This window comes from Ammospiza nelsoni, unplaced genomic scaffold (genome assembly GCF_027579445.1).
Source record: "Ammospiza nelsoni isolate bAmmNel1 unplaced genomic scaffold, bAmmNel1.pri scaffold_40, whole genome shotgun sequence".
Classification (NCBI taxonomy): Eukaryota; Metazoa; Chordata; class Aves; order Passeriformes; family Passerellidae; genus Ammospiza; species Ammospiza nelsoni.
In genome coordinates, this window is record NW_026683188.1 from 613,000 (window position 1) to 889,804 (window position 276,805).

Sequence of the window (276,805 nt, forward strand, 5' to 3'; positions counted from 1 at the left end):
AACAGTAACCCTAGGAAGGTAAATCAGCCGGGTATTAGGGTTCTTCCTAAGGGAAAAGCCGTGAAAGCAGCCATGTTGTGGCACTTCTGCACTCCCTTTGGGATGCCTTTGGCAGATGAAGTAAGCCTGGAACTCAGGGCTTCCTGGTTAAAGAAATCCAAGCCCTAGGCTGAAGCCTAACCCTAACCCTAGGCAGATAAATCAGCCTAGGTATAGGGATGGTGCCAAGGAAAAAGCTGTGAAAGCTGCCATGTTGTTGCACTTTTGTACTCCCCTTGGGATGCCTTGAACAGCTGCAGTGTGCCTGGAGCCCAGGGCTTCCTTGTTTCAAAAATCCTAGCCCTAGGCCTAAGCCTAACAGTAACCCTGGGAAGGGAAATCAGCCTGGTGTTAGGCTTCTTGCCAAGGAAAAAGCCGTGAAAGCAGCCATGTTGTGGCACTTTTGCACTCCCTTTTGGATGCCTTTCACAGCTCCAGTGTGCCTGGAACTCAGGGCTTCCTGATTTTAAAAATCCTAGCCCTAGGCCGAACCCCAACACTAAGACGAGAAAGGCAAATCAGCCAGGAATTAGGCATGTCCCCAAGGAAAAAGCTGTGGAGGCAGGCATGTTGTGGTACTTTTGCGCTCTTCTTGGCTAGTCCTTCGCAGCTGCTGTGTTCTTGGAACTCAGGGCTTTCTGGTTAATAGAGCCCTTACCCTAGGCGTAACTCAAACCTTAACCCTAGGAAGGAAAATCAGCCTATGGTTCGGGATGGTCTCATGGAAATATCAGTGGTGGCAGCCAAGTTGCGTCACTTTTGCGCTCCCCTTGGGATGCCTTTCGCAGCTGCAGTGTGCCTGGAGCCCAGGGCTTCCTGGTTTTAAAAGTCCTAGGCCTAAGCCTAACAGTAAGCCTAGGAAGGTAAATCAGCCCGGTATTTGGGTTCTTCCTAAGGGAAAAGCCGTGAAAGCAGCCATGTTGTGGCACTTCTGCACTCCCTTTGGGATGCCTTTGGCAGATGAAGTAAGCCTGGAACTCAGGGCTTCCTGGTTAAAGAAATCCAAGCCCTAGGCTGAACCCTAACCCTAACCCTAGGCAGATAAATCAGCCTAGGTATAGGGATGGTGCCAAGGAAAAAGCTGTGAAAGCTGCCATGTTGTTGCACTTTTGTACTCCCCTTGGGATGCCTTGAACAGCTGCAGTGTGCCTGGAGCTAAGGGCTTCCTAGTTTTAAAAATCCTAGCCCTAGGCCTAAGCCTAACAGTAACCCTGGGAAGGTAAATCAGCCTGGTGTTAGGCTTCTTGCCAAGGAAAAAGCCGTGAAAGCAGCCATGTTGTGGCACTTTTGCACTCCCTTTTGGATGCCTTTCACAGCTCCAGTGTGCCTGGAACTCAGGGCTTCCTGATTTTAAAAATCCTAGCCCTAGGCCGAACCCCAACCCTAAGACGAGAAAGGCAAATCAGCCAGGAATTAGGCATGTCCCCAAGGAAAAAGCTGTGGAGGCAGGCATGTTGTGGTACTTTTGCGCTCTTCTTGGCTAGTCCTTCGCAGCTGCTGTGTTCTTGGAACTCAGGGCTTTCTGGTTAATAGAGCCCTTACCCTAGGCGTAACTCAAACCTTAAGCCTAGGAAGGAAAATCAGCCTATGGTTCGGGATGGTCTCATGGAAATATCAGTGGTGGCAGCCAAGTTGCGTCACTTTTGCGCTCCCCTTGGGATGCCTTTCGCAGCTGCAGTGTGCCTGGAGCCCAGGGCTTCCTGGTTTTAAAAGTCCTAGGCCTAAGCCTAACAGTAACCCTAGGAAGGTAAATCAGCCGGGTATTAGGGTTCTTCCTAAGGGAAAAGCCGTGAAAGCAGCCATGTTGTGGCACTTCTGCACTCCCTTTGGGATGCCTTTGGCAGATGAAGTAAGCCTGGAACTCAGGGCTTCCTGGTTAAAGAAATCCAAGCCCTAGGCTGAAGCCTAACCCTAACCCTAGGCAGATAAATCAGCCTAGGTATAGGGATGGTGCCAAGGAAAAAGCTGTGAAAGCTGCCATGTTGTTGCACTTTTGTACTCCCCTTGGGATGCCTTGAACAGCTGCAGTGTGCCTGGAGCTAAGGGCTTCCTAGTTTTAAAAATCCTAGCCCTAGGCCTAAGCCTAACAGTAACCCTGGGAAGGTAAATCAGCCTGGTGTTAGGCGTCTTGCCAAGGAAAAAGCCGTGAAAGCAGCCATGTTGTGGCACTTTTGCACTCCCTTTTGGATGCCTTTCACAGCTCCAGTGTGCCTGGAACTCAGGGCTTCCTGATTTTAAAAATCCTAGCCCTAGGCCGAACCCCAACACTAAGACGAGAAAGGCAAATCAGCCAGGAATTAGGCATGTCCCCAAGGAAAAAGCTGTGGAGGCAGGCATGTTGTGCTACTTTTGCGCTCTTCTTGGCTAGTCCTTCGCAGCTGCTGTGTTCTTGGAACTCAGGGCTTTCTGGTTAATAGAACCCTTACCCTAGGCGTAACTCAAACCTTAACCCTAGGAAGGAAAATCAACCTATGGTTCGGGATGGTCTCATGGAAATATCAGTGGTGGCAGCCAAGTTGCGTCACTTTTGCGCTCCCCTTGGGATGCCTTTCGCAGCTGCAGTGTGCCTGGAGCCCAGGGCTTCCTGGTTTTAAAAGTCCTAGGCCTAAGCCTAACAGTAACCCTAGGAAGGTAAATCAGCCGGGTATTAGGGTTCTTCCTAAGGGAAAAGCCGTGAAAGCAGCCATGTTGTGGCACTTCTGCACTCCCTTTGGGATGCCTTTGGCAGATGAAGTAAGCCTGGAACTCAGGGCTTCCTGGTTAAAGAAATCCAAGCCCTAGGCTGAAGCCTAACCCTAACCCTAGGCAGATAAATCAGCCTAGGTATAGGGATGGTGCCAAGGAAAAAGCTGTGAAAGCTGCCATGTTGTTGCACTTTTGTACTCCCCTTGGGATGCCTTGAACAGCTGCAGTGTGCCTGGAGCTAAGGGCTTCCTAGTTTTAAAAATTCTAGCCCTAGGCCTAAGCCTAACAGTAACCCTGGGAAGGCAAATCAGCGTGGTGTTAGGCTTCTTGCCAAGGAAAAAGCCGTTAAAGCAGCCATGTTGTGGCACTTTTGCACTCCCTTTTGGATGCCTTTCACAGCTGCAGTGTGCCTGGAACTCAGGGCTTCCTGATTTTAAAAATCCTAGCCCTAGGCCGAACCCCAACCCTAAGACGAGAAAGGCAAATCAGCCAGGAATTAGGCATGTCCCCAAGGAAAAAGCTGTGGAGGCAGGCATGTTGTGCTACTTTTGCACTCTTCTTGGCTAGTCCTTCGCAGCTGCTGTGTTCTTGGAACTCAGGGCTTTCTGGTTAATAGAGCCCTTACCCTAGGCGTAACTCAAACCTTAACCCTAGGAAGGAAAATCAGCCTATGGTTCGGGATGGTCTCATGGAAATATCAGTGGTGGCAGCCAAGTTGCGTCACTTTTGCGCTCCCCTTGGGATGCCTTTCGCAGCTGCAGTGTGCCTGGAGCCCAGGGCTTCCTGGTTTTAAAAGTCCTAGGCCTAAGCCTAACAGTAAGCCTAGGAAGGTAAATCAGCCGGGTATTAGGGTTCTTCCTAAGGGAAAAGCCGTGAAAGCAGCCATGTTGTGGCACTTCTGCACTCCCTTTGGGATGCCTTTGGCAGATGAAGTAAGCCTGGAACTCAGGGCTTCCTGGTTAAAGAAATCCAAGCCCTAGGCTGAACCCTAACCCTAACCCTAGGCAGATAAATCAGCCTAGGTATAGGGATGGTGCCAAGGAAAAAGCTGTGAAAGCTGCCATGTTGTTGCACTTTTGTACTCCCCTTGGGATGCCTTGAACAGCTGCAGTGTGCCTGGAGCTAAGGGCTTCCTAGTTTTAAAAATCCTAGCCCTAGGCCTAAGCCTAACAGTAACCCTGGGAAGGTAAATCAGCCTGGTGTTAGGCGTCTTGCCAAGGAAAAAGCCGTGAAAGCAGCCATGTTGTGGCACTTTTGCACTCCCTTTTGGATGCCTTTCACAGCTCCAGTGTGCCTGGAACTCAGGGCTTCCTGATTTTAAAAATCCTAGCCCTAGGCCGAACCCCAACACTAAGACGAGAAAGGCAAATCAGCCAGGAATTAGGCATGTCCCCAAGGAAAAGCTGTGGAGGCAGGCATGTTGTGCTACTTTTGCGCTCTTCTTGGCTAGTCCTTCGCAGCTGCTGTGTTCTTGGAACTCAGGGCTTTCTGGTTAATAGAACCCTTACCCTAGGCGTAACTCAAACCTTAACCCTAGGAAGGAAAATCAACCTATGGTTCGGGATGGTCTCATGGAAATATCAGTGGTGGCAGCCAAGTTGCGTCACTTTTGCGCTCCCCTTGGGATGCCTTTCGCAGCTGCAGTGTGCCTGGAGCCCAGGGCTTCCTGGTTTTAAAAGTCCTAGGCCTAAGCCTAACAGTAACCCTAGGAAGGTAAATCAGCCGGGTATTAGGGTTCTTCCTAAGGGAAAAGCCGTGAAAGCAGCCATGTTGTGGCACTTCTGCACTCCCTTTGGGATGCCTTTGGCAGATGAAGTAAGCCTGGAACTCAGGGCTTCCTGGTTAAAGAAATCCAAGCCCTAGGCTGAACCCTAACCCTAACCCCAGGCAGATAAATCAGCCTAGGTATAGGGATGGTGCCAAGGAAAAAGCTGTGAAAGCTGCCATGTTGTTGCACTTTTGTACTCCCCTTGGGATGCCTTGAACAGCTGCAGTGTGCCTGGAGCCCAGGGCTTCCTTGTTTCAAAAATCCTAGCCCTAGGCCTAAGCCTAACAGTAACCCTGGGAAGGTAAATCAGCCTGGTGTTAGGCTTCTTGCCAAGGAAAAAGCCGTGAAAGCAGCCATGTTGTGGCACTTTTGCACTCCCTTTTGGATGCCTTTCACAGCTCCAGTGTGCCTGGAACTCAGGGCTTCCTGATTTTAAAAATCCTAGCCCTAGGCCGAACCCCAACACTAAGACGAGAAAGGCAAATCAGCCAGGAATTAGGCATGTCCACAAGGAAAAAGCTGTGGAGGCAGGCATGTTGTGCTACTTTTGCGCTCTTCTTGGCTAGTCCTTCGCAGCTGCTGTGTTCTTGGAACTCAGGGCTTTCTGGTTAATAGAACCCTTACCCTAGGCGTAACTCAAACCTTAACCCTAGGAAGGAAAATCAGCCTATGGTTCGGGATGGTCTCATGGAAATATCAGTGGTGGCAGCCAAGTTGCGTCACTTTTGCGCTCCCCTTGGGATGCCTTTCGCAGCTGCAGTGTGCCTGGAGCCCAGGGCTTCCTGGTTTTAAAAGTCCTAGGCCTAAGCCTAACAGTAACCCTAGGAAGGTAAATCAGCCGGGTATTAGGGTTCTTCCTAAGGGAAAAGCCGTGAAAGCAGCCATGTTGTGGCACTTCTGCACTCCCTTTGGGATGCCTTTGGCAGATGAAGTAAGCCTGGAACTCCGGGCTTCCTGGTTAAAGAAATCCAAGCCCTAGGCTGAACCCTAACCCTAACCCTAGGCAGATAAATCAGCCTAGGTATAGGGATGGTGCCAAGGAAAAAGCTGTGAAAGCTGCCATGTTGTTGCACTTTTGTACTCCCCTTGGGATGCCTTGAACAGCTGCAGTGTGCCTGGAGCCCAGGGCTTCCTTGTTTCAAAAATCCTAGCCCTAGGCCTAAGCCTAACAGTAACCCTGGGAAGGGAAATCAGCCTGGTGTTAGGCTTCTTGCCAAGGAAAAAGCCGTGAAAGCAGCCATGTTGTGGCACTTTTGCACTCCCTTTTGGATGCCTTTCACAGCTCCAGTGTGCCTGGAACTCAGGGCTTCCTGATTTTAAAAATCCTAGCCCTAGGCCGAACCCAACCCTAAGACGAGAAAGGCAAATCAGCCAGGAATTAGGCATGTCCCCAAGGAAAAAGCTGTGGAGGCAGGCATGTTGTGGTACTTTTGCGCTCTTCTTGGCTAGTCCTTCGCAGCTGCTGTGTTCTTGGAACTCAGGGCTTTCTGGTTAATAGAGCCCTTACCCTAGGCGTAACTCAAACCTTAACCCTAGGAAGGAAAATCAGCCTATGGTTCGGGATGGTCTCATGGAAATATCAGTGGTGGCAGCCAAGTTGCGTCACTTTTGCGCTCCCCTTGGGATGCCTTTCGCAGCTGCAGTGTGCCTGGAGCCCAGGGCTTCCTGGTTTTAAAAGTCCTAGGCCTAAGCCTAACAGTAACCCTAGGAAGGTAAATCAGCCCGGTATTTGGGTTCTTCCTAAGGGAAAAGCCGTGAAAGCAGCCATGTTGTGGCACTTCTGCACTCCCTTTGGGATGCCTTTGGCAGATGAAGTAAGCCTGGAACTCAGGGCTTCCTGGTTAAAGAAATCCAAGCCCTAGGCTGAAGCCTAACCCTAACCCTAGGCAGATAAATCAGCCTAGGTATAGGGATGGTGCCAAGGAAAAAGCTGTGAAAGCTGCCATGTTGTTGCACTTTTGTACTCCCCTTGGGATGCCTTGAACAGCTGCAGTGTGCCTGGAGCTAAGGGCTTCCTAGTTTTAAAAATCCTAGCCCTAGGCCTAAGCCTAACAGTAACCCTGGGAAGGTAAATCAGCCTGGTGTTAGGCTTCTTGCCAAGGAAAAAGCCGTGAAAGCAGCCATGTTGTGGCACTTTTGCACTCCCTTTTGGATGCCTTTCACAGCTCCAGTGTGCCTGGAACTCAGGGCTTCCTGATTTTAAAAATCCTAGCCCTAGGCCGAACCCCAACCCTAAGACGAGAAAGGCAAATCAGCCAGGAATTAGGCATGTCCCCAAGGAAAAAGCTGTGGAGGCAGGCATGCTGTGCTACTTTTGCGCTCTTCTTGGCTAGTCCTTCGCAGCTGCTGTGTTCTTGGAACTCAGGGCTTTCTGGTTAATAGAGCCCTTACCCTAGGCGTAACTCAAACCTTAAGCCTAGGAAGGAAAATCAGCCTATGGTTCGGGATGGTCTCATGGAAATATCAGTGGTGGCAGCCAAGTTGCGTCACTTTTGCGCTCCCCTTGGGATGCCTTTCGCAGCTGCAGTGTGCCTGGAGCCCAGGGCTTCCTGGTTTTAAAAGTCCTAGGCCTAAGCCTAACAGTAACCCTAGGAAGGTAAATCAGCCGGGTATTAGGGTTCTTCCTAAGGGAAAAGCCGTGAAAGCAGCCATGTTGTGGCACTTCTGCACTCCCTTTGGGATGCCTTTGGCAGATGAAGTAAGCCTGGAACTCAGGGCTTCCTGGTTAAAGAAATCCAAGCCCTAGGCTGAACCCTAACCCTAACCCTAGGCAGATAAATCAGCCTAGGTATAGGGATGGTGCCAAGGAAAAAGCTGTGAAAGCTGCCATGTTGTTGCACTTTTGTACTCCCCTTGGGATACCTTGAACAGCTGCAGTGTGCCTGGAGCTAAGGGCTTCCTAGTTTTAAAAATCCTAGCCCTAGGCCTAAGCCTAACAGTAACCCTGGGAAGGTAAATCAGCCTGGTGTTAGGCGTCTTGCCAAGGAAAAAGCCGTGAAAGCAGCCATGTTGTGGCACTTTTGCACTCCCTTTTGGATGCCTTTCACAGCTCCAGTGTGCCTGGAACTCAGGGCTTCCTGATTTTAAAAATCCTAGCCCTAGGCCGAACCCCAACACTAAGACGAGAAAGGCAAATCAGCCAGGAATTAGGCATGTCCCCAAGGAAAAGCTGTGGAGGCAGGCATGTTGTGCTACTTTTGCGCTCTTCTTGGCTAGTCCTTCGCAGCTGCTGTGTTCTTGGAACTCAGGGCTTTCTGGTTAATAGAACCCTTACCCTAGGCGTAACTCAAACCTTAACCCTAGGAAGGAAAATCAACCTATGGTTCGGGATGGTCTCATGGAAATATCAGTGGTGGCAGCCAAGTTGCGTCACTTTTGCGCTCCCCTTGGGATGCCTTTCGCAGCTGCAGTGTGCCTGGAGCCCAGGGCTTCCTGGTTTTAAAAGTCCTAGGCCTAAGCCTAACAGTAACCCTAGGAAGGTAAATCAGCCGGGTATTAGGGTTCTTCCTAAGGGAAAAGCCGTGAAAGCAGCCATGTTGTGGCACTTCTGCACTCCCTTTGGGATGCCTTTGGCAGATGAAGTAAGCCTGGAACTCAGGGCTTCCTGCTTAAAGAAATCCAAGCCCTAGGCTGAACCCTAACCCTAACCCCAGGCAGATAAATCAGCCTAGGTATAGGGATGGTGCCAAGGAAAAAGCTGTGAAAGCTGCCATGTTGTTGCACTTTTGTACTCCCCTTGGGATGCCTTGAACAGCTGCAGTGTGCCTGGAGCTAAGGGCTTCCTAGTTTTAAAAATCCTAGCCCTAGGCCTAAGCCTAACAGTAACCCTGGGAAGGTAAATCAGCCTGGTGTTAGGCTTCTTGCCAAGGAAAAAGCCGTGAAAGCAGCCATGTTGTGGCACTTTTGCACTCCCTTTTGGATGCCTTTCACAGCTCCAGTGTGCCTGGAACTCAGGGCTTCCTGATTTTAAAAATCCTAGCCCTAGGCCGAACCCCAACCCTAAGACGAGAAAGGCAAATCAGCCAGGAATTAGGCATGTCCCCAAGGAAAAAGCTGTGGAGGCAGGCATGCTGTGCTACTTTTGCGCTCTTCTTGGCTAGTCCTTCGCAGCTGCTGTGTTCTTGGAACTCAGGGCTTTCTGGTTAATAGAGCCCTTACCCTAGGCGTAACTCAAACCTTAAGCCTAGGAAGGAAAATCAGCCTATGGTTCGGGATGGTCTCATGGAAATATCAGTGGTGGCAGCCAAGTTGCGTCACTTTTGCGCTCCCCTTGGGATGCCTTTCGCAGCTGCAGTGTGCCTGGAGCCCAGGGCTTCCTGGTTTTAAAAGTCCTAGGCCTAAGCCTAACAGTAACCCTAGGAAGGTAAATCAGCCGGGTATTAGGGTTCTTCCTAAGGGAAAAGCCGTGAAAGCAGCCATGTTGTGGCACTTCTGCACTCCCTTTGGGATGCCTTTGGCAGATGAAGTAAGCCTGGAACTCAGGGCTTCCTGGTTAAAGAAATCCAAGCCCTAGGCTGAACCCTAACCCTAACCCTAGGCAGATAAATCAGCCTAGGTATAGGGATGGTGCCAAGGAAAAAGCTGTGAAAGCTGCCATGTTGTTGCACTTTTGTACTCCCCTTGGGATGCCTTGAACAGCTGCAGTGTGCCTGGAGCTAAGGGCTTCCTAGTTTTAAAAATCCTAGCCCTAGGCCTAAGCCTAACAGTAACCCTGGGAAGGTAAATCAGCCTGGTGTTAGGCGTCTTGCCAAGGAAAAAGCCGTGAAAGCAGCCATGTTGTGGCACTTTTGCACTCCCTTTTGGATGCCTTTCACAGCTCCAGTGTGCCTGGAACTCAGGGCTTCCTGATTTTAAAAATCCTAGCCCTAGGCCGAACCCCAACACTAAGACGAGAAAGGCAAATCAGCCAGGAATTAGGCATGTCCCCAAGGAAAAGCTGTGGAGGCAGGCATGTTGTGCTACTTTTGCGCTCTTCTTGGCTAGTCCTTCGCAGCTGCTGTGTTCTTGGAACTCAGGGCTTTCTGGTTAATAGAACCCTTACCCTAGGCGTAACTCAAACCTTAACCCTAGGAAGGAAAATCAACCTATGGTTCGGGATGGTCTCATGGAAATATCAGTGGTGGCAGCCAAGTTGCGTCACTTTTGCGCTCCCCTTGGGATGCCTTTCGCAGCTGCAGTGTGCCTGGAGCCCAGGGCTTCCTGGTTTTAAAAGTCCTAGGCCTAAGCCTAACAGTAACCCTAGGAAGGTAAATCAGCCGGGTATTAGGGTTCTTCCTAAGGGAAAAGCCGTGAAAGCAGCCATGTTGTGGCACTTCTGCACTCCCTTTGGGATGCCTTTGGCAGATGAAGTAAGCCTGGAACTCAGGGCTTCCTGGTTAAAGAAATCCAAGCCCTAGGCTGAACCCTAACCCTAACCCCAGGCAGATAAATCAGCCTAGGTATAGGGATGGTGCCAAGGAAAAAGCTGTGAAAGCTGCCATGTTGTTGCACTTTTGTACTCCCCTTGGGATGCCTTGAACAGCTGCAGTGTGCCTGGAGCCCAGGGCTTCCTTGTTTCAAAAATCCTAGCCCTAGGCCTAAGCCTAACAGTAACCCTGGGAAGGTAAATCAGCCTGGTGTTAGGCTTCTTGCCAAGGAAAAAGCCGTGAAAGCAGCCATGTTGTGGCACTTTTGCACTCCCTTTTGGATGCCTTTCACAGCTCCAGTGTGCCTGGAACTCAGGGCTTCCTGATTTTAAAAATCCTAGCCCTAGGCCGAACCCCAACACTAAGACGAGAAAGGCAAATCAGCCAGGAATTAGGCATGTCCACAAGGAAAAAGCTGTGGAGGCAGGCATGTTGTGCTACTTTTGCGCTCTTCTTGGCTAGTCCTTCGCAGCTGCTGTGTTCTTGGAACTCAGGGCATTCTGGTTAATAGAACCCTTACCCTAGGCGTAACTCAAACCTTAACCCTAGGAAGGAAAATCAGCCTATGGTTCGGGATGGTCTCATGGAAATATCAGTGGTGGCAGCCAAGTTGCGTCACTTTTGCGCTCCCCTTGGGATGCCTTTCGCAGCTGCAGTGTGCCTGGAGCCCAGGGCTTCCTGGTTTTAAAAGTCCTAGGCCTAAGCCTAACAGTAACCCTAGGAAGGTAAATCAGCCGGGTATTAGGGTTCTTCCTAAGGGAAAAGCCGTGAAAGCAGCCATGTTGTGGCACTTCTGCACTCCCTTTGGGATGCCTTTGGCAGATGAAGTAAGCCTGGAACTCAGGGCTTCCTGGTTAAAGAAATCCAAGCCCTAGGCTGAACCCTAACCCTAACCCTAGGCAGATAAATCAGCCTAGGTATAGGGATGGTGCCAAGGAAAAAGCTGTGAAAGCTGCCATGTTGTTGCACTTTTGTACTCCCCTTGGGATGCCTTGAACAGCTGCAGTGTGCCTGGAGCTAAGGGCTTCCTAGTTTCAAAAATCCTAGCCCTAGGCCTAAGCCTAACAGTAACCCTGGGAAGGGAAATCAGCCTGGTGTTAGGCTTCTTGCCAAGGAAAAAGCCGTGAAAGCAGCCATGTTGTGGCACTTTTGCACTCCCTTTTGGATGCCTTTCACAGCTCCAGTGTGCCTGGAACTCAGGGCTTCCTGATTTTAAAAATCCTAGCCCTAGGCCGAACCCCAACCCTAAGACGAGAAAGGCAAATCAGCCAGGAATTAGGCATGTCCCCAAGGAAAAAGCTGTGGAGGCAGGCATGTTGTGGTACTTTTGCGCTCTTCTTGGCTAGTCCTTCGCAGCTGCTGTGTTCTTGGAACTCAGGGCTTTCTGGTTAATAGAGCCCTTACCCTAGGCGTAACTCAAACCTTAACCCTAGGAAGGAAAATCAGCCTATGGTTCGGGATGGTCTCATGGAAATATCAGTGGTGGCAGCCAAGTTGCGTCACTTTTGCGCTCCCCTTGGGATGCCTTTCGCAGCTGCAGTGTGCCTGGAGCCCAGGGCTTCCTGGTTTTAAAAGTCCTAGGCCTAAGCCTAACAGTAACCCTAGGAAGGTAAATCAGCCGGGTATTAGGGTTCTTCCTAAGGGAAAAGCCGTGAAAGCAGCCATGTTGTGGCACTTCTGCACTCCCTTTGGGATGCCTTTGGCAGATGAAGTAAGCCTGGAACTCAGGGCTTCCTGGTTAAAGAAATCCAAGCCCTAGGCTGAACCCTAACCCTAACCCTAGGCAGATAAATCAGCCTAGGTATAGGGGTGGTGCCAAGGAAAAAGCTGTGAAAGCTGCCATGTTGTTGCACTTTTGTACTCCCCTTGGGATGCCTTGAACAGCTGCAGTGTGCCTGGAGCCCAGGGCTTCCTTGTTTCAAAAATCCTAGCCCTAGGCCTAAGCCTAACAGTAACCCTGGGAAGGGAAATCAGCCTGGTGTTAGGCTTCTTGCCAAGGAAAAAGCCGTGAAAGCAGCCATGTTGTGGCACTTTTGCACTCCCTTTTGGATGCCTTTCACAGCTCCAGTGTGCCTGGAACTCAGGGCTTCCTGATTTTAAAAATCCTAGCCCTAGGCCGAACCCCAACACTAAGACGAGAAAGGCAAATCAGCCAGGAATTAGGCATGTCCCCAAGGAAAAAGCTGTGGAGGCAGGCATGTTGTGCTACTTTTGCGCTCTTCTTGGCTAGTCCTTCGCAGCTGCTGTGTTCTTGGAACTCAGGGCTTTCTGGTTAATAGAGCCCTTACCCTAGGCGTAACTCAAACCTTAACCCTAGGAAGGAAAATCAGCCTATGGTTCGGGATGGTCTCATGGAAATATCAGTGGTGGCAGCCAAGTTGCGTCACTTTTGCGCTCCCCTTGGGATGCCTTTCGCAGCTGCAGTGTGCCTGGAGCCCAGGGCTTCCTGGTTTTAAAAGTCCTAGGCCTAAGCCTAACAGTAACCCTAGGAAGGTAAATCAGCCGGGTATTAGGGTTCTTCCTAAGGGAAAAGCCGTGAAAGCAGCCATGTTGTGGCACTTCTGCACTCCCTTTGGGATGCCTTTGGCAGATGAAGTAAGCCTGGAACTCAGGGCTTCCTGGTTAAAGAAATCCAAGCCCTAGGCTGAACCCTAACCCTAACCCTAGGCAGATAAATCAGCCTAGGTATAGGGATGGTGCCAAGGAAAAAGCTGTGAAAGCTGCCATGTTGTTGCACTTTTGTACTCCCCTTGGGATGCCTTGAACAGCTGCAGTGTGCCTGGAGCTAAGGGCTTCCTAGTTTTAAAAATCCTAGCCCTAGGCCTAAGCCTAACAGTAACCCTGGGAAGGTAAATCAGCCTGGTGTTAGGCGTCTTGCCAAGGAAAAAGCCGTGAAAGCAGCCATGTTGTGGCACTTTTGCACTCCCTTTTGGATGCCTTTCACAGCTCCAGTGTGCCTGGAACTCAGGGCTTCCTGATTTTAAAAATCCTAGCCCTAGGCCGAACCCCAACACTAAGACGAGAAAGGCAAATCAGCCAGGAATTAGGCATGTCCCCAAGGAAAAGCTGTGGAGGCAGGCATGTTGTGCTACTTTTGCGCTCTTCTTGGCTAGTCCTTCGCAGCTGCTGTGTTCTTGGAACTCAGGGCTTTCTGGTTAATAGAACCCTTACCCTAGGCGTAACTCAAACCTTAACCCTAGGAAGGAAAATCAACCTATGGTTCGGGATGGTCTCATGGAAATATCAGTGGTGGCAGCCAAGTTGCGTCACTTTTGCGCTCCCCTTGGGATGCCTTTCGCAGCTGCAGTGTGCCTGGAGCCCAGGGCTTCCTGGTTTTAAAAGTCCTAGGCCTAAGCCTAACAGTAACCCTAGGAAGGTAAATCAGCCGGGTATTAGGGTTCTTCCTAAGGGAAAAGCCGTGAAAGCAGCCATGTTGTGGCACTTCTGCACTCCCTTTGGGATGCCTTTGGCAGATGAAGTAAGCCTGGAACTCAGGGCTTCCTGGTTAAAGAAATCCAAGCCCTAGGCTGAACCCTAACCCTAACCCTAGGCAGATAAATCAGCCTAGGTATAGGGATGGTGCCAAGGAAAAAGCTGTGAAAGCTGCCATGTTGTTGCACTTTTGTACTCCCCTTGGGATGCCTTGAACAGCTGCAGTGTGCCTGGAGCCCAGGGCTTCCTTGTTTCAAAAATCCTAGCCCTAGGCCTAAGCCTAACAGTAACCCTGGGAAGGTAAATCAGCCTGGTGTTAGGCTTCTTGCCAAGGAAAAAGCCGTGAAAGCAGCCATGTTGTGGCACTTTTGCACTCCCTTTTGGATGCCTTTCACAGCTCCAGTGTGCCTGGAACTCAGGGCTTCCTGATTTTAAAAATCCTAGCCCTAGGCCGAACCCCAACACTAAGACGAGAAAGGCAAATCAGCCAGGAATTAGGCATGTCCACAAGGAAAAAGCTGTGGAGGCAGGCATGTTGTGCTACTTTTGCGCTCTTCTTGGCTAGTCCTTCGCAGCTGCTGTGTTCTTGGAACTCAGGGCTTTCTGGTTAATAGAACCCTTACCCTAGGCGTAACTCAAACCTTAACCCTAGGAAGGAAAATCAGCCTATGGTTCGGGATGGTCTCATGGAAATATCAGTGGTGGCAGCCAAGTTGCGTCACTTTTGCGCTCCCCTTGGGATGCCTTTCGCAGCTGCAGTGTGCCTGGAGCCCAGGGCTTCCTGGTTTTAAAAGTCCTAGGCCTAAGCCTAACAGTAACCCTAGGAAGGTAAATCAGCCGGGTATTAGGGTTCTTCCTAAGGGAAAAGCCGTGAAAGCAGCCATGTTGTGGCACTTCTGCACTCCCTTTGGGATGCCTTTGGCAGATGAAGTAAGCCTGGAACTCAGGGCTTCCTGGTTAAAGAAATCCAAGCCCTAGGCTGAACCCTAACCCTAACCCTAGGCAGATAAATCAGCCTAGGTATAGGGATGGTGCCAAGGAAAAAGCTGTGAAAGCTGCCATGTTGTTGCACTTTTGTACTCCCCTTGGGATGCCTTGAACAGCTGCAGTGTGCCTGGAGCCCAGGGCTTCCTTGTTTCAAAAATCCTAGCCCTAGGCCTAAGCCTAACAGTAACCCTGGGAAGGGAAATCAGCCTGGTGTTAGGCTTCTTGCCAAGGAAAAAGCCGTGAAAGCAGCCATGTTGTGGCACTTTTGCACTCCCTTTTGGATGCCTTTCACAGCTCCAGTGTGCCTGGAACTCAGGGCTTCCTGATTTTAAAAATCCTAGCCCTAGGCCGAACCCCAACACTAAGACGAGAAAGGCAAATCAGCCAGGAATTAGGCATGTCCCCAAGGAAAAGCTGTGGAGGCAGGCATGTTGTGCTACTTTTGCGCTCTTCTTGGCTAGTCCTTCGCAGCTGCTGTGTTCTTGGAACTCAGGGCTTTCTGGTTAATAGAACCCTTACCCTAGGCGTAACTCAAACCTTAACCCTAGGAAGGAAAATCAACCTATGGTTCGGGATGGTCTCATGGAAATATCAGTGGTGGCAGCCAAGTTGCATCACTTTTGCGCTCCCCTTGGGATGCCTTTCGCAGCTGCAGTGTGCCTGGAGCCCAGGGCTTCCTGGTTTTAAAAGTCCTAGGCCTAAGCCTAACAGTAACCCTAGGAAGGTAAATCAGCCGGGTATTAGGGTTCTTCCTAAGGGAAAAGCCGTGAAAGCAGCCATGTTGTGGCACTTCTGCACTCCCTTTGGGATGCCTTTGGCAGATGAAGTAAGCCTGGAACTCAGGGCTTCCTGGTTAAAGAAATCCAAGCCCTAGGCTGAACCCTAACCCTAACCCCAGGCAGATAAATCAGCCTAGGTATAGGGATGGTGCCAAGGAAAAAGCTGTGAAAGCTGCCATGTTGTTGCACTTTTGTACTCCCCTTGGGATGCCTTGAACAGCTGCAGTGTGCCTGGAGCCCAGGGCTTCCTTGTTTCAAAAATCCTAGCCCTAGGCCTAAGCCTAACAGTAACCCTGGGAAGGTAAATCAGCCTGGTGTTAGGCTTCTTGCCAAGGAAAAAGCCGTGAAAGCAGCCATGTTGTGGCACTTTTGCACTCCCTTTTGGATGCCTTTCACAGCTCCAGTGTGCCTGGAACTCAGGGCTTCCTGATTTTAAAAATCCTAGCCCTAGGCCGAACCCCAACACTAAGACGAGAAAGGCAAATCAGCCAGGAATTAGGCATGTCCACAAGGAAAAAGCTGTGGAGGCAGGCATGTTGTGGTACTTTTGCGCTCTTCTTGGCTAGTCCTTCGCAGCTGCTGTGTTCTTGGAACTCAGGGCTTTCTGGTTAATAGAACCCTTACCCTAGGCGTAACTCAAACCTTAACCCTAGGAAGGAAAATCAGCCTATGGTTCGGGATGGTCTCATGGAAATATCAGTGGTGGCAGCCAAGTTGCGTCACTTTTGCGCTCCCCTTGGGATGCCTTTCGCAGCTGCAGTGTGCCTGGAGCCCAGGGCTTCCTGGTTTTAAAAGTCCTAGGCCTAAGCCTAACAGTAACCCTAGGAAGGTAAATCAGCCCGGTATTTGGGTTCTTCCTAAGGGAAAAGCCGTGAAAGCAGCCATGTTGTGGCACTTCTGCACTCCCTTTGGGATGCCTTTGGCAGATGAAGTAAGCCTGGAACTCAGGGCTTCCTGGTTAAAGAAATCCAAGCCCTAGGCTGAACCCTAACCCTAACCCTAGGCAGATAAATCAGCCTAGGTATAGGGATGGTGCCAAGGAAAAAGCTGTGAAAGCTGCCATGTTGTTGCACTTTTGTACTCCCCTTGGGATGCCTTGAACAGCTGCAGTGTGCCTGGAGCCCAGGGCTTCCTTGTTTCAAAAATCCTAGCCCTAGGCCTAAGCCTAACAGTAACCCTGGGAAGGGAAATCAGCCTGGTGTTAGGCTTCTTGCCAAGGAAAAAGCCGTGAAAGCAGCCATGTTGTGGCACTTTTGCACTCCCTTTTGGATGCCTTTCACAGCTCCAGTGTGCCTGGAACTCAGGGCTTCCTGATTTTAAAAATCCTAGCCCTAGGCCGAACCCAACCCTAAGACGAGAAAGGCAAATCAGCCAGGAATTAGGCATGTCCCCAAGGAAAAAGCTGTGGAGGCAGGCATGTTGTGGTACTTTTGCGCTCTTCTTGGCTAGTCCTTCGCAGCTGCTGTGTTCTTGGAACTCAGGGCTTTCTGGTTAATAGAGCCCTTACCCTAGGCGTAACTCAAACCTTAAGCCTAGGAAGGAAAATCAGCCTATGGTTCGGGATGGTCTCATGGAAATATCAGTGGTGGCAGCCAAGTTGCGTCACTTTTGCGCTCCCCTTGGGATGCCTTTCGCAGCTGCAGTGTGCCTGGAGCCCAGGGCTTCCTGGTTTTAAAAGTCCTAGGCCTAAGCCTAACAGTAACCCTAGGAAGGTAAATCAGCCCGGTATTTGGGTTCTTCCTAAGGGAAAAGCCGTGAAAGCAGCCATGTTGTGGCACTTCTGCACTCCCTTTGGGATGCCTTTGGCAGATGAAGTAAGCCTGGAACTCAGGGCTTCCTGGTTAAAGAAATCCAAGCCCTAGGCTGAAGCCTAACCCTAACCCTAGGCAGATAAATCAGCCTAGGTATAGGGATGGTGCCAAGGAAAAAGCTGTGAAAGCTGCCATGTTGTTGCACTTTTGTACTCCCCTTGGGATGCCTTGAACAGCTGCAGTGTGCCTGGAGCTAAGGGCTTCCTAGTTTTAAAAATCCTAGCCCTAGGCCTAAGCCTAACAGTAACCCTGGGAAGGTAAATCAGCCTGGTGTTAGGCTTCTTGCCAAGGAAAAAGCCGTGAAAGCAGCCATGTTGTGGCACTTTTGCACTCCCTTTTGGATGCCTTTCACAGCTCCAGTGTGCCTGGAACTCAGGGCTTCCTGATTTTAAAAATCCTAGCCCTAGGCCGAACCCCAACCCTAAGACGAGAAAGGCAAATCAGCCAGGAATTAGGCATGTCCCCAAGGAAAAAGCTGTGGAGGCAGGCATGCTGTGCTACTTTTGCGCTCTTCTTGGCTAGTCCTTCGCAGCTGCTGTGTTCTTGGAACTCAGGGCTTTCTGGTTAATAGAGCCCTTACCCTAGGCGTAACTCAAACCTTAAGCCTAGGAAGGAAAATCAGCCTATGGTTCGGGATGGTCTCATGGAAATATCAGTGGTGGCAGCCAAGTTGCGTCACTTTTGCGCTCCCCTTGGGATGCCTTTCGCAGCTGCAGTGTGCCTGGAGCCCAGGGCTTCCTGGTTTTAAAAGTCCTAGGCCTAAGCCTAACAGTAACCCTAGGAAGGTAAATCAGCCGGGTATTAGGGTTCTTCCTAAGGGAAAAGCCGTGAAAGCAGCCATGTTGTGGCACTTCTGCACTCCCTTTGGGATGCCTTTGGCAGATGAAGTAAGCCTGGAACTCAGGGCTTCCTGGTTAAAGAAATCCAAGCCCTAGGCTGAACCCTAACCCTAACCCTAGGCAGATAAATCAGCCTAGGTATAGGGATGGTGCCAAGGAAAAAGCTGTGAAAGCTGCCATGTTGTTGCACTTTTGTACTCCCCTTGGGATACCTTGAACAGCTGCAGTGTGCCTGGAGCTAAGGGCTTCCTAGTTTTAAAAATCCTAGCCCTAGGCCTAAGCCTAACAGTAACCCTGGGAAGGTAAATCAGCCTGGTGTTAGGCGTCTTGCCAAGGAAAAAGCCGTGAAAGCAGCCATGTTGTGGCACTTTTGCACTCCCTTTTGGATGCCTTTCACAGCTCCAGTGTGCCTGGAACTCAGGGCTTCCTGATTTTAAAAATCCTAGCCCTAGGCCGAACCCCAACACTAAGACGAGAAAGGCAAATCAGCCAGGAATTAGGCATGTCCCCAAGGAAAAGCTGTGGAGGCAGGCATGTTGTGCTACTTTTGCGCTCTTCTTGGCTAGTCCTTCGCAGCTGCTGTGTTCTTGGAACTCAGGGCTTTCTGGTTAATAGAACCCTTACCCTAGGCGTAACTCAAACCTTAACCCTAGGAAGGAAAATCAACCTATGGTTCGGGATGGTCTCATGGAAATATCAGTGGTGGCAGCCAAGTTGCGTCACTTTTGCGCTCCCCTTGGGATGCCTTTCGCAGCTGCAGTGTGCCTGGAGCCCAGGGCTTCCTGGTTTTAAAAGTCCTAGGCCTAAGCCTAACAGTAACCCTAGGAAGGTAAATCAGCCGGGTATTAGGGTTCTTCCTAAGGGAAAAGCCGTGAAAGCAGCCATGTTGTGGCACTTCTGCACTCCCTTTGGGATGCCTTTGGCAGATGAAGTAAGCCTGGAACTCAGGGCTTCCTGGTTAAAGAAATCCAAGCCCTAGGCTGAACCCTAACCCTAACCCCAGGCAGATAAATCAGCCTAGGTATAGGGATGGTGCCAAGGAAAAAGCTGTGAAAGCTGCCATGTTGTTGCACTTTTGTACTCCCCTTGGGATGCCTTGAACAGCTGCAGTGTGCCTGGAGCCCAGGGCTTCCTTGTTTCAAAAATCCTAGCCCTAGGCCTAAGCCTAACAGTAACCCTGGGAAGGTAAATCAGCCTGGTGTTAGGCTTCTTGCCAAGGAAAAAGCCGTGAAAGCAGCCATGTTGTGGCACTTTTGCACTCCCTTTTGGATGCCTTTCACAGCTCCAGTGTGCCTGGAACTCAGGGCTTCCTGATTTTAAAAATCCTAGCCCTAGGCCGAACCCCAACACTAAGACGAGAAAGGCAAATCAGCCAGGAATTAGGCATGTCCACAAGGAAAAAGCTGTGGAGGCAGGCATGTTGTGGTACTTTTGCGCTCTTCTTGGCTAGTCCTTCGCAGCTGCTGTGTTCTTGTAACTCAGGGCATTATGGTTAATAGAACCCTTACCCTAGGCGTAACTCAAACCTTAACCCTAGGAAGGAAAATCAGCCTATGGTTCGGGATGGTCTCATGGAAATATCAGTGGTGGCAGCCAAGTTGCGTCACTTTTGCGCTCCCCTTGGGATGCCTTTCGCAGCTGCAGTGTGCCTGGAGCCCAGGGCTTCCTGGTTTTAAAAGTCCTAGGCCTAAGCCTAACAGTAACCCTAGGAAGGTAAATCAGCCGGGTATTAGGGTTCTTCCTAAGGGAAAAGCCGTGAAAGCAGCCATGTTGTGGCACTTCTGCACTCCCTTTGGGATGCCTTTGGCAGATGAAGTAAGCCTGGAACTCAGGGCTTCCTGCTTAAAGAAATCCAAGCCCTAGGCTGAACCCTAACCCTAACCCTAGGCAGATAAATCAGCCTAGGTATAGGGATGGTGCCAAGGAAAAAGCTGTGAAAGCTGCCATGTTGTTGCACTTTTGTACTCCCCTTGGGATGCCTTGAACAGCTGCAGTGTGCCTGGAGCTAAGGGCTTCCTAGTTTCAAAAATCCTAGCCCTAGGCCTAAGCCTAACAGTAACCCTGGGAAGGCAAATCAGCCTGGTGTTAGGCTTCTTGCCAAGGAAAAAGCCGTGAAAGCAGCCATGTTGTGGCACTTTTGCACTCCCTTTTGGATGCCTTTCACAGCTCCAGTGTGCCTGGAACTCAGGGCTTCCTGATTTTAAAAATCCTAGCCCTAGGCCGAACCCCAACCCTAAGACGAGAAAGGCAAATCAGCCAGGAATTAGGCATGTCCCCAAGGAAAAAGCTGTGGAGGCAGGCATGTTGTGGTACTTTTGCGCTCTTCTTGGCTAGTCCTTCGCAGCTGCTGTGTTCTTGGAACTCAGGGCTTTCTGGTTAATAGAGCCCTTACCCTAGGCGTAACTCAAACCTTAACCCTAGGAAGGAAAATCAGCCTATGGTTCGGGATGGTCTCATGGAAATATCAGTGGTGGCAGCCAAGTTGCGTCACTTTTGCGCTCCCCTTGGGATGCCTTTCGCAGCTGCAGTGTGCCTGGAGCCCAGGGCTTCCTGGTTTTAAAAGTCCTAGGCCTAAGCCTAACAGTAACCCTAGGAAGGTAAATCAGCCGGGTATTAGGGTTCTTCCTAAGGGAAAAGCCGTGAAAGCAGCCATGTTGTGGCACTTCTGCACTCCCTTTGGGATGCCTTTGGCAGATGAAGTAAGCCTGGAACTCAGGGCTTCCTGCTTAAAGAAATCCAAGCCCTAGGCTGAACCCTAACCCTAACCCTAGGCAGATAAATCAGCCTAGGTATAGGGGTGGTGCCAAGGAAAAAGCTGTGAAAGCTGCCATGTTGTTGCACTTTTGTACTCCCCTTGGGATGCCTTGAACAGCTGCAGTGTGCCTGGAGCCCAGGGCTTCCTTGTTTCAAAAATCCTAGCCCTAGGCCTAAGCCTAACAGTAACCCTGGGAAGGGAAATCAGCCTGGTGTTAGGCTTCTTGCCAAGGAAAAAGCCGTGAAAGCAGCCATGTTGTGGCACTTTTGCACTCCCTTTTGGATGCCTTTCACAGCTCCAGTGTGCCTGGAACTCAGGGCTTCCTGATTTTAAAAATCCTAGCCCTAGGCCGAACCCCAACCCTAAGACGAGAAAGGCAAATCAGCCAGGAATTAGGCATGTCCCCAAGGAAAAAGCTGTGGAGGCAGGCATGTTGTGCTACTTTTGCGCTCTTCTTGGCTAGTCCTTCGCAGCTGCTGTGTTCTTGGAACTCAGGGCTTTCTGGTTAATAGAGCCCTTACCCTAGGCGTAACTCAAACCTTAACCCTAGGAAGGAAAATCAGCCTATGGTTCGGGATGGTCTCATGGAAATATCAGTGGTGGCAGCCAAGTTGCGTCACTTTTGCGCTCCCCTTGGGATGCCTTTCGCAGCTGCAGTGTGCCTGGAGCCCAGGGCTTCCTGGTTTTAAAAGTCCTAGGCCTAAGCCTAACAGTAACCCTAGGAAGGTAAATCAGCCGGGTATTAGGGTTCTTCCTAAGGGAAAAGCCGTGAAAGCAGCCATGTTGTGGCACTTCTGCACTCCCTTTGGGATGCCTTTGGCAGATGAAGTAAGCCTGGAACTCAGGGCTTCCTGGTTAAAGAAATCCAAGCCCTAGGCTGAACCCTAACCCTAACCCTAGGCAGATAAATCAGCCTAGGTATAGGGATGGTGCCAAGGAAAAAGCTGTGAAAGCTGCCATGTTGTTGCACTTTTGTACTCCCCTTGGGATGCCTTGAACAGCTGCAGTGTGCCTGGAGCTAAGGGCTTCCTAGTTTTAAAAATCCTAGCCCTAGGCCTAAGCCTAACAGTAACCCTGGGAAGGTAAATCAGCCTGGTGTTAGGCTTCTTGCCAAGGAAAAAGCCGTGAAAGCAGCCATGTTGTGGCACTTTTGCACTCCCTTTTGGATGCCTTTCACAGCTGCAGTGTGCCTGGAACTCAGGGCTTCCTGATTTTAAAAATCCTAGCCCTAGGCCGAACCCCAACCCTAAGACGAGAAAGGCAAATCAGCCAGGAATTAGGCATGTCCCCAAGGAAAAAGCTGTGGAGGCAGGCATGTTGTGCTACTTTTGCGCTCTTCTTGGCTAGTCCTTCGCAGCTGCTGTGTTCTTGGAACTCAGGGCTTTCTGGTTAATAGAGCCCTTACCCTAGGCGTAACTCAAACCTTAACCCTAGGAAGGAAAATCAACCTATGGTTCGGGATGGTCTCATGGAAATATCAGTGGTGGCAGCCAAGTTGCGTCACTTTTGCGCTCCCCTTGGGATGCCTTTCGCAGCTGCAGTGTGCCTGGAGCCCAGGGCTTCCTGGTTTTAAAAGTCCTAGGCCTAAGCCTAACAGTAACCCTAGGAAGGTAAATCAGCCGGGTATTAGGGTTCTTCCTAAGGGAAAAGCCGTGAAAGCAGCCATGTTGTGGCACTTCTGCACTCCCTTTGGGATGCCTTTGGCAGATGAAGTAAGCCTGGAACTCAGGGCTTCCTGGTTAAAGAAATCCAAGCCCTAGGCTGAACCCTAACCCTAACCCTAGGCAGATAAATCAGCCTAGGTATAGGGATGGTGCCAAGGAAAAAGCTGTGAAAGCTGCCATGTTGTTGCACTTTTGTACTCCCCTTGGGATGCCTTGAACAGCTGCAGTGTGCCTGGAGCTAAGGGCTTCCTAGTTTTAAAAATCCTAGCCCTAGGCCTAAGCCTAACAGTAACCCTGGGAAGGTAAATCAGCCTGGTGTTAGGCGTCTTGCCAAGGAAAAAGCCGTGAAAGCAGCCATGTTGTGGCACTTTTGCACTCCCTTTTGGATGCCTTTCACAGCTCCAGTGTGCCTGGAACTCAGGGCTTCCTGATTTTAAAAATCCTAGCCCTAGGCCGAACCCCAACACTAAGACGAGAAAGGCAAATCAGCCAGGAATTAGGCATGTCCCCAAGGAAAAGCTGTGGAGGCAGGCATGTTGTGCTACTTTTGCGCTCTTCTTGGCTAGTCCTTCGCAGCTGCTGTGTTCTTGGAACTCAGGGCTTTCTGGTTAATAGAGCCCTTACCCTAGGCGTAACTCAAACCTTAACCCTAGGAAGGAAAATCAGCCTATGGTTCGGGATGGTCTCATGGAAATATCAGTGGTGGCAGCCAAGTTGCGTCACTTTTGCGCTCCCCTTGGGATGCCTTTCGCAGCTGCAGTGTGCCTGGAGCCCAGGGCTTCCTGGTTTTAAAAGTCCTAGGCCTAAGCCTAACAGTAACCCTAGGAAGGTAAATCAGCCGGGTATTAGGGTTCTTCCTAAGGGAAAAGCCGTGAAAGCAGCCATGTTGTGGCACTTCTGCACTCCCTTTGGGATGCCTTTGGCAGATGAAGTAAGCCTGGAACTCAGGGCTTCCTGGTTAAAGAAATCCAAGCCCTAGGCTGAACCCTAACCCTAACCCTAGGCAGATAAATCAGCCTAGGTATAGGGATGGTGCCAAGGAAAAAGCTGTGAAAGCTGCCATGTTGTTGCACTTTTGTACTCCCCTTGGGATGCCTTGAACAGCTGCAGTGTGCCTGGAGCCCAGGGCTTCCTTGTTTCAAAAATCCTAGCCCTAGGCCTAAGCCTAACAGTAACCCTGGGAAGGGAAATCAGCCTGGTGTTAGGCTTCTTGCCAAGGAAAAAGCCGTGAAAGCAGCCATGTTGTGGCACTTTTGCACTCCCTTTTGGATGCCTTTCACAGCTCCAGTGTGCCTGGAACTCAGGGCTTCCTGATTTTAAAAATCCTAGCCCTAGGCCGAACCCCAACCCTAAGACGAGAAAGGCAAATCAGCCAGGAATTAGGCATGTCCCCAAGGAAAAAGCTGTGGAGGCAGGCATGTTGTGGTACTTTTGCGCTCTTCTTGGCTAGTCCTTCGCAGCTGCTGTGTTCTTGGAACTCAGGGCTTTCTGGTTAATAGAGCCCTTACCCTAGGCGTAACTCAAACCTTAACCCTAGGAAGGAAAATCAGCCTATGGTTCGGGATGGTCTCATGGAAATATCAGTGGTGGCAGCCAAGTTGCGTCACTTTTGCGCTCCCCTTGGGATGCCTTTCGCAGCTGCAGTGTGCCTGGAGCCCAGGGCTTCCTGGTTTTAAAAGTCCTAGGCCTAAGCCTAACAGTAACCCTAGGAAGGTAAATCAGCCGGGTATTAGGGTTCTTCCTAAGGGAAAAGCCGTGAAAGCAGCCATGTTGTGGCACTTCTGCACTCCCTTTGGGATGCCTTTGGCAGATGAAGTAAGCCTGGAACTCAGGGCTTCCTGGTTAAAGAAATCCAAGCCCTAGGCTGAACCCTAACCCTAACCCTAGGCAGATAAATCAGCCTAGGTATAGGGATGGTGCCAAGGAAAAAGCTGTGAAAGCTGCCATGTTGTTGCACTTTTGTACTCCCCTTGGGATGCCTTGAACAGCTGCAGTGTGCCTGGAGCCCAGGGCTTCCTAGTTTTAAAAATCCTAGCCCTAGGCCTAAGCCTAACAGTAACCCTGGGAAGGTAAATCAGCCTGGTGTTAGGCTTCTTGCCAAGGAAAAAGCCGTGAAAGCAGCCATGTTGTGGCACTTTTGCACTCCCTTTTGGATGCCTTTCACAGCTCCAGTGTGCCTGGAACTCAGGGCTTCCTGATTTTAAAAATCCTAGCCCTAGGCCGAACCCCAACCCTAAGACGAGAAAGGCAAATCAGCCAGGAATTAGGCATGTCCCCAAGGAAAAAGCTGTGGAGGCAGGCATGTTGTGGTACTTTTGCGCTCTTCTTGGCTAGTCCTTCGCAGCTGCTGTGTTCTTGGAACTCAGGGCTTTCTGGTTAATAGAACCCTTACCCTAGGCGTAACTCAAACCTTAAGCCTAGGAAGGAAAATCAGCCTATGGTTCGGGATGCTCTCATGGAAATATCAGTGGTGGCAGCCAAGTTGCGTCACTTTTGCGCTCCCCTTGGGATGCCTTTCGCAGCTGCAGTGTGCCTGGAGCCCAGGGCTTCCTGGTTTTAAAAGTCCTAGGCCTAAGCCTAACAGTAACCCTAGGAAGGTAAATCAGCCCGGTATTTGGGTTCTTCCTAAGGGAAAAGCCGTGAAAGCAGCCATGTTGTGGCACTTCTGCACTCCCTTTGGGATGCCTTTGGCAGATGAAGTAAGCCTGGAACTCAGGGCTTCCTGGTTAAAGAAATCCAAGCCCTAGGCTGAACCCTAACCCTAACCCTAGGCAGATAAATCAGCCTAGGTATAGGGATGGTGCCAAGGAAAAAGCTGTGAAAGCTGCCATGTTGTTGCACTTTTGTACTCCCCTTGGGATGCCTTGAACAGCTGCAGTGTGCCTGGAGCTAAGGGCTTCCTAGTTTTAAAAATCCTAGCCCTAGACCTAAGCCTAACAGTAACCCTGGGAAGGTAAATCAGCCTGGTGTTAGGCTTCTTGCCAAGGAAAAAGCCGTGAAAGCAGCCATGTTGTGGCACTTTTGCACTCCCTTTTGGATGCCTTTCACAGCTGCAGTGTGCCTGGAACTCAGGGCTTCCTGATTTTAAAAATCCTAGCCCTAGGCCGAACCCCAACCCTAAGACGAGAAAGGCAAATCAGCCAGGAATTAGGCATGTCCCCAAGGAAAAAGCTGTGGAGGCAGGCATGTTGTGGTACTTTTGCGCTCTTCTTGGGTAGTCCTTCGCAGCTGCTGTGTTCTTGGAACTCAGGGCTTTCTGGTTAATAGAGCCCTTATCCTAGGCGTAACTCAAACCTTAACCCTAGGAAGGAAAATCAGCCTATGGTTCGGGATGGTCTCATGGAAATATCAGTGGTGGCAGCCAAGTTGCGTCACTTTTGCGCTCCCCTTGGGATGCCTTTCGCAGCTGCAGTGTGCCTGGAGCCCAGGGCTTCCTGGTTTTAAAAGTCCTAGGCCTAAGCCTAACAGTAACCCTAGGAAGGTAAATCAGCCGGGTATTAGGGTTCTTCCTAAGGGAAAAGCCGTGAAAGCAGCCATGTTGTGGCACTTCTGCACTCCCTTTGGGATGCCTTTGGCAGATGAAGTAAGCCTGGAACTCAGGGCTTCCTGGTTAAAGAAATCCAAGCCCTAGGCTGAAGCCTAACCCTAACCCTAGGCAGATAAATCAGCCTAGGTATAGGGATGGTGCCAAGGAAAAAGCTGAGAAAGCTGCCATGTTGTTGCACTTTTGTACTCCCCTTGGGATGCCTTGAACAGCTGCAGTGTGCCTGGAGCTAAGGGCTTCCTAGTTTTAAAAATCCTAGCCCTAGGCCTAAGCCTAACAGTAACCCTGGGAAGGTAAATCAGCCTGGTGTTAGGCTTCTTGCCAAGGAAAAAGCCGTGAAAGCAGCCATGTTGTGGCACTTTTGCACTCCCTTTTGGATGCCTTTCACAGCTCCAGTGTGCCTGGAACTCAGGGCTTCCTGATTTTAAAAATCCTAGCCCTAGGCCGAACCCCAACACTAAGACGAGAAAGGCAAATCAGCCAGGAATTAGGCATGTCCCCAAGGAAAAAGCTGTGGAGGCAGGCATGTTGTGGTACTTTTGCGCTCTTCTTGGCTAGTCCTTCGCAGCTGCTGTGTTCTTGGAACTCAGGGCTTTCTGGTAAATAGAGCCCTTACCCTAGGCGTAACTCAAACCTTAACCCTAGGAAGGAAAATCAGCCTATGGTTCGGGATGGTCTCATGGAAATATCAGTGGTGGCAGCCAAGTTGCGTCACTTTTGCGCTCCCCTTGGGATGCCTTTCGCAGCTGCAGTGTGCCTGGAGCCCAGGGCTTCCTGGTTTTAAAAGTCCTAGGCCTAAGCCTAACAGTAACCCTAGGAAGGTATATCAGCTGGGTATTAGGGTTCTTCCTAAGGGAAAAGCCGTGAAAGCAGCCATGTTGTGGCACTTCTGCACTCCCTTTGGGATGCCTTTGGCAGATGAAGTAAGCCTGGAACTCAGGGCTTCCTGGTTAAAGAAATCCAAGCCCTAGGCTGAACCCTAACCCTAACCCTAGGCAGATAAATCAGCCTAGGTATAGGGATGGTGCCAAGGAAAAAGCTGTGAAAGCTGCCATGTTGTTGCACTTTTGTACTCCCCTTGGGATGCCTTGAACAGCTGCAGTGTGCCTGGAGCCCAGGGCTTCCTTGTTTCAAAAATCCTAGCCCTAGGCCTAAGCCTAACAGTAACCCTGGGAAGGGAAATCAGCCTGGTGTTAGGCTTCTTGCCAAGGAAAAAGCCGTGAAAGCAGCCATGTTGTGGCACTTTTGCACTCCCTTTTGGATGCCTTTCACAGCTCCAGTGTGCCTGGAACTCAGGGCTTCCTGATTTTAAAAATCCTAGCCCTAGGCCGAACCCCAACCCTAAGACGAAAAAGGCAAATCAGCCAGGAATTAGGCATGTCCCCAAGGAAAAAGCTGTGGAGGCAGGCATGTTGTGCTACTTTTGCGCTCTTCTTGGCTAGTCCTTCGCAGCTGCTGTGTTCTTGGAACTCAGGGCTTTCTGGTTAATAGAGCCCTTACCCTAGGCGTAACTCAAACCTTAACCCTAGGAAGGAAAATCAACCTATGGTTCGGGATGGTCTCATGGAAATATCAGTGGTGGCAGCCAAGTTGCGTCACTTTTGCGCTCCCCTTGGGATGCCTTTCGCAGCTGTAGTGTGCCTGGAGCCCAGGGCTTCCTGGTTTTAAAAGTCCTAGGCCTAAGCCTAACAGTAACCCTAGGAAGGTAAATCAGCCGGGTATTAGGGTTCTTCCTAAGGGAAAAGCCGTGAAAGCAGCCATGTTGTGGCACTTCTGCACTCCCTTTGGGATGCCTTTGGCAGATGAAGTAAGCCTGGAACTCAGGGCTTCCTGGTTAAAGAAATCCAAGCCCTAGGCTGAACCCTAACCCTAACCCTAGGCAGATAAATCAGCCTAGGTATAGGGATGGTGCCAAGGAAAAAGCTGTGAAAGCTGCCATGTTGTTGCACTTTTGTACTCCCCTTGGGATGCCTTGAACAGCTGCAGTGTGCCTGGAGCTAAGGGCTTCCTAGTTTTAAAAATCCTAGCCCTAGGCCTAAGCCTAACAGTAACCCTGGGAAGGTAAATCAGCCTGGTGTTAGGCTTCTTGCCAAGGAAAAAGCCGTGAAAGCAGCCATGTTGTGGCACTTTTGCACTCCCTTTTGGATGCCTTTCACAGCTGCAGTGTGCCTGGAACTCAGGGCTTCCTGATTTTAAAAATCCTAGCCCTAGGCCGAACCCCAACCCTAAGACGAGAAAGGCAAATCAGCCAGGAATTAGGCATGTCCCCAAGGAAAAAGCTGTGGAGGCAGGCATGTTGTGGTACTTTTGCGCTCTTCTTGGGTAGTCCTTCGCAGCTGCTGTGTTCTTGGAACTCAGGGCTTTCTGGTTAATAGAGCCCTTATCCTAGGCGTAACTCAAACCTTAACCCTAGGAAGGAAAATCAGCCTATGTTTCGGGATGGTCTCATGGAAATATCAGTGGTGGCAGCCAAGTTGCGTCACTTTTGCGCTCCCCTTGGGATGCCTTTCGCAGCTGCAGTGTGCCTGGAGCCCAGGGCTTCCTGGTTTTAAAAGTCCTAGGCCTAAGCCTAACAGTAACCCTAGGAAGGTAAATCAGCCGGGTATTAGGGTTCTTCCTAAGGGAAAAGCCGTGAAAGCAGCCATGTTGTGGCACTTCTGCACTCCCTTTGGGATGCCTTTGGCAGATGAAGTAAGCCTGGAACTCAGGGCTTCCTGGTTAAAGAAATCCAAGCCCTAGGCTGAACCCTAACCCTAACCCTAGGCAGATAAATCAGCCTAGGTATAGGGATGGTGCCAAGGAAAAAGCTGAGAAAGCTGCCATGTTGTTGCACTTTTGTACTCCCCTTGGGATGCCTTGAACAGCTGCAGTGTGCCTGGAGCTAAGGGCTTCCTAGTTTTAAAAATCCTAGCCCTAGGCCTAAGCCTAACAGTAACCCTGGGAAGGTAAATCAGCCTGGTGTTAGGCTTCTTGCCAAGGAAAAAGCCGTGAAAGCAGCCATGTTGTGGCACTTTTGCACTCCCTTTTGGATGCCTTTCACAGCTCCAGTGTGCCTGGAACTCAGGGCTTCCTGATTTTAAAAATCCTAGCCCTAGGCCGAACCCCAACACTAAGACGAGAAAGGCAAATCAGCCAGGAATTAGGCATGTCCCCAAGGAAAAAGCTGTGGAGGCAGGCATGTTGTGGTACTTTTGCGCTCTTCTTGGCTAGTCCTTCGCAGCTGCTGTGTTCTTGGAACTCAGGGCTTTCTGGTAAATAGAGCCCTTACCCTAGGCGTAACTCAAACCTTAACCCTAGGAAGGAAAATCAGCCTATGGTTCGGGATGGTCTCATGGAAATATCAGTGGTGGCAGCCAAGTTGCGTCACTTTTGCGCTCCCCTTGGGATGCCTTTCGCAACTGCAGTGTGCCTGGAGCCCAGGGCTTCCTGGTTTTAAAAGTCCTAGGCCTAAGCCTAACAGTAACCCTAGGAAGGTATATCAGCTGGTTATTAGGGTTCTTCCTAAGGGAAAAGCCGTGAAAGCAGCCATGTTGTGGCACTTCTGCACTCCCTTTGGGATGCCTTTGGCAGATGAAGTAAGCCTGGAACTCAGGGCTTCCTGGTTAAAGAAATCCAAGCCCTAGGCTGAACCCTAACCCTAACCCTAGGCAGATAAATCAGCCTAGGTATAGGGATGGTGCCAAGGAAAAAGCTGTGAAAGCTGCCATGTTGTTGCACTTTTGTACTCCCCTTGGGATGCCTTGAACAGCTGCAGTGTGCCTGGAGCCCAGGGCTTCCTTGTTTCAAAAATCCTAGCCCTAGGCCTAAGCCTAACAGTAACCCTGGGAAGGGAAATCAGCCTGGTGTTAGGCTTCTTGCCAAGGAAAAAGCCGTGAAAGCAGCCATGTTGTGGCACTTTTGCACTCCCTTTTGGATGCCTTTCACAGCTCCAGTGTGCCTGGAACTCAGGGCTTCCTGATTTTAAAAATCCTAGCCCTAGGCCGAACCCCAACCCTAAGACGAGAAAGGCAAATCAGCCAGGAATTAGGCATGTCCCCAAGGAAAAAGCTGTGGAGGCAGGCATGTTGTGCTACTTTTGCGCTCTTCTTGGCTAGTCCTTCGCAGCTGCTGTGTTCTTGGAACTCAGGGCTTTCTGGTTAATAGAGCCCTTACCCTAGGCGTAACTCAAACCTTAACCCTAGGAAGGAAAATCAACCTATGGTTCGGGATGGTCTCATGGAAATATCAGTGGTGGCAGCCAAGTTGCGTCACTTTTGCGCTCCCCTTGGGATGCCTTTCGCAGCTGTAGTGTGCCTGGAGCCCAGGGCTTCCTGGTTTTAAAAGTCCTAGGCCTAAGCGTAACAGTAACCCTAGGAAGGTAAATCAGCCGGGTATTAGGGTTCTTCCTAAGGGAAAAGCCGTGAAAGCAGCCATGTTGTGGCACTTCTGCACTCCCTTTGGGATGCCTTTGGCAGATGAAGTAAGCCTGGAACTCAGGGCTTCCTGGTTAAAGAAATCCAAGCCCTAGGCTGAACCCTAACCCTAACCCTAGGCAGATAAATCAGCCTAGGTATAGGGATGGTGCCAAGGAAAAAGCTGTGAAAGCTGCCATGTTGTTGCACTTTTGTACTCCCCTTGGGATGCCTTGAACAGCTGCAGTGTGCCTGGAGCCCAGGGCTTCCTTGTTTCAAAAATCCTAGCCCTAGGCCTAAGCCTAACAGTAACCCTGGGAAGGGAAATCAGCCTGGTGTTAGGCTTCTTGCCAAGGAAAAAGCCGTGAAAGCAGCCATGTTGTGGCACTTTTGCACTCCCTTTTGGATGCCTTTCACAGCTCCAGTGTGCCTGGAACTCAGGGCTTCCTGATTTTAAAAATCCTAGCCCTAGGCCGAACCCCAACCCTAAGACGAAAAAGGCAAATCAGCCAGGAATTAGGCATGTCCCCAAGGAAAAAGCTGTGGAGGCAGGCATGTTGTGCTACTTTTGCGCTCTTCTTGGCTAGTCCTTCGCAGCTGCTGTGTTCTTGGAACTCAGGGCTTTCTGGTTAATAGAGCCCTTACCCTAGGCGTAACTCAAACCTTAACCCTAGGAAGGAAAATCAACCTATGGTTCGGGATGGTCTCATGGAAATATCAGTGGTGGCAGCCAAGTTGCGTCACTTTTGCGCTCCCCTTGGGATGCCTTTCGCAGCTGTAGTGTGCCTGGAGCCCAGGGCTTCCTGGTTTTAAAAGTCCTAGGCCTAAGCCTAACAGTAACCCTAGGAAGGTAAATCAGCCGGGTATTAGGGTTCTTCCTAAGGGAAAAGCCGTGAAAGCAGCCATGTTGTGGCACTTCTGCACTCCCTTTGGGATGCCTTTGGCAGATGAAGTAAGCCTGGAACTCAGGGCTTCCTGGTTAAAGAAATCCAAGCCCTAGGCTGAACCCTAACCCTAACCCTAGGCAGATAAATCAGCCTAGGTATAGGGATGGTGCCAAGGAAAAAGCTGTGAAAGCTGCCATGTTGTTGCACTTTTGTACTCCCCTTGGGATGCCTTGAACAGCTGCAGTGTGCCTGGAGCTAAGGGCTTCCTAGTTTTAAAAATCCTAGCCCTAGGCCTAAGCCTAACAGTAACCCTGGGAAGGTAAATCAGCCTGGTGTTAGGCTTCTTGCCAAGGAAAAAGCCGTGAAAGCAGCCATGTTGTGGCACTTTTGCACTCCCTTTTGGATGCCTTTCACAGCTCCAGTGTGCCTGGAACTCAGGGCTTCCTGATTTTAAAAATCCTAGCCCTAGGCCGAACCCCAACCCTAAGACGAGAAAGGCAAATCAGCCAGGAATTAGGCATGTCCCCAAGGAAAAAGCTGTGGAGGCAGGCATGTTGTGGTACTTTTGCGCTCTTCTTGGCTAGTCCTTCGCAGCTGCTGTGTTCTTGGAACTCAGGGCTTTCTGGTTAATAGAGCCCTTACCCTAGGCGTAACTCAAACCTTAACCCTAGGAAGGAAAATCAGCCTATGGTTCGGGATGGTCTCATGGAAATATCAGTGGTGGCAGCCAAGTTGCGTCACTTTTGCGCTCCCCTTGGGATGCCTTTCGCAGCTGCAGTGTGCCTGGAGCCCAGGGCTTCCTGGTTTTAAAAGTCCTAGGCCTAAGCCTAACAGTAACCCTAGGAAGGTAAATCAGCCGGGTATTAGGGTTCTTCCTAAGGGAAAAGCCGTGAAAGCAGCCATGTTGTGGCACTTCTGCACTCCCTTTGGGATGCCTTTGGCAGATGAAGTAAGCCTGGAACTCAGGGCTTCCTGGTTAAAGAAATCCAAGCCCTAGGCTGAACCCTAACCCTAACCCTAGGCAGATAAATCAGCCTAGGTATAGGGATGGTGCCAAGGAAAAAGCTGAGAAAGCTGCCATGTTGTTGCACTTTTGTACTCCCCTTGGGATGCCTTGAACAGCTGCAGTGTGCCTGGAGCTAAGGGCTTCCTAGTTTTAAAAATCCTAGCCCTAGGCCTAAGCCTAACAGTAACCCTGGGAAGGTAAATCAGCCTGGTGTTAGGCTTCTTGCCAAGGAAAAAGCCGTGAAAGCAGCCATGTTGTGGCACTTTTGCACTCCCTTTTGGATGCCTTTCACAGCTCCAGTGTGCCTGGAACTCAGGGCTTCCTGATTTTAAAAATCCTAGCCCTAGGCCGAACCCCAACACTAAGACGAGAAAGGCAAATCAGCCAGGAATTAGGCATGTCCCCAAGGAAAAAGCTGTGGAGGCAGGCATGTTGTGGTACTTTTGCGCTCTTCTTGGCTAGTCCTTCGCAGCTGCTGTGTTCTTGGAACTCAGGGCTTTCTGGTAAATAGAGCCCTTACCCTAGGCGTAACTCAAACCTTAACCCTAGGAAGGAAAATCAGCCTATGGTTCGGGATGGTCTCATGGAAATATCAGTGGTGGCAGCCAAGTTGCGTCACTTTTGCGCTCCCCTTGGGATGCCTTTCGCAGCTGCAGTGTGCCTGGAGCCCAGGGCTTCCTGGTTTTAAAAGTCCTAGGCCTAAGCCTAACAGTAACCCTAGGAAGGTATATCAGCTGGTTATTAGGGTTCTTCCTAAGGGAAAAGCCGTGAAAGCAGCCATGTTGTGGCACTTCTGCACTCCCTTTGGGATGCCTTTGGCAGATGAAGTAAGCCTGGAACTCAGGGCTTCCTGGTTAAAGAAATCCAAGCCCTAGGCTGAACCCTAACCCTAACCCTAGGCAGATAAATCAGCCTAGGTATAGGGATGGTGCCAAGGAAAAAGCTGTGAAAGCTGCCATGTTGTTGCACTTTTGTACTCCCCTTGGGATGCCTTGAACAGCTGCAGTGTGCCTGGAGCCCAGGGCTTCCTTGTTTCAAAAATCCTAGCCCTAGGCCTAAGCCTAACAGTAACCCTGGGAAGGGAAATCAGCCTGGTGTTAGGCTTCTTGCCAAGGAAAAAGCCGTGAAAGCAGCCATGTTGTGGCACTTTTGCACTCCCTTTTGGATGCCTTTCACAGCTCCAGTGTGCCTGGAACTCAGGGCTTCCTGATTTTAAAAATCCTAGCCCTAGGCCGAACCCCAACCCTAAGACGAGAAAGGCAAATCAGCCAGGAATTAGGCATGTCCCCAAGGAAAAAGCTGTGGAGGCAGGCATGTTGTGCTACTTTTGCGCTCTTCTTGGCTAGTCCTTCGCAGCTGCTGTGTTCTTGGAACTCAGGGCTTTCTGGTTAATAGAGCCCTTACCCTAGGCGTAACTCAAACCTTAACCCTAGGAAGGAAAATCAGCCTATGGTTCGGGATGGTCTCATGGAAATATCAGTGGTGGCAGCCAAGTTGCGTCACTTTTGCGCTCCCCTTGGGATGCCTTTCGCAGCTGCAGTGTGCCTGGAGCCCAGGGCTTCCTGGTTTTAAAAGTCCTAGGCCTAAGCCTAACAGTAACCCTAGGAAGGTATATCAGCTGGTTATTAGGGTTCTTCCTAAGGGAAAAGCCGTGAAAGCAGCCATGTTGTGGCACTTCTGCACTCCCTTTGGGATGCCTTTGGCAGATGAAGTAAGCCTGGAACTCAGGGCTTCCTGGTTAAAGAAATCCAAGCCCTAGGCTGAACCCTAACCCTAACCCTAGGCAGATAAATCAGCCTAGGTATAGGGATGGTGCCAAGGAAAAAGCTGTGAAAGCTGCCATGTTGTTGCACTTTTGTACTCCCCTTGGGATGCCTTGAACAGCTGCAGTGTGCCTGGAGCCCAGGGCTTCCTTGTTTCAAAAATCCTAGCCCTAGGCCTAAGCCTAACAGTAACCCTGGGAAGGGAAATCAGCCTGGTGTTAGGCTTCTTGCCAAGGAAAAAGCCGTGAAAGCAGCCATGTTGTGGCACTTTTGCACTCCCTTTTGGATGCCTTTCACAGCTCCAGTGTGCCTGGAACTCAGGGCTTCCTGATTTTAAAAATCCTAGCCCTAGGCCGAACCCCAACCCTAAGACGAGAAAGGCAAATCAGCCAGGAATTAGGCATGTCCCCAAGGAAAAAGCTGTGGAGGCAGGCATGTTGTGCTACTTTTGCGCTCTTCTTGGCTAGTCCTTCGCAGCTGCTGTGTTCTTGGAACTCAGGGCTTTCTGGTTAATAGAGCCCTTACCCTAGGCGTAACTCAAACCTTAACCCTAGGAAGGAAAATCAACCTATGGTTCGGGATGGTCTCATGGAAATATCAGTGGTGGCAGCCAAGTTGCGTCACTTTTGCGCTCCCCTTGGGATGCCTTTCGCAGCTGCAGTGTGCCTGGAGCCCAGGGCTTCCTGGTTTTAAAAGTCCTAGGCCTAAGCGTAACAGTAACCCTAGGAAGGTAAATCAGCCGGGTATTAGGGTTCTTCCTAAGGGAAAAGCCGTGAAAGCAGCCATGTTGTGGCACTTCTGCACTCCCTTTGGGATGCCTTTGGCAGATGAAGTAAGCCTGGAACTCAGGGCTTCCTGGTTAAAGAAATCCAAGCCCTAGGCTGAACCCTAACCCTAACCCTAGGCAGATAAATCAGCCTAGGTATAGGGATGGTGCCAAGGAAAAAGCTGTGAAAGCTGCCATATTGTTGCACTTTTGTACTCCCCTTGGGATGCCTTGAACAGCTGCAGTGTGCCTGGAGCTAAGGGCTTCCTAGTTTTAAAAATCCTAGCCCTAGGCCTAAGCCTAACAGTAACCCTGGGAAGGTAAATCAGCCTGGTGTTAGGCTTCTTGCCAAGGAAAAAGCCGTGAAAGCAGCCATGTTGTGGCACTTTTGCACTCCCTTTTGGATGCCTTTCACAGCTCCAGTGTGCCTGGAACTCAGGGCTTCCTGATTTTAAAAATCCTAGCCCTAGGCCGAACCCCAGCCCTAAGACGAGAAAGGCAAATCAGCCAGGAATTAGGCATGTCCCCAAGGAAAAAGCTGTGGAGGCAGGCATGTTGTGCTACTTTTGCGCTCTTCTTGGCTAGTCCTTCGCAGCTGCTGTGTTCTTGGAACTCAGGGCTTTCTGGTTAATAGAGCCCTTACCCTAGGCGTAACTCAAACCTTAACCCTAGGAAGGAAAATCAGCCTATGGTTCGGGATGGTCTCATGGAAATATCAGTGGTGGCAGCCAAGTTGCGTCACTTTTGCGCTCCCCTTGGGATGCCTTTCGCAGCTGCAGTGTGCCTGGAGCCCAGGGTTTCCTGGTTTTAAAAGTCCTAGGCCTAAGCCTAACAGTAAGCCTAGGAAGGTAAATCAGCCGGGTATTAGGGTTCTTCCTAAGGGAAAAGCCGTGAAAGCAGCCATGTTGTGGCACTTCTGCACTCCCTTTGGGATGCCTTTGGCAGATGAAGTAAGCCTGGAACTCAGGGCTTCCTGGTTAAAGAAATCCAAGCCCTAGGCTGAAGCCTAACCCTAACCCTAGGCAGATAAATCAGCCTAGGTATAGGGATGGTGCCAAGGAAAAAGCTGTGAAAGCTGCCATGTTGTTGCACTTTTGTACTCCCCTTGGGATGCCTTGAACAGCTGCAGTGTGCCTGGAGCCCAGGGCTTCCTAGTTTTAAAAATCCTAGCCCTAGGCCTAAGCCTAACAGTAACCCTGGGAAGGTAAATCAGCCTGGTGTTAGGCTTCTTGCCAAGGAAAAAGCCGTGAAAGCAGCCATGTTGTGGCACTTTTGCACTCCCTTTTGGATGCCTTTCACAGCTCCAGTGTGCCTGGAACTCAGGGCTTCCTGATTTTAAAAATCCTAGCCCTAGGCCGAACCCCAACCCTAAGACGAGAAAGGCAAATCAGCCAGGAATTAGGCATGTCCCCAAGGAAAAAGCTGTGGAGGCAGGCATGTTGTGGTACTTTTGCGCTCTTCTTGGCTAGTCCTTCGCAGCTGCTGTGTTCTTGGAACTCAGGGCTTTCTGGTAAATAGAGCCCTTACCCTAGGCGTAACTCAAACCTTAACCCTAGGAAGGAAAATCAGCCTATGGTTCGGGATGGTCTCATGGAAATATCAGTGGTGGCAGCCAAGTTGCGTCACTTTTGCGCTCCCCTTGGGATGCCTTTCGCAGCTGCAGTGTGCCTGGAGCCCAGGGCTTCCTGGTTTTAAAAGTCCTAGGCCTAAGCCTAACAGTAACCCTAGGAAGGTATATCAGCTGGGTATTAGGGTTCTTCCTAAGGGAAAAGCCGTGAAAGCAGCCATGTTGTGGCACTTCTGCACTCCCTTTGGGATGCCTTTGGCAGATGAAGTAAGCCTGGAACTCAGGGCTTCCTGGTTAAAGAAATCCAAGCCCTAGGCTGAACCCTAACCCTAACCCTAGGCAGATAAATCAGCCTAGGTATAGGGATGGTGCCAAGGAAAAAGCTGTGAAAGCTGCCATGTTGTTGCACTTTTGTACTCCCCTTGGGATGCCTTGAACAGCTGCAGTGTGCCTGGAGCCCAGGGCTTCCTTGTTTCAAAAATCCTAGCCCTAGGCCTAAGCCTAACAGTAACCCTGGGAAGGGAAATCAGCCTGGTGTTAGGCTTCTTGCCAAGGAAAAAGCCGTGAAAGCAGCCATGTTGTGGCACTTTTGCACTCCCTTTTGGATGCCTTTCACAGCTCCAGTGTGCCTGGAACTCAGGGCTTCCTGATTTTAAAAATCCTAGCCCTAGGCCGAACCCCAACCCTAAGACGAGAAAGGCAAATCAGCCAGGAATTAGGCATGTCCCCAAGGAAAAAGCTGTGGAGGCAGGCATGTTGTGCTACTTTTGCGCTCTTCTTGGCTAGTCCTTCGCAGCTGCTGTGTTCTTGGAACTCAGGGCTTTCTGGTTAATAGAGCCCTTACCCTAGGCGTAACTCAAACCTTAACCCTAGGAAGGAAAATCAACCTATGGTTCGGGATGGTCTCATGGAAATATCAGTGGTGGCAGCCAAGTTGCGTCACTTTTGCGCTCCCCTTGGGATGCCTTTCGCAGCTGTAGTGTGCCTGGAGCCCAGGGCTTCCTGGTTTTAAAAGTCCTAGGCCTAAGCCTAACAGTAACCCTAGGAAGGTAAATCAGCCCGGTATTTGGGTTCTTCCTAAGGGAAAAGCCGTGAAAGCAGCCATGTTGTGGCACTTCTGCACTCCCTTTGGGATGCCTTTGGCAGATGAAGTAAGCCTGGAACTCAGGGCTTCCTGGTTAAAGAAATCCAAGCCCTAGGCTGAACCCTAACCCTAACCCTAGGCAGATAAATCAGCCTAGGTATAGGGATGGTGCCAAGGAAAAAGCTGTGAAAGCTGCCATGTTGTTGCACTTTTGTACTCCCCTTGGGATGCCTTGAACAGCTGCAGTGTGCCTGGAGCTAAGGGCTTCCTAGTTTTAAAAATCCTAGCCCTAGGCCTAAGCCTAACAGTAACCCTGGGAAGGTAAATCAGCCTGGTGTTAGGCTTCTTGCCAAGGAAAAAGCCGTGAAAGCAGCCATGTTGTGGCACTTTTGCACTCCCTTTTGGATGCCTTTCACAGCTGCAGTGTGCCTGGAACTCAGGGCTTCCTGATTTTAAAAATCCTAGCCCTAGGCCGAACCCCAACCCTAAGACGAGAAAGGCAAATCAGCCAGGAATTAGGCATGTCCCCAAGGAAAAAGCTGTGGAGGCAGGCATGTTGTGGTACTTTTGCGCTCTTCTTGGCTAGTCCTTCGCAGCTGCTGTGTTCTTGGAACTCAGGGCTTTCTGGTTAATAGAGCCCTTACCCTAGGCGTAACTCAAACCTTAACCCTAGGAAGGAAAATCAGCCTATGGTTCGGGATGGTCTCATGGAAATATCAGTGGTGGCAGCCAAGTTGCGTCACTTTTGCGCTCCCCTTGGGATGCCTTTCGCAGCTGCAGTGTGCCTGGAGCCCAGGGCTTCCTGGTTTTAAAAGTCCTAGGCCTAAGCCTAACAGTAACCCTAGGAAGGTAAATCAGCCGGGTATTAGGGTTCTTCCTAAGGGAAAAGCCGTGAAAGCAGCCATGTTGTGGCACTTCTGCACTCCCTTTGGGATGCCTTTGGCAGATGAAGTAAGCCTGGAACTCCGGGCTTCCTGGTTAAAGAAATCCAAGCCCTAGGCTGAACCCTAACCCTAACCCTAGGCAGATAAATCAGCCTAGGTATAGGGATGGTGCCAAGGAAAAAGCTGAGAAAGCTGCCATGTTGTTGCACTTTTGTACTCCCCTTGGGATGCCTTGAACAGCTGCAGTGTGCCTGGAGCTAAGGGCTTCCTAGTTTTAAAAATCCTAGCCCTAGGCCTAAGCCTAACAGTAACCCTGGGAAGGTAAATCAGCCTGGTGTTAGGCTTCTTGCCAAGGAAAAAGCCGTGAAAGCAGCCATGTTGTGGCACTTTTGCACTCCCTTTTGGATGCCTTTCACAGCTCCAGTGTGCCTGGAACTCAGGGCTTCCTGATTTTAAAAATCCTAGCCCTAGGCCGAACCCCAACACTAAGACGAGAAAGGCAAATCAGCCAGGAATTAGGCATGTCCCCAAGGAAAAAGCTGTGGAGGCAGGCATGTTGTGGTACTTTTGCGCTCTTCTTGGCTAGTCCTTCGCAGCTGCTGTGTTCTTGGAACTCAGGGCTTTCTGGTAAATAGAGCCCTTACCCTAGGCGTAACTCAAACCTTAACCCTAGGAAGGAAAATCAGCCTATGGTTCGGGATGGTCTCATGGAAATATCAGTGGTGGCAGCCAAGTTGCGTCACTTTTGCGCTCCCCTTGGGATGCCTTTCGCAGCTGCAGTGTGCCTGGAGCCCAGGGCTTCCTGGTTTTAAAAGTCCTAGGCCTAAGCCTAACAGTAACCCTAGGAAGGTATATCAGCTGGGTATTAGGGTTCTTCCTAAGGGAAAAGCCGTGAAAGCAGCCATGTTGTGGCACTTCTGCACTCCCTTTGGGATGCCTTTGGCAGATGAAGTAAGCCTGGAACTCAGGGCTTCCTGGTTAAAGAAATCCAAGCCCTAGGCTGAACCCTAACCCTAACCCTAACCCTAGGCAGATAAATCAGCCTAGGTATAGGGATGGTGCCAAGGAAAAAGCTGTGAAAGCTGCCATGTTGTTGCACTTTTGTACTCCCCTTGGGATGCCTTGAACAGCTGCAGTGTGCCTGGAGCCCAGGGCTTCCTTGTTTCAAAAATCCTAGCCCTAGGCCTAAGCCTAACAGTAACCCTGGGAAGGTAAATCAGCCTGGTGTTAGGCTTCTTGCCAAGGAAAAAGCCGTGAAAGCAGCCATGTTGTGGCACTTTTGCACTCCCTTTTGGATGCCTTTCACAGCTCCAGTGTGCCTGGAACTCAGGGCTTCCTGATTTTAAAAATCCTAGCCCTAGGCCGAACCCCAACCCTAAGACGAGAAAGGCAAATCAGCCAGGAATTAGGCATGTCCCCAAGGAAAAAGCTGTGGAGGCAGGCATGTTGTGGTACTTTTGCGCTCTTCTTGGCTAGTCCTTCGCAGCTGCTGTGTTCTTGGAACTCAGGGCTTTCTGGTTAATAGAGCCCTTACCCTAGGCGTAACTCAAACCTTAACCCTAGGAAGGAAAATCAACCTATGGTTCGGGATGGTCTCATGGAAATATCAGTGGTGGCAGCCAAGTTGCGTCACTTTTGCGCTCCCCTTGGGATGCCTTTCGCAGCTGTAGTGTGCCTGGAGCCCAGGGCTTCCTGGTTTTAAAAGTCCTAGGCCTAAGCCTAACAGTAACCCTAGGAAGGTATATCAGCCGGGTATTAGGGTTCTTCCTAAGGGAAAAGCCGTGAAAGCAGCCATGTTGTGGCACTTCTGCACTCCCTTTGGGATGCCTTTGGCAGATGAAGTAAGCCTGGAACTCAGGGCTTCCTGGTTAAAGAAATCCAAGCCCTAGGCTGAACCCTAACCCTAACCCTAGGCAGATAAATCAGCCTAGGTATAGGGATGGTGCCAAGGAAAAAGCTGTGAAAGCTGCCATGTTGTTGCACTTTTGTACTCCCCTTGGGATGCCTTGAACAGCTGCAGTGTGCCTGGAGCCCAGGGCTTCCTTGTTTCAAAAATCCTAGCCCTAGGCCTAAGCCTAACAGTAACCCTGGGAAGGGAAATCAGCCTGGTGTTAGGCTTCTTGCCAAGGAAAAAGCCGTGAAAGCAGCCATGTTGTGGCACTTTTGCACTCCCTTTTGGATGCCTTTCACAGCTCCAGTGTGCCTGGAACTCAGGGCTTCCTGATTTTAAAAATCCTAGCCCTAGGCCGAACCCCAACCCTAAGACGAGAAAGGCAAATCAGCCAGGAATTAGGCATGTCCCCAAGGAAAAAGCTGTGGAGGCAGGCATGTTGTGCTACTTTTGCGCTCTTCTTGGCTAGTCCTTCGCAGCTGCTGTGTTCTTGGAACTCAGGGCTTTCTGGTTAATAGAGCCCTTACCCTAGGCGTAACTCAAACCTTAACCCTAGGAAGGAAAATCAACCTATGGTTCGGGATGGTCTCATGGAAATATCAGTGGTGGCAGCCAAGTTGCGTCACTTTTGCGCTCCCCTTGGGATGCCTTTCGCAGCTGTAGTGTGCCTGGAGCCCAGGGCTTCCTGGTTTTAAAAGTCCTAGGCCTAAGCCTAACAGTAACCCTAGGAAGGTAAATCAGCCGGGTATTAGGGTTCTTCCTAAGGGAAAAGCCGTGAAAGCAGCCATGTTGTGGCACTTCTGCACTCCCTTTGGGATGCCTTTGGCAGATGAAGTAAGCCTGGAACTCAGGGCTTCCTGGTTAAAGAAATCCAAGCCCTAGGCTGAACCCTAACCCTAACCCTAGGCAGATAAATCAGCCTAGGTATAGGGATGGTGCCAAGGAAAAAGCTGTGAAAGCTGCCATGTTGTTGCACTTTTGTACTCCCCTTGGGATGCCTTGAACAGCTGCAGTGTGCCTGGAGCTAAGGGCTTCCTAGTTTTAAAAATCCTAGCCCTAGGCCTAAGCCTAACAGTAACCCTGGGAAGGTAAATCAGCCTGGTGTTAGGCTTCTTGCCAAGGAAAAAGCCGTGAAAGCAGCCATGTTGTGGCACTTTTGCACTCCCTTTTGGATGCCTTTCACAGCTGCAGTGTGCCTGGAACTCAGGGCTTCCTGATTTTAAAAATCCTAGCCCTAGGCCGAACCCCAACCCTAAGACGAGAAAGGCAAATCAGCCAGGAATTAGGCATGTCCCCAAGGAAAAAGCTGTGGAGGCAGGCATGTTGTGCTACTTTTGCGCTCTTCTTGGCTAGTCCTTCGCAGCTGCTGTGTTCTTGGAACTCAGGGCTTTCTGGTTAATAGAGCCCTTACCCTAGGCGTAACTCAAACCTTAACCCTAGGAAGGAAAATCAGCCTATGGTTCGGGATGGTCTCATGGAAATATCAGTGGTGGCAGCCAAGTTGCGTCACTTTTGCGCTCCCCTTGGGATGCCTTTCGCAGCTGTAGTGTGCCTGGAGCCCAGGGCTTCCTGGTTTTAAAAGTCCTAGGCCTAAGCCTAACAGTAACCCTAGGAAGGTAAATCAGCCGGGTATTAGGGTTCTTCCTAAGGGAAAAGCCGTGAAAGCAGCCATGTTGTGGCACTTCTGCACTCCCTTTGGGATGCCTTTGGCAGATGAAGTAAGCCTGGAACTCAGGGCTTCCTGGTTAAAGAAATCCAAGCCCTAGGCTGAACCCTAACCCTAACCCTAGGCAGATAAATCAGCCTAGGTATAGGGATGGTGCCAAGGAAAAAGCTGTGAAAGCTGCCATGTTGTTGCACTTTTGTACTCCCCTTGGGATGCCTTGAACAGCTGCAGTGTGCCTGGAGCTAAGGGCTTCCTAGTTTTAAAAATCCTAGCCCTAGGCCTAAGCCTAACAGTAACCCTGGGAAGGTAAATCAGCCTGGTGTTAGGCTTCTTGCCAAGGAAAAAGCCGTGAAAGCAGCCATGTTGTGGCACTTTTGCACTCCGTTTTGGATGCCTTTCACAGCTGCAGTGTGCCTGGAACTCAGGGCTTCCTGATTTTAAAAATCCTAGCCCTAGGCCGAACCCCAACCCTAAGACGAGAAAGGCAAATCAGCCAGGAATTAGGCATGTCCCCAAGGAAAAAGCTGTGGAGGCAGGCATGTTGTGCTACTTTTGCGCTCTTCTTGGCTAGTCCTTCGCAGCTGCTGTGTTCTTGGAACTCAGGGCTTTCTGGTTAATAGAGCCCTTACCCTAGGCGTAACTCAAACCTTAACCCTAGGAAGGAAAATCAGCCTATGGTTCGGGATGGTCTCATGGAAATATCAGTGGTGGCAGCCAAGTTGCGTCACTTTTGCGCTCCCCTTGGGATGCCTTTCGCAGCTGCAGTGTGCCTGGAGCCCAGGGCTTCCTGGTTTTAAAAGTCCTAGGCCTAAGCCTAACAGTAACCCTAGGAAGGTAAATCAGCCGGGTATTAGGGTTCTTCCTAAGGGAAAAGCCGTGAAAGCAGCCATGTTGTGGCACTTCTGCACTCCCTTTGGGATGCCTTTGGCAGATGAAGTAAGCCTGGAACTCAGGGCTTCCTGGTTAAAGAAATCCAAGCCCTAGGCTGAAGCCTAACCCTAACCCTAGGCAGATAAATCAGCCTAGGTATAGGGATGGTGCCAAGGAAAAAGCTGAGAAAGCTGCCATGTTGTTGCACTTTTGTACTCCCCTTGGGATGCCTTGAACAGCTGCAGTGTGCCTGGAGCTAAGGGCTTCCTAGTTTTAAAAATCCTAGCCCTAGGCCTAAGCCTAACAGTAACCCTGGGAAGGTAAATCAGCCTGGTGTTAGGCTTCTTGCCAAGGAAAAAGCCGTGAAAGCAGCCATGTTGTGGCACTTTTGCACTCCCTTTTGGATGCCTTTCACAGCTCCAGTGTGCCTGGAACTCAGGGCTTCCTGATTTTAAAAATCCTAGCCCTAGGCCGAACCCCAACACTAAGACGAGAAAGGCAAATCAGCCAGGAATTAGGCATGTCCCCAAGGAAAAAGCTGTGGAGGCAGGCATGTTGTGGTACTTTTGCGCTCTTCTTGGCTAGTCCTTCGCAGCTGCTGTGTTCTTGGAACTCAGGGCTTTCTGGTAAATAGAGCCCTTACCCTAGGCGTAACTCAAACCTTAAGCCTAGGAAGGAAAATCAGCCTATGGTTCGGGATGGTCTCATGGAAATATCAGTGGTGGCAGCGAAGTTGCGTCACTTTTGCGCTCCCCTTGGGATGCCTTTCGCAGCTGCAGTGTGCCTGGAGCCCAGGGCTTCCTGGTTTTAAAAGTCCTAGGCCTAAGCCTAACAGTAACCCTAGGAAGGTATATCAGCTGGGTATTAGGGTTCTTCCTAAGGGAAAAGCCGTGAAAGCAGCCATGTTGTGGCACTTCTGCACTCCCTTTGGGATGCCTTTGGCAGATGAAGTAAGCCTGGAACTCAGGGCTTCCTGGTTAAAGAAATCCAAGCCCTAGGCTGAACCCTAACCCTAACCCTAGGCAGATAAATCAGCCTAGGTATAGGGATGGTGCCAAGGAAAAAGCTGTGAAAGCTGCCATGTTGTTGCACTTTTGTACTCCCCTTGGGATGCCTTGAACAGCTGCAGTGTGCCTGGAGCCCAGGGCTTCCTTGTTTCAAAAATCCTAGCCCTAGGCCTAAGCCTAACAGTAACCCTGGGAAGGTAAATCAGCCTGGTGTTAGGCTTCTTGCCAAGGAAAAAGCCGTGAAAGCAGCCATGTTGTGGCACTTTTGCACTCCCTTTTGGATGCCTTTCACAGCTCCAGTGTGCCTGGAACTCAGGGCTTCCTGATTTTAAAAATCCTAGCCCTAGGCCGAACCCCAACCCTAAGACGAGAAAGGCAAATCAGCCAGGAATTAGGCATGTCCCCAAGGAAAAAGCTGTGGAGGCAGGCATGTTGTGCTACTTTTGCGCTCTTCTTGGCTAGTCCTTCGCAGCTGCTGTGTTCTTGGAACTCAGGGCTTTCTGGTAAATAGAGCCCTTACCCTAGGCGTAACTCAAACCTTAACCCTAGGAAGGAAAATCAGCCTATGGTTCGGGATGGTCTCATGGAAATATCAGTGGTGGCAGCCAAGTTGCGTCACTTTTGCGCTCCCCTTGGGATGCCTTTCGCAGCTGCAGTGTGCCTGGAGCCCAGGGCTTCCTGGTTTTAAAAGTCCTAGGCCTAAGCCTAACAGTAACCCTAGGAAGGTATATCAGCCGGGTATTAGGGTTCTTCCTAAGGGAAAAGCCGTGAAAGCAGCCATGTTGTGGCACTTCTGCACTCCCTTTGGGATGCCTTTGGCAGATGAAGTAAGCCTGGAACTCAGGGCTTCCTGGTTAAAGAAATCCAAGCCCTAGGCTGAACCCTAACCCTAACCCTAGGCAGATAAATCAGCCTAGGTATAGGGATGGTGCCAAGGAAAAAGCTGTGAAAGCTGCCATGTTGTTGCACTTTTGTACTCCCCTTGGGATGCCTTGAACAGCTGCAGTGTGCCTGGAGCTAAGGGCTTCCTAGTTTTAAAAATCCTAGCCCTAGGCCTAAGCCTAACAGTAACCCTGGGAAGGTAAATCAGCCTGGTGTTAGGCTTCTTGCCAAGGAAAAAGCCGTGAAAGCAGCCATGTTGTGGCACTTTTGCACTCCCTTTTGGATGCCTTTCACAGCTCCAGTGTGCCTGGAACTCAGGGCTTCCTGATTTTAAAAATCCTAGCCCTAGGCCGAACCCCAACACTAAGACGAGAAAGGCAAATCAGCCAGGAATTAGGCATGTCCCCAAGGAAAAAGCTGTGGAGGCAGGCATGTTGTGGTACTTTTGCGCTCTTCTTGGCTAGTCCTTCGCAGCTGCTGTGTTCTTGGAACTCAGGGCTTTCTGGTAAATAGAGCCCTTACCCTAGGCGTAACTCAAACCTTAACCCTAGGAAGGAAAATCAGCCTATGGTTCGGGATGGTCTCATGGAAATATCAGTGGTGGCAGCCAAGTTGCGTCACTTTTGCGCTCCCCTTGGGATGCCTTTCGCAGCTGCAGTGTGCCTGGAGCCCAGGGCTTCCTGGTTTTAAAAGTCCTAGGCCTAAGCCTAACAGTAACCCTAGGAAGGTATATCAGCTGGGTATTAGGGTTCTTCCTAAGGGAAAAGCCGTGAAAGCAGCCATGTTGTGGCACTTCTGCACTCCCTTTGGGATGCCTTTGGCAGATGAAGTAAGCCTGGAACTCAGGGCTTCCTGGTTAAAGAAATCCAAGCCCTAGGCTGAACCCTAACCCTAACCCTAACCCTAGGCAGATAAATCAGCCTAGGTATAGGGATGGTGCCAAGGAAAAAGCTGTGAAAGCTGCCATGTTGTTGCACTTTTGTACTCCCCTTGGGATGCCTTGAACAGCTGCAGTGTGCCTGGAGCCCAGGGCTTCCTTGTTTCAAAAATCCTAGCCCTAGGCCTAAGCCTAACAGTAACCCTGGGAAGGTAAATCAGCCTGGTGTTAGGCTTCTTGCCAAGGAAAAAGCCGTGAAAGCAGCCATGTTGTGGCACTTTTGCACTCCCTTTTGGATGCCTTTCACAGCTCCAGTGTGCCTGGAACTCAGGGCTTCCTGATTTTAAAAATCCTAGCCCTAGGCCGAACCCCAACCCTAAGACGAGAAAGGCAAATCAGCCAGGAATTAGGCATGTCCCCAAGGAAAAAGCTGTGGAGGCAGGCATGTTGTGGTACTTTTGCGCTCTTCTTGGCTAGTCCTTCGCAGCTGCTGTGTTCTTGGAACTCAGGGCTTTCTGGTTAATAGAGCCCTTACCCTAGGCGTAACTCAAACCTTAACCCTAGGAAGGAAAATCAACCTATGGTTCGGGATGGTCTCATGGAAATATCAGTGGTGGCAGCCAAGTTGCGTCACTTTTGCGCTCCCCTTGGGATGCCTTTCGCAGCTGTAGTGTGCCTGGAGCCCAGGGCTTCCTGGTTTTAAAAGTCCTAGGCCTAAGCCTAACAGTAACCCTAGGAAGGTATATCAGCCGGGTATTAGGGTTCTTCCTAAGGGAAAAGCCGTGAAAGCAGCCATGTTGTGGCACTTCTGCACTCCCTTTGGGATGCCTTTGGCAGATGAAGTAAGCCTGGAACTCAGGGCTTCCTGGTTAAAGAAATCCAAGCCCTAGGCTGAACCCTAACCCTAACCCTAGGCAGATAAATCAGCCTAGGTATAGGGATGGTGCCAAGGAAAAAGCTGTGAAAGCTGCCATGTTGTTGCACTTTTGTACTCCCCTTGGGATGCCTTGAACAGCTGCAGTGTGCCTGGAGCCCAGGGCTTCCTTGTTTCAAAAATCCTAGCCCTAGGCCTAAGCCTAACAGTAACCCTGGGAAGGGAAATCAGCCTGGTGTTAGGCTTCTTGCCAAGGAAAAAGCCGTGAAAGCAGCCATGTTGTGGCACTTTTGCACTCCCTTTTGGATGCCTTTCACAGCTCCAGTGTGCCTGGAACTCAGGGCTTCCTGATTTTAAAAATCCTAGCCCTAGGCCGAACCCCAACCCTAAGACGAGAAAGGCAAATCAGCCAGGAATTAGGCATGTCCCCAAGGAAAAAGCTGTGGAGGCAGGCATGTTGTGCTACTTTTGCGCTCTTCTTGGCTAGTCCTTCGCAGCTGCTGTGTTCTTGGAACTCAGGGCTTTCTGGTTAATAGAGCCCTTACCCTAGGCGTAACTCAAACCTTAACCCTAGGAAGGAAAATCAACCTATGGTTCGGGATGGTCTCATGGAAATATCAGTGGTGGCAGCCAAGTTGCGTCACTTTTGCGCTCCCCTTGGGATGCCTTTCGCAGCTGTAGTGTGCCTGGAGCCCAGGGCTTCCTGGTTTTAAAAGTCCTAGGCCTAAGCCTAACAGTAACCCTAGGAAGGTAAATCAGCCGGGTATTAGGGTTCTTCCTAAGGGAAAAGCCGTGAAAGCAGCCATGTTGTGGCACTTCTGCACTCCCTTTGGGATGCCTTTGGCAGATGAAGTAAGCCTGGAACTCAGGGCTTCCTGGTTAAAGAAATCCAAGCCCTAGGCTGAACCCTAACCCTAACCCTAGGCAGATAAATCAGCCTAGGTATAGGGATGGTGCCAAGGAAAAAGCTGTGAAAGCTGCCATGTTGTTGCACTTTTGTACTCCCCTTGGGATGCCTTGAACAGCTGCAGTGTGCCTGGAGCTAAGGGCTTCCTAGTTTTAAAAATCCTAGCCCTAGGCCTAAGCCTAACAGTAACCCTGGGAAGGTAAATCAGCCTGGTGTTAGGCTTCTTGCCAAGGAAAAAGCCGTGAAAGCAGCCATGTTGTGGCACTTTTGCACTCCGTTTTGGATGCCTTTCACAGCTGCAGTGTGCCTGGAACTCAGGGCTTCCTGATTTTAAAAATCCTAGCCCTAGGCCGAACCCCAACCCTAAGACGAGAAAGGCAAATCAGCCAGGAATTAGGCATGTCCCCAAGGAAAAAGCTGTGGAGGCAGGCATGTTGTGGTACTTTTGCGCTCTTCTTGGCTAGTCCTTCGCAGCTGCTGTGTTCTTGGAACTCAGGGCTTTCTGGTTAATAGAGCCCTTACCCTAGGCGTAACTCAAACCTTAACCCTAGGAAGGAAAATCAGCCTATGGTTCGGGATGGTCTCATGGAAATATCAGTGGTGGCAGCCAAGTTGCGTCACTTTTGCGCTCCCCTTGGGATGCCTTTCGCAGCTGTAGTGTGCCTGGAGCCCAGGGCTTCCTGGTTTTAAAAGTCCTAGGCCTAAGCCTAACAGTAACCCTAGGAAGGTAAATCAGCCGGGTATTAGGGTTCTTCCTAAGGGAAAAGCCGTGAAAGCAGCCATGTTGTGGCACTTCTGCACTCCCTTTGGGATGCCTTTGGCAGATGAAGTAAGCCTGGAACTCAGGGCTTCCTGGTTAAAGAAATCCAAGCCCTAGGCTGAACCCTAACCCTAACCCTAGGCAGATAAATCAGCCTAGGTATAGGGATGGTGCCAAGGAAAAAGCTGTGAAAGCTGCCATGTTGTTGCACTTTTGTACTCCCCTTGGGATGCCTTGAACAGCTGCAGTGTGCCTGGAGCTAAGGGCTTCCTAGTTTTAAAAATCCTAGCCCTAGGCCTAAGCCTAACAGTAACCCTGGGAAGGTAAATCAGCCTGGTGTTAGGCTTCTTGCCAAGGAAAAAGCCGTGAAAGCAGCCATGTTGTGGCACTTTTGCACTCCGTTTTGGATGCCTTTCACAGCTGCAGTGTGCCTGGAACTCAGGGCTTCCTGATTTTAAAAATCCTAGCCCTAGGCCGAACCCCAACCCTAAGACGAGAAAGGCAAATCAGCCAGGAATTAGGCATGTCCCCAAGGAAAAAGCTGTGGAGGCAGGCATGTTGTGCTACTTTTGCGCTCTTCTTGGCTAGTCCTTCGCAGCTGCTGTGTTCTTGGAACTCAGGGCTTTCTGGTTAATAGAGCCCTTACCCTAGGCGTAACTCAAACCTTAACCCTAGGAAGGAAAATCAGCCTATGGTTCGGGATGGTCTCATGGAAATATCAGTGGTGGCAGCCAAGTTGCGTCACTTTTGCGCTCCCCTTGGGATGCCTTTCGCAGCTGCAGTGTGCCTGGAGCCCAGGGCTTCCTGGTTTTAAAAGTCCTAGGCCTAAGCCTAACAGTAACCCTAGGAAGGTAAATCAGCCGGGTATTAGGGTTCTTCCTAAGGGAAAAGCCGTGAAAGCAGCCATGTTGTGGCACTTCTGCACTCCCTTTGGGATGCCTTTGGCAGATGAAGTAAGCCTGGAACTCAGGGCTTCCTGGTTAAAGAAATCCAAGCCCTAGGCTGAAGCCTAACCCTAACCCTAGGCAGATAAATCAGCCTAGGTATAGGGATGGTGCCAAGGAAAAAGCTGAGAAAGCTGCCATGTTGTTGCACTTTTGTACTCCCCTTGGGATGCCTTGAACAGCTGCAGTGTGCCTGGAGCTAAGGGCTTCCTAGTTTTAAAAATCCTAGCCCTAGGCCTAAGCCTAACAGTAACCCTGGGAAGGTAAATCAGCCTGGTGTTAGGCTTCTTGCCAAGGAAAAAGCCGTGAAAGCAGCCATGTTGTGGCACTTTTGCACTCCCTTTTGGATGCCTTTCACAGCTCCAGTGTGCCTGGAACTCAGGGCTTCCTGATTTTAAAAATCCTAGCCCTAGGCCGAACCCCAACACTAAGACGAGAAAGGCAAATCAGCCAGGAATTAGGCATGTCCCCAAGGAAAAAGCTGTGGAGGCAGGCATGTTGTGGTACTTTTGCGCTCTTCTTGGCTAGTCCTTCGCAGCTGCTGTGTTCTTGGAACTCAGGGCTTTCTGGTAAATAGAGCCCTTACCCTAGGCGTAACTCAAACCTTAAGCCTAGGAAGGAAAATCAGCCTATGGTTCGGGATGGTCTCATGGAAATATCAGTGGTGGCAGCGAAGTTGCGTCACTTTTGCGCTCCCCTTGGGATGCCTTTCGCAGCTGCAGTGTGCCTGGAGCCCAGGGCTTCCTGGTTTTAAAAGTCCTAGGCCTAAGCCTAACAGTAACCCTAGGAAGGTATATCAGCTGGGTATTAGGGTTCTTCCTAAGGGAAAAGCCGTGAAAGCAGCCATGTTGTGGCACTTCTGCACTCCCTTTGGGATGCCTTTGGCAGATGAAGTAAGCCTGGAACTCAGGGCTTCCTGGTTAAAGAAATCCAAGCCCTAGGCTGAACCCTAACCCTAACCCTAGGCAGATAAATCAGCCTAGGTATAGGGATGGTGCCAAGGAAAAAGCTGTGAAAGCTGCCATGTTGTTGCACTTTTGTACTCCCCTTGGGATGCCTTGAACAGCTGCAGTGTGCCTGGAGCCCAGGGCTTCCTTGTTTCAAAAATCCTAGCCCTAGGCCTAAGCCTAACAGTAACCCTGGGAAGGTAAATCAGCCTGGTGTTAGGCTTCTTGCCAAGGAAAAAGCCGTGAAAGCAGCCATGTTGTGGCACTTTTGCACTCCCTTTTGGATGCCTTTCACAGCTCCAGTGTGCCTGGAACTCAGGGCTTCCTGATTTTAAAAATCCTAGCCCTAGGCCGAACCCCAACCCTAAGACGAGAAAGGCAAATCAGCCAGGAATTAGGCATGTCCCCAAGGAAAAAGCTGTGGAGGCAGGCATGTTGTGCTACTTTTGCGCTCTTCTTGGCTAGTCCTTCGCAGCTGCTGTGTTCTTGGAACTCAGGGCTTTCTGGTAAATAGAGCCCTTACCCTAGGCGTAACTCAAACCTTAACCCTAGGAAGGAAAATCAGCCTATGGTTCGGGATGGTCTCATGGAAATATCAGTGGTGGCAGCCAAGTTGCGTCACTTTTGCGCTCCCCTTGGGATGCCTTTCGCAGCTGCAGTGTGCCTGGAGCCCAGGGCTTCCTGGTTTTAAAAGTCCTAGGCCTAAGCCTAACAGTAACCCTAGGAAGGTATATCAGCCGGGTATTAGGGTTCTTCCTAAGGGAAAAGCCGTGAAAGCAGCCATGTTGTGGCACTTCTGCACTCCCTTTGGGATGCCTTTGGCAGATGAAGTAAGCCTGGAACTCAGGGCTTCCTGGTTAAAGAAATCCAAGCCCTAGGCTGAACCCTAACCCTAACCCTAGGCAGATAAATCAGCCTAGGTATAGGGATGGTGCCAAGGAAAAAGCTGTGAAAGCTGCCATGTTGTTGCACTTTTGTACTCCCCTTGGGATGCCTTGAACAGCTGCAGTGTGCCTGGAGCTAAGGGCTTCCTAGTTTTAAAAATCCTAGCCCTAGGCCTAAGCCTAACAGTAACCCTGGGAAGGTAAATCAGCCTGGTGTTAGGCTTCTTGCCAAGGAAAAAGCCGTGAAAGCAGCCATGTTGTGGCACTTTTGCACTCCCTTTTGGATGCCTTTCACAGCTGCAGTGTGCCTGGAACTCAGGGCTTCCTGATTTTAAAAATCCTAGCCCTAGGCCGAACCCCAACCCTAAGACGAGAAAGGCAAATCAGCCAGGAATTAGGCATGTCCCCAAGGAAAAAGCTGTGGAGGCAGGCATGTTGTGCTACTTTTGCGCTCTTCTTGGCTAGTCCTTCGCAGCTGCTGTGTTCTTGGAACTCAGGGCTTTCTGGTTAATAGAGCCCTTACCCTAGGCGTAACTCAAACCTTAACCCTAGGAAGGAAAATCAGCCTATGGTTCGGGATGGTCTCATGGAAATATCAGTGGTGGCAGCCAAGTTGCGTCACTTTTGCGCTCCCCTTGGGATGCCTTTCGCAGCTGTAGTGTGCCTGGAGCCCAGGGCTTCCTGGTTTTAAAAGTCCTAGGCCTAAGCCTAACAGTAACCCTAGGAAGGTAAATCAGCCGGGTATTAGGGTTCTTCCTAAGGGAAAAGCCGTGAAAGCAGCCATGTTGTGGCACTTCTGCACTCCCTTTGGGATGCCTTTGGCAGATGAAGTAAGCCTGGAACTCAGGGCTTCCTGGTTAAAGAAATCCAAGCCCTAGGCTGAACCCTAACCCTAACCCTAGGCAGATAAATCAGCCTAGGTATAGGGATGGTGCCAAGGAAAAAGCTGTGAAAGCTGCCATATTGTTGCACTTTTGTACTCCCCTTGGGATGCCTTGAACAGCTGCAGTGTGCCTGGAGCTAAGGGCTTCCTAGTTTTAAAAATCCTAGCCCTAGGCCTAAGCCTAACAGTAACCCTGGGAAGGTAAATCAGCCTGGTGTTAGGCTTCTTGCCAAGGAAAAAGCCGTGAAAGCAGCCATGTTGTGGCACTTTTGCACTCCCTTTTGGATGCCTTTCACAGCTCCAGTGTGCCTGGAACTCAGGGCTTCCTGATTTTAAAAATCCTAGCCCTAGGCCGAACCCCAACCCTAAGACGAGAAAGGCAAATCAGCCAGGAATTAGGCATGTCCCCAAGGAAAAAGCTGTGGAGGCAGGCATGTTGTGGTACTTTTGCGCTCTTCTTGGCTAGTCCTTCGCAGCTGCTGTGTTCTTGGAACTCAGGGCTTTCTGGTTAATAGAGCCCTTACCCTAGGTGTAACTCAAACCTTAACCCTAGGAAGGAAAATCAGTCTATGGTTCGGGATGGTCTCATGGAAATATCAGTGGTGGCAGCCAAGTTGCGTCACTTTTGCGCTCCCCTTGGGATGCCTTTCGCAGCATCAGTGTGCCTGGAGCCCAGGGCTTCCTGGTTTTAAAAGTCCTAGGCCTAAGCCTAACAGTAACCCTAGGAAGGTAAATCAGCCGGGTATTAGGGTTCTTCCTAAGGGAAAAGCCGTGAAAGCAGCCATGTTGTGGCACTTCTGCACTCCCTTTGGGATGCCTTTGGCAGATGAAGTAAGCCTGGAACTCAGGGCTTCCTGGTTAAAGAAATCCAAGCCCTAGGCTGAAGCCTAACCCTAACCCTAGGCAGATAAATCAGCCTAGGTATAGGGATGGTGCCAAGGAAAAAGCTGTGAAAGCTGCCATGTTGTTGCACTTTTGTACTCCCCTTGGGATGCCTTGAACAGCTGCAGTGTGCCTGGAGCCCAGGGCTTCCTTGTTTCAAAAATCCTAGCCCTAGGCCTAAGCCTAACAGTAACCCTGGGAAGGGAAATCAGCCTGGTGTTAGGCTTCTTGCCAAGGAAAAAGCCGTGAAAGCAGCCATGTTGTGGCACTTTTGCACTCCCTTTTGGATGCCTTTCACAGCTCCAGTGTGCCTGGAACTCAGGGCTTCCTGATTTTAAAAATCCTAGCCCTAGGCCGAACCCCAACCCTAAGACGAGAAAGGCAAATCAGCCAGGAATTAGGCATGTCCCCAAGGAAAAAGCTGTGGAGGCAGGCATGTTGTGGTACTTTTGCGCTCTTCTTGGGTAGTCCTTCGCAGCTGCTGTGTTCTTGGAACTCAGGGCTTTCTGGTTAATAGACCCTTACCCTAGGCGTAACTCAAACCTTAACCCTAGGAAGGAAAATCAGCCTATGGTTCGGGATGGTCTCATGGAAATATCAGTGGTGGCAGCCAAGTTGCGTCACTTTTGCGCTCCCCTAGGGATGCCTTTCGCAGCTGCAGTGTGCCTGGAGCCCAGGGCTTCCTGGTTTTAAAAGTCCTAGGCCTAAGCCTAACAGTAACCCTAGGAAGGTAAATCAGCCGGGTATTAGGGTTCTTCCTAAGGGAAAAGCCGTGAAAGCAGCCATGTTGTGGCACTTCTGCACTCCCTTTGGGATGCCTTTGGCAGATGAAGTAAGCCTGGAACTCAGGGCTTCCTGGTTAAAGAAATCCAAGCCCTAGGCTGAACCCTAACCCTAACCCTAGGCAGATAAATCAGCCTAGGTATAGGGATGGTGCCAAGGAAAAAGCTGTGAAAGCTGCCATGTTGTTGCACTTTTGTACTCCCCTTGGGATGCCTTGAACAGCTGCAGTGTGCCTGGAGCCCAGGGCTTCCTTGTTTCAAAAATCCTAGCCCTAGGCCTAAGCCTAACAGTAACCCTGGGAAGGTAAATCAGCCTGGTGTTAGGCTTCTTGCCAAGGAAAAAGCCGTGAAAGCAGCCATGTTGTGGCACTTTTGCACTCCCTTTTGGATGCCTTTCACAGCTCCAGTGTGCCTGGAACTCAGGGCTTCCTGATTTTAAAAATCCTAGCCCTAGGCCGAACCCCAACCCTAAGACGAGAAAGGCAAATCAGCCAGGAATTAGGCATGTCCCCAAGGAAAAAGCTGTGGAGGCAGGCATGTTGTGGTACTTTTGCGCTCTTCTTGGCTAGTCCTTCGCAGCTGCTGTGTTCTTGGAACTCAGGGCTTTCTGGTAAATAGAGCCCTTACCCTAGGCGTAACTCAAACCTTAACCCTAGGAAGGAAAATCAGCCTATGGTTCGGGATGGTCTCATGGAAATATCAGTGGTGGCAGCCAAGTTGCGTCACTTTTGCGCTCCCCTTGGGATGCCTTTCGCAGCTGCAGTGTGCCTGGAGCCCAGGGCTTCCTGGTTTTAAAAGTCCTAGGCCTAAGCCTAACAGTAAGCCTAGGAAGGTAAATCAGCCGGGTATTAGGGTTCTTCCTAAGGGAAAAGCCGTGAAAGCAGCCATGTTGTGGCACTTCTGCACTCCCTTTGGGATGCCTTTGGCAGATGAAGTAAGCCTGGAACTCAGGGCTTCCTGGTTAAAGAAATCCAAGCCCTAGGCTGAACCCTAACCCTAACCCTAGGCAGATAAATCAGCCTAGGTATAGGGATGGTGCCAAGGAAAAAGCTGTGAAAGCTGCCATGTTGTTGCACTTTTGTACTCCCCTTGGGATGCCTTGAACAGCTGCAGTGTGCCTGGAGCTAAGGGCTTCCTAGTTTTAAAAATCCTAGCCCTAGGCCTAAGCCTAACAGTAACCCTGGGAAGGTAAATCAGCCTGGTGTTAGGCTTCTTGCCAAGGAAAAAGCCGTGAAAGCAGCCATGTTGTGGCACTTTTGCACTCCCTTTTGGATGCCTTTCAGAGCTGCAGTGTGCCTGGAACTCAGGGCTTCCTGATTTTAAAAATCCTAGCCCTAGGCCGAACCCCAACCCTAAGACGAGAAAGGCAAATCAGCCAGGAATTAGGCATGTCCCCAAGGAAAAAGCTGTGGAGGCAGGCATGTTGTGGTACTTTTGCACTCTTCTTGGCTAGTCCTTCGCAGCTGCTGTGTTCTTGGAACTCAGGGCTTTCTGGTAAATAGAGCCCTTACCCTAGGCGTAACTCAAACCTTAAGCCTAGGAAGGAAAATCAGCCTATGGTTTGGGATGGTCTCATGGAAATATCAGTGGTGGCAGCCAAGTTGCGTCACTTTTGCGCTCCCCTTGGGATGCCTTTCGCAGCTGCAGTGTGCCTGGAGCCCAGGGCTTCCTGGTTTTAAAAGTCCTAGGCCTAAGCCTAACAGTAACCCTAGGAAGGTAAATCAGCCGGGTATTAGGGTTCTTCCTAAGGGAAAAGCCGTGAAAGCAGCCATGTTGTGGCACTTCTGCACTCCCTTTGGGATGCCTTTGGCAGATGAAGTAAGCCTGGAACTCAGGGCTTCCTGCTTAAAGAAATCCAAGCCCTAGGCTGAACCCTAACCCTAACCCTAGGCAGATAAATCAGCCTAGGTATAGGGATGGTGCCAAGGAAAAAGCTGTGAAAGCTGCCATGTTGTTGCACTTTTGTACTCCCCTTGGGATGCCTTGAACAGCTGCAGTGTGCCTGGAGCTAAGGGCTTCCTAGTTTTAAAAATCCTAGCCCTAGGCCTAAGCCTAACAGTAACCCTGGGAAGGTAAATCAGCCTGGTGTTAGGCTTCTTGCCAAGGAAAAAGCTGTGAAAGCAGCCATGTTGTGGCACTTCTGCACTCCCTTTGGGATGCCTTTGGCAGATGAAGTAAGCCTGGAACTCAGGGCTTCCTGGTTAAAGAAATCCAAGCCCTAGGCTGAACCCTAACCCTAACCCTAGGCAGATAAATCAGCCTAGGTATAGGGATGGTGCCAAGGAAAAAGCTGTGAAAGCTGCCATGTTGTTGCACTTTTGTACTCCCCTTGGGATGCCTTGAACAGCTGCAGTGTGCCTGGAGCTAAGGGCTTCCTAGTTTTAAAAATCCTAGCCCTAGGCCTAAGCCTAACAGTAACCCTGGGAAGGCAAATCAGCCTGGTGTTAGGCTTCTTGCCAAGGAAAAAGCCGTGAAAGCAGCCATGTTGTGGCACTTTTGCACTCCCTTTTGGATGCCTTTCACAGCTCCAGTGTGCCTGGAACTCAGGGCTTCCTGATTTTAAAAATCCTAGCCCTAGGCCGAACCCCAACACTAAGACGAGAAAGGCAAATCAGCCAGGAATTAGGCATGTCCACAAGGAAAAAGCTGTGGAGGCAGGCATGTTGTGCTACTTTTGCGCTCTTCTTGGCTAGTCCTTCGCAGCTGCTGTGTTCTTGGAACTCAGGGCTTTCTGGTTAATAGACCCTTACCCTAGGCGTAACTCAAACCTTAACCCTAGGAAGGAAAATCAACCTATGGTTCGGGATGGTCTCATGGAAATATCAGTGGTGGCAGCCAAGTTGCGTCACTTTTGCGGTCCCCTTGGGATGCCTTTCGCAGCTGCAGTGTGCCTGGAGCCCAGGGCTTCCTGGTTTTAAAAGTCCTAGGCCTAAGCCTAACAGTAACCCTAGGAAGGTAAATCAGCCGGGTATTAGGGTTCTTCCTAAGGGAAAAGCCGTGAAAGCAGCCATGTTGTGGCACTTCTGCACTCCCTTTGGGATGCCTTTGGCAGATGAAGTAAGCCTGGAACTCAGGGCTTCCTGGTTAAAGAAATCCAAGCCCTAGGCTGAACCCTAACCCTAACCCTAGGCAGATAAATCAGCCTAGGTATAGGGATGGTGCCAAGGAAAAAGCTGTGAAAGCTGCCATGTTGTTGCACTTTTGTACTCCCCTTGGGATGCCTTGAACAGCTGCAGTGTGCCTGGAGCTAAGGGCTTCCTAGTTTTAAAAATCCTAGCCCTAGGCCTAAGCCTAACAGTAACCCTGGGAAGGTAAATCAGCCTGGTGTTAGGCTTCTTGCCAAGGAAAAAGCCGTGAAAGCAGCCATGTTGTGGCACTTTTGCACTCCCTTTTGGATGCCTTTCACAGCTCCAGTGTGCCTGGAACTCAGGGCTTCCTGATTTTAAAAATCCTAGCCCTAGGCCGAACCCCAACCCTAAGACGAGAAAGGCAAATCAGCCAGGAATTAGGCATGTCCCCAAGGAAAAAGCTGTGGAGGCAGGCATGTTGTGGTACTTTTGCGCTCTTCTTGGGTAGTCCTTCGCAGCTGCTGTGTTCTTGGAACTCAGGGCTTTCTGGTAAATAGAGCCCTTACCCTAGGCGTAACTCAAACCTTAAGCCTAGGAAGGAAAATCAGCCTATGGTTCGGGATGGTCTCATGGAAATATCAGTGGTGGCAGCCAAGTTGCGTCACTTTTGCGCTCCCCTTGGGATGCCTTTCGCAGCTGCAGTGTGCCTGGAGCCCAGGGCTTCCTGGTTTTAAAAGTCCTAGGCCTAAGCCTAACAGTAAGCCTAGGAAGGTAAATCAGCCGGGTATTAGGGTTCTTCCTAAGGGAAAAGCCGTGAAAGCAGCCATGTTGTGGCACTTCTGCACTCCCTTTGGGATGCCTTTGGCAGATGAAGTAAGCCTGGAACTCAGGGCTTCCTGGTTAAAGAAATCCAAGCCCTAGGCTGAAGCCTAACCCTAACCCTAGGCAGATAAATCAGCCTAGGTATAGGGATGGTGCCAAGGAAAAAGCTGTGAAAGCTGCCATGTTGTTGCACTTTTGTACTCCCCTTGGGATGCCTTGAACAGCTGCAGTGTGCCTGGAGCTAAGGGCTTCCTAGTTTTAAAAATCCTAGCCCTAGGCCTAAGCCTAACAGTAACCCTGGGAAGGTAAATCAGCCTGGTGTTAGGCTTCTTGCCAAGGAAAAAGCTGTGAAAGCAGCCATGTTGTGGCACTTCTGCACTCCCTTTGGGATGCCTTTGGCAGATGAAGTAAGCCTGGAACTCAGGGCTTCCTGGTTAAAGAAATCCAAGCCCTAGGCTGAACCCTAACCCTAACCCTAGGCAGATAAATCAGCCTAGGTATAGGGATGGTGCCAAGGAAAAAGCTGTGAAAGCTGCCATGTTGTTGCACTTTTGTACTCCCCTTGGGATGCCTTGAACAGCTGCAGTGTGCCTGGAGCTAAGGGCTTCCTAGTTTTAAAAATCCTAGCCCTAGGCCTAAGCCTAACAGTAACCCTGGGAAGGCAAATCAGCCTGGTGTTAGGCTTCTTGCCAAGGAAAAAGCCGTGAAAGCAGCCATGTTGTGGCACTTTTGCACTCCCTTTTGGATGCCTTTCACAGCTCCAGTGTGCCTGGAACTCAGGGCTTCCTGATTTTAAAAATCCTAGCCCTAGGCCGAACCCCAACACTAAGACGAGAAAGGCAAATCAGCCAGGAATTAGGCATGTCCCCAAGGAAAAAGCTGTGGAGGCAGGCATGTTGTGCTACTTTTGCGCTCTTCTTGGCTAGTCCTTCGCAGCTGCTGTGTTCTTGGAACTCAGGGCTTTCTGGTTAATAGAGCCCTTACCCTAGGCGTAACTCAAACCTTAACCCTAGGAAGGAAAATCAGCCTATGATTCGGGATGGTCTCATGGAAATATCAGTGGTGGCAGCCAAGTTGCGTCACTTTTGCGCTCCCCTAGGGATGCCTTTCGCAGCTGCAGTGTGCCTGGAGCCCAGGGCTTCCTGGTTTTAAAAGTCCTAGGCCTAAGCCTAACAGTAACCCTAGGAAGGTAAATCAGCCGGGTATTAGGGTTCTTCCTAAGGGAAAAGCCGTGAAAGCAGCCATGTTGTGGCACTTCTGCACTCCCTTTGGGATGCCTTTGGCAGATGAAGTAAGCCTGGAACTCAGGGCTTCCTGCTTAAAGAAATCCAAGCCCTAGGCTGAACCCTAACCCTAACCCTAGGCAGATAAATCAGCCTAGGTATAGGGATGGTGCCAAGGAAAAAGCTGTGAAAGCTGCCATGTTGTTGCACTTTTGTACTCCCCTTGGGATGCCTTGAACAGCTGCAGTGTGCCTGGAGCTAAGGGCTTCCTAGTTTTAAAAATCCTAGCCCTAGGCCTAAGCCTAACAGTAACCCTGGGAAGGTAAATCAGCCTGGTGTTAGGCTTCTTGCCAAGGAAAAAGCCGTGAAAGCAGCCATGTTGTGGCACTTTTGCACTCCCTTTTGGATGCCTTTCACAGCTCCAGTGTGCCTGGAACTCAGGGCTTCCTGATTTTAAAAATCCTAGCCCTAGGCCGAACTCCAACGCTAAGACGAGAAAGGCAAATCAGCAAAGGAATTAGGCATGTCCCCAAGGAAAAAGCTGTGGAGGCAGGCATGTTGTGCTACTTTTGCGCTCTTCTTGGGTAGTCCTTCGCAGCTGCTGTGTTCTTGGAACTCAGGGCTTTCTGGCTAATAGACCCTTACCCTAGGCGTAACTCAAACCTTAACCCTAGGAAGGAAAATCAACCTATGGTTCGGGATGGTCTCATGGAAATATCAGTGGTGGCAGCCAAGTTGCATCACTTTTGCGCTCCCCTTGGGATGCCTTTCGCAGCTGCAGTGTGCCTGGAGCCCAGGGCTTCCTGGTTTTAAAAGTCCTAGGCCTAAGCCTAACAGTAACCCTAGGAAGGTAAATCAGCCGGGTATTAGGGTTCTTCCTAAGGGAAAAGCCGTGAAAGCAGCCATGTTGTGGCACTTCTGCACTCCCTTTGGGATGCCTTTGGCAGATGAAGTAAGCCTGGAACTCAGGGCTTCCTGGTTAAAGAAATCCAAGCCCTAGGCTGAACCCTAACCCTAACCCTAGGCAGATAAATCAGCCTAGGTATAGGGATGGTGCCAAGGAAAAAGCTGTGAAAGCTGCCATGTTGTTGCACTTTTGTAGTCCCCTTGGGATGCCTTGAACAGCTGCAGTGTGCCTGGAGCTAAGGGCTTCCTAGTTTTAAAAATCATAGCCCTAGGCCTAAGCCTAACAGTAACCCTGGGAAGGTAAATCAGCCTGGTGTTAGGCTTCTTGCCAAGGAAAAAGCCGTGAAAGCAGCCATGTTGTGGCACTTTTGCACTCCCTTTTGGATGCCTTTCACAGCTCCAGTGTGCCTGGAACTCAGGGCTTCCTGATTTTAAAAATCCTAGCCCTAGGCCGAACCCCAACACTAAGACGAGAAAGGCAAATCAGCCAGGAATTAGGCATGTCCCCAAGGAAAAAGCTGTGGAGGCAGGCATGTTGTGGTACTTTTGCGCTCTTCTTGGCTAGTCCTTCGCAGCTGCTGTGTTCTTGGAACTCAGGGCTTTCTGGTTAATAGAGCCCTTACCCTAGGCGTAACTCAAACCTTAACCCTAGGAAGGAAAATCAGCCTATGGTTTGGGATGGTCTCATGGAAATATCAGTGGTGGCAGCCAAGTTGCGTCACTTTTGCGCTCCCCTAGGGATGCCTTTCGCAGCTGCAGTGTGCCTGGAGCCCAGGGCTTCCTGGTTTTAAAAGTCCTAGGCCTAAGCCTAACAGTAACCCTAGGAAGGTAAATCAGCCGGGTATTAGGGTTCTTCCTAAGGGAAAAGCCGTGAAAGCAGCCATGTTGTGGCACTTCTGCACTCCCTTTGGGATGCCTTTGGCAGATGAAGTAAGCCTGGAACTCAGGGCTTCCTGGTTAAAGAAATCCAAGCCCTAGGCTGAAGCCTAACCCTAACCCTAGGCAGATAAATCAGCCTAGGTATAGGGATGGTGCCAAGGAAAAAGCTGTGAAAGCTGCCATGTTGTTGCACTTTTGTACTCCCCTTGGGATGCCTTGAACAGCTGCAGTGTGCCTGGAGCCCAGGGCTTCCTTGTTTCAAAAATCCTAGCCCTAGGCCTAAGCCTAACAGTAACCCTGGGAAGGTAAATCAGCCTGGTGTTAGGCTTCTTGCCAAGGAAAAAGCCGTGAAAGCAGCCATGTTGTGGCACTTTTGCACTCCCTTTTGGATGCCTTTCACAGCTCCAGTGTGCCTGGAACTCAGGGCTTCCTGATTTTAAAAATCCTAGCCCTAGGCCGAACCCCAACCCTAAGACGAGAAAGGCAAATCAGCCAGGAATTAGGCATGTCCCCAAGGAAAAAGCTGTGGAGGCAGGCATGTTGTGGTACTTTTGCGCTCTTCTTGGCTAGTCCTTCGCAGCTGCTGTGTTCTTGGAACTCAGGGCTTTCTGGTTAATAGAACCCTTACCCTAGGCGTAACTCAAACCTTAACCCTAGGAAGGAAAATCAGCCTATGGTTCGGGATGGTCTCATGGAAATATCAGTGGTGGCAGACAAGTTGCGTCACTTTTGCGCTCCCCTTGGGATGCCTTTCGCAGCTGCAGTGTGCCTGGAGCCCAGGGCTTCCTGGTTTTAAAAGTCCTAGGCCTAAGCCTCACAGTAACCCTAGGAAGGTAAATCAGCCGGGTATTAGGGTTCTTCCTAAGGGAAAAGCCGTGAAAGCAGCCATGTTGTGGCACTTCTGCACTCCCTTTGGGATGCCTTTGGCAGATGAAGTAAGCCTGGAACTCAGGGCTTCCTGGTTAAAGAAATCCAAGCCCTAGTCTGAAGCCTAACCCTAACCCTAGGCAGATAAATCAGCCTAGGTATAGGGATGGTGCCAAGGAAAAAGCTGTGAAAGCTGCCATGTTGTTGCACTTTTGTACTCCCCTTGGGATGCCTTGAACAGCTGCAGTGTGCCTGGAGCCCAGGGCTTCCTAGTTTTAAAAATCCTAGCCCTAGGCCTAAGCCTAACAGTAACCCTGGGAAGGTAAATCAGCCTGGTGTTAGGCTTCTTGCCAAGGAAAAAGCCGTGAAAGCAGCCATGTTGTGGCACTTTTGCACTCCCTTTTGGATGCCTTTCACAGCTCCAGTGTGCCTGGAACTCAGGGCTTCCTGATTTTAAAAATCCTAGCCCTAGGCCGAACCCCAACCCTAAGACGAGAAAGGCAAATCAGCCAGGAATTAGGCATGTCCCCAAGGAAAAAGCTGTGGAGGCAGGCATGTTGTGGTACTTTTGCGCTCTTCTTGGGTAGTCCTTCGCAGCTGCTGTGTTCTTGGAACTCAGGGCTTTCTGGTAAATAGAGCCCTTACCCTAGGCGTAACTCAAACCTTAACCCTAGGAAGGAAAATCAACCTATGGTTCGGGATGGTCTCATGGAAATATCAGTGGTGGCAGCCAAGTTGCGTCACTTTTGCGCTCCCCTTGGGATGCCTTTCGCAGCTGCAGTGTGCCTGGAGCCCAGGGCTTCCTGGTTTTAAAAGTCCTAGGCCTAAGCCTAACAGTAACCCTAGGAAGGTAAATCAGCCGGGTATTAGGGTTCTTCCTAAGGGAAAAGCCGTGAAAGCAGCCATGTTGTGGCACTTCTGCACTCCCTTTGGGATGCCTTTGGCAGATGAAGTAAGCCTGGAACTCAGGGCTTCCTGGTTAAAGAAATCCAAGCCCTAGGCTGAACCCTAACCCTAACCCTAGGCAGATAAATCAGCCTAGGTATAGGGATGGTGCCAAGGAAAAAGCTGTGAAAGCTGCCATGTTGTTGCACTTTTGTACTCCCCTTGGGATGCCTTGAACAGCTGCAGTGTGCCTGGAGCTAAGGGCTTCCTAGTTTTAAAAATCCTAGCCCTAGGCCTAAGCCTAACAGTAACCCTGGGAAGGTAAATCAGCCTGGTGTTAGGCTTCTTGCCAAGGAAAAAGCCGTGAAAGCAGCCATGTTGTGGCACTTTTGCACTCCCTTTTGGATGCCTTTCACAGCTCCAGTGTGCCTGGAACTCAGGGCTTCCTGATTTTAAAAATCCTAGCCCTAGGCCGAACCCCAACCCTAAGACGAGAAAGGCAAATCAGCCAGGAATTAGGCATGTCCCCAAGGAAAAAGCTGTGGAGGCAGGCATGTTGTGGTACTTTTGCGCTCTTCTTGGCTAGTCCTTCGCAGCTGCTGTGTTCTTGGAACTCAGGGCTTTCTGGTTAATAGAGCCCTTACCCTAGGCGTAACTCAAACCTTAACCCTAGGAAGGAAAATCAGCCTATGGTTCGGGATGGTCTCATGGAAATATCAGTGGTGGCAGCCAAGTTGCGTCACTTTTGCGCTCCCCGTGGGATGCCTTTCGCAGCTGCAGTGTGCCTGGAGCCCAGGGCTTCCTGGTTTTAAAAGTCCTAGGCCTAAGCCTAACAGTAACCCTAGGAAGGTAAATCAGCCGGGTATTAGGGTTCTTCCTAAGGGAAAAGCCGTGAAAGCAGCCATGTTGTGGCACTTCTGCACTCCCTTTGGGATGCCTTTGGCAGATGAAGTAAGCCTGGAACTCAGGGCTTCCTGGTTAAAGAAATCCAAGCCCTAGGCTGAACCCTAACCCTAACCCTAGGCAGATAAATCAGCCTAGGTATAGGGATGGTGCCAAGGAAAAAGCTGTGAAAGCTGCCATGTTGTTGCACTTTTGTACTCCCCTTGGGATGCCTTGAACAGCTGCAGTGTGCCTGGAGCTAAGGGCTTCCTAGTTTTAAAAATCCTAGCCCTAGGCCTAAGCCTAACAGTAACCCTGGGAAGGTAAATCAGCCTGGTGTTAGGCTTCTTGCCAAGGAAAAAGCCGTGAAAGCAGCCATGTTGTGGCACTTTTGCACTCCCTTTTGGATGCCTTTCACAGCTCCAGTGTGCCTGGAACTCAGGGCTTCCTGATTTTAAAAATCCTAGCCCTAGGCCGAACTCCAACCCTAAGACGAGAAAGGCAAATCAGCAAAGGAATTAGGCATGTCCCCAAGGAAAAAGCTGTGGAGGCAGGCATGTTGTGCTACTTTTGCGCTCTTCTTGGGTAGTCCTTCGCAGCTGCTGTGTTCTTGGAACTCAGGGCTTTCTGGCTAATAGACCCTTACCCTAGGCGTAACTCAAACCTTAACCCTAGGAAGGAAAATCAACCTATGGTTCGGGATGGTCTCATGGAAATATCAGTGGTGGCAGCCAAGTTGCATCACTTTTGCGCTCCCCTTGGGATGCCTTTCGCAGCTGCAGTGTGCCTGGAGCCCAGGGCTTCCTGGTTTTAAAAGTCCTAGGCCTAAGCCTAACAGTAACCCTAGGAAGGTAAATCAGCCGGGTATTAGGGTTCTTCCTAAGGGAAAAGCCGTGAAAGCAGCCATGTTGTGGCACTTCTGCACTCCCTTTGGGATGCCTTTGGCAGATGAAGTAAGCCTGGAACTCAGGGCTTCCTGGTTAAAGAAATCCAAGCCCTAGGCTGAACCCTAACCCTAACCCTAGGCAGATAAATCAGCCTAGGTATAGGGATGGTGCCAAGGAAAAAGCTGTGAAAGCTGCCATGTTGTTGCACTTTTGTACTCCCCTTGGGATGCCTTGAACAGCTGCAGTGTGCCTGGAGCTAAGGGCTTCCTAGTTTTAAAAATCCTAGCCCTAGGCCTAAGCCTAACAGTAACCCTGGGAAGGTAAATCAGCCTGGTGTTAGGCTTCTTGCCAAGGAAAAAGCCATGAAAGCAGCCATGTTGTGGCACTTTTGCACTCCCTTTTGGATGCCTTTCACAGCTCCAGTGTGCCTGGAACTCAGGGCTTCCTGATTTTAAAAATCCTAGCCCTAGGCCGAACCCCAACACTAAGACGAGAAAGGCAAATCAGCCAGGAATTAGGCATGTCCCCAAGGAAAAAGCTGTGGAGGCAGGCATGTTGTGGTACTTTTGCGCTCTTCTTGGCTAGTCCTTCGCAGCTGCTGTGTTCTTGGAACTCAGGGCTTTCTGGTTAATAGAGCCCTTACCCTAGGCGTAACTCAAACCTTAACCCTAGGAAGGAAAATCAGCCTATGGTTTGGGATGGTCTCATGGAAATATCAGTGGTGGCAGCCAAGTTGCGTCACTTTTGCGCTCCCCTAGGGATGCCTTTCGCAGCTGCAGTGTGCCTGGAGCCCAGGGCTTCCTGGTTTTAAAAGTCCTAGGCCTAAGCCTAACAGTAACCCTAGGAAGGTAAATCAGCCGGGTATTAGGGTTCTTCCTAAGGGAAAAGCCGTGAAAGCAGCCATGTTGTGGCACTTCTGCACTCCCTTTGGGATGCCTTTGGCAGATGAAGTAAGCCTGGAACTCAGGGCTTCCTGGTTAAAGAAATCCAAGCCCTAGGCTGAACCCTAACCCTAACCCTAGGCAGATAAATCAGCCTAGGTATAGGGATGGTGCCAAGGAAAAAGCTGTGAAAGCTGCCATGTTGTTGCACTTTTGTACTCCCCTTGGGATGCCTTGAACAGCTGCAGTGTGCCTGGAGCCCAGGGCTTCCTTGTTTCAAAAATCCTAGCCCTAGGCCTAAGCCTAACAGTAACCCTGGGAAGGTAAATCAGCCTGGTGTTAGGCTTCTTGCCAAGGAAAAAGCCGTGAAAGCAGCCATGTTGTGGCACTTTTGCACTCCCTTTTGGATGCCTTTCACAGCTCCAGTGTGCCTGGAACTCAGGGCTTCCTGATTTTAAAAATCCTAGCCCTAGGCCGAACCCCAACCCTAAGACGAGAAAGGCAAATCAGCCAGGAATTAGGCATGTCCCCAAGGAAAAAGCTGTGGAGGCAGGCATGTTGTGCTACTTTTGCGCTCTTCTTGGCTAGTCCTTCGCAGCTGCTGTGTTCTTGGAACTCAGGGCTTTCTGGTTAATAGACCCTTACCCTAGGCGTAACTCAAACCTTAACCCTAGGAAGGAAAATCAACCTATGGTTCGGGATGGTCTCATGGAAATATCAGTGGTGGCAGCCAAGTTGCGTCACTTTTGCGCCCCCCTTGGGATGCCTTTCGCAGCTGCAGTGTGCCTGGAGCCCAGGGCTTCCTGGTTTTAAAAGTCCTAGGCCTAAGCCTAACAGTAACCCTAGGAAGGTAAATCAGCCGGGTATTAGGGTTCTTCCTAAGGGAAAAGCCGTGAAAGCAGCCATGTTGTGGCACTTCTGCACTCCCTTTGGGATGCCTTTGGCAGATGAAGTAAGCCTGGAACTCAGGGCTTCCTGCTTAAAGAAATCCAAGCCCTAGGCTGAACCCTAACCCTAACCCTAGGCAGATAAATCAGCCTAGGTATAGGGATGGTGCCAAGGAAAAAGCTGTGAAAGCTGCCATGTTGTTGCACTTTTGTACTCCCCTTGGGATGCCTTGAACAGCTGCAGTGTGCCTGGAGCTAAGGGCTTCCTAGTTTTAAAAATCCTAGCCCTAGGCCTAAGCCTAACAGTAACCCTGGGAAGGGAAATCAGCCTGGTGTTAGGCTTCTTGCCAAGGAAAAAGCCGTGAAAGCAGCCATGTTGTGGCACTTTTGCACTCCCTTTTGGATGCCTTTCACAGCTGCAGTGTGCCTGGAACTCAGGGCTTCCTGATTTTAAAAATCCTAGCCCTAGGCCGAACCCCAACCCTAAGACGAGAAAGGCAAATCAGCAAAGGAATTAGGCATGTCCCCAAGGAAAAAGCTGTGGAGGCAGGCATGTTGTGGTACTTTTGCGCTCTTCTTGGCTAGTCCTTCGCAGCTGCTGTGTTCTTGGAACTCAGGGCTTTCTGGTTAATAGAGCCCTTACCCTAGGCGTAACTCAAACCTTAACCCTAGGAAGGAAAATCAGCCTATGGTTCGGGATGGTCTCATGGAAATATCAGTGGTGGCAGACAAGTTGCGTCACTTTTGCGCTCCCCTTGGGATGCCTTTCGCAGCTGCAGTGTGCCTGGAGCCCAGGGCTTCCTGGTTTTAAAAGTCCTAGGCCTAAGCCTAACAGTAACCCTAGGAAGGTAAATCAGCCGGGTATTAGGGTTCTTCCTAAGGGAAAAGCCGTGAAAGCAGCCATGTTGTGGCACTTCTGCACTCCCTTTGGGATGCCTTTGGCAGATGAAGTAAGCCTGGAACTCAGGGCTTCCTGGTTAAAGAAATCCAAGCCCTAGGCTGAAGCCTAACCCTAACCCTAGGCAGATAAATCAGCCTAGGTATAGGGATGGTGCCAAGGAAAAAGCTGTGAAAGCTGCCATGTTGTTGCACTTTTGTACTCCCCTTGGGATGCCTTGAACAGCTGCAGTGTGCCTGGAGCTAAGGGCTTCCTAGTTTTAAAAATCCTAGCCCTAGGCCTAAGCCTAACAGTAACCCTGGGAAGGTAAATCAGCCTGGTGTTAGGCTTCTTGCCAAGGAAAAAGCCGTGAAAGCAGCCATGTTGTGGCACTTTTCACTCCCTTTTGGATGCCTTTCAGAGCTCCAGTGTGCCTGGAACTCAGGGCTTCCTGATTTTAAAAATCCTAGCCCTAGGCCGAACCCCAACCCTAAGACGAGAAAGGCAAATCAGCCAGGAATTAGGCATGTCCCCAAGGAAAAAGCTGTGGAGGCAGGCATGTTGTGGTACTTTTGCGCTCTTCTTGGCTAGTCCTTCGCAGCTGCTGTGTTCTTGGAACTCAGGGCTTTCTGGTTAATAGAGCCCTTACCCTAGGCGTAACTCAAACCTTAAGCCTAGGAAGGAAAATCAGCCTATGGTTCGGGATGGTCTCATGGAAATATCAGTGGTGGCAGCCAAGTTGCGTCACTTTTGCGCTCCCCGTGGGATGCCTTTCGCAGCTGCAGTGTGCCTGGAGCCCAGGGCTTCCTGGTTTTAAAAGTCCTAGGCCTAAGCCTAACAGTAACCCTAGGAAGGTAAATCAGCCGGGTATTAGGGTTCTTCCTAAGGGAAAAGCCGTGAAAGCAGCCATGTTGTGGCACTTCTGCACTCCCTTTGGGATGCCTTTGGCAGATGAAGTAAGCCTGGAACTCAGGGCTTCCTGGTTAAAGAAATCCAAGCCCTAGGCTGAACCCTAACCCTAACCCTAGGCAGATAAATCAGCCTAGGTATAGGGATGGTGCCAAGGAAAAAGCTGTGAAAGCTGCCATGTTGTTGCACTTTTGTACTCCCCTTGGGATGCCTTGAACAGCTGCAGTGTGCCTGGAGCTAAGGGCTTCCTAGTTTTAAAAATCCTAGCCCTAGGCCTAAGCCTAACAGTAACCCTGGGAAGGTAAATCAGCCTGGTGTTAGGCTTCTTGCCAAGGAAAAAGCCGTGAAAGCAGCCATGTTGTGGCACTTTTGCACTCCCTTTTGGATGCCTTTCACAGCTCCAGTGTGCCTGGAACTCAGGGCTTCCTGATTTTAAAAATCCTAGCCCTAGGCCGAACTCCAACCCTAAGACGAGAAAGGCAAATCAGCAAAGGAATTAGGCATGTCCCCAAGGAAAAAGCTGTGGAGGCAGGCATGTTGTGCTACTTTTGCGCTCTTCTTGGGTAGTCCTTCGCAGCTGCTGTGTTCTTGGAACTCAGGGCTTTCTGGCTAATAGACCCTTACCCTAGGCGTAACTCAAACCTTAACCCTAGGAAGGAAAATCAACCTATGGTTCGGGATGGTCTCATGGAAATATCAGTGGTGGCAGCCAAGTTGCATCACTTTTGCGCTCCCCTTGGGATGCCTTTCGCAGCTGCAGTGTGCCTGGAGCCCAGGGCTTCCTGGTTTTAAAAGTCCTAGGCCTAAGCCTAACAGTAACCCTAGGAAGGTAAATCAGCCGGGTATTAGGGTTCTTCCTAAGGGAAAAGCCGTGAAAGCAGCCATGTTGTGGCACTTCTGCACTCCCTTTGGGATGCCTTTGGCAGATGAAGTAAGCCTGGAACTCAGGGCTTCCTGGTTAAAGAAATCCAAGCCCTAGGCTGAACCCTAACCCTAACCCTAGGCAGATAAATCAGCCTAGGTATAGGGATGGTGCCAAGGAAAAAGCTGTGAAAGCTGCCATGTTGTTGCACTTTTGTACTCCCCTTGGGATGCCTTGAACAGCTGCAGTGTGCCTGGAGCTAAGGGCTTCCTAGTTTTAAAAATCCTAGCCCTAGGCCTAAGCCTAACAGTAACCCTGGGAAGGTAAATCAGCCTGGTGTTAGGCTTCTTGCCAAGGAAAAAGCCGTGAAAGCAGCCATGTTGTGGCACTTTTGCACTCCCTTTTGGATGCCTTTCACAGCTCCAGTGTGCCTGGAACTCAGGGCTTCCTGATTTTAAAAATCCTAGCCCTAGGCCGAACCCCAACACTAAGACGAGAAAGGCAAATCAGCCAGGAATTAGGCATGTCCCCAAGGAAAAAGCTGTGGAGGCAGGCATGTTGTGGTACTTTTGCGCTCTTCTTGGCTAGTCCTTCGCAGCTGCTGTGTTCTTGGAACTCAAGGCTTTCTGGTTAATAGAGCCCTTACCCTAGGCGTAACTCAAACCTTAACCCTAGGAAGGAAAATCAGCCTATGGTTTGGGATGGTCTCATGGAAATATCAGTGGTGGCAGCCAAGTTGCGTCACTTTTGCGCTCCCCTAGGGATGCCTTTCGCAGCTGCAGTGTGCCTGGAGCCCAGGGCTTCCTGGTTTTAAAAGTCCTAGGCCTAAGCCTAACAGTAACCCTAGGAAGGTAAATCAGCCGGGTATTAGGGTTCTTCCTAAGGGAAAAGCCGTGAAAGCAGCCATGTTGTGGCACTTCTGCACTCCCTTTGGGATGCCTTTGGCAGATGAAGTAAGCCTGGAACTCAGGGCTTCCTGGTTAAAGAAATCCAAGCCCTAGGCTGAAGCCTAACCCTAACCCTAGGCAGATAAATCAGCCTAGGTATAGGGATGGTGCCAAGGAAAAAGCTGTGAAAGCTGCCATGTTGTTGCACTTTTGTACTCCCCTTGGGATGCCTTGAACAGCTGCAGTGTGCCTGGAGCTAAGGGCTTCCTAGTTTTAAAAATCCTAGCCCTAGGCCTAAGCCTAACAGTAACCCTGGGAAGGTAAATCAGCCTGGTGTTAGGCTTCTTGCCAAGGAAAAAGCCGTGAAAGCAGCCATGTTGTGGCACTTTTCACTCCCTTTTGGATGCCTTTCAGAGCTCCAGTGTGCCTGGAACTCAGGGCTTCCTGATTTTAAAAATCCTAGCCCTAGGCCGAACCCCAACCCTAAGACGAGAAAGGCAAATCAGCCAGGAATTAGGCATGTCCCCAAGGAAAAAGCTGTGGAGGCAGGCATGTTGTGGTACTTTTGCGCTCTTCTTGGCTAGTCCTTCGCAGCTGCTGTGTTCTTGGAACTCAGGGCTTTCTGGTTAATAGAGCCCTTACCCTAGGCGTAACTCAAACCTTAACCCTAGGAAGGAAAATCAGCCTATGGTTCGGGATGGTCTCATGGAAATATCAGTGGTGGCAGCCAAGTTGCGTCACTTTTGCGCTCCCCGTGGGATGCCTTTCGCAGCTGCAGTGTGCCTGGAGCCCAGGGCTTCCTGGTTTTAAAAGTCCTAGGCCTAAGCCTAACAGTAACCCTAGGAAGGTAAATCAGCCGGGTATTAGGGTTCTTCCTAAGGGAAAAGCCGTGAAAGCAGCCATGTTGTGGCACTTCTGCACTCCCTTTGGGATGCCTTTGGCAGATGAAGTAAGCCTGGAACTCAGGGCTTCCTGGTTAAAGAAATCCAAGCCCTAGGCTGAACCCTAACCCTAACCCTAGGCAGATAAATCAGCCTAGGTATAGGGATGGTGCCAAGGAAAAAGCTGTGAAAGCTGCCATGTTGTTGCACTTTTGTACTCCCCTTGGGATGCCTTGAACAGCTGCAGTGTGCCTGGAGCTAAGGGCTTCCTAGTTTTAAAAATCCTAGCCCTAGGCCTAAGCCTAACAGTAACCCTGGGAAGGTAAATCAGCCTGGTGTTAGGCTTCTTGCCAAGGAAAAAGCCGTGAAAGCAGCCATGTTGTGGCACTTTTGCACTCCCTTTTGGATGCCTTTCACAGCTCCAGTGTGCCTGGAACTCAGGGCTTCCTGATTTTAAAAATCCTAGCCCTAGGCCGAACTCCAACCCTAAGACGAGAAAGGCAAATCAGCAAAGGAATTAGGCATGTCCCCAAGGAAAAAGCTGTGGAGGCAGGCATGTTGTGCTACTTTTGCGCTCTTCTTGGGTAGTCCTTCGCAGCTGCTGTGTTCTTGGAACTCAGGGCTTTCTGGCTAATAGACCCTTACCCTAGGCGTAACTCAAACCTTAACCCTAGGAAGGAAAATCAACCTATGGTTCGGGATGGTCTCATGGAAATATCAGTGGTGGCAGCCAAGTTGCATCACTTTTGCGCTCCCCTTGGGATGCCTTTCGCAGCTGCAGTGTGCCTGGAGCCCAGGGCTTCCTGGTTTTAAAAGTCCTAGGCCTAAGCCTAACAGTAACCCTAGGAAGGTAAATCAGCCGGGTATTAGGGTTCTTCCTAAGGGAAAAGCCGTGAAAGCAGCCATGTTGTGGCACTTCTGCACTCCCTTTGGGATGCCTTTGGCAGATGAAGTAAGCCTGGAACTCAGGGCTTCCTGGTTAAAGAAATCCAAGCCCTAGGCTGAACCCTAACCCTAACCCTAGGCAGATAAATCAGCCTAGGTATAGGGATGGTGCCAAGGAAAAAGCTGTGAAAGCTGCCATGTTGTTGCACTTTTGTACTCCCCTTGGGATGCCTTGAACAGCTGCAGTGTGCCTGGAGCTAAGGGCTTCCTAGTTTTAAAAATCCTAGCCCTAGGCCTAAGCCTAACAGTAACCCTGGGAAGGTAAATCAGCCTGGTGTTAGGCTTCTTGCCAAGGAAAAAGCCGTGAAAGCAGCCATGTTGTGGCACTTTTGCACTCCCTTTTGGATGCCTTTCACAGCTCCAGTGTGCCTGGAACTCAGGGCTTCCTGATTTTAAAAATCCTAGCCCTAGGCCGAACCCCAACACTAAGACGAGAAAGGCAAATCAGCCAGGAATTAGGCATGTCCCCAAGGAAAAAGCTGTGGAGGCAGGCATGTTGTGGTACTTTTGCGCTCTTCTTGGCTAGTCCTTCGCAGCTGCTGTGTTCTTGGAACTCAGGGCTTTCTGGTTAATAGAGCCCTTACCCTAGGCGTAACTCAAACCTTAACCCTAGGAAGGAAAATCAGCCTATGGTTTGGGATGGTCTCATGGAAATATCAGTGGTGGCAGCCAAGTTGCGTCACTTTTGCGCTCCCCTAGGGATGCCTTTCGCAGCTGCAGTGTGCCTGGAGCCCAGGGCTTCCTGGTTTTAAAAGTCCTAGGCCTAAGCCTAACAGTAACCCTAGGAAGGTAAATCAGCCGGGTATTAGGGTTCTTCCTAAGGGAAAAGCCGTGAAAGCAGCCATGTTGTGGCACTTCTGCACTCCCTTTGGGATGCCTTTGGCAGATGAAGTAAGCCTGGAACTCAGGGCTTCCTGGTTAAAGAAATCCAAGCCCTAGGCTGAACCCTAACCCTAACCCTAGGCAGATAAATCAGCCTAGGTATAGGGATGGTGCCAAGGAAAAAGCTGTGAAAGCTGCCATGTTGTTGCACTTTTGTACTCCCCTTGGGATGCCTTGAACAGCTGCAGTGTGCCTGGAGCCCAGGGCTTCCTTGTTTCAAAAATCCTAGCCCTAGGCCTAAGCCTAACAGTAACCCTGGGAAGGTAAATCAGCCTGGTGTTAGGCTTCTTGCCAAGGAAAAAGCCGTGAAAGCAGCCATGTTGTGGCACTTTTGCACTCCCTTTTGGATGCCTTTCACAGCTCCAGTGTGCCTGGAACTCAGGGCTTCCTGATTTTAAAAATCCTAGCCCTAGGCCGAACCCCAACCCTAAGACGAGAAAGGCAAATCAGCCAGGAATTAGGCATGTCCCCAAGGAAAAAGCTGTGGAGGCAGGCATGTTGTGCTACTTTTGCGCTCTTCTTGGCTAGTCCTTCGCAGCTGCTGTGTTCTTGGAACTCAGGGCTTTCTGGTTAATAGACCCTTACCCTAGGCGTAACTCAAACCTTAACCCTAGGAAGGAAAATCAACCTATGGTTCGGGATGGTCTCATGGAAATATCAGTGGTGGCAGCCAAGTTGCGTCACTTTTGCGCCCCCCTTGGGATGCCTTTCGCAGCTGCAGTGTGCCTGGAGCCCAGGGCTTCCTGGTTTTAAAAGTCCTAGGCCTAAGCCTAACAGTAACCCTAGGAAGGTAAATCAGCCGGGTATTAGGGTTCTTCCTAAGGGAAAAGCCGTGAAAGCAGCCATGTTGTGGCACTTCTGCACTCCCTTTGGGATGCCTTTGGCAGATGAAGTAAGCCTGGAACTCAGGGCTTCCTGGTTAAAGAAATCCAAGCCCTAGGCTGAACCCTAACCCTAACCCTAGGCAGATAAATCAGCCTAGGTATAGGGATGGTGCCAAGGAAAAAGCTGTGAAAGCTGCCATGTTGTTGCACTTTTGTACTCCCCTTGGGATGCCTTGAACAGCTGCAGTGTGCCTGGAGCTAAGGGCTTCCTAGTTTTAAAAATCCTAGCCCTAGGCCTAAGCCTAACAGTAACCCTGGGAAGGGAAATCAGCCTGGTGTTAGGCTTCTTGCCAAGGAAAAAGCCGTGAAAGCAGCCATGTTGTGGCACTTTTGCACTCCCTTTTGGATGCCTTTCACAGCTGCAGTGTGCCTGGAACTCAGGGCTTCCTGATTTTAAAAATCCTAGCCCTAGGCCGAACCCCAACCCTAAGACGAGAAAGGCAAATCAGCAAAGGAATTAGGCATGTCCCCAAGGAAAAAGCTGTGGAGGCAGGCATGTTGTGGTACTTTTGCGCTCTTCTTGGCTAGTCCTTCGCAGCTGCTGTGTTCTTGGAACTCAGGGCTTTCTGGTTAATAGAGCCCTTACCCTAGGCGTAACTCAAACCTTAACCCTAGGAAGGAAAATCAGCCTATGGTTCGGGATGGTCTCATGGAAATATCAGTGGTGGCAGACAAGTTGCGTCACTTTTGCGCTCCCCTTGGGATGCCTTTCGCAGCTGCAGTGTGCCTGGAGCCCAGGGCTTCCTGGTTTTAAAAGTCCTAGGCCTAAGCCTAACAGTAACCCTAGGAAGGTAAATCAGCCGGGTATTAGGGTTCTTCCTAAGGGAAAAGCCGTGAAAGCAGCCATGTTGTGGCACTTCTGCACTCCCTTTGGGATGCCTTTGGCAGATGAAGTAAGCCTGGAACTCAGGGCTTCCTGGTTAAAGAAATCCAAGCCCTAGGCTGAAGCCTAACCCTAACCCTAGGCAGATAAATCAGCCTAGGTATAGGGATGGTGCCAAGGAAAAAGCTGTGAAAGCTGCCATGTTGTTGCACTTTTGTACTCCCCTTGGGATGCCTTGAACAGCTGCAGTGTGCCTGGAGCTAAGGGCTTCCTAGTTTTAAAAATCCTAGCCCTAGGCCTAAGCCTAACAGTAACCCTGGGAAGGTAAATCAGCCTGGTGTTAGGCTTCTTGCCAAGGAAAAAGCCGTGAAAGCAGCCATGTTGTGGCACTTTTCACTCCCTTTTGGATGCCTTTCAGAGCTCCAGTGTGCCTGGAACTCAGGGCTTCCTGATTTTAAAAATCCTAGCCCTAGGCCGAACCCCAACCCTAAGACGAGAAAGGCAAATCAGCCAGGAATTAGGCATGTCCCCAAGGAAAAAGCTGTGGAGGCAGGCATGTTGTGGTACTTTTGCGCTCTTCTTGGCTAGTCCTTCGCAGCTGCTGTGTTCTTGGAACTCAGGGCTTTCTGGTTAATAGAGCCCTTACCCTAGGCGTAACTCAAACCTTAACCTTAGGAAGGAAAATTTCTCAAATGCCATGACAGCAGCCCTCAGTTCAACCAATTGAGCTGACCCAGTCTCATGGCCTTCCAGAACCTGCCACTCAGATCCATCCCTCCAGGTAACAATGGCCTTTCCTGTTCTCCCTGAACCGTCAGTGAAGACGGTGGGTCCTTGCACGGGTTCCTGACTGTTCTTGGGCCGCAAAGAAATTTGTGTAGATTTCGCCATATGCAACAGCCTATGGCTGGGCAGATGATAAGTGATCTGCCCTGAAAAATTTTCCAGAGCACTCTGCAGAGACACACTGTTTGCAAAGCTCCAGTCAAAATCCTCCCGTTGCACCGGGAGTATGATCTTTGCAGGATCTGCACCCATCAATTGCAAACACCGTTGTCGGCATTTGATTATCAAGCGAGCAATCAGCTCAAGCAATGTAGTTGCCGTCTTCTGCGGCTGATGGGGCAGGAAAACCCATTCCAGAACGTGCAAGGAATCAGACCATTTGTCACTCCATTGGCCAATGATACCTGTGGGATGCGAATCTGGAGTGGTAATGAACACAGTGACATCAACGGAGGGATCAATGCGATAAACCTGACAAGCCGAAACAGCTTGCTGAACCACCTCCAACGCCTTACGCGCCTCAGGGGTCAGTGTGCGAGGCGACTTCAGATCAGAGTCTCCTTTCAACAAATCATACAGAGGAGACAGCTGTGCGTTGGTTAATCCCAAATAAGGACGTAACCAAGTGATGACACCTATCAATTTCTGAGCATCATTCAGTGTCTTCACAGAATGCACAAATTGCACCTCCTGGTGACAGATTGTCCGTTCCAAAATTTTGACCCCCAAGTACTTCCAGGGTGGTTTTTGTTGAACCTTTTCTGGAGCCACCTGCAGTCCATGATCATGCAAAGCATCGAGCAACCGAGGCTGAATCCTCAGCAGCTCATCCTGGGTGGACGCGGCCACCAAAATGTCGTCCATATAATGATACAGACGCGCATCAGGAAACTGCTTGCGAACTCCAGACAAGGCACGGGCCACATACCACTGGCATATGGCAGGAGAATTGCGCATGCCCTGAGGCAATGTCCTCCATTGATATCTCTGTGCGGGCTCAGCCTCGTTAATCGCTGGCACCGAGAAAGCAAACTTCGGTCTGTCATCGGGATGCAAAGGAATCGTAAAGAAACAATCCTTCAGATCCACAATGAGGACCGGCCAGCCTGTGGGAAGCATGGTAGGCGATGGCATGCCCGCCTGCAATGGTCCCGTGCTTTCCATCACGGCATTGACCTTCCGGAGGTCTTGCAACAACCTCCATTTCCCAGATTTCTTCTTGATACAGAAGACAGGAGTGTTCCAAGGACTGTTAGAAGGCTCCAGATGGCCCTGGTCCAACTGCTCCTGCACCAAATTCCGAAGGGCGACTAATTTATCATCAGGGAGGGACCACTGCTTCTCCCAAATGGGTTTGTCCACCAGCCACCGTATAGGAGGCGTAGGACACTCTGCGCCCTTCACTGCAGTGGCCCCCATTAAAAATCCGTCCCGATACGCACCCCCCAGGCAGACAGAACATCCCTTCCCCAAAGGTTGGCAGGAGTAGAAGTAACATGAGGCCTAACCCAGGCCATCTGTCCCTCCGGGTTGGTGACCAGCACGGGCTGCTGGGCCACATAGCATTGTGCCGTCCCTCCCAGGCCCGCGACAGATGTCCCCACCGGATCCAGGGGCCACTCCGAGGGCCAGGCAGCAAGGGAGAGAACAGTGATGTCAGCACCGCTGTCGAGAAGCCCGCAGAGGTGGATTTCCGACGGTGTCGCACCAGGAACAGACAGGGTACACAGCATCTCGGGACGGTCCTTGGTCAGGACAGCAGTCCAGTGAACCTGAGGCGGCCCAGTGGATCCAAAGCCACCAGCTCCACGTGACCGGTCAGCTGTCCTGCAAACAGAAGACTTAAAAGGCACAAGTTGAGCAAGCCGTGTCCCTTTTGGGATTGTGACAGGGGGAGTAAGTGTGGAAACCATGGCACAAATCTGCCCTGTAAAATCTGCATCAATGAGCCCCAGGTGCACAATGATGCCCTGAAGGGTGGCACTAGACCTCCCCATAAGGAGAGCACTCATGCCCCCACCCAAGGGACCAAAGGCATCCAGGGGAACCTTGCGTATCTCAGACGAATCTAAGACAACTGTTGCTGCGGTGCAGATGTCCACGCCTGCTGATCCGCGGGTGCTGGCTGCAAGCCGGCAAAGGAGACCTCCATCGGCACCTGGGTCTGGAGGGAAGCTTGTGTCTGAGCGCGCCCCTCCTGCTGCGCGCTCCGCCTCACGTTTCCCGAACCTGGCAACGCCTGGCCATTAGCATGAACAGTTGCCTTACAAATGTTAGCCATGTGATTCGGCCTACCACACCGACCGCACAAGAACATGGGGAATTTGACCTTCTGATCCTTCTTCCCCCGCTTCCTGCTAGTCTGTGCATTCGCCTGCTGCGTCCGCCCGCCCTGCGGTGCTGCCCAGACGGGCTGCACAGCGGCAGCCACAGCGGCCAACTTCCGACGTGAGGGAATGACGTTCGCACAGGCTTCTGCCATCTCCCAGATACTAGGATCACCAGGCATAGCCGCTATAATCTTATTACAAGCGTCATTACAATTGCACTTGACAAGGTTTGCAATTGTAACGTCCCTCGCCACAGGATCAGGCACCTGCCTCTCCACAGATGCAATCAACCTCGCCGCAAATACCATAAAAGGCTCATCATCCCCCTGGACAACAGTTGAGAACGGCTGCTTCGGAGCAGCCATTTCCAGGGTCTGCACAATCGCTCCCATGCCCAGAGTGTTGCATTGCTGAAGCACAAGGGGATCATATCCAACCGGCCCCTGAACATTCTCATAACGCCCTGTCCCCAACAGCATATCCACAGCAACTGCACGCCTGGGGTCCTCCGGCGCCAGCGCAGCATTCCGCCTCACTGCTTGGGCTGCCAGACGAGCCCACTTGGTCTCAAAACACCAAATTGCACAGGGTCAAAAAGAGAATGTGCCACACAACGGACATCGTGAGGTGTCAGCACATCCTGATCAAGCCTCCGAAGAATGTGCATAACCTCAGCAGACCCCAAACCATGCTGAGCAACCGCTTCACGGAGTTCCTTCTCCAGCTTATACACAAGGGGTTCATAAGTGTTATGAGTGACGCCCCTGAGCACAGGGAAAGCCTGGGGACCCCCTGGCAAAGCCACCGCACCTGCCTCGCCCCGATCCTTGGGCCCCCCAGAGACAGGAGGGATTGATTGACTGGGAGCCGGGGCAACACCACTCATCCCTGCGCCCCCTGCAGCACCGGCAGAGCCAAAGGAATCCACCCCCCGACCCTGCAGATGCCGTGAGGAGAGATGTTCATTCATCTCGTCAGTCTTGGTTTTTGCCTCTGGCCAAAAACGTTCAGGGTGCCTCGGACGCACAGTCACCTGGCACGCAGGAAGCGTCCAAAGACCTGACGAGAAAGGGCCATGGCCCCGGGCACCCGCCGGCCTCCCGCCGGTCGCGTCAGCAGTTGCACTAAAGGTAAACACCCCAGTCCCCTGCTGCGCTGCAGCTCCGGCAGGGGCCGCCTCGGCAGCCGCAGCTGCCGGCACGGCCCGCACCTCTGGCACAGTGCCAGACACAGCCGGCGCGGGGCCCCCATCCCCCGCTACGGGGGCGGGGTGGAATGCCGAGGGAGGCGCGGCCCGCAGAGCCGCGTCACTGCGGGGCGGCACAAGGGAGCCGGGAAGGCCCCCTATGAGAGCCCGCCCCAATCTGCAAGATCCCGTAGCGGGCACGGCCCCCACCGAACGGAGAGGGACGGGCTGCCCGCCCACCGGAGCGGGGCCGGGCGGAGCACCGACCGACACCCCGCCCCCGGCTGCCTTCACCAGCTGCGCAGACACAGAGGCGGGCAACGCCCCGCCCCCGGCTGCCTTCACCGGCTGCGCAGACCCAGAGGCGGGCAACGTCCCGCCCCCGACTGCCTGCACCGACTGCGCAGACTCGGAGGAGGGCAAAATCGCTCCCCCCGCTGAGGAACCCGATTCAGAGGTGGGAGAACCCACCCCCCCCCTCGCTCAGGGGGAACGTGGTGGACACACCGCAATTCGGACAACAGGTAGTCACCGCAGCAGCCTCAAATCGGGGCGGAGGCTGACCCTTAAAGGCCGGGAAGGCACACAGAGAGGGCAACCCGTCCCCCGCCCCGCCACCCGCATAGGACGAGGCGGGGCGAGGACGGCCCGCCGAATCCAGAGAGCCCCCCGGACTCGGGACCAGCTGGCTGTGAGCCCAATCCACCCCAGGCGGATAATGGCCACTCCCCAGCACACCGTCATGAGGCGGGGAGGGAGGGTCCACATCACACAGGAGGTCAATCTCCACATCTGAAATAGAAGGGCTTCCCTCGGAGCTCTGAGGGGTACAAGAACCGGACCCCCGCCAAAGCTCCTCACAGTGCCTCCACTGCAGCAGCAGCGGTCCCACATCTACAGTGCAATCATCAAAGAGGGCCTCCATAAGGTGGTCCCCCAAGCGAGACCACTCCCGCCTATCGAACGCCTTCGGAATGTCCGAAAAAAAACCTCGCTCTCGGGCCCACAGAATCAATCTCTCCAAACCATCCCAGGAAACAGAGACCTGTTTCCACTCCAGAACCACCCTCCAGAGATCCAAAATGAGGGAATCGTCCCGGAAAGCCACAGAGGTTTCCATTGCCCAAGAACAGCAGGCAAAGCACCAAAAGGAGGAGGGGAAAACCTCACCGCAATCCGCTGTCCGTGTTTCAGCCTAGGCTGCAATACACTTCGGCGGTCACCAGATGTCGCTGACGGACACAAAAGAACACAAGCACACCACCTCTCTCAAGGTGAAGGAAAAAAGGGAAGTTTTATTCTCTGACTCCAATATTTATAGTTTTACAAAAGTGACAGTGGATTGGAAGGTGACAGTAACACCTCTGCAATGACACAGGTCAAACCAACAGTCCATCAAGTCTCTCCTCCTCCATAAAGGAATGAAAAACAATGACTTATTTACAGAAAGTGTGTGAGAAAATTCACTACAAGAATGTCAACATCAGAAGGCTTAGAAAATCTCAAAAAACCAGGGCGACACTTTTGCGCTCCCTTTTGGATGCCTTTCACAGCTCCAGTGTGCCTGGAACTCAGGGCTTCCTGATTTTAAAAATCCTAGCCCTAGGCCGAACCCCAACCCTAAGACGAGAAAGGCAAATCAGCCAGGAATTAGGCATGTCCCCAAGGAAAAAGCTGTGGAGGCAGGCATGTTGTGGTACTTTTGTGCTCTTCTTGGCTAGTCCTTCGCAGCTGCTGTGTTCTTGGAACTCAGGGCTTTCTGGTTAATAGAGCCCTTACCCTAGGCGTAACTCAAACCTTAACCCTAGGAAGGAAAATCAGCCTATGGTTCGGGATGGTCTCATGGAAATATCAGTGGTGGCAGCCAAGTTGCGTCACTTTTGCGCTCCCCTTGGGATGCCTTTCGCAGCTGCAGTGTGCCTGGAGCCCAGGGCTTCCTGGTTTTAAAAGTCCTAGGCCTAAGCCTAACAGTAACCCTAGGAAGGTAAATCAGCCGGGTATTAGGGTTCTTCCTAAGGGAAAAGCCGTGAAAGCAGCCATGTTGTGGCACTTCTGCACTCCCTTTGGGATGCCTTTGGCAGACGAAGTAAGCCTGGAACTCAGGGCTTCCTGCTTAAAGAAATCCAAGCCCTAGGCTGAACCCTAACCCTAACCCTAGGCAGATAAATCAGCCTAGGTATAGGGATGGTGCCAAGGAAAAAGCTGTGAAAGCTGCCATGTTGTTGCACTTTTGTACTCCCCTTGGGATGCCTTGAACAGCTGCAGTGTGCCTGGAGCTAAGGGCTTCCTAGTTTTAAAAATCCTAGCCCTAGGCCTAAGCCTAACAGTAACCCTGGGAAGGTAAATCAGCCTGGTGTTAGGCTTCTTGCCAAGGAAAAAGCCGTGAAAACAGCCATGTTGTGGCACTTTTGCACTCCCTTTTGGATGCCTTTCACAGCTCCAGTGTGCCTGGAACTCAGGGCTTCCTGATTTTAAAAATCCTAGCCCTAGGCCGAACCCCAACCCTAAGACGAGAAAGGCAAATCAGCCAGGAATTAGGCATGTCCCCAAGGAAAAAGCTGTGGAGGCAGGCATGTTGTGGTACTTTTGCGCTCTTCTTGGGTAGTCCTTCGCAGCTGCTGTGTTCTTGGAACTCAGGGCTTTCTGGTTAATAGAACCCTTACCCTAGGCGTAACTCAAACCTTAAGCCTAGGAAGGAAAATCAGCCTATGGTTCGAGATGGTCTCATGGAAATATCAGTGGTGGCAGCCAAGTTGCGTCACTTTTGCGCTCCCCTTGGGATGCCTTTCGCAGCTGCAGTGTGCCTGGAGCCCAGGGCTTCCTGGTTTTAAAAGTCCTAGGCCTAAGCCTAACAGTAACCCTAGGAAGGTAAATCAGCCGGGTATTAGGGTTCTTCCTAAGGGAAAAGCCGTGAAAGCAGCCATGTTGTGGCACTTCTGCACTCCCTTTGGGATGCCTTTGGCAGATGAAGTAAGCCTGGAACTCAGGGCTTCCTGGTTAAAGAAATCCAAGCCCTAGGCTGAACCCTAACCCTAACCCTAGGCAGATAAATCAGCCTAGGTATAGGGATGGTGCCAAGGAAAAAGCTGTGAAAGCTGCCATGTTGTTGCACTTTTGTACTCCCCTTGGGATGCCTTGAACAGCTGCAGTGTGCCTGGAGCTAAGGGCTTCCTAGTTTTAAAAATCCTAGCCCTAGGCCTAAGCCTAACAGTAACCTTGGGAAGGTAAATCAGCCTGGTGTTAGGCTTCTTGCCAAGGAAAAAGCCGTGAAAGCAGCCATGTTGTGGCACTTTTGCACTCCCTTTTGGATGCCTTTCACAGCTCCAGTGTGCCTGGAACTCAGGGCTTCCTGATTTTAAAAATCCTAGCCCTAGGCTGAACCCCAACACTAAGACGAGAAAGGCAAATCAGCCAGGAATTAGGCATGTCCCCAAGGAAAAAGCTGTGGAGGCAGGCATGTTGTGCTACTTTTGCGCTCTTCTTGGGTAGTCCTTCGCAGCTGCTGTGTTCTTGGAACTCAGGGCTTTCTGGTTAATAGGACCCTTACCCTAGGCGTAACTCAAACCTTAAGCCTAGGAAGGAAAATCAGCCTATGGTTCGGGATGGTCTCATGGAAATATCAATGGTGGCAGCCAAGTTGCGTCACTTTTGCGCTCCCCTTGGGATGCCTTTCGCAGCTGCAGTGTGCCTGGAGCCCAGGGCTTCCTGGTTTTAAAAGTCCTAGGCCTAAGCCTAACAGTAACCCTAGGAAGGTAAATCAGCCGGGTATTAGGGTTCTTCCTAAGGGAAAAGCCGTGAAAGCAGCCATGTTGTGGCACTTCTGCACTCCCTTTGGGATGCCTTTGGCAGATGAAGTAAGCCTGGAACTCAGGGCTTCCTGGTTCAAGAAATCCAAGCCCTAGGCTGAACCCTAACCCTAACCCTAGGCAGATAAATCAGCCTAGGTATAGGGATGGTGCCAAGGAAAAAGCTGTGAAAGCTGCCATGTTGTTGCACTTTTGTACTCCCCTTGGGATGCCTTGAACAGCTGCAGTGTGCCTGGAGCTAAGGGCTTCCTAGTTTTAAAAATCCTAGCCCTAGGCCTAAGCCTAACAGTAACCCTGGGAAGGTAAATCAGCCTGGTGTTAGGCTTCTTGCCAAGGAAAAAGCCGTGAAAGCAGCCATGTTGTGGCACTTTTGCACTCCCTTTTGGATGCCTTTCACAGCTCCAGTGTGCCTGGAACTCAGGGCTTCCTGATTTTAAAAATCTTAGCCCTAGGCCGAACCCCAACACTAAGACGAGAAAGGCAAATCAGCCAGGAATTAGGCATGTCCCCAAGGAAAAAGCTGTGGAGGCAGGCATGTTGTGGTACTTTTGCGCTCTTCTTGGCTAGTCCTTCGCAGCTGCTGTGTTCTTGGAACTCAGGGCTTTCTGGTTAATAGACCCTTACCCTAGGCGTAACTCAAACCTTAAGCCTAGGAAGGAAAATCAGCCTATGGTTCGGGATGCTCTCATGGAAATATCAATGGTGGCAGCCAAGTTGCGTCACTTTTGCGCTCCCCTTGGGATGCCTTTCGCAGCTGCAGTGTGCCTGGAGCCCAGGGCTTCCTGGTTTTAAAAGTCCTAGGCCTAAGCCTAACAGTAACCCTAGGAAGGTAAATCAGCCGGGTATTAGGGTTCTTCCTAAGGGAAAAGCCATGAAAGCAGCCATGTTGTGGCACTTCTGCACTCCCTTTGGGATGCCTTTGGCAGATGAAGTAAGCCTGGAACTCAGGGCTTCCTGGTTAAAGAAATCCAAGCCCTAGGCTGAAGCCTAACCCTAACCCTAGGCAGATAAATCAGCCTAGGTATAGGGATGGTGCCAAGGAAAAAGCTGTGAAAGCTGCCATGTTGTTGCACTTTTGTACTCCCCTTGGGATGCCTTGAACAGCTGCAGTGTGCCTGGAGCTAAGGGCTTCCTAGTTTTAAAAATCCTAGCCCTAGGCCTAAGCCTAACAGTAACCCTGGGAAGGGAAATCAGCCTGGTGTTAGGCTTCTTGCCAAGGAAAAAGCCGTGAAAGCAGCCATGTTGTGGCACTTTTGCACTCCCTTTTGGATGCCTTTCACAGCTCCAGTGTGCCTGGAACTCAGGGCTTCCTGATTTTAAAAATCCTAGCCCTAGGCCGAACCCCAACCCTAAGACGAGAAAGGCAAATCAGCCAGGAATTAGGCATGTCCCCAAGGAAAAAGCTGTGGAGGCAGGCATGTTGTGCTACTTTTGCGCTCTTCTTGGCTAGTCCTTCGCAGCTGCTGTGTTCTTGGAACTCAGGGCTTTCTGGTTAATAGAGCCCTTACCCTAGGCGTAACTCAAACCTTAACCCTAGGAAGGAAAATCAGCCTATGGTTCGGGATGGTCTCATGGAAATATCAATGGTGGCAGCCAAGTTGCGTCACTTTTGCGCTCCCCTTGGGATGCCTTTCGCAGCTGCAGTGTGCCTGGAGCCCAGGGCTTCCTGGTTTTAAAAGTCCTAGGCCTAAGCCTAACAGTAACCCTAGGAAGGTAAATCAGCCGGGTATTAGGGTTCTTCCTAAGGGAAAAGCCGTGAAAGCAGCCATGTTGTGGCACTTCTGCACTCCCTTTGGGATGCCTTTGGCAGATGAATTAAGCCTGGAACTCAGGGCTTCCTGGTTAAAGAAATCCAAGCCCTAGGCTGAACCCTAACCCTAACCCTAGGCAGATAAATCAGCCTAGGTATAGGGATGGTGCCAAGGAAAAAGCTGTGAAAGCTGCCATGTTGTTGCACTTTTGTACTCCCCTTGGGATGCCTTGAACAGCTGCAGTGTGCCTGGAGCCCAGGGCTTCCTAGTTTTAAAAATCCTAGCCCTAGGCCTAAGCCTAACAGTAACCCTGGGAAGGTAAATCAGCCTGGTGTTAGGCTTCTTGCCAAGTAAAAAGCCGTGAAAGCAGCCATGTTGTGGCACTTTTGCACTCCCTTTTGGATGCCTTTCACAGCTCCAGTGTGCCTGGAACTCAGGGCTTCCTGATTTTAAAAATCCTAGCCCTAGGCCGAACCCCAACCCTAAGACGAGAAAGGCAAATCAGCCAGGAATTAGGCATGTCCACAAGGAAAAAGCTGTGGAGGCAGGCATGTTGTGCTACTTTTGCGCTCTTCTTGGCTAGTCCTTCGCAGCTGCTGTGTTCTTGGAACTCAGGGCTTTCTGGTTAATAGAGCCCTTACCCTAGGCGTAACTCAAACCTTAAGCCTAGGAAGGAAAATCAACCTATGTTTCGGGATGGTCTCATGGAAATATCAGTGGTGGCAGCCAAGTTGCGTCACTTTTGCGCTCCCCTTGGGATGCCTTTCGCAGCTGCAGTGTGCCTGGAGCCCAGGGCTTCCTGGTTTTAAAAGTCCTAGGCCTAAGCCTAACAGTAACCCTAGGAAGGTAAATCAGCCGGGTATTAGGGTTCTTCCTAAGGGAAAAGCCGTGAAAGCAGCCATGTTGTGGCACTTCTGCACTCCCTTTGGGATGCCTTTGGCAGATGAATTAAGACTGGAACTCAGGGCTTCCTGGTTAAAAAAATCCAAGCCCTAGGCTGAACCCTAACCCTAACCCTAGGCAGATAAATCAGCCTAGGTATAGGGATGGTGCCAAGGAAAAAGCTGTGAAAGCTGCCATGTTGTTGCACTTTTGTACTCCCCTTGGGATGCCTTGAACAGCTGCAGTTTGCCTGGAGCCCAGGGCTTCCTAGTTTTAAAAATCCTAGCCCTAGGCCTAAGCCTAACAGTAACCCTGGGAAGGTAAATCAGCCTGGTGTTAGGCTTCTTGCCAAGGAAAAAGCCGTGAAAGCAGCCATGTTGTGGCACTTTTGCACTCCCTTTTGGATGCCTTTCACAGCTCCAGTGTGCCTGGAACTCAGGGCTTCCTGATTTTAAAAATCCTAGCCCTAGGCCGAACCCCAACCCTAAGACGAGAAAGGCAAATCAGCCAGGAATTAGGCATGTCCCCAAGGAAAAAGCTGTGGAGGCAGGCATGTTGTGGTACTTTTGCGCTCTTCTTGGCTAGTCCTTCGCAGCTGCTGTGTTCTTGGAACTCATGGCTTTCTGGTTAATAGAACCCTTACCCTAGGCGTAACTCAAACCTTAAGCCTAGGCAGGAAAATCAGCCTATGATTCGGGATGGTCTCATGGAAATATCAGTGGTGGCAGCCAAGTTGGGTCACTTTTGCGCTCCCCTTGGGATGCCTTTCGCAGCTGCAGTGTGCCTGGAGCCCAGGGCTTCCTGGTTTTAAAAGTCCTAGGCCTAAGCCTAACAGTAACCCTAGGAAGGTAAATCAGCCGGGTATTAGGGTTCTTCCTAAGGGAAAAGCCGTGAAAGCAGCCATGTTGTGGCACTTCTGCACTCCCTTTGGGATGCCTTTGGCAGATGAAGTAAGCCTGGAACTCAGGGCTTCCTGGTTAAAGAAATCCAAGCCCTAGGCTGAACCCTAACCCTAACCCTAGGCAGATAAATCAGCCTAGGTATAGGGATGGTGCCAAGGAAAAAGCTGTGAAAGCTGCCATGTTGTTGCACTTTTGTACTCCCCTTGGGATGCCTTGAACAGCTGCAGTGTGCCTGGAGCTAAGGGCTTCCTAGTTTTAAAAATCCTAGCCCTAGGCCTAAGCCTAACAGTAACCCTGGGAAGGGAAATCAGCCTGGTGTTAGGCTTCTTGCCAAGGAAAAAGCCGTGAAAGCAGCCATGTTGTGGCACTTTTGCACTCCCTTTTGGATGCCTTTCACAGCTCCAGTGTGCCTGGAACTCAGGGCTTCCTGATTTTAAAAATCCTAGCCCTAGGCCGAACCCCAACCCTAAGACGAGAAAGGCAAATCAGCCAGGAATTAGGCATGTCCCCAAGGAAAAAGCTGTGGAGGCAGGCATGTTGTGGTACTTTTGCGCTCTTCTTGGCTAGTCCTTCGCAGCTGCTGTGTTCTTGGAACTCAGGGCTTTCTGGTTAATAGAGCCCTTACCCTAGGCGTAACTCAAACCTTAACCCTAGGAAGGAAAATCAGCCTATGGTTCGGGATGGTCTCATGGAAATATCAATGGTGGCAGCCAAGTTGCGTCACTTTTGCGCTCCCCTTGGGATGCCTTTCGCAGCTGCAGTGTGCCTGGAGCCCAGGGCTTCCTGGTTTTAAAAGTCCTAGGCCTAAGCCTAACAGTAACCCTAGGAAGGTAAATCAGCCGGGTATTAGGGTTCTTCCTAAGGGAAAAGCCGTGAAAGCAGCCATGTTGTGGCACTTCTGCACTCCCTTTGGGATGCCTTTGGCAGATGAAGTAAGCCTGGAACTCAGGGCTTCCTGGTTAAAGAAATCCAAGCCCTAGGCTGAACCCTAACCCTAACCCTAGGCAGATAAATCAGCCTAGGTATAGGGATGGTGCCAAGGAAAAAGCTGTGAAAGCTGCCATGTTGTTGCACTTTTGTACTCCCCTTGGGATGCCTTGAACAGCTGCAGTGTGCCTGGAGCCCAGGGCTTCCTTGTTTCAAAAATCCTAGCCCTAGGCCTAAGCCTAACAGTAACCCTGGGAAGGTAAATCAGCCTGGTGTTAGGCTTCTTGCCAAGGAAAAAGCCGTGAAAGCAGCCATGTTGTGGCACTTTTGCACTCCCTTTTGGATGCCTTTCACAGCTCCAGTGTGCCTGGAACTCAGGGCTTCCTGATTTTAAAAATCCTAGCCCTAGGCCGAACCCCAACCCTAAGACGAGAAAGGCAAATCAGCCAGGAATTAGGCATGTCCCCAAGGAAAAAGCTGTGGAGGCAGGCATGTTGTGGTACTTTTGCGCTCTTCTTGGGTAGTCCTTCGCAGCTGCTGTGTTCTTGGAACTCAGGGCTTTCTGGGTAATAGAACCCTTACCCTAGGCGTAACTCAAACCTTAAGCCTAGGAAGGAAAATCAGCCTATGGTTCGGGATGGTCTCATGGAAATATCAGTGGTGGCAGCCAAGTTGCGTCACTTTTGCGCTCCCCTTGGGATGCCTTTCGCAGCTGCAGTGTGCCTGGAGCCCAGGGCTTCCTGGTTTTAAAAGTCCTAGGCCTAAGCCTAACAGTAACCCTAGGAAGGTAAATCAGCCGGGTATTAGGGTTCTTCCTAAGGGAAAAGCCGTGAAAGCAGCCATGTTGTGGCACTTCTGCACTCCCTTTGGGATGCCTTTGGCAGATGAAGTAAGCCTGGAACTCAGGGCTTCCTGGTTAAAGAAATCCAAGCCCTAGGCTGAACCCTAACCCTAACCCTAGGCAGATAAATCAGCCTAGGTATAGGGATGGTGCCAAGGAAAAAGCTGTGAAAGCTGCCATGTTGTTGCACTTTTGTACTCCCCTTGGGATGCCTTGAACAGCTGCAGTGTGCCTGGAGCCCAGGGCTTCCTTGTTTCAAAAATCCTAGCCCTAGGCCTAAGCCTAACAGTAACCCTGGGAAGGTAAATCAGCCTGGTGTTAGGCTTCTTGCCAAGGAAAAAGCCGTGAAAGCAGCCATGTTGTGGCACTTTTGCACTCCCTTTTGGATGCCTTTCACAGCTCCAGTGTGCCTGGAACTCAGGGCTTCCTGATTTTAAAAATCCTAGCCCTAGGCCGAACCCCAACCCTAAGACGAGAAAGGCAAATCAGCCAGGAATTAGGCATGTCCCCAAGGAAAAAGCTGTGGAGGCAGGCATGTTGTGGTACTTTTGCGCTCTTCTTGGGTAGTCCTTCGCAGCTGCTGTGTTCTTGGAACTCAGGGCTTTCTGGGTAATAGAACCCTTACCCTAGGCGTAACTCAAACCTTAAGCCTAGGAAGGAAAATCAGCCTATGGTTCGGGATGGTCTCATGGAAATATCAGTGGTGGCAGCCAAGTTGCGTCACTTTTGCGCTCCCCTTGGGATGCCTTTCGCAGCTGCAGTGTGCCTGGAGCCCAGGGCTTCCTGGTTTTAAAAGTCCTAGGCCTAAGCCTAACAGTAACCCTAGGAAGGTAAATCAGCCGGGTATTAGGGTTCTTCCTAAGGGAAAAGCCGTGAAAGCAGCCATGTTGTGGCACTTCTGCACTCCCTTTGGGATGCCTTTGGCAGATGAAGTAAGCCTGGAACTCAGGGCTTCCTGGTTAAAGAAATCCAAGCCCTAGGCTGAACCCTAACCCTAACCCTAGGCAGATAAATCAGCCTAGGTATAGGGATGGTGCCAAGGAAAAAGCTGTGAAAGCTGCCATGTTGTTGCACTTTTGTACTCCCCTTGGGATGCCTTGAACAGCTGCAGTGTGCCTGGAGCTAAGGGCTTCCTAGTTTTAAAAATCCTAGCCCTAGGCCTAAGCCTAACAGTAACCCTGGGAAGGTAAATCAGCCTGGTGTTAGGCTTCTTGCCAAGGAAAAAGCCGTGAAAGCAGCCATGTTGTGGCACTTTTGCACTCCCTTTTGGATGCCTTTCACAGCTCCAGTGTGCCTGGAACTCAGGGCTTCCTGATTTTAAAAATCCTAGCCCTAGGCCGAACCCCAACCCTAAGACGAGAAAGGCAAATCAGCCAGGAATTAGGCATGTCCCCAAGGAAAAAGCTGTGGAGGCAGGCATGTTGTGCTACTTTTGCGCTCTTCTTGGCTAGTCCTTCGCAGCTGCTGTGTTCTTGGAACTCAGGGCTTTCTGTTTAATAGACCCTTACCCTAGGCGTAACTCAAACCTTAACCCTAGGAAGGAAAATCAGCCTATGGTTCGGGATGGTCTCATGGAAATATCAGTGGTGGCAGCCAAGTTGCGTCACTTTTGCGCTCCCCTTGGGATGCCTTTCGCAGCTGCAGTGTGCCTGGAGCCCAGGGCTTCCTGGTTTTAAAAGTCCTAGGCCTAAGCCTAACAGTAACCCAGGGAAGGTAAATCAGCCGGGTATTAGGGTTCTTCCTAAGGGAAAAGCCGTGAAAGCAGCCATGTTGTGGCACTTCTGCACTCCCTTTGGGATGCCTTTGGCAGATGAAGTAAGCCTGGAACTCAGGGCTTCCTGGTTAAAGAAATCCAAGCCCTAGGCTGAACCCTAAACCTAACCCTAGGCAGATAAATCAGCCTAGGTATAGGGATGGTGCCAAGGAAAAAGCTGTGAAAGCTGCCATGTTGTTGCACTTTTGTACTCCCCTTGGGATGCCTTGAACAGCTGCAGTGTGCCTGGAGCTAAGGGCTTCCTAGTTTTAAAAATCCTAGCCCTAGGCCTAAGCCTAACAGTAACCCTGGGAAGGTAAATCAGCCTGGTGTTAGGCTTCTTGCCAAGGAAAAAGCCGTGAAAGCAGCCATGTTGTGGCACTTTTGCACTCCCTTTTGGATGCCTTTCACAGCTCCAGTGTGCCTGGAACTCAGGGCTTCCTGATTTTAAAAATCCTAGCCCTAGGCCGAACCCCAACACTAAGACGAGAAAGGCAAATCAGCCAGGAATTAGGCATGTCCCCAAGGAAAAAGCTGTGGAGGCAGGCATGTTGTGGTACTTTTGCGCTCTTCTTGGGTAGTCCTTCGCAGCTGCTGTGTTCTTGGAACTCAGGGCTTTCTGGTTAATAGACCCTTACCCTAGGCGTAACTCAAACCTTAAGCCTAGGAAGGAAAATCAGCCTATGGTTCGGGATGGTCTCATGGAAATATCAGTGGTGGCAGCCAAGTTGCGTCACTTTTGCGCTCCCCTTGGGATGCCTTTCGCAGCTGCAGTGTGCCTGGAGCCCAGGGCTTCCTGGTTTTAAAAGTCCTAGGCCTAAGCCTAACAGTAACCCTAGGAAGGTAAATCAGCCGGGTATTAGGGTTCTTCCTAAGGGAAAAGCCGTGAAAGCAGCCATGTTGTGGCACTTCTGCACTCCCTTTGGGATGCCTTTGGCAGATGAAGTAAGCCTGGAACTCAGGGCTTCCTGGTTAAAGAAATCCAAGCCCTAGGCTGAACCCTAACCCTAACCCTAGGCAGATAAATCAGCCTAGGTATAGGGATGGTGCCAAGGAAAAAGCTGTGAAAGCTGCCATGTTGTTGCACTTTTGTACTCCCCTTGGGATGCCTTGAACAGCTGCAGTGTGCCTGGAGCTAAGGGCTTCCTAGTTTCAAAAATCCTAGCCCTAGGCCTAAGCCTAACAGTAACCCTGGGAAGGTAAATCAGCCTGGTGTTAGGCTTCTTGCCAAGGAAAAAGCCGTGAAAGCAGCCATGTTGTGGCACTTTTGCACTCCCTTTTGGATGCCTTTCACAGCTCCAGTGTGCCTGGAACTCAGGGCTTCCTGATTTTAAAAATCCTAGCCCTAGGCCGAACCCCAACCCTAAGACGAGAAAGGCAAATCAGCCAGGAATTAGGCATGTCCCCAAGGAAAAAGCTGTGGAGGCAGGCATGTTGTGGTACTTTTGCGCTCTTCTTGGCTAGTCCTTCGCAGCTGCTGTGTTCTTGGAACTCAGGGCTTTCTGGTTAATAGAACCCTTACCCTAGGCGTAACTCAAACCTTAACCCTAGGAAGGAAAATCAGCCTATGGTTCGGGACGGTCTCATGGAAATATCAGTGGTGGCAGCCAAGTTGCGTCACTTTTGCGCTCCCCTTGGGATGCCTTTCGCAGCTGCAGTGTGCCTGGAGCCCAGGGCTTCCTGGTTTTAAAAGTCCTAGGCCTAAGCCTAACAGTAACCCTAGGAAGGTAAATCAGCCGGGTATTAGGGTTCTTCCTAAGGGAAAAGCCGTGAAAGCAGCCATGTTGTGGCACTTCTGCACTCCCTTTGGGATGCCTTTGGCAGATGAAGTAAGCCTGGAACTCAGGGCTTCCTGGTTCAAGAAATCCAAGCCCTAGGCTGAACCCTAACCCTAACCCTAGGCAGATAAATCAGCCTAGGTATAGGGATGGTGCCAAGGAAAAAGCTGTGAAAGCTGCCATGTTGTTGCACTTTTGTACTCCCCTTGGGATGCCTTGAACAGCTGCAGTGTGCCTGGAGCTAAGGGCTTCCTAGTTTCAAAAATCCTAGCCCTAGGCCTAAGCCTAACAGTAACCCTGGGAAGGTAAATCAGCCTGGTGTTAGGCTTCTTGCCAAGGAAAAAGCCGTGAAAGCAGCCATGTTGTGGCACTTTTGCACTCCCTTTTGGACGCCTTTCACAGCTCCAGTGTGCCTGGAACTCAGGGCTTCCTGATTTTAAAAATCCTAGCCCTAGGCCGAACCCCAACCCTAAGACGAGAAAGGCAAATCAGCCAGGAATTAGGCATGTCCCCAAGGAAAAAGCTGTGGAGGCAGGCATGTTGTGGTACTTTTGCGCTCTTCTTGGGTAGTCCTTCGCAGCTGCTGTGTTCTTGGAACTCAGGGCTTTCTGGTTAATAGACCCTTACCCTAGGCGTAACTCAAACCTTAACCCTAGGAAGGAAAATCAGCCTATGGTTCGGGATGGTCTCATGGAAATATCAGTGGTGGCAGCCAAGTTGCGTCACTTTTGCGCTCCCCTTGGGATGCCTTTCGCAGCTGCAGTGTGCCTGGAGCCCAGGGCTTCCTGGTTTTAAAAGTCCTAGGCCTAAGCCTAACAGTAACCCTAGGAAGGTAAATCAGCCGGGTATTAGGGTTCTTCCTAAGGGAAAAGCCGTGAAAGCAGCCATGTTGTGGCACTTCTGCACTCCCTTTGGGATGCCTTTGGCAGATGAAGTAAGCCTGGAACTCAGGGCTTCCTGGTTAAAGAAATCCAAGCCCTAGGCTGAACCCTAACCCTAACCCTAGGCAGATAAATCAGCCTAGGTATAGGGATGGTGCCAAGGAAAAAGCTGTGAAAGCTGCCATGTTGTTGCACTTTTGTACTCCCCTTGGGATGCCTTGAACAGCTGCAGTGTGCCTGGAGCTAAGGGCTTCCTAGTTTCAAAAATCCTAGCCCTAGGCCTAAGCCTAACAGTAACCCTGGGAAGGTAAATCAGCCTGGTGTTAGGCTTCTTGCCAAGGAAAAAGCCGTGAAAGCAGCCATGTTGTGGCACTTTTGCACTCCCTTTTGGATGCCTTTCACAGCTCCAGTGTGCCTGGAACTCAGGGCTTCCTGATTTTAAAAATCCTAGCCCTAGGCCGAACCCCAACCCTAAGACGAGAAAGGCAAATCAGCCAGGAATTAGGCATGTCCCCAAGGAAAAAGCTGTGGAGGCAGGCATGTTGTGCTATTTTTGCGCTCTTCTTGGCTAGTCCTTCGCAGCTGCTGTGTTCTTGGAACTCAGGGCTTTCTGGTTAATAGACCCTTACCCTAGGCGTAACTCAAACCTTAACCCTAGGAAGGAAAATCAGCCTATGGTTCGGGATGGTGTCATGGAAATATCAGTGGTGGCAGCCAAGTTGCGTCACTTTTGCGCTCCCCTTGGGATGCCTTTCGCAGCTGCAGTGTGCCTGGAGCCCAGGGCTTCCTGGTTTTAAAAGTCCTAGGCCTAAGCCTAACAGTAACCCTAGGAAGGTAAATCAGCCGGGTATTAGGGTTCTTCCTAAGGGAAAAGCCGTGAAAGCAGCCATGTTGTGGCACTTCTGCACTCCCTTTGGGATGCCTTTGGCAGATGAAGTAAGCCTGGAACTCAGGGCTTCCTGGTTAAAGAAATCCAAGCCCTAGGCTGAAGCCTAACCCTAACCCTAGGCAGATAAATCAGCCTAGGTATAGGGATGGTGCCAAGGAAAAAGCTGTGAAAGCTGCCATGTTGTTGCACTTTTGTACTCCCCTTGGGATGCCTTGAACAGCTGCAGTGTGCCTGGAGCTAAGGGCTTCCTAGTTTCAAAAATCCTAGCCCTAGGCCTAAGCCTAACAGTAACCCTGGGAAGGTAAATCAGCCTGGTGTTAGGCTTCTTGCCAAGAAAAAGCCGTGAAAGCAGCCATGTTGTGGCACTTTTGCACTCCCTTTTGGATGCCTTTCACAGCTCCAGTGTGCCTGGAACTCAGGGCTTCCTGATTTTAAAAATCCTAGCCCTAGGCCGAACCCCAACCCTAAGACGAGAAAGGCAAATCAGCCAGGAATTAGGCATGTCCCCAAGGAAAAAGCTGTGGAGGCAGGCATGTTGTGGTACTTTTGCGCTCTTCTTGGCTAGTCCTTCGCAGCTGCTGTGTTCTTGGAACTCAGGGCTTTCTGGTTAATAGAGCCCTTACCCTAGGCGTAACTCAAACCTTAACCCTAGGAAGGAAAATCAGCCTATGGTTCGGGACGGTCTCATGGAAATATCAGTGGTGGCAGCCAAGTTGCATCACTTTTGCGCTCCCCTTGGGATGCCTTTCGCAGCTGCAGTGTGCCTGGAGCCCAGGGCTTCCTGGTTTTAAAAGTCCTAGGCCTAAGCCTAACAGTAACCCTAGGAAGGTAAATCAGCCGGGTAGTAGGGTTCTTCCTAAGGGAAAAGCCGTGAAAGCAGCCATGTTGTGGCACTTCTGCACTCCCTTTGGGATGCCTTTGGCAGATGAATTAAGCCTGGAACTCAGGGCTTCCTGGTTAAAAAAATCCAAGCCCTAGGCTGAACCCTAACCCTAACCCTAGGCAGATAAATCAGCCTAGGTATAGGGATGGTGCCAAGGAAAAAGCTGTGAAAGCTGCCATGTTGTTGCACTTTTGTACTCCCCTTGGGATGCCTTGAACAGCTGCAGTTTCCCTGGAGCCCAGGGCTTCCTAGTTTCAAAAATCCTAGCCCTAGGCCTAAGCCTAACAGTAACCCTGGGAAGGTAAATCAGCCTGGTGTTAGGCTTCTTGCCAAGGAAAAAGCCGTGAAAGCAGCCATGTTGTGGCACTTTTGCACTCCCTTTTGGATGCCTTTCACAGCTCCAGTGTGCCTGGAACTCAGGGCTTCCTGATTTTAAAAATCCTAGCCCTAGGCCGAACCCCAACCCTAAGACGAGAAAGGCAAATCAGCCAGGAATTAGGCATGTCCCCAAGGAAAAAGCTGTGGAGGCAGGCATGTTGTGGTACTTTTGCGCTCTTCTTGGCTAGTCCTTCGCAGCTGCTGTGTTCTTGGAACTCAGGGCTTTCTGGTTAATAGAAGCCTTACCCTAGGCGTAACTCAAACCTTAAGCCTAGGAAGGAAAATCAGCCTATGGTTCGGGATGGTCTCATGGAAATATCAGTGGTGGCAGCCAAGTTGCGTCACTTTTGCGCTCCCCTTGGGATGCCTTTCGCAGCTGCAGTGTGCCTGGAGCCCAGGGCTTCCTGGTTTTAAAAGTCCTAGGCCTAAGCCTAACAGTAACCCTAGGAAGGTAAATCAGCCGGGTATTAGGGTTCTTCCTAAGGGAAAAGCCGTGAAAGCAGCCATGTTGTGGCACTTCTGCACTCCCTTTGGGATGCCTTTGGCAGATGAAGTAAGCCTGGAACTCAGGGCTTCCTGGTTAAAGAAATCCAAGCCCTAGGCTGAAGCCTAACCCTAACCCTAGGCAGATAAATCAGCCTAGGTATAGGGATGGTGCCAAGGAAAAAGCTGTGAAAGCTGCCATGTTGTTGCACTTTTGTACTCCCCTTGGGATGCCTTGAACAGCTGCAGTGTGCCTGGAGCCCAGGGCTTCCTAGTTTTAAAAATCCTAGCCCTAGGCCTAAGCCTAACAGTAACCCTGGGAAGGTAAATCAGCCTGGTGTTAGGCTTCTTGCCAAGGAAAAAGCCGTGAAAGCAGCCATGTTGTGGCACTTTTGCACTCCCTTTTGGATGCCTTTCACAGCTCCAGTGTGCCTGGAACTCAGGGCTTCCTGATTTTAAAAATCCTAGCCCTAGGCCGAAACCCAACCCTAACACGAGAAAGGCAAATCAGCCAGGAATTAGGCATGTCCCCAAGGAAAAAGCTGTGGAGGCAGGCATGTTGTGGTACTTTTGCGCTCTTCTTGGCTAGTCCTTCGCAGCTGCTGTGTTCTTGGAACTCAGGGCTTTCTGGTTAATAGAGCCCTTACCCTAGGCGTAACTCAAACCTTAACCCTAGGAAGGAAAATCAACCTATGGTTCGGGACGGTCTCATGGAAATATCAGTGGTGGCAGCCAAGTTGCATCACTTTTGCGCTCCCCTTGGGATGCCTTTCGCAGCTGCAGTGTGCCTGGAGCCCAGGGCTTCCTGGTTTTAAAAGTCCTAGGCCTAAGCCTAACAGTAACCCTAGGAAGGTAAATCAGCCGGGTATTAGGGTTCTTCCTAAGGGAAAAGCCGTGAAAGCAGCCATGTTGTGGCACTTCTGCACTCCCTTTGGGATGCCTTTGGCAGATGAAGTAAGCCTGGAACTCAGGGCTTCCTGGTTAAAGAAATCCAAGCCCTAGGCTGAACCCTAACCCTAACCCTAGGCAGATAAATCAGCCTAGGTATCGGGATGGTGCCAAGGAAAAAGCTGTGAAAGCTGCCATGTTGTTGCACTTTTGTACTCCCCTTGGGATGCCTTGAACAGCTGCAGTGTGCCTGGAGCTAAGGGCTTCCTAGTTTTAAAAAATCTTAGTCCTTAGCCTACGCCTAACAGTAACCCTGGGAAGGTAAATCAGCCTGGTGTTAGGCTTCTTGCCAAGGAAAAAGCCGTGAAAGCAGCCATGTTGTGGCACTTTTGCACTCCCTTTTGGATGCCTTTCACAGCTCCAGTGTGCCTGGAACTCAGGGCTTCCTGATTTTAAAAATCCTAGCCCTAGGCCGAACCCCAACCCTAAGACGAGAAAGGCAAATCAGCCAGGAATTAGGCATGTCCCCAAGGAAAAAGCTGTGGAGGCAGGCATGTTGTGGTACTTTTGCGCTCTTCTTGGGTAGTCCTTCGCAGCTGCTGTGTTCTTGGAACTCAGGGCTTTCTGGTTAATAGACCCTTACCCTAGGCGTAACTCAAACCTTAAGCCTAGGAAGGAAAATCAGCCTATGGTTCGGGATGCTCTCATGGAAATATCAATGGTGGCAGCCAAGTTGCGTCACTTTTGCGCTCCCCTTGGGATGCCTTTCGCAGCTGCAGTGTGCCTGGAGCCCAGGGCTTCCTGGTTTTAAAAGTCCTAGGCCTAAGCCTAACAGTAACCCTAGGAAGGTAAATCAGCCGGGTATTAGGGTTCTTCCTAAGGGAAAAGCCATGAAAGCAGCCATGTTGTGGCACTTCTGCACTCCCTTTGGGATGCCTTTGGCAGATGAAGTAAGCCTGGAACTCAGGGCTTCCTGGTTAAAGAAATCCAAGCCCTAGGCTGAAGCCTAACCCTAACCCTAGGCAGATAAATCAGCCTAGGTATAGGGATGGTGCCAAGGAAAAAGCTGTGAAAGCTGCCATGTTGTTGCACTTTTGTACTCCCCTTGGGATGCCTTGAACAGCTGCAGTGTGCCTGGAGCTAAGGGCTTCCTAGTTTTAAAAATCCTAGCCCTAGGCCTAAGCCTAACAGTAACCCTGGGAAGGGAAATCAGCCTGGTGTTAGGCTTCTTGCCAAGGAAAAAGCCGTGAAAGCAGCCATGTTGTGGCACTTTTGCACTCCCTTTTGGATGCCTTTCACAGCTCCAGTGTGCCTGGAACTCAGGGCTTCCTGATTTTAAAAATCCTAGCCCTAGGCCGAACCCCAACCCTAAGACGAGAAAGGCAAATCAGCCAGGAATTAGGCATGTCCCCAAGGAAAAAGCTGTGGAGGCAGGCATGTTGTGCTACTTTTGCGCTCTTCTTGGCTAGTCCTTCGCAGCTGCTGTGTTCTTGGAACTCAGGGCTTTCTGGTTAATAGAGCCCTTACCCTAGGCGTAACTCAAACCTTAACCCTAGGAAGGAAAATCAGCCTATGGTTCGGGATGGTCTCATGGAAATATCAATGGTGGCAGCCAAGTTGCGTCACTTTTGCGCTCCCCTTGGGATGCCTTTCGCAGCTGCAGTGTGCCTGGAGCCCAGGGCTTCCTGGTTTTAAAAGTCCTAGGCCTAAGCCTAACAGTAACCCTAGGAAGGTAAATCAGCCGGGTATTAGGGTTCTTCCTAAGGGAAAAGCCGTGAAAGCAGCCATGTTGTGGCACTTCTGCACTCCCTTTGGGATGCCTTTGGCAGATGAATTAAGCCTGGAACTCAGGGCTTCCTGGTTAAAGAAATCCAAGCCCTAGGCTGAACCCTAACCCTAACCCTAGGCAGATAAATCAGCCTAGGTATAGGGATGGTGCCAAGGAAAAAGCTGTGAAAGCTGCCATGTTGTTGCACTTTTGTACTCCCCTTGGGATGCCTTGAACAGCTGCAGTGTGCCTGGAGCCCAGGGCTTCCTAGTTTTAAAAATCCTAGCCCTAGGCCTAAGCCTAACAGTAACCCTGGGAAGGTAAATCAGCCTGGTGTTAGGCTTCTTGCCAAGGAAAAAGCCGTGAAAGCAGCCATGTTGTGGCACTTTTGCACTCCCTTTTGGATGCCTTTCACAGCTCCAGTGTGCCTGGAACTCAGGGCTTCCTGATTTTAAAAATCCTAGCCCTAGGCCGAACCCCAACCCTAAGACGAGAAAGGCAAATCAGCCAGGAATTAGGCATGTCCCCAAGGAAAAAGCTGTGGAGGCAGGCATGTTGTGCTACTTTTGCGCTCTTCTTGGCTAGTCCTTCGCAGCTGCTGTGTTCTTGGAACTCAGGGCTTTCTGGTTAATAGAGCCCTTACCCTAGGCGTAACTCAAACCTTAAGCCTAGGAAGGAAAATCAACCTATGTTTCGGGATGGTCTCATGGAAATATCAGTGGTGGCAGCCAAGTTGCGTCACTTTTGCGCTCCCCTTGGGATGCCTTTCGCAGCTGCAGTGTGCCTGGAGCCCAGGGCTTCCTGGTTTTAAAAGTCCTAGGCCTAAGCCTAACAGTAACCCTAGGAAGGTAAATCAGCCGGGTATTAGGGTTCTTCCTAAGGGAAAAGCCGTGAAAGCAGCCATGTTGTGGCACTTCTGCACTCCCTTTGGGATGCCTTTGGCAGATGAATTAAGACTGGAACTCAGGGCTTCCTGGTTAAAAAAATCCAAGCCCTAGGCTGAACCCTAACCCTAACCCTAGGCAGATAAATCAGCCTAGGTATAGGGATGGTGCCAAGGAAAAAGCTGTGAAAGCTGCCATGTTGTTGCACTTTTGTACTCCCCTTGGGATGCCTTGAACAGCTGCAGTTTGCCTGGAGCCCAGGGCTTCCTAGTTTTAAAAATCCTAGCCCTAGGCCTAAGCCTAACAGTAACCCTGGGAAGGTAAATCAGCCTGGTGTTAGGCTTCTTGCCAAGGAAAAAGCCGTGAAAGCAGCCATGTTGTGGCACTTTTGCACTCCCTTTTGGATGCCTTTCACAGCTCCAGTGTGCCTGGAACTCAGGGCTTCCTGATTTTAAAAATCCTAGCCCTAGGCCGAACCCCAACCCTAAGACGAGAAAGGCAAATCAGCCAGGAATTAGGCATGTCCCCAAGGAAAAAGCTGTGGAGGCAGGCATGTTGTGGTACTTTTGCGCTCTTCTTGGCTAGTCCTTCGCAGCTGCTGTGTTCTTGGAACTCATGGCTTTCTGGTTAATAGAACCCTTACCCTAGGCGTAACTCAAACCTTAAGCCTAGGCAGGAAAATCAGCCTATGATTCGGGATGGTCTCATGGAAATATCAGTGGTGGCAGCCAAGTTGGGTCACTTTTGCGCCCCCTTTGGGATGCCTTTCGCAGCTGCAGTGTGCCTGGAGCCCAGGGCTTCCTGGTTTTAAAAGTCCTAGGCCTAAGCCTAACAGTAACCCTAGGAAGGTAAATCAGCCGGGTATTAGGGTTCTTCCTAAGGGAAAAGCCGTGAAAGCAGCCATGTTGTGGCACTTCTGCACTCCCTTTGGGATGCCTTTGGCAGATGAAGTAAGCCTGGAACTCAGGGCTTCCTGGTTAAAGAAATCCAAGCCCTAGGCTGAACCCTAACCCTAACCCTAGGCAGATAAATCAGCCTAGGTATAGGGATGGTGCCAAGGAAAAAGCTGTGAAAGCTGCCATGTTGTTGCACTTTTGTACTCCCCTTGGGATGCCTTGAACAGCTGCAGTGTGCCTGGAGCTAAGGGCTTCCTAGTTTTAAAAATCCTAGCCCTAGGCCTAAGCCTAACAGTAACCCTGGGAAGGCAAATCAGCCTGGTGTTAGGCTTCTTGCCAAGGAAAAAGCCGTGAAAGCAGCCATGTTGTGGCACTTTTGCACTCCCTTTTGGATGCCTTTCACAGCTCCAGTGTGCCTGGAACTCAGGGCTTCCTGATTTTAAAAATCCTAGCCCTAGGCCGAACCCCAACCCTAAGACGAGAAAGGCAAATCAGCCAGGAATTAGGCATGTCCCCAAGGAAAAAGCTGTGGAGGCAGGCATGTTGTGGTACTTTTGCGCTCTTCTTGGCTAGTCCTTCGCAGCTGCTGTGTTCTTGGAACTCAGGGCTTTCTGGTTAATAGAGCCCTTACCCTAGGCGTAACTCAAACCTTAACCCTAGGAAGGAAAATCAGCCTATGGTTCGGGATGGTCTCATGGAAATATCAATGGTGGCAGCCAAGTTGCGTCACTTTTGCGCTCCCCTTGGGATGCCTTTCGCAGCTGCAGTGTGCCTGGAGCCCAGGGCTTCCTGGTTTTAAAAGTCCTAGGCCTAAGCCTAACAGTAACCCTAGGAAGGTAAATCAGCCGGGTATTAGGGTTCTTCCTAAGGGAAAAGCCGTGAAAGCAGCCATGTTGTGGCACTTCTGCACTCCCTTTGGGATGCCTTTGGCAGATGAAGTAAGCCTGGAACTCAGGGCTTCCTGGTTAAAGAAATCCAAGCCCTAGGCTGAACCCTAACCCTAACCCTAGGCAGATAAATCAGCCTAGGTATAGGGATGGTGCCAAGGAAAAAGCTGTGAAAGCTGCCATGTTGTTGCACTTTTGTACTCCCCTTGGGATGCCTTGAACAGCTGCAGTGTGCCTGGAGCCCAGGGCTTCCTTGTTTCAAAAATCCTAGCCCTAGGCCTAAGCCTAACAGTAACCCTGGGAAGGTAAATCAGCCTGGTGTTAGGCTTCTTGCCAAGGAAAAAGCCGTGAAAGCAGCCATGTTGTGGCACTTTTGCACTCCCTTTTGGATGCCTTTCACAGCTGCAGTGTGCCTGGAACTCAGGGCTTCCTGATTTTAAAAATCCTAGCCCTAGGCCGAACCCCAACCCTAAGACGAGAAAGGCAAATCAGCCAGGAATTAGGCATGTCCCCAAGGAAAAAGCTGTGGAGGCAGGCATGTTGTGGTACTTTTGCGCTCTTCTTGGGTAGTCCTTCGCAGCTGCTGTGTTCTTGGAACTCAGGGCTTTCTGGGTAATAGAACCCTTACCCTAGGCGTAACTCAAACCTTAAGCCTAGGAAGGAAAATCAGCCTATGGTTCGGGATGGTCTCATGGAAATATCAGTGGTGGCAGCCAAGTTGCGTCACTTTTGCGCTCCCCTTGGGATGCCTTTCGCAGCTGCAGTGTGCCTGGAGCCCAGGGCTTCCTGGTTTTAAAAGTCCTAGGCCTAAGCCTAACAGTAACCCTAGGAAGGTAAATCAGCCGGGTATTAGGGTTCTTCCTAAGGGAAAAGCCGTGAAAGCAGCCATGTTGTGGCACTTCTGCACTCCCTTTGGGATGCCTTTGGCAGATGAAGTAAGCCTGGAACTCAGGGCTTCCTGGTTAAAGAAATCCAAGCCCTAGGCTGAACCCTAACCCTAACCCTAGGCAGATAAATCAGCCTAGGTATAGGGATGGTGCCAAGGAAAAAGCTGTGAAAGCTGCCATGTTGTTGCACTTTTGTACTCCCCTTGGGATGCCTTGAACAGCTGCAGTGTGCCTGGAGCTAAGGGCTTCCTAGTTTTAAAAATCCTAGCCCTAGGCCTAAGCCTAACAGTAACCCTGGGAAGGTAAATCAGCCTGGTGTTAGGCTTCTTGCCAAGGAAAAAGCCTTGAAAGCAGCCATGTTGTGGCACTTTTGCACTCCCTTTTGGATGCCTTTCACAGCTCCAGTGTGCCTGGAACTCAGGGCTTCCTGATTTTAAAAATCCTAGCCCTAGGCCGAACCCCAACCCTAAGACGAGAAAGGCAAATCAGCCAGGAATTAGGCATGTCCCCAAGGAAAAAGCTGTGGAGGCAGGCATGTTGTGCTACTTTTGCGCTCTTCTTGGCTAGTCCTTCGCAGCTGCTGTGTTCTTGGAACTCAGGGCTTTCTGTTTAATAGACCCTTACCCTAGGCGTAACTCAAACCTTAACCCTAGGAAGGAAAATCAGCCTATGGTTCGGGATGGTCTCATGGAAATATCAGTGGTGGCAGCCAAGTTGCGTCACTTTTGCGCTCCCCTTGGGATGCCTTTCGCAGCTGCAGTGTGCCTGGAGCCCAGGGCTTCCTGGTTTTAAAAGTCCTAGGCCTAAGCCTAACAGTAACCCAGGGAAGGTAAATCAGCCGGGTATTAGGGTTCTTCCTAAGGGAAAAGCCGTGAAAGCAGCCATGTTGTGGCACTTCTGCACTCCCTTTGGGATGCCTTTGGCAGATGAAGTAAGCCTGGAACTCAGGGCTTCCTGGTTAAAGAAATCCAAGCCCTAGGCTGAACCCTAACCCTAACCCTAGGCAGATAAATCAGCCTAGGTATAGGGATGGTGCCAAGGAAAAAGCTGTGAAAGCTGCCATGTTGTTGCACTTTTGTACTCCCCTTGGGATGCCTTGAACAGCTGCAGTGTGCCTGGAGCTAAGGGCTTCCTAGTTTTAAAAATCCTAGCCCTAGGCCTAAGCCTAACAGTAACCCTGGGAAGGTAAATCAGCCTGGTGTTAGGCTTCTTGCCAAGGAAAAAGCCGTGAAAGCAGCCATGTTGTGGCACTTTTGCACTCCCTTTTGGATGCCTTTCACAGCTCCAGTGTGCCTGGAACTCAGGGCTTCCTGATTTTAAAAATCCTAGCCCTAGGCCGAACCCCAACCCTAAGACGAGAAAGGCAAATCAGCCAGGAATTAGGCATGTCCCCAAGGAAAAAGCTGTGGAGGCAGGCATGTTGTGGTACTTTTGCGCTCTTCTTGGGTAGTCCTTCGCAGCTGCTGTGTTCTTGGAACTCAGGGCTTTCTGGTTAATAGACCCTTACCCTAGGCGTAACTCAAACCTTAAGCCTAGGAAGGAAAATCAGCCTATGGTTCGGGATGGTCTCATGGAAATATCAGTGGTGGCAGCCAAGTTGCGTCACTTTTGCGCTCCCCTTGGGATGCCTTTCGCAGCTGCAGTGTGCCTGGAGCCCAGGGCTTCCTGGTTTTAAAAGTCCTAGGCCTAAGCCTAACAGTAACCCTAGGAAGGTAAATCAGCCGGGTATTAGGGTTCTTCCTAAGGGAAAAGCCGTGAAAGCAGCCATGTTGTGGCACTTCTGCACTCCCTTTGGGATGCCTTTGGCAGATGAAGTAAGCCTGGAACTCAGGGCTTCCTGGTTAAAGAAATCCAAGCCCTAGGCTGAACCCTAACCCTAACCCTAGGCAGATAAATCAGCCTAGGTATAGGGATGGTGCCAAGGAAAAAGCTGTGAAAGCTGCCATGTTGTTGCACTTTTGTACTCCCCTTGGGATGCCTTGAACAGCTGCAGTGTGCCTGGAGCTAAGGGCTTCCTAGTTTCAAAAATCCTAGCCCTAGGCCTAAGCCTAACAGTAACCCTGGGAAGGTAAATCAGCCTGGTGTTAGGCTTCTTGCCAAGGAAAAAGCCGTGAAAGCAGCCATGTTGTGGCACTTTTGCACTCCCTTTTGGATGCCTTTCACAGCTGCAGTGTGCCTGGAACTCAGGGCTTCCTGATTTTAAAAATCCTAGCCCTAGGCCGAACCCCAACCCTAAGACGAGAAAGGCAAATCAGCCAGGAATTAGGCATGTCCCCAAGGAAAAAGCTGTGGAGGCAGGCATGTTGTGCTACTTTTGCGCTCTTCTTGGGTAGTCCTTCGCAGCTGCTGTGTTCTTGGAACTCAGGGCTTTCTGGTTAATAGAACCCTTACCCTAGGCGTAACTCAAACCTTAACCCTAGGAAGGAAAATCAGCCTATGGTTCGGGACGGTCTCATGGAAATATCAGTGGTGGCAGCCAAGTTGCGTCACTTTTGCGCTCCCCTTGGGATGCCTTTCGCAGCTGCAGTGTGCCTGGAGCCCAGGGCTTCCTGGTTTTAAAAGTCCTAGGCCTAAGCCTAACAGTAACCCTAGGAAGGTAAATCAGCCGGGTATTAGGGTTCTTCCTAAGGGAAAAGCCGTGAAAGCAGCCATGTTGTGGCACTTCTGCACTCCCTTTGGGATGCCTTTGGCAGATGAAGTAAGCCTGGAACTCAGGGCTTCCTGGTTAAAGAAATCCAAGCCCTAGGCTGAACCCTAACCCTAACCCTAGGCAGATAAATCAGCCTAGGTATAGGGATGGTGCCAAGGAAAAAGCTGTGAAAGCTGCCATGTTGTTGCACTTTTGTACTCCCCTTGGGATGCCTTGAACAGCTGCAGTGTGCCTGGAGCTAAGGGCTTCCTAGTTTCAAAAATCCTAGCCCTAGGCCTAAGCCTAACAGTAACCCTGGGAAGGTAAATCAGCCTGGTGTTAGGCTTCTTGCCAAGGAAAAAGCCGTGAAAGCAGCCATGTTGTGGCACTTTTGCACTCCCTTTTGGACGCCTTTCACAGCTCCAGTGTGCCTGGAACTCAGGGCTTCCTGATTTTAAAAATCCTAGCCCTAGGCCGAACCCCAACCCTAAGACGAGAAAGGCAAATCAGCCAGGAATTAGGCATGTCCCCAAGGAAAAAGCTGTGGAGGCAGGCATGTTGTGGTACTTTTGCGCTCTTCTTGGGTAGTCCTTCGCAGCTGCTGTGTTCTTGGAACTCAGGGCTTTCTGGTTAATAGACCCTTACCCTAGGCGTAACTCAAACCTTAACCCTAGGAAGGAAAATCAGCCTATGGTTCGGGATGGTCTCATGGAAATATCAGTGGTGGCAGCCAAGTTGCGTCACTTTTGCGCTCCCCTTGGGATGCCTTTCGCAGCTGCAGTGTGCCTGGAGCCCAGGGCTTCCTGGTTTTAAAAGTCCTAGGCCTAAGCCTAACAGTAACCCTAGGAAGGTAAATCAGCCGGGTATTAGGGTTCTTCCTAAGGGAAAAGCCGTGAAAGCAGCCATGTTGTGGCACTTCTGCACTCCCTTTGGGATGCCTTTGGCAGATGAAGTAAGCCTGGAACTCAGGGCTTCCTGGTTAAAGAAATCCAAGCCCTAGGCTGAACCCTAACCCTAACCCTAGGCAGATAAATCAGCCTAGGTATAGGGATGGTGCCAAGGAAAAAGCTGTGAAAGCTGCCATGTTGTTGCACTTTTGTACTCCCCTTGGGATGCCTTGAACAGCTGCAGTGTGCCTGGAGCTAAGGGCTTCCTAGTTTCAAAAATCCTAGCCCTAGGCCTAAGCCTAACAGTAACCCTGGGAAGGTAAATCAGCCTGGTGTTAGGCTTCTTGCCAAGGAAAAAGCCGTGAAAGCAGCCATGTTGTGGCACTTTTGCACTCCCTTTTGGATGCCTTTCACAGCTCCAGTGTGCCTGGAACTCAGGGCTTCCTGATTTTAAAAATCCTAGCCCTAGGCCGAACCCCAACCCTAAGACGAGAAAGGCAAATCAGCCAGGAATTAGGCATGTCCCCAAGGAAAAAGCTGTGGAGGCAGGCATGTTGTGCTATTTTTGCGCTCTTCTTGGCTAGTCCTTCGCAGCTGCTGTGTTCTTGGAACTCAGGGCTTTCTGGTTAATAGACCCTTACCCTAGGCGTAACTCAAACCTTAACCCTAGGAAGGAAAATCAGCCTATGGTTCGGGATGGTGTCATGGAAATATCAGTGGTGGCAGCCAAGTTGCGTCACTTTTGCGCTCCCCTTGGGATGCCTTTCGCAGCTGCAGTGTGCCTGGAGCCCAGGGCTTCCTGGTTTTAAAAGTCCTAGGCCTAAGCCTAACAGTAACCCTAGGAAGGTAAATCAGCCGGGTATTAGGGTTCTTCCTAAGGGAAAAGCCGTGAAAGCAGCCATGTTGTGGCACTTCTGCACTCCCTTTGGGATGCCTTTGGCAGATGAAGTAAGCCTGGAACTCAGGGCTTCCTGGTTAAAGAAATCCAAGCCCTAGGCTGAAGCCTAACCCTAACCCTAGGCAGATAAATCAGCCTAGGTATAGGGATGGTGCCAAGGAAAAAGCTGTGAAAGCTGCCATGTTGTTGCACTTTTGTACTCCCCTTGGGATGCCTTGAACAGCTGCAGTGTGCCTGGAGCTAAGGGCTTCCTAGTTTCAAAAATCCTAGCCCTAGGCCTAAGCCTAACAGTAACCCTGGGAAGGTAAATCAGCCTGGTGTTAGGCTTCTTGCCAAGAAAAAGCCGTGAAAGCAGCCATGTTGTGGCACTTTTGCACTCCCTTTTGGATGCCTTTCACAGCTCCAGTGTGCCTGGAACTCAGGGCTTCCTGATTTTAAAAATCCTAGCCCTAGGCCGAACCCCAACCCTAAGACGAGAAAGGCAAATCAGCCAGGAATTAGGCATGTCCCCAAGGAAAAAGCTGTGGAGGCAGGCATGTTGTGGTACTTTTGCGCTCTTCTTGGCTAGTCCTTCGCAGCTGCTGTGTTCTTGGAACTCAGGGCTTTCTGGTTAATAGAGCCCTTACCCTAGGCGTAACTCAAACCTTAACCCTAGGAAGGAAAATCAGCCTATGGTTCGGGACGGTCTCATGGAAATATCAGTGGTGGCAGCCAAGTTGCATCACTTTTGCGCTCCCCTTGGGATGCCTTTCGCAGCTGCAGTGTGCCTGGAGCCCAGGGCTTCCTGGTTTTAAAAGTCCTAGGCCTAAGCCTAACAGTAACCCTAGGAAGGTAAATCAGCCGGGTAGTAGGGTTCTTCCTAAGGGAAAAGCCGTGAAAGCAGCCATGTTGTGGCACTTCTGCACTCCCTTTGGGATGCCTTTGGCAGATGAATTAAGCCTGGAACTCAGGGCTTCCTGGTTAAAAAAATCCAAGCCCTAGGCTGAACCCTAACCCTAACCCTAGGCAGATAAATCAGCCTAGGTATAGGGATGGTGCCAAGGAAAAAGCTGTGAAAGCTGCCATGTTGTTGCACTTTTGTACTCCCCTTGGGATGCCTTGAACAGCTGCAGTTTCCCTGGAGCCCAGGGCTTCCTAGTTTCAAAAATCCTAGCCCTAGGCCTAAGCCTAACAGTAACCCTGGGAAGGTAAATCAGCCTGGTGTTAGGCTTCTTGCCAAGGAAAAAGCCGTGAAAGCAGCCATGTTGTGGCACTTTTGCACTCCCTTTTGGATGCCTTTCACAGCTCCAGTGTGCCTGGAACTCAGGGCTTCCTGATTTTAAAAATCCTAGCCCTAGGCCGAACCCCAACCCTAAGACGAGAAAGGCAAATCAGCCAGGAATTAGGCATGTCCCCAAGGAAAAAGCTGTGGAGGCAGGCATGTTGTGGTACTTTTGCGCTCTTCTTGGCTAGTCCTTCGCAGCTGCTGTGTTCTTGGAACTCAGGGCTTTCTGGTTAATAGAAGCCTTACCCTAGGCGTAACTCAAACCTTAAGCCTAGGAAGGAAAATCAGCCTATGGTTCGGGATGGTCTCATGGAAATATCAGTGGTGGCAGCCAAGTTGCGTCACTTTTGCGCTCCCCTTGGGATGCCTTTCGCAGCTGCAGTGTGCCTGGAGCCCAGGGCTTCCTGGTTTTAAAAGTCCTAGGCCTAAGCCTAACAGTAACCCTAGGAAGGTAAATCAGCCGGGTATTAGGGTTCTTCCTAAGGGAAAAGCCGTGAAAGCAGCCATGTTGTGGCACTTCTGCACTCCCTTTGGGATGCCTTTGGCAGATGAAGTAAGCCTGGAACTCAGGGCTTCCTGGTTAAAGAAATCCAAGCCCTAGGCTGAAGCCTAACCCTAACCCTAGGCAGATAAATCAGCCTAGGTATCGGGATGGTGCCAAGGAAAAAGCTGTGAAAGCTGCCATGTTGTTGCACTTTTGTACTCCCCTTGGGATGCCTTGAACAGCTGCAGTGTGCCTGGAGCTAAGGGCTTCCTAGTTTTAAAAAATCTTAGTCCTTAGCCTAAGCCTAACAGTAACCCTGGGAAGGTAAATCAGCCTGGTGTTAGGCTTCTTGCCAAGGAAAAAGCCGTGAAAGCAGCCATGTTGTGGCACTTTTGCACTCCCTTTTGGATGCCTTTCACAGCTCCAGTGTGCCTGGAACTCAGGGCTTCCTGATTTTAAAAATCCTAGCCCTAGGCCGAACCCCAACCCTAAGACGAGAAAGGCAAATCAGCCAGGAATTAGGCATGTCCCCAAGGAAAAAGCTGTGGAGGCAGGCATGTTGTGCTACTTTTGCGCTCTTCTTGGGTAGTCCTTCGCAGCTGCTGTGTTCTTGGAACTCAGGGCTTTCTGGATAATAGACCCTTACCCTAGGCGTAACTCAAACCTTAACCCTAGGAAGGAAAATCAGCCTATGGTTCGGGATGGTCTCATGGAAATATCAGTGGTGGCAGCCAAGTTGCGTCACTTTTGCGCTCCCCTTGGGATGCCTTTCGCAGCTGCAGTGTGCCTGGAGCCCAGGGCTTCCTGGTTTTAAAAGTCCTAGGCCTAAGCCTAACAGTAACCCTAGGAAGGTAAATCAGCCGGGTATTAGGGTTCTTCCTAAGGGAAAAGCCGTGAAAGCAGCCATGTTGTGGCACTTCTGCACTCCCTTTGGGATGCCTTTGGCAGATGAAGTAAGCCTGGAACTCAGGGCTTCCTGGTTAAAGAAATCCAAGCCCTAGGCTGAACCCTAACCCTAACCCTAGGCAGATAAATCAGCCTAGGTATAGGGATGGTGCCAAGGAAAAAGCTGTGAAAGCTGCCATGTTGTTGCACTTTTGTACTCCCCTTGGGATGCCTTGAACAGCTGCAGTGTGCCTGGAGCTAAGGGCTTCCTAGTTTCAAATATCCTAGCCCTAGGCCTAAGCCTAACAGTAACCCTGGGAAGGTAAATCAGCCTGGTGTTAGGCTTCTTGCCAAGAAAAAGCCGTGAAAGCAGCCATGTTGTGGCACTTTTGCACTCCCTTTTGGATGCCTTTCAGAGCTCCAGTGTGCCTGGAACTCAGGGCTTCCTGATTTTAAAAATCCTAGCCCTAGGCCGAACCCCAACCCTAAGACGAGAAAGGCAAATCAGCCAGGAATTAGGCATGTCCCCAAGGAAAAAGCTGTGGAGGCAGGCATGTTGTGGTACTTTTGCGCTCTTCTTGGCTAGTCCTTCGCAGCTGCTGTGTTCTTGGAACTCAGGGCTTTCTGGTTAATAGAGCCCTTACCCTAGGCGTAACTCAAACCTTAACCCTAGGAAGGAAAATCAGCCTATGGTTCGGGACGGTCTCATGGAAATATCAGTGGTGGCAGCCAAGTTGCATCACTTTTGCGCTCCCCTTGGGATGCCTTTCGCAGCTGCAGTGTGCCTGGAGCCCAGGGCTTCCTGGTTTTAAAAGTCCTAGGCCTAAGCCTAACAGTAACCCTAGGAAGGTAAATCAGCCGGGTAGTAGGGTTCTTCCTAAGGGAAAAGCCGTGAAAGCAGCCATGTTGTGGCACTTCTGCACTCCCTTTGGGATGCCTTTGGCAGATGAAGTAAGCCTGGAACTCAGGGCTTCCTGGTTAAAAAAATCCAAGCCCTAGGCTGAACCCTAACCCTAACCCTAGGCAGATAAATCAGCCTAGGTATAGGGATGGTGCCAAGGAAAAAGCTGTGAAAGCTGCCATGTTGTTGCACTTTTGTACTCCCCTTGGGATGCCTTGAACAGCTGCAGTGTGCCTGGAGCCCAGGGCTTCCTAGTTTCAAAAATCCTAGCCCTAGGCCTAAGCCTAACAGTAACCCTGGGAAGGGAAATCAGCCTGGTGTTAGGCTTCTTGCCAAGGAAAAAGCCGTGAAAGCAGCCATGTTGTGGCACTTTTGCACTCCCTTTTGGATGCCTTTCACAGCTCCAGTGTGCCTGGAACTCAGGGCTTCCTGATTTTAAAAATCCTAGCCCTAGGCCGAACCCCAACCCTAAGACGAGAAAGGCAAATCAGCCAGGAATTAGGCATGTCCCCAAGGAAAAAGCTGTGGAGGCAGGCATGTTGTGGTACTTTTGCGCTCTTCTTGGCTAGTCCTTCGCAGCTGCTGTGTTCTTGGAACTCAGGGCTTTCTGGTTAATAGAACCCTTACCCTAGGCGTAACTCAAACCTTAAGCCTAGGAAGGAAAATCAGCCTATGGTGTGGGATGCTTACATGGAAATATCAGTGGTGGCAGCCAAGTTGCGTCACTTTTGCGCTCCCCTTGGGATGCCTTTCGCAGCTGCAGTGTGCCTGGAGCCCAGGGCTTCCTGGTTTTAAAAGTCCTAGGCCTAAGCCTAACAGTAACCCTAGGAAGGTAAATCAGCCGGGTATTAGGGTTCTTCCTAAGGGAAAAGCCGTGAAAGCAGCCATGTTGTGGCACTTCTGCACTCCCTTTGGGATGCCTTTGGCAGATGAAGTAAGCCTGGAACTCAGGGCTTCCTGGTTAAAGAAATCCAAGCCCTAGGCTGAAGCCTAACCCTAACCCTAGGCAGATAAATCAGCCTAGGTATAGGGATGGTGCCAAGGAAAAAGCTGTGAAAGCTGCCATGTTGTTGCACTTTTGTACTCCCCTTGGGATGCCTTGAACAGCTGCAGTGTGCCTGGAGCTAAGGGCTTCCTAGTTTCAAAAATCCTAGCCCTAGGCCTAAGCCTAACAGTAACCCTGGGAAGGTAAATCAGCCTGGTGTTAGGCTTCTTGCCAAGAAAAAGCCGTGAAAGCAGCCATGTTGTGGCACTTTTTCACTCCCTTTTGGATGCCTTTCACAGCTCCAGTGTGCCTGGAACTCAGGGCTTCCTGATTTTAAAAATCCTAGCCCTAGGCCGAACCCCAACCCTAAGACGAGAAAGGCAAATCAGCCAGGAATTAGGCATGTCCCCAAGGAAAAAGCTGTGGAGGCAGGCATGTTGTGGTACTTTTGCGCTCTTCTTGGCTAGTCCTTCGCAGCTGCTGTGTTCTTGGAACTCAGGGCTTTCTGGTTAATAGAGCCCTTACCCTAGGCGTAACTCAAACCTTAACCCTAGGAAGGAAAATCAGCCTATGGTTCGGGACGGTCTCATGGAAATATCAGTGGTGGCAGCCAAGTTGCATCACTTTTGCGCTCCCCTTGGGATGCCTTTCGCAGCTGCAGTGTGCCTGGAGCCCAGGGCTTCCTGGTTTTAAAAGTCCTAGGCCTAAGCCTAACAGTAACCCTAGGAAGGTAAATCAGCCGGGTATTAGGGTTCTTCCTAAGGGAAAAGCCGTGAAAGCAGCCATGTTGTGGCACTTCTGCACTCCCTTTGGGATGCCTTTGGCAGATGAATTAAGCCTGGAACTCAGGGCTTCCTGGTTAAAAAAATCCAAGCCCTAGGCTGAACCCTAACCCTAACCCTAGGCAGATAAATCAGCCTAGGTATAGGGATGGTGCCAAGGAAAAAGCTGTGAAAGCTGCCATGTTGTTGCACTTTTGTACTCCCCTTGGGATGCCTTGAACAGCTGCAGTTTCCCTGGAGCCCAGGGCTTCCTAGTTTCAAAAATCCTAGCCCTAGGCCTAAGCCTAACAGTAACCCTGGGAAGGGAAATCAGCCTGGTGTTAGGCTTCTTGCCAAGGAAAAAGCCGTGAAAGCAGCCATGTTGTGGCACTTTTGCACTCCCTTTTGGATGCCTTTCACAGCTCCAGTGTGCCTGGAACTCAGGGCTTCCTGATTTTAAAAATCCTAGCCCTAGGCCGAACCCCAACCCTAAGACGAGAAAGGCAAATCAGCCAGGAATTAGGCATGTCCCCAAGGAAAAAGCTGTGGAGGCAGGCATGTTGTGGTACTTTTGCGCTCTTCTTGGCTAGTCCTTCGCAGCTGCTGTGTTCTTGGAACTCAGGGCATTCTGGTTAATAGAACCCTTACCCTAGGCGTAACTCAAACCTTAAGCCTAGGAAGGAAAATCAGCCTATGGTTTGGGATGCTCTCATGGAAATATCAGTGGTGGCAGCCAAGTTGCGTCACTTTTGCGCTCCCCTTGGGATGCCTTTCGCAGCTGCAGTGTGCCTGGAGCCCAGGGCTTCCTGGTTTTAAAAGTCCTAGGCCTAAGCCTAACAGTAACCCTAGGAAGGTAAATCAGCCGGGTATTAGGGTTCTTCCTAAGGGAAAAGCCGTGAAAGCAGCCATGTTGTGGCACTTCTGCACTCCCTTTGGGATGCCTTTGGCAGATGAAGTAAGCCTGGAACTCAGGGCTTCCTGGTTAAAGAAATCCAAGCCCTAGGCTGAACCCTAACCCTAACCCTAGGCAGATAAATCAGCCTAGGTATAGGGATGGTGCCAAGGAAAAAGCTGTGAAAGCTGCCATGTTGTTGCACTTTTGTACTCCCCTTGGGATGCCTTGAACAGCTGCAGTGTGCCTGGAGCTAAGGGCTTCCTAGTTTTAAAAATCCTAGCCCTAGGCCTAAGCCTAACAGTAACCCTGGGAAGGGAAATCAGCCTGGTGTTAGGCTTCTTGCCAAGGAAAAAGCCGTGAAAGCAGCCATGTTGTGGCACTTTTGCACTCCCTTTTGGATGCCTTTCACAGCTCCAGTGTGCCTGGAACTCAGGGCTTCCTGATTTTAAAAATCCTAGCCCTAGGCCGAACCCCAACCCTAAGACGAGAAAGGCAAATCAGCCAGGAATTAGGCATGTCCCCAAGGAAAAAGCTGTGGAGGCAGGCATGTTGTGCTACTTTTGCGCTCTTCTTGGCTAGTCCTTCGCAGCTGCTGTGTTCTTGGAACTCAGGGCTTTCTGGTTAATAGAGCCCTTACCCTAGGCGTAACTCAAACCTTAACCCTAGGAAGGAAAATCAACCTATGGTTCGGGACGGTCTCATGGAAATATCAGTGGTGGCAGCCAAGTTGCATCACTTTTGCGCTCCCCTTGGGATGCCTTTCGCAGCTGCAGTGTGCCTGGAGCCCAGGGCTTCCTGGTTTTAAAAGTCCTAGGCCTAAGCCTAACAGTAACCCTAGGAAGGTAAATCAGCCGGGTAGTAGGGTTCTTCCTAAGGGAAAAGCCGTGAAAGCAGCCATGTTGTGGCACTTCTGCACTCCCTTTGGGATGCCTTTGGCAGATGAAGTAAGCCTGGAACTCAGGGCTTCCTGGTTAAAGAAATCCAAGCCCTAGGCTGAACCCTAACCCTAACCCTAGGCAGATAAATCAGCCTAGGTATAGGGATGGTGCCAAGGAAAAAGCTGTGAAAGCTGCCATGTTGTTGCACTTTTGTACTCCCCTTGGGATGCCTTGAACAGCTGCAGTGTGCCTGGAGCTAAGGGCTTCCTAGTTTCAAAAATCCTAGCCCTAGGCCTAAGCCTAACAGTAACCCTGGGAAGGGAAATCAGCCTGGTGTTAGGCTTCTTGCCAAGTAAAAAGCCGTGAAAGCAGCCATGTTGTGGCACTTTTGCACTCCCTTTTGGATGCCTTTCACAGCTCCAGTGTGCCTGGAACTCAGGGCTTCCTGATTTTAAAAATCCTAGCCCTAGGCCGAACCCCAACCCTAAGACGAGAAAGGCAAATCAGCCAGGAATTAGGCATGTCCCCAAGGAAAAAGCTGTGGAGGCAGGCATGTTGTGGTACTTTTGCGCTCTTCTTGGGTAGTCCTTCGCAGCTGCTGTGTTCTTGGAACTCAGGGCTTTCTGGTTAATAGACCCTTACCCTAGGCGTAACTCAAACCTTAACCCTAGGAAGGAAAATCAGCCTATGGTTCGGGATGGTCTCATGGAAATATCAGTGGTGGCAGCCAAGTTGCGTCACTTTTGCGCTCCCCTTGGGATGCCTTTCGCAGCTGCAGTGTGCCTGGAGCCCAGGGCTTCCTGGTTTTAAAAGTCCTAGGCCTAAGCCTAACAGTAACCCTAGGAAGGTAAATCAGCCAGGTATTAGGGTTCTTCCTAAGGGAAAAGCCGTGAAAGCAGCCATGTTGTGGCACTTCTGCACTCCCTTTGGGATGCCTTTGGCAGATGAAGTAAGCCTGGAACTCAGGGCTTCCTGCTTAAAGAAATCCAAGCCCTAGGCTGAACCCTAACCCTAACCCTAGGCAGATAAATCAGCCTAGGTATAGGGATGGTGCCAAGGAAAAAGCTGTGAAAGCTGCCATGTTGTTGCACTTTTGTACTCCCCTCGGGATGCCTTGAACAGCTGCAGTGTGCCTGGAGCTAAGGGCTTCCTAGTTTTAAAAAATCTTAGTCCTAAGCCTAAGCCTAACAGTAACCCTGGGAAGGTAAATCAGCCTGGTGTTAGGCTTCTTGCCAAGGAAAAAGCCGTGAAAGCAGCCATGTTGTGGCACTTTTGCACTCCCTTTTGGATGCCTTTCACAGCTCCAGTGTGCCTGGAACTCAGGGCTTCCTGATTTTAAAAATCCTAGCCCTAGGCCGAACCCCAACCCTAAGACGAGAAAGGCAAATCAGCCAGGAATTAGGCATGTCCCCAAGGAAAAAGCTGTGGAGGCAGGCATGTTGTGGTACTTTTGCGCTCTTCTTGGCTAGTCCTTCGCAGCTGCTGTGTTCTTGGAACTCAGGGCTTTCTGGTTAATAGAGCCCTTACCCTAGGCGTAACTCAAACCTTAACCCTAGGAAGGAAAATCAACCTATGGTTCGGGATGGTCTCATGGAAATATCAGTGGTGGCAGCCAAGTTGCGTCACTTTTGCGCTCCCCTTGGGATGCCTTTCGCAGCTGCAGTGTGCCTGGAGCCCAGGGCTTCCTGGTTTTAAAAGTCCTAGGCCTAAGCCTAACAGTAACCCTAGGAAGGTAAATCAGCCGGGTATTAGGGTTCTTCCTAAGGGAAAAGCCGTGAAAGCAGCCATGTTGTGGCACTTCTGCACTCCCTTTGGGATGCCTTTGGCAGATGAAGTAAGCCTGGAACTCAGGGCTTCCTGGTTAAAGAAATCCAAGCCCTAGGCTGAAGCCTAACCCTAACCCTAGGCAGATAAATCAGCCTAGGTATAGGGATGGTGCCAAGGAAAAAGCTGTGAAAGCTGCCATGTTGTTGCACTTTTGTACTCCCCTTGGGATGCCTTGAACAGCTGCAGTGTGCCTGGAGCTAAGGGCTTCCTAGTTTTAAAAATCCTAGCCCTAGGCCTAAGCCTAACAGTAACCCTGGGAAGGGAAATCAGCCTGGTGTTAGGCTTCTTGCCAAGGAAAAAAGCCGTGAAAGCAGCCATGTTGTGGAACTTTTGCACTCCCTTTTGGATGCCTTTCAGAGCTGCAGTGTGCCTGGAACTCAGGGCTTCCTGATTTTAAAAATCCTAGCCCTAGGCCGAACCCCAACCCTATGACGAGAAAGGCAAATCAGCCAGGAATTAGGCATGTCCCCAAGGAAAAAGCTGTGGAGGCAGGCATATTGTGGTACTTTTGCGCTCTTCTTGGCTAGTCCTTCGCAGCTGCTGTGTTCTTGGAACTCAGGGCTTTCTGGTTAATAGAACCCTTACCCTAGGCGTAACTCAAACCTTAAGCCTAGGAAGGAAAATCAGCCTATGGTTCGGGATGGTCTCATGGAAATATCAGTGGTGGCAGCCAAGTTGCGTCACTTTTGCGCTCCCCTTGGGATGCCTTTCGCAGCTGCAGTGTGCCTGGAGCCCAGGGCTTCCTGGTTTTAAAAGTCCTAGGCCTAAGCCTAACAGTAACCCTAGGAAGGTAAATCAGCCGGGTATTAGGGTTCTTCCTAAGGGAAAAGCCGTGAAAGCAGCCATGTTGTGGCACTTCTGCACTCCCTTTGGGATGCCTTTGGCAGATGAAGTAAGCCTGGAACTCAGGGCTTCCTGCTTAAAGAAATCCAAGCCCTAGGCTGAACCCTAACCCTAACCCTAGGCAGATAAATCAGCCTAGGTATAGGGATGGTGCCAAGGAAAAAGCTGTGAAAGCTGCCATGTTGTTGCACTTTTGTACTCCCCTTGGGATGCCTTGAACAGCTGCAGTGTGCCTGGAGCTAAGGGCTTCCTAGTTTCAAAAATCCTAGCCCTAGGCCTAAGCCTAACAGTAACCCTGGGAAGGTAAATCAGCCTGGTGTTAGGCTTCTTGCCAAGGAAAAAGCCGTGAAAGCAGCCATGTTGTGGCACTTTTGCACTCCCTTTTGGATGCCTTTCACAGCTCCAGTGTGCCTGGAACTCAGGGCTTCCTGATTTTAAAAATCCTAGCGCTAGGCCGAACCCCAACCCTAAGACGAGAAAGGCAAATCAGCCAGGAATTAGGCATGTCCCCAAGGAAAAAGCTGTGGAGGCAGGCATGTTGTGGTACTTTTGCGCTCTTCTTGGCTAGTCCTTCGCAGCTGCTGTGTTCTTGGAACTCAGGGCTTTCTGGTTAATAAACCCCTACCCTAGGCGTAACTCAAACCTTAACCCTAGGAAGGAAAACCAGCCTATGGTTCGGGATGGTCTCATGGAAATATCAGTGGTGGCAGCCAAGTTGCGTCACTTTTGCGCTCCCCTTGGGATGCCTTTCGCAGCTGCAGTGTGCCTGGAGCCCAGGGCTTCCTGGTTTTAAAAGTCCTAGGCCTAAGCCTAACAGTAACCCTAGGAAGGTAAATCAGCCGGGTATTAGGGTTCTTCCTAAGGGAAAAGCCGTGAAAGCAGCCATGTTGTGGCACTTCTGCACTCCCTTTGGGATGCCTTTGGCAGATGAAGTAAGCCTGGAACTCAGGGCTTCCTGGATAAAGAAATCAAAGCCCTAGGCTGAACCCTAACCCTAACCCTAGGCAGATAAATCAGCCTAGGTATAGTGATGGTGCCAAGGAAAAAGCTGTGAAAGCTGCCATGTTGTTGCACTTTTGTACTCCCCTTGGCATGCCTTGAACAGCTGCAGTGTGCCTGGAGCCCAGGGCTTCCTAGTTTTAAAAATCCTAGCCCTAGGCCTAAGCCTAACAGTAACCCTGGGAAGGTAAATCAGCCTGCTGTTAGGCTTCTTGCCAAGGAAAAAGCCGTGAAAGCAGCCATGTTGTGGCGCTTTTGCACTCCCTTTTGGATGCCTTTCACAGCTCCAGTGTGCCTGGAACTCAGGGCTTCCTGATTTTAAAAATCCTAGCCCTAGGCCGAACCCCAACCCTAAGACGAGAAAGGCAAATCAGCCAGGAATTAGGCATGTCCCCAAGGAAAAAGCTGTGGAGGCAGGCATGTTGTGGTACTTTTGCGCTCTTCTTGGCTAGTCCTTCGCAGCTGCTGTGTTCTTGGAATTCAGGGCTTTCTGGTTAATAGAGCCCTTACCCTAGGCGTAACTCAAACCTTAACCCTAGGAAGGAAAATCAACCTATGGTTCGAGATGGTCTCATGGAAATATCAGTGGTGGCAGCCAAGTTGCGTCACTTTTGCGCTCCCCTTGGGATGCCTTTCGCAGCTGCAGTGTGCCTGGAGCCCAGGGCTTCCTGGTTTTAAAAGTCCTAGGCCTAAGCCTAACAGTAACCCTAGGAAGGTAAATCAGCCCGGTATTTGGGTTCTTCCTAAGGGAAAAGCCGTGAAAGCAGCCATGTTGTGGCACTTCTGCACTCCCTTTGGGATGCCTTTGGCAGATGAAGTAAGCCTGGAACTCAGGGCTTCCTGGTTAAAGAAATCCAAGCCCTAGGCTGAACCCTAACCCTAACCCTAGGCAGATAAATCAGCCTAGGTATAGGGATGGTGCCAAGGAAAAAGCTGTGAAAGCTGCCATGTTGTTGCACTTTTGTACTCCCCTTGGGATGCCTTGAACAGCTGCAGTGTGCCTGGAGCTAAGGGCTTCCTAGTTTTAAAAATCCTAGCCCTAGGCCTAAGCCTAACAGTAACCCTGGGAAGGTAAATCAGCCTGGTGTTAGGCTTCTTGCCAAGGAAAAAAGCCGTGAAAGCAGCCATGTTGTGGAACTTTTGCACTCCCTTTTGGATGCCTTTCACAGCTCCACTGTGCCTGGAACTCAGGGCTTCCTGATTTTAAAAATCCTAGCCCCGGGCCGAACCCCAACCCTATGACGAGAAAGGCAAATCAGCCAGGAATTAGGCATGTCCCCAAGGAAAAAGCTGTGGAGGCAGGCATATTGTGGTACTTTTGCGCTCTTCTTGGCTAGTCCTTCGCAGCTGCTGTGTTCTTGGAACTCAGGGCTTTCTGGTTAATAGAACCCTTACCCTAGGCGTAACTCAAACCTTAACCCTAGGAAGGAAAATCAGCCTATGGTTCGGGATGGTCTCATGGAAATATCAGTGGTGGCAGCCAAGTTGCGTCACTTTTGCGCTCCCCTTGGGATGCCTTTCGCAGCTGCAGTGTGCCTGGAGCCCAGGGCTTCCTGGTTTTAAAAGTCCTAGGCCTAAGCCTAACAGTAACCCTAGGAAGGTAAATCAGCCGGGTATTAGGGTTCTTCCTAAGGGAAAAGACGTGAAAGCAGCCATGTTGTGGCACTTCTGCACTCCCTTTGGGATGCCTTTGGCAGATGAAGTAAGCCTGGAACTCAGGGCTTCCTGGTTAAAGAAATCCAAGCCCTAGGCTGAACCCTAACCCTAACCCTAGGCAGATAAATCAGCCTAGGTATAGGGATGGTGCCAAGGAAAAAGCTGTGAAAGCTGCCATGTTGTTGCACTTTTGTACTCCCCTTGGGATGCCTTGAACAGCTGCAGTGTGCCTGGAGCTAAGGGCTTCCTAGTTTTAAAAATCCTAGCCCTAGGCCTAAGCCTAACAGTAACCCTGGGAAGGTAAATCAGCCTGCTGTTAGGCTTCTTGCCAAGGAAAAAAGCCGTGAAAGCAGCCATGTTGTGGAACTTTTGCACTCCCTTTTGGATGCCTTTCACAGCTCCAGTGTGCCTGGAACTCAGGGCTTCCTGATTTTAAAAATCCTAGCCGTAGGCCGAACCCCAACCCTATGACGAGAAAGGCAAATCAGCCAGGAATTAGGCATGTCCCCAAGGAAAAAGCTGTGGAGGCAGGCATGTTGTGGTACTTTTGCGCTCTTCTTGGCTAGTCCTTCGCAGCTGCTGTGTTCTTGGAACTCAGGGCTTTCTGGTTAATAGAACCCTTACCCTAGGCGTAACTCAAACCTTAACCCTAGGAAGGAAAATCAACCTATGGTTCGGGATGGTCTCATGGAAATATCAGTGGTGGCAGCCAAGTTGCGTCACTTTTGCGCTCCCCTTGGGATGCCTTTCGCAGCTGCAGTGTGCCTGGAGCCCAGGGCTTCCTGGTTTTAAAAGTCCTAGGCCTAAGCCTAACAGTAACCCTAGGAAGGTAAATCAGCCGGGTATTAGGGTTCTTCCTAAGGGAAAAGCCGTGAAAGCAGCCATGTTGTGGCACTTCTGCACTCCCTTTGGGATGCCTTTGGCAGATGAAGTAAGCCTGGAACTCAGGGCTTCCTGCTTAAAGAAATCCAAGCCCTAGGCTGAAGCCTAACCCTAACCCTAGGCAGATAAATCAGCCTAGGTATAGGGATGGTGCCAAGGAAAAAGCTGTGAAAGCTGCCATGTTGTTGCACTTTTGTACTCCCCTTGGGATGCCTTGAACAGCTGCAGTGTGCCTGGAGCCCAGGGCTTCCTAGTTTTAAAAATCCTAGCCCTAGGCCTAAGCCTAACAGTAACCCTGGGAAGGTAAATCAGCCTGCTGTTAGGCTTCTTGCCAAGGAAAAAGCCGTGAAAGCAGCCATGTTGTGGCACTTTTGCACTCCCTTTTGGATGCCTTTCACAGCTCCAGTGTGCCTGGAACTCAGGGCTTCCTGATTTTAAAAATCCTAGCCCTAGGCCGAACCCCAACCCTAAGACGAGAAAGGCAAATCAGCCAGGAATTAGGCATGTCCCCAAGGAAAAAGCTGTGGAGGCAGGCATGTTGTGGTACTTTTGCGCTCTTCTTGGCTAGTCCTTCGCAGCTGCTGTGTTCTTGGAACTCAGGGCTTTCTGGTTAATAGAACCCTTACCCTAAGCGTAACTCAAACCTTAACCCAAGGAAGGAAAATCAGCCTATGGTGTGGGATGCTCTCATGGAAATATCAGTGGTGGCAGCCAAGTTGCGTCACTTTTGCGCTCCCCTTGGGATGCCTTTCGCAGCTGCAGTGTGCCTGGAGCCCAGGGCTTCCTGGTTTTAAAAGTCCTAGGCCTAAGCCTAACAGTAACCCTAGGAAGGTAAATCAGCCGGGTATTAGGGTTCTTCCTAAGGGAAAAGCCGTGAAAGCAGCCATGTTGTGGCACTTCTGCACTCCCTTTGGGATGCCTTTGGCAGATGAAGTAAGCCTGGAACTCAGGGCTTCCTGGTTAAAGAAATCCAAGCCCTAGGCTGAACCCTAACCCTAACCCTAGGCAGATAAATCAGCCTAGGTATAGGGATGGTGCCAAGGAAAAAGCTGTGAAAGCTGCCACGTTGTTGCACTTTTGTACTCCCCTTGGGATGCCTTGAACAGCTGCAGTGTGCCTGGAGCTAAGGGCTTCCTAGTTTCAAAAATCCTAGCCCTAGGCCTAAGCCTAACAGTAACCCTGGGAAGGAAAATCAGCCTGGTGTTAGGCTTCTTGCCAAGGAAAAAGCCGTGAAAGCAGCCATGTTGTGGCACTTTTGCACTCCCTTTTGGATGCCTTTCACAGCTCCAGTGTGCCTGGAACTCAGGGCTTCCTGATTTTAAAAATCCTAGCCCTAGGCCGAACCCCAACCCTAAGACGAGAAAGGCAAATCAGCCAGGAATTAGGCATGTCCCCAAGGAAAAAGCTGTGGAGGCAGGCATGTTGTGGTACTTTTGCGCTCTTCTTGGCTAGTCCTTCGCAGCTGCTGTGTTCTTGGAACTCAGGGCTTTCTGGTTAATAGAACCCTTACCCTAGGCGTAACTCAAACCTTAAGCCTAGGAAGGAAAATCAGCCTATGGTTCGGGATGGTCTCATGGAAATATCAGTGGTGGCAGCCAAGTTGCGTCACTTTTGCGCTCCCCTTGGGATGCCTTTCGCAGCTGCAGTGTGCCTGGAGCCCAGGGCTTCCTGGTTTTAAAAGTCCTAGGCCTAAGCCTAACAGTAACCCTAGGAAGGTAAATCAGCCGGGTATTAGGGTTCTTCCTAAGGGAAAAGCCGTGAAAGCAGCCATGTTGTGGCACTTCTGCACTCCCTTTGGGATGCCTTTGGCAGATGAAGTAAGCCTGGAACTCAGGGCTTCCTGCTTAAAGAAATCCAAGCCCTAGGCTGAACCCTAACCCTAACTCTAGGCAGATAAATCAGCCTAGGTATAGGGATGGTGCCAAGGAAAAAGCTGTGAAAGCTGCCATGTTGTTGCACTTTTGTACTCCCCTTGGGATGCCTTGAACAGCTGCAGTGTGCCTGGAGCTAAGGGCTTCCTAGTTTTAAAAATCCTAGCCCTAGGCCTAAGCCTAACAGTAACCCTGGGAAGGCAAATCAGCCTGGTGTTAGGCTTCTTGCCAAGGAAAAAGCCGTGAAAGCAGCCATGTTGTGGCACTTTTGCACTCCCTTTTGGATGCCTTTCACAGCTCCAGTGTGCCTGGAACTCAGGGCTTCCTGATTTTAAAAATCCTAGCCCTAGGCCGAACCCCAACCCTAAGACGAGAAAGGCAAATCAGCCAGGAATTAGGCATGTCCCCAAGGAAAAAGCTGTGGAGGCAGGCATGTTGTGGTACTTTTGCGCTCTTCTTGGCTAGTCCTTCGCAGCTGCTGTGTTCTTGGAACTCAGGGCTTTCTGGTTAATAGAGCCCTTACCCTAAGCGTAACTCAAACCTTAACCCTAGGAAGGAAAATCAACCTATGGTTCGGGATGGTCTCATGGAAATATCAGTGGTGGCAGCCAAGTTGCGTCACTTTTGCGCTCCCCTTGGGATGCCTTTCGCAGCTGCAGTGTGCCTGGAGCCCAGGGCTTCCTGGTTTTAAAAGTCCTAGGCCTAAGCCTAACAGTAACCCTAGGAAGGTAAATCAGCCGGGTATTAGGGTTCTTCCTAAGGGAAAAGCCGTGAAAGCAGCCATGTTGTGGCACTTCTGCACTCCCTTTGGGATGCCTTTGGCAGATGAAGTAAGCCTGGAACTCAGGGCTTCCTGGTTAAAGAAATCCAAGCCCTAGGCTGAACCCTAACCCTAACCCTAGGCAGATAAATCAGCCTAGGTATAGGGATGGTGCCAAGGAAAAAGCTGTGAAAGCTGCCATGTTGTTGCACTTTTGTACTCCCCTTGGCATGCCTTGAACAGCTGCAGTGTGCCTGGAGCTAAGGGCTTCCTAGTTTTAAAAATCCTAGCCCTAGGCCTAAGCCTAACAGTAACCCTGGGAAGGTAAATCAGCCTGGTGTTAGGCTTCTTGCCAAGGAAAAAGCCGTGAAAGCAGCCATGTTGTGGCACTTTTGCACTCCCTTTTGGATGCCTTTCACAGCTCCAGTGTGCCTGGAACTCAGGGCTTCCTGATTTTAAAAATCCTAGCCCTAGGCCGAACCCCAACCCTAAAACGAGAAAGGCAAATCAGCCAGGAATTAGGCATGTCCACAAGGAAAAAGCTGTGGAGGCAGGCATGTTGTGCTACTTTTGCGCTCTTCTTGGCTAGTCCTTCGCAGCTGCTGTGTTCTTGGAACTCAGGGCTTTCTGTTTAATAAAGCCCTTGCCCTAAGCGTAACTCAAACCTTAAGCCTAGGAAGGAAAATCAGCCTATGGTTTGGGATGGTCTCATGGAAATATCAGTGGTGGCAGCCAAGTTGCGTCACTTTTGCGCTCCCCTTGGGATGCCTTTCGCAGCTGCAGTGTGCCTGGAGCCCAGGGCTTCCTGGTTTTAAAAGTCCTAGGCCTAAGCCTAACAGTAACCCTAGGAAGGTAAATCAGCCGGGTATTAGGGTTCTTCCTAAGGGAAAAGCCGTGAAAGCAGCCATGTTGTGGCACTTCTGCACTCCCTTTGGGATGCCTTTGGCAGATGAAGTAAGCCTGGAACTCAGGGCTTCCTGGTTAAAGAAATCCAAGCCCTAGGCTGAACCCTAACCCTAACCCTAGGCAGATAAATCAGCCTAGGTATAGGGATGGTGCCAAGGAAAAAGCTGTGAAAGCTGCCATGTTGTTGCACTTTTGTACTCCCCTTGGGATGCCTTGAACAGCTGCAGTGTGCCTGGAGCTAAGGGCTTCCTAGTTTTAAAAATCCTAGCCCTAGGCCTAAGCCTAACAGTAACCCTGGGAAGGGAAATCAGCCTGGTGTTAGGCTTCTTGCCAAGGAAAAAGCCGTGAAAGCAGCCATGTTGTGGCACTTTTGCACTCCCTTTTGGATGCCTTTCACAGCTCCAGTGTGCCTGGAACTCAGGGCTTCCTGATTTTAAAAATCCTAGCCCTAGGCCGAACCCCAACCCTAAGACGAGAAAGGCAAATCAGCCAGGAATTAGGCATGTCCCCAAGGAAAAAGCTGTGGAGGCAGGCATGTTGTGGTACTTTTGCGCTCTTCTTGGGTAGTCCTTCGCAGCTGCTGCGTTCTTGGAACTCAGGGCTTTCTGGTTAATAGAGCCCTTACCCTAAGCCTAACTCAAACCTTAACCCTAAGAAGGAAAATCAACCTATGGTTCGGGATGGTCTCATGGAAATATCAGTGGTGGCAGCCAAGTTGCGTCACTTTTGCGCTCCCCTTGGGATGCCTTTCGCAGCTGCAGTGTGCCTGGAGCCCAGGGCTTCCTGGTTTTAAAAGTCCTAGGCCTAAGCCTAACAGTAACCCTAGGAAGGTAAATCAGCCGGGTATTAGGGTTCTTCCTAAGGGAAAAGCCGTGAAAGCAGCCATGTTGTGGCACTTCTGCACTCCCTTTGGGATGCCTTTGGCAGATGAAGTAAGCCTGGAACTCAGGGCTTCCTGGTTAAAGAAATCCAAGCCCTAGGCTGAACCCTAACCCTAACCCTAGGCAGATAAATCAGCCTAGGTATAGGGATGGTGCCAAGGAAAAAGCTGTGAAAGCTGCCATGTTGTTGCACTTTTGTACTCCCCTTGGGATGCCTTGAACAGCTGCAGTGTGCCTGGAGCTAAGGGCTTCCTAGTTTCAAAAATCCTAGCCCTAGGCCTAAGCCTAACAGTTACCCTGGGAAGGTAAATCAGCCTGGTGTTAGGCTTCTTGCCAAGGAAAAAGCCGTGAAAGCAGCCATGTTGTGGCACTTTTGCACTCCCTTTTGGATGCCTTTCACAGCTCCAGTGTGCCTGGAACTCAGGGCTTCCTGATTTTAAAAATCCTAGCCCTAGGCCGAACCTTAACCCTAAGACGAGAAAGGCAAATCAGCCAGGAATTAGGCATGTCCCCAAGGAAAAAGCTGTGGAGGCAGGCATGTTGTGGTACTTTTGCGCTCTTCTTGGCTAGTCCTTCGCAGCTGCTGTGTTCTTGGAACTCAGGGCTTTCTGGTTAATAGACCCTTACCCTAGGCGTAACTCAAACCTTAAGCCTAGGAAGGAAAATCAGCCTATGGTTCGGGATGGTCTCATGGAAATATCAGTGGTGGCAGCCAAGTTGCGTCACTTTTGCGCTCCCCTTGGGATGCCTTTCGCAGCTGCAGTGTGCCTGGAGCCCAGGGCTTCCTGGTTTTAAAAGTCCTAGGCCTAAGCCTAACAGTAACCCTAGGAAGGTAAATCAGCCGGGTATTAGGGTTCTTCCTAAGGGAAAAGCCGTGAAAGCAGCCATGTTGTGGCACTTCTGCACTCCCTTTGGGATGCCTTTGGCAGATGAAGTAAGCCTGGAACTCAGGGCTTCCTGCTTAAAGAAATCCAAGCCCTAGGCTGAACCCTAACCCTAACCCTAGGCAGATAAATCAGCCTAGGTATAGGGATGGTGCCAAGGAAAAAGCTGTGAAAGCTGCCATGTTGTTGCACTTTTGTACTCCCCTTGGCATGCCTTGAACAGCTGCAGTGTGCCTGGAGCTAAGGGCTTCCTAGTTTTAAAAATCCTAGCCCTAGGCCTAAGCCTAACAGTAACCCTGGGAAGGTAAATCAGCCTGGTGTTAGGCTTCTTGCCAAGGAAAAAGCCATGAAAGCAGCCATGTTGTGGCACTTTTGCACTCCCTTTTGGATGCCTTTCACAGCTCCAGTGTGCCTGGAACTCAGGGCTTCCTGATTTTAAAAATCCTAGCCCTAGGCCGAACCCCAACCCTAAGACGAGAAAGGCAAATCAGCCAGGAATTAGGCATGTCCCCAAGGAAAAAGCTGTGGAGGCAGGCATGTTGTGCTACTTTTGCTCTCTTCTTGGGTAGTCCTTCGCAGCTGCTGTGTTCTTGGAACTCTGGGCTTTCTGGTTAATAGACCCTTACCCTAGGCGTAACTCAAACCTTAAGCCTAGGAAGGAAAATCAGCCTATGGTTCGGGATGGTCTCATGGAAATATCAGTGGTGGCAGCCAAGTTGCGTCACTTTTGCGCTCCCCTTGGGATGCCTTTCGCAGCTGCAGTGTGCCTGGAGCCCAGGGCTTCCTGGTTTTAAAAGTCCTAGGCCTAAGCCTAACAGTAACCCTAGGAAGGTAAATCAGCCGGGTATTAGGGTTCTTCCTAAGGGAAAAGCCGTGAAAGCAGCCATGTTGTGGCACTTCTGCACTCCCTTTGGGATGCCTTTGGCAGATGAAGTAAGCCTGGAACTCAGGGCTTCCTGGTTAAAGAAATCCAAGCCCTAGGCTGAACCCTAACCCTAACCCTAGGCAGATAAATCAGCCTAGGTATAGGGATGGTGCCAAGGAAAAAGCTGTGAAAGCTGCCATGTTGTTGCACTTTTGTACTCCCCTTGGGATGCCTTGAACAGCTGCAGTGTGCCTGGAGCTAAGGGCTTCCTAGTTTTAAAAGTCCTAGCCCTAGGCCTTAGCCTAACAGTAACCCTGGGAAGGTAAATCAGCCTGATGTTAGGCTTCTTGCCAAGGAAAAAGCCGTGAAAGCAGCCATGTTGTGGCACTTTTGCACTCCCTTTTGGATGCCTTTCACAGCTCCAGTGTGCCTGGAACTCAGGGCTTCCTGATTTTAAAAATCCTAGCCCTAGGCCGAACCCCAACCCTAAGACGAGAAAGGCAAATCAGCCAGGAATTAGGCATGTCCCCAAGGAAAAAGCTGTGGAGGCAGGCATGTTGTGGTACTTTTGCGCTCTTCTTGGCTAGTCCTTCGCAGCTGCTGTGTTCTTGGAACTCAGGGCTTTCTGGTTAATAGACCCTTACCCTAGGCGTAACTCAAACCTTAAGCCTAGGAAGGAAAATCAGACTATGGTTCGGGATGGTCTCATGGAAATATCAGTGGTGGCAGCCAAGTTGCGTCACTTTTGCGCTCCCCTTGGGATGCCTTTCGCAGTTGCAGTGTGCCTGGAGCCCAGGGCTTCCTGGTTTTAAAAGTCCTAGGCCTAAGCCTAACAGTAACCCTAGGAAGGTAAATCAGCCGGGTATTAGGGTTCTTCCTAAGGGAAAAGCCGTGAAAGCAGCCATGTTGTGGCACTTCTGCACTCCCTTTGGGATGCCTTTGGCAGATGAAGTAAGCCTGGAACTCAGGGCTTCCTGGTTAAAGAAATCCAAGCCCTAGGCTGAACCCTAACCCTAACCCTAGGCAGATAAATCAGCCTAGGTATAGGGATGGTGCCAAGGAAAAAGCTGTGAAAGCTGCCATGTTGTTGCACTTTTGTACTCCCCTTGGGATGCCTTGAACAGCTGCAGTGTGCCTGGATCTAAGGGCTTCCTAGTTTTAAAAATCCTAGCCCTAGGCCTAAGCCTAACAGTAACCTTGGGAAGGGAAATCACCTGGTGTTAGGCTTCTTGCCAAGGAAAAAGCCATGAAAGCAGCCATGTTGTGGCACTTTTGCACTCCCTTTTGGATGCCTTTCACAGCTCCAGTGTGCCTGGAACTCAGGGCTTCCTGATTTTAAAAATCCTAGCCCTAGGCCGAACCCCAACCCTATGACGAGAAAGGCAAATCAGCCAGGAATTAGGCATGTCCCCAAGGAAAAAGCTGTGGAGGCAGGCATGTTGTGGTACTTTTGCGCTCTTCTTGGGTAGTCCTTCGCAGCTGCTGTGTTCTTGGAACTCAGGGCTTTCTGGTTAATAGAACCCTTACCCTAGGCGTAACTCAAACCTTAAGCCTAGGAAGGAAAATCAGCCTATGGTTCGGGATGGTCATGGAAATATCAGTGGTGGCAGCCAAGTTGCGTCACTTTTGCGCTCCCCTTGGGATGCCTTTCGCAGCTGCAGTGTGCCTGGAGCCCAGGGCTTCCTGGTTTTAAAAGTCCTAGGCCTAAGCCTAACAGTAACCCTAGGAAGGTAAATCAGCCGGGTATTAGGGTTCTTCCTAAGGGAAAAGCCGTGAAAGCAGCCATGTTGTGGCACTTCTGCACTCCCTTTGGGATGCCTTTGGCAGATGAAGTAAGCCTGGAACTCAGGGCTTCCTGGTTAAAGAAATCCAAGCCCTAGGCTGAACCCTAACCCTAACCCTAGGCAGATAAATCAGCCTAGGTATAGGGATGGTGCCAAGGAAAAAGCTGTGAAAGCTGCCATGTTGTTGCACTTTTGTACTCCCCTTGGCATGCCTTGAACAGCTGCAGTGTGCCTGGAGCTAAGGGCTTCCTAGTTTTAAAAATCCTAGCCCTAGGCCTAAGCCTAACAGTAACCTTGGGAAGGTAAATCAGCCTGGTGTTAGGCTTCTTGCCAAGGAAAAAGCCGTGAAAGCAGCCATGTTGTGGCACTTTTGCACTCCCTTTTGGATGCCTTTCACAGCTCCAGTGTGCCTGGAACTCAGGGCTTCCTGATTTTAAAAATCCTAGCCCTAGGCCGAACCCCAACCCTAAGACGAGAAAGGCAAATCAGCCAGGAATTAGGCATGTCCCCAAGGAAAAAGCTGTGATGGCAGGCAGGTTGTGCTACTTTTGCGCTCTTCTTGGGTAGTCCTTCGCAGCTGCTGTGTTCTTGGAACTCAGGGCTTTCTGGTTAATAGAACCCTTACCCTAGGCGTAACTCAAACCTTAACCCTAGGAAGGAAAATCAGCCTATGGTTCGGGATGGTCTCATGGAAATATCAGTGGTGGCAGCCAAGTTGCGTCACTTTTGCGCTCCCCTTGGGATGCCTTTCGCAGCTGCAGTGTGCCTGGAGCCCAGGGCTTCCTGGTTTTAAAAGTCCAAGGCCTAAGCCTAACAGTAACCGTAGGAAGGTAAATCAGCCTGGTATTAGGGTTCTTCCTAAGGGAAAAGCCATGAAAGCAGCCATGTTGTGGCACTTCTGCACTCCCTTTGGGATGCCTTTGGCAGATGAAGTAAGCCTGGAACTCAGGGCTTCCTGGTTAAAGAAATCCAAGCCCTAGGCTGAACCCTAACCCTAACCCTAGGCAGATAAATCAGCCTAGGTATAGGGATGGTGCCAAGGAAAAAGCTGTGAAAGCTGCCATGTTGTTGCACTTTTGTACTCCCTTTGGGATGCCTTGAACAGCTGCAGTGTGCCTGGAGCTAAGGGCTTCCTAGTTTTAAAAATCCTAGCCCTAGGCCTAAGCCTAACAGTAACCCTGGGAAGGGAAATCAGCCTGGTGTTAGGCTTCTTGCCAAGGAAAAAGCCGTGAAAGCAGCCATGTTGTGGCACTTTTGCACTCCCTTTTGGATGCCTTTCACAGCTCCAGTGTGCCTGGAACTCAGGGCTTCCTGATTTTAAAAATCCTAGCCCTAGGCCGAACCCCAACCCTAAGACGAGAAAGGCAAATCAGCCAGGAATTAGGCATGTCCCCAAGGAAAAAGCTGTGGAGGCAGGCATGTTGTGGTACTTTTGCGCTCTTCTTGGGTAGTCCTTCGCAGCTGCTGTGTTCTTGGAACTCAGGGCTTTCTGGTTAATAGAACCCTTACCCTAGGCGTAACTCAAACCTTAAGCCTAGGAAGGAAAATCAGCCTATGGTTCGGGATGGTCTCATGGAAATATCAGTGGTGGCAGCCAAGTTGCGTCACTTTTGCGCTCCCCTTGGGATGCCTTTCGCAGCTGCAGTGTGCCTGGAGCCCAGGGCTTCCTGGTTTTAAAAGTCCTAGGCCTAAGCCTAACAGTAACCCTAGGAAGGTAAATCAGCCGGGTATTAGGGTTCTTCCTAAGGGAAAAGCCGTGAAAGCAGCCATGTTGTGGCACTTCTGCACTCCCTTTGGGATGCCTTTGGCAGATGAAGTAAGCCTGGAACTCAGGGCTTCCTGCTTAAAGAAATCCAAGCCCTAGGCTGAACCCTAACCCTAACTCTAGGCAGATAAATCAGCCTAGGTATAGGGATGGTGCCAAGGAAAAAGCTGTGAAAGCTGCCATGTTGTTGCACTTTTGTACTCCCCTTGGGATGCCTTGAACAGCTGCAGTGTGCCTGGAGCTAAGGGCTTCCTAGTTTTAAAAATCCTAGCCCTAGGCCTAAGCCTAACAGTAACCCTGGGAAGGGAAATCAGCCTGCTGTTAGGCTTCTTGCCAAGGAAAAAGCCGTGAAAGCAGCCATGTTGTGGCACTTTTGCACTCCCTTTTGGATGCCTTTCACAGCTCCAGTGTGCCTGGAACTCAGGGCTTCCTGATTTTAAAAATCCTAGCCCTAGGCCGAACCCCAACCCTAAGACGAGAAAGGCAAATCAGCCAGGAATTAGGCATGTCCCCAAGGAAAAAGCTGTGGAGGCAGGCATGTTGTGGTACTTTTGCGCTCTTCTTGGCTAGTCCTTCGCAGCTGCTGTGTTCTTGGAACTCAGGGCTTTCTGGTTAATAGAGCCCTTACCCTAAGCGTAACTCAAACCTTAACCCTAGGAAGGAAAATCAACCTATGGTTCGGGATGGTCTCATGGAAATATCAGTGGTGGCAGCCAAGTTGCGTCACTTTTGCGCTCCCCTTGGGATGCCTTTCGCAGCTGCAGTGTGCCTGGAGCCCAGGGCTTCCTGGTTTTAAAAGTCCTAGGCCTAAGCCTAACAGTAACCCTAGGAAGGTAAATCAGCCGGGTATTAGGGTTCTTCCTAAGGGAAAAGCCGTGAAAGCAGCCATGTTGTGGCACTTCTGCACTCCCTTTGGGATGCCTTTGGCAGATGAAGTAAGCCTGGAACTCAGGGCTTCCTGCTTAAAGAAATCCAAGCCCTAGGCTGAACCCTAACCCTAACCCTAGGCAGATAAATCAGCCTAGGTATAGGGATGGTGCCAAGGAAAAAGCTGTGAAAGCTGCCATGTTGTTGCACTTTTGTACTCCCCTTGGCATGCCTTGAACAGCTGCAGTGTGCCTGGAGCTAAGGGCTTCCTAGTTTTAAAAATCCTAGCCCTAGGCCTAAGCCTAACAGTAACCCTGGGAAGGTAAATCAGCCTGGTGTTAGGCTTCTTGCCAAGGAAAAAGCCGTGAAAGCAGCCATGTTGTGGCACTTTTGCACTCCCTTTTGGATGCCTTTCACAGCTCCAGTGTGCCTGGAACTCAGGGCTTCCTGATTTTAAAAATCCTAGCCCTAGGCCGAACCCCAACCCTAAAACGAGAAAGGCAAATCAGCCAGGAATTAGGCATGTCCACAAGGAAAAAGCTGTGGAGGCAGGCATGTTGTGCTACTTTTGCGCTCTTCTTGGCTAGTCCTTCGCAGCTGCTGTGTTCTTGGAACTCAGGGCTTTCTGGTTAATAAAGCCCTTGCCCTAAGCGTAACTCAAACCTTAAGCCTAGGAAGGAAAATCAGCCTATGGTTTGGGATGGTCTCATGGAAATATCAGTGGTGGCAGCCAAGTTGCGTCACTTTTGCGCTCCCCTTGGGATGCCTTTCGCAGCTGCAGTGTGCCTGGAGCCCAGGGCTTCCTGGTTTTAAAAGTCCTAGGCCTAAGCCTAACAGTAACCCTAGGAAGGTAAATCAGCCGGGTATTAGGGTTCTTCCTAAGGGAAAAGCCGTGAAAGCAGCCATGTTGTGGCACTTCTGCACTCCCTTTGGGATGCCTTTGGCAGATGAAGTAAGCCTGGAACTCAGGGCTTCCTGGTTAAAGAAATCCAAGCCCTAGGCTGAACCCTAACCCTAACCCTAGGCAGATAAATCAGCCTAGGTATAGGGATGGTGCCAAGGAAAAAGCTGTGAAAGCTGCCATGTTGTTGCACTTTTGTACTCCCCTTGGGATGCCTTGAACAGCTGCAGTGTGCCTGGAGCTAAGGGCTTCCTAGTTTTAAAAATCCTAGCCCTAGGCCTAAGCCTAACAGTAACCCTGGGAAGGGAAATCAGCCTGGTGTTAGGCTTCTTGCCAAGGAAAAAGCCGTGAAAGCAGCCATGTTGTGGCACTTTTGCACTCCCTTTTGGATGCCTTTCACAGCTGCAGTGTGCCTGGAACTCAGGGCTTCCTGATTTTAAAAATCCTAGCCCTAGGCCGAACCCCAACCCTAAGACGAGAAAGGCAAATCAGCCAGGAATTAGGCATGTCCCCAAGGAAAAAGCTGTGGAGGCAGGCATGTTGTGGTACTTTTGCGCTCTTCTTGGGTAGTCCTTCGCAGCTGCTGCGTTCTTGGAACTCAGGGCTTTCTGGTTAATAGAGCCCTTACCCTAAGCCTAACTCAAACCTTAACCCTAAGAAGGAAAATCAACTTATGGTTCGGGATGGTCTCATGGAAATATCAGTGGTGGCAGCCAAGTTGCGTCACTTTTGCGCTCCCCTTGGGATGCCTTTCGCAGCTGCAGTGTGCCTGGAGCCCAGGGCTTCCTGGTTTTAAAAGTCCTAGGCCTAAGCCTAACAGTAACCCTAGGAAGGTAAATCAGCCGGGTATTAGGGTTCTTCCTAAGGGAAAAGCCGTGAAAGCAGCCATGTTGTGGCACTTCTGCACTCCCTTTGGGATGCCTTTGGCAGATGAAGTAAGCCTGGAACTCAGGGCTTCCTGCTTAAAGAAATCCAAGCCCTAGGCTGAACCCTAACCCTAACCCTAGGCAGATAAATCAGCCTAGGTATAGGGATGGTGCCAAGGAAAAAGCTGTGAAAGCTGCCATGTTGTTGCACTTTTGTACTCCCCTCGGGATGCCTTGAACAGCTGCAGTGTGCCTGGAGCTAAGGGCTTCCTAGTTTTAAAAATCCTAGTCCTAAGCCTAAGCCTAACAGTAACCCTGGGAAGGTAAATCAGCCTGGTGTTAGGCTTCTTGCCAAGGAAAAAGCCGTGAAAGCAGCCATGTTGTGGCACTTTTGCACTGCCTTTTGGATGCCTTTCACAGCTCCAGTGTGCCTGGAACTCAGGGCTTCCTGATTTTAAAAATCCTAGCCCTAGGCCGAACCCCAACCCTAAGACGAGAAAGGCAAATCAGCCAGGAATTAGGCATGTCCCCAAGGAAAAAGCTGTGGAGGCAGGCATGTTGTGGTACTTTTGCGCTCTTCTTGGCTAGTCCTTCGCAGCTGCTGTGTTCTTGGAACTCAGGGCTTTCTGGTTAATAGAGCCCTTACCCTAAGCGTAACTCAAACCTTAACCCTAGGAAGGAAAATCAACCTATGGTTCGGGATGGTCTCATGGAAATATCAGTGGTGGCAGCCATGTTGCGTCACTTTTGCGCTCCCCCTGGGATGCCTTTCGCAGCTGCAGTGTGCCTGGAGCCCAGGGCTTCCTGGTTTTAAAAGTCCTAGGCCTAAGCCTAACAGTAACCCTAGGAAGGTAAATCAGCCGGGTATTAGGGTTCTTCCTAAGGGAAAAGCCGTGAAAGCAGCCATGTTGTGGCACTTCTGCACTCCCTTTGGGATGCCTTTGGCAGATGAAGTAAGCCTGGAACTCAGGGCTTCCTGCTTAAAGAAATCCAAGCCCTAGGCTGAACGCTAACCCTAACCCTAGGCAGATAAATCAGCCTAGGTATAGGGATGGTGCCAAGGAAAAAGCTGTGAAAGCTGCCATGTTGTTGCACTTTTGTACTCCCCTTGGGATGCCTTGAACAGCTGCAGTGTGCCTGGAGCCCAGGGCTTCCTAGTTTTAAAAATCCTAGCCCTAGGCCTAAGCCTAACAGTAACCCTGGGAAGGTAAATCAGCCTGGTGTTAGGCTTCTTGCCAAGGAAAAAGCCGTGAAAGCAGCCATGTTGTGGCACTTTTGCACTGCCTTTTGGATGCCTTTCACAGCTCCAGTGTGCCTGGAACTCAGGGCTTCCTGATTTTAAAAATCCTAGCCCTAGGCCGAACCCCAACCCTAAGACGAGAAAGGCAAATCAGCCAGGAATTAGGCATGTCCCCAAGGAAAAAGCTGTGGAGGCAGGCATGTTGTGGTACTTTTGCGCTCTTCTTGGCTAGTCCTTCGCAGCTGCTGTGTTCTTGGAACTCAGGGCTTTCTGGTTAATAGAGCCCTTACCCTAAGCGTAACTCAAACCTTAACCCTAGGAAGGAAAATCAACCTATGGTTCGGGATGGTCTCATGGAAATATCAGTGGTGGCAGCCAAGTTGCGTCTCTTTTGCGCTCCCCCTGGGATGCCTTTCGCAGCTGCAGTGTGCCTGGAGCCCAGGGCTTCCTGGTTTTAAAAGTCCTAGGCCTAAGCCTAACAGTAACCCTAGGAAGGTAAATCAGCCGGGTATTAGGGTTCTTCCTAAGGGAAAAGCCGTGAAAGCAGCCATGTTGTGGCACTTCTGCACTCCCTTTGGGATGCCTTTGGCAGATGAAGTAAGCCTGGAACTCAGGGCTTCCTGCTTAAAGAAATCCAAGCCCTAGGCTGAACCCTAACCCTAACCCTAGGCAGATAAATCAGCCTAGGTATAGGGATGGTGCCAAGGAAAAAGCTGTGAAAGCTGCCATGTTGTTGCACTTTTGTACTCCCCTTGGGATGCCTTGAACAGCTGCAGTGTGCCTGGAGCTAAGGGCTTCCTAGTTTCAAAAATCCTAGCCCTAGGCCTAAGCCTAACAGTAACCCTGGGAAGTGAAATCAGCCTGGTGTTAGGCTTCTTGCCAAGGAAAAAGCCGTGAAAGCAGCCATGTTGTGGCACTTTTGCACTCCCTTTTGGATGCCTTTCACAGCTCCAGTGTGCCTGGAACTCAGGGCTTCCTGATTTTAAAAATCCTAGCCCTAGGCCGAACCCCAACCCTAAGACGAGAAAGGCAAATCAGCCAGGAATTAGGCATGTCCCCAAGGAAAAAGCTGTGGAGGCAGGCATGTTGTGGTACTTTTGCGCTCTTCTTGGCTAGTCCTTCGCAGCTGCTGTGTTCTTGGAACTCAGGGCTTTCTGGTTAATAGAGCCCTTACCCTAGGCGTAACTCAAACCTTAACCCTAGGAAGGAAAATCAACCTATGGTTCGGGATGGTCTCATGGAAATATCAGTGGTGGCAGCCAAGTTGCGTCACTTTTGCGCTCCCCTAGGGATGCCTTTCGCAGCTGCAGTGTGCCTGGAGCCCAGGGCTTCCTGGTTTTAAAAGTCCTAGGCCTAAGCCTAACAGTAACCCTAGGAAGGTAAATCAGCCGGGTATTAGGGTTCTTCCTAAGGGAAAAGCCGTGAAAGCAGCCATGTTGTGGCACTTCTGCACTCCCTTTGGGATGCCTTTGGCAGATGAAGTAAGCCTGGAACTCAGGGCTTCCTGGTTAAAGAAATCCAAGCCCTAGGCTGAACGCTAACCTTAACCCTAGGCAGATAAATCAGCCTAGGTATAGGGATGGTGCCAAGGAAAAAGCTGTGAAAGCTGCCATGTTGTTGCACTTTTGTACTCCCCTTGGCATGCCTTGAACAGCTGCAGTGTGCCTGGAGCTAAGGGCTTCCTAGTTTTAAAAATCCTAGTCCTAAGCCTAAGCCTAACAGTAACCCTGGGAAGTGAAATCAGCCTGGTGTTAGGCTTCTTGCCAAGGAAAAAGCCGTGAAAGCAGCCATGTTGTGGCACTTTTGCACTCCCTTTTGGATGCCTTTCACAGCTCCAGTGTGCCTGGAACTCAGGGCTTCCTGATTTTAAAAATCCTAGCGCTAGGCCGAACCCCAACCCTAAGACGAGAAAGGCAAATCAGCCAGGAATTAGGCATGTCCCCAAGGAAAAAGCTGTGGAGGCAGGCATGTTGTGGTACTTTTGCGCTCTTCTTGGGTAGTCCTTCGCAGCTGCTGTGTTCTTGGAACTCAGGGCTTTCTGGTTAATAGAGCCCTTACCCTAAGCGTAACTCAAACCTTAACCCTAGGAAGGAAAATCAACCTATGGTTCGGGATGGTCTCATGGAAATATCAGTGGTGGCAGCCAAGTTGCGTCACTTTTGCGCTCCCCTTGGGATGCCTTTCGCAGCTGCAGTGTGCCTGGAGCCCAGGGCTTCCTGGTTTTAAAAGTCCTAGGCCTAAGCCTAACAGTAACCCTAGGAAGGTAAATCAGCCGGGTATTAGGGTTCTTCCTAAGGGAAAAGCCGTGAAAGCAGCCATGTTGTGGCACTTCTGCACTCCCTTTGGGATGCCTTTGGCAGATGAAGTAAGCCTGGAACTCAGGGCTTCCTGGTTAAAGAAATCCAAGCCCTAGGCTGAACCCTAACCCTAACCCTAGGCAGATAAATCAGCCTAGGTATAGGGATGGTGCCAAGGAAAAAGCTGTGAAAGCTGCCATGTTGTTGCACTTTTGTACTCCCCTCGGGATGCCTTGAACAGCTGCAGTGTGCCTGGAGCTAAGGGCTTCCTAGTTTTAAAAATCCTAGTCCTAAGCCTAAGCCTAAGCCTAACAGTAACCCTGGGAAGGTAAATCAGCCTGGTGTTAGGCTTCTTGCCAAGGAAAAAGCCGTGAAAGCAGCCATGTTGTGGCACTTTTGCACTCCCTTTTGGATGCCTTTCACAGCTCCACTGTGCCTGGAACTCAGGGCTTCCTGATTTTAAAAATCCTAGCCCTAGGCCGAACCCCAACCCTAAGACGAGAAAGGCGAATCAGCCAGGAATTAGGCATGTCCCCAAGGAAAAAGCTGTGGAGGCAGGCATGTTGTGGTACTTTTGCGCTCTTCTTGGCTAGTCCTTTGCAGCTGCTGTGTTCTTGGAACTCAGGGCTTTCTGGTTAATAAAGCCCTTACCCTAAGCGTAACTCAAACCTTAACCCTAGGAAGGAAAATCAACCTATGGTTCGGGATGGTCTCATGGAAATATCAGTGGTGGCAGCCAAGTTGCGTCACTTTTGCGCTCCCCCTGGGATGCCTTTCGCAGCTGCAGTGTGCCTGGAGCCCAGGGCTTCCTGGTTTTAAAAGTCCTAGGCCTAAGCCTAACAGTAAGCCTAGGAAGGTAAATCAGCCGGGTATTAGGGTTCTTCCTAAGGGAAAAGCCGTGAAAGCAGCCATGTTGTGGCACTTCTGCACTCCCTTTGGGATGCCTTTGGCAGATGAAGTAAGCCTGGAACTCAGGGCTTCCTGCTTAAAGAAATCCAAGCCCTAGGCTGAACGCTAACCCTAACCCTAGGCAGATAAATCAGCCTAGGTATAGGGATGGTGCCAAGGAAAAAGCTGTGAAAGCTGCCATGTTGTTGCACTTTTGTACTCCCCTTGGGATGCCTTGAACAGCTGCAGTGTGCCTGGAGCTAAGGGCTTCCTAGTTTTAAAAATCCTAGCCCTAGGCCTAAGCCTAACAGTAACCCTGGGAAGGGAAATCAGCCTGGTGTTAGGCTTCTTGCCAAGGAAAAAGCCGTGAAAGCAGCCATGTTGTGGCACTTTTGCACTCCCTTTTGGATGCCTTTCACAGCTCCAGTGTGCCTGGAACTCAGGGCTTCCTGATTTTAAAAATCCTAGCCCTAGGCCGAACCCCAACCCTAAGACGAGAAAGGCAAATCAGCCAGGAATTAGGCATGTCCCCAAGGAAAAAGCTGTGGAGGCAGGCATGTTGTGGTACTTTTGCGCTCTTCTTGGCTAGTCCTTCGCAGCTGCTGTGTTCTTGGAACTCAGGGCTTTCTGGTTAATAGAGCCCTTACCCTAAGCGTAACTGAAACCTTAACCCTAGGAAGGAAAATCAACCTATGGTTCGGGATGGTCTCATGGAAATATCAGTGGTGGCAGCCAAGTTGCGTCACTTTTGCGCTCCCCTTGGGATGCCTTTCGCAGCTGCAGTGTGCCTGGAGCCCAGGGCTTCCTGGTTTTAAAAGTCCTAGGCCTAAGCCTAACAGTAACCCTAGGAAGGTAAATCAGCCGGGTATTAGGGTTCTTCCTAAGGGAAAAGCCGTGAAAGCAGCCATGTTGTGGCACTTCTGCACTCCCTTTGGGATGCCTTTGGCAGATGAAGTAAGCCTGGAACTCAGGGCTTCCTGGTTAAAGAAATCCAAGCCCTAGGCTGAACGCTAACCCTAACCCTAGGCAGATAAATCAGCCTAGGTATAGGGATGGTGCCAAGGAAAAAGCTGTGAAAGCTGCCATGTTGTTGCACTTTTGTACTCCCCTTGGGATGCCTTGAACAGCTGCAGTGTGCCTGGAGCTAAGGGCTTCCTAGTTTTAAAAATCCTAGTCCTAAGCCTAAGCCTAACAGTAACCCTGGGAAGGTAAATCAGCCTGGTGTTAGGCTTCTTGCCAAGGAAAAAGCCGTGAAAGCAGCCATGTTGTGGCACTTTTGCACTCCCTTTTGGATGCCTTTCACAGCTCCAGTGTGCCTGGAACTCAGGGCTTCCTGATTTTAAAAATCCTAGCCCTAGGCCGAACCCCAACCCTAAGACGAGAAAGGCAAATCAGCCAGGAATTAGGCATGTCCCCAAGGAAAAAGCTGTGGAGGCAGGCATGTTGTGGTACTTTTGCGCTCTTCTTGGCTAGTCCTTCGCAGCTGCTGTGTTCTTGGAACTCAGGGCTTTCTGGTTAATAGAACCCTTACCCTAGGCGTAACTCAAACCTTAAGCCTAGGAAGGAAAATCAACCTATGATTCGGGATGCTCTCATGGAAATATCAGTGGTGGCAGCCAAGTTGCGTCACTTTTGCGCTCCCCTTGGGATGCCTTTCGCAGCTGCAGTGTGCCTGGAGCCCAGGGCTTCCTGGTTTTAAAAGTCCTAGGCCTAAGCCTAACAGTAACCCTAGGAAGGTAAATCAGCCGGGTATTAGGGTTCTTCCTAAGGGAAAAGCCGTGAAAGCAGCCATGTTGTGGCACTTCTGCACTCCCTTTGGGATGCCTTTGGCAGATGAAGTAAGCCTGGAACTCAGGGCTTCCTGCTTAAAGAAATCCAAGCCCTAGGCTGAACCCTAACCCTAACTCTAGGCAGATAAATCAGCCTAGGTATAGGGATGGTGCCAAGGAAAAAGCTGTGAAAGCTGCCATGTTGTTGCACTTTTGTACTCCCCTTGGGATGCCTTGAACAGCTGCAGTGTGCCTGGAGCTAAGGGCTTCCTAGTTTTAAAAATCCTAGCCCTAGGCCTAAGCCTAACAGTAACCCTGGGAAGGCAAATCAGCCTGGTGTTAGGCTTCTTGCCAAGGAAAAAGCCGTGAAAGCAGCCATGTTGTGGCACTTTTGCACTCCCTTTTGGATGCCTTTCACAGCTCCAGTGTGCCTGGAACTCAGGGCTTCCTGATTTTAAAAATCCTAGCCCTAGGCCGAACCCCAACCCTAAGACGAGAAAGGCAAATCAGCCAGGAATTAGGCATGTCCCCAAGGAAAAAGCTGTGGAGGCAGGCATGTTGTGGTACTTTTGCGCTCTTCTTGGCTAGTCCTTCGCAGCTGCTGTGTTCTTGGAACTCAGGGCTTTCTGGTTAATAGAGCCCTTACCCTAAGCGTAACTCAAACCTTAACCCTAGGAAGGAAAATCAACCTATGGTTCGGGATGGTCTCATGGAAATATCAGTGGTGGCAGCCAAGTTGCGTCACTTTTGCGCTCCCCTTGGGATGCCTTTCGCAGCTGCAGTGTGCCTGGAGCCCAGGGCTTCCTGGTTTTAAAAGTCCTAGGCCTAAGCCTAACAGTAACCCTAGGAAGGTAAATCAGCCGGGTATTAGGGTTCTTCCTAAGGGAAAAGCCGTGAAAGCAGCCATGTTGTGGCACTTCTGCACTCCCTTTGGGATGCCTTTGGCAGATGAAGTAAGCCTGGAACTCAGGGCTTCCTGGTTAAAGAAATCCAAGCCCTAGGCTGAACCCTAACCCTAACCCTAGGCAGATAAATCAGCCTAGGTATAGGGATGGTGCCAAGGAAAAAGCTGTGAAAGCTGCCATGTTGTTGCACTTTTGTACTCCCCTTGGCATGCCTTGAACAGCTGCAGTGTGCCTGGAGCTAAGGGCTTCCTAGTTTTAAAAATCCTAGCCCTAGGCCTAAGCCTAACAGTAACCCTGGGAAGGTAAATCAGCCTGGTGTTAGGCTTCTTGCCAAGGAAAAAGCCGTGAAAGCAGCCATGTTGTGGCACTTTTGCACTCCCTTTTGGATGCCTTTCACAGCTCCAGTGTGCCTGGAACTCAGGGCTTCCTGATTTTAAAAATCCTAGCGCTAGGCCGAACCCCAACCCTAAGACGAGAAAGGCAAATCAGCCAGGAATTAGGCATGTCCCCAAGGAAAAAGCTGTGGAGGCAGGCATGTTGTGCTACTTTTGCGCTCTTCTTGGCTAGTCCTTCGCAGCTGCTGTGTTCTTGGAACTCAGGGCTTTCTGGTTAATAGAACCCTTACCCTAGGCGTAACTCAAACCTTAACCCTAGGAAGGAAAATCAGCCTATGGTTCGGGATGGTCTCATGGAAATATCAGTGGTGGCAGCCAAGTTGCGTCACTTTTGCGCTCCCCTTGGGATGCCTTTCGCAGCTGCAGTGTGCCTGGAGCCCAGGGCATCCTGGTTTTAAAAGTCCTAGGCCTAAGCCTAACAGTAACCCTAGGAAGGTAAATCAGCCGGGTATTAGGGTTCTTCCTAAGGGAAAAGCCGTGAAAGCAGCCATGTTGTGGCACTTCTGCACTCCCTTTGGGATGCCTTTGGCAGATGAAGTAAGCCTGGAACTCAGGGCTTCCTGGTTAAAGAAATCCAAGCCCTAGGCTGAACCCTAACCCTAACCCTAGGCAGATAAATCAGCCTAGGTATAGGGATGGTGCCAAGGAAAAAGCTGTGAAAGCTGCCATGTTGTTGCACTTTTGTACTCCCCTTGGGATGCCTTGAACAGCTGCAGTGTGCCTGGAGCTAAGGGCTTCCTAGTTTTAAAAATCCTAGCCCTAGGCCTAAGCCTAACAGTAACCCTGGGAAGGCAAATCAGCCTGGTGTTAGGCTTCTTGCCAAGGAAAAAGCCGTGAAAGCAGCCATGTTGTGGCACTTTTGCACTCCCTTTTGGATGCCTTTCACAGCTCCAGTGTGCCTGGAACTCAGGGCTTCCTGATTTTAAAAATCCTAGCCCTAGGCCGAACCCCAACCCTAAGACGAGAAAGGCAAATCAGCCAGGAATTAGGCATGTCCCCAAGGAAAAAGCTGTGGAGGCAGGCATGTTGTGGTACTTTTGCGCTCTTCTTGGCTAGTCCTTCGCAGCTGCTGTGTTCTTGGAACTCAGGGCTTTCTGGTTAATAGAGCCCTTACCCTAGGCGTAACTCAAACCTTAACCCTAGGAAGGAAAATCAACCTATGGTTCGGGATGGTCTCATGGAAATATCAGTGGTGGCAGCCAAGTTGCGTCACTTTTGCGCTCCCCTTGGGATGCCTTTCGCAGCTGCAGTGTGCCTGGAGCCCAGGGCTTCCTGGTTTTAAAAGTCCTAGGCCTAAGCCTAACAGTAACCCTAGGAAGGTAAATCAGCCGGGTATTAGGGTTCTTCCTAAGGGAAAAGCCGTGAAAGCAGCCATGTTGTGGCACTTCTGCACTCCCTTTGGGATGCCTTTGGCAGATGAAGTAAGCCTGGAACTCAGGGCTTCCTGCTTAAAGAAATCCAAGCCCTAGGCTGAACGCTAACCCTAACCCTAGGCAGATAAATCAGCCTAGGTATAGGGATGGTGCCAAGGAAAAAGCTGTGAAAGCTGCCATGTTGTTGCACTTTTGTACTCCCCTTGGGATGCCTTGAACAGCTGCAGTGTGCCTGGAGCCCAGGGCTTCCTAGTTTTAAAAATCCTAGCCCTAGGCCTAAGCCTAACAGTAACCCTGGGAAGGTAAATCAGCCTGGTGTTAGGCTTCTTGCCAAGGAAAAAGCCGTGAAAGCAGCCATGTTGTGGCACTTTTGCACTCCCTTTTGGATGCCTTTCACAGCTCCAGTGTGCCTGGAACTCAGGGCTTCCTGATTTTAAAAATCCTAGCCCTAGGCCGAACCCCAACCCTAAGACGAGAAAGGCAAATCAGCCAGGAATTAGGCATGTCCCCAAGGAAAAAGCTGTGGAGGCAGGCATGTTGTGGTACTTTTGCGCTCTTCTTGGCTAGTCCTTCGCAGCTGCTGTGTTCTTGGAACTCAGGGCTTTCTGGTTAATAGAGCCCTTACCCTAGGCGTAACTCAAACCTTAACCCTAGGAAGGAAAATCAACCTATGGTTCGGGATGGTCTCATGGAAATATCAGTGGTGGCAGCCAAGTTGCATCACTTTTGCGCTCCCCTTGGGATGCCTTTCGCAGCTGCAGTGTGCCTGGAGCCCAGGGCTTCCTGGTTTTAAAAGTCCTAGGCCTAAGCCTAACAGTAACCCTAGGAAGGTAAATCAGCCGGGTATTAGGGTTCTTCCTAAGGGAAAAGCCGTGAAAGCAGCCATGTTGTGGCACTTCTGCACTCCCTTTGGGATGCCTTTGGCAGATGAAGTAAGCCTGGAACTCAGGGCTTCCTGCTTAAAGAAATCCAAGCCCTAGGCTGAACCCTAACCCTAACCCTAGGCAGATAAATCAGCCTAGGTATAGGGATGGTGCCAAGGAAAAAGCTGTGAAAGCTGCCATGTTGTTGCACTTTTGTACTCCCCTTGGGATGCCTTGAACAGCTGCAGTGTGCCTGGAGCTAAGGGCTTCCTAGTTTTAAAAATTCTAGTCCTAAGCCTAAGCCTAACAGTAACCCTGGGAAGGTAAATCAGCCTGGTGTTAGGCTTCTTGCCAAGGAAAAAGCCGTGAAAGCAGCCATGTTGTGGCACTTTTGCACTCCCTTTTGGATGCCTTTCACAGCTCCAGTGTGCCTGGAACTCAGGGCTTCCTGATTTTAAAAATCCTAGCCCTAGGCCGAACCCCAACCCTAAGACGAGAAAGGCAAATCAGCCAGGAATTAGGCATGTCCCCAAGGAAAAAGCTGTGGAGGCAGGCATGTTGTGGTACTTTTGCGCTCTTCTTGGCTAGTCCTTCGCAGCTGCTGTGTTCTTGGAACTCAGGGCTTTCTGGTTAATAGAGCCCTTACCCTAAGCGTAACTCAAACCTTAACCCTAGGAAGGAAAATCAACCTATGGTTCGGGATGGTCTCATGGAAATATCAGTGGTGGCAGCCAAGTTGCGTCACTTTTGCGCTCCCCTTGGGATGCCTTTCGCAGCTGCAGTGTGCCTGGAGCCCAGGGCTTCCTGGTTTTAAAAGTCCTAGGCCTAAGCCTAACAGTAACCCTAGGAAGGTAAATCAGCCGGGTATTAGGGTTCTTCCTAAGGGAAAAGCCGTGAAAGCAGCCATGTTGTGGCACTTCTGCACTCCCTTTGGGATGCCTTTGGCAGATGAAGTAAGCCTGGAACTCAGGGCTTCCTGCTTAAAGAAATCCAAGCCCTAGGCTGAACGCTAACCCTAACCCTAGGCAGATAAATCAGCCTAGGTATAGGGATGGTGCCAAGGAAAAAGCTGTGAAAGCTGCCATGTTGTTGCACTTTTGTACTCCCCTTGGCATGCCTTGAACAGCTGCAGTGTGCCTGGAGCTAAGGGCTTCCTAGTTTTAAAAATCCTAGCCCTAGGCCTAAGCCTAACAGTAACCCTGGGAAGGTAAATCAGCCTGGTGTTAGGCTTCTTGCCAAGGAAAAAGCCGTGAAAGCAGCCATGTTGTGGCACTTTTGCACTCCCTTTTGGATGCCTTTCACAGCTCCAGTGTGCCTGGAACTCAGGGCTTCCTGATTTTAAAAATCCTAGCCCTAGGCCGAACCCCAACCCTAAGACGAGAAAGGCAAATCAGCCAGGAATTAGGCATGTCCCCAAGGAAAAAGCTGTGGAGGCAGGCATGTTGTGGTACTTTTGCGCTCTTCTTGGCTAGTCCTTCGCAGCTGCTGTGTTCTTGGAACTCAGGGCTTTCTGGTTAATAGAACCCTTACCCTAGGCGTAACTCAAACCTTAAGCCTAGGAAGGAAAATCAACCTATGATTCGGGATGGTCTCATGGAAATATCAGTGGTGGCAGCCAAGTTGCATCACTTTTGCGCTCCCCTTGGGATGCCTTTCGCAGCTGCAGTGTGCCTGGAGCCCAGGGCTTCCTGGTTTTAAAAGTCCTAGGCCTAAGCCTAACAGTAACCCTAGGAAGGTAAATCAGCCGGGTATTAGGGTTCTTCCTAAGGGAAAAGCCGTGAAAGCAGCCATGTTGTGGCACTTCTGCACTCCCTTTGGGATGCCTTTGGCAGATGAAGTAAGCCTGGAACTCAGGGCTTCCTGGTTAAAGAAATCCAAACCCTAGGCTGAACCCTAACCCTAACCCTAGGCAGATAAATCAGCCTAGGTATAGGGATGGTGCCAAGGAAAAAGCTGTGAAAGCTGCCATGTTGTTGCACTTTTGTACTCCCCTTGGCATGCCTTGAACAGCTGCAGTGTGCCTGGAGCTAAGGGCTTCCTAGTTTTAAAAATCCTTGCCCTAGGCCTAAGCCTAACAGTAACCCTGGGAAGGTAAATCAGCCTGGTGTTAGGCTTCTTGCCAAGGAAAAAGCCGTGAAAGCAGCCATGTTGTGGCACTTTTGCACTCCCTTTTGGATGCCTTTCACAGCTCCAGTGTGCCTGGAACTCAGGGCTTCCTGATTTTAAAAATCCTAGCCCTAGGCCGAACCCCAACCCTAAGACGAGAAAGGCAAATCAGCCAGGAATTAGGCATGTCCCCAAGGAAAAAGCTGTGGAGGCAGGCATGTTGTGGTACTTTTGCGCTCTTCTTGGCTAGTCCTTCGCAGCTGCTGTGTTCTTGGAACTCAGGGCTTTCTGGTTAATAAAGCCCTTGCCCTAAGCGTAACTCAAACCTTAAGCCTAGGAAGGAAAATCAGCCTATGGTTTGGGATGCTCTCATGGAAATATCAGTGGTGGCAGCCAAGTTGCGTCACTTTTGCGCTCCCCTTGGGATGCCTTTCGCAGCTGCAGTGTGCCTGGAGCCCAGGGCTTCCTGGTTTTAAAAGTCCTAGGCCTAAGCCTAACAGTAACCCTAGGAAGGTAAATCAGCCGGGTATTAGGGTTCTTCCTAAGGGAAAAGCCGTGAAAGCAGCCATGTTGTGGCACTTCTGCACTCCCTTTGGGATGCCTTTGGCAGATGAAGTAAGCCTGGAACTCAGGGCTTCCTGGTTAAAGAAATCCAAGCCCTAGGCTGAAGCCTAACCCTAACCCTAGGCAGATAAATCAGCCTAGGTATAGGGATGGTGCCAAGGAAAAAGCTGTGAAAGCTGCCATGTTGTTGCACTTTTGTACTCCCCTTGGCATGCCTTGAACAGCTGCAGTGTGCCTGGAGCTAAGGGCTTCCTAGTTTTAAAAATCCTAGTCCTAAGCCTAAGCCTAACAGTAACCCTGGGAAGGTAAATCAGCCTGGTGTTAGGCTTCTTGCCAAGGAAAAAGCCGTGAAAGCAGCCATGTTGTGGCACTTTTGCACTCCCTTTTGGATGCCTTTCACAGCTCCAGTGTGCCTGGAACTCAGGGCTTCCTGATTTTAAAAATCCTAGCCCTAGGCCGAACCCCAACCCTAAGACGAGAAAGGCAAATCAGCCAGGAATTAGGCATGTCCCCAAGGAAAAAGCTGTGGAGGCAGGCATGTTGTGGTACTTTTGCGCTCTTCTTGGCTAGTCCTTCGCAGCTGCTGTGTTCTTGGAACTCAGGGCTTTCTGGTTAATAGAACCCTTACCCTAGGCGTAACTCAAACCTTAAGCCTAGGAAGGAAAATCAACCTATGATTCGGGATGGTCTCATGGAAATATCAGTGGTGGCAGCCAAGTTGCATCACTTTTGCGCTCCCCTTGGGATGCCTTTCGCAGCTGCAGTGTGCCTGGAGCCCAGGGCTTCCTGGTTTTAAAAGTCCTAGGCCTAAGCCTAACAGTAACCCTAGGAAGGTAAATCAGCCGGGTATTAGGGTTCTTCCTAAGGGAAAAGCCGTGAAAGCAGCCATGTTGTGGCACTTCTGCACTCCCTTTGGGATGCCTTTGGCAGATGAAGTAAGCCTGGAACTCAGGGCTTCCTGGTTAAAGAAATCCAAGCCCTAGGCTGAACCCTAACCCTAACCCTAGGCAGATAAATCAGCCTAGGTATAGGGATGGTGCCAAGGAAAAAGCTGTGAAAGCTGCCATGTTGTTGCACTTTTGTACTCCCCTTGGGATGCCTTGAACAGCTGCAGTGTGCCTGGAGCTAAGGGCTTCCTAGTTTTAAAAATCCTAGCCCTAGGCCTAAGCCTAACAGTAACCCTGGGAAGGGAAATCAGCCTGGTGTTAGGCTTCTTGCCAAGGAAAAAGCCGTGAAAGCAGCCATGTTGTGGCACTTTTGCACTCCCTTTTGGATGCCTTTCACAGCTCCAGTGTGCCTGGAACTCAGGGCTTCCTGATTTTAAAAATCCTAGCCCTAGGCCGAACCCCAACCCTAAGACGAGAAAGGCAAATCAGCCAGGAATTAGGCATGTCCCCAAGGAAAAAGCTGTGGAGGCAGGCATGTTGTGGTACTTTTGCGCTCTTCTTGGCTAGTCCTTCGCAGCTGCTGTGTTCTTGGAACTCAGGGCTTTCTGGTTAATAGAACCCTTACCCTAGGCGTAACTCAAACCTTAACCCTAGGAAGGAAAATCAACCTATGGTTCGGGATGGTCTCATGGAAATATCAGTGGTGGCAGCCAAGTTGCGTCACTTTTGCGCTCCCCTTGGGATGCCTTTCGCAGCTGCAGTGTGCCTGGAGCCCAGGGCTTCCTGGTTTTAAAAGTCCTAGGCCTAAGCCTAACAGTAAGCCTAGGAAGGTAAATCAGCCGGGTATTAGGGTTCTTCCTAAGGGAAAAGCCGTGAAAGCAGCCATGTTGTGGCACTTCTGCACTCCCTTTGGGATGCCTTTGGCAGATGAAGTAAGCCTGGAACTCAGGGCTTCCTGGTTAAAGAAATCCAAACCCTAGGCTGAACCCTAACCCTAACCCTAGGCAGATAAATCAGCCTAGGTATAGGGATGGTGCCAAGGAAAAAGCTGTGAAAGCTGCCATGTTGTTGCACTTTTGTACTCCCCTTGGGATGCCTTGAACAGCTGCAGTGTGCCTGGAGCTAAGGGCTTCCTAGTTTTAAAAATCCTAGCCCTAGGCCTAAGCCTAACAGTAACCCTGGGAAGGTAAATCAGCCTGGTGTTAGGCTTCTTGCCAAGGAAAAAGCCGTGAAAGCAGCCATGTTGTGGCACTTTTGCACTCCCTTTTGGATGCCTTTCACAGCTCCAGTGTGCCTGGAACTCAGGGCTTCCTGATTTTAAAAATCCTAGCCCTAGGCCGAACCCCAACCCTAAGACGAGAAAGGCAAATCAGCCAGGAATTAGGCATGTCCCCAAGGAAAAAGCTGTGGAGGCAGGCATGTTGTGGTACTTTTGCGCTCTTCTTGGCTAGTCCTTTGCAGCTGCTGTGTTCTTGGAACTCAGGGCTTTCTGGTTAATAAAGCCCTTGCCCTAAGCGTAACTCAAACCTTAACCCTAGGAAGGAAAATCAACCTATGGTTCGGGATGGTCTCATGGAAATATCAGTGGTGGCAGCCAAGTTGCGTCACTTTTGCGCTCCCCTTGGGATGCCTTTCGCAGCTGCAGTGTGCCTGGAGCCCAGGGCTTCCTGGTTTTAAAAGTCCTAGGCCTAAGCCTAACAGTAAGCCTAGGAAGGTAAATCAGCCGGGTATTAGGGTTCTTCCTAAGGGAAAAGCCGTGAAAGCAGCCATGTTGTGGCACTTCTGCACTCCCTTTGGGATGCCTTTGGCAGATGAAGTAAGCCTGGAACTCAGGGCTTCCTGGTTAAAGAAATCCAAACCCTAGGCTGAACCCTAACCCTAACCCTAGGCAGATAAATCAGCCTAGGTATAGGGATGGTGCCAAGGAAAAAGCTGTGAAAGCTGCCATGTTGTTGCACTTTTGTACTCCCCTTGGGATGCCTTGAACAGCTGCAGTGTGCCTGGAGCTAAGGGCTTCCTAGTTTTAAAAATCCTTGCCCTAGGCCTAAGCCTAACAGTAACCCTGGGAAGGTAAATCAGCCTGGTGTTAGGCTTCTTGCCAAGGAAAAAGCCGTGAAAGCAGCCATGTTGTGGCACTTTTGCACTCCCTTTTGGATGCCTTTCACAGCTCCAGTGTGCCTGGAACTCAGGGCTTCCTGATTTTAAAAATCCTAGCCCTAGGCCGAACCCCAACCCTAAGACGAGAAAGGCAAATCAGCCAGGAATTAGGCATGTCCCCAAGGAAAAAGCTGTGGAGGCAGGCATGTTGTGGTACTTTTGCGCTCTTCTTGGCTAGTCCTTCGCAGCTGCTGTGTTCTTGGAACTCAGGGCTTTCTGGTTAATAAAGCCCTTGCCCTAAGCGTAACTCAAACCTTAAGCCTAGGAAGGAAAATCAGCCTATGGTTTGGGATGCTCTCATGGAAATATCAGTGGTGGCAGCCAAGTTGCGTCACTTTTGCGCTCCCCTTGGGATGCCTTTCGCAGCTGCAGTGTGCCTGGAGCCCAGGGCTTCCTGGTTTTAAAAGTCCTAGGCCTAAGCCTAACAGTAACCCTAGGAAGGTAAATCAGCCGGGTATTAGGGTTCTTCCTAAGGGAAAAGCCGTGAAAGCAGCCATGTTGTGGCACTTCTGCACTCCCTTTGGGATGCCTTTGGCAGATGAAGTAAGCCTGGAACTCAGGGCTTCCTGCTTAAAGAAATCCAAGCCCTAGGCTGAACCCTAACCCTAACCCTAGGCAGATAAATCAGCCTAGGTATAGGGATGGTGCCAAGGAAAAAGCTGTGAAAGCTGCCATGTTGTTGCACTTTTGTACTCCCCTTGGGATGCCTTGAACAGCTGCACTGTGCCTGGAGCTAAGGGCTTCCTAGTTTTAAAAATCCTAGCCCTAGGCCTAAGCCTAACAGTAACCCTGGGAAGGTAAATCAGCCTGGTGTTAGGCTTCTTGCCAAGGAAAAAGCCGTGAAAGCAGCCATGTTGTGGCACTTTTGCACTCCCTTTTGGATGCCTTTCACAGCTCCAGTGTGCCTGGAACTCAGGGCTTCCTGATTTTAAAAATCCTAGCCCTAGGCCGAACCCCAACCCTAAGACGAGAAAGGCAAATCAGCCAGGAATTAGGCATGTCCCCAAGGAAAAAGCTGTGGAGGCAGGCATGTTGTGGTACTTTTGCGCTCTTCTTGGCTAGTCCTTCGCAGCTGCTGTGTTCTTGGAACTCAGGGCTTTCTGGTTAATAGAGCCCTTACCCTAGGCGTAACTCAAACCTTAACCCTAGGAAGGAAAATCAACCTATGGTTCGGGATGGTCTCATGGAAATATCAGTGGTGGCAGCCAAGTTGCGTCACTTTTGCGCTCCCCTTGGGATGCCTTTCGCAGCTGCAGTGTGCCTGGAGCCCAGGGCTTCCTGGTTTTAAAAGTCCTAGGCCTAAGCCTAACAGTAACCCTAGGAAGGTAAATCAGCCGGGTATTAGGGTTCTTCCTAAGGGAAAAGCCGTGAAAGCAGCCATGTTGTGGCACTTCTGCACTCCCTTTGGGATGCCTTTGGCAGATGAAGTAAGCCTGGAACTCAGGGCTTCCTGGTTAAAGAAATCCAAGCCCTAGGCTGAACCCTAACCCTAACCCTAGGCAGATAAATCAGCCTAGGTATAGGGATGGTGCCAAGGAAAAAGCTGTGAAAGCTGCCATGTTGTTGCACTTTTGTACTCCCCTTGGGATGCCTTGAACAGCTGCAGTGTGCCTGGAGCTAAGGGCTTCCTAGTTTTAAAAATCCTAGCCCTAGGCCTAAGCCTAACAGTAACCCTGGGAAGTGAAATCAGCCTGGTGTTAGGCTTCTTGCCAAGGAAAAAGCCGTGAAAGCAGCCATGTTGTGGCACTTTTGCACTCCCTTTTGGATGCCTTTCACAGCTCCAGTGTGCCTGGAACTCAGGGCTTCCTGATTTTAAAAATCCTAGCCCTAGGCCGAACCCCAACCCTAAGACGAGAAAGGCAAATCAGCCAGGAATTAGGCATGTCCCCAAGGAAAAAGCTGTGGAGGCAGGCATGTTGTGGTACTTTTGCGCTCTTCTTGGGTAGTCCTTCGCAGCTGCTGTGTTCTTGGAACTCAGGGCTTTCTGGTTAATAGAGCCCTTACCCTAGGCGTAACTCAAACCTTAACCCTAGGAAGGAAAATCAACCTATGGTTCGGGATGGTCTCATGGAAATATCAGTGGTGGCAGCCAAGTTGCGTCACTTTTGCGCTCCCCTTGGGATGCCTTTCGCAGCTGCAGTGTGCCTGGAGCCCAGGGCTTCCTGGTTTTAAAAGTCCTAGGCCTAAGCCTAACAGTAACCCTAGGAAGGTAAATCAGCCGGGTATTAGGGTTCTTCCTAAGGGAAAAGCCGTGAAAGCAGCCATGTTGTGGCACTTCTGCACTCCCTTTGGGATGCCTTTGGCAGATGAAGTAAGCCTGGAACTCAGGGCTTCCTGCTTAAAGAAATCCAAGCCCTAGGCTGAACGCTAACCCTAACCCTAGGCAGATAAATCAGCCTAGGTATAGGGATGGTGCCAAGGAAAAAGCTGTGAAAGCTGCCATGTTGTTGCACTTTTGTACTCCCCTTGGCATGCCTTGAACAGCTGCAGTGTGCCTGGAGCTAAGGGCTTCCTAGTTTTAAAAATCCTAGTCCTAAGCCTAAGCCTAACAGTAACCCTGGGAAGGTAAATCAGCCTGGTGTTAGGCTTCTTGCCAAGGAAAAAGCCGTGAAAGCAGCCATGTTGTGGCACTTCTGCACTCCCTTTGGGATGCCTTTGGCAGATGAAGTAAGCCTGGAACTCAGGGCTTCCTGGTTAAAGAAATCCAAGCCCTAGGCTGAACCCTAACCCTAACCCTAGGCAGATAAATCAGCCTAGGTATAGGGATGGTGCCAAGGAAAAAGCTGTGAAAGCTGCCATGTTGTTGCACTTTTGTACTCCCCTTGGGATGCCTTGAACAGCTGCAGTGTGCCTGGAGCTAAGGGCTTCCTAGTTTCAAAAATCCTAGCCCTAGGCCTAAGCCTAACAGTAACCCTGGGAAGTGAAATCAGCCTGGTGTTAGGCTTCTTGCCAAGGAAAAAGCCGTGAAAGCAGCCATGTTGTGGCACTTTTGCACTCCCTTTTGGATGCCTTTCACAGCTCCAGTGTGCCTGGAACTCAGGGCTTCCTGATTTTAAAAATCCTAGCCCTAGGCCGAACCCCAACCCTAAGACGAGAAAGGCAAATCAGCCAGGAATTAGGCATGTCCCCAAGGAAAAAGCTGTGGAGGCAGGCATGTTGTGGTACTTTTGCGCTCTTCTTGGCTAGTCCTTCGCAGCTGCTGTGTTCTTGGAACTCAGGGCTTTCTGGTTAATAGAGCCCTTACCCTAGGCGTAACTCAAACCTTAACCCTAGGAAGGAAAATCAACCTATGGTTCGGGATGGTCTCATGGAAATATCAGTGGTGGCAGCCAAGTTGCGTCACTTTTGCGCTCCCCTTGGGATGCCTTTCGCAGCTGCAGTGTGCCTGGAGCCCAGGGCTTCCTGGTTTTAAAAGTCCTAGGCCTAAGCCTAACAGTAACCCTAGGAAGGTAAATCAGCCGGGTATTAGGGTTCTTCCTAAGGGAAAAGCCGTGAAAGCAGCCATGTTGTGGCACTTCTGCACTCCCTTTGGGATGCCTTTGGCAGATGAAGTAAGCCTGGAACTCAGGGCTTCCTGCTTAAAGAAATCCAAGCCCTAGGCTGAAGCCTAACCCTAACCCTAGGCAGATAAATCAGCCTAGGTATAGGGATGGTGCCAAGGAAAAAGCTGTGAAAGCTGCCATGTTGTTGCACTTTTGTACTCCCCTTGGGATGCCTTGAACAGCTGCAGTGTGCCTGGAGCTAAGGGCTTCCTAGTTTTAAAAATCCTAGCCCTAGGCCTAAGCCTAACAGTAACCCTGGGAAGGTAAATCAGCCTGGTGTTAGGCTTCTTGCCAAGGAAAAAGCCGTGAAAGCAGCCATGTTGTGGCACTTTTGCACTCCCTTTTGGATGCCTTTCACAGCTCCAGTGTGCCTGGAACTCAGGGCTTCCTGATTTTAAAAATCCTAGCCCTAGGCCGAACCCCAACCCTAAGACGAGAAAGGCAAATCAGCCAGGAATTAGGCATGTCCCCAAGGAAAAAGCTGTGGAGGCAGGCATGTTGTGGTACTTTTGCGCTCTTCTTGGCTAGTCCTTCGCAGCTGCTGTGTTCTTGGAACTCAGGGCTTTCTGGTTAATAGACCCTTACCCTAGGCGTAACTCAAACCTTAACCCTAGGAAGGAAAATCAACCTATGGTTCGGGATGGTCTCATGGAAATATCAGTGGTGGCAGCCAAGTTGCGTCACTTTTGCGCTCCCCTTGGGATGCCTTTCGCAGCTGCAGTGTGCCTGGAGCCCAGGGCTTCCTGGTTTTAAAAGTCCTAGGCCTAAGCCTAACAGTAACCCTAGGAAGGTAAATCAGCCGGGTATTAGGGTTCTTCCTAAGGGAAAAGCCGTGAAAGCAGCCATGTTGTGGCACTTCTGCACTCCCTTTGGGATGCCTTTGGCAGATGAAGTAAGCCTGGAACTCAGGGCTTCCTGCTTAAAGAAATCCAAGCCCTAGGCTGAACGCTAACCCTAACCCTAGGCAGATAAATCAGCCTAGGTATAGGGATGGTGCCAAGGAAAAAGCTGTGAAAGCTGCCATGTTGTTGCACTTTTGTACTCCCCTTGGGATGCCTTGAACAGCTGCAGTGTGCCTGGAGCTAAGGGCTTCCTAGTTTTAAAAATCCTAGCCCTAGGCCTAAGCCTAACAGTAACCCTGGGAAGGTAAATCAGCCTGGTGTTAGGCTTCTTGCCAAGGAAAAAGCCGTGAAAGCAGCCATGTTGTGGCACTTTTGCACTCCCTTTTGGATGCCTTTCACAGCTCCAGTGTGCCTGGAACTCAGGGCTTCCTGATTTTAAAAATCCTAGCCCTAGGCCGAACCCCAACCCTAAGACGAGAAAGGCAAATCAGCCAGGAATTAGGCATGTCCCCAAGGAAAAAGCTGTGGAGGCAGGCATGTTGTGGTACTTTTGCGCTCTTCTTGGCTAGTCCTTCGCAGCTGCTGTGTTCTTGGAACTCAGGGCTTTCTGGTTAATAGACCCTTACCCTAGGCGTAACTCAAACCTTAACCCTAGGAAGGAAAATCAACCTATGGTTCGGGATGGTCTCATGGAAATATCAGTGGTGGCAGCCAAGTTGCGTCACTTTTGCGCTCCCCTTGGGATGCCTTTCGCAGCTGCAGTGTGCCTGGAGCCCAGGGCTTCCTGGTTTTAAAAGTCCTAGGCCTAAGCCTAACAGTAACCCTAGGAAGGTAAATCAGCCGGGTATTAGGGTTCTTCCTAAGGGAAAAGCCGTGAAAGCAGCCATGTTGTGGCACTTCTGCACTCCCTTTGGGATGCCTTTGGCAGATGAAGTAAGCCTGGAACTCAGGGCTTCCTGCTTAAAGAAATCCAAGCCCTAGGCTGAACGCTAACCCTAACCCTAGGCAGATAAATCAGCCTAGGTATAGGGATGGTGCCAAGGAAAAAGCTGTGAAAGCTGCCATGTTGTTGCACTTTTGTACTCCCCTTGGCATGCCTTGAACAGCTGCAGTGTGCCTGGAGCTAAGGGCTTCCTAGTTTTAAAAATCCTAGTCCTAAGCCTAAGCCTAACAGTAACCCTGGGAAGGTAAATCAGCCTGGTGTTAGGCTTCTTGCCAAGGAAAAAGCCGTGAAAGCAGCCATGTTGTGGCACTTTTGCACTCCCTTTTGGATGCCTTTCACAGCTCCAGTGTGCCTGGAACTCAGGGCTTCCTGATTTTAAAAATCCTAGCCCTAGGCCGAACCCCAACCCTAAGACGAGAAAGGCAAATCAGCCAGGAATTAGGCATGTCCCCAAGGAAAAAGCTGTGGAGGCAGGCATGTTGTGGTACTTTTGCGCTCTTCTTGGCTAGTCCTTCGCAGCTGCTGTGTTCTTGGAACTCAGGGCTTTCTGGTTAATAGAGCCCTTACCCTAAGCGTAACTCAAACCTTAACCCTAGGAAGGAAAATCAACCTATGGTTCGGGATGGTCTCATGGAAATATCAGTGGTGGCAGCCAAGTTGCGTCACTTTTGCGCTCCCCTTGGGATGCCTTTCGCAGCTGCAGTGTGCCTGGAGCCCAGGGCTTCCTGGTTTTAAAAGTCCTAGGCCTAAGCCTAACAGTAAGCCTAGGAAGGTAAATCAGCCGGGTATTAGGGTTCTTCCTAAGGGAAAAGCCGTGAAAGCAGCCATGTTGTGGCACTTCTGCACTCCCTTTGGGATGCCTTTGGCAGATGAAGTAAGCCTGGAACTCAGGGCTTCCTGCTTAAAGAAATCCAAGCCCTAGGCTGAACCCTAACCCTAACCCTAGGCAGATAAATCAGCCTAGGTATAGGGATGGTGCCAAGGAAAAAGCTGTGAAAGCTGCCATGTTGTTGCACTTTTGTACTCCCCTTGGCATGCCTTGAACAGCTGCAGTGTGCCTGGAGCTAAGGGCTTCCTAGTTTTAAAAATCCTAGTCCTAAGCCTAAGCCTAACAGTAACCCTGGGAAGGTAAATCAGCCTGGTGTTAGGCTTCTTGCCAAGGAAAAAGCCGTGAAAGCAGCCATGTTGTGGCACTTTTGCACTCCCTTTTGGATGCCTTTCACAGCTCCAGTGTGCCTGGAACTCAGGGCTTCCTGATTTTAAAAATCCTAGCCCTAGGCCGAACCCCAACCCTAAGACGAGAAAGGCAAATCAGCCAGGAATTAGGCATGTCCCCAAGGAAAAAGCTGTGGAGGCAGGCATGTTGTGGTACTTTTGCGCTCTTCTTGGCTAGTCCTTCGCAGCTGCTGTGTTCTTGGAACTCAGGGCTTTCTGGTTAATAGAACCCTTACCCTAGGCGTAACTCAAACCTTAAGCCTAGGAAGGAAAATCAACCTATGATTCGGGATGGTCTCATGGAAATATCAGTGGTGGCAGCCAAGTTGCATCACTTTTGCGCTCCCCTTGGGATGCCTTTCGCAGCTGCAGTGTGCCTGGAGCCCAGGGCTTCCTGGTTTTAAAAGTCCTAGGCCTAAGCCTAACAGTAACCCTAGGAAGGTAAATCAGCCGGGTATTAGGGTTCTTCCTAAGGGAAAAGCCGTGAAAGCAGCCATGTTGTGGCACTTCTGCACTCCCTTTGGGATGCCTTTGGCAGATGAAGTAAGCCTGGAACTCAGGGCTTCCTGCTTAAAGAAATCCAAGCCCTAGGCTGAACGCTAACCCTAACCCTAGGCAGATAAATCAGCCTAGGTATAGGGATGGTGCCAAGGAAAAAGCTGTGAAAGCTGCCATGTTTTTGCACTTTTGTACTCCCCTTGGCATGCCTTGAACAGCTGCAGTGTGCCTGGAGCTAAGGGCTTCCTAGTTTTAAAAATCCTAGTCCTAAGCCTAAGCCTAACAGTAACCCTGGGAAGGTAAATCAGCCTGGTGTTAGGCTTCTTGCCAAGGAAAAAGCCGTGAAAGCAGCCATGTTGTGGCACTTTTGCACTCCCTTTTGGATGCCTTTCACAGCTCCAGTGTGCCTGGAACTCAGGGCTTCCTGATTTTAAAAATCCTAGCCCTAGGCCGAACCCCAACCCTAAGACGAGAAAGGCAAATCAGCCAGGAATTAGGCATGTCCCCAAGGAAAAAGCTGTGGAGGCAGGCATGTTGTGGTACTTTTGCGCTCTTCTTGGCTAGTCCTTCGCAGCTGCTGTGTTCTTGGAACTCAGGGCTTTCTGGTTAATAGAGCCCTTACCCTAGGCGTAACTCAAACCTTAACCCTAGGAAGGAAAATCAACCTATGGTTCGGGATGGTCTCATGGAAATATCAGTGGTGGCAGCCAAGTTGCGTCACTTTTGCGCTCCCCTTGGGATGCCTTTCGCAGCTGCAGTGTGCCTGGAGCCCAGGGCTTCCTGGTTTTAAAAGTCCTAGGCCTAAGCCTAACAGTAACCCTAGGAAGGTAAATCAGCCGGGTATTAGGGTTCTTCCTAAGGGAAAAGCCGTGAAAGCAGCCATGTTGTGGCACTTCTGCACTCCCTTTGGGATGCCTTTGGCAGATGAAGTAAGCCTGGAACTCAGGGCTTCCTGCTTAAAGAAATCCAAGCCCTAGGCTGAACGCTAACCCTAACCCTAGGCAGATAAATCAGCCTAGGTATAGGGATGGTGCCAAGGAAAAAGCTGTGAAAGCTGCCATGTTGTTGCACTTTTGTACTCCCCTTGGCATGCCTTGAACAGCTGCAGTGTGCCTGGAGCTAAGGGCTTCCTAGTTTTAAAAATCCTAGTCCTAAGCCTAAGCCTAACATTAACCCTGGGAAGGTAAATCAGCCTGGTGTTAGGCTTCTTGCCAAGGAAAAAGCCGTGAAAGCAGCCATGTTGTGGCACTTCTGCACTCCCTTTGGGATGCCTTTGGCAGATGAAGTAAGCCTGGAACTCAGGGCTTCCTGGTTAAAGAAATCCAAGCCCTAGGCTGAACCCTAACCCTAACCCTAGGCAGATAAATCAGCCTAGGTATAGGGATGGTGCCAAGGAAAAAGCTGTGAAAGCTGCCATGTTGTTGCACTTTTGTACTCCCCTTGGGATGCCTTGAACAGCTGCAGTGTGCCTGGAGCTAAGGGCTTCCTAGTTTCAAAAATCCTAGCCCTAGGCCTAAGCCTAACAGTAACCCTGGGAAGGTAAATCAGCCTGGTGTTAGGCTTCTTGCCAAGGAAAAAGCCGTGAAAGCAGCCATGTTGTGGCACTTTTGCACTCCCTTTTGGATGCCTTTCACAGCTCCAGTGTGCCTGGAACTCAGGGCTTCCTGATTTTAAAAATCCTAGCCCTAGGCCGAACCCCAACCCTAAGACGAGAAAGGCAAATCAGCCAGGAATTAGGCATGTCCCCAAGGAAAAAGCTGTGGAGGCAGGCATGTTGTGGTACTTTTGCGCTCTTCTTGGCTAGTCCTTCGCAGCTGCTGTGTTCTTGGAACTCAGGGCTTTCTGGTTAATAGAGCCCTTACCCTAGGCGTAACTCAAACCTTAACCCTAGGAAGGAAAATCAACCTATGGTTCGGGATGGTCTCATGGAAATATCAGTGGTGGCAGCCAAGTTGCGTCACTTTTGCGCTCCCCTTGGGATGCCTTTCGCAGCTGCAGTGTGCCTGGAGCCCAGGGCTTCCTGGTTTTAAAAGTCCTAGGCCTAAGCCTAACAGTAACCCTAGGAAGGTAAATCAGCCGGGTATTAGGGTTCTTCCTAAGGGAAAAGCCGTGAAAGCAGCCATGTTGTGGCACTTCTGCACTCCCTTTGGGATGCCTTTGGCAGATGAAGTAAGCCTGGAACTCAGGGCTTCCTGCTTAAAGAAATCCAAGCCCTAGGCTGAACGCTAACCCTAACCCTAGGCAGATAAATCAGCCTAGGTATAGGGATGGTGCCAAGGAAAAAGCTGTGAAAGCTGCCATGTTGTTGCACTTTTGTACTCCCCTTGGGATGCCTTGAACAGCTGCAGTGTGCCTGGAGCTAAGGGCTTCCTAGTTTTAAAAATCCTAGCCCTAGGCCTAAGCCTAACAGTAACCCTGGGAAGGTAAATCAGCCTGGTGTTAGGCTTCTTGCCAAGGAAAAAGCCGTGAAAGCAGCCATGTTGTGGCACTTTTGCACTCCCTTTTGGATGCCTTTCACAGCTCCAGTGTGCCTGGAACTCAGGGCTTCCTGATTTTAAAAATCCTAGCCCTAGGCCGAACCCCAACCCTAAGACGAGAAAGGCAAATCAGCCAGGAATTAGGCATGTCCCCAAGGAAAAAGCTGTGGAGGCAGGCATGTTGTGGTACTTTTGCGCTCTTCTTGGCTAGTCCTTCGCAGCTGCTGTGTTCTTGGAACTCAGGGCTTTCTGGTTAATAGACCCTTACCCTAGGCGTAACTCAAACCTTAACCCTAGGAAGGAAAATCAACCTATGGTTCGGGATGGTCTCATGGAAATATCAGTGGTGGCAGCCAAGTTGCGTCACTTTTGCGCTCCCCTTGGGATGCCTTTCGCAGCTGCAGTGTGCCTGGAGCCCAGGGCTTCCTGGTTTTAAAAGTCCTAGGCCTAAGCCTAACAGTAACCCTAGGAAGGTAAATCAGCCGGGTATTAGGGTTCTTCCTAAGGGAAAAGCCGTGAAAGCAGCCATGTTGTGGCACTTCTGCACTCCCTTTGGGATGCCTTTGGCAGATGAAGTAAGCCTGGAACTCAGGGCTTCCTGCTTAAAGAAATCCAAGCCCTAGGCTGAACGCTAACCCTAACCCTAGGCAGATAAATCAGCCTAGGTATAGGGATGGTGCCAAGGAAAAAGCTGTGAAAGCTGCCATGTTGTTGCACTTTTGTACTCCCCTTGGGATGCCTTGAACAGCTGCAGTGTGCCTGGAGCTAAGGGCTTCCTAGTTTTAAAAATCCTAGCCCTAGGCCTAAGCCTAACAGTAACCCTGGGAAGGTAAATCAGCCTGGTGTTAGGCTTCTTGCCAAGGAAAAAGCCGTGAAAGCAGCCATGTTGTGGCACTTTTGCACTCCCTTTTGGATGCCTTTCACAGCTCCAGTGTGCCTGGAACTCAGGGCTTCCTGATTTTAAAAATCCTAGCGCTAGGCCGAACCCCAACCCTAAGACGAGAAAGGCAAATCAGCCAGGAATTAGGCATGTCCCCAAGGAAAAAGCTGTGGAGGCAGGCATGTTGTGGTACTTTTGCGCTCTTCTTGGCTAGTCCTTCGCAGCTGCTGTGTTCTTGGAACTCAGGGCTTTCTGGTTAATAGACCCTTACCCTAGGCGTAACTCAAACCTTAACCCTAGGAAGGAAAATCAACCTATGGTTCGGGATGTTCTCATGGAAATATCAGTGGTGGCAGCCAAGTTGCGTCACTTTTGCGCTCCCCTTGGGATGCCTTTCGCAGCTGCAGTGTGCCTGGAGCCCAGGGCTTCCTGGTTTTAAAAGTCCTAGGCCTAAGCCTAACAGTAACCCTAGGAAGGTAAATCAGCCGGGTATTAGGGTTCTTCCTAAGGGAAAAGCCGTGAAAGCAGCCATGTTGTGGCACTTCTGCACTCCCTTTGGGATGCCTTTGGCAGATGAAGTAAGCCTGGAACTCAGGGCTTCCTGCTTAAAGAAATCCAAGCCCTAGGCTGAACCCTAACCCTAACCCTAGGCAGATAAATCAGCCTAGGTATAGGGATGGTGCCAAGGAAAAAGCTGTGAAAGCTGCCATGTTGTTGCACTTTTGTACTCCCCTTGGCATGCCTTGAACAGCTGCAGTGTGCCTGGAGCTAAGGGCTTCCTAGTTTTAAAAATCCTAGTCCTAAGCCTAAGCCTAACAGTAACCCTGGGAAGGTAAATCAGCCTGGTGTTAGGCTTCTTGCCAAGGAAAAAGCCGTGAAAGCAGCCATGTTGTGGCACTTTTGCACTCCCTTTTGGATGCCTTTCACAGCTCCAGTGTGCCTGGAACTCAGGGCTTCCTGATTTTAAAAATCCTAGCCCTAGGCCGAACCCCAACCCTAAGACGAGAAAGGCAAATCAGCCAGGAATTAGGCATGTCCCCAAGGAAAAAGCTGTGGAGGCAGGCATGTTGTGGTACTTTTGCGCTCTTCTTGGCTAGTCCTTCGCAGCTGCTGTGTTCTTGGAACTCAGGGCTTTCTGGTTAATAGAACCCTTACCCTAGGCGTAACTCAAACCTTAAGCCTAGGAAGGAAAATCAACCTATGATTCGGGATGGTCTCATGGAAATATCAGTGGTGGCAGCCAAGTTGCATCACTTTTGCGCTCCCCTTGGGATGCCTTTCGCAGCTGCAGTGTGCCTGGAGCCCAGGGCTTCCTGGTTTTAAAAGTCCTAGGCCTAAGCCTAACAGTAACCCTAGGAAGGTAAATCAGCCGGGTATTAGGGTTCTTCCTAAGGGAAAAGCCGTGAAAGCAGCCATGTTGTGGCACTTCTGCACTCCCTTTGGGATGCCTTTGGCAGATGAAGTAAGCCTGGAACTCAGGGCTTCCTGCTTAAAGAAATCCAAGCCCTAGGCTGAACCCTAACCCTAACCCTAGGCAGATAAATCAGCCTAGGTATAGGGATGGTGCCAAGGAAAAAGCTGTGAAAGCTGCCATGTTGTTGCACTTTTGTACTCCCCTTGGCATGCCTTGAACAGCTGCAGTGTGCCTGGAGCTAAGGGCTTCCTAGTTTTAAAAATCCTAGTCCTAAGCCTAAGCCTAACAGTAACCCTGGGAAGGTAAATCAGCCTGGTGTTAGGCTTCTTGCCAAGGAAAAAGCCGTGAAAGCAGCCATGTTGTGGCACTTTTGCACTCCCTTTTGGATGCCTTTCACAGCTCCAGTGTGCCTGGAACTCAGGGCTTCCTGATTTTAAAAATCCTAGCCCTAGGCCGAACCCCAACCCTAAGACGAGAAAGGCAAATCAGCCAGGAATTAGGCATGTCCCCAAGGAAAAAGCTGTGGAGGCAGGCATGTTGTGCTACTTTTGCGCTCTTCTTGGCTAGTCCTTCGCAGCTGCTGTGTTCTTGGAACTCAGGGCTTTCTGGTTAATAGAGCCCTTACCCTAGGCGTAACTCAAACCTTAACCCTAGGAAGGAAAATCAACCTATGGTTCGGGATGGTCTCATGGAAATATCAGTGGTGGCAGCCAAGTTGCGTCACTTTTGCGCTCCCCTTGGGATGCCTTTCGCAGCTGCAGTGTGCCTGGAGCCCAGGGCTTCCTGGTTTTAAAAGTCCTAGGCCTAAGCCTAACAGTAACCCTAGGAAGGTAAATCAGCCGGGTATTAGGGTTCTTCCTAAGGGAAAAGCCGTGAAAGCAGCCATGTTGTGGCACTTCTGCACTCCCTTTGGGATGCCTTTGGCAGATGAAGTAAGCCTGGAACTCAGGGCTTCCTGCTTAAAGAAATCCAAGCCCTAGGCTGAACGCTAACCCTAACCCTAGGCAGATAAATCAGCCTAGGTATAGGGATGGTGCCAAGGAAAAAGCTGTGAAAGCTGCCATGTTGTTGCACTTTTGTACTCCCCTTGGGATGCCTTGAACAGCTGCAGTGTGCCTGGAGCTAAGGGCTTCCTAGTTTTAAAAATCCTAGCCCTAGGCCTAAGCCTAACAGTAACCCTGGGAAGGTAAATCAGCCTGGTGTTAGGCTTCTTGCCAAGGAAAAAGCCGTGAAAGCAGCCATGTTGTGGCACTTTTGCACTCCCTTTTGGATGCCTTTCACAGCTCCAGTGTGCCTGGAACTCAGGGCTTCCTGATTTTAAAAATCCTAGCCCTAGGCCGAACCCCAACCCTAAGACGAGAAAGGCAAATCAGCCAGGAATTAGGCATGTCCCCAAGGAAAAAGCTGTGGAGGCAGGCATGTTGTGGTACTTTTGCGCTCTTCTTGGCTAGTCCTTCGCAGCTGCTGTGTTCTTGGAACTCAGGGCTTTCTGGTTAATAGACCCTTACCCTAGGCGTAACTCAAACCTTAACCCTAGGAAGGAAAATCAACCTATGGTTCGGGATGGTCTCATGGAAATATCAGTGGTGGCAGCCAAGTTGCGTCACTTTTGCGCTCCCCTTGGGATGCCTTTCGCAGCTGCAGTGTGCCTGGAGCCCAGGGCTTCCTGGTTTTAAAAGTCCTAGGCCTAAGCCTAACAGTAACCCTAGGAAGGTAAATCAGCCGGGTATTAGGGTTCTTCCTAAGGGAAAAGCCGTGAAAGCAGCCATGTTGTGGCACTTCTGCACTCCCTTTGGGATGCCTTTGGCAGATGAAGTAAGCCTGGAACTCAGGGCTTCCTGCTTAAAGAAATCCAAGCCCTAGGCTGAACGCTAACCCTAACCCTAGGCAGATAAATCAGCCTAGGTATAGGGATGGTGCCAAGGAAAAAGCTGTGAAAGCTGCCATGTTGTTGCACTTTTGTACTCCCCTTGGCATGCCTTGAACAGCTGCAGTGTGCCTGGAGCTAAGGGCTTCCTAGTTTTAAAAATCCTAGTCCTAAGCCTAAGCCTAACAGTAACCCTGGGAAGGTAAATCAGCCTGGTGTTAGGCTTCTTGCCAAGGAAAAAGCCGTGAAAGCAGCCATGTTGTGGCACTTCTGCACTCCCTTTGGGATGCCTTTGGCAGATGAAGTAAGCCTGGAACTCAGGGCTTCCTGATTTTAAAAATCCTAGCCCTAGGCCGAACCCCAACCCTAAGACGAGAAAGGCAAATCAGCCAGGAATTAGGCATGTCCCCAAGGAAAAAGCTGTGGAGGCAGGCATGTTGTGGTACTTTTGCGCTCTTCTTGGCTAGTCCTTCGCAGCTGCTGTGTTCTTGGAACTCAGGGCTTTCTGGTTAATAGAACCCTTACCCTAGGCGTAACTCAAACCTTAAGCCTAGGAAGGAAAATCAACCTATGATTCGGGATGGTCTCATGGAAATATCAGTGGTGGCAGCCAAGTTGCATCACTTTTGCGCTCCCCTTGGGATGCCTTTCGCAGCTGCAGTGTGCCTGGAGCCCAGGGCTTCCTGGTTTTAAAAGTCCTAGGCCTAAGCCTAACAGTAACCCTAGGAAGGTAAATCAGCCGGGTATTAGGGTTCTTCCTAAGGGAAAAGCCGTGAAAGCAGCCATGTTGTGGCACTTCTGCACTCCCTTTGGGATGCCTTTGGCAGATGAAGTAAGCCTGGAACTCAGGGCTTCCTGCTTAAAGAAATCCAAGCCCTAGGCTGAAGCCTAACCCTAACCCTAGGCAGATAAATCAGCCTAGGTATAGGGATGGTGCCAAGGAAAAAGCTGTGAAAGCTGCCATGTTTTTGCACTTTTGTACTCCCCTTGGCATGCCTTGAACAGCTGCAGTGTGCCTGGAGCTAAGGGCTTCCTAGTTTTAAAAATCCTAGTCCTAAGCCTAAGCCTAACAGTAACCCTGGGAAGGTAAATCAGCCTGGTGTTAGGCTTCTTGCCAAGGAAAAAGCCGTGAAAGCAGCCATGTTGTGGCACTTTTGCACTCCCTTTTGGATGCCTTTCACAGCTCCAGTGTGCCTGGAACTCAGGGCTTCCTGATTTTAAAAATCCTAGCCCTAGGCCGAACCCCAACCCTAAGACGAGAAAGGCAAATCAGCCAGGAATTAGGCATGTCCCCAAGGAAAAAGCTGTGGAGGCAGGCATGTTGTGGTACTTTTGCGCTCTTCTTGGCTAGTCCTTCGCAGCTGCTGTGTTCTTGGAACTCAGGGCTTTCTGGTTAATAGAGCCCTTACCCTAGGCGTAACTCAAACCTTAACCCTAGGAAGGAAAATCAACCTATGGTTCGGGATGGTCTCATGGAAATATCAGTGGTGGCAGCCAAGTTGCGTCACTTTTGCGCTCCCCTTGGGATGCCTTTCGCAGCTGCAGTGTGCCTGGAGCCCAGGGCTTCCTGGTTTTAAAAGTCCTAGGCCTAAGCCTAACAGTAACCCTAGGAAGGTAAATCAGCCGGGTATTAGGGTTCTTCCTAAGGGAAAAGCCGTGAAAGCAGCCATGTTGTGGCACTTCTGCACTCCCTTTGGGATGCCTTTGGCAGATGAAGTAAGCCTGGAACTCAGGGCTTCCTGCTTAAAGAAATCCAAGCCCTAGGCTGAACGCTAACCCTAACCCTAGGCAGATAAATCAGCCTAGGTATAGGGATGGTGCCAAGGAAAAAGCTGTGAAAGCTGCCATGTTGTTGCACTTTTGTACTCCCCTTGGCATGCCTTGAACAGCTGCAGTGTGCCTGGAGCTAAGGGCTTCCTAGTTTTAAAAATCCTAGTCCTAAGCCTAAGCCTAACAGTAACCCTGGGAAGGTAAATCAGCCTGGTGTTAGGCTTCTTGCCAAGGAAAAAGCCGTGAAAGCAGCCATGTTGTGGCACTTCTGCACTCCCTTTGGGATGCCTTTGGCAGATGAAGTAAGCCTGGAACTCAGGGCTTCCTGGTTAAAGAAATCCAAGCCCTAGGCTGAACCCTAACCCTAACCCTAGGCAGATAAATCAGCCTAGGTATAGGGATGGTGCCAAGGAAAAAGCTGTGAAAGCTGCCATGTTGTTGCACTTTTGTACTCCCCTTGGGATGCCTTGAACAGCTGCAGTGTGCCTGGAGCTAAGGGCTTCCTAGTTTCAAAAATCCTAGCCCTAGGCCTAAGCCTAACAGTAACCCTGGGAAGTGAAATCAGCCTGGTGTTAGGCTTCTTGCCAAGGAAAAAGCCGTGAAAGCAGCCATGTTGTGGCACTTTTGCACTCCCTTTTGGATGCCTTTCACAGCTCCAGTGTGCCTGGAACTCAGGGCTTCCTGATTTTAAAAATCCTAGCCCTAGGCCGAACCCCAACCCTAAGACGAGAAAGGCAAATCAGCCAGGAATTAGGCATGTCCCCAAGGAAAAAGCTGTGGAGGCAGGCATGTTGTGGTACTTTTGCGCTCTTCTTGGCTAGTCCTTCGCAGCTGCTGTGTTCTTGGAACTCAGGGCTTTCTGGTTAATAGAGCCCTTACCCTAGGCGTAACTCAAACCTTAACCCTAGGAAGGAAAATCAACCTATGGTTCGGGATGGTCTCATGGAAATATCAGTGGTGGCAGCCAAGTTGCGTCACTTTTGCGCTCCCCTTGGGATGCCTTTCGCAGCTGCAGTGTGCCTGGAGCCCAGGGCTTCCTGGTTTTAAAAGTCCTAGGCCTAAGCCTAACAGTAACCCTAGGAAGGTAAATCAGCCGGGTATTAGGGTTCTTCCTAAGGGAAAAGCCGTGAAAGCAGCCATGTTGTGGCACTTCTGCACTCCCTTTGGGATGCCTTTGGCAGATGAAGTAAGCCTGGAACTCAGGGCTTCCTGCTTAAAGAAATCCAAGCCCTAGGCTGAACGCTAACCCTAACCCTAGGCAGATAAATCAGCCTAGGTATAGGGATGGTGCCAAGGAAAAAGCTGTGAAAGCTGCCATGTTGTTGCACTTTTGTACTCCCCTTGGGATGCCTTGAACAGCTGCAGTGTGCCTGGAGCTAAGGGCTTCCTAGTTTTAAAAATCCTAGCCCTAGGCCTAAGCCTAACAGTAACCCTGGGAAGGTAAATCAGCCTGGTGTTAGGCTTCTTGCCAAGGAAAAAGCCGTGAAAGCAGCCATGTTGTGGCACTTTTGCACTCCCTTTTGGATGCCTTTCACAGCTCCAGTGTGCCTGGAACTCAGGGCTTCCTGATTTTAAAAATCCTAGCCCTAGGCCGAACCCCAACCCTAAGACGAGAAAGGCAAATCAGCCAGGAATTAGGCATGTCCCCAAGGAAAAAGCTGTGGAGGCAGGCATGTTGTGGTACTTTTGCGCTCTTCTTGGCTAGTCCTTCGCAGCTGCTGTGTTCTTGGAACTCAGGGCTTTCTGGTTAATAGACCCTTACCCTAGGCGTAACTCAAACCTTAACCCTAGGAAGGAAAATCAACCTATGGTTCGGGATGGTCTCATGGAAATATCAGTGGTGGCAGCCAAGTTGCGTCACTTTTGCGCTCCCCTTGGGATGCCTTTCGCAGCTGCAGTGTGCCTGGAGCCCAGGGCTTCCTGGTTTTAAAAGTCCTAGGCCTAAGCCTAACAGTAACCCTAGGAAGGTAAATCAGCCGGGTATTAGGGTTCTTCCTAAGGGAAAAGCCGTGAAAGCAGCCATGTTGTGGCACTTCTGCACTCCCTTTGGGATGCCTTTGGCAGATGAAGTAAACCTGGAACTCAGGGCTTCCTGCTTAAAGAAATCCAAGCCCTAGGCTGAACGCTAACCCTAACCCTAGGCAGATAAATCAGCCTAGGTATAGGGATGGTGCCAAGGAAAAAGCTGTGAAAGCTGCCATGTTGTTGCACTTTTGTACTCCCCTTGGGATGCCTTGAACAGCTGCAGTGTGCCTGGAGCTAAGGGCTTCCTAGTTTTAAAAATCCTAGCCCTAGGCCTAAGCCTAACAGTAACCCTGGGAAGGTAAATCAGCCTGGTGTTAGGCTTCTTGCCAAGGAAAAAGCCGTGAAAGCAGCCATGTTGTGGCACTTTTGCACTCCCTTTTGGATGCCTTTCACAGCTCCAGTGTGCCTGGAACTCAGGGCTTCCTGATTTTAAAAATCCTAGCCCTAGGCCGAACCCCAACCCTAAGACGAGAAAGGCAAATCAGCCAGGAATTAGGCATGTCCCCAAGGAAAAAGCTGTGGAGGCAGGCATGTTGTGGTACTTTTGCGCTCTTCTTGGCTAGTCCTTCGCAGCTGCTGTGTTCTTGGAACTCAGGGCTTTCTGGTTAATAGACCCTTACCCTAGGCGTAACTCAAACCTTAACCCTAGGAAGGAAAATCAACCTATGGTTCGGGATGTTCTCATGGAAATATCAGTGGTGGCAGCCAAGTTGCGTCACTTTTGCGCTCCCCTTGGGATGCCTTTCGCAGCTGCAGTGTGCCTGGAGCCCAGGGCTTCCTGGTTTTAAAAGTCCTAGGCCTAAGCCTAACAGTAACCCTAGGAAGGTAAATCAGCCGGGTATTAGGGTTCTTCCTAAGGGAAAAGCCGTGAAAGCAGCCATGTTGTGGCACTTCTGCACTCCCTTTGGGATGCCTTTGGCAGATGAAGTAAGCCTGGAACTCAGGGCTTCCTGCTTAAAGAAATCCAAGCCCTAGGCTGAACGCTAACCCTAACCCTAGGCAGATAAATCAGCCTAGGTATAGGGATGGTGCCAAGGAAAAAGCTGTGAAAGCTGCCATGTTGTTGCACTTTTGTACTCCCCTTGGCATGCCTTGAACAGCTGCAGTGTGCCTGGAGCTAAGGGCTTCCTAGTTTTAAAAATCCTAGTCCTAAGCCTAAGCCTAACAGTAACCCTGGGAAGGTAAATCAGCCTGGTGTTAGGCTTCTTGCCAAGGAAAAAGCCGTGAAAGCAGCCATGTTGTGGCACTTTTGCACTCCCTTTTGGATGCCTTTCACAGCTCCAGTGTGCCTGGAACTCAGGGCTTCCTGATTTTAAAAATCCTAGCCCTAGGCCGAACCCCAACCCTAAGACGAGAAAGGCAAATCAGCCAGGAATTAGGCATGTCCCCAAGGAAAAAGCTGTGGAGGCAGGCATGTTGTGGTACTTTTGCGCTCTTCTTGGCTAGTCCTTCGCAGCTGCTGTGTTCTTGGAACTCAGGGCTTTCTGGTTAATAGAGCCCTTACCCTAAGCGTAACTCAAACCTTAACCCTAGGAAGGAAAATCAACCTATGGTTCGGGATGGTCTCATGGAAATATCAGTGGTGGCAGCCAAGTTGCGTCACTTTTGCGCTCCCCTTGGGATGCCTTTCGCAGCTGCAGTGTGCCTGGAGCCCAGGGCTTCCTGGTTTTAAAAGTCCTAGGCCTAAGCCTAACAGTAAGCCTAGGAAGGTAAATCAGCCGGGTATTAGGGTTCTTCCTAAGGGAAAAGCCGTGAAAGCAGCCATGTTGTGGCACTTCTGCACTCCCTTTGGGATGCCTTTGGCAGATGAAGTAAGCCTGGAACTCAGGGCTTCCTGCTTAAAGAAATCCAAGCCCTAGGCTGAACCCTAACCCTAACCCTAGGCAGATAAATCAGCCTAGGTATAGGGATGGTGCCAAGGAAAAAGCTGTGAAAGCTGCCATGTTGTTGCACTTTTGTACTCCCCTTGGCATGCCTTGAACAGCTGCAGTGTGCCTGGAGCTAAGGGCTTCCTAGTTTTAAAAATCCTAGTCCTAAGCCTAAGCCTAACAGTAACCCTGGGAAGGTAAATCAGCCTGGTGTTAGGCTTCTTGCCAAGGAAAAAGCCGTGAAAGCAGCCATGTTGTGGCACTTTTGCACTCCCTTTTGGATGCCTTTCACAGCTCCAGTGTGCCTGGAACTCAGGGCTTCCTGATTTTAAAAATCCTAGCCCTAGGCCGAACCCCAACCCTAAGACGAGAAAGGCAAATCAGCCAGGAATTAGGCATGTCCCCAAGGAAAAAGCTGTGGAGGCAGGCATGTTGTGGTACTTTTGCGCTCTTCTTGGCTAGTCCTTCGCAGCTGCTGTGTTCTTGGAACTCAGGGCTTTCTGGTTAATAGAACCCTTACCCTAGGCGTAACTCAAACCTTAAGCCTAGGAAGGAAAATCAACCTATGATTCGGGATGGTCTCATGGAAATATCAGTGGTGGCAGCCAAGTTGCATCACTTTTGCGCTCCCCTTGGGATGCCTTTCGCAGCTGCAGTGTGCCTGGAGCCCAGGGCTTCCTGGTTTTAAAAGTCCTAGGCCTAAGCCTAACAGTAACCCTAGGAAGGTAAATCAGCCGGGTATTAGGGTTCTTCCTAAGGGAAAAGCCGTGAAAGCAGCCATGTTGTGGCACTTCTGCACTCCCTTTGGGATGCCTTTGGCAGATGAAGTAAGCCTGGAACTCAGGGCTTCCTGCTTAAAGAAATCCAAGCCCTAGGCTGAAGCCTAACCCTAACCCTAGGCAGATAAATCAGCCTAGGTATAGGGATGGTGCCAAGGAAAAAGCTGTGAAAGCTGCCATGTTGTTGCACTTTTGTACTCCCCTTGGCATGCCTTGAACAGCTGCAGTGTGCCTGGAGCTAAGGGCTTCCTAGTTTTAAAAATCCTAGTCCTAAGCCTAAGCCTAACAGTAACCCTGGGAAGGTAAATCAGCCTGGTGTTAGGCTTCTTGCCAAGGAAAAAGCCGTGAAAGCAGCCATGTTGTGGCACTTTTGCACTCCCTTTTGGATGCCTTTCACAGCTCCAGTGTGCCTGGAACTCAGGGCTTCCTGATTTTAAAAATCCTAGCCCTAGGCCGAACCCCAACCCTAAGACGAGAAAGGCAAATCAGCCAGGAATTAGGCATGTCCCCAAGGAAAAAGCTGTGGAGGCAGGCATGTTGTGGTACTTTTGCGCTCTTCTTGGCTAGTCCTTCGCAGCTGCTGTGTTCTTGGAACTCAGGGCTTTCTGGTTAATAGAACCCTTACCCTAGGCGTAACTCAAACCTTAAGCCTAGGAAGGAAAATCAACCTATGATTCGGGATGGTCTCATGGAAATATCAGTGGTGGCAGCCAAGTTGCATCACTTTTGCGCTCCCCTTGGGATGCCTTTCGCAGCTGCAGTGTGCCTGGAGCCCAGGGCTTCCTGGTTTTAAAAGTCCTAGGCCTAAGCCTAACAGTAACCCTAGGAAGGTAAATCAGCCGGGTATTAGGGTTCTTCCTAAGGGAAAAGCCGTGAAAGCAGCCATGTTGTGGCACTTCTGCACTCCCTTTGGGATGCCTTTGGCAGATGAAGTAAGCCTGGAACTCAGGGCTTCCTGCTTAAAGAAATCCAAGCCCTAGGCTGAAGCCTAACCCTAACCCTAGGCAGATAAATCAGCCTAGGTATAGGGATGGTGCCAAGGAAAAAGCTGTGAAAGCTGCCATGTTGTTGCACTTTTGTACTCCCCTTGGCATGCCTTGAACAGCTGCAGTGTGCCTGGAGCTAAGGGCTTCCTAGTTTTAAAAATCCTAGTCCTAAGCCTAAGCCTAACAGTAACCCTGGGAAGGTAAATCAGCCTGGTGTTAGGCTTCTTGCCAAGGAAAAAGCCGTGAAAGCAGCCATGTTGTGGCACTTTTGCACTCCCTTTTGGATGCCTTTCACAGCTCCAGTGTGCCTGGAACTCAGGGCTTCCTGATTTTAAAAATCCTAGCCCTAGGCCGAACCCCAACCCTAAGACGAGAAAGGCAAATCAGCCAGGAATTAGGCATGTCCCCAAGGAAAAAGCTGTGGAGGCAGGCATGTTGTGGTACTTTTGCGCTCTTCTTGGCTAGTCCTTCGCAGCTGCTGTGTTCTTGGAACTCAGGGCTTTCTGGTTAATAGACCCTTACCCTAGGCGTAACTCAAACCTTAACCCTAGGAAGGAAAATCAACCTATGGTTCGGGATGGTCTCATGGAAATATCAGTGGTGGCAGCCAAGTTGCGTCACTTTTGCGCTCCCCTTGGGATGCCTTTCGCAGCTGCAGTGTGCCTGGAGCCCAGGGCTTCCTGGTTTTAAAAGTCCTAGGCCTAAGCCTAACAGTAACCCTAGGAAGGTAAATCAGCCGGGTATTAGGGTTCTTCCTAAGGGAAAAGCCGTGAAAGCAGCCATGTTGTGGCACTTCTGCACTCCCTTTGGGATGCCTTTGGCAGATGAAGTAAGCCTGGAACTCAGGGCTTCCTGCTTAAAGAAATCCAAGCCCTAGGCTGAACGCTAACCCTAACCCTAGGCAGATAAATCAGCCTAGGTATAGGGATGGTGCCAAGGAAAAAGCTGTGAAAGCTGCCATGTTGTTGCACTTTTGTACTCCCCTTGGCATGCCTTGAACAGCTGCAGTGTGCCTGGAGCTAAGGGCTTCCTAGTTTTAAAAATCCTAGTCCTAAGCCTAAGCCTAACAGTAACCCTGGGAAGGTAAATCAGCCTGGTGTTAGGCTTCTTGCCAAGGAAAAAGCCGTGAAAGCAGCCATGTTGTGGCACTTTTGCACTCCCTTTTGGATGCCTTTCACAGCTCCAGTGTGCCTGGAACTCAGGGCTTCCTGATTTTAAAAATCCTAGCCCTAGGCCGAACCCCAACCCTAAGACGAGAAAGGCAAATCAGCCAGGAATTAGGCATGTCCCCAAGGAAAAAGCTGTGGAGGCAGGCATGTTGTGGTACTTTTGCGCTCTTCTTGGCTAGTCCTTCGCAGCTGCTGTGTTCTTGGAACTCAGGGCTTTCTGGTTAATAGAGCCCTTACCCTAGGCGTAACTCAAACCTTAACCCTAGGAAGGAAAATCAACCTATGGTTCGGGATGGTCTCATGGAAATATCAGTGGTGGCAGCCAAGTTGCGTCACTTTTGCGCTCCCCTTGGGATGCCTTTCGCAGCTGCAGTGTGCCTGGAGCCCAGGGCTTCCTGGTTTTAAAAGTCCTAGGCCTAAGCCTAACAGTAAGCCTAGGAAGGTAAATCAGCCGGGTATTAGGGTTCTTCCTAAGGGAAAAGCCGTGAAAGCAGCCATGTTGTGGCACTTCTGCACTCCCTTTGGGATGCCTTTGGCAGATGAAGTAAGCCTGGAACTCAGGGCTTCCTGCTTAAAGAAATCCAAGCCCTAGGCTGAAGCCTAACCCTAACCCTAGGCAGATAAATCAGCCTAGGTATAGGGATGGTGCCAAGGAAAAAGCTGTGAAAGCTGCCATGTTGTTGCACTTTTGTACTCCCCTTGGCATGCCTTGAACAGCTGCAGTGTGCCTGGAGCTAAGGGCTTCCTAGTTTTAAAAATCCTAGTCCTAAGCCTAAGCCTAACAGTAACCCTGGGAAGGTAAATCAGCCTGGTGTTAGGCTTCTTGCCAAGGAAAAAGCCGTGAAAGCAGCCATGTTGTGGCACTTTTGCACTCCCTTTTGGATGCCTTTCACAGCTCCAGTGTGCCTGGAACTCAGGGCTTCCTGATTTTAAAAATCCTAGCCCTAGGCCGAACCCCAACCCTAAGACGAGAAAGGCAAATCAGCCAGGAATTAGGCATGTCCCCAAGGAAAAAGCTGTGGAGGCAGGCATGTTGTGGTACTTTTGCGCTCTTCTTGGCTAGTCCTTCGCAGCTGCTGTGTTCTTGGAACTCAGGGCTTTCTGGTTAATAGAACCCTTACCCTAGGCGTAACTCAAACCTTAAGCCTAGGAAGGAAAATCAACCTATGATTCGGGATGGTCTCATGGAAATATCAGTGGTGGCAGCCAAGTTGCATCACTTTTGCGCTCCCCTTGGGATGCCTTTCGCAGCTGCAGTGTGCCTGGAGCCCAGGGCTTCCTGGTTTTAAAAGTCCTAGGCCTAAGCCTAACAGTAAGCCTAGGAAGGTAAATCAGCCGGGTATTAGGGTTCTTCCTAAGGGAAAAGCCGTGAAAGCAGCCATGTTGTGGCACTTCTGCACTCCCTTTGGGATGCCTTTGGCAGATGAAGTAAGCCTGGAACTCAGGGCTTCCTGCTTAAAGAAATCCAAGCCCTAGGCTGAAGCCTAACCCTAACCCTAGGCAGATAAATCAGCCTAGGTATAGGGATGGTGCCAAGGAAAAAGCTGTGAAAGCTGCCATGTTGTTGCACTTTTGTACTCCCCTTGGGATGCCTTGAACAGCTGCAGTGTGCCTGGAGCTAAGGGCTTCCTAGTTTTAAAAATCCTAGTCCTAAGCCTAAGCCTAACAGTAACCCTGGGAAGGTAAATCAGCCTGGTGTTAGGCTTCTTGCCAAGGAAAAAGCCGTGAAAGCAGCCATGTTGTGGCACTTTTGCACTCCCTTTTGGATGCCTTTCACAGCTCCAGTGTGCCTGGAACTCAGGGCTTCCTGATTTTAAAAATCCTAGCCCTAGGCCGAACCCCAACCCTAAGACGAGAAAGGCAAATCAGCCAGGAATTAGGCATGTCCCCAAGGAAAAAGCTGTGGAGGCAGGCATGTTGTGGTACTTTTGCGCTCTTCTTGGCTAGTCCTTCGCAGCTGCTGTGTTCTTGGAACTCAGGGCTTTCTGGTTAATAGAACCCTTACCCTAGGCGTAACTCAAACCTTAAGCCTAGGAAGGAAAATCAACCTATGATTCGGGATGGTCTCATGGAAATATCAGTGGTGGCAGCCAAGTTGCATCACTTTTGCGCTCCCCTTGGGATGCCTTTCGCAGCTGCAGTGTGCCTGGAGCCCAGGGCTTCCTGGTTTTAAAAGTCCTAGGCCTAAGCCTAACAGTAACCCTAGGAAGGTAAATCAGCCGGGTATTAGGGTTCTTCCTAAGGGAAAAGACGTGAAAGCAGCCATGTTGTGGCACTTCTGCACTCCCTTTGGGATGCCTTTGGCAGATGAAGTAAGCCTGGAACTCAGGGCTTCCTGGTTAAAGAAATCCAAGCCCTAGGCTGAACCCTAACCCTAACCCTAGGCAGATAAATCAGCCTAGGTATAGGGATGGTGCCAAGGAAAAAGCTGTGAAAGCTGCCATGTTGTTGCACTTTTGTACTCCCCTTGGGATGCCTTGAACAGCTGCAGTGTGCCTGGAGCTAAGGGCTTCCTAGTTTTAAAAATCCTAGCCCTAGGCCTAAGCCTAACAGTAACCCTGGGAAGGGAAATCAGCCTGGTGTTAGGCTTCTTGCCAAGGAAAAAGCCGTGAAAGCAGCCATGTTGTGGCACTTTTGCACTCCCTTTTGGATGCCTTTCACAGCTCCAGTGTGCCTGGAACTCAGGGCTTCCTGATTTTAAAAATCCTAGCCCTAGGCCGAACCCCAACCCTAAGACGAGAAAGGCAAATCAGCCAGGAATTAGGCATGTCCCCAAGGAAAAAGCTGTGGAGGCAGGCATGTTGTGGTACTTTTGCGCTCTTCTTGGCTAGTCCTTCGCAGCTGCTGTGTTCTTGGAACTCAGGGCTTTCTGGTTAATAGAGCCCTTACCCTAAGCCTAACTCAAACCTTAAGCCTAGGAAGGAAAATCAACCTATGATTCGGGATGGTCTCATGGAAATATCAGTGGTGGCAGCCAAGTTGCGTCACTTTTGCGCTCCCCTTGGGATGCCTTTCGCAGCTGCAGTGTGCCTGGAGCCCAGGGCTTCCTGGTTTTAAAAGTCCTAGGCCTAAGCCTAACAGTAACCCTAGGAAGGTAAATCAGCCGGGTATTAGGGTTCTTCCTAAGGGAAAAGCCGTGAAAGCAGCCATGTTGTGGCACTTCTGCACTCCCTTTGGGATGCCTTTGGCAGATGAAGTAAGCCTGGAACTCAGGGCTTCCTGGTTAAAGAAATCCAAGCCCTAGGCTGAACCCTAACCCTAACCCTAGGCAGATAAATCAGCCTAGGTATAGGGATGGTGCCAAGGAAAAAGCTGTGAAAGCTGCCATGTTGTTGCACTTTTGTACTCCCCTTGGGATGCCTTGAACAGCTGCAGTGTGCCTGGAGCTAAGGGCTTCCTAGTTTTAAAAATCCTAGTCCTAAGCCTAAGCCTAACAGTAACCCTGGGAAGGTAAATCAGCCTGGTGTTAGGCTTCTTGCCAAGGAAAAAGCCGTGAAAGCAGCCATGTTGTGGCACTTTTGCACTCCCTTTTGGATGCCTTTCACAGCTCCAGTGTGCCTGGAACTCAGGGCTTCCTGATTTTAAAAATCCTAGCGCTAGGCCGAACCCCAACCCTAAGACGAGAAAGGCAAATCAGCCAGGAATTAGGCATGTCCCCAAGGAAAAAGCTGTGGAGGCAGGCATGTTGTGGTACTTTTGCGCTCTTCTTGGCTAGTCCTTCGCAGCTGCTGTGTTCTTGGAACTCAGGGCTTTCTGGTTAATAGAACACTTACCCTAGGCGTAACTCAAACCTTAAGCCTAGGAAGGAAAATCAACCTATGATTCGGGATGGTCTCATGGAAATATCAGTGGTGGCAGCCAAGTTGCGTCACTTTTGCGCTCCCCTTGGGATGCCTTTCGCAGCTGCAGTGTGCCTGGAGCCCAGGGCTTCCTGGTTTTAAAAGTCCTAGGCCTAAGCCTAACAGTAACCCTAGGAAGGTAAATCAGCCGGGTATTAGGGTTCTTCCTAAGGGAAAAGCCGTGAAAGCAGCCATGTTGTGGCACTTCTGCACTCCCTTTGGGATGCCTTTGGCAGATGAAGTAAGCCTGGAACTCAGGGCTTCCTGCTTAAAGAAATCCAAGCCCTAGGCTGAACCCTAACCCTAACCCTAGGCAGATAAATCAGCCTAGGTATAGGGATGGTGCCAAGGAAAAAGCTGTGAAAGCTGCCATGTTGTTGCACTTTTGTACTCCCCTTGGGATGCCTTGAACAGCTGCAGTGTGCCTGGAGCTAAAGGCTTCCTAGTTTTAAAAATCCTAGCCCTAGGCCTAAGCCTAACAGTAACCCTGGGAAGGTAAATCAGCCTGGTGTTAGGCTTCTTGCCAAGGAAAAAGCCGTGAAAGCAGCCATGTTGTGGCACTTTTGCACTCCCTTTTGGATGCCTTTCACAGCTCCAGTGTGCCTGGAACTCAGGGCTTCCTGATTTTAAAAATCCTAGCCCTAGGCCGAACCCCAACCCTAAGACGAGAAAGGCAAATCAGCCAGGAATTAGGCATGTCCCCAAGGAAAAAGCTGTGGAGGCAGGCATGTTGTGGTACTTTTGCGCTCTTCTTGGCTAGTCCTTCGCAGCTGCTGTGTTCTTGGAACTCAGGGCTTTCTGGTTAATAGAGCCCTTACCCTAAGCGTAACTCAAACCTTAACCCTAGGAAGGAAAATCAACCTATGATTCGGGATGGTCTCATGGAAATATCAGTGGTGGCAGCCACGTTGCGTCACTTTTGCGCTCCCCTTGGGATGCCTTTCGCAGCTGCAGTGTGCCTGGAGCCCAGGGCTTCCTGGTTTTAAAAGTCCTAGGCCTAAGCCTAACAGTAACCCTAGGAAGGTAAATCAGCCGGGTATTAGGGTTCTTCCTAAGGGAAAAGCCGTGAAAGCAGCCATGTCGTGGCACTTCTGCACTCCCTTTGGGATGCCTTTGGCAGATGAAGTAAGCCTGGAACTCAGGGCTTCCTGCTTAAAGAAATCCAAGCCCTAGGCTGAACCCTAACCCTAACCCTAGGCAGATAAATCAGCCTAGGTATAGGGATGGTGCCAAGGAAAAAGCTGTGAAAGCTGCCATGTTGTTGCACTTTTGTACTCCCCTTGGGATGCCTTGAACAGCTGCAGTGTGCCTGGAGCTAAAGGTTTCCTAGTTTTAAAAATCCTAGCCCTAGGCCTAAGCCTAACAGTAACCCTGGGAAGGGAAATCAGCCTGGTGTTAGGCTTCTTGCCAAGGAAAAAGCCGTGAAAGCAGCCATGTTGTGGCACTTTTGCACTCCCTTTTGGATGCCTTTCACAGCTCCAGTGTGCCTGGAACTCAGGGCTTCCTGATTTTAAAAATCCTAGCCCTAGGCCGAACCCCAACCCTAAGACGAGAAAGGCAAATCAGCCAGGAATTAGGCATGTCCCCAAGGAAAAAGCTGTGGAGGCAGGCATGTTGTGGTACTTTTGCGCTCTTCTTGGGTAGTCCTTCGCAGCTGCTGTGTTCTTGGAAATCAGGGCTTTCTGGTTAATAGAACCCTTACCCTAAGCGTAACTCAAACCTTAACCCAAGGAAGGAAAATCAGCCTATGGTGTGGGATGCTCTCATGGAAATATCAGTGGTGGCAGCCAAGTTGCGTCACTTTTGCGCTCCCCTTGGGATGCCTTTCGCAGCTGCAGTGTGCCTGGAGCCCAGGGCTTCCTGGTTTTAAAAGTCCTAGGCCTAAGCCTAACAGTAACCCTAGGAAGGTAAATCAGCCGGGTATTAGGGTTCTTCCTAAGGGAAAAGCCGTGAAAGCAGCCATGTTGTGGCACTTCTGCACTCCCTTTGGGATGCCTTTGGCAGATGAAGTAAGCCTGGAACTCAGGGCTTCCTGCTTAAAGAAATCCAAGCCCTAGGCTGAACCCTAACCCTAACCCTAGGCAGATAAATCAGCCTAGGTATAGGGATGGTGCCAAGGAAAAAGCTGTGAAAGCTGCCATGTTGTTGCACTTTTGTACTCCCCTTGGCATGCCTTGAACAGCTGCAGTGTGCCTGGAGCTAAGGGCTTCCTAGTTTTAAAAATCCTAGCCCTAGGCCTAAGCCTAACAGTAACCCTGGGAAGGTAAATCAGCCTGGTGTTAGGCTTCTTGCCAAGGAAAAAGCCGTGAAAGCAGCCATGTTGTGGCACTTTTGCACTCCCTTTTGGATGCCTTTCACAGCTCCAGTGTGCCTGGAACTCAGGGCTTCCTGATTTTAAAAATCCTAGCCCTAGGCCGAACCCCAACCCTAAGACGAGAAAGGCAAATCAGCCAGGAATTAGGCATGTCCCCAAGGAAAAAGCTGTGGAGGCAGGCATGTTGTGGTACTTTTGCGCTCTTCTTGGCTAGTCCTTCGCAGCTGCTGTGTTCTTGGAACTCAGGGCTTTCTGGTTAATAGAACCCTTACCCTAGGCGTAACTCAAACCTTAACCCTAGGAAGGAAAATCAACCTATGGTTCGGGATGGTCTCATGGAAATATCAGTGGTGGCAGCCAAGTTGCGTCACTTTTGCGCTCCCCTTGGGATGCCTTTCGCAGCTGCAGTGTGCCTGGAGCCCAGGGCTTCCTGGTTTTAAAAGTCCTAGGCCTAAGCCTAACAGTAACCCTAGGAAGGTAAATCAGCCGGGTAGTAGGGTTCTTCCTAAGGGAAAAGCCGTGAAAGCAGCCATGTCGTGGCACTTCTGCACTCCCTTTGGGATGCCTTTGGCAGATGAAGTAAGCCTGGAACTCAGGGCTTCCTGCTTAAAGAAATCCAAGCCCTAGGCTGAAGCCTAACCCTAACCCTAGGCAGATAAATCAGCCTAGGTATAGGGATGGTGCCAAGGAAAAAGCTGTGAAAGCTGCCATGTTGTTGCACTTTTGTACTCCCCTTGGGATGCCTTGAACAGCTGCAGTGTGCCTGGAGCTAAGGGCTTCCTAGTTTTAAAAATCCTAGCCCTAGGCCTAAGCCTAACAGTAACCCTGGGAAGGTAAATCAGCCTGGTGTTAGGCTTCTTGCCAAGGAAAAAGCCGTGAAAGCAGCCATGTTGTGGCACTTTTGCACTCCCTTTTGGATGCCTTTCACAGCTGCAGTGTGCCTGGAACTCAGGGCTTCCTGATTTTAAAAATCCTAGCCCTAGGCCGAACCCCAACCCTAAGACGAGAAAGGCAAATCAGCCAGGAATTAGGCATGTCCCCAAGGAAAAAGCTGTGGAGGCAGGCATGTTGTGGTACTTTTGCGCTCTTCTTGGCTAGTCCTTCGCAGCTGCTGTGTTCTTAGAACTCAGGGCTTTCTGGTTAATAGGGCCCTTACCCTAAGCGTAACTCAAACCTTAACCCTAGGAAGGAAAATCAACCTATGGTTCGGGATGGTCTCATGGAAATATCAATGGTGGCAGCCAAGTTGCGTCACTTTTGCGCTCCCCTTGGGATGCCTTTCGCAGCTGCAGTGTGCCTGGAGCCCAGGGCTTCCTGGTTTTAAAAGTCCTAGGCCTAAGCCTAACAGTAACCCTAGGAAGGTAAATCAGCCGGGTATTAGGGTTCTTCCTAAGGGAAAAGCCGTGAAAGCAGCCATGTTGTGGCACTTCTGCACTCCCTTTGGGATGCCTTTGGCGGATGAAGTAAGCCTGGAACTCAGGGCTTCCTGCTTAAAGAAATCCAAGCCCTAGGCTGAACCCTAACCCTAACCCTAGGCAGATAAATCAGCCTAGGTATAGGGATGGTGCCAAGGAAAAAGCTGTGAAAGCTGCCATGTTGTTACACTTTTGTACTCCCCTTGGCATGCCTTGAACAGCTGCAGTGTGCCTGGAGCCAAGGGCTTCCTAGTTTTAAAAATCCTAGCCCTAGGCCTAAGCCTAACAGTAACCCTGGGAAGGGAAATCAGCCTGGTGTTAGGCTTCTTGCCAAGGAAAAAGCCGTGAAAGCAGCCATGTTGTGGCACTTTTGCACTCCCTTTTGGATGCCTTTCACAGCTCCAGTGTGCCTGGAACTCAGGGCTTCCTGATTTTAAAAATCCTAGCCCTAGGCCGAACCCCAACCCTAAGACGAGAAAGGCAAATCAGCCAGGAATTAGGCATGTCCCCAAGGAAAAAGCTGTGGAGGCAGGCATGTTGTGGTACTTTTGCACTCTTCTTGGCTAGTCCTTCGCAGCTGCTGTGTTCTTGGAACTCAGGGCTTTCTGGTTAATAGAGCCCTTACCCTAAGCGTAACTCAAACCTTAACCCTAGGAAGGAAAATCAACCTATGGTTCGGGATGGTCTCATGGAAATATCAGTGGTGGCAGCCAAGTTGCGTCACTTTTGCGCTCCCCTTGGGATGCCTTTCGCAGCTGCAGTGTGCCTGGAGCCCAGGGCTTCCTGGTTTTAAAAGTCCTAGGCCTAAGCCTAACAGTAACCCTAGGAAGGTAAATCAGCCGGGTATTAGGGTTCTTCCTAAGGGAAAAGCCGTGAAAGCAGCCATGTTGTGGCACTTCTGCACTCCCTTTGGGATGCCTTTGGCAGATGAAGTAAGCCTGGAACTCAGGGCTTCCTGCTTAAAGAAATCCAAGCCCTAGGCTGAAGCCTAACCCTAACCCTAGGCAGATAAATCAGCCTAGGTATAGGGATGGTGCCAAGGAAAAAGCTGTGAAAGCTGCCATGTTGTTGCACTTTTGTACTCCCCTTGGGATGCCTTGAACAGCTGCAGTGTGCCTGGAGCTAAGGGCTTCCTAGTTTTAAAAATCCTAGCCCTAGGCCTAAGCATAACAGTAACCCTGGGAAGGTAAATCAGCCTGGTGTTAGGCTTCTTGCCAAGGAAAAAGCCGTGAAAGCAGCCATGTTGTGGCACTTTTGCACTCCCTTTTGGATGCCTTTCACAGCTCCAGTGTGCCTGGAACTCAGGGCTTCCTGATTTTAAAAATCCTAGCCCTAGGCCGAACCCCAACCCTAAGACGAGAAAGGAAAATCAGCCAGGAATTAGGCATGTCCCCAAGGAAAAAGCTGTGGAGGCAGGCATGTTGTGCTACTTTTGCGCTCTTCTTGGCTAGTCCTTCGCAGCTGCTGTGTTCTTGGAACTCAGGGCTTTCTTGTTAATAGAGCCCTTACCCTAAGCGTAACTCAAACCTTAACCCTAGGAAGGAAAATCAACCTATGGTTCGGGATGGTCTCATGGAAATATCAGTGGTGGCAGCCAAGTTGCGTCACTTTTGCGCTCCCCTTGGGATGCCTTTCGCAGCTGCAGTGTGCCTGGAGCCCAGGGCTTCCTGGTTTTAAAAGTCCTAGGCCTAAGCCTAACAGTAACCCTAGGAAGGTAAATCAGCCGGGTATTAGGGTTCTTCCTAAGGGAAAAGCCGTGAAAGCAGCCATGTTGTGGCACTTCTGCACTCCCTTTGGGATGCCTTTGGCAGATGAAGTAAGCCTGGAACTCAGGGCTTCCTGCTTAAAGAAATCCAAGCCCTAGGCTGAACCCTAACCCTAACCCTAGGCAGATAAATCAGCCTAGGTATAGGGATGGTGCCAAGGAAAAAGCTGTGAAAGCTGCCATGTTGTTGCACTTTTGTACTCCCCTTGGCATGCCTTGAACAGCTGCAGTGTGCCTGGAGCTAAGGGCTTCCTAGTTTTAAAAATCCTAGCCCTAGGCCTAAGCCTAACAGTAACCCTGGGAAGGTAAATCAGCCTGGTGTTAGGCTTCTTGCCAAGGAAAAAGCCGTGAAAGCAGCCATGTTGTGGCACTTTTGCACTCCCTTTTGGATGCCTTTCACAGCTCCAGTGTGCCTGGAATTCAGGGCTTCCTGATTTTAAAAATCCTAGCCCTAGGCCGAACCCCAACCCTAAGACGAGAAAGGCAAATCAGCCAGGAATTAGGCATGTCCCCAAGGAAAAAGCTGTGGAGGCAGGCATGTTGTGGTACTTTTGCGCTCTTCTTGGCTAGTCCTTCGCAGCTGCTGTGTTCTTGGAACTCAGGGCTTTCTGGTTAATAGAGCCCTTACCCTAAGCGTAACTCAAACCTTAACCCTAGGAAGGAAAATCAACCTATGGTTCGGGATGGTCTCATGGAAATATCAGTGGTGGCAGCCACGTTGCGTCACTTTTGCGCTCCCCTTGGGATGCCTTTCGCAGCTGCAGTGTGCCTGGAGCCCAGGGCTTCCTGGTTTTAAAAGTCCTAGGCCTAAGCCTAACAGTAACCCTAGGAAGGTAAATCAGCCGGGTATTAGGGTTCTTCCTAAGGGAAAAGACGTGAAAGCAGCCATGTTGTGGCACTTCTGCACTCCCTTTGGGATGCCTTTGGCGGATGAAGTAAGCCTGGAACTCAGGGCTACCTGCTTAAAGAAATCCAAGCCCTAGGCTGAACCCTAACCCTAACCCTAGGCAGATAAATCAGCCTAGGTATAGGGATGGTGCCAAGGAAAAAGCTGTGAAAGCTGCCATGTTGTTGCACTTTTGTACTCCCCTTGGGATGCCTTGAACAGCTGCAGTGTGCCTGGAGCTCAGGGCTTCCTAGTTTTAAAAATCCTAGCCCTAGGCCTAAGCCTAACAGTAACCCTGGGAAGGGAAATCAGCCTGGTGTTAGGCTTCTTGCCAAGGAAAAAGCCGTGAAAGCAGCCATGTTGTGGCACTTTTGCACTCCCTTTTGGATGCCTTTCACAGCTCCAGTGTGCCTGGAACTCAGGGCTTCCTGATTTTAAAAATCCTAGCCCTAGGCCGAACCCCAACCCTAAGACGAGAAAGGCAAATCAGCCAGGAATTAGGCATGTCCCCAAGGAAAAAGCTGTGGAGGCAGGCATGTTGTGGTACTTTTGCGCTCTTCTTGGCTAGTCCTTCGCAGCTGCTGTGTTCTTGGAACTCAGGGCTTTCTGGTTAATAGAGCCCTTACCCTAAGCGTAACTCAAACCTTAACCCTAGGAAGGAAAATCAACCTATGGTTCGGGATGGTCTCATGGAAATATCAGTGGTGGCAGCCAAGTTGCGTCACTTTTGCGCTCCCCTTGGGATGCCTTTCGCAGCTGCAGTGTGCCTGGAGCCCAGGGCTTCCTGGTTTTAAAAGTCCTAGGCCTAAGCCTAACAGTAACCCTAGGAAGGTAAATCAGCCGGGTATTAGGGTTCTTCCTAAGGGAAAAGCCGTGAAAGCAGCCATGTTGTGGCACTTCTGCACTCCCTTTGGGATGCCTTTGGCAGATGAAGTAAGCCTGGAACTCAGGGCTTCCTGGTTAAAGAAATCCAAGCCCTAGGCTGAACCCTAACCCTAACCCTAGGCAGATAAATCAGCCTAGGTATAGGGATGGTGCCAAGGAAAAAGCTGTGAAAGCTGCCATGTTGTTGCACTTTTGTACTCCCCTTGGGATGCCTTGAACAGCTGCAGTGTGCCTGGAGCCCAGGGCTTCCTAGTTTTAAAAATCCTAGCCCTAGGCCTAAGCCTAACAGTAACCCTGGGAAGGTAAATCAGCCTGGTGTTAGGCTTCTTGCCAAGGAAAAAGCCGTGAAAGCAGCCATGTTGTGGCGCTTTTGCACTCCCTTTTGGATGCCTTTCACAGCTCCAGTGTGCCTGGAACTCAGGGCTTCCTGATTTTAAAAATCCTAGCCCTAGGCCGAACCCCAACCCTAAGACGAGAAAGGCAAATCAGCCAGGAATTAGGCATGTCCCCAAGGAAAAAGCTGTGGAGGCAGGCATGTTGTGGTACTTTTGCGCTCTTCTTGGCTAGTCCTTCGCAGCTGCTGTGTTCTTGGAACTCAGGGCTTTCTGGTTAATAGAGCCCTTACCCTAAGCGTAACTCAAACCTTAACCCTAGGAAGGAAAATCAGCCTATGGTTCGGGATGGTCTCATGGAAATATCAGTGGTGGCAGCCAAGTTGCGTCACTTTTGCGCTCCCCTTGGGATGCCTTTCGCAGCTGCAGTGTGCCTGGAGCCCAGGGCTTCCTGGTTTTAAAAGTCCTAGGCCTAAGCCTAACAGTAACCCTAGGAAGGTAAATCAGCCGGGTATTAGGGTTCTTCCTAAGGGAAAAGCCGTGAAAGCAGCCATGTTGTGGCACTTCTGCACTCCCTTTGGGATGCCTTTGGCAGATGAAGTAAGCCTGGAACTCAGGGCTTCCTGGTTAAAGAAATCCAAGCCCTAGGCTGAACCCTAACCCTAACCCTAGGCAGATAAATCAGCCTAGGTATAGGGATGGTGCCAAGGAAAAAGCTGTGAAAGCTGCCATGTTGTTGCACTTTTGTACTCCCCTTGGGATGCCTTGAACAGCTGCAGTGTGCCTGGAGCTAAGGGCTTCCTAGTTTTAAAAATCCTAGCCCTAGGCCTAAGCCTAACAGTAACCCTGGGAAGGTAAATCAGCCTGGTGTTAGGCTTCTTGCCAAGGAAAAAAGCCGTGAAAGCAGCCATGTTGTGGCACTTTTGCACTCCCTTTTGGATGCCTTTCACAGCTCCAGTGTGCCTGGAACTCAGGGCTTCCTGATTTTAAAAATCCTAGCCCTAGGCCGAACCCCAACCCTAAGACGAGAAAGGCAAATCAGCCAGGAATTAGGCATGTCCCCAAGGAAAAAGCTGTGGAGGCAGGCATGTTGTGGTACTTTTGCGCTCTTCTTGGCTAGTCCTTCGCAGCTGCTGTGTTCTTGGAACTCAGGGCTTTCTGGTTAATAGAGCCCTTACCCTAGGCGTAACTCAAACCTTAACCCTAGGAAGGAAAATCAACCTATGGTTCGGGATGGTCTCATGGAAATATCAGTGGTGGCAGCCAAGTTGCGTCACTTTTGCGCTCCCCTTGGGATGCCTTTCGCAGCTGCAGTGTGCCTGGAGCCCAGGGCTTCCTGGTTTTAAAAGTCCTAGGCCTAAGCCTAACAGTAACCCTAGGAAGGTAAATCAGCCGGGTATTAGGGTTCTTCCTAAGGGAAAAGCCGTGAAAGCAGCCATGTTGTGGCACTTCTGCACTCCCTTTGGGATGCCTTTGGCAGATGAAGTAAGCCTGGAACTCAGGGCTTCCTGGTTAAAGAAATCCAAGCCCTAGGCTGAACCCTAACCCTAACCCTAGGCAGATAAATCAGCCTAGGTATAGGGATGGTGCCAAGGAAAAAGCTGTGAAAGCTGCCATGTTGTTGCACTTTTGTACTCCCCTTGGGATGCCTTGAACAGCTGCAGTGTGCCTGGAGCTAAGGGCTTCCTAGTTTCAAAAATCCTAGCCCTAGGCCTAAGCCTAACCGTAACCCTGGGAAGGTAATCAGCCTGGTATTAGGCTTCTTGCCAAGGAAAAAGCCATGAGAGCAGCCATGTTGTGGCACTTTTGCACTCCCTTTTGGATGCCTTTCACAGCTCCAGTGTGCCTGGAACTCAGGGCTTCCTGATTTTAAAAATCCTAGCCCTAGGCCGAACCCCAACCCTAAGACGAGAAAGGCAAATCAGCCAGGAATTAGGCATGTCCCCAAGGAAAAAGCTGTGGAGGCAGGCATGTTGTGGTACTTTTGCGCTCTTCTTGGCTAGTCCTTCGCAGCTGCTGTGTTCTTGGAACTCAGGGCTTTCTGGTTAATAGAACCCTTACCCTAGGCGTAACTCAAACCTTAACCCTAGGAAGGAAAATCAGCCTATGGTTCGGGATGCTCTCATGGAAATATCAGTGGTGGCAGCCAAGTTGCGTCACTTTTGCGCTCCCCTTGGGATGCCTTTCGCAGCTGCAGTGTGCCTGGAGCCCAGGGCTTCCTGGTTTTAAAAGTCCTAGGCCTAAGCCTAACAGTAACCCTAGGAAGGTAAATCAGCCGGCTATTAGGGTTCTTCCTAAGGGAAAAGCCGTGAAAGCAGCCATGTTGTGGCACTTCTGCACTCCCTTTGGGATGCCTTTGGCGGATGAAGTAAGCCTGGAACTCAGGGCTACCTGCTTAAAGAAATCCAAGCCCTAGGCTGAACCCTAACCCTAACCCTAGGCAGATAAATCAGCCTAGGTATAGGGATGGTGCCAAGGAAAAAGCTGTGAAAGCTGCCATGTTGTTGCACTTTTGTACTCCCCTTGGCATGCCTTGAACAGCTGCAGTGTGCCTGGAGCTAAGGGCTTCCTAGTTTTAAAAATCCTAGCCCTAGGCCTAAGCCTAACAGTAACCCTGGGAAGGTAAATCAGCCTGGTGTTAGGCTTCTTGCCAAGGAAAAAGCCGTGAAAGCAGCCATGTTGTGGCACTTTTGCACTCCCTTTTGGATGCCTTTCACAGCTCCAGTGTGCCTGGAACTCAGGGCTTCCTGATTTTAAAAATCCTAGCCCTAGGCCGAACCCCAACCCTAAGACGAGAAAGGCAAATCAGCCAGGAATTAGGCATGTCCCCAAGGAAAAAGCTGTGGAGGCAGGCATGTTGTGCTACTTTTGCGCTCTTCTTGGCTAGTCCTTCGCAGCTGCTGTGTTCTTGGAACTCAGGGCTTTCTGGTTAATAGAGCCCTTACCCTAAGCGTAACTCAAACCTTTACGCTAGGAAGGAAAATCAGCCTATGGTTCGGGATGCTCTCATGGAAATATCAGTGGTGGCAGCCAAGTTGCGTCACTTTTGCGCTCCCCTTGGGATGCCTTTCGCAGCTGCAGTGTGCCTGGAGCCCAGGGCTTCCTGGTTTTAAAAGTCCTAGGCCTAAGCCTAACAGTAACCCTAGGAAGGTAAATCAGCCGGGTATTAGGGTTCTTCCTAAGGGAAAAGCCGTGAAAGCAGCCATGTTGTGGCACTTCTGCACTCCCTTTGGGATGCCTTTGGCGGATGAAGTAAGCCTGGAACTCAGGGCTACCTGCTTAAAGAAATCCAAGTCCTAGGCTGAACCCTAACCCTAACCCTAGGCAGATAAATCAGCCTAGGTATAGGGATGGTGCCAAGGAAAAAGCTGTGAAAGCTGCCATGTTGTTGCACTTTTGTACTCCCCTTGGGATGCCTTGAACAGCTGCAGTGTGCCTGGAGCTAAGGGCTTCCTAGTTTTAAAAATCCTAGCCCTAGGCCTAAGCCTAACAGTAACCCTGGGAAGGGAAATCAGCCTGGTGTTAGGCTTCTTGCCAAGGAAAAAGCCGTGAAAGCAGCCATGTTGTGGCACTTTTGCACTCCCTTTTGGATGCCTTTCACAGCTCCAGTGTGCCTGGAACTCAGGGCTTCCTGATTTTAAAAATCCTAGCCCTAGGCCGAACCCCAACCCTAAGACGAGAAAGGCAAATCAGCCAGGAATTAGGCATGTCCCCAAGGAAAAAGCTGTGGAGGCAGGCATGTTGTGGTACTTTTGCGCTCTTCTTGGCTAGTCCGTCGCAGCTGCTGTGTTCTTGGAACTCAGGGCTTTCTGGTTAATAGAGCCCTTACCCTAGGCGTAACTCAAACCTTTACCCTAGGAAGGAAAATCAGCCTATGGTTCGGGATGGTCTCATGGAAATATCAGTGGTGGCAGCCAAGTTGCGTCACTTTTGCGCTCCCCTTGGGATGCCTTTCGCAGCTGCAGTGTGCCTGGAGCCCAGGGCTTCCTGGTTTTAAAAGTCCTAGGCCTAAGCCTAACAGTAAGCCTAGGAAGGTAAATCAGCCGGGTATTAGGGTTCTTCCTAAGGGAAAAGCCGTGAAAGCAGCCATGTTGTGGCACTTCTGCACTCCCTTTGGGATGCCTTTGGCAGATGAAGTAAGCCTGGAACTCAGGGCTTCCTGCTTAAAGAAATCCAAGCCCTAGGCTGAACCCTAACCCTAACCCTAGGCAGATAAATCAGCCTAGGTATAGGGATGGTGCCAAGGAAAAAGCTGTGAAAGCTGCCATGTTGTTGCACTTTTGTACTCCCCTTGGGATGCCTTGAACAGCTGCAGTGTGCCTGGAGCTAAGGCCTTCCTAGTTTTAAAAATCTTAGCCCTAGGCCTAAGCCTAACAGTAACCCTGGGAAGGTAAATCAGCCTGGTGTTAGGCTTCTTGCCAAGGAAAAAGCCGTGAAAGCAGCCATGTTGTGGCACTTTTGCACTCCCTTTTGGATGCCTTTCACAGCTCCAGTGTGCCTGGAACTCAGGGCTTCCTGATTTTAAAAATCCTAGCCCTAGGCCGAACCCCAACCCTAAGACGAGAAAGGCAAATCAGCCAGGAATTAGGCATGTCCCCAAGGAAAAAGCTGTGGAGGCAGGCATGTTGTGGTACTTTTGCGCTCTTCTTGGCTAGTCCTTCGCAGCTGCTGTGTTCTTGGAACTCAGGGCTTTCTGGTTAATAGAACCCTTACCCTAGGCGTAACTCAAACCTTAACCTTAGGAAGGAAAATCAACCTATGGTTCGGGATGGTCTCATGGAAATATCAGTGGTGGCAGCCAAGTTGCGTCACTTTTGCGCTCCCCTTGGGATGCCTTTCGCAGCTGCAGTGTGCCTGGAGCCCAGGGCTTCCTGGTTTTAAAAGTCCTAGGCCTAAGCCTAACAGTAACCCTAGGAAGGTAAATCAGCCGGGTATTAGGGTTCTTCCTAAGGGAAAAGCCGTGAAAGCAGCCATGTTGTGGCACTTCTGCACTCCCTTTGGGATGCCTTTGGCAGATGAAGTAAGCCTGGAACTCAGGGCTTCCTGCTTAAAGAAATCCAAGCCCTAGGCTGAACCCTAACCCTAACCCTAGGCAGATAAATCAGCCTAGGTATAGGGATGGTGCCAAGGAAAAAGCTGTGAAAGCTGCCATGTTGTTGCACTTTTGTACTCCCCTTGGGATGCCTTGAACAGCTGCAGTGTGCCTGGAGCTAAGGGCTTCCTAGTTTCAAAAATCCTAGCCCTAGGCCTAAGCCTAACAGTAACCCTGGGAAGGTAATCAGCCTGGTATTAGGCTTCTTGCCAAGGAAAAAGCCATGAGAGCAGCCATGTTGTGGCACTTTTGCACTCCCTTTTGGATGCCTTTCACAGCTCCAGTGTGCCTGGAACTCAGGGCTTCCTGATTTTAAAAATCCTAGCCCTAGGCCGAACCCCAACCCTAAGACGAGAAAGGCAAATCAGCCAGGAATTAGGCATGTCCCCAAGGAAAAAGCTGTGGAGGCAGGCATGTTGTGGTACTTTTGCGCTCTTCTTGGCTAGTCCTTCGCAGCTGCTGTGTTCTTGGAACTCAGGGCTTTCTGGTTAATAGACCTTTACCATAGGCGTAACTCAAACCTTAAGCCTAGGAAGGAAAATCAGCCTATGGTTCGGGATGCTCTCATGGAAATATCAGTGGTGGCAGCCAAGTTGCGTCACTTTTGCGCTCCCCTTGGGATGCCTTTCGCAGCTGCAGTGTGCCTGGAGCCCAGGGCTTCCTGGTTTTAAAAGTCCTAGGCCTAAGCCTAACAGTAACCCTAGGAAGGTAAATCAGCCGGGTATTAGGGTTCTTCCTAAGGGAAAAGACGTGAAAGCAGCCATGTTGTGGCACTTCTGCACTCCCTTTGGGATGCCTTTGGCGGATGAAGTAAGCCTGGAACTCAGGGCTACCTGCTTAAAGAAATCCAAGCCCTAGGCTGAACCCTAACCCTAACCCTAGGCAGATAAATCAGCCTAGGTATAGGGATGGTGCCAAGGAAAAAGCTGTGAAAGCTGCCATGTTGTTGCACTTTTGTACTCCCCTTGGGATGCCTTGAACAGCTGCAGTGTGCCTGGAGCTAAGGGCTTCCTAGTTTTAAAAATCCTAGCCCTAGGCCTAAGCCTAACAGTAACCCTGGGAAGGTAAATCAGCCTGGTGTTAGGCTTCTTGCCAAGGAAAAAGCCGTGAAAGCAGCCATGTTGTGGCACTTTTGCACTCCCTTTTGGATGCCTTTCACAGCTCCAGTGTGCCTGGAACTCAGGGCTTCCTGATTTTAAAAATCCTAGCCCTAGGCCGAACCCCAACCCTAAGACGAGAAAGGCAAATCAGCCAGGAATTAGGCATGTCCCCAAGGAAAAAGCTGTGGAGGCAGGCATGTTGTGGTACTTTTGCGCTCTTCTTGGCTAGTCCTTCGCAGCTGCTGTGTTCTTGGAACTCAGGGCTTTCTGGTTAATAGAGCCCTTACCCTAAGCGTAACTCAAACCTTTACCCTAGGACGGAAAATCAACCTATGGTTCGGGATGGTCTCATGGAAATATCAGTGGTGGCAGCCAAGTTGCGTCACTTTTGCGCTCCCCTTGGGATGCCTTTCGCAGCTGCAGTGTGCCTGGAGCCCAGGGCTTCCTGGTTTTAAAAGTCCTAGGCCTAAGCCTCACAGTAACCCTAGGAAGGTAAATCAGCCGGGTATTAGGGTTCTTCCTAAGGGAAAAGCCGTGAAAGCAGCCATGTTGTGGCACTTCTGCACTCCCTTTGGGATGCCTTTGGCAGATGAAGTAAGCCTGGAACTCAGGGCTTCCTGCTTAAAGAAATCCAAGCCCTAGGCTGAACCCTAACCCTAACCCTAGGCAGATAAATCAGCCTAGGTATAGGGATGGTGCCAAGGAAAAAGCTGTGAAAGCTGCCATGTTGTTGCACTTTTGTACTCCCCTTGGGATGCCTTGAACAGCTGCAGTGTGCCTGGAGCTAAGGGCTTCCTAGTTTTAAAAATCCTAGCCCTAGGCCTAAGCCTAACAGTAACCCTGGGAAGGTAAATCAGCCTGGTGTTAGGCTTCTTGCCAAGGAAAAAGCCGTGAAAGCAGCCATGTTGTGGCACTTTTGCACTCCCTTTTGGATGCCTTTCACAGCTCCACTGTGCCTGGAACTCAGGGCTTCCTGATTTTAAAAATCCTAGCCCTAGGCTGAACCCCAACCCTAAGACGAGAAAGGCAAATCAGCCAGGAATTAGGCATGTCCCCAAGGAAAAAGCTGTGGAGGCAGGCATGTTGTGGTACTTTTGCGCTCTTCTTGGCTAGTCCTTCGCAGCTGCTGTGTTCTTGGAACTCAGGGCTTTCTGGTTAATAGAGCCCTTACCCTAGGCGTAACTCAAACCTTAAGCCTAGGAAGGAAAATCAGCCTATGGTTCGGGATGGTCTCATGGAAATATCAGTGGTGGCAGCCAATTTGCGTCACTTTTGCGCTCCCCTTGGGATGCCTTTCGCAGCTGCAGTGTGCCTGGAGCCCAGGGCTTCCTGGTTTTAAAAGTCCTAGGCCTAAGCCTAACAGTAACCCTAGGAAGGTAAATCAGCCGGGTATTAGGGTTCTTCCTAAGGGAAAAGCCATGAAAGCAGCCATGTTGTGGCACTTTTGCACTCCCTTTTGGATGCCTTTCACAGCTCCAGTGTGCCTGGAACTCAGGGCTTCCTGATTTTAAAAATCCTAGCCCTAGGCCGAACCCCAACCCTAAGACGAGAAAGACAAATCAGCCAGGAATTAGGCATGTCCCCAAGGAAAAAGCTGTGGAGGCAGGCATGTTGTGGTACTTTTGCGCTCTTCTTGGCTAGTCCTTCGCAGCTGCTGTGTTCTTGGAACTCAGGGCTTTCTGGTTAATAGAGCCCTTACCCTAAGCGTAACTCAAACCTTTACCCTAGGAAGGAAAATCAGCCTATGGTTCGGGATGGTCTCATGGAAATATCAGTGGTGGCAGCCAAGTTGCATCACTTTTGCGCTCCCCTTGGGATGCCTTTCGCAGCTGCAGTGTGCCTGGAGCCCAGGGCTTCCTGGTTTTAAAAGTCCTAGGCCTAAGCCTAACAGTAACCCTAGGAAGGTAAATCAGCCGGGTATTAGGGTTCTTCCTAAGGGAAAAGACGTGAAAGCAGCCATGTTGTGGCACTTCTGCACTCCCTTTGGGATGCCTTTGGCAGATGAAGTAAGCCTGGAACTCAGGGCTTCCTGGTTAAAGAAATCCAAGCCCTAGGCTGAACCCTAACCCTAACCCTAGGCAGATAAATCAGCCTAGGTATAGGGATGGTGCCAAGGAAAAAGCTGTGAAAGCTGCCATGTTGTTGCACTTTTGTACTCCCCTTGGGATGCCTTGAACAGCTGCAGTGTGCCTGGAGCTAAGGGCTTCCTAGTTTTAAAAATCCTAGCCCTAGGCCTAAGCCTAACAGTAACCCTGGGAAGGTAAATCAGCCTGGTGTTAGGCTTCTTGCCAAGGAAAAAGCCGTGAAAGCAGCCATGTTGTGGCACTTTTGCACTCCCTTTTGGATGCCTTTCACAGCTCCAGTGTGCCTGGAACTCAGGGCTTCCTGATTTTAAAAATCCTAGCCCTAGGCTGAACCCCAACCCTAAGACGAGAAAGGCAAATCAGCCAGGAATTAGGCATGTCCCCAAGGAAAAAGCTGTGGAGGCAGGCATGTTGTGGTACTTTTGCGCTCTTCTTGGCTAGTCCTTCGCAGCTGCTGTGTTCTTGGAACTCAGGGCTTTCTGGTTAATAGAGCCCTTACCCTAGGCGTAACTCAAACCTTAGCCCTAGGAAGGAAAATCAACCTATGGTTCGGGATGGTCTCATGGAAATATCAGTGGTGGCAGCCAAGTTGCGTCACTTTTGCGCTCCCCTTGGGATGCCTTTCGCAGCTGCAGTGTGCCTGGAGCCCAGGGCTTCCTGGTTTTAAAAGTCCTAGGCCTAAGCCTAACAGTAACCCTAGGAAGGTAAATCAGCCGGGTATTAGGGTTCTTCCTAAGGGAAAAGCCGTGAAAGCAGCCATGTTGTGGCACTTCTGCACTCCCTTTGGGATGCCTTTGGCAGATGAAGTAAGCCTGGAACTCAGGGCTTCCTGCTTAAAGAAATCCAAGCCCTAGGCTGAACCCTAACCCTAACCCTAGGCAGATAAATCAGCCTAGGTATAGGGATGGTGCCAAGGAAAAAGCTGTGAAAGCTGCCATGTTGTTGCACTTTTGTACTCCCCTTGGGATGCCTTGAACAGCTGCAGTGTGCCTGGATCTAAGGGCTTCCTAGTTTTAAAAATCCTAGCCCTAGGCCTAAGCCTAACAGTAACCCTGGGAAGGTAAATCAGCCTGGTGTTAGGCTTCTTGCCAAGGAAAAAAGCCGTGAAAGCAGCCATGTTGTGGCACTTTTGCACTCCCTTTTGGATGCCTTTCACAGCTCCAGTGTGCCTGGAACTCAGGGCTTCCTGATTTTAAAAATCCTAGCCCTAGGCCGAACCCCAACCCTAAGACGAGAAAGGCAAATCAGCCAGGAATTAGGCATGTCCCCAAGGAAAAAGCTGTGGAGGCAGGCATGTTGTGGTACTTTTGCGCTCTTCTTGGCTAGTCCTTCGCAGCTGCTGTGTTCTTGGAACTCAGGGCTTTCTGGTTAATAGACCTTTACCCTAGGCGTAACTCAAACCTTAACCCTAGGAAGGAAAATCAACCTATGGTTCGGGATGGTCTCATGGAAATATCAGTGGTGGCAACCAAGTTGCGTCACTTTTGCGCTCCCCTTGGGATGCCTTTCGCAGCTGCAGTGTGCCTGGAGCCCAGGGCTTCCTGGTTTTAAAAGTCCTAGGCCTAAGCCTAACAGTAACCCTAGGAAGGTAAATCAGCCGGGTATTAGGGTTCTTCCTAAGGGAAAAGCCGTGAAAGCAGCCATGTTGTGGCACTTCTGCACTCCCTTTGGGATGCCTTTGGCAGATGAAGTAAGCCTGGAACTCAGGGCTTCCTGCTTAAAGAAATCCAAGCCCTAGGCTGAACCCTAACCCTAACCGTAGGCAGATAAATCAGCCTAGGTATAGGGATGGTGCCAAGGAAAAAGCTGTGAAAGCTGCCAGGTTGTTGCACTTTTGTACTCCCCTTGGCATGCCTTGAACAGCTGCAGTGTGCCTGGAGCTAAGGGCTTCCTAGTTTTAAAAATCCTTGCCCTAGGCCTAAGCCTAACAGTAACCCTGGGAAGGTAAATCAGCCTGGTGTTAGGCTTCTTGCCAAGGAAAAAGCCGTGAAAGCAGCCATGTTGTGGCACTTTTGCACTCCCTTTTGGATGCCTTTCACAGCTCCAGTGTGCCTGGAACTCAGGGCTTCCTGATTTTAAAAATCCTAGCCCTAGGCCGAACCCCAACCCTAAGACGAGAAAGGCAAATCAGCCAGGAATTAGGCATGTCCCCAAGGAAAAAGCTGTGGAGGCAGGCATGTTGTGGTACTTTTGCGCTCTTCTTGGCTAGTCCTTCGCAGCTGCTGTGTTCTTGGAACTCAGGGCTTTCTGGTTAATAGAGCCCTTACCCTAGGCGTAACTCAAACCTTAACCCTAGGAAGGAAAATCAACCTATGGTTCGGGATGGTCTCATGGAAATATCAGTGGTGGCAGCCAAGTTGCGTCACTTTTGCGCTCCCCTTGGGATGCCTTTCGCAGCTGCAGTGTGCCTGGAGCCCAGGGCTTCCTGGTTTTAAAAGTCCTAGGCCTAAGCCTAACAGTAACCCTAGGAAGGTAAATCAGCCGGGTATTAGGGTTCTTCCTAAGGGAAAAGACGTGAAAGCAGCCATGTTGTGGCACTTCTGCACTCCCTTTGGGATGCCTTTGGCAGATGAAGTAAGCCTGGAACTCAGGGCTTCCTGCTTAAAGAAATCCAAGCCCTAGGCTGAACCCTAACCCTAACCCTAGGCAGATAAATCAGCCTAGGTATAGGGATGGTGCCAAGGAAAAAGCTGTGAAAGCTGCCATGTTGTTGCACTTTTGTACTCCCCTTGGGATGCCTTGAACAGCTGCAGTGTGCCTGGAGCTAAGGGCTTCCTAGTTTCAAAAATCCTAGCCCTAGGCCTAAGCCTAACAGTAACCCTGGGAAGGTAATCAGCCTGGTATTAGGCTTCTTGCCAAGGAAAAAGCCATGAGAGCAGCCATGTTGTGGCACTTTTGCACTCCCTTTTGGATGCCTTTCACAGCTCCAGTGTGCCTGGAACTCAGGGCTTCCTGATTTTAAAAATCCTAGCCCTAGGCCGAACCCCAACCCTAAGACGAGAAAGGCAAATCAGCCAGGAATTAGGCATGTCCCCAAGGAAAAAGCTGTGGAGGCAGGCATGTTGTGGTACTTTTGCGCTCTTCTTGGCTAGTCCTTCGCAGCTGCTGTGTTCTTGGAACTCAGGGCTTTCTGGTTAATAGACCCTTACCATAGGCGTAACTCAAACCTTAAGCCTAGGAAGGAAAATCAGCCTATGGTTCGGGATGGTCTCATGGAAATATCAGTGGTGGCAGCCAAGTTGCATCACTTTTGCGCTCCCCTTGGGATGCCTTTCGCAGCTGCAGTGTGCCTGGAGCCCAGGGCTTCCTGGTTTTAAAAGTCCTAGGCCTAAGCCTAACAGTAACCCTAGGAAGGTAAATCAGCCGGGTATTAGGGTTCTTCCTAAGGGAAAAGCCGTGAAAGCAGCCATGTTGTGGCACTTCTGCACTCCCTTTGGGATGCCTTTGGCAGATGAAGTAAGCCTGGAACTCAGGGCTTCCTGGTTAAAGAAATCCAAGCCCTAGGCTGAACCCTAACCCTAACCCTAGGCAGATAAATCAGCCTAGGTATAGGGATGGTGCCAAGGAAAAAGCTGTGAAAGCTGCCATGTTGTTGCACTTTTGTACTCCCCTTGGGATGCCTTGAACAGCTGCAGTGTGCCTGGAGCTAAGGGCTTCCTAGTTTTAAAAATCCTAGCCCTAGGCCTAAGCCTAACAGTAACCCTGGGAAGGTAAATCAGCCTGGTGTTAGGCTTCTTGCCAAGGAAAAAGCCGTGAAAGCAGCCATGTTGTGGCACTTTTGCACTCCCTTTTGGATGCCTTTCACAGCTCCAGTGTGCCTGGAACTCAGGGCTTCCTGATTTTAAAAATCCTAGCCCTAGGCCGAACTCCAACCCTAAGACAAGAAAGGCAAATCAGCCAGGAATTAGGCATGTCCCCAAGGAAAAAGCTGTGGAGGCAGGCATGTTGTGGTACTTTTGCGCTCTTCTTGGCTAGTCCTTCGCAGCTGCTGTGTTCTTGGAACTCAGGGCTTTCTGGTTAATAGACCCTTACCCTAGGCGTAACTCAAACCTTAAGCCTAGGAAGGAAAATCAGCCTATGGTTCGGGATGGTCTCATGGAAATATCAGTGGTGGCAGCCAAGTTGCGTCACTTTTGCGCTCCCCTTGGGATGCCTTTCGCAGCTGCAGTGTGCCTGGAGCCCAGGGCTTCCTGGTTTTAAAAGTCCTAGGCCTAAGCCTAACAGTAACCCTAGGAAGGTAAATCAGCCGGGTATTAGGGTTCTTCCTAAGGGAAAAGCCGTGAAAGCAGCCATGTTGTGGCACTTCTGCACTCCCTTTGGGATGCCTTTGGCAGATGAAGTAAGCCTGGAACTCAGGGCTTCCTGCTTAAAGAAATCCAAGCCCTAGGCTGAACCCTAACCCTAACCCTAGGCAGATAAATCAGCCTAGGTATAGGGATGGTGCCAAGGAAAAAGCTGTGAAAGCTGCCATGTTGTTGCACTTTTGTACTCCCCTTGGGATGCCTTGAACAGCTGCAGTGTGCCTGGAGCTAAGGGCTTCCTAGTTTTAAAAATCCTAGCCCTAGGCCTAAGCCTAACAGTAACCCTGGGAAGGTAAATCAGCCTGGTGTTAGGCTTCTTGCCAAGGAAAAAGCCGTGAAAGCAGCCATGTTGTGGCACTTTTGCACTCCCTTTTGGATGCCTTTCACAGCTCCAGTGTGCCTGGAACTCAGGGCTTCCTGATTTTAAAAATCCTAGCCCTAGGCTGAACCCCAACCCTAAGACGAGAAAGGCAAATCAGCCAGGAATTAGGCATGTCCCCAAGGAAAAAGCTGTGGAGGCAGGCATGTTGTGGTACTTTTGCGCTCTTCTTGGCTAGTCCTTCGCAGCTGCTGTGTTCTTGGAACTCAGGGCTTTCTGGTTAATAGAGCCCTTACCCTAGGCGTAACTCAAACCTTAAGCCTAGGAAGGAAAATCAGCCTATGGTTCGGGATGGTCTCATGGAAATATCAGTGGTGGCAGCCAATTTGCGTCACTTTTGCGCTCCCCTTGGGATGCCTTTCGCAGCTGCAGTGTGCCTGGAGCCCAGGGCTTCCTGGTTTTAAAAGTCCTAGGCATAAGCCTAACAGTAACCCTAGGAAGGTAAATCAGCCGGGTATTAGGGTTCTTCCTAAGGGAAAAGCCATGAAAGCAGCCATGTTGTGGCACTTTTGCACTCCCTTTTGGATGCCTTTCACAGCTCCAGTGTGCCTGGAACTCAGGGCTTCCTGATTTTAAAAATCCTAGCCCTAGGCCGAACCCCAACCCTAAGACGAGAAAGGCAAATCAGCCAGGAATTAGGCATGTCCCCAAGGAAAAATCTGTGGAGGCAGGCATGTTGTGGTACTTTTGCGCTCTTCTTGGCTAGTCCTTCGCAGCTGCTGTGTTCTTGGAACTCAGGGCTTTCTGGTTAATAGAGCCCTTACCCTAAGCGTAACTCAAACCTTTACCCTAGGAAGGAAAATCAGCCTATGGTTCGGGATGGTCTCATGGAAATATCAGTGGTGGCAGCCAAGTTGCGTCACTTTTGCGCTCCCCTTGGGATGCCTTTCGCAGCTGCAGTGTGCCTGGAGCCCAGGGCTTCCTGGTTTTAAAAGTCCTAGGCCTAAGCCTAACAGTAACCCTAGGAAGGTAAATCAGCCGGGTATTAGGGTTCTTCCTAAGGGAAAAGCCGTGAAAGCAGCCATGTTGTGGCACTTCTGCACTCCCTTTGGGATGCCTTTGGCAGATGAAGTAAGCCTGGAACTCAGGGCTTCCTGGTTAAAGAAATCCAAGCCCTAGGCTGAACCCTAACCCTAACCCTAGGCAGATAAATCAGCCTAGGTATAGGGATGGTGCCAAGGAAAAAGCTGTGAAAGCTGCCATGTTGTTGCACTTTTGTACTCCCCTTGGGATGCCTTGAACAGCTGCAGTGTGCCTGGAGCTAAGGGCTTCCTAGTTTTAAAAATCCTAGCCCTAGGCCTAAGCCTAACAGTAACCCTGGGAAGGTAAATCAGCCTGGTGTTAGGCTTCTTGCCAAGGAAAAAGCCGTGAAAGCAGCCATGTTGTGGCACTTTTGCACTCCCTTTTGGATGCCTTTCACAGCTCCAGTGTGCCTGGAACTCAGGGCTTCCTGATTTTAAAAATCCTAGCCCTAGGCTGAACCCCAACCCTAAGACGAGAAAGGCAAATCAGCCAGGAATTAGGCATGTCCCCAAGGAAAAAGCTGTGGAGGCAGGCATGTTGTGGTACTTTTGCGCTCTTCTTGGCTAGTCCTTCGCAGCTGCTGTGTTCTTGGAACTCAGGGCTTTCTGGTTAATAGAGCCCTTACCCTAGGCGTAACTCAAACCTTAGCCCTAGGAAGGAAAATCAACCTATGGTTCGGGATGGTCTCATGGAAATATCAGTGGTGGCAGCCAAGTTGCGTCACTTTTGCGCTCCCCTTGGGATGCCTTTCGCAGCTGCAGTGTGCCTGGAGCCCAGGGCTTCCTGGTTTTAAAAGTCCTAGGCCTAAGCCTAACAGTAACCCTAGGAAGGTAAATCAGCCGGGTAGTAGGGTTCTTCCTAAGGGAAAAGCCGTGAAAGCAGCCATGTTGTGGCACTTCTGCACTCCCTTTGGGATGCCTTTGGCAGATGAAGTAAGCCTGGAACTCAGGGCTTCCTGCTTAAAGAAATCCAAGCCCTAGGCTGAACCCTAACCCTAACCCTAGGCAGATAAATCAGCCTAGGTATAGGGATGGTGCCAAGGAAAAAGCTGTGAAAGCTGCCATGTTGTTGCACTTTTGTACTCCCCTTGGGATGCCTTGAACAGCTGCAGTGTGCCTGGAGCTAAGGGCTTCCTAGTTTTAAAAATCCTAGCCCTAGGCCTAAGCCTAACAGTAACCCTGGGAAGGGAAATCAGCCTGGTGTTAGGCTTCTTGCCAAGGAAAAAAGCCGTGAAAGCAGCCATGTTGTGGCACTTTTGCACTCCCTTTTGGATGCCTTTCACAGCTCCAGTGTGCCTGGAACTCAGGGCTTCCTGATTTTAAAAATCCTAGCCCTAGGCCGAACCCCAACCCTAAGACGAGAAAGGCAAATCAGCCAGGAATTAGGCATGTCCCCAAGGAAAAAGCTGTGGAGGCAGGCATGTTGTGGTACTTTTGCGCTCTTCTTGGCTAGTCCTTCGCAGCTGCTGTGTTCTTGGAACTCAGGGCTTTCTGGTTAATAGACCTTTACCCTAGGCGTAACTCAAACCTTAACCCTAGGAAGGAAAATCAACCTATGGTTCGGGATGGTCTCATGGAAATATCAGTGGTGGCAGCCAAGTTGCGTCACTTTTGCGCTCCCCTTGGGATGCCTTTCGCAGCTGCAGTGTGCCTGGAGCCCAGGGCTTCCTGGTTTTAAAAGTCCTAGGCCTAAGCCTAACAGTAACCCTAGGAAGGTAAATCAGCCTGGTATTAGGGTTCTTCCTAAGGGAAAAGACGTGAAAGCAGCCATGTTGTGGCACTTCTGCACTCCCTTTGGGATGCCTTTGGCAGATGAAGTAAGCCTGGAACTCAGGGCTTCCTGCTTAAAGAAATCCAAGCCCTAGGCTGAACCCTAACCCTAACCCTAGGCAGATAAATCAGCCTAGGTATAGGGATGGTGCCAAGGAAAAAGCTGTGAAAGCTGCCATGTTGTTGCACTTTTGTACTCCCCTTGGGATGCCTTGAACAGATGCAGTGTGCCTGGAGCTAAGGGCTTCCTAGTTTTAAAAATCCTAGCCCTAGGCCTAAGCCTAACAGTAACCCTGGGAAGGTAATCAGCCTGGTATTAGGCATCTTGCCAAGGAAAAAGCCATGAGAGCAGCCATGTTGTGGCACTTTTGCACTCCCTTTTGGATGCCTTTCACAGCTCCAGTGTGCCTGGAACTCAGGGCTTCCTGATTTTAAAAATCCTAGCCCTAGGCCGAACCCCAACCCTAAGACGAGAAAGGCAAATCAGCCAGGAATTAGGCATGTCCCCAAGGAAAAAGCTGTGGAGGCAGGCATGTTGTGGTACTTTTGCGCTCTTCTTGGCTAGTCCTTCGCAGCTGCTGTGTTCTTGGAACTCAGGGCTTTCTGGTTAATAGAGCCCTTACCCTAGGCGTAACTCAAACCTTAACCCTAGGAAGGAAAATCAGCCTATGGTTCGGGATGGTCTCATGGAAATATCAGTGGTGGCAGCCAAGTTGCGTCACTTTTGCGCTCCCCTTGGGATGCCTTTCGCAGCTGCAGTGTGCCTGGAGCCCAGGGCTTCCTGGTTTTAAAAGTCCTAGGCCTAAGCCTAACAGTAACCCTAGGAAGGTAAATCAGCCGGGTATTAGGGTTCTTCCTAAGGGAAAAGCCGTGAAAGCAGCCATGTTGTGGCACTTCTGCACTCCCTTTGGGATGCCTTTGGCAGATGAAGTAAGCCTGGAACTCAGGGCTTCCTGGTTAAAGAAATCCAAGCCCTAGGCTGAACCCTAACCCTAACCCTAGGCAGATAAATCAGCCTAGGTATAGGGATGGTGCCAAGGAAAAAGCTGTGAAAGCTGCCATGTTGTTGCACTTTTGAACTCCCCTTGGGATGCCTTGAACAGCTGCAGTGTGCCTGGAGCTAAGGGCTTCCTAGTTTTAAAAATCCTAGCCCTAGGCCTAAGCCTAACAGTAACCCTGGGAAGGTAAATCAGCCTGGTGTTAGGCTTCTTGCCAAGGAAAAAGCCGTGAAAGCAGCCATGTTGTGGCACTTTTGCACTCCCTTTTGGATGCCTTTCACAGCTCCAGTGTGCCTGGAACTCAGGGCTTCCTGATTTTAAAAATCCTAGCCCTAGGCCGAACTCCAACCCTAAGACGAGAAAGGCAAATCAGCCAGGAATTAGGCATGTCCCCAAGGAAAAAGCTGTGGAGGCAGGCATGTTGTGGTACTTTTGCGCTCTTCTTGGCTAGTCCTTCGCAGCTGCTGTGTTCTTGGAACTCAGGGCTTTCTGGTTAATAGACCCTTACCCTAGGCGTAACTCAAACCTTAAGCCTAGGAAGGAAAATCAGCCTATGGTTCGGGATGGTCTCATGGAAATATCAGTGGTGGCAGCCAAGTTGCGTCACTTTTGCGCTCCCCTTGGGATGCCTTTCGCAGCTGCAGTGTGCCTGGAGCCCAGGGCTTCCTGGTTTTAAAAGTCCTAGGCCTAAGCCTAACAGTAACCCTAGGAAGGTAAATCAGCCGGGTATTAGGGTTCTTCCTAAGGGAAAAGCCGTGAAAGCAGCCATGTTGTGGCACTTCTGCACTCCCTTTGGGATGCCTTTGGCAGATGAAGTAAGCCTGGAACTCAGGGCTTCCTGCTTAAAGAAATCCAAGCCCTAGGCTGAACCCTAACCCTAACCCTAGGCAGATAAATCAGCCTAGGTATAGGGATGGTGCCAAGGAAAAAGCTGTGAAAGCTGCCATGTTGTTGCACTTTTGTACTCCCCTTGGGATGCCTTGAACAGCTGCAGTGTGCCTGGAGCTCAGGGCTTCCTAGTTTTAAAAATCCTAGCCCTAGGCCTAAGCCTAACAGTAACCCTGGGAAGGTAAATCAGCCTGGTGTTAGGCTTCTTGCCAAGGAAAAAGCCGTGAAAGCAGCCATGTTGTGGCACTTTTGCACTCCCTTTTGGATGCCTTTCACAGCTCCAGTGTGCCTGGAACTCAGGGCTTCCTGATTTTAAAAATCCTAGCCCTAGGCCGAACCCCAACACTAAGACGAGAAAGGCAAATCAGCCAAGAATTAGGCATGTCCCCAAGGAAAAAGCTGTGGAGGCAGGCATGTTGTGCTACTTTTGTGCTCTTCTTGGCTAGTCCTTCGCAGCTGCTGTGTTCTTGGAACTCAGGGCTTTCTGGTTAATAGACCCTTACCCTAGGCGTAACTCAAACCTTAAGCCTAGGAAGGAAAATCAGCCTATGGTTCGGGATGGTCTCATGGAAATATCAGTGGTGGCAGCCAAGTTGCGTCACTTTTGCGCTCCCCTTGGGATGCCTTTCGCAGCTGCAGTGTGCCTGGAGCCCAGGGCTTCCTGGTTTTAAAAGTCCTAGGCCTAAGCCTAACAGTAACCCTAGGAAGGTAAATCAGCCGGGTAGTAGGGTTCTTCCTAAGGGAAAAGCCGTGAAAGCAGCCATGTTGTGGCACTTCTGCACTCCCTTTGGGATGCCTTTGGCAGATGAAGTAAGCCTGGAACTCAGGGCTTCCTGGTTAAAAAAATCCAAGCCCTAGGCTGAACCCTAACCCTAACCTTCGGTAGATAAATCAGCCTAGGTATAGGGATGGTGCCAAGGAAAAAGCTGTGAAAGCTGCCATGTTGTTGCACTTTTGTACTCCCCTTGGGATGCCTTGAACAGCTGCAGTGTGCCTGGAGCCCAGGGCGTCCTAGTTTCAAAAATCCTAGCCCTAGGCCTAAGCCTAACAGTAACCCTGGGAAGGGAAATCAGCCTGGTGTTAGGCTTCTTGCCAAGGAAAAAGCCGTGAAAGCAGCCATGTTGTGGCACTTTTGCACTCCCTTTTGGATGCCTTTCACAGCTCCAGTGTGCCTGGAACTCAGGGCTTCCTGATTTTAAAAATCCTAGCCCTAGGCCGAACCCCAACCCTAAGACGAGAAAGGCAAATCAGCCAGGAATTAGGCATGTCCCCAAGGAAAAAGCTGTGGAGGCAGGCATGTTGTGGTACTTTTGCGCTCTTCTTGGCTAGTCCTTCGCAGCTGCTGTGTTCTTGGAACTCAGGGCTTTCTGGTTAATAGAACCCTTACCCTAGGCGTAACTCAAACCTTAACCCTAGGAAGGAAAATCAACCTATGGTTCGGGATGGTCTCATGGAAATATCAATGGTGGCAGCCAAGTTGCGTCACTTTTGCGCTCCCCTTGGGATGCCTTTCGCAGCTGCAGTGTGCCTGGAGCCCAGGGCTTCCTGGTTTTAAAAGTCCTAGGCCTAAGCCTAACAGTAACCTTAGGAAGGTAAATCAGCCGGGTATTAGGGTTCTTCCTAAGGGAAAAGCCGTGAAAGCAGCCATGTTGTGGCACTTCTGCACTCCCTTTGGGATGCCTTTGGCAGATGAAGTAAGCCTGGAACTCAGGGCTTCCTGGTTAAAAAAATCCAAGCCCTAGGCTGAACCCTAACCCTAACCCTAGGCAGATAAATCAGCCTAGGTATAGGGATGGTGCCAAGGAAAAAGCTGTGAAAGCTGCCATGTTGTTGCACTTTTGTACTCCCCTTGGGATGCCTTGAACAGCTGCAGTGTGCCTGGAGCTAAGGGCTTCCTAGTTTTAAAATCCTTGCCCTAGGCCTAAGCCTAACAGTAACCCTGGGAAGGGAAATCAGCCTGGTGTTAGGCTTCTTGCCAAGGAAAAAGCCGTGAAAGCAGCCATGTTGTGGCACTTTTGCACTCCCTTTTGGATGCCTTTCACAGCTCCAGTGTGCCTGGAACTCAGGGCTTCCTGATTTTAAAAATCCTAGCCCTAGGCCGAACCCCAACCCTAAGACGAGAAAGGCAAATCAGCCAGGAATTAGGCATGTCCCCAAGGAAAAAGCTGTGGAGGCAGGCATGTTGTGGTACTTTTGCGCTCTTCTTGGCTAGTCCTTCGCAGCTGCTGTGTTCTTGGAACTCAGGGCTTTCTGGTTAATAGAGCCCTTACCCTAGGCGTAACTCAAACCTTAACCCTAGGAAGGAAAATCAACCTATGGTTCGGGATGGTCTCATGGAAATATCAGTTGTGGCAGCCAAGTTGCGTCACTTTTGCGCTCCCCTTGGGATGCCTTTCGCAGCTGCAGTGTGCCTGGAGCCCAGGGCTTCCTGGTTTTAAAAGTCCTAGGCCTAAGCCTAACAGTAACCCTAGGAAGGTAAATCAGCCGGGTATTAGGGTTCTTCCTAAGGGAAAAGCCGTGAAAGCAGCCATGTTGTGGCACTTTTGCACTCCCTTTGGGATGCCTTTGGCAGATGAAGTAAGCCTGGAACTCAGGGCTTCCTGGTTAAAGAAATCCAAGCCCTAGGCTGAACCCTAACCCTAACCCTAGGCAGATAAATCAGCCTAGGTATAGGGATGGTGCCAAGGAAAAAGCTGTGAAAGCTGCCATGTTGTTGCACTTTTGTACTCCCCTTGGGATGCCTTGAACAGCTGCAGTGTGCCTGGAGCTAAGGGCTTCCTAGTTTTAAAAATCCTAGCCCTAGGCCTAAGCCTAACAGTAACCCTGGGAAGGTAAATCAGCCTGGTGTTAGGCTTCTTGCCAAGGAAAAAGCCGTGAAAGCAGCCATGTTGTGGCACTTTTGCACTCCCTTTTGGATGCCTTTCACAGCTCCAGTGTGCCTGGAACTCAGGGCTTCCTGATTTTAAAAATCCTAGTCCTAGGCCGAACCCCAACCCTAAGACGAGAAAGGCAAATCAGCCAGGAATTAGGCATGTCCCCAAGGAAAAAGCTGTGGAGGCAGGCATGTTGTGGTACTTTTGCGCTCTTCTTGGCTAGTCCTTCGCAGCTGCTGTGTTCTTGGAACTCAGGGCTTTCTGGTTAATAGAGCCCTTACCCTAGGCGTAACTCAAACCTTAACCCTAGGAAGGAAAATCAGCCTATGGTTCGGGATGGTCTCATGGAAATATCAGTGGTGGCAGCCAAGTTGCGTCACTTTTGCGCTCCCCTTGGGATGCCTTTCGCAGCTGCAGTGTGCCTGGAGCCCAGGGCTTCCTGGTTTTAAAAGTCCTAGGCCTAAGCCTAACAGTAACCCTAGGAAGGTAAATCAGCCGGGTATTAGGGTTCTTCCTAAGGGAAAAGCCGTGAAAGCAGCCATGTTGTGGCACTTCTGCACTCCCTTTGGGATGCCTTTGGCAGATGAAGTAAGCCTGGAACTCAGGGCTTCCTGCTTAAAGAAATCCAAGCCCTAGGCTGAACCCTAACCCTAACCCTAGGCAGATAAATCAGCCTAGGTATAGGGATGGTGCCAAGGAAAAAGCTGTGAAAGCTGCCATGTTGTTGCACTTTTGTACTCCCCTTGGGATGCCTTGAACAGCTGCAGTGTGCCTGGAGCTAAGGGCTTCCTAGTTTTAAAAATCCTAGCCCTAGGCCTAAGCCTAACAGTAACCCTGGGAAGGTAAATCAGCCTGGTGTTAGGCTTCTTGCCAAGGAAAAAGCCGTGAAAGCAGCCATGTTGTGGCACTTTTGCACTCCCTTTTGGATGCCTTTCACAGCTCCAGTGTGCCTGGAACTCAGGGCTTCCTGATTTTAAAAATCCTAGCCCTAGGCCGAACCCCAACACTAAGACGAGAAAGGCAAATCAGCCAGGAATTAGGCATGTCCCCAAGGAAAAAGCTGTGGAGGCAGGCATGTTGTGGTACTTTTGCGCTCTTCTTGGCTAGTCCTTCGCAGCTGCTGTGTTCTTGGAACTCAGGGCTTTCTGGTTAATAGACCCTTACCCTAGGCGTAACTCAAACCTTAAGCCTAGGAAGGAAAATCAACCTATGGTTCGGGATGGTCTCATGGAAATATCAGTGGTGGCAGCCAAGTTGCGTCACTTTTGCGCTCCCCTTGGGATGCCTTTCGCAGCTGCAGTGTGCCTGGAGCCCAGGGCTTCCTGGTTTTAAAAGTCCTAGGCCTAAGCCTAACAGTAACCCTAGGAAGGTAAATCAGCTGGGTATTAGGGTTCTTCCTAAGGGAAAAGCCGTGAAAGCAGCCATGTTGTGGCACTTCTGCACTCCCTTTGGGATGCCTTTGGCAGATGAAGTAAGCCTGGAACTCAGGGCTTCCTGGTTAAAAAAATCCAAGCCCTAGGCTGAAGCCTAACCCTAACCCTAGGCAGATAAATCAGCCTAGGTATAGGGATGGTGCCAAGGAAAAAGCTGTGAAAGCTGCCATGTTGTTGCACTTTTGTACTCCCCTTGGCATGCCTTGAACAGCTGCAGTGTGCCTGGAGCTAAGGGCTTCCTAGTTTTAAAAATCCTTGCCCTAGGCCTAAGCCTAACAGTAACCCTGGGAAGGGAAATCAGCCTGGTGTTAGGCTTCTTGCCAAGGAAAAAGCCGTGAAAGCAGCCTTGTTGTGGCACTTTTGCACTCCCTTTTGGATGCCTTTCACAGCTCCAGTGTGCCTGGAACTCAGGGCTTCCTGATTTTAAAAATCCTAGCCCTAGGCCGAACCCAACCCTAAGACGAGAAAGGCAAATCAGCCAGGAATTAGGCATGTCCCCAAGGAAAAAGCTGTGGAGGCAGGCATGTTGTGGTACTTTTGCGCTCTTCTTGGCTAGTCCTTCGCAGCTGCTGTGTTCTTGGAACTCAGGGCTTTCTGGTTAATAGACCTTTACCCTAGGCGTAACTCAAACCTTAAGCCTAGGCAGGAAAATCAGCCTATGGTTCGGGATGGTCTCATGGAAATATCAATGGTGGCAGCCAAGTTGCGTCACTTTTGCGCTCCCCTTGGGATGCCTTTCGCAGCTGCAGTGTGCCTGGAGCCCAGGGCTTCCTGGTTTTAAAAGTCCTAGGCCTAAGCCTAACAGTAACCCTAGGAAGGTAAATCAGCCGGGTATTAGGGTTCTTCCTAAGGGAAAAGCCGTGAAAGCAGCCATGTTGTGGCACTTCTGCACTCCCTTTGGGATGCCTTTGGCAGATGAAGTAAGCCTGGAACTCAGGGCTTCCTGGTTAAAAAAATCCAAGCCTTAGGCTGAACCCTAACCCTAACCCTAGGCAGATAAATCAGCCTAGGTATAGGGATGGTGCCAAGGAAAAAGCTGTGAAAGCTGCCATGTTGTTGCACTTTTGTACTCCCCTTGGGATGCCTTGAACAGATGCAGTGTGCCTGGAGCTAAGGGCTTCCTAGTTTTAAAAATCCTAGCCCTAGGCCTAAGCCTAACAGTAACCCTGGGAAGGTAAATCAGCCTGGTGTTAGGCTTCTTGCCAAGGAAAAAGCCGTGAAAGCAGCCATGTTGTGGCACTTTTGCACTCCCTTTTGGATGCCTTTCACAGCTCCAGTGTGCCTGGAACTCAGGGCTTCCTGATTTTAAAAATCCTAGTCCTAGGCCGAACCCCAACACTAAGACGAGAAAGGCAAATCAGCCAGGAATTAGGCATGTCCCCAAGGAAAAAGCTGTGGAGGCAGGCATGTTGTGCTACTTTTGCGCTCTTCTTGGGTAGTCCTTCGCAGCTGCTGTGTTCTTGGAACTCAGGGCTTTCTGGTTAATAGAGCCCTTACCCTAGGCGTAACTCAAACCTTAACCCTAGGAAGGAAAATCAACCTATGTTTCGGGATGGTCTCATGGAAATATCAATGGTGGCAGCCAAGTTGCGTCACTTTTGCGCTCCCCTTGGGATGCCTTTCGCAGCTGCAGTGTGCCTGGAGCCCAGGGCTTCCTGGTTTTAAAAGTCCTAGGCCTAAGCCTAACAGTAACCCTAGGAAGGTAAATCAGCCGGGTATTAGGGTTCTTCCTAAGGGAAAAGCCGTGAAAGCAGCCATGTTGTGGCACTTCTGCACTCCCTTTGGGATGCCTTTGGCAGATGAAGTAAGCCTGGAACTCAGGGCTTCCTGGTTAAAAAAATCCAAGCCCTAGGCTGAAGCCTAACCCTAACCCTAGGCAGATAAATCAGCCTAGGTATAGGGATGGTGCCAAGGAAAAAGCTGTGAAAGCTGCCATGTTGTTGCACTTTTGTACTCCCCTTGGCATGCCTTGAACAGCTGCAGTGTGCCTGGAGCTAAGGGCTTCCTAGTTTTAAAAATCCTTGCCCTAGGCCTAAGCCTAACAGTAACCCTGGGAAGGGAAATCAGCCTGGTGTTAGGCTTCTTGCCAAGGAAAAAGCCGTGAAAGCAGCCTTGTTGTGGCACTTTTGCACTCCCTTTTGGATGCCTTTCACAGCTCCAGTGTGCCTGGAACTCAGGGCTTCCTGATTTTAAAAATCCTAGCCCTAGGCCGAACCCAACCCTAAGACGAGAAAGGCAAATCAGCCAGGAATTAGGCATGTCCCCAAGGAAAAAGCTGTGGAGGCAGGCATGTTGTGGTACTTTTGCGCTCTTCTTGGCTAGTCCTTCGCAGCTGCTGTGTTCTTGGAACTCAGGGCTTTCTGGTTAATAGACCTTTACCCTAGGCGTAACTCAAACCTTAAGCCTAGGCAGGAAAATCAGCCTATGGTTCGGGATGGTCTCATGGAAATATCAGTGGTGGCAGCCAAGTTGCGTCACTTTTGCGCTCCCCTTGGGATGCCTTTCGCAGCTGCAGTGTGCCTGGAGCCCAGGGCTTCCTGGTTTTAAAAGTCCTAGGCCTAAGCCTAACAGTAACCCTAGGAAGGTAAATCAGCCGGGTATTAGGGTTCTTCCTAAGGGAAAAGCCGTGAAAGCAGCCATGTTGTGGCACTTCTGCACTCCCTTTGGGATGCCTTTGGCAGATGAAGTAAGCCTGGAACTCAGGGCTTCCTGGTTAAAAAAATCCAAGCCTTAGGCTGAACCCTAACCCTAACCCTAGGCAGATAAATCAGCCTAGGTATAGGGATGGTGCCAAGGAAAAAGCTGTGAAAGCTGCCATGTTGTTGCACTTTTGTACTCCCCTTGAGATGCCTTGAACAGATGCAGTGTGCCTGGAGCTAAGGGCTTCCTAGTTTTAAAAATCCTAGCCCTAGGCCTAAGCCTAACAGTAACCCTGGGAAGGTAAATCAGCCTGGTGTTAGGCTTCTTGCCAAGGAAAAAGCCGTGAAAGCAGCCATGTTGTGGCACTTTTGCACTCCCTTTTGGATGCCTTTCACAGCTCCAGTGTGCCTGGAACTCAGGGCTTCCTGATTTTAAAAATCCTAGTCCTAGGCCGAACCCCAACACTAAGACGAGAAAGGCAAATCAGCCAGGAATTAGGCATGTCCCCAAGGAAAAAGCTGTGGAGGCAGGCATGTTGTGGTACTTTTGCGCTCTTCTTGGCTAGTCCTTCGCAGCTGCTGTGTTCTTGGAACTCAGGGCTTTCTGGTTAATAGAGCCCTTACCCTAGGCGTAACTCAAACCTTAAGCCTAGGAAGGAAAATCAACCTATGGTTCGGGATGGTCTCATGGAAATATCAATGGTGGCAGCCAAGTTGCGTCACTTTTGCGCTCCCCTTGGGATGCCTTTCGCAGCTGCAGTGTGCCTGGAGCCCAGGGCTTCCTGGTTTTAAAAGTCCTAGGCCTAAGCCTAACAGTAACCCTAGGAAGGTAAATCAGCCGGGTATTAGGGTTCTTCCTAAGGGAAAAGCCGTGAAAGCAGCCATGTTATGGCACTTCTGCACTCCCTTTGGGATGCCTTTGGCAGATGAAGTAAGCCTGGAACTCAGGGCTTCCTGGTTAAAGAAATCCAAGCCCTAGGCTGAACCCTAACCCTAACCCTAGGCAGATAAATCAGCCTAGGTATAGGGATGGTGCCAAGGAAAAAGCTGTGAAAGCTGCCATGTTGTTGCACTTTTGTACTCCCCTTGGGATGCCTTGAACAGCTGCAGTGTGCCTGGAGCTAAGGGCTTCCTAGTTTTAAAAATCCTAGCCCTAGGCCTAAGCCTAACAGTAACCCTGGGAAGGGAAATCAGCCTGGTGTTAGGCTTCTTGCCAAGGAAAAAGCCGTGAAAGCAGCCATGTTGTGGCACTTTTGCACTCCCTTTTGGATGCCTTTCACAGCTCCAGTGTGCCTGGAACTCAGGGCTTCCTGATTTTAAAAATCCTAGCCCTAGGCCGAACCCCAACCCTAAGACGAGAAAGGCAAATCAGCCAGGAATTAGGCATGTCCCCAAGGAAAAAGCTGTGGAGGCAGGCATGTTGTGGTACTTTTGCGCTCTTCTTGGCTAGTCCTTCGCAGCTGCTGTGTTCTTGGAACTCAGGGCTTTCTGGTTAATAGACCTTTACCCTAGGCGTAACTCAAACCTTAAGCCTAGGCAGGAAAATCAGCCTATGGTTCGGGATGGTCTCATGGAAATATCAGTGGTGGCAGCCAAGTTGCGTCACTTTTGCGCTCCCCTTGGGATGCCTTTCGCAGCTGCAGTGTGCCTGGAGCCCAGGGCTTCCTGGTTTTAAAAGTCCTAGGCCTAAGCCTAACAGTAACCCTAGGAAGGTAAATCAGCCGGGTATTAGGGTTCTTCCTAAGGGAAAAGCCGTGAAAGCAGCCATGTTGTGGCACTTCTGCACTCCCTTTGGGATGCCTTTGGCAGATGAAGTAAGCCTGGAACTCAGGGCTTCCTGGTTAAAAAAATCCAAGCCTTAGGCTGAACCCTAACCCTAACCCTAGGCAGATAAATCAGCCTAGGTATAGGGATGGTGCCAAGGAAAAAGCTGTGAAAGCTGCCATGTTGTTGCACTTTTGTACTCCCCTTGAGATGCCTTGAACAGATGCAGTGTGCCTGGAGCTAAGGGCTTCCTAGTTTTAAAAATCCTAGCCCTAGGCCTAAGCCTAACAGTAACCCTGGGAAGGTAAATCAGCCTGGTGTTAGGCTTCTTGCCAAGGAAAAAGCCGTGAAAGCAGCCATGTTGTGGCACTTTTGCACTCCCTTTTGGATGCCTTTCACAGCTCCAGTGTGCCTGGAACTCAGGGCTTCCTGATTTTAAAAATCCTAGTCCTAGGCCGAACCCCAACACTAAGACGAGAAAGGCAAATCAGCCAGGAATTAGGCATGTCCCCAAGGAAAAAGCTGTGGAGGCAGGCATGTTGTGGTACTTTTGCGCTCTTCTTGGCTAGTCCTTCGCAGCTGCTGTGTTCTTGGAACTCAGGGCTTTCTGGTTAATAGAGCCCTTACCCTAGGCGTAACTCAAACCTTAAGCCTAGGAAGGAAAATCAACCTATGGTTCGGGATGGTCTCATGGAAATATCAATGGTGGCAGCCAAGTTGCGTCACTTTTGCGCTCCCCTTGGGATGCCTTTCGCAGCTGCAGTGTGCCTGGAGCCCAGGGCTTCCTGGTTTTAAAAGTCCTAGGCCTAAGCCTAACAGTAACCCTAGGAAGGTAAATCAGCCGGGTATTAGGGTTCTTCCTAAGGGAAAAGCCGTGAAAGCAGCCATGTTATGGCACTTCTGCACTCCCTTTGGGATGCCTTTGGCAGATGAAGTAAGCCTGGAACTCAGGGCTTCCTGGTTAAAGAAATCCAAGCCCTAGGCTGAACCCTAACCCTAACCCTAGGCAGATAAATCAGCCTAGGTATAGGGATGGTGCCAAGGAAAAAGCTGTGAAAGCTGCCATGTTGTTGCACTTTTGTACTCCCCTTGGGATGCCTTGAACAGCTGCAGTGTGCCTGGAGCTAAGGGCTTCCTAGTTTTAAAAATCCTAGCCCTAGGCCTAAGCCTAACAGTAACCCTGGGAAGGGAAATCAGCCTGGTGTTAGGCTTCTTGCCAAGGAAAAAGCCGTGAAAGCAGCCATGTTGTGGCACTTTTGCACTCCCTTTTGGATGCCTTTCACAGCTCCAGTGTGCCTGGAACTCAGGGCTTCCTGATTTTAAAAATCCTAGCCCTAGGCCGAACCCCAACCCTAAGACGAGAAAGGCAAATCAGCCAGGAATTAGGCATGTCCCCAAGGAAAAAGCTGTGGAGGCAGGCATGTTGTGGTACTTTTGCGCTCTTCTTGGGTAGTCCTTCGCAGCTGCTGTGTTCTTGGAACTCAGGGCTTTCTGGTTAATAGAACCCTTACCCTAGGCGTAACTCAAACCTTAACCCTAGGAAGGAAAATCAACCTATAGTTCGGGATGGTCTCATGGAAATATCAATGGTGGCAGCCAAGTTGCGTCACTTTTGCGCTCCCCTTGGGATGCCTTTCGCAGCTGCAGTGTGCCTGGAGCCCAGGGCTTCCTGGTTTTAAAAGTCCTAGGCCTAAGCCTAACAGTAACCCTAGGAAGGTAAATCAGCCGGGTATTAGGGTTCTTCCTAAGGGAAAAGCCGTGAAAGCAGCCATGTTGTGGCACTTCTGCACTCCCTTTGGGATGCCTTTGGCAGATGAAGTAAGCCTGGAACTCAGGGCTTCCTGCTTAAAGAAATCCAAGCCCTAGGCTGAACCCTAACCCTAACCCTAGGCAGATAAATCAGCCTAGGTATAGGGATGGTGCCAAGGAAAAAGCTGTGAAAGCTGCCATGTTGTTGCACTTTTGTACTCCCCTTGGGATGCCTTGAACAGCTGCAGTGTGCCTGGAGCTAAGGGCTTCCTAGTTTTAAAATCCTTGCCCTAGGCCTAAGCCTAACAGTAACCCTGGGAAGGGAAATCAGCCTGGTGTTAGGCTTCTTGCCAAGGAAAAAGCCGTGAAAGCAGCCATGTTGTGGCACTTTTGCACTCCCTTTTGGATGCCTTTCACAGCTCCAGTGTGCCTGGAACTCAGGGCTTCCTGATTTTAAAAATCCTAGCCCTAGGCCGAACCCCAGCCCTAAGACGAGAAAGGCAAATCAGCCAGGAATTAGGCATGTCCCCAAGGAAAAAGCTGTGGAGGCAGGCATGTTGTGGTACTTTTGCGCTCTTCTTGGCTAGTCCTTCGCAGCTGCTGTGTTCTTGGAACTCAGGGCTTTCTGGTTAATAGACCCTTACCCTAGGCGTAACTCAAACCTTAAGCCTAGGAAGGAAAATCAACCTATGGTTCGGGATGGTCTCATGGAAATATCAGTGGTGGCAGCCAAGTTGCGTCACTTTTGCGCTCCCCTTGGGATGCCTTTCGCAGCTGCAGTGTGCCTGGAGGCCAGGGCTTCCTGGTTTTAAAAGTCCTAGGCCTAAGCCTAACAGTAACCCTAGGAAGGTAAATCAGCCGGGTATTAGGGATCTTCCTAAGGGAAAAGCCGTGAAAGCAGCCATGTTGTGGCACTTCTGCACTCCCTTTGGGATGCCTTTGGCAGATGAAGTAAGCCTGGAACTCAGGGCTTCCTGCTTAAAGAAATCCAAGCCCTAGGCTGAACCCTAACCCTAACCCTAGGCAGATAAATCAGCCTAGGTATAGGGATGGTGCCAAGGAAAAAGCTGTGAAAGCTGCCATGTTGTTGCACTTTTGTACTCCCCTTGGCATGCCTTGAACAGCTGCAGTGTGCCTGGAGCTAAGGGCTTCCTAGTTTCAAAAATCCTAGCCCTAGGCCTAAGCCTAACAGTAACCCTGGGAAGGGAAATCAGCCTGGTGTTAGGCTTCTTGCCAAGGAAAAAGCCGTGAAAGCAGCCATGTTGTGGCACTTTTGCACTCCCTTTTGGATGCCTTTCACAGCTCCAGTGTGCCTGGAACTCAGGGCTTCCTGATTTTAAAAATCCTAGCCCTAGGCCGAACCCCAACCCTAAGACGAGAAAAGCAAATCAGCCAGGAATTAGGCATGTCCCCAAGGAAAAAGCTGTGGAGGCAGGCATGTTGTGGTACTTTTGCGCTCTTCTTGGCTAGTCCTTCGCAGCTGCTGTGTTCTTGGAACTCAGGGCTTTCTGGTTAATAGAGCCCTTACCCTAGGCGTAACTCAAACCTTAAGCCTAGGAAGGAAAATCAGCCTATGGTTCGGGATGGTCTCATGGAAATATCAGTGGTGGCAGCCAAGTTGCGTCACTTTTGCGCTCCCCTTGGGATGCCTTTCGCAGCTGCAGTGTGCCTGGAGCCCAGGGCTTCCTGGTTTTAAAAGTCCTAGGCCTAAGCCTAACAGTAACCCTTGGAAGGTAAATCAGCCGGGTATTAGGGATCTTCCTAAGGGAAAAGCCGTGAAAGCAGCCATGTTGTGGCACTTCTGCACTCCCTTTGGGATGCCTTTGGCAGATGAAGTAAGCCTGGAACTCAGGGCTTCCTGCTTAAAGAAATCCAAGCCCTAGGCTGAACCCTAACCCTAACCCTAGGCAGATAAATCAGCCTAGGTATAGGGATGGTGCCAAGGAAAAAGCTGTGAAAGCTGCCATGTTGTTGCACTTTTGTACTCCCCTTGGCATGCCTTGAACAGCTGCAGTGTGCCTGGAGCTAAGGGCTTCCTAGTTTCAAAAATCCTAGCCCTAGGCCTAAGCCTAACAGTAACCCTGGGAAGGTAAATCAGCCTGGTGTTAGGCATCTTGCCAAGGAAAAAGCCGTGAAAGCAGCCATGTTGTGGCACTTTTGCACTCCCTTTTGGATGCCTTTCACAGCTCCAGTGTGCCTGGAACTCAGGGCTTCCTGATTTTAAAAATCCTAGCCCTAGGCCGAACCCCAACCCTAAGACGAGAAAGGCAAATCAGCCAGGAATTAGGCATGTCCCCAAGGAAAAAGCTGTGGAGGCAGGCATGTTGTGGTACTTTTGCGCTCTTCTTGGGTAGTCCTTCGCAGCTGCTGTGTTCTTGGAACTCAGGGCTTTCTGGTTAATAGAACCCTTACCCTAGGCGTAACTCAAACCTTAAGCCTAGGAAGGAAAATCAGCCTATGGTTCGGGATGCTCTCATGGAAATATCAGTGGTGGCAGCCAAGTTGCGTCACTTTTGCGCTCCCCTTGGGATGCCTTTCGCAGCTGCAGTGTGCCTGGAGCCCAGGGCTTCCTGGTTTTAAAAGTCCTAGGCCTAAGCCTAACAGTAACCCTAGGAAGGTAAATCAGCCGGGTAGTAGGGTTCTTCCTAAGGGAAAAGCCGTGAAAGCAGCCATGTTGTGGCACTTCTGCACTCCCTTTGGGATGCCTTTGGCAGATGAAGTAAGCCTGGAACTCAGGGCTTCCTGGTTAAAGAAATCCAAGCCCTAGGCTGAACCCTAACCCTAACCCTAGGCAGATAAATCAGCCTAGGTATAGGGATGGTGCCAAGGAAAAAGCTGTGAAAGCTGCCATGTTGTTGCACTTTTGTACTCCCCTTGGGATGGCTTGAACAGCTGCAGTGTGCCTGGAGCTAAGGGCTTCCTAGTTTTAAAATTCCAAGCCCTAGGCCTAAGCCTAACAGTAACCCTGGGAAGGGAAATCAGCCTGGTGTTAGGCTTCTTGCCAAGGAAAAAGCCGTGAAAGCAGCCATGTTGTGGCACTTTTGCACTCCCTTTTGGATGCCTTTCACAGCTCCGGTGTGCCTGGAACTCAGGGCTTCCTGATTTTAAAAATCCTAGCCCTAGGCCGAACCCCAGCCCTAAGACGAGAAAGGCAAATCAGCCAGGAATTAGGCATGTCCCCAAGGAAAAAGCTGTGGAGGCAGGCATGTTGTGGTACTTTTGCGCTCTTCTTGGCTAGTCCTTCGCAGCTGCTGTGTTCTTGGAACTCAGGGCTTTCTGGTTAATAGAACCCTTTACCTAAGCGTAACTCAAACCTTAACCCTAGGAAGAAAAATCAGCCTATGGTTCGGGATGCTCTCATGGAAATATCAGTGGTGGCAGCCAAGTTGCGTCACTTTTGCGCTCCCCCTGGGATGCCTTTCGCAGCTGCAGTGTGCCTGGGGACCAGGGCTTCCTGGTTTTAAAAGTCCTAGGCCTAAGCCTAACAGTAACCCTAGGAAGGTAAATCAGCCGGGTAGTAGGGTTCTTCCTAAGGGAAAAGCCGTGAAAGCAGCCATGTTGTGGCACTTCTGCACTCCCTTTGGGATGCCTTTGGCAGATGAAGTAAGCCTGGAACTCAGGGCTTCCTGGTTAAAGAAATCCAAGCCCTAGGCTGAACCCTAACCCTAACCCTAGGCAGATAAATCAGCCTAGGTATAGGGATGGTGCCAAGGAAAAAGCTGTGAAAGCTGCCATGTTGTTGCACTTTTGTACTCCCCTTGGGATGCCTTGAACAGCTGCAGTGTGCCTGGAGCTAAGGGCTTCCTAGTTTTAAAAATCCTAGCCCTAGGCCTAAGCCTAACAGTAACCCTGGGAAGGGAAATCAGCCTGGTGTTAGGCTTCTTGCCAAGGAAAAAGCCGTGAAAGCAGCCATGTTGTGGCACTTTTGCACTCGCTTTTGGATGCCTTTCACAGCTCCAGTGTGCCTGGAACTCAGGGCTTCCTGATTTTAAAAATCCTAGCCCTAGGCCGAACCCCAGCCCTAAGACGAGAAAGGCAAATCAGCCAGGAATTAGGCATGTCCCCAAGGAAAAAGCTGTGGAGGCAGGCATGTTGTGGTACTTTTGCGCTCTTCTTGGGTAGTCCTTCGCAGCTGCTGTGTTCTTGGAACTCAAGGCTTTCTGGTTAATAGAACCCTTACCCTAGGCGTAACTCAAACCTTAACCCTAGGAAGGAAAATCAGCCTATGGTTCGGGATGCTCTCATGGAAATATCAGTGGTGGCAGCCAAGTTGCGTCACTTTTGCGCTCCCCTTGGGATGCCTTTCGCAGCTGCAGTGTGCCTGGAGCCCAGGGCTTCCTGGTTTTAAAAGTCCTAGGCCTAAGCCTAACAGTAACCCTAGGAAGGTAAATCAGCCGGGTAGTAGGGTTCTTCCTAAGGGAAAAGCCGTGAAAGCAGCCATGTTGTGGCACTTCTGCACTCCCTTTGGGATGCCTTTGGCAGATGAAGGAAGCCTGGAACTCAGGGCTTCCTGGTTAAAGAAATCCAAGCCCTAGGCTGAACCCTAACCCTAACCCTAGGCAGATAAATCAGCCTAGGTATAGGGATGGTGCCAAGGAAAAAGCTGTGAAAGCTGCCATGTTGTTGCACTTTTGTACTCCCCTTGGGATGCCTTGAACAGCTGCAGTGTGCCTGGAGCTAAGGGCTTCCTAGTTTTAAAAATCCTAGCCCTAGGCCTAAGCCTAACAGTAACCCTGGGAAGGGAAATCAGCCTGGTGTTAGGCTTCTTGCCAAGGAAAAAGCCGTGAAAGCAGCCATGTTGTGGCACTTTTGCACTCCCTTTTGGATGCCTTTCACAGCTCCAGTGTGCCTGGAACTCAGGGCTTCCTGATTTTAAAAATCCTAGCCCTAGGCCGAACCCCAGCCCTAAGACGAGAAAGGCAAATCAGCCAGGAATTAGGCATGTCCCCAAGGAAAAAGCTGTGGAGGCAGGCATGTTGTGGTACTTTTGCGCTCTTCTTGGCTAGTCCTTCGCAGCTGCTGTGTTCTTGGAACACAGGGCTTTCTGGTTAATAGAACCCTTACCCTAGGCGTAACTCAAACCTTAAGCCTAGGAAGGAAAATCAGCCTATGGTTCGGGATGCTCTCATGGAAATATCAGTGGTGGCAGCCAAGTTGCGTCACTTTTGCGCTCCCCTTGGGATGCCTTTCGCAGCTGCAGTGTGCCTGGAGCCCAGGGCTTCCTGGTTTTAAAAGTCCTAGGCCTAAGCCTAACAGTAACCCTAGGAAGGTAAATCAGCCGGGTATTAGGGTTCTTCCTAAGGGAAAAGCCGTGAAAGCAGCCATGTTGTGGCACTTCTGCACTCCCTTTGGGATGCCTTTGGCAGATGAAGTAAGCCTGGAACTCAGGGCTTCCTGCTTAAAGAAATCCAAGCCCTAGGCTGAACCCTAACCCTAACCCTAGGCAGATAAATCAGCCTAGGTATAGGGATGGTGCCAAGGAAAAAGCTGTGAAAGCTGCCATGTTGTTGCACTTTTGTACTCCCCTTGGGATGCCTTGAACAGCTGCAGTGTGCCTGGAGCTAAGGGCTTCCTAGTTTCAAAATTCCTAGACCTAGGACTAAGCCTAACAGTAACCCTGGGAAGGGAAATCAGCCTGGTGTTAGGCTTCTTGCCAAGGAAAAAGCCGTGAAAGCAGCCATGTTGTGGCACTTTTGCACTCCCTTTTGGATGCCTTTCACAGCTCCAGTGTGCCTGGAACTCAGGGCTTCCTGATTTTAACAATCCTAGCCCTAGGCCGAACCCCAGCCCTAAGACGAGAAAGGCAAATCAGCCAGGAATTAGGCATGTCCCCAAGGAAAAAGCTGTGGAGGCAGGCATGTTGTGGTACTTTTGCACTCTTCTTGGGTAGTCCTTCGCAGCTGCTGTGTTCTTGGAACTCAAGGCTTTCTGGTTAATAGAACCCTTACCCTAGGCGTAACTCAAACCTTAAGCCTAGGAAGGAAAATCAGCCTATGGTTCGGGATGCTCTCATGGAAATATCAGTGGTGGCAGCCAAGTTGCGTCACTTTTGCGCTCCCCTTGGGATGCCTTTCGCAGCTGCAGTGTGCCTGGAGCCCAGGCCTTCCTGGTTTTAAAAGTCCTAGGCCTAAGCCTAACAGTAACCCTAGGAAGGTAAATCAGCCGGGTATTAGGGTTCTTCCTAAGGGAAAAGCCGTGAAAGCAGCCATGTTGTGGCACTTCTGCACTCCCTTTGGGATGCCTTTGGCAGATGAAGTAAGCCTGGAACTCAGGGCTTCCTGGTTAAAGAAATCCAAGCCCTAGGCTGAACCCTAACCCTAACCGTAGGCAGATAAATCAGCCTAGGTATAGGGATGGTGCCAAGGAAAAAGCTGTGAAAGCTGCCATGTTGTTGCACTTTTGTACTCCCCTTGGGATGCCTTGAACAGCTGCAGTGTGCCTGGAGCTAAGGGCTTCCTAGTTTCAAAATTCCTAGACCTAGGCCTAAGCCTAACAGTAACCCTGGGAAGGGAAATCAGCCTGGTGTTAGGCTTCTTGCCAAGGATAAAGCCGTGAAAGCAGCCATGTTGTGGCACTTTTGCACTCCCTTTTGGATGCCTTTCACAGCTCCAGTGTGCCTGGAACTCAGGGCTTCCTGATTTTAACAATCCTAGCCCTAGGCCGAACCCCAGCCCTAAGACGAGAAAGGCAAATCAGCCAGGAATTAGGCATGTCCCCAAGGAAAAAGCTGTGGAGGCAGGCATGTTGTGGTACTTTTGCACTCTTCTTGGGTAGTCCTTCGCAGCTGCTGTGTTCTTGGAACTCAAGGCTTTCTGGTTAATAGAACCCTTACCCTAGGCGTAACTCAAACCTTAAGCCTAGGAAGGAAAATCAGCCTATGGTTCGGGATGCTCTCATGGAAATATCAGTGGTGGCAGCCAAGTTGCGTCACTTTTGCGCTCCCCTTGGGATGCCTTTCGCAGCTGCAGTGTGCCTGGAGCCCAGGGCTTCCTGGTTTTAAAAGTCCTAGGCCTAAGCCTAACAGTAACCCTAGGAAGGTAAATCAGCCAGGTATTAGGGTTCTTCCTAAGGGAAAAGCCGTGAAAGCAGCCATGTTGTGGCACTTCTGCACTCCCTTTGGGATGCCTTTGGCAGATGAAGTAAGCCTGGAACTCAGGGCTTCCTGCTTAAAGAAATCCAAGCCCTAGGCTGAACCCTAACCCTAACCCTAGGCAGATAAATCAGCCTAGGTATAGGGATGGTGCCAAGGAAAAAGCTGTGAAAGCTGCCATGTTGTTGCACTTTTGTACTCCCCTTGGCATGCCTTGAACAGCTGCAGTGTGCCTGGAGCTAAGGGCTTCCTAGTTTTAAAAATCCTAGCCCTAGGCCTAAGCCTAACAGTAACCCTGGGAAGGTAAATCAGCCTGGTGTTAGGCTTCTTGCCAAGGAAAAAGCCGTGAAAGCAGCCATGTTGTGGCACTTTTGCACTCCCTTTTGGATGCCTTTCACAGCTCCAGTGTGCCTGGAACTCAGGGCTTCCTGATTTTAAAAATCCTAGCCCTAGGCCGAACCCCAGCCCTAAGACGAGAAAGGCAAATCAGCCAGGAATTAGGCATGTCCCCAAGGAAAAAGCTGTGGAGGCAGGCATGTTGTGGTACTTTTGCGCTCTTCTTGGCTAGTCCTTCGCAGCTGCTGTGTTCTTGGAACTCAGGGCTTTCTGGTTAATAGAACCCTTACCCTAGGCGTAACTCAAACCTTAAGCCTAGGAAGGAAAATCAGCCTATGGTTCGGGATGGTCTCATAGAAATATCAGTGGTGGCAGCCAAGTTGCGTCACTTTTGCGCTCCCCTTGGGATGCCTTTCGCAGCTGCAGTGTGCCTGGAGCCCAGGGCTTCCTGGTTTTAAAAGTCCTAGGCCTAAGCCTAACAGTAACCCTAGGAAGGTAAATCAGCCGGGTATTAGGGTTCTTCCTAAGGGAAAAGCCGTGAAAGCAGCCATGTTGTGGCACTTCTGCACTCCCTTTGGGATGCCTTTGGCAGATGAAGTAAGCCTGGAACTCAGGGCTTCCTGGTTAAAGAAATCCAAGCCCTAGGCTGAACCCTAACCCTAACCCTAGGCAGATAAATCAGCCTAGGTATAGGGATGGTGCCAAGGAAAAAGCTGTGAAAGCTGCCATGTTGTTGCACTTTTGTACTCCCCTTGGGATGCCTTGAACAGCTGCAGTGTGCCTGGAGCTAAGGGCTTCCTAGTTTTAAAAATCCTAGCCCTAGGCCTAAGCCTAACAGTAACCCTGGGAAGGTAAATCAGCCTGGTGTTAGGCTTCTTGCCAAGGAAAAAGCCGTGAAAGCAGCCATGTTGTGGCACTTTTGCACTCCCTTTTGGATGCCTTTCACAGCTCCAGTGTGCCTGGAACTCAGGGCTTCCTGATTTTAAAAATCCTAGCCCTAGGCCGAACCCCAGCCCTAAGACGAGAAAGGCAAATCAGCCAGGAATTAGGCATGTCCCCAAGGAAAAAGCTGTGGAGGCAGGCATGTTGTGGTACTTTTGCGCTCTTCTTGGGTAGTCCTTCGCAGCTGCTGTGTTCTTGGAACTCAAGGCGTTCTGGTTAATAGAACCCTTACCCTAGGCGTAACTCAAACCTTAAGCCTAGGAAGGAAAATCAGCCTATGGTTCGGGATGCTCTCATGGAAATATCAGTGGTGGCAGCCAAGTTGCGTCACTTTTGCGCTCCCCTTGGGATGCCTTTCGCAGCTGCAGTGTGCCTGGAGCCCAGGGCTTCCTGGTTTTAAAAGTCCTAGGCCTAAGCCTAACAGTAACCCTAGGAAGGTAAATCAGCCGGGTATTAGGGTTCTTCCTAAGGGAAAAGCCGTGAAAGCAGCCATGTTGTGGCACTTCTGCACCCCCTATTGGGATGCCTTTGGCAGATGAAGTAAGCCTGGAACTCAGGGCTTCCTGGTTAAAGAAATCCAAGCCCTAGGCTGAACCCTAACCCTAACCCTAGGCAGATAAATCAGCCTAGGTATAGGGATGGTGCCAAGGAAAAAGCTGTGAAAGCTGCCATGTTGTTGCACTTTTGTACTCCCCTTGGCATGCCTTGAACAGCTGCAGTGTGCCTGGAGCTAAGGGCTTCCTAGTTTTAAAAATCCTAGCCCTAGGCCTAAGCCTAACAGTAACCCTGGGAAGGGAAATCAGCCTGGTGTTAGGCTTCTTGCCAAGGAAAAAGCCGTGAAAGCAGCCATGTTGTGGCACTTTTGCACTCCCTTTTGGATGCCTTTCACAGCTCCAGTGTGCCTGGAACTCAGGGCTTCCTGATTTTAAAAATCCTAGCCCTAGGCCGAACCCCAGCCCTAAGACGAGAAAGGCAAATCAGCCAGGAATTAGGCATGTCCCCAAGGAAAAAGCTGTGGAGGCAGGCATGTTGTGGTACTTTTGCGCTCTTCTTGGGTAGTCCTTCGCAGCTGCTGTGTTCTTGGAACTCAGGGCTTTCTGGTTAATAGAACCCTTACCCTAGGCGTAACTCAAACCTTAAGCCTAGGAAGGAAAATCAGCCTATGGTTCGGGATGCTCTCATTGAAATATCAGTGGTGGCAGCCAAGTTGCGTCACTTTTGCGCTCCCCCTGGGATGCCTTTCGCAGCTGCAGTGTGCCTGGAGCCCAGGGCTTCCTGGTTTTAAAAGTCCTAGGCCTAAGCCTAACAGTAACCCTAGGAAGGTAAATCAGCCGGGTATTAGGGTTCTTCCTAAGGGAAAAGCCGTGAAAGCAGCCATGTTGTGGCACTTCTGCACTCCCTTTGGGATGCCTTTGGCAGATGAAGTAAGCCTGGAACTCAGGGCTTCCTGCTTAAAGAAATCCAAGCCCTAGGCTGAACCCTAACCCTAATCCTAGGCAGATAAATCAGCCTAGGTATAGGGATGGTGCCAAGGAAAAAGCTGTGAAAGCTGCCATGTTGTTGCACTTTTGTACTCCCCTTGGGATGCCTTGAACAGCTGCAGTGTGCCTGGAGCTAAGGGCTTCCTAGTTTTAAAAATCCTAGCCCTAGGCCTAAGCCTAACAGTAACCCTGGGAAGGGAAATCAGCCTGGTGTTAGGCTTCTTGCCAAGGAAAAAGCCGTGAAAGCAGCCATGTTGTGGCACTTTTGCACTCCCTTTTGGATGCCTTTCACATCTCCGGTTTGCCTGGAAATCAGGGCTTCCTGATTTTAAGACTCCTAGCCCTAGGCCGAACCCAGCCCTAAGACGAGAAAGGCAAATCAGCCAGGAATTAGGCATGTCCCCAAGGAAAAAGCTGTGGAGGCAGGCATGTTGTGGTACTTTTGCGCTCTTCTTGGGTAGTCCTTCACAGCTGCTGTGTTCTTGGAACTCAGGGCTTTCTGGTTAATAGAACACTTACCCTAGGCGTAACTCAAACCTTAAGCCTAGGAAGGAAAATCAGCCTATGGTTCGGGATGCTCTCATGGAAATATCAGTGGTGGCAGCCAAGTTGCGTCACTTTTGCGCTCCCCTTGGGATGCCTTTCGCAGCTGCAGTGTGCCTGGAGCCCAGGGCTTCCTGGTTTTAAAAGTCCTAGGCCTAAGCCTAACAGTAACCCTAGGAAGGTAAATCAGCCGGGTATTAGGGTTCTTCCTAAGGGAAAAGCCGTGAAAGCAGCCATGTTGTGGCACTTCTGCACTCCCTTTGGGATGCCTTTGGCAGATGAAGTAAGCCTGGAACTCAGGGCTTCCTGGTTAAAGAAATCCAAGCCCTAGGCTGAACCCTAACCCTAACCCTAGGAAGATAAATCAGCCTAGGTATAGGGATAGTGCCAAGGAAAAAGCTGTGAAAGCTGCCATGTTGTTGCACTTTTGTACTCCCCTTGGCATGCCTTGAACAGCTGCAGTGTGCCTGGAGCTAAGGGCTTCCTAGTTTTAAAAATCCTAGCCCTAGGCCTAAGCCTAACAGTAACCCTGGGAAGGGAAATCAGCCTGGTGTTAGGCTTCTTGCCAAGGAAAAAGCCGTGAAAGCAGCCATGTTGTGGCACTTTTGCACTCCCTTTTGGATGCCTTTCACAGCTCCAGTGTGCCTGGAACTCAGGGCTTCCTGATTTTAAAAATCCTAGCCCTAGGCCGAACCCCAGCCCTAAGACGAGAAAGGCAAATCAGCCAGGAATTAGGCATGTCCCCAAGGAAAAAGCTGTGGAGGCAGGCATGTTGTGGTACTTTTGCGCTCTTCTTGGCTAGTCCTTCGCAGCTGCTGTGTTCTTGGAACTCAGGGCTTTCTGGTTAATAGAACCCTTACCCTAGGCGTAACTCAAACCTTAAGCCTAGGAAGGAAAATCAGCCTATGGTTCGGGATGGTCTCATGGAAATATCAGTGGTGGCAGCCAAGTTGCGTCACTTTTGCGCTCCCCTTGGGATGCCTTTCGCAGCTGCAGTGTGCCTGGAGCCCAGGGCTTCCTGGTTTTAAAAGTCCTAGGCCTAAGCCTAACAGTAACCCTAGGAAGGTAAATCAGCCGGGTAGTAGGGTTCTTCCTAAGGGAAAAGCCGTGAAAGCAGCCATGTTGTGGCACTTCTGCACTCCCTTTGGGATGCCTTTGGCAGATGAAGGAAGCCTGGAACTCAGGGCTTCCTGGTTAAAGAAATCCAAGCCCTAGGCTGAACCCTAACCCTAGGCAGATAAATCAGCCTAGGTATAGGGATGGTGCCAAGGAAAAAGCTGTGAAAGCTGCCATGTTGTTGCACTTTTGTACTCCCCTTGGGATGCCTTGAACAGCTGCAGTGTGCCTGGAGCTAAGGGCTTCCTAGTTTTAAAAATCCTAGCCCTAGGCCTAAGCCTAACAGTAACCCTGGGAAGGGAAATCAGCCTGGTGTTAGGCTTCTTGCCAAGGAAAAAGCCGTGAAAGCAGCCATGTTGTGGCACTTTTGCACTCCCTTTTGGATGCCTTTCACAGCTCCAGTGTGCCTGGAACTCAGGGCTTCCTGATTTTAAAAATCCTAGCCCTAGGCCGAACCCCAGCCCTAAGACGAGAAAGGCAAATCAGCCAGGAATTAGGCATGTCCCCAAGGAAAAAGCTGTGGAGGCAGGCATGTTGTGGTACTTTTGCGCTCTTCTTGGCTAGTCCTTCGCAGCTGCTGTGTTCTTGGAACTCAGGGCTTTCTGGTTAATAGAACCCTTACCCTAGGCGTAACTCAAACCTTAAGCCTAGGAAGCAAAATCAGCCTATGGTTCGGGATGGTCTCATGGAAATATCAGTGGTGGCAGCCAAGTTGCGTCACTTTTGCGCTCCCCTTGGGATGCCTTTCGCAGCTGCAGTGTGCCTGGAGCCCAGGGCTTCCTGGTTTTAAAAGTCCTAGGCCTAAGCCTAACAGTAACCCTAGGAAGGTAAATCAGCCGGGTATTAGGGTTCTTCCTAAGGGAAAAGCCGTGAAAGCAGCCATGTTGTGGCACTTCTGCACTCCCTTTGGGATGCCTTTGGCAGATGAAGTAAGCCTGGAACTCAGGGCTTCCTGGTTAAAGAAATCCAAGCCCTAGGCTGAACCCTAACCCTAGGCAGATAAATCAGCCTAGGTATAGGGATGGTGCCAAGGAAAAAGCTGTGAAAGCTGCCATGTTGTTGCACTTTTGTACTCCCCTTGGGATGCCTTGAACAGCTGCAGTGTGCCTGGAGCTAAGGGCTTCCTAGTTTTAAAAATCCTAGCCCTAGGCCTAAGCCTAACAGTAACCCTGGGAAGGGAAATCAGCCTGGTGTTAGGCTTCTTGCCAAGGAAAAAGCCGTGAAAGCAGCCATGTTGTGGCACTTTTGCACTCCCTTTTGGATGCCTTTCACAGCTCCGGTTTGCCTGGAACTCAGGGCTTCCTGATTTTAAAAATCCTAGCCCTAGGCCGAACCCCAGCCCTAAGACGAGAAAGGCAAATCAGCCAGGAATTAGGCATGTCCCCAAGGAAAAAGCTGTGGAGGCAGGCATGTTGTGGTACTTTTGCGCTCTTCTTGGCTAGTCCTTCGCAGCTGCTGTGTTCTTGGAACTCAAGGCTTTCTGGTTAATAGAACCCTTACCCTAGGCGTAACTCAAACCTTAAGCCTAGGAAGGAAAATCAGCCTATGGTTCGGGATGGTCTCATGGAAATATCAGTGGTGGCAGCCAAGTTGCGTCACTTTTGCGCTCCCCTTGGGATGCCTTTCGCAGCTGCAGTGTGCCTGGAGCCCAGGGCTTCCTGGTTTTAAAAGTCCTAGGCCTAAGCCTAACAGTAACCCTAGGAAGGTAAATCAGCCGGGTATTAGGGTTCTTCCTAAGGGAAAAGCCGTGAAAGCAGCCATGTTGTGGCACTTCTGCACTCCCTTTGGGATGCCTTTGGCAGATGAAGTAAGCCTGGAACTCAGGGCTTCCTGCTTAAAGAAATCCAAGCCCTAGGCTGAACCCTAACCCTAACCCTAGGCAGATAAATCAGCCTAGGTATAGGGATGGTGCCAAGGAAAAAGCTGTGAAAGCTGCCATGTTGTTGCACTTTTGTACTCCCCTTGGGATGCCTTGAACAGCTGCAGTGTGCCTGGAGCTAAGGGCTTCCTAGTTTTAAAAATCCTAGCCCTAGGCCTAAGCCTAACAGTAACCCTGGGAAGGGAAATCAGCCTGGTGTTAGGCTTCTTGCCAAGGAAAAAGCCGTGAAAGCAGCCATGTTGTGGCGCTTTTGCACTCCCTTTTGGATGCCTTTCACAGCTCCGGTTTGCCTGGAAATCAGGGCTTCCTGATTTTAAGACTCCTAGCCCTAGGCCGAACCCCAGCCCTAAGACGAGAAAGGCAAATCAGCCAGGAATTAGGCATGTCCCCAAGGAAAAAGCTGTGGAGGCAGGCATGTTGTGCTACTTTTGCGCTCTTCTTGGCTAGTCCTTCGCAGCTGCTGTGTTCTTGGAACTCAGGGCTTTCTGGTTAATAGAACCCTTACCCTAGGCGTAACTCAAACCTTAAGCCTAGGAAGGAAAATCAGCCTATGGTTCGGGATGCTCTCATGGAAATATCAGTGGTGGCAGCCAAGTTGCGTCACTTTTGCGCTCCCCTTGGGATGCCTTTCGCAGCTGCAGTGTGCCTGGAGCCCAGGGCTTCCTGGTTTTAAAAGTCCTAGGCCTAAGCCTAACAGTAACCCTAGGAAGGTAAATCAGCCGGGTATTAGGGTTCTTCCTAAGGGAAAAGCCGTGAAAGCAGCCATGTTGTGGCACTTCTGCACTCCCTTTGGGATGCCTTTGGCAGATGAAGTAAGCCTGGAACTCAGGGCTTCCTGGTTAAAGAAATCCAAGCCCTAGGCTGAACCCTAACCCTAACCCTAGGCAGATAAATCAGCCTAGGTATAGGGATGGTGCCAAGGAAAAAGCTGTGAAAGCTGCCATGTTGTTGCGCTTTTGTACTCCCCTTGGGATGCCTTGAACAGCTGCAGTGTGCCTGGGGACCAGGGCTTCCTGGTTTTAAAAGTCCTAGGCCTAGGCCTGAGCCTAACAGTAACCCTGGGAAGGGAAATCAGCCTGGTGTTAGGCTTCTTGCCAAGGAAAAAGCCGTGAAAGCAGCCATGTTGTGGCACTTCTGCACTCCCTTTGGGATGCCTTTGGCAGATGAAGTAAGCCTGGAACTCAGGGCTTCCTGGTTAAAGAAATCCAAGCCCTAGGCTGAACCCTAACCCTAACCCTAGGCAGATAAATCAGCCTAGGTATAGGGATGGTGCCAAGGAAAAAGCTGTGAAAGCTGCCATGTTGTTGCACTTTTGTACTCCCCTTGGGATGCCTTGAACAGCTGCAGTGTGCCTGGAGCTAAGGGCTTCCTAGTTTTAAAAATCCTAGCCCTAGGCCTAAGCCTAACAGTAACCCTGGGAAGGGAAATCAGCCTGGTGTTAGGCTTCTTGCCAAGGAAAAAGCCGTGAAAGCAGCCATGTTGTGGCACTTTTGCACTCCCTTTTGGATGCCTTTCACAGCTCCGGTTTGCCTGGAAATCAGGGCTTCCTGATTTTAAGACTCCTAGCCCTAGGCCGAACCCCAGCCCTAAGACGAGAAAGGCAAATCAGCCAGAAATTAGGCATGTCCCCAAGGAAAAAGCTGTGGAGGCAGGCATGTTGTGGTACTTTTGCGCTCTTCTTGGGTAGTCCTTCGCAGCTGCTGTGTTCTTGGAACTCAGGGCTTTCTGGTTAATAGAACCCTTACCCTAGGCGTAACTCAAACCTTAACCCTAGGAAGGAAAATCAGCCTATGGTTCGGGATGCTCTCATGGAAATATCAGTGGTGGCAGCCAAGTTGCGTCACTTTTGCGCTCCCCTTGGGATGCCTTTCGCAGCTGCAGTGTGCCTGGAGCCCAGGGCTTCCTGGTTTTAAAAGTCCTAGGCCTAAGCCTAACAGTAACCCTAGGAAGGTAAATCAGCCGGGTATTAGGGTTCTTCCTAAGGGAAAAGCCGTGAAAGCAGCCATGTTGTGGCACTTCTGCACTCCCTTTGGGATGCCTTTGGCAGATGAAGTAAGCCTGGAACTCAGGGCTTCCTGCTTAAAGAAATCCAAGCCCTAGGCTGAACCCTAACCCTAACCGTAGGCAGATAAATCAGCCTAGGTATAGGGATAGTGCCAAGGAAAAAGCTGTGAAAGCTGCCATGTTGTTGCACTTTTGTACTCCCCTTGGGATGCCTTGAACAGCTGCAGTGTGCCTGGAGCTAAGGGCTTCCTAGTTTTAAAAATCCTAGCCCTAGGCCTAAGCCTAACAGTAACCCTGGGAAGGGAAATCAGCCTGGTGTTAGGCTTCTTGCCAAGGAAAAAGCCGTGAAAGCAGCCATGTTGTGGCACTTTTGCACTCCCTTTTGGATGCCTTTCACAGCTCCAGTGTGCCTGGAACTCAGGGCTTCCTGATTTTAAAAATCCTAGCCCTAGGCCGAACCCCAGCCCTAAGACGAGAAAGGCAAATCAGCCAGGAATTAGGCATGTCCCCAAGGAAAAAGCTGTGGAGGCAGGCATGTTGTGGTACTTTTGCGCTCTTCTTGAGTAGTCCTTCGCAGCTGCTGTGTTCTTGGAACTCAAGGCTTTCTGGTTAATAGAACCCTTACCCTAGGCGTAACTCAAACCTTAAGCCTAGGAAGGAAAATCAGCCTATGGTTCGGGATGGTCTCATGGAAATATCAGTGGTGGCAGCCAAGTTGCGTCACTTTTGCGCTCCCCTTGGGATGCCTTTCGCAGCTGCAGTGTGCCTGGAGCCCAGGGCTTCCTGGTTTTAAAAGTCCTAGGCCTAAGCCTAACAGTAACCCTAGGAAGGTAAATCAGCCGGGTATTAGGGTTCTTCCTAAGGGAAAAGCCGTGAAAGCAGCCATGTTGTGGCACTTCTGCACTCCCTTTGGGATGCCTTTGGCAGATGAAGGAAGCCTGGAACTCAGGGCTTCCTGGTTAAAGAAATCCAAGCCCTAGGCTGAACCCTAACCCTAACCCTAGGCAGATAAATCAGCCTAGGTATAGGGATGGTGCCAAGGAAAAAGCTGTGAAAGCTGCCATGTTGTTGCACTTTTGTACTCCCCTTGGGATGCCTTGAACAGCTGCAGTGTGCCTGGAGCTAAGGGCTTCCTAGTTTTAAAAATCCTAGCCCTAGGCCTAAGCCTAACAGTAACCCTGGGAAGGGAAATCAGCCTGGTGTTAGGCTTCTTGCCAAGGAAAAAGCCGTGAAAGCAGCCATGTTGTGGCACTTTTGCACTCCCTTTTGGATGCCTTTCACAGCTCCGGTTTGCCTGGAAATCAGGGCTTCCTGATTTTAAGACTCCTAGCCCTAGGCCGAACCCCAGCCCTAAGACGAGAAAGGCAAATCAGCCAGGAATTAGGCATGTCCCCAAGGAAAAAGCTGTGGAGGCAGGCATGTTGTGGTACTTTTGCGCTCTTCTTGGCTAGTCCTTCGCAGCTGCTGTGTTCTTGGAACTCAGGGCTTTCTGGTTAATAGAACCCTTACCCTAGGCGTAACTCAAACCTTAAGCCTAGGAAGGAAAATCAGCCTATGGTTCGGGATGGTCTCATGGAAATATCAGTGGTGGCAGCCAAGTTGCGTCACTTTTGCGCTCCCCTTGGGATGCCTTTCGCAGCTGCAGTGTGCCTGGAGCCCAGGGCTTCCTGGTTTTAAAAGTCCTAGGCCTAAGCCTAACAGTAACCCTAGGAAGGTAAATCAGCCGGGTATTAGGGTTCTTCCTAAGGGAAAAGCCGTGAAAGCAGCCATGTTGTGGCACTTCTGCACTCCCTTTGGGATGCCTTTGGCAGATGAAGTAAGCCTGGAACTCAGGGCTTCCTGCTTAAAGAAATCCAAGCCCTAGGCTGAACCCTAACCCTAACCCTAGGCAGATAAATCAGCCTAGGTATAGGGATGGTGCCAAGGAAAAAGCTGTGAAAGCTGCCATGTTGTTGCGCTTTTCTACTCCCCTTGGGATGCCTTGAACAGCTGCAGTGTGCCTGGGGACCAGGGCTTCCTGGTTTTAAAAGTCCTAGGCCTAGGCCTGAGCCTAACAGTAACCCTGGGAAGGGAAATCAGCCTGGTGTTAGGCTTCTTGCCAAGGAAAAAGCCGTGAAAGCAGCCATGTTGTGGCACTTCTGCACTCCCTTTGGGATGCCTTTGGCAGATGAAGTAAGCCTGGAACTCAGGGCTTCCTGGTTAAAGAAATCCAAGCCCTAGGCTGAACCCTAACCCTAACCCTAGGCAGATAAATCAGCCTAGGTATAGGGATGGTGCCAAGGAAAAAGCTGTGAAAGCTGCCATGTTGTTGCACTTTTGTACTCCCCTTGGGATGCCTTGAACAGCTGCAGTGTGCCTGGAGCTAAGGGCTTCCTAGTTTTAAAAATCCTAGCCCTAGGCCTAAGCCTAACAGTAACCCTGGGAAGGGAAATCAGCCTGGTGTTAGGCTTCTTGCCAAGGAAAAAGCCGTGAAAGCAGCCATGTTGTGGCACTTTTGCACTCCCTTTTGGATGCCTTTCACAGCTCCAGTGTGCCTGGAACTCAGGGCTTCCTGATTTTAAAAATCCTAGCCCTAGGCCGAACCCCAGCCCTAAGACGAGAAAGGCAAATCAGCCAGGAATTAGGCATGTCCCCAAGGAAAAAGCTGTGGAGGCAGGCATGTTGTGGTACTTTTGCGCTCTTCTTGGCTAGTCCTTCGCAGCTGCTGTGTTCTTGGAACTCAGGGCTTTCTGGTTAATAGAACCCTTACCCTAGGCGTAACTCAAACCTTAAGCCTAGGAAGGAAAATCAGCCTATGGTTCGGGATGGTCTCATGGAAATATCAGTGGTGGCAGCCAAGTTGCGTCACTTTTGCGCTCCCCTTGGGATGCCTTTCGCAGCTGCAGTGTGCCTGGAGCCCAGGGCTTCCTGGTTTTAAAAGTCCTAGGCCTAAGCCTAACAGTAACCCTAGGAAGGTAAATCAGCCGGGTATTAGGGTTCTTCCTAAGGGAAAAGCCGTGAAAGCAGCCATGTTGTGGCACTTCTGCACTCCCTTTGGGATGCCTTTGGCAGATGAAGTAAGCCTGGAACTCAGGGCTTCCTGCTTAAAGAAATCCAAGCCCTAGGCTGAACCCTAACCCTAACCCTAGGCAGATAAATCAGCCTAGGTATAGGGATGGTGCCAAGGAAAAAGCTGTGAAAGCTGCCATGTTGTTGCACTTTTGTACTCCCCTTGGGATGCCTTGAACAGCTGCAGTGTGCCTGGAGCTAAGGGCTTCCTAGTTTTAAAAATCCTAGCCCTAGGCCTAAGCCTAACAGTAACCCTGGGAAGGGAAATCAGCCTGGTGTTAGGCTTCTTGCCAAGGAAAAAGCCGTGAAAGCAGCCATGTTGTGGCACTTTTGCACTCCCTTTTGGATGCCTTTCACAGCTCCAGTGTGCCTGGAACTCAGGGCTTCCTGATTTTAAAAATCCTAGCCCTAGGCCGAACCCCAGCCCTAAGACGAGAAAGGCAAATCAGCCAGGAATTAGGCATGTCCCCAAGGAAAAAGCTGTGGAGGCAGGCATGTTGTGGTACTTTTGCGCTCTTCTTGGGTAGTCCTTCGCAGCTGCTGTGTTCTTGGAACTCAAGGCTTTCTGGTTAATAGAACCCTTACCCTAGGCGTAACTCAAACCTTAAGCCTAGGAAGGAAAATCAGCCTATGGTTCGGGATGGTCTCATGGAAATATCAGTGGTGGCAGCCAAGTTGCGTCACTTTTGCGCTCCCCTTGGGATGCCTTTCGCAGCTGCAGTGTGCCTGGAGCCCAGGGCTTCCTGGTTTTAAAAGTCCTAGGCCTAAGCCTAACAGTAACCCTAGGAAGGTAAATCAGCCGGGTATTAGGGTTCTTCCTAAGGGAAAAGCCGTGAAAGCAGCCATGTTGTGGCACTTCTGCACTCCCTTTGGGATGCCTTTGGCAGATGAAGTAAGCCTGGAACTCAGGGCTTCCTGCTTAAAGAAATCCAAGCCCTAGGCTGAACCCTAACCCTAACCCTAGGCAGATAAATCAGCCTAGGTATAGGGATGGTGCCAAGGAAAAAGCTGTGAAAGCTGCCATGTTGTTGCACTTTTGTACTCCCCTTGGGATGCCTTGAACAGCTGCAGTGTGCCTGGAGCTAAGGGCTTCCTAGTTTTAAAAATCCTAGCCCTAGGCCTAAGCCTAACAGTAACCCTGGGAAGGGAAATCAGCCTGGTGTTAGGCTTCTTGCCAAGGAAAAAGCCGTGAAAGCAGCCATGTTGTGGCACTTTTGCACTCCCTTTTGGATGCCTTTCACAGCTCCGGTTTGCCTGGAAATCAGGGCTTCCTGATTTTAAGACTCCTAGCCCTAGGCCGAACCCCAGCCCTAAGACGAGAAAGGCAAATCAGCCAGGAATTAGGCATGTCCCCAAGGAAAAAGCTGTGGAGGCAGGCATGTTGTGGTACTTTTGCGCTCTTCTTGGCTAGTCCTTCGCAGCTGCTGTGTTCTTGGAACTCAGGGCTTTCTGGTTAATAGAACCCTTACCCTAGGCGTAACTCAAACCTTAAGCCTAGGAAGGAAAATCAGCCTATGGTTCGGGATGGTCTCATGGAAATATCAGTGGTGGCAGCCAAGTTGCGTCACTTTTGCGCTCCCCTTGGGATGCCTTTCGCAGCTGCAGTGTGCCTGGAGCCCAGGGCTTCCTGGTTTTAAAAGTCCTAGGCCTAAGCCTAACAGTAACCCTAGGAAGGTAAATCAGCCGGGTATTAGGGTTCTTCCTAAGGGAAAAGCCGTGAAAGCAGCCATGTTGTGGCACTTCTGCACTCCCTTTGGGATGCCTTTGGCAGATGAAGGAAGCCTGGAACTCAGGGCTTCCTGGTTAAAGAAATCCAAGCCCTAGGCTGAACCCTAACCCTAACCCTAGGCAGATAAATCAGCCTAGGTATAGGGATGGTGCCAAGGAAAAAGCTGTGAAAGCTGCCATGTTGTTGCACTTTTGTACTCCCCTTGGGATGCCTTGAACAGCTGCAGTGTGCCTGGAGCTAAGGGCTTCCTAGTTTTAAAAATCCTAGCCCTAGGCCTAAGCCTAACAGTAACCCTGGGAAGGGAAATCAGCCTGGTGTTAGGCTTCTTGCCAAGGAAAAAGCCGTGAAAGCAGCCATGTTGTGGCACTTTTGCACTCCCTTTTGGATGCCTTTCACAGCTCCAGTGTGCCTGGAACTCAGGGCTTCCTGATTTTAAAAATCCTAGCCCTAGGCCGAACCCCAGCCCTAAGACGAGAAAGGCAAATCAGCCAGGAATTAGGCATGTCCCCAAGGAAAAAGCTGTGGAGGCAGGCATGTTGTGGTACTTTTGCGCTCTTCTTGGCTAGTCCTTCGCAGCTGCTGTGTTCTTGGAACTCAGGGCTTTCTGGTTAATAGAACCCTTACCCTAGGCGTAACTCAAACCTTAAGCCTAGGAAGGAAAATCAGCCTATGGTTCGGGATGCTCTCATGGAAATATCAGTGGTGGCAGCCAAGTTGCGTCACTTTTGCGCTCCCCTTGGGATGCCTTTCGCAGCTGCAGTGTGCCTGGAGCCCAGGGCTTCCTGGTTTTAAAAGTCCTAGGCCTAAGCCTAACAGTAACCCTAGGAAGGTAAATCAGCCGGGTATTAGGGTTCTTCCTAAGGGAAAAGCCGTGAAAGCAGCCATGTTGTGGCACTTCTGCACTCCCTTTGGGATGCCTTTGGCAGATGAAGTAAGCCTGGAACTCAGGGCTTCCTGGTTAAAGAAATCCAAGCCCTAGGCTGAACCCTAACCCTAACCCTAGGCAGATAAATCAGCCTAGGTATAGGGATGGTGCCAAGGAAAAAGCTGTGAAAGCTGCCATGTTGTTGCACTTTTGTACTCCCCTTGGGATGCCTTGAACAGCTGCAGTGTGCCTGGAGCTAAGGGCTTCCTAGTTTTAAAAATCCTAGCCCTAGGCCTAAGCCTAACAGTAACCCTGGGAAGGGAAATCAGCCTGGTGTTAGGCTTCTTGCCAAGGAAAAAGCCGTGAAAGCAGCCATGTTGTGGCACTTTTGCACTCCCTTTTGGATGCCTTTCACAGCTCCAGTGTGCCTGGAACTCAGGGCTTCCTGATTTTAAAAATCCTAGCCCTAGGCCGAACCCCAGCCCTAAGACGAGAAAGGCAAATCAGCCAGGAATTAGGCATGTCCCCAAGGAAAAAGCTGTGGAGGCAGGCATGTTGTGGTACTTTTGCGCTCTTCTTGGCTAGTCCTTCGCAGCTGCTGTGTTCTTGGAACTCAAGGCTTTCTGGTTAATAGAACCCTTACCCTAGGCGTAACTCAAACCTTAAGCCTAGGATGGAAAATCAGCCTATGGTTCGGGATGCTCTCATGGAAATATCAGTGGTGGCAGCCAAGTTGCGTCACTTTTGCGCTCCCCTTGGGATGCCTTTCGCAGCTGCAGTGTGCCTGGAGCCCAGGGCTTCCTGGTTTTAAAAGTCCTAGGCCTAAGCCTAACAGTAACCCTAGGAAGGTAAATCAGCCGGGTATTAGGGTTCTTCCTAAGGGAAAAGCCGTGAAAGCAGCCATGTTGTGGCACTTCTGCACTCCCTTTGGGATGCCTTTGGCAGATGAAGTAAGCCTGGAACTCAGGGCTTCCTGCTTAAAGAAATCCAAGCCCTAGGCTGAACCCTAACCCTAACCCTAGGCAGATAAATCAGCCTAGGTATAGGGATGGTGCCAAGGAAAAAGCTGTGAAAGCTGCCATGTTGTTGCACTTTTGTACTCCCCTTGGGATGCCTTGAACAGCTGCAGTGTGCCTGGAGCTAAGGGCTTCCTAGTTTTAAAAATCCTAGCCCTAGGCCTAAGCCTAACAGTAACCCTGGGAAGGGAAATCAGCCTGGTGTTAGGCTTCTTGCCAAGGAAAAAGCCGTGAAAGCAGCCATGTTGTGGCACTTTTGCACTCCCTTTGGGATGCCTTTGGCAGATGAAGGAAGCCTGGAACTCAGGGCTTCCTGGTTAAAGAAATCCAAGCCCTAGGCTGAACCCTAACCCTAGGCAGATAAATCAGCCTAGGTATAGGGATGGTGCCAAGGAAAAAGCTGTGAAAGCTGCCATGTTGTTGCACTTTTGTACTCCCCTTGGGATGCCTTGAACAGCTGCAGTGTGCCTGGAGCTAAGGGCTTCCTAGTTTTAAAAATCCTAGCCCTAGGCCTAAGCCTAACAGTAACCCTGGGAAGGGAAATCAGCCTGGTGTTAGGCTTCTTGCCAAGGAAAAAGCCGTGAAAGCAGCCATGTTGTGGCACTTTTGCACTCCCTTTTGGATGCCTTTCACAGCTCCGATTTGCCTGTAACTCAGGGCTTCCTGATTTTAAAAATCCTAGCCCTAGGCCGAACCCCAGCCCTAAGACGAGAAAGGCAAATCAGCCAGGAATTAGGCATGTCCCCAAGGAAAAAGCTGTGGAGGCAGGCATGTTGTGGTACTTTTGCGCTCTTCTTGGCTAGTCCTTCGCAGCTGCTGTGTTCTTGGAACTCAAGGCTTTCTGGTTAATAGAACCCTTACCCTAGGCGTAACTCAAACCTTAAGCCTAGGAAGGAAAATCAGCCTATGGTTCGGGATGGTCTCATGGAAATATCAGTGGTGGCAGCCAAGTTGCGTCACTTTTGCGCTCCCCTTGGGATGCCTTTCGCAGCTGCAGTGTGCCTGGAGCCCAGGGCTTCCTGGTTTTAAAAGTCCTAGGCCTAAGCCTAACAGTAACCCTAGGAAGGTAAATCAGCCGGGTATTAGGGTTCTTCCTAAGGGAAAAGCCGTGAAAGCAGCCATGTTGTGGCACTTCTGCACTCCCTTTGGGATGCCTTTGGCAGATGAAGGAAGCCTGGAACTCAGGGCTTCCTGGTTAAAGAAATCCAAGCCCTAGGCTGAACCCTAACCCTAGGCAGATAAATCAGCCTAGGTATAGGGATGGTGCCAAGGAAAAAGCTGTGAAAGCTGCCATGTTGTTGCACTTTTGTACTCCCCTTGGGATGCCTTGAACAGCTGCAGTGTGCCTGGAGCTAAGGGCTTCCTAGTTTTAAAAATCCTAGCCCTAGGCCTAAGCCTAACAGTAACCCTGGGAAGGGAAATCAGCCTGGTGTTAGGCTTCTTGCCAAGGAAGAAGCCGTGAAAGCAGCCATGTTGTGGCACTTTTGCACTCCCTTTTGGATGCCTTTCACAGCTCCAGTGTGCCTGAAACTCAGGGCTTCCTGATTTTAAAAATCCTAGCCCTAGGCCGAACCCCAGCCCTAAGACGAGAAAGGCAAATCAGCCAGAAATTAGGCATGTCCCCAAGGAAAAAGCTGTGGAGGCAGGCATGTTGTGGTACTTTTGCGCTCTTCTTGGCTAGTCCTTCGCAGCTGCTGTGTTCTTGGAACTCAGGGCTTTCTGGTTAATAGAACCCTTACCCTAGGCGTAACTCAAACCTTAAGCCTAGGAAGGAAAATCAGCCTATGGTTCGGGATGGTCTCATGGAAATATCAGTGGTGGCAGCCAAGTTGCGTCACTTTTGCGCTCCCCTTGGGATGCCTTTCGCAGCTGCAGTGTGCCTGGAGCCCAGGGCTTCCTGGTTTTAAAAGTCCTAGGCCTAAGCCTAACAGTAACCCTAGGAAGGTAAATCAGCCGGGTATTAGGGTTCTTCCTAAGGGAAAAGCCGTGAAAGCAGCCATGTTGTGGCACTTCTGCACTCCCTTTGGGATGCCTTTGGCAGATGAAGTAAGCCTGGAACTCAGGGCTTCCTGCTTAAAGAAATCCAAGCCCTAGGCTGAACCCTAACCCTAACCCTAGGCAGATAAATCAGCCTAGGTATAGGGATGGTGCCAAGGAAAAAGCTGTGAAAGCTGCCATGTTGTTGCACTTTTGTACTCCCCTTGGGATGCCTTGAACAGCTGCAGTGTGCCTGGAGCTAAGGGCTTCCTAGTTTCAAAATTCCTAGACCTAGGCCTAAGCCTAACAGTAACCCTGGGAAGGGAAATCAGCCTGGTGTTAGGCTTCTTGCCAAGGAAAAAGCCGTGAAAGCAGCCATGTTGTGGCACTTTTGCACTCCCTTTTGGATGCCTTTCACAGCTCCAGTGTGCCTGGAACTCAGGGCTTCCTGATTTTAAAAATCCTAGCCCTAGGCCGAACCCCAGCCCTAAGACGAGAAAGGCAAATCAGCCAGGAATTAGGCATGTCCCCAAGGAAAAAGCTGTGGAGGCAGGCATGTTGTGGTACTTTTGCGCTCTTCTTGGCTAGTCCTTCGCAGCTGCTGTGTTCTTGGAACTCAAGGCTTTCTGGTTAATAGAACCCTTACCCTAGGCGTAACTCAAACCTTAAGCCTAGGAAGGAAAATCAGCCTATGGTTCGGGATGCTCTCATGGAAATATCAGTGGTGGCAGCCAAGTTGCGTCACTTTTGCGCTCCCCTTGGGATGCCTTTCGCAGCTGCAGTGTGCCTGGAGCCCAGGGCTTCCTGGTTTTAAAAGTCCTAGGCCTAAGCCTAACAGTAACCCTAGGAAGGTAAATCAGCCGGGTATTAGGGTTCTTCCTAAGGGAAAAGCCGTGAAAGCAGCCATGTTGTGGCACTTCTGCACTCCCTTTGGGATGCCTTTGGCAGATGAAGTAAGCCTGGAACTCAGGGCTTCCTGGTTAAAGAAATCCAAGCCCTAGGCTGAACCCTAACCCTAACCCTAGGCAGATAAATCAGCCTAGGTATAGGGATGGTGCCAAGGAAAAAGCTGTGAAAGCTGCCATGTTGTTGCACTTTTGTACTCCCCTTGGGATGCCTTGAACAGCTGCAGTGTGCCTGGAGCTAAGGGCTTCCTAGTTTTAAAAATCCTAGCCCTAGGCCTAAGCCTAACAGTAACCCTGGGAAGGGAAATCAGCCTGGTGTTAGGCTTCTTGCCAAGGAAAAAGCCGTGAAAGCAGCCATGTTGTGGCACTTTTGCACTCCCTTTTGGATGCCTTTCACAGCTCCAGTGTGCCTGGAACTCAGGGCTTCCTGATTTTAAAAATCCTAGCCCTAGGCCGAACCCCAGCCCTAAGACGAGAAAGGCAAATCAGCCAGGAATTAGGCATGTCCCCAAGGAAAAAGCTGTGGAGGCAGGCATGTTGTGGTACTTTTGCGCTCTTCTTGGCTAGTCCTTCGCAGCTGCTGTGTTCTTGGAACTCAAGGCTTTCTGGTTAATAGAACCCTTACCCTAGGCGTAACTCAAACCTTAAGCCTAGGAAGGAAAATCAGCCTATGGTTCGGGATGGTCTCATGGAAATATCAGTGGTGGCAGCCAAGTTGCGTCACTTTTGCGCTCCCCTTGGGATGCCTTTCGCAGCTGCAGTGTGCCTGGAGCCCAGGGCTTCCTGGTTTTAAAAGTCCTAGGCCTAAGCCTAACAGTAACCCTAGGAAGGTAAATCAGCCGGGTATTAGGGTTCTTCCTAAGGGAAAAGCCGTGAAAGCAGCCATGTTGTGGCACTTCTGCACTCCCTTTGGGATGCCTTTGGCAGATGAAGTAAGCCTGGAACTCAGGGCTTCCTGCTTAAAGAAATCCAAGCCCTAGGCTGAACCCTAACCCTAACCCTAGGCAGATAAATCAGCCTAGGTATAGGGATGGTGCCAAGGAAAAAGCTGTGAAAGCTGCCATGTTGTTGCACTTTTGTACTCCCCTTGGGATGCCTTGAACAGCTGCAGTGTGCCTGGAGCTAAGGGCTTCCTAGTTTTAAAAATCCTAGCCCTAGGCCTAAGCCTAACAGTAACCCTGGGAAGGGAAATCAGCCTGGTGTTAGGCTTCTTGCCAAGGAAAAAGCCGTGAAAGCAGCCATGTTGTGGCACTTTTGCACTCCCTTTTGGATGCCTTTCACAGCTCCAGTGTGCCTGGAACTCAGGGCTTCCTGATTTTAAAAATCCTAGCCCTAGGCCGAACCCCAGCCCTAAGACGAGAAAGGCAAATCAGCCAGGAATTAGGCATGTCCCCAAGGAAAAAGCTGTGGAGGCAGGCATGTTGTGGTACTTTTGCGCTCTTCTTGGCTAGTCCTTCGCAGCTGCTGTGTTCTTGGAACTCAGGGCTTTCTGGTTTATAGAACCCTTACCCTAGGCGTAACTCAAACCTTAAGCCTAGGAAGGAAAATCAGCCTATGGTTCGGGATGGTCTCATGGAAATATCAGTGGTGGCAGCCAAATTGCGTCACTTTTGCGCTCCCCTTGGGATGCCTTTCGCAGCTGCAGTGTGCCTGGAGCCCAGGGCTTCCTGGTTTTAAAAGTCCTAGGCCTAAGCCTAACAGTAACCCTAGGAAGGTAAATCAGCCGGGTAGTAGGGTTCTTCCTAAGGGAAATGCCGTGAAAGCAGCCATGTTGTGGCACTTCTGCACTCCCTTTGGGATGACTTTGGCAGATGAAGGAAGCCTGGAACTCAGGGCTTCCTGGTTAAAGAAATCCAAGCCCTAGGCTGAACCCTAACCCTAGGCAGATAAATCAGCCTAGGTATAGGGATGGTGCCAAGGAAAAAGCTGTGAAAGCTGCCATGTTGTTGCACTTTTGTACTCCCCTTGGGATGCCTTGAACAGCTGCAGTGTGCCTGGAGCTAAGGGCTTCCTAGTTTTAAAAATCCTAGCCCTAGGCCTAAGCCTAACAGTAACCCTGGGAAGGGAAATCAGCCTGGTGTTAGGCTTCTTGCCAAGGAAAAAGCCGTGAAAGCAGCCATGTTGTGGCACTTTTGCACTCCCTTTTGGATGCCTTTCACAGCTCCAGTGTGCCTGGAACTCAGGGCTTCCTGATTTTAAAAATCCTAGCCCTAGGCCGAACCCCAGCCCTAAGACGAGAAAGGCAAATCAGCCAGGAATTAGGCATGTCCCCAAGGAAAAAGCTGTGGAGGCAGGCATGTTGTGGTACTTTTGCGCTCTTCTTGGCTAGTCCTTCGCAGCTGCTGTGTTCTTGGAACTCAAGGCTTTCTGGTTAATAGAACCCTTACCCTAGGCGTAACTCAAACCTTAAGCCTAGGAAGGAAAATCAGCCTATGGTTCGGGATGGTCTCATGGAAATATCAGTGGTGGCAGCCAAGTTGCGTCACTTTTGCGCTCCCCTTGGGATGCCTTTCGCAGCTGCAGTGTGCCTGGAGCCCAGGGCTTCCTGGTTTTAAAAGTCCTAGGCCTAAGCCTAACAGTAACCCTAGGAAGGTAAATCAGCCGGGTAGTAGGGTTCTTCCTAAGGGAAAAGCCGTGAAAGCAGCCATGTTGTGGCACTTCTGCACTCCCTTTGGGATGCCTTTGGCAGATGAAGTAAGCCTGGAACTCAGGGCTTCCTGGTTAAAGAAATCCAAGCCCTAGGCTGAACCCTAACCCTAACCCTAGGCAGATAAATCAGCCTAGGTATAGGGATGGTGCCAAGGAAAAAGCTGTGAAAGCTGCCATGTTGTTGCACTTTTGTACTCCCCTTGGCATGCCTTGAACAGCTGCAGTGTGCCTGGAGCTAAGGGCTTCCTAGTTTTAAAAATCCTAGCCCTAGGCCTAAGCCTAACAGTAACCCTGGGAAGGGAAATCAGCCTGGTGTTAGGCTTTTGCCAAGGAAAAAGCCGTGAAAGCATCCATGTTGTGGCACTTTTGCACTCCCTTTTGGATGCCTTTCACAGCTCCAGTGTGCCTGGAACTCAGGGCTTCCTGATTTTAAAAATCCTAGCCCTAGGCCGAACCCCAGCCCTAAGACGAGAAAGGCAAATCAGCCAGGAATTAGGCATGTCCCCAAGGAAAAAGCTGTGGAGGCAGGCATGTTGTGGTACTTTTGCGCTCTTCTTGGGTAGTCCTTCACAGCTGCTGTGTTCTTGGAACTCAGGGCTTTCTGGTTTATAGAACCCTTACCCTAGGCGTAACTCAAACCTTAAGCCTAGGAAGGAAAATCAGCCTATGGTTCGGGATGGTCTCATGGAAATATCAGTGGTGGCAGCCAAATTGCGTCACTTTTGCGCTCCCCTTGGGATGCCTTTCGCAGCTGCAGTGTGCCTGGAGCCCAGGGCTTCCTGGTTTTAAAAGTCCTAGGCCTAAGCCTAACAGTAACCCTAGGAAGGTAAATCAGCCGGGTAGTAGGGTTCTTCCTAAGGGAAATGCCGTGAAAGCAGCCATGTTGTGGCACTTCTGCACTCCCTTTGGGATGACTTTGGCAGATGAAGGAAGCCTGGAACTCAGGGCTTCCTGGTTAAAGAAATCCAAGCCCTAGGCTGAACCCTAACCCTAGGCAGATAAATCAGCCTAGGTATAGGGATGGTGCCAAGGAAAAAGCTGTGAAAGCTGCCATGTTGTTGCACTTTTGTACTCCCCTTGGGATGCCTTGAACAGCTGCAGTGTGCCTGGAGCTAAGGGCTTCCTAGTTTTAAAAATCCTAGCCCTAGGCCTAAGCCTAACAGTAACCCTGGGAATGTAAATCAGCCTGGTGTTAGGCTTCTTGCCAAGGAAAAAGCCGTGAAAGCAGCCATGTTGTGGCACTTTTGCACTCCCTTTTGGATGCCTTTCACAGCTCCAGTGTGCCTGGAACTCAGGGCTTCCTGATTTTAAAAATCCTAGCCCTAGGCCGAACCCCAACCCTAAGACGAGAAAGGCAAATCAGCCAGGAATTAGGCATGTCCCCAAGGAAAAAGCTGTGGAGGCAGGCATGTTGTGGTACTTTTGCGCTCTTCTTGGCTAGTCCTTCGCAGCTGCTGTGTTCTTGGAACTCAGGGCTTTCTGGTTAATAGAACCCTTACCCTAGGCGTAACTCAAACCTTAAGCCTAGGAAGGAAAATCAGCCTATGGTTCGGGATGGTCTCATGGAAATATCAGTGGTGGCAGCCAAGTTGCGTCACTTTTGCGCTCCCCTTGGGATGCCTTTCGCAGCTGCAGTGTGCCTGGAGCCCAGGGCTTCCTGGTTTTAAAAGTCCTAGGCCTAAGCCTAACAGTAACCCTAGGAAGGTAAATCAGCCGGGTATTAGGGTTCTTCCTAAGGGAAAAGCCGTGAAAGCAGCCATGTTGTGGCACTTCTGCACTCCCTTTGGGATGCCTTTGGCAGATGAAGTAAGCCTGGAACTCAGGGCTTCCTGGTTAAAGAAATCCAAGCCCTAGGCTGAACCCTAACCCTAGGCAGATAAATCAGCCTAGGTATAGGGATGGTGCCAAGGAAAAAGCTGTGAAAGCTGCCATGTTGTTGCACTTTTGTACTCCCCTTGGGATGCCTTGAACAGCTGCAGTGTGCCTGGAGCTAAGGGCTTCCTAGTTTCAAAAATCCTAGCCCTAGGCCTAAGCCTAACAGTAACCCTGGGAAGGGAAATCAGCCTGGTGTTAGGCTTCTTGCCAAGGAAAAAGCCGTGAAAGCAGCCATGTTGTGGCACTTTTGCACTCCCTTTTGGATGCCTTTCACAGCTCCAGTGTGCCTGGAACTCAGGGCTTCCTGATTTTAAAAATCCTAGCCCTAGGCCGAACCCCAGCCCTAAGACGAGAAAGGCAAATCAGCCAGGAATTAGGCATGTCCCCAAGGAAAAAGCTGTGGAGGCAGGCATGTTGTGGTACTTTTGCGCTCTTCTTGGCTAGTCTTCGCAGCTGCTGTGTTCTTGGAAATCAGGGCTTTCTGGTTAATAGAACCCTTTCCCTAGGCGTAACTCAAACCTTAAGCCTAGGAAGGAAAATCAGCCTATGGTTCGGGATGCTCTCATGGAAATATCAGTGGTGGCAGCCAAGTTGCGTCACTTTTGCGCTCCCCTTGGGATGCCTTTCGCAGTTGCAGTGTGCCTGGAGCCCAGGGCTTCCTGGTTTTAAATGTCCTAGGCCTAAGCCTAACAGTAACCCTAGGAAGGTAAATCAGCCGGGTATTAGGGTTCTTCCTAAGGGAAAAGCCATGAAAGCAGCCATGTTGTGGCAACTCTGCACTCCCTTTGGGATGCCTTTGGCAGATGAAGTAAGCCTGGAACTCAGGGCTTCCTGGTTAAAGAAATCCAAGCCCTAGGCTGAACCCTAACCCTAACCCTAGGCAGATAAATCAGCCTAGGTATAGGGATGGTGCCAAGGAAAAAGCTGTGAAAGCTGCCATGTTGTTGCACTTTTGTACTCCCCTTGGGATGCCTTGAACAGCTGCAGTGTGCCTGGAGCTAAGGGCTTCCTAGTTTCAAAATCCTAGCCCTAGGCCTAAGCCTAACAGTAACCCTGGGAAGGGAAATCAGCCTGGTGTTAGGCTTATTGCCAAGGAAAAAGCCGTGAAAGCAGCCATGTTGTGGCACTTTTGCACTCCCTTTTGGATGCCTTTCACAGCTCCAGTGTGCCTGGAACTCAGGGCTTCCTGATTTTAAAAATCCTAGCCCTAGGCCGAACCCCAGCCCTAAGACGAGAAAGGCAAATCAGCCAGGAATTAGGCATGTCCCCAAGGAAAAAGCTGTGGAGGCAGGCATGTTGTGGTACTTTTGCGCTCTTCTTGGGTAGTCCTTCGCAGCTGCTGTGTTCTTGGAACTCAAGGCTTTCTGGTTAATAGAACCCTTACCCTAGGCGTAACTCAAACCTTAAGCCTAGGAAGGAAAATCAGCCTATGGTTCGGGATGCTCTCATGGAAATATCAGTGGTGGCAGCCAAGTTGCGTCACTTTTGCGCTCCCCTTGGGATGCCTTTCGCAGCTGCAGTGTGCCTGGAGCCCAGGGCTTCCTGGTTTTAAAAGTCCTAGGCCTAAGCCTAACAGTAACCCTAGGAAGGTAAATCAGCCGGGTAGTAGGGTTCTTCCTAAGGGAAAAGCCGTGAAAGCAGCCATGTTGTGGCACTTCTGCACTCCCTTTGGGATGCCTTTGGCAGATGAAGTAAGCCTGGAACTCAGGGCTTCCTGCTTAAAGAAATCCAAGCCCTAGGCTGAACCCTAACCCTAACCCTAGGCAGATAAATCAGCCTAGGTATAGGGATGGTGCCAAGGAAAAAGCTGTGAAAGCTGCCATGTTGTTGCACTTTTGTACTCCCCTTGGGATGCCTTGAACAGCTGCAGTGTGCCTGGAGCTAAGGGCTTCCTAGTTTTAAAAATCCTAGCCCTAGGCCTAAGCCTAACAGTAACCCTGGGAAGGTAAATCAGCCTGGTGTTAGGCTTCTTGCCAAGGAAAAAGCCGTGAAAGCAGCCATGTTGTGGCACTTTTGCACTCCCTTTTGGATGCCTTTCACAGCTCCAGTGTGCCTGGAACTCAGGGCTTCCTGATTTTAAAAATCCTAGCCCTAGGCCGAACCCCAGCCCTAAGACGAGAAAGGCAAATCAGCCAGGAATTAGGCATGTCCCCAAGGAAAAAGCTGTGGAGGCAGGCATGTTGTGGTACTTTTGCGCTCTTCTTGGGTAGTCCTTCGCAGCTGCTGTGTTCTTGGAACTCAGGGCTTTCTGGTTAATAGAGCCCTTACCCTAGGCGTAACTCAAACCTTAACCCTAGGAAGGAAAATCAGCCTATGGTTCGGGATGCTCTCATGGAAATATCAGTGGTGGCAGCCAAGTTGCGTCACTTTTGCGCTCCCCTTGGGATGCCTTTTGCAGTTGCAGTGTGCCTGGAGCCCAGGGCTTCCTGGTTTTAAAAGTCCTAGGCCTAAGCCTAACAGTAACCCTAGGAAGGTAAATCAGCCGGGTATTAGGGTTCTTCCTAAGGGAAAAGCCGTGAAAGCAGCCATGTTGTGGCACTTCTGCACTCCCTTTGGGATGCCTTTGGCAGATGAAGTAAGCCTGGAACTCAGGGCTTCCTGGTTAAAGAAATCCAAGCCCTAGGCTGAACCCCTACCCTAACCCTAGGCAGATAAATCAGCCTAGGTATAGGGATGGTGCCAAGGAAAAAGCTGTGAAAGCTGCCATGTTGTTGCACTTTTGTACTCCCCTTGGGATGCCTTGAACAGCTGCAGTGTGCCTGGAGCTAAGGGCTTCCTAGTTTTAAAAATCCTAGCCCTAGGCCTAAGCCTAACAGTAACCCTGGGAAGGGAAATCAGCCAGGTGTTAGGCTTCTTGACAAGGAAAAAGCCATGAAAGCAGCCATGTTGTGGCACTTTTGCACTCCCTTTTGGATGCCTTTCACAGCTCCAGTGTGCCTGGAACTCAGGGCTTCCTGATTTTAAAAATCCTAGCCCTAGGCCGATCCCGAGCCCTAAGACGAGAAAGGCAAATCAGCCAGGAATTAGGCATGTCCCCAAGGAAAAAGCTGTGGAGGCAGGCATGTTGTGGTACTTTTGCACTCTTCTTGGGTAGTCTTTCGCAGCTGCTGTGTTCTTGGAACTCAGGGCTTTCTGGTTAATAGAACCCTTACCCTAGGCGTAACTCAAACCTTAAGCCTAGGAAGGAAAATCAGCCTATGGTTCGGGATGGTCTCATGGAAATATCAGTGGTGGCAGCCAAGTTGCGTCACTTTTGCGCTCCCCTTGGGATGCCTTTCGCAGTTGCAGTGTGCCTGGAGCCCAGGGCTTCCTGGTTTTAAATGTCCAAGGCCTAAGCCTAACAGTAACCCTGGGAAGGGAAATCAGCCTGGTGTTAGACTTCTTGCCAAGGAAAAAGCCGTGAAAGCAGCCATGTTGTGGCACTTTTGCACTCCCTTTTAGATGCCTTTCACAGCTCCAGTGTGCCTGGAACTCAGGGCTTCCTGATTTTAAAAATCCTAGCCCTAGGCCGAATACCTGCCCTACGACGAGAAAGGCAAATCAGCCAGGAATTAGGCATGTCCCCAAGGAAAAAGCTGTGGAGGCAGGCATGTTGTGGTACTTTTGCGCTCTTCTTGGCTAGTCCTTCGCAGCTGCTGTGTTCTTGGAACTCAGGGCTTTCTGGTTAATAGAACCCTTACCCTAGGCGTAACTCAAACCTTAAGCCTAGGAAGGAAAATCAGCCTATGGTTCGGGATGCTCTCATGGAAATATCAGTGGTGGCAGCCAAGTTGCATCACTTATGCGCTCCCCTTGGGATGCCTTTCGCAGTTGCAGTGTGCCTGGAGCCCAGGGCTTCCTGGTTTTAAAAGTCCTAGGCCTAAGCCTAACAGTAACCCTAGGAAGGTAAATCAGCCGGGTATTAGGGTTCTTCCTAAGGGAAAAGCCGTGAAAGCAGCCATGTTGTGGCACTTCTGCACCCCCTAATGGGATGCCTTTGGCAGATGAAGTAAGCCTGGAACTCAGGGCTTCCTGGTTAAAGAAATCCAAGCCCTAGGCTGAACCCTAACCCTAACCCTAGGCAGATAAATCAGCCTAGGTATAGGGATGGTGCCAAGGAAAAAGCTGTGAAAGCTGCCATGTTGTTGCACTTTTGTACTCCCCTTGGGATGCCTTGAACAGCTGCAGTGTGCCTGAAGCTAAGGGCTTCCTAGTTTTAAAAATCCTAGCCCTAGGCCTACGCCTAACAGTAACCCTGGGAAGGTAAATCAGCCTGGTGTTAGGCTTCTTGCCAAGGAAAAAGCTGTGGAGGCAGCCATGTTGTGGCACTTTTGCACTCCCTTTTGGATGCCTTTCACAGCTCCAGTGTGCCTGGAACTCAGGGCTTCCTGATTTTAAAAATCCTAGCCCTAGGCCGAACCCCAGCCCTAAGACGAGAAAGGCAAATCAGCCAGGAATTAGGCATGTCCCCAAGGAAAAAGCTGTGGAGGCAGGCATGTTGTGGTACTTTTGCGCTCTTCTTGGGTAGTCCTTCGCAGCTGCTGTGTTCTTGGAACTCAGGGCTTTCTGGTTAATAGAACCCTTACCCTAGGCGTAACTCAAACCTTAACCCTAGGAAGGAAAATCAGCCTATGGTTCGGGATGATCTCATGGAAATATCAGTGGTGGCAGCCAAGTTGCGTCACTTTTGCGCTCCCCTTGGGATGCCTTTCGCAGTTGCAGTGTGCCTGGAGCCCAGGGCTTCCTGGTTTTAAAAGTCCTAGGCCTAAGCCTAACAGTAACCCTAGGAAGGTAAATCAGCCGGGTATTAGGGTTCTTCCTAAGGGAAAAGCCGTGAAAGCAGCCATGTTGTGGCAACTCTGCACTCCCTTTGGGATGCCTTTGGCAGATGAAGTAAGCCTGGAACTCAGGGCTTCCAGCTTAAAGAAATCCAAGCCCTAGGCTGAACCCTAACCCTAACCCTAGGCAGATAAATCAGCCTAGGTATAGGGATGGTGCCAAGGAAAAAGCTGTGAAAGCTGCCATGTTGTTGCACTTTTGTACTCCCCTTGGGATGCCTTGAACAGCTGCAGTGTGCCTGGAGCTAAGGGCTTCCTAGTTTTAAAAATCCTAACCCTAGGCCTAAGCCTAACAGTAACCCTGGGAAGGGAAATCAGCCTGGTGTTAGGCTTCTTGCCAAGGATAAAGCCGTGAAAGCAGCCATGTTGTGGCACTTTTGCACTCCCTTTTGGATGCCTTTCACAGCTCCAGTGTGCCTGGAACTCAGGGCTTCCTGATTTTAAAAATCCTAGCCCTAGGCCGATCCCCAGCCCTAAGACGAGAAAGGCAAATCAGCCAGGAATTAGGCATGTCCCCAAGGAAAAAGCTGTGGAGGCAGGCATGTTGTGGTACTTTTGCGCTCTTCTTGGCTAGTCCTTCGCAGCTGCTGTGTTCTTGGAACTCAGGGCTTTCTGGTTAATAGAACCCTTACCCTAGGCGTAACTCAAACCTTAAGCCTAGGAAGGAAAATCAGCCTATGGTTCGGGATGCTCTCATGGAAATATCAGTGGTGGCAGCCAAGTTGCGTCACTTTTGCGCTCCCCTTGGGATGCCTTTAGCAGGTGCAGTGTGCCTGGAGCCCAGGGCTTCCTGGTTTTAAAAGTCCTAGGCCTAAGCCTAACAGTAACCCTAGGAAGGTAAATCAGCCGGGTATTAGGGTTCTTCCTAAGGGAAAAGCCGTGAAAGCAGCCATGTTGTGGCACTTCTGCACCCCCTAATGGGATGCCTTTGGCAGATGAAGTAAGCCTGGAACTCAGGGCTTCCTGGTTAAAGAAATCCAAGCCCTAGGCTGAACCCTAACCCTAACCCTAGGCAGATAAATCAGCCTAGGTATAGGGATGGTGCCAAGGAAAAAGCTGTGAAAGCTGCCATGTTGTTGCACTTTTGTACTCCCCTTGGGATGCCTTGAACAGCTGCAGTGTGCCTGAAGCTAAGGGCTTCCTAGTTTTAAAAATCCTAGCCCTAGGCCTACGCCTAACAGTAACCCTGGGAAGGTAAATCAGCCTGGTGTTAGGCTTCTTGCCAAGGAAAAAGCTGTGGAGGCAGGCATGTTGTGGCACTTTTGCACTCCCTTTTGGATGCCTTTCACAGCTCCAGTGTGCCTGGAACTCAGGGCTTCCTGATTTTAAAAATCCTAGCCCTAGGCCGAACCCCAGCCCTAAGACGAGAAAGGCAAATCAGCCAGGAATTAGGCATGTCCCCAAGGAAAAAGCTGTGGAGGCAGGCATGTTGTGGTACTTTTGCGCTCTTCTTGGGTAGTCCTTCGCAGCTGCTGTGTTCTTGGAACTCAGGGCTTTCTGGTTAATAGAACCCTTACCCTAGGCGTAACTCAAACCTTAACCCTAGGAAGGAAAATCAGCCTATGGTTCGGGATGATCTCATGGAAATATCAGTGGTGGCAGCCAAGTTGCGTCACTTTTGCGCTCCCCTTGGGATGCCTTTCGCAGTTGCAGTGTGCCTGGAGCCCAGGGCTTCCTGGTTTTAAAAGTCCTAGGCCTAAGCCTAACAGTAACCCTAGGAAGGTAAATCAGCCGGGTATTAGGGTTCTTCCTAAGGGAAAAGCCGTGAAAGCAGCCATGTTGTGGCAACTCTGCACTCCCTTTGGGATGCCTTTGGCAGGTGAAGTAAGCCTGGAACTCAGGGCTTCCAGCTTAAAGAAATCCAAGCCCTAGGCTGAACCCTAACCCTAACCCTAGGCAGATAAATCAGCCTAGGTATAGGGATGGTGCCAAGGAAAAAGCTGTGAAAGCTGCCATGTTGTTGCACTTTTGTACTCCCCTTGGGATGCCTTGAACAGCTGCAGTGTGCCTGGAGCTAAGGGCTTCCTAGTTTTAAAAATCCTAACCCTAGGCCTAAGCCTAACAGTAACCCTGGGAAGGGAAATCAGCCTGGTGTTAGGCTTCTTGCCAAGGATAAAGCCGTGAAAGCAGCCATGTTGTGGCACTTTTGCACTCCCTTTTGGATGCCTTTCACAGCTCCAGTGTGCCTGGAACTCAGGGCTTCCTGATTTTAAAAATCCTAGCCCTAGGCCGATCCCCAGCCCTAAGACGAGAAAGGCAAATCAGCCAGGAATTAGGCATGTCCCCAAGGAAAAAGCTGTGGAGGCAGGCATGTTGTGGTACTTTTGCACTCTTCTTGGGTAGTCCTTCGCAGCTGCTGTGTTCTTGGAACTCAGGGCTTTCTGGTTAATAGAACCCTTACCCTAGGCGTAACTCAAACCTTAACCCTAGGAAGGAAAATCAGCCTATGGTTCGGGATGATCTCATGGAAATATCAGTGGTGGCAGCCAAGTTGCGTCACTTTTGCGCTCCCCTTGGGATGCCTTTCGCAGCTGCAGTGTGCCTGGAGCCCAGGGCTTCCTGGTTTTAAAAGTCCTAGGCCTAAGCCTAACAGTAACCCTAGGAAGGTAAATCAGCCGGGTATTAGGGTTCTTCCTAAGGGAAAAGCCGTGAAAGCAGCCATGTTGTGGCACTTCTGCACTCCCTTTGGGATGCCTTTGGCAGATGAAGTAAGTCTGGATCTCAGGGCTTCCTGGTTAAAGAAATCCAAGCCCTAGGCTGAACCCTAACCCTAACCCTAGGCAGATAAATCAGCCTAGGTATAGGGATGGTGCCAAGGAAAAAGCTGTGAAAGCTGCCATGTTGTTGCACTTTTGTACTCCCCTTGGGATGCCTTGAACAGCTGCAGTGTGCCTGGAGCTAAGGGCTTCCTAGTTTTAAAAATCCTAACCCTAGGCCTAAGCCTAACAGTAACCCTGGGAAGGTAAATCAGCCTGCTGTTAGGCTTCTTGCCAAGGAAAAAGCCGTGAAAGCAGCCATGTTGTGGCACTTTTGCACTCCCTTTTGGATGCCTTTCACAGCTCCAGTGTGCCTGGAACTCAGGGCTTCCTGATTTTAAAAATCCTAGCCCTAGGCCGAACCCCAGCCCTAAGACGAGAAAGGCAAATCAGCCAGGAATTAGGCATGTCCCCAAGGAAAAAGCTGTGGAGGCAGGCATGTTGTGGTACTTTTGCGCTCTTCTTGGCTAGTCCTTCGCAGCTGCTGTGTTCTTGGAACTCAGGGCTTTCTGGTTAATAGAACCCTTACCCTAGGCGTAACTCAAACCTTAAGCCTAGGAAGGAAAATCAGCCTATGGTTCGGGATGCTCTCATGGAAATATCAGTGGTGGCAGCCAAGTTGCGTCACTTTTGCGCTCCCCTTGGGATGCCTTTCGCAGTTGCAGTGTGCCTGGAGCCCAGGGCTTCCTGGTTTTAAAAGTCCTAGGCCTAAGCCTAACAGTAACCCTAGGAAGGTAAATCAGCCGGGTATTAGGGTTCTTCCTAAGGGAAAAGCCGTGAAAGCAGCCATGTTGTGGCACTTCTGCACTCCCTTTGGGATGCCTTTGGCAGATGAAGTAAGCCTGGAACTCAGGGCTTCCTGGTTAAAGAAATCCAAGCCCTAGGCTGAACCCTAACCCTAACCCTAGGCAGATAAATCAGCCTAGGTATAGGGATGGTGCCAAGGAAAAAGCTGTGAAAGCTGCCATGTTGTTGCACTTTTGTACTCCCCTTGGGATGCCTTGAACAGCTGCAGTGTGCCTGGAGCTAAGGGCTTCCTAGTTTTAAAAATCCTAGCCCTAGGCCTAAGCCTAACAGTAACCCTGGGAAGGGAAATCAGCCTGGTGTTAGGCTTCTTGCCAAGGAAAAAGCCGTGAAAGCAGCCATGTTGTGGCACTTTTGCACTCCCTTTTGGATGCCTTTCACAGCTCCGGTTTGCCTGGAAATCAGGGCTTCCTGATTTTAAAAATCCTAGCCCTAGGCCGAACCCCAGCCCTAAGACGAGAAAGGCAAATCAGCCAGGAATTAGGCATGTCCCCAAGGAAAAAGCTGTGGAGGCAGGCATGTTGTGGTACTTTTGCGCTCTTCTTGGCTAGTCCTTCGCAGCTGCTGTGTTCTTGGAACTCAAGGCTTTCTGGTTAATAGAACCCTTACCCTAGGCGTAACTCAAACCTTAAGCCTAGGAAGGAAAATCAGCCTATGGTTCGGGATGGTCTCATGGAAATATCAGTGGTGGCAGCCAAGTTGCGTCACTTTTGCGCTCCCCTTGGGATGCCTTTCGCAGCTGCAGTGTGCCTGGAGCCCAGGGCTTCCTGGTTTTAAAAGTCCTAGGCCTAAGCCTAACAGTAACCCTAGGAAGGTAAATCAGCCGGGTATTAGGGTTCTTCCTAAGGGAAAAGCCGTGAAAGCAGCCATGTTGTGGCACTTCTGCACTCCCTTTGGGATGCCTTTGGCAGATGAAGTAAGCCTGGAACTCAGGGCTTCCTGCTTAAAGAAATCCAAGCCCTAGGCTGAACCCTAACCCTAACCCTAGGCAGATAAATCAGCCTAGGTATAGGGATGGTGCCAAGGAAAAAGCTGTGAAAGCTGCCATGTTGTTGCACTTTTGTACTCCCCTTGGGATGCCTTGAACAGCTGCAGTGTGCCTGGAGCTAAGGGCTTCCTAGTTTTAAAAATCCTAGCCCTAGGCCTAAGCCTAACAGTAACCCTGGGAAGGTAAATCAGCCTGGTGTTAGGCTTCTTGCCAAGGAAAAAGCTGTGGAGGCAGGCATGTTGTGGCACTTTTGCACTCCCTTTTGGATGCCTTTCACAGCTCCAGTGTGCCTGGAACTCAGGGCTTCCTGATTTTAAAAATCCTAGCCCTAGGCCGAACCCCAGCCCTAAGACGAGAAAGGCAAATCAGCCAGGAATTAGGCATGTCCCCAAGGAAAAAGCTGTGGAGGCAGGCATGTTGTGGTACTTTTGCGCTCTTCTTGGGTAGTCCTTCGCAGCTGCTGTGTTCTTGGAACTCAAGGCTTTCTGGTTAATAGAACCCTTACCCTAGGCGTAACTCAAACCTTAACCCTAGGAAGGAAAATCAGCCTATGGTTCGGGATGCTCTCATGGAAATATCAGTGGTGGCAGCCAAGTTGCGTCACTTTTGCGCTCCCCTTGGGATGCCTTTCGCAGCTGCAGTGTGCCTGGAGCCCAGGGCTTCCTGGTTTTAAAAGTCCTAGGCCTAAGCCTAACAGTAACCCTAGGAAGGTAAATCAGCCGGGTATTAGGGTTCTTCCTAAGGGAAAAGCCGTGAAAGGAGCCATGTTGTGGCACTTCTGCACTCCCTTTGGGATGCCTTTGGCAGATGAAGTAAGCCTGGAACTCAGGGCTTCCTGCTTAAAGAAATCCAAGCCCTAGGCTGAACCCTAACCCTAACCCTAGGCAGATAAATCAGCCTAGGTATAGGGATGGTGCCAAGGAAAAAGCTGTGAAAGCTGCCATGTTGTTGCACTTTTGTACTCCCCTTGGGATGCCTTGAACAGCTGCAGTGTGCCTGGAACTAAGGGCTTCCTAGTTTTAAAAATCCTAGCCCTAGGCCTAAGCCTAACAGTAACCCTGGGAAGGTAAATCAGCCTGGTGTTAGGCTTCTTGCCAAGGATAAAGCCGTGAAAGCAGCCATGTTGTGGCACTTTTGCACTCGCTTTTGGATGCCTTTCACAGCTCCAGTGTGCCTGGAACTCAGGGCTTCCTGATTTTAAAAATCCTAGCCCTAGGCCGAACCCCAGCCCTAAGACGAGAAAGGCAAATCAGCCAGGAGTTAGGCATGTCCCCAAGGAAAAAGCTGTGGAGGCAGGCATGTTGTGGTACTTTTGCGCTCTTCTTGGCTAGTCCTTCACAGCTGCTGTGTTCTTGGAACTCAGGGCTTTCTGGTTAATAGAACCCTTACCCTAGGCGTAACTCAAACCTTAAGCCTAGGAAGGAAAATCAGCCTATGGTTCGGGATGGTCTCATGGAAATATCAGTGGTGGCAGCCAAGTTGCGTCACTTTTGCGCTCCCCTTGGGATGCCTTTCGCAGTTGCAGTGTGCCTGGAGCCCAGGGCTTCCTGGTTTTAAAAGTCCTAGGCCTAAGCCTAACAGTAACCCTAGGAAGGTAAATCAGCCGGGTATTAGGGTTCTTCCTAAGGGAAAAGCCGTGAAAGCAGCCATGTTGTGGCACTTCTGCACTCCCTTTGGGATGCCTTTGGCAGATGAAGTAAGCCTGGAACTCAGGGCTTCCTGGTTAAAGAAATCCAAGCCCTAGGCTGAACCCTAACCCTAACCCTAGGCAGATAAATCAGCCTAGGTATAGGGATGGTGCCAAGGAAAAAGCTGTGAAAGCTGCCATGTTGTTGCACTTTTGTACTCCCCTTGGGATGCCTTGAACAGCTGCAGTGTGCCTGAAGCTAAGGGCTTCCTAGTTTTAAAAATCCTAGCCCTAGGCCTACGCCTAACAGTAACCCTGGGAAGGTAAATCAGCCTGGTGTTAGGCTTCTTGCCAAGGAAAAAGCTGTGGAGGCAGGCATGTTGTGGCACTTTTGCACTCCCTTTTGGATGCCTTTCACAGCTCCAGTGTGCCTGGAACTCAGGGCTTCCTGATTTTAAAAATCCTAGCCCTAGGCCGAACCCCAGCCCTAAGACGAGAAAGGCAAATCAGCCAGGAATTAGGCATGTCCCCAAGGAAAAAGCTGTGGAGGCAGGCATGTTGTGGTACTTTTGCGCTCTTCTTGGGTAGTCCTTCGCAGCTGCTGTGTTCTTGGAACTCAGGGCTTTCTGGTTAATAGAACCCTTACCCTAGGCGTAACTCAAACCTTAACCCTAGGAAGGAAAATCAGCCTATGGTTCGGGATGATCTCATGGAAATATCAGTGGTGGCAGCCAAGTTGCGTCACTTTTGCGCTCCCCTTGGGATGCCTTTCGCAGTTGCAGTGTGCCTGGAGCCCAGGGCTTCCTGGTTTTAAAAGTCCTAGGCCTAAGCCTAACAGTAACCCTAGGAAGGTAAATCAGCCGGGTATTAGGGTTCTTCCTAAGGGAAAAGCCGTGAAAGCAGCCATGTTGTGGCAACTCTGCACTCCCTTTGGGATGCCTTTGGCAGATGAAGTAAGCCTGGAACTCAGGGCTTCCAGCTTAAAGAAATCCAAGCCCTAGGCTGAACCCTAACCCTAGGCAGATAAATCAGCCTAGGTATAGGGATGGTGCCAAGGAAAAAGCTGTGAAAGCTGCCATGTTGTTGCACTTTTGTACTCCCCTTGGGATGCCTTGAACAGCTGCAGTGTGCCTGGAGCTAAGGGCTTCCTAGTTTTAAAAATCCTAGCCCTAGGCCTAAGCCTAACAGTAACCCTGGGAAGGGAAATCAGCCTGGTGTTAGGCTTCTTGCCAAGGAAAAAGCCGTGAAAGCAGCCATGTTGTGGCACTTTTGCACTCCCTTTTGGATGCCTTTCACAGCTCCAGTGTGCCTGGAACTCAGGGCTTCCTGATTTTAAAAATCCTAGCCCTAGGCCGAACCCCAGCCCTAAGACGAGAAAGGCAAATCAGCCAGAAATTAGGCATGTCCCCAAGGAAAAAGCTGTGGAGGCAGGCATGTTGTGGTACTTTTGCGCTCTTCTTGGCTAGTCCTTCGCAGCTGCTGTGTTCTTGGAACTCAGGGCTTTCTGGTTAATAGAACCCTTACCCTAGGCGTAACTCAAACCTTAAGCCTAGGAAGGAAAATCAGCCTATGGTTCGGGATGGTCTCATGGAAATATCAGTGGTGGCAGCCAAGTTGCGTCACTTTTGCGCTCCCCTTGGGATGCCTTTCGCAGCTGCAGTGTGCCTGGAGCCCAGGGCTTCCTGGTTTTAAAAGTCCTAGGCCTAAGCCTAACAGTAACCCTAGGAAGGTAAATCAGCCGGGTATTAGGGTTCTTCCTAAGGGAAAAGCCGTGAAAGCAGCCATGTTGTGGCACTTCTGCACTCCCTTTGGGATGCCTTTGGCAGATGAAGTAAGCCTGGAACTCAGGGCTTCCTGCTTAAAGAAATCCAAGCCCTAGGCTGAACCCTAACCCTAACCGTAGGCAGATAAATCAGCCTAGGTATAGGGATGGTGCCAAGGAAAAAGCTGTGAAAGCTGCCATGTTGTTGCACTTTTGTACTCCCCTTGGGATGCCTTGAACAGCTGCAGTGTGCCTGGAGCTAAGGGCTTCCTAGTTTTAAAAATCCTAGCCCTAGGCCTAAGCCTAACAGTAACCCTGGGAAGGTAAATCAGCCTGGTGTTAGGCTTCTTGCCAAGGAAAAAGCCGTGAAAGCAGCCATGTTGTGGCACTTTTGCACTCCCTTTTGGATGCCTTTCACAGCTCCAGTGTGCCTGGAACTCAGGGCTTCCTGATTTTAAAAATCCTAGCCCTAGGCCGAACCCCAGCCCTAAGACGAGAAAGGCAAATCAGCCAGAAATTAGGCATGTCCCCAAGGAAAAAGCTGTGGAGGCAGGCATGTTGTGGTACTTTTGCGCTCTTCTTGGCTAGTCCTTCGCAGCTGCTGTGTTCTTGGAACTCAGGGCTTTCTGGTTAATAGAACCCTTACCCTAGGCGTAACTCAAACCTTAAGCCTAGGAAGGAAAATCAGCCTATGGTTCGGGATGGTCTCATGGAAATATCAGTGGTGGCAGCCAAGTTGCGTCACTTTTGCGCTCCCCTTGGGATGCCTTTCGCAGCTGCAGTGTGCCTGGAGCCCAGGGCTTCCTGGTTTTAAAAGTCCTAGGCCTAAGCCTAACAGTAACCCTAGGAAGGTAAATCAGCCGGGTATTAGGGTTCTTCCTAAGGGAAAAGCCGTGAAAGCAGCCATGTTGTGGCACTTCTGCACTCCCTTTGGGATGCCTTTGGCAGATGAAGTAAGCCTGGAACTCAGGGCTTCCTGGTTAAAGAAATCCAAGCCCTAGGCTGAACCCTAACCCTAACCGTAGGCAGATAAATCAGCCTAGGTATAGGGATGGTGCCAAGGAAAAAGCTGTGAAAGCTGCCATGTTGTTGCACTTTTGTACTCCCCTTGGGATGCCTTGAACAGCTGCAGTGTGCCTGGAGCTAAGGGCTTCCTAGTTTTAAAAATCCTAGCCCTAGGCCTAAGCCTAACAGTAACCCTGGGAAGGGAAATCAGCCTGGTGTTAGGCTTCTTGCCAAGGAAAAAGCCGTGAAAGCAGCCATGTTGTGGCACTTTTGCACTCCCTTTTGGATGCCTTTCACAGCTCCAGTGTGCCTGGAACTCAGGGCTTCCTGATTTTAAAAATCCTAGCCCTAGGCCGAACCCCAGCCCTAAGACGAGAAAGGCAAATCAGCCAGGAATTAGGCATGTCCCCAAGGAAAAAGCTGTGGAGGCAGGCATGTTGTGGTACTTTTGCGCTCTTCTTGGCTAGTCCTTCGCAGCTGCTGTGTTCTTGGAACTCAAGGCTTTCTGGTTAATAGAACCCTTACCCTAGGCGTAACTCAAACCTTAAGCCTAGGAAGGAAAATCAGCCTATGGTTCGGGATGCTCTCATGGAAATATCAGTGGTGGCAGCCAAGTTGCGTCACTTTTGCGCTCCCCTTGGGATGCCTTTCGCAGCTGCAGTGAGCCTGGAGCCCAGGGCTTCCTGGTTTTAAAAGTCCTAGGCCTAAGCCTAACAGTAACCCTAGGAAGGTAAATCAGCCGGGTATTAGGGTTCTTCCTAAGGGAAAAGCCGTGAAAGCAGCCATGTTGTGGCACTTCTGCACTCCCTTTGGGATGCCTTTGGCAGATGAAGTAAGCCTGGAACTCAGGGCTTCCTGGTTAAAGAAATCCAAGCCCTAGGCTGAACCCTAACCCTAACCCTAGGCAGATAAATCAGCCTAGGTATAGGGATGGTGCCAAGGAAAAAGCTGTGAAAGCTGCCATGTTGTTGCACTTTTGTACTCCCCTTGGGATGCCTTGAACAGCTGCAGTGTGCCTGGAGCTAAGGGCTTCCTAGTTTTAAAAATCCTAGCCCTAGGCCTAAGCCTAACAGTAACCCTGGGAAGGTAAATCAGCCTGGTGTTAGGCTTCTTGCCAAGGAAAAAGCTGTGGAGGCAGGCATGTTGTGGCACTTTTGCACTCCCTTTTGGATGCCTTTCACAGCTCCAGTGTGCCTGGAACTCAGGGCTTCCTGATTTTAAAAATCCTAGCCCTAGGCCGAACCCCAACCCTAAGACGAGAAAGGCAAATCAGCCAGGAATTAGGCATGTCCCCAAGGAAAAAGCTGTGGAGGCAGGCATGTTGTGGTACTTTTGCGCTCTTCTTGGCTAGTCCTTCGCAGCTGCTGTGTTCTTGGAACTCAGGGCTTTCTGGTTAATAGAACCCTTACCCTAGGCGTAACTCAAACCTTAACCCTAGGAAGGAAAATCAGCCTATGGTTCGGGATGGTCTCATGGAAATATCAGTGGTGGCAGCCAAGTTGCATCACTTATGCGCTCCCCTTGGGATGCCTTTCGCAGTTGCAGTGTGCCTGGAGCCCAGGGCTTCCTGGTTTTAAAAGTCCTAGGCCTAAGCCTAACAGTAACCCTAGGAAGGTAAATCAGCCGGGTATTAGGGTTCTTCCTAAGGGAAAAGCCGTGAAAGCAGCCATGTTGTGGCACTTCTGCACCCCCTATTGGGATGCCTTTGGCAGATGAAGTAAGCCTGGAACTCAGGGCTTCCTGGTTAAAGAAATCCAAGCCCTAGGCTGAACCCTAAACCTAACCCTAGGCAGATAAATCAGCCTAGGTATAGGGATGGTGCCAAGGAAAAAGCTGTGAAAGCTGCCATGTTGTTGCACTTTTGTACTCCCCTTGGGATGCCTTGAACAGCTGCAGTGTGCCTGAAGCTAAGGGCTTCCTAGTTTTAAAAATCCTAGCCCTAGGCCTACGCCTAACAGTAACCCTGGGAAGGTAAATCAGCCTGGTGTTAGGCTTCTTGCCAAGGAAAAAGCTGTGGAGGCAGGCATGTTGTGGCACTTTTGCACTCCCTTTTGGATGCCTTTCACAGCTCCAGTGTGCCTGGAACTCAGGGCTTCCTGATTTTAAAAATCCTAGCCCTAGGCCGAACCCCAGCCCTAAGACGAGAAAGGCAAATCAGCCAGGAATTAGGCATGTCCCCAAGGAAAAAGCTGTGGAGGCAGGCATGTTGTGGTACTTTTGCGCTCTTCTTGGGTAGTCCTTCGCAGCTGCTGTGTTCTTGGAACTCAGGGCTTTCTGGTTAATAGAACCCTTACCCTAGGCGTAACTCAAACCTTAAGCCTAGGAAGGAAAATCAGCCTATGGTTCGGGATGGTCTCATGGAAATATCAGTGGTGGCAGCCAAGTTGCGTCACTTTTGCGCTCCCCTTGGGATGCCTTTCGCAGCTGCAGTGTGCCTGGAGCCCAGGGCTTCCTGGTTTTAAAAGTCCTAGGCCTAAGCCTAACAGTAACCCTAGGAAGGTAAATCAGCCGGGTATTAGGGTTCTTCCTAAGGGAAAAGCCGTGAAAGCAGCCATGTTGTGGCACTTCTGCACTCCCTTTGGGATGCCTTTGGCAGATGAAGTAAGCCTGGAACTCAGGGCTTCCTGGTTAAAGAAATCCAAGCCCTAGGCTGAAGCCTAACCCTAACCGTAGGCAGATAAATCAGCCTAGGTATAGGGATGGTGCCAAGGAAAAAGCTGTGAAAGCTGCCATGTTGTTGCACTTTTGTACTCCCCTTGGGATGCCTTGAACAGCTGCAGTGTGCCTGGAGCTAAGGGCTTCCTAGTTTTAAAAATCCTAGCCCTAGGCCTAAGCCTAACAGTAACCCTGGGAAGGGAAATCAGCCTGGTGTTAGGCTTCTTGCCAAGGAAAAAGCCGTGAAAGCAGCCATGTTGTGGCACTTTTGCACTCCCTTTTGGATGCCTTTCACAGCTCCAGTGTGCCTGGAACTCAGGGCTTCCTGATTTTAAAAATCCTAGCCCTAGGCCGAACCCCAACCCTAAGACGAGAAAGGCAAATCAGCCAGGAATTAGGCATGTCCCCAAGGAAAAAGCTGTGGAGGCAGGCATGTTGTGGTACTTTTGCGCTCTTCTTGGCTAGTCCTTCGCAGCTGCTGTGTTCTTGGAACTCAAGGCTTTCTGGTTAATAGAACCCTTACCCTAGGCGTAACTCAAACCTTAACCCTAGGAAGGAAAATCAGCCTATGGTTCGGGATGGTCTCATGGAAATATCAGTGGTGGCAGCCAAGTTGCGTCACTTTTGCGCTCCCCTTGGGATGCCTTTCGCAGCTGCAGTGTGCCTGGAGCCCAGGGCTTCCTGGTTTTAAAAGTCCTAGGCCTAAGCCTAACAGTAACCCTAGGAAGGTAAATCAGCCGGGTAGTAGGGTTCTTCCTAAGGGAAAAGCCGTGAAAGCAGCCATGTTGTGGCACTTCTGCACTCCCTTTGGGATGCCTTTGGCAGATGAAGTAAGCCTGGAACTCAGGGCTTCCTGGTTAAAGAAATCCAAGCCCTAGGCTGAACCCTAACCCTAACCCTAGGCAGATAAATCAGCCTAGGTATAGGGATGGTGCCAAGGAAAAAGCTGTGAAAGCTGCCATGTTGTTGCACTTTTGTACTCCCCTTGGGATGCCTTGAACAGCTGCAGTGTGCCTGGAGCTAAGGGCTTCCTAGTTTTAAAAATCCTAGCCCTAGGCCTAAGCCTAACAGTAACCCTGGGAAGGTAAATCAGCCTGGTGTTAGGCTTCTTGCCAAGGAAAAAGCTGTGGAGGCAGGCATGTTGTGGCACTTTTGCACTCCCTTTTGGATGCCTTTCACAGCTCCAGTGTGCCTGGAACTCAGGGCTTCCTGATTTTAAAAATCCTAGCCCTAGGCCGAACCCCAACCCTAAGACGAGAAAGGCAAATCAGCCAGGAATTAGGCATGTCCCCAAGGAAAAAGCTGTGGAGGCAGGCATGTTGTGCTACTTTTGCGCTCTTCTTGGCTAGTCCTTCGCAGCTGCTGTGTTCTTGGAACTCAGGGCTTTCTGGTTAATAGAACCCTTACCCTAGGCGTAACTCAAACCTTAAGCCTAGGAAGGAAAATCAGCCTATGGTTCGGGATGCTCTCATGGAAATATCAGTGGTGGCAGCCAAGTTGCATCACTTATGCGCTCCCCTTGGGATGCCTTTCGCAGTTGCAGTCTGCCTGGAGCCCAGGGCTTCCTGGTTTTAAAAGTCCTAGGCCTAAGCCTAACAGTAACCCTAGGAAGGTAAATCAGCCGGGTATTAGGGTTCTTCCTAAGGGAAAAGCCGTGAAAGCAGCCATGTTGTGGCACTTCTGCACCCCCTATTGGGATGCCTTTGGCAGATGAAGTAAGCCTGGAACTCAGGGCTTCCAGCTTAAAGAAATCCAAGCCCTAGGCTGAACCCTAACCCTAACCCTAGGCAGATAAATCAGCCTAGGTATAGGGATGGTGCCAAGGAAAAAGCTGTGAAAGCTGCCATGTTGTTGCACTTTTGTACTCCCCTTGGGATGCCTTGAACAGCTGCAGTGTGCCGGGAGCTAAGGGCTTCCTAGTTTTAAAAATCCTAGCCCTAGGCCTAAGCCTAGCAGTAACCCTGGGAAGGGAAATCAGCCTGGTGTTAGGCTTCTTGCCAAGGAAAAAGCCGTGAAAGCAGCCATGTTGTGGCACTTTTGCACTCCCTTTTGGATGCCTTTCACAGCTCCAGTGTGCCTGGAACTCAGGGCTTCCTGATTTTAAAAATCCTAGCCCTAGGCCGAACCCCAGCCCTAAGACGAGAAAGGCAAATCAGCCAGGAATTAGGCATGTCCCCAAGGAAAAAGCTGTGGAGGCAGGCATGTTGTGGTACTTTTGCGCTCTTCTTGGGTAGTCCTTCGCAGCTGCTGTGTTCTTGGAACTCAGGGCTTTCTGGTTAATAGAACCCTTACCCTAGGCGTAACTCAAACCTTAAGCCTAGGAAGGAAAATCAGCCTATGGTTTGGGATGGTCTCATGGAAATATCAGTGGTGGCAGCCAAGTTGCGTCACTTTTGCGCTCCCCTTGGGATGCCTTTTGCAGTTGCAGTGTGCCTGGAGCCCAGGGCTTCCTGGTTTTAAAAGTCCTAGGCCTAAGCCTAACAGTAACCCTAGGAAGGTAAATCAGCCGGGTATTAGGGTTCTTCCTAAGGGAAAAGCCGTGAAAGCAGCCATGTTGTGGCACTTCTGCACTCCCTTTGGGATGCCTTTGGCAGATGAAGTAAGCCTGGAACTCAGGGCTTCCTGCTTAAAGAAATCCAAGCCCTAGGCTGAACCCTAACCCTAACCGTAGGCAGATAAATCAGCCTAGGTATAGGGATGGTGCCAAGGAAAAAGCTGTGAAAGCTGCCATGTTGTTGCACTTTTGTACTCCCCTTTGGATGCCTTGAACAGCTGCAGTGTGCCTGGAGCTAAGGGCTTCCTAGTTTTAAAAATCCTAGCCCTAGGCCTAAGCCTAACAGTAACCCTGGGAAGGGAAATCAGCCTGGTGTTAGGCTTCTTGCCAAGGAAAAAGCCGTGAAAGCAGCCATGTTGTGGCACTTTTGCACTCCCTTTTGGATGCCTTTCACAGCTCCAGTGTGCCTGGAACTCAGGGCTTCCTGATTTTAAAAATCCTAGCCCTAGGCCGAACCCCAGCCCTAAGACGAGAAAGGCAAATCAGCCAGGAATTAGGCATGTCCCCAAGGAAAAAGCTGTGGAGGCAGGCATGTTGTGGTACTTTTGCGCTCTTCTTGGCTAGTCCTTCGCAGCTGCTGTGTTCTTGGAACTCAAGGCTTTCTGGTTAATAGAACCCTTACCCTAGGCGTAACTCAAACCTTAAGCCTAGGAAGGAAAATCAGCCTATGGTTCGGGATGCTCTCATGGAAATATCAGTGGTGGCAGCCAAGTTGCGTCACTTTTGCGCTCCCCTTGGGATGCCTTTCGCAGCTGCAGTGTGCCTGGAGCCCAGGGCTTCCTGGTTTTAAAAGTCCTAGGCCTAAGCCTAACAGTAACCCTAGGAAGGTAAATCAGCCGGGTATTAGGGTTCTTCCTAAAGGAAAAGCCGTGAAAGCAGCCATGTTGTGGCACTTCTGCACTCCCTTTGGGATGCCTTTGGCAGATGAAGTAAGCCTGGAACTCAGGGCTTCCAGCTTAAAGAAATCCAAGCCCTAGGCTGAACCCTAACCCTAACCCTAGGCAGATAAATCAGCCTAGGTATAGGGATGGTGCCAAGGAAAAAGCTGTGAAAGCTGCCATGTTGTTGCACTTTTGTACTCCCCTTGGGATGCCTTGAACAGCTGCAGTGTGCCTGGAGCTAAGGGCTTCCTAGTTTTAAAAATCCTAGCCCTAGGCCTAAGCCTAACAGTAACCCTGGGAAGGTAAATCAGCCTGGTGTTAGGCTTCTTGCCAAGGAAAATGCTGTGGAGGCAGGCATGTTGTGGCACTTTTGCACTCCCTTTTGGATGCCTTTCACAGCTCCAGTGTGCCTGGAACTCAGGGCTTCCTGATTTTAAAAATCCTAGCCCTAGGCCGAACCCCAACCCTAAGACGAGAAAGGCAAATCAGCCAGGAATTAGGCATGTCCCCAAGGAAAAAGCTCTGGAGGCAGGCATGTTGTGCTACTTTTGCGCTCTTCTTGGCTAGTCCTTCGCAGCTGCTGTGTTCTTGGAACTCAGGGCTTTCTGGTTAATAGAACCCTTACCCTAGGCGTAACTCAAACCTTAACCCTAGGAAGGAAAATCAGCCTATGGTTCGGGATGGTCTCATGGAAATATCAGTGGTGGCAGCCAAGTTGCATCACTTATGCGCTCCCCTTGGGATGCCTTTCGCAGTTGCAGTGTGCCTGGAGCCCAGGGCTTCCTGGTTTTAAAAGTCCTAGGCCTAAGCCTAACAGTAACCCTAGGAAGGTAAATCAGCCGGGTATTAGGGTTCTTCCTAAGGGAAAAGCCGTGAAAGCAGCCATGTTGTGGCACTTCTGCACCCCCTATTGGGATGCCTTTGGCAGATGAAGTAAGCCTGGAACTCAGGGCTTCCTGGTTAAAGAAATCCAAGCCCTAGGCTGAACCCTAACCCTAACCCTAGGCAGATAAATCAGCCTAGGTATAGGGATGGTGCCAAGGAAAAAGCTGTGAAAGCTGCCATGTTGTTGCACTTTTGTACTCCCCTTGGGATGCCTTGAACAGCTGCAGTGTGCCTGGAGCTAAGGGCTTCCTAGTTTTAAAAATCCTAGCCCTAGGCCTAAGCCTAACAGTAACCCTGGGAAGGTAAATCAGCCTGGTGTTAGGCTTCTTGCCAAGGAAAAAGCTGTGGAGGCAGGCATGTTGTGGCACTTTTGCACTCCCTTTTGGATGCCTTTCACAGCTCCAGTGTGCCTGGAACTCAGGGCTTCCTGATTTTAAAAATCCTAGCCCTAGGCCGAACCCCAACCCTAAGACGAGAAAGGCAAATCAGCCAGGAATTAGGCATGTCCCCAAGGAAAAAGCTGTGGAGGCAGGCATGTTGTGCTACTTTTGCGCTCTTCTTGGCTAGTCCTTCGCAGCTGCTGTGTTCTTGGAACTCAGGGCTTTCTGGTTAATAGAACCCTTACCCTAGGCGTAACTCAAACCTTAACCCTAGGAAGGAAAATCAGCCTATGGTTCGGGATGGTCTCATGGAAATATCAGTGGTGGCAGCCAAGTTGCATCACTTATGCGCTCCCCTTGGGATGCCTTTCGCAGTTGCAGTGTGCCTGGAGCCCAGGGCTTCCTGGTTTTAAAAGTCCTAGGCCTAAGCCTAACAGTAACCCTAGGAAGGTAAATCAGCCGGGTATTAGGGTTCTTCCTAAGGGAAAAGCCGTGAAAGCAGCCATGTTGTGGCACTTCTGCACCCCCTATTGGGATGCCTTTGGCAGATGAAGTAAGCCTGGAACTCAGGGCTTCCTGGTTAAAGAAATCCAAGCCCTAGGCTGAACCCTAACCCTAACCCTAGGCAGATAAATCAGCCTAGGTATAGGGATGGTGCCAAGGAAAAAGCTGTGAAAGCTGCCATGTTGTTGCACTTTTGTACTCCCCTTGGGATGCCTTGAACAGCTGCAGTGTGCCTGGAGCTAAGGGCTTCCTAGTTTTAAAAATCCTAGCCCTAGGCCTAAGCCTAACAGTAACCCTGGGAAGGGAAATCAGCCTGGTGTTAGGCTTCTTGCCAAGGAAAAAGCCGTGAAAGCAGCCATGTTGTGGCACTTTTGCACTCCCTTTTGGATGCCTTTCACAGCTCCAGTGTGCCTGGAACTCAGGGCTTCCTGATTTTAAAAATCCTAGCCCTAGGCCGAACCCCAACACTAAGACGAGAAAGGCAAATCAGCCAGGAATTAGGCATGTCCCCAAGGAAAAAGCTGTGGAGGCAGGCATGTTGTGGTACTTTTGCGCTCTTCTTGGCTAGTCCTTCGCAGCTGCTGTGTTCTTGGAACTCAGGGCTTTCTGGTTAATAGAACCCTTACCCTAGGCGTAACTCAAACCTTAAGCCTAGGAAGGAAAATCAGCCTATGGTTCGGGATGGTCTCATGGAAATATCAGTGGTGGCAGCCAAGTTGCGTCACTTTTGCGCTCCCCTTGGGATGCCTTTCGCAGTTGCAGTGTGCCTGGAGCCCAGGGCTTCCTGGTTTTAAAAGTCCTAGGCCTAAGCCTAACAGTAACCCTAGGAAGGTAAATCAGCCGGGTATTAGGGTTCTTCCTAAGGGAAAAGCCGTGAAAGCAGCCATGTTGTGGCACTTCTGCACTCCCTTTGGGATGCCTTTGGCAGATGAAGTAAGCCTGGAACTCAGGGCTTCCTGCTTAAAGAAATCCAAGCCCTAGGCTGAACCCTAACCCTAACCCTAGGCAGATAAATCAGCCTAGGTATAGGGATGGTGCCAAGGAAAAAGCTGTGAAAGCTGCCATGTTGTTGCACTTTTGTACTCCCCTTGGGATGCCTTGAACAGCTGCAGTGTGCCTGGAACTAAGGGCTTCCTAGTTTTAAAAATCCTAACCCTAGGCCTAAGCCTAACAGTAACCCTGGGAAGGTAAATCAGCCTGGTGTTAGGCTTCTTGCCAAGGATAAAGCCGTGAAAGCAGCCATGTTGTGGCACTTTTGCACTCGCTTTTGGATGCCTTTCACAGCTCCAGTGTGCCTGGAACTCAGGGCTTCCTGATTTTAAAAATCCTAGCCCTAGGCCGAACCCCAACCCTATGACGAGAAAGGCAAATCAGCCAGGAATTAGGCATGTCCCCAAGGAAAAAGCTGTGGAGGCAGGCATGTTGTGGTACTTTTGCGCTCTTCTTGGCTAGTCCTTCGCAGCTGCTGTGTTCTTGGAACTCAGGGCTTTCTGGTTAATAGAACCCTTACCCTAGGCGTAACTCAAACCTTAAGCCTAGGAAGGAAAATCAGCCTATGGTTCGGGATGGTCTCATGGAAATATCAGTGGTGGCAGCCAAGTTGCGTCACTTTTGCGCTCCCCTTGGGATGCCTTTCGCAGTTGCAGTGTGCCTGGAGCCCAGGGCTTCCTGGTTTTAAAAGTCCTAGGCCTAAGCCTAACAGTAACCCTAGGAAGGTAAATCAGCCGGGTATTAGGGTTCTTCCTAAGGGAAAAGCCGTGAAAGCAGCCATGTTGTGGCACTTCTGCACTCCCTTTGGGATGCCTTTGGCAGATGAAGTAAGTCTGGATCTCAGGGCTTCCTGGTTAAAGAAATCCAAGCCCTAGGCTGAACCCTAACCCTAACCCTAGGCAGATAAATCAGCCTAGGTATAGGGATGGTGCCAAGGAAAAAGCTGTGAAAGCTGCCATGTGGTTGCACTTTTGTACTCCCCTTGGCATGCCTTGAACAGCTGCAGTGTGCCTGGAACTAAGGGCTTCCTAGTTTTAAAAATCCTAACCCTAGGCCTAAGCCTAACAGTAACCCTGGGAAGGTAAATCAGCCTGGTGTTAGGCTTCTTGCCAAGGATAAAGCCGTGAAAGCAGCCATGTTGTGGCACTTTTGCACTCCCTTTTGGATGCCTTTCACAGCTCCAGTGTGCCTGGAACTCAGGGCTTCCTGATTTTAAAAATCCTAGCCCTAGGCCGAACCCCAGCCCTAAGACGAGAAAGGCAAATCAGCCAGGAATTAGGCATGTCCCCAAGGAAAAAGCTGTGGAGGCAGGCATGTTGTGGTACTTTTGCGCTCTTCTTGGCTAGTCCTTCACAGCTGCTGTGTTCTTGGAACTCAGGGCTTTCTGGTTAATAGAACCCTTACCCTAGGCGTAACTCAAACCTTAAGCCTAGGAAGGAAAATCAGCCTATGGTTCGGGATGCTCTCATGGAAATATCAGTGGTGGCAGCCAAGTTGCGTCACTTTTGCGCTCCCCTTGGGATGCCTTTCGCAGTTGCAGTGTGCCTGGAGCCCAGGGCTTCCTGGTTTTAAAAGTCCTAGGCCTAAGCCTAACAGTAACCCTAGGAAGGTAAATCAGCCGGGTATTAGGGTTCTTCCTAAGGGAAAAGCCGTGAAAGCAGCCATGTTGTGGCACTTCTGCACTCCCTTTGGGATGCCTTTGGCAGATGAAGTAAGCCTGGAACTCAGGGCTTCCTGGTTAAAGAAATCCAAGCTCTAGGCTGAACCCTAACCCTAAACCTAGGCAGATAAATCAGCCTAGGTATAGGGATGGTGCCAAGGAAAAAGCTGTGAAAGCTGCCATGTTGTTGCACTTTTGTACTCCCCTTGGGATGCCTTGAACAGCTGCAGTGTGCCTGGAGCTAAGGGCTTCCTAGTTTTAAAAATCCTAGCCCTAGGCCTAAGCCTAACAGTAACCCTGGGAAGGTAAATCAGCCTGGTGTTAGGCTTCTTGCCAAGGAAAAAGCCGTGAAAGCAGCCATGTTGTGGCACTTTTGCACTCCCTTTTGGATGCCTTTCACAGCTCCGGTTTGCCTGGAAATCAGGGCTTCCTGATTTTAAAAATCCTAGCCCTAGGCCGAACCCCAGCCCTAAGACGAGAAAGGCAAATCAGCCAGGAATTAGGCATGTCCCCAAGGAAAAAGCTGTGGAGGCAGGCATGTTGTGGTACTTTTGCGCTCTTCTTGGCTAGTCCTTCGCAGCTGCTGTGTTCTTGGAACTCAAGGCTTTCTGGTTAATAGAACCCTTACCCTAGGCGTAACTCAAACCTTAAGCCTAGGAAGGAAAATCAGCCTATGGTTCGGGATGCTCTCATGGAAATATCAGTGGTGGCAGCCAAGTTGCGTCACTTTTGCGCTCCCCTTGGGATGCCTTTCGCAGCTGCAGTGTGCCTGGAGCCCAGGGCTTCCTGGTTTTAAAAGTCCTAGGCCTAAGCCTAACAGTAACCCTAGGAAGGTAAATCAGCCGGGTATTAGGGTTCTTCCTAAGGGAAAAGCCGTGAAAGCAGCCATGTTGTGGCACTTCTGCACTCCCTTTGGGATGCCTTTGGCAGATGAAGGAAGCCTGGAACTCAGGGCTTCCTGGTTAAAGAAATCCAAGCCCTAGGCTGAACCCTAACCGTAGGCAGATAAATCAGCCTAGGTATAGGGATGGTGCCAAGGAAAAAGCTGTGAAAGCTGCCATGTTGTTGCACTTTTGTACTCCCCTTGGGATGCCTTGAACAGCTGCAGTGTGCCTGGAGCTAAGGGCTTCCTAGTTTTAAAAATCCTAGCCCTAGGCCTAAGCCTAACAGTAACCCTGGGAAGGCAAATCAGCCTGGTGTTAGGCTTCTTGCCAAGGAAAAAGCCGTGAAAGCAGCCATGTTGTGGCACTTTTGCACTCCCTTTTGGATGCCTTTCACAGCTCCAGTGTGCCTGGAACTCAGGGCTTCCTGATTTTAAAAATCCTAGCCCTAGGCCGAACCCCAGCCCTAAGACGAGAAAGGCAAATCAGCCAGAAATTAGGCATGTCCCCAAGGAAAAAGCTGTGGAGGCAGGCATGTTGTGGTACTTTTGCGCTCTTCTTGGGTAGTCCTTCGCAGCTGCTGTGTTCTTGGAACTCAGGGCTTTCTGGTTAATAGAACCCTTACCCTAGGCGTAACTCAAACCTTAAGCCTAGGAAGGAAAATCAGCCTATGGTTCGGGATGCTCTCATGGAAATATCAGTGGTGGCAGCCAAGTTGCGTCACTTTTGCGCTCCCCTTGGGATGCCTTTCGCAGCTGCAGTGTGCCTGGAGCCCAGGGCTTCCTGGTTTTAAAAGTCCTAGGCCTAAGCCTAACAGTAACCCTAGGAAGGTAAATCAGCCGGGTAGTAGGGTTCTTCCTAAGGGAAAAGCCGTGAAAGCAGCCATGTTGTGGCACTTCTGCACTCCCTTTGGGATGCCTTTGGCAGATGAAGTAAGCCTGGAACTCAGGGCTTCCTGCTTAAAGAAATCCAAGCCCTAGGCTGAACCCTAACCCTAACCCTAGGCAGATAAATCAGCCTAGGTATAGGGATGGTGCCAAGGAAAAAGCTGTGAAAGCTGCCATGTTGTTGCACTTTTGTACTCCCCTTGGCATGCCTTGAACAGCTGCAGTGTGCCTGGAGCTAAGGGCTTCCTAGTTTTAAAAATCCTAGCCCTAGGCCTAAGCCTAACAGTAACCCTGGGAAGGGAAATCAGCCTGGTGTTAGGCTTCTTGCCAAGGAAAAAGCCGTGAAAGCAGCCATGTTGTGGCACTTTTGCACTCCCTTTTGGATGCCTTTCACAGCTCCGGTTTGCCTGGAAATCAGGACTTCCTGATTTTAAAAATCCTAGCCCTAGGCCGAACCCCAGCCCTAAGACGAGAAAGGCAAATCAGCCAGGAATTAGGCATGTCCCCAAGGAAAAAGCTGTGGAGGCAGGCATGTTGTGGTACTTTTGCGCTCTTCTTGGCTAGTCCTTCGCAGCTGCTGTGTTCTTGGAACTCAAGGCTTTCTGGTTAATAGAACCCTTACCCTAGGCGTAACTCAAACCTTAACCCTAGGAAGGAAAATCAGCCTATGGTTCGGGATGCTCTCATGGAAATATCAGTGGTGGCAGCCAAGTTGCGTCACTTTTGCGCTCCCCTTGGGATGCCTTTCGCAGCTGCAGTGTGCCTGGAGCCCAGGGCTTCCTGGTTTTAAAAGTCCTAGGCCTAAGCCTAACAGTAACCCTAGGAAGGTAAATCAGCCGGGTATTAGGGTTCTTCCTAAGGGAAAAGCCGTGAAAGCAGCCATGTTGTGGCACTTCTGCACTCCCTTTGGGATGCCTTTGGCAGATGAAGTAAGCCTGGAACTCAGGGCTTCCTGGTTAAAGAAATCCAAGCCCTAGGCTGAACCCTAACCCTAACCCTAGGCAGATAAATCAGCCTAGGTATAGGGATGGTGCCAAGGAAAAAGCTGTGAAAGCTGCCATGTTGTTGCACTTTTGTACTCCCCTTGGGATGCCTTGAACAGCTGCAGTGTGCCTGGAGCTAAGGGCTTCCTAGTTTTAAAAATCCTAGCCCTAGGCCTAAGCCTAACAGTAACCCTGGGAAGGTAAATCAGCCTGGTGTTAGGCTTCTTGCCAAGGAAAAAGCCGTGAAAGCAGCCATGTTGTGGCACTTTTGCACTCCCTTTTGGATGCCTTTCACAGCTCCAGTGTGCCTGGAACTCAGGGCTTCCTGATTTTAAAAATCCTAGCCCTAGGCCGAACCCCAGCCCTAAGACGAGAAAGGCAAATCAGCCAGGAATTAGGCATGTCCCCAAGGAAAAAGCTGTGGAGGCAGGCATGTTGTGGTACTTTTGCGCTCTTCTTGGCTAGTCCTTCGCAGCTGCTGTGTTCTTGGAACTCAAGGCTTTCTGGTTAATAGAACCCTTACCCTAGGCGTAACTCAAACCTTAAGCCTAGGAAGGAAAATCAGCCTATGGTTCGGGATGCTCTCATGGAAATATCAGTGGTGGCAGCCAAGTTGCATCACTTTTGCGCTCCCCTTGGGATGCCTTTCGCAGCTGCAGTGTGCCTGGAGCCCAGGGCTTCCTGGTTTTAAAAGTCCTAGGCCTAAGCCTAACAGTAACCCTAGGAAGGTAAATCAGCCGGGTATTAGGGTTCTTCCTAAGGGAAAAGCCGTGAAAGCAGCCATGTTGTGGCACTTCTGCACTCCCTTTGGGATGCCTTTGGCAGATGAAGGAAGCCTGGAACTCAGGGCTTCCTGGTTAAAGAAATCCAAGCTCTAGGCTGAACCCTAACCCTAAACCTAGGCAGATAAATCAGCCTAGGTATAGGGATGGTGCCAAGGAAAAAGCTGTGAAAGCTGCCATGTTGTTGCACTTTTGTACTCCCCTTGGGATGCCTTGAACAGCTGCAGTGTGCCTGGAGCTAAGGGCTTCCTAGTTTTAAAAATCCTAGCCCTAGGCCTAAGCCTAACAGTAACCCTGGGAAGGTAAATCAGCCTGGTGTTAGGCTTCTTGCCAAGGAAAAAGCCGTGAAAGCAGCCATGTTGTGGCACTTTTGCACTCCCTTTTGGATGCCTTTCACAGCTCCGGTTTGCCTGGAAATCAGGGCTTCCTGATTTTAAAAATCCTAGCCCTAGGCCGAACCCCAGCCCTAAGACGAGAAAGGCAAATCAGCCAGGAATTAGGCATGTCCCCAAGGAAAAAGCTGTGGAGGCAGGCATGTTGTGGTACTTTTGCGCTCTTCTTGGCTAGTCCTTCGCAGCTGCTGTGTTCTTGGAACTCAAGGCTTTCTGGTTAATAGAACCCTTACCCTAGGCGTAACTCAAACCTTAAGCCTAGGAAGGAAAATCAGCCTATGGTTCGGGATGCTCTCATGGAAATATCAGTGGTGGCAGCCAAGTTGCGTCACTTTTGCGCTCCCCTTGGGATGCCTTTCGCAGCTGCAGTGTGCCTGGAGCCCAGGGCTTCCTGGTTTTAAAAGTCCTAGGCCTAAGCCTAACAGTAACCCTAGGAAGGTAAATCAGCCGGGTATTAGGGTTCTTCCTAAGGGAAAAGCCGTGAAAGCAGCCATGTTGTGGCACTTCTGCACTCCCTTTGGGATGCCTTTGGCAGATGAAGGAAGCCTGGAACTCAGGGCTTCCTGGTTAAAGAAATCCAAGCCCTAGGCTGAACCCTAACCGTAGGCAGATAAATCAGCCTAGGTATAGGGATGGTGCCAAGGAAAAAGCTGTGAAAGCTGCCATGTTGTTGCACTTTTGTACTCCCCTTGGGATGCCTTGAACAGCTGCAGTGTGCCTGGAGCTAAGGGCTTCCTAGTTTTAAAAATCCTAGCCCTAGGCCTAAGCCTAACAGTAACCCTGGGAAGGCAAATCAGCCTGGTGTTAGGCTTCTTGCCAAGGAAAAAGCCGTGAAAGCAGCCATGTTGTGGCACTTTTGCACTCCCTTTTGGATGCCTTTCACAGCTCCAGTGTGCCTGGAACTCAGGGCTTCCTGATTTTAAAAATCCTAGCCCTAGGCCGAACCCCAGCCCTAAGACGAGAAAGGCAAATCAGCCAGAAATTAGGCATGTCCCCAAGGAAAAAGCTGTGGAGGCAGGCATGTTGTGGTACTTTTGCGCTCTTCTTGGGTAGTCCTTCGCAGCTGCTGTGTTCTTGGAACTCAGGGCTTTCTGGTTAATAGAACCCTTACCCTAGGCGTAACTCAAACCTTAAGCCTAGGAAGGAAAATCAGCCTATGGTTCGGGATGCTCTCATGGAAATATCAGTGGTGGCAGCCAAGTTGCGTCACTTTTGCGCTCCCCTTGGGATGCCTTTCGCAGCTGCAGTGTGCCTGGAGCCCAGGGCTTCCTGGTTTTAAAAGTCCTAGGCCTAAGCCTAACAGTAACCCTAGGAAGGTAAATCAGCCGGGTAGTAGGGTTCTTCCTAAGGGAAAAGCCGTGAAAGCAGCCATGTTGTGGCACTTCTGCACTCCCTTTGGGATGCCTTTGGCAGATGAAGTAAGCCTGGAACTCAGGGCTTCCTGCTTAAAGAAATCCAAGCCCTAGGCTGAACCCTAACCCTAACCCTAGGCAGATAAATCAGCCTAGGTATAGGGATGGTGCCAAGGAAAAAGCTGTGAAAGCTGCCATGTTGTTGCACTTTTGTACTCCCCTTGGCATGCCTTGAACAGCTGCAGTGTGCCTGGAGCTAAGGGCTTCCTAGTTTTAAAAATCCTAGCCCTAGGCCTAAGCCTAACAGTAACCCTGGGAAGGGAAATCAGCCTGGTGTTAGGCTTCTTGCCAAGGAAAAAGCCGTGAAAGCAGCCATGTTGTGGCACTTTTGCACTCCCTTTTGGATGCCTTTCACAGCTCCGGTTTGCCTGGAAATCAGGACTTCCTGATTTTAAAAATCCTAGCCCTAGGCCGAACCCCAGCCCTAAGACGAGAAAGGCAAATCAGCCAGGAATTAGGCATGTCCCCAAGGAAAAAGCTGTGGAGGCAGGCATGTTGTGGTACTTTTGCGCTCTTCTTGGCTAGTCCTTCGCAGCTGCTGTGTTCTTGGAACTCAAGGCTTTCTGGTTAATAGAACCCTTACCCTAGGCGTAACTCAAACCTTAACCCTAGGAAGGAAAATCAGCCTATGGTTCGGGATGCTCTCATGGAAATATCAGTGGTGGCAGCCAAGTTGCGTCACTTTTGCGCTCCCCTTGGGATGCCTTTCGCAGCTGCAGTGTGCCTGGAGCCCAGGGCTTCCTGGTTTTAAAAGTCCTAGGCCTAAGCCTAACAGTAACCCTAGGAAGGTAAATCAGCCGGGTATTAGGGTTCTTCCTAAGGGAAAAGCCGTGAAAGCAGCCATGTTGTGGCACTTCTGCACTCCCTTTGGGATGCCTTTGGCAGATGAAGTAAGCCTGGAACTCAGGGCTTCCTGGTTAAAGAAATCCAAGCCCTAGGCTGAACCCTAACCCTAACCCTAGGCAGATAAATCAGCCTAGGTATAGGGATGGTGCCAAGGAAAAAGCTGTGAAAGCTGCCATGTTGTTGCACTTTTGTACTCCCCTTGGGATGCCTTGAACAGCTGCAGTGTGCCTGGAGCTAAGGGCTTCCTAGTTTTAAAAATCCTAGCCCTAGGCCTAAGCCTAACAGTAACCCTGGGAAGGTAAATCAGCCTGGTGTTAGGCTTCTTGCCAAGGAAAAAGCCGTGAAAGCAGCCATGTTGTGGCACTTTTGCACTCCCTTTTGGATGCCTTTCACAGCTCCAGTGTGCCTGGAACTCAGGGCTTCCTGATTTTAAAAATCCTAGCCCTAGGCCGAACCCCAGCCCTAAGACGAGAAAGGCAAATCAGCCAGGAATTAGGCATGTCCCCAAGGAAAAAGCTGTGGAGGCAGGCATGTTGTGGTACTTTTGCGCTCTTCTTGGCTAGTCCTTCGCAGCTGCTGTGTTCTTGGAACTCAAGGCTTTCTGGTTAATAGAACCCTTACCCTAGGCGTAACTCAAACCTTAAGCCTAGGAAGGAAAATCAGCCTATGGTTCGGGATGCTCTCATGGAAATATCAGTGGTGGCAGCCAAGTTGCATCACTTTTGCGCTCCCCTTGGGATGCCTTTCGCAGCTGCAGTGTGCCTGGAGCCCAGGGCTTCCTGGTTTTAAAAGTCCTAGGCCTAAGCCTAACAGTAACCCTAGGAAGGTAAATCAGCCGGGTATTAGGGTTCTTCCTAAGGGAAAAGCCGTGAAAGCAGCCATGTTGTGGCACTTCTGCACTCCCTTTGGGATGCCTTTGGCAGATGAAGGAAGCCTGGAACTCAGGGCTTCCTGGTTAAAGAAATCCAAGCCCTAGGCTGAACCCTAACCGTAGGCAGATAAATCAGCCTAGGTATAGGGATGGTGCCAAGGAAAAAGCTGTGAAAGCTGCCATGTTGTTGCACTTTTGTACTCCCCTTGGGATGCCTTGAACAGCTGCAGTGTGCCTGGAGCTAAGGGCTTCCTAGTTTTAAAAATCCTAGCCCTAGGCCTAAGCCTAACAGTAACCCTGGGAAGGGAAATCAGCCTGGTGTTAGGCTTCTTGCCAAGGAAAAAGCCGTGAAAGCAGCCATGTTGTGGCACTTTTGCACTCCCTTTTGGATGCCTTTCACAGCTCCAGTGTGCCTGGAACTCAGGGCTTCCTGATTTTAAAAATCCTAGCCCTAGGCCGAACCCCAACACTAAGACGAGAAAGGCAAATCAGCCAGGAATTAGGCATGTCCCCAAGGAAAAGCTGTGGAGGCAGGCATGTTGTGGTACTTTTGCGCTCTTCTTGGGTAGTCCTTCGCAGCTGCTGTGTTCTTGGAACTCAAGGCTTTCTGGTTAATAGAACCCTTACCCTAGGCGTAACTCAAACCTTAAGCCTAGGAAGGAAAATCAGCCTATGGTTCGGGATGCTCTCATGGAAATATCAGTGGTGGCAGCCAAGTTGCGTCACTTTTGCGCTCCCCTTGGGATGCCTTTCGCAGCTGCAGTGTGCCTGGAGCCCAGGGCTTCCTGGTTTTAAAAGTCCTAGGCCTAAGCCTAACAGTAACCCTAGGAAGGTAAATCAGCCGGGTAGTAGGGTTCTTCCTAAGGGAAATGCCGTGAAAGCAGCCATGTTGTGGCACTTCTGCACTCCCTTTGGGATGACTTTGGCAGATGAAGGAAGCCTGGAACTCAGGGCTTCCTGGTTAAAGAAATCCAAGCCCTAGGCTGAACCCTAACCCTAGGCAGATAAATCAGCCTAGGTATAGGGATGGTGCCAAGGAAAAAGCTGTGAAAGCTGCCATGTTGTTGCACTTTTGTACTCCCCTTGGGATGCCTTGAACAGCTGCAGTGTGCCTGGAGCTAAGGGCTTCCTAGTTTTAAAAATCCTAGCCCTAGGCCTAAGCCTAACAGTAACCCTGGGAAGGGAAATCAGCCTGGTGTTAGGCTTCTTGCCAAGGAAAAAGCCGTGAAAGCAGCCATGTTGTGGCACTTTTGCACTCCCTTTTGGATGCCTTTCACAGCTCCAGTGTGCCTGGAACTCAGGGCTTCCTGATTTTAAAAATCCTAGCCCTAGGCCGAACCCCAGCCCTAAGACGAGAAAGGCAAATCAGCCAGGAATTAGGCATGTCCCCAAGGAAAAAGCTGTGGAGGCAGGCATGTTGTGGTACTTTTGCGCTCTTCTTGGCTAGTCCTTCGCAGCTGCTGTGTTCTTGGAACTCAGGGCTTTCTGGTTAATAGAACCCTTACCCTAGGCGTAACTCAAACCTTAACCCTAGGAAGGAAAATCAGCCTATGGTTCGGGATGGTCTCATGGAAATATCAGTGGTGGCAGCCAAGTTGCGTCACTTTTGCGCTCCCCTTGGGATGCCTTTCGCAGCTGCAGTGTGCCTGGAGCCCAGGGCTTCCTGGTTTTAAAAGTCCTAGGCCTAAGCCTAACAGTAACCCTAGGAAGGTAAATCAGCCGGGTATTAGGGTTCTTCCTAAGGGAAAAGCCGTGAAAGCAGCCATGTTGTGGCACTTCTGCACTCCCTTTGGGATGCCTTTGGCAGATGAAGTAAGCCTGGAACTCAGGGCTTCCTGGTTAAAGAAATCCAAGCCCTAGGCTGAACCCTAACCCTAACCCTAGGCAGATAAATCAGCCTAGGTATAGGGATGGTGCCAAGGAAAAAGCTGTGAAAGCTGCCATGTGGTTGCACTTTTGTACTCCCCTTGGGATGCCTTGAACAGCTGCAGTGTGCCTGGAGCTAAGGGCTTCCTAGTTTTAAAAATCCTAGCCCTAGGCCTAAGCCTAACAGTAACCCTGGGAAGGGAAATCAGCCTGGTGTTAGGCTTCTTGCCAAGGAAAAAGCCGTGAAAGCAGCCATGTTGTGGCACTTTTGCACTCCCTTTTGGATGCCTTTCACAGCTCCAGTGTGCCTGGAACTCAGGGCTTCCTGATTTTAAAAATCCTAGCCCTAGGCCGAACCCCAGCCCTAAGACGAGAAAGGCAAATCAGCCAGGAATTAGGCATGTCCCCAAGGAAAAAGCTGTGGAGGCAGGCATGTTGTGGTACTTTTGCGCTCTTCTTGGCTAGTCCTTCGCAGCTGCTGTGTTCTTGGAACTCAAGGCTTTCTGGTTAATAGAACCCTTACCCTAGGCGTAACTCAAACCTTAAGCCTAGGAAGGAAAATCAGCCTATGGTTCGGGATGCTCTCATGGAAATATCAGTGGTGGCAGCCAAGTTGCATCACTTTTGCGCTCCCCTTGGGATGCCTTTCGCAGCTGCAGTGTGCCTGGAGCCCAGGGCTTCCTGGTTTTAAAAGTCCTAGGCCTAAGCCTAACAGTAACCCTAGGAAGGTAAATCAGCCGGGTATTAGGGTTCTTCCTAAGGGAAAAGCCGTGAAAGCAGCCATGTTGTGGCACTTCTGCACTCCCTTTGGGATGCCTTTGGCAGATGAAGTAAGCCTGGAACTCAGGGCTTCCTGCTTAAAGAAATCCAAGCCCTAGGCTGAACCCTAACCCTAACCCTAGGCAGATAAATCAGCCTAGGTATAGGGATGGTGCCAAGGAAAAAGCTGTGAAAGCTGCCATGTTGTTGCACTTTTGTACTCCCCTTGGGATGCCTTGAACAGCTGCAGTGTGCCTGGAGCTAAGGGCTTCCTAGTTTTAAAAATCCTAGCCCTAGGCCTAAGCCTAACAGTAACCCTGGGAAGGTAAATCAGCCTGGTGTTAGGCTTCTTGCCAAGGAAAAAGCCGTGAAAGCAGCCATGTTGTGGCACTTTTGCACTCCCTTTTGGATGCCTTTCACAGCTCCGGTTTGCCTGGAAATCAGGGCTTCCTGATTTTAAAAATCCTAGCCCTAGGCCGAACCCCAGCCCTAAGACGAGAAAGGCAAATCAGCCAGGAATTAGGCATGTCCCCAAGGAAAAAGCTGTGGAGGCAGGCATGTTGTGGTACTTTTGCGCTCTTCTTGGCTAGTCCTTCGCAGCTGCTGTGTTCTTGGAACTCAAGGCTTTCTGGTTAATAGAACCCTTACCCTAGGCGTAACTCAAACCTTAAGCCTAGGAAGGAAAATCAGCCTATGGTTCGGGATGGTCTCATGGAAATATCAGTGGTGGCAGCCAAGTTGCGTCACTTTTGCGCTCCCCTTGGGATGCCTTTCGCAGCTGCAGTGTGCCTGGAGCCCAGGGCTTCCTGGTTTTAAAAGTCCTAGGCCTAAGCCTAACAGTAACCCTAGGAAGGTAAATCAGCCGGGTAGTAGGGTTCTTCCTAAGGGAAAAGCCGTGAAAGCAGCCATGTTGTGGCACTTCTGCACTCCCTTTGGGATGCCTTTGGCAGATGAAGTAAGCCTGGAACTCAGGGCTTCCTGCTTAAAGAAATCCAAGCCCTAGGCTGAACCCTAACCCTAACCCTAGGCAGATAAATCAGCCTAGGTATAGGGATGGTGCCAAGGAAAAAGCTGTGAAAGCTGCCATGTTGTTGCACTTTTGTACTCCCCTTGGGATGCCTTGAACAGCTGCAGTGTGCCTGGAGCTAAGGGCTTCCTAGTTTTAAAAATCCTAGCCCTAGGCCTAAGCCTAACAGTAACCCTGGGAAGGTAAATCAGCCTGGTGTTAGGCTTCTTGCCAAGGAAAAAGCCGTGAAAGCAGCCATGTTGTGGCACTTTTGCACTCCCTTTTGGATGCCTTTCACAGCTCCAGTGTGCCTGGAACTCAGGGCTTCCTGATTTTAAAAATCCTAGCCCTAGGCCGAACCCCAGCCCTAAGACGAGAAAGGGAAATCAGCCAGGAATTAGGCATGTCCCCAAGGAAAAAGCTGTGGAGGCAGGCATGTTGTGGTACTTTTGCGCTCTTCTTGGCTAGTCCTTCGCAGCTGCTGTGTTCTTGGAACTCAGGGCTTTCTGGTTTATAGAACCCTTACCCTAGGCGTAACTCAAACCTTAAGCCTAGGAAGGAAAATCAGCCTATGGTTCGGGATGGTCTCATGGAAATATCAGTGGTGGCAGCCAAATTGCGTCACTTTTGCGCTCCCCTTGGGATGCCTTTCGCAGCTGCAGTGTGCCTGGAGCCCAGGGCTTCCTGGTTTTAAAAGTCCTAGGCCTAAGCCTAACAGTAACCCTAGGAAGGTAAATCAGCCGGGTATTAGGGTTCTTCCTAAGGGAAAAGCCGTGAAAGCAGCCATGTTGTGGCACTTCTGCACCCCCTAATGGGATGCCTTTGGCAGATGAAGTAAGCCTGGAACTCAGGGCTTCCTGGTTAAAGAAATCCAAGCCCTAGGCTGAACCCTAACCCTAACCCTAGGCAGATAAATCAGCCTAGGTATAGGGATGGTGCCAAGGAAAAAGCTGTGAAAGCTGCCATGTTGTTGCACTTTTGTACTCCCCTTGGGATGCCTTGAACAGCTGCAGTGTGCCTGGAGCTAAGGGCTTCCTAGTTTTAAAAATCCTAGCCCTAGGCCTAAGCCTAACAGTAACCCTGGGAAGGGAAATCAGCCTGGTGTTAGGCTTCTTGCCAAGGAAAAAGCCGTGAAAGCAGCCATGTTGTGGCACTTTTGCACTCCCTTTTGGATGCCTTTCACAGCTCCAGTGTGCCTGGAACTCAGGGCTTCCTGATTTTAAAAATCCTAGCCCTAGGCCGAACCCCAGCCCTAAGACGAGAAAGGCAAATCAGCCAGGAATTAGGCATGTCCCCAAGGAAAAAGCTGTGGAGGCAGGCATGTTGTGGTACTTTTGCGCTCTTCTTGGGTAGTCCTTCGCAGCTGCTGTGTTCTTGGAACTCAGGGCTTTCTGGTTAATAGAACCCTTACCCTAGGCGTAACGCAAACCTTAACCCTAGGAAGGAAAATCAGCCTATGGTTCGGGATGGTCTCATGGAAATATCAGTGGTGGCAGCCAAGTTGCGTCACTTTTGCGCTCCCCTTGGGATGCCTTTCGCAGCTGCAGTGTGCCTGGAGCCCAGGGCTTCCTGGTTTTAAAAGTCCTAGGCCTAAGCCTAACAGTAACCCTAGGAAGGTAAATCAGCCGGGTATTAGGGTTCTTCCTAAGGGAAAAGCCATGAAAGCAGCCATGTTGTGGCAACTCTGCACTCCCTTTGGGATGCCTTTGGCAGATGAAGTAAGCCTGGAACTCAGGGCTTCCTGGTTAAAGAAATCCAAGCCCTAGGCTGAACCCTAACCCTAGGCAGATAAATCAGCCTAGGTATAGGGATGGTGCCAAGGAAAAAGCTGTGAAAGCTGCCATGTTGTTGCACTTTTGTACTCCCCTTGGGATGCCTTGAACAGCTGCAGTGTGCCTGGAGCTAAGGGCTTCCTAGTTTTAAAAATCCTAGCCCTAGGCCTAAGCCTAACAGTAACCCTGGGAAGGTAAATCAGCCTGGTGTTAGGCTTCTTGCCAAGGAAAAAGCTGTGGAGGCAGGCATGTTGTGGCACTTTTGCACTCCCTTTTGGATGCCTTTCACAGCTCCAGTGTGCCTGGAACTCAGGGCTTCCTGATTTTAAAAATCCTAGCCCTAGGCCGAACCCCAGCCCTAAGACGAGAAAGGCAAATCAGCCAGGAATTAGGCATGTCCCCAAGGAAAAAGCTGTGGAGGCAGGCATGTTGTGGTACTTTTGCGCTCTTCTTGGCTAGTCCTTCGCAGCTGCTGTGTTCTTGGAAATCAGGGCTTTCTGGTTAATAGAACCCTTACCCTAGGCGTAACTCAAACCTTAAGCCTAGGAAGGAAAATCAGCCTATGGTTCGGGATGGTCTCATGGAAATATCAGTGGTGGCAGCCAAGTTGCGTCACTTTTGCGCTCCCCTTGGGATGCCTTTCGCAGCTGCAGTGTGCCTGGAGCCCAGGGCTTCCTGGTTTTAAAAGTCCTAGGCCTAAGCCTAACAGTAACCCTAGGAAGGTAAATCAGCCGGGTAGTAGGGTTCTTCCTAAGGGAAAAGCCGTGAAAGCAGCCATGTTGTGGCACTTCTGCACTCCCTTTGGGATGCCTTTGGCAGATGAAGTAAGCCTGGAACTCAGGGCTTCCTGGTTAAAGAAATCCAAGCCCTAGGCTGAACCCTAACCCTAGGCAGATAAATCAGCCTAGGTATAGGGATGGTGCCAAGGAAAAAGCTGTGAAAGCTGCCATGTTGTTGCACTTTTGTACTCCCCTTGGGATGCCTTGAACAGCTGCAGTGTGCCTGGAGCTAAGGGCTTCCTAGTTTTAAAAATCCTAGCCCTAGGCCTAAGCCTAACAGTAACCCTGGGAAGGTAAATCAGCCTGGTGTTAGGCTTCTTGCCAAGGAAAAAGCTGTGGAGGCAGGCATGTTGTGGCACTTTTGCACTCCCTTTTGGATGCCTTTCACAGCTCCAGTGTGCCTGGAACTCAGGGCTTCCTGATTTTAAAAATCCTAGCCCTAGGCCGAACCCCAGCCCTAAGACGAGAAAGGCAAATCAGCCAGGAATTAGGCATGTCCCCAAGGAAAAAGCTGTGGAGGCAGGCATGTTGTGGTACTTTTGCGCTCTTCTTGGCTAGTCCTTCGCAGCTGCTGTGTTCTTGGAAATCAGGGCTTTCTGGTTAATAGAACCCTTTCCCTAGGCGTAACTCAAACCTTAAGCCTAGGAAGGAAAATCAGCCTATGGTTCGGGATGGTCTCATGGAAATATCAGTGGTGGCAGCCAAGTTGCGTCACTTTTGCGCTCCCCTTGGGATGCCTTTCGCAGCTGCAGTGTGCCTGGAGCACAGGGCTTCCTGGTTTTAAAAGTCCTAGGCCTAAGCCTAACAGTAACCCTAGGAAGGTAAATCAGCCGGGTAGTAGGGTTCTTCCTAAGGGAAAAGCCGTGAAAGCAGCCATGTTGTGGCACTTCTGCACTCCCTTTGGGATGCCTTTGGCAGATGAAGTAAGCCTGGAACTCAGGGCTTCCTGGTTAAAGAAATCCAAGCCCTAGGCTGAACCCTAACCCTAACCCTAGGCAGATAAATCAGCCTAGGTATAGGGATGGTGCCAAGGAAAAAGCTGTGAAAGCTGCCATGTTGTTGCACTTTTGTACTCCCCTTGGGATGCCTTGAACAGCTGCAGTGTGCCTGGAGCTAAGGGCTTCCTAGTTTTAAAAATCCTAGCCCTAGGCCTAAGCCTAACAGTAACCCTGGGAAGGTAAATCAGCCTGGTGTTAGGCTTCTTGCCAAGGAAAAAGCTGTGGAGGCAGGCATGTTGTGGCACTTTTGCACTCCCTTTTGGATGCCTTTCACAGCTCCAGTGTGCCTGGAACTCAGGGCTTCCTGATTTTAAAAATCCTAGCCCTAGGCCGAACCCCAGCCCTAAGACGAGAAAGGCAAATCAGCCAGGAATTAGGCATGTCCCCAAGGAAAAAGCTGTGGAGGCAGGCATGTTGTGGTACTTTTGCGCTCTTCTTGGGTAGTCCTTCGCGGCTGCTGTGTTCTTGGAACTCAGGGCTTTCTGGTTAATAGAGCCCTTACCCTAGGCGTAACTCAAACCTTAACCCTAGGAAGGAAAATCAGCCTATGGTTCGGGATGCTCTCATGGAAATATCAGTGGTGGCAGCCAAGTTGCGTCACTTTTGCGCTCCCCTTGGGATGCCTTTCGCAGTTGCAGTGTGCCTGGAGCCCAGGGCTTCCTGGTTTTAAAAGTCCTAGGCCTAAGCCTAACAGTAATCCTAGGAAGGTAAATCAGCCGGGTATTAGGGTTCTTCCTAAGGGAAAAGCCGTGAAAGCAGCCATGTTGTGGCACTTCTGCACTCCCTTTGGGATGCCTTTGGCAGATGAAGGAAGCCTGGAACTCAGGGCTTCCTGGTTAAAGAAATCCAAGCCCTAGGCTGAACCCTAACCCTAACCGTAGGCAGATAAATCAGCCTAGGTATAGGGATGGTGCCAAGGAAAAAGCTGTGAAAGCTGCCATGTTGTTGCACTTTTGTACTCCCCTTGGGATGCCTTGAACAGCTGCAGTGTGCCTGGAGCTAAGGGCTTCCTAGTTTTAAAAATCCTAGCCCTAGGCCTAAGCCTAACAGTAACCCTGGGAAGGGAAATCAGCCTGGTGTTAGGCTTCTTGCCAAGGAAAAAGCCGTGAAAGCAGCCATGTTGTGGCACTTTTGCACTCCCTTTTGGATGCCTTTCACAGCTCCAGTGTGCCTGGAACTCAGGGCTTCCTGATTTTAAAAATCCTAGCCCTAGGCCGATCCCGAGCCCTAAGACGAGAAAGGCAAATCAGCCAGGAATTAGGCATGTCCCCAAGGAAAAATCTGTGGAGGCAGGCATGTTGTGGTACTTTTGCACTCTTCTTGGGTAGTCTTTCGCAGCTGCTGTGTTCTTGGAACTCAGGGCTTTCTGGTTAATAGAACCCTTACCCTAGGCGTAACTCAAACCTTAACCCTAGGAAGGAAAATCAGCCTATGGTTCGGGATGCTCTCATGGAAATATCAGTGGTGGCAGTCAAGTTGCGTCACTTTTGCGCTCCCCTTGGGATGCCTTTCGCAGCTGCAGTGTGCCTGGAGCCCAGGGCTTCCTGGTTTTAAAAGTCCTAGGCCTAAGCCTAACAGTAACCCTAGGAAGGTAAATCAGCCGGGTATTAGGGTTCTTCCTAAGGGAAAAGCCGTGAAAGCAGCCATGTTGTGGCACTTCTG